Source organism: Ursus arctos, chromosome X, assembly GCF_023065955.2.
Source record: "Ursus arctos isolate Adak ecotype North America chromosome X, UrsArc2.0, whole genome shotgun sequence".
Classification (NCBI taxonomy): Eukaryota; Metazoa; Chordata; class Mammalia; order Carnivora; family Ursidae; genus Ursus; species Ursus arctos.
In genome coordinates, this window is record NC_079873.1 from 44,400,360 (window position 1) to 44,688,717 (window position 288,358).

General features: G+C 40.1%; 2 protein-coding genes across 23 annotated transcripts; both read right to left on the reverse strand.

Annotated features, from left to right (window-relative positions):
* Window positions 1-33,942: 33,942 nt before the first annotated feature.
* Window positions 33,943-39,993, reverse strand: LOC113247514 (40S ribosomal protein S6-like). The gene has a single exon (XM_048213506.2). It carries the CDS (start codon window positions 34,744-34,746, stop codon window positions 33,997-33,999), a length of 750 nt encoding a protein of 249 aa, XP_048069463.1. The 5' UTR covers window positions 34,747-39,993; the 3' UTR covers window positions 33,943-33,996.
* Window positions 39,994-55,732: 15,739 nt separating this feature from the next.
* Window positions 55,733-216,685, reverse strand: HUWE1 (HECT, UBA and WWE domain containing E3 ubiquitin protein ligase 1). Of its 22 annotated transcripts, none has more exons than XM_048213201.2 (86): window positions 216,566-216,680; window positions 216,259-216,366; window positions 215,606-215,667; window positions 210,433-210,571; window positions 184,978-185,046; window positions 179,246-179,344; window positions 178,371-178,577; window positions 176,996-177,148; window positions 155,919-155,981; window positions 154,005-154,082; window positions 152,874-152,921; window positions 152,725-152,793; window positions 152,016-152,115; window positions 150,635-150,735; window positions 149,997-150,147; window positions 149,734-149,861; window positions 148,982-149,122; window positions 148,668-148,773; window positions 146,144-146,278; window positions 145,524-145,625; window positions 144,943-145,023; window positions 136,754-136,860; window positions 136,412-136,589; window positions 134,737-134,828; window positions 133,931-134,142; window positions 128,385-128,442; window positions 127,187-127,363; window positions 123,617-123,862; window positions 122,178-122,311; window positions 121,297-121,391; window positions 111,538-111,729; window positions 109,941-110,157; window positions 109,407-109,529; window positions 108,209-108,446; window positions 107,594-107,824; window positions 105,782-105,904; window positions 105,181-105,276; window positions 103,524-103,793; window positions 101,782-101,934; window positions 100,128-100,255; window positions 99,827-99,908; window positions 98,873-99,049; window positions 98,249-98,408; window positions 97,605-97,963; window positions 95,140-95,335; window positions 93,570-93,737; window positions 92,312-92,457; window positions 91,823-91,889; window positions 90,661-90,875; window positions 86,992-87,203; window positions 86,378-86,560; window positions 83,645-83,817; window positions 83,142-83,290; window positions 82,311-82,386; window positions 81,375-81,473; window positions 80,654-80,787; window positions 80,298-80,466; window positions 78,735-78,963; window positions 77,901-78,079; window positions 77,527-77,616; window positions 77,224-77,378; window positions 75,775-75,820; window positions 73,983-74,270; window positions 72,611-72,866; window positions 72,283-72,413; window positions 71,537-71,751; window positions 71,172-71,460; window positions 70,932-71,034; window positions 69,622-70,168; window positions 68,144-68,747; window positions 67,335-67,456; window positions 67,066-67,222; window positions 65,707-65,839; window positions 65,236-65,438; window positions 64,504-64,631; window positions 63,079-63,175; window positions 62,026-62,181; window positions 61,342-61,587; window positions 60,905-61,022; window positions 60,119-60,259; window positions 58,871-59,158; window positions 58,651-58,756; window positions 57,897-58,014; window positions 57,412-57,593; window positions 56,957-57,147; window positions 55,733-56,372 (listed from the first exon to the last, which is right to left on the reverse strand). In XM_048213201.2, exons 5-86 carry the CDS (start codon window positions 185,020-185,022, stop codon window positions 56,270-56,272), a joined length of 13,263 nt encoding a protein of 4,420 aa, XP_048069158.1. In that variant the 5' UTR covers window positions 185,023-185,046; window positions 210,433-210,571; window positions 215,606-215,667; window positions 216,259-216,366; window positions 216,566-216,680; the 3' UTR covers window positions 55,733-56,269. The 22 variants fall into 22 exon arrangements, with proteins under 22 accessions (XP_048069158.1, XP_044236084.1, XP_044236080.1 ...); XM_044380149.3 differs by having other exon boundaries at window positions 150,635-150,756; XM_044380145.3 differs by lacking the exons at window positions 215,606-215,667; window positions 216,259-216,366; window positions 216,566-216,680 and adding exons at window positions 212,354-212,441; window positions 213,694-213,787; window positions 213,929-214,278 and having other exon boundaries at window positions 150,635-150,756.
* Window positions 216,686-288,358: the final 71,673 nt, after the last annotated feature.

A 288,358-nucleotide genomic window follows, 5' to 3' on the forward strand; every position in this document is an offset into this window, starting at 1 on the left:
TTGACAAGTCCTTGAAACAGGTAGAATGACATTCTTCTAGGGACTCAACTGTCTCAATGTTGACATTTTGCTAAGGCAAAAGGCAATCCTAACTGTCCCCTCCTCCACCACCAGGATCCCGTAAGCCTACTTTAACGTATAAAAATTGTTTCGGAAACTTCCTTTATCTCTAACTCACCTACCCCCCAAGATACATGTTGGCAATCATCCCCCAAGCATATGGCCCACGATACACATCTGAAGGGTCTCATGACTAAGGTTTTATTAGACGGTAATAAATGACCTTTTCTCAACAATAACTAGTCCCCTCAAGGTCCTGGAAACCTTGCTTCCAAAATTCCATGGAGACTCACACTATCCCAAACCCTCTCCCAACTTGAAAGTATCTAATGGGACACTCCTCATGACACCAGTGAAGCTCTTTCTGCCCATGGGTCCTGTCCGCATGCTTTAATAAAACCACCTTTTTGCACCTAAGACGTCTCAAGAATTCTTTCTGGGCTGTAGGTTTCGAATCCTAGTTTCTTTCCTACATCAGTTTGACTAGTTTCTCCAGTTCCCCCAGCCCCCAAATCGGGTGGCCTAGGGAAAGATTCTGATAATCCCCTCCCCTCCATGCTGGGTGGAGTTTAATAAAGACTTGGAACAGAATAAACAACTGTGGGGTAGATGAGTCAGCCCTGGCCAGGCAGCAGCACCCAGAAGCGGTGGGCCCATGGCTTGGGGGTGCCCATTCCAGGTGGGAGGCTTTAGAGGAAGTGTCTGTAGTAAGTCTTGATCACGCACCCACTGAAGGGGCACGTGTGGGACACGGGTCAAGTCGTCTTCATCTCCCAGCCTCAATTTCCTCTTGAAGTGGGAATACGGATGGAATACTCATTCGCTTTATCTGAGCATACTATGTCTGCCATAAAAGGTGGTCAGTGAGTAGTAACAGGATCATCCTTAGTGCGGTGCCTTCTACCTTATCCACTTGTGCTATGTGAGACTGTCCCAATGGTGGGAATACGGGGCACAGTGAGGAGACACTGATCCATCATCACAGGGAGCCCAAAGGTGGCTCAGAGGCCCTCAAAAGGCCTGAGGGAAACTAAAATGTCCAGTGAATGGGGTTTGGGCAGGTGGCAAATTTCTTTTTTATTTCTGCGACTTCCAAGCGGGGAAAGACGCGCGTTCTGGGACCACGGATTGGATGGCGACCTACAGGCTGCACCCCTCTAAGCAAAGTCACCTTAGGTTCACTATCTTGGTCACTTACTCGTTTTATTAGAGGGACTGCTAGCTCAACTGAAGGATTCACACCAAGACTCCAATACGGGGCCGTCCTATAGACCTGAATTAGTATGGGAAAACAAGACCCAGGGAGAGGAAGGAGGGCGGCAGGGCTCTCAGAGATGCACTAGTCCAGTTTGGCGCCGCCACGCTCTCCCAGTACCTTGCCAGCTGGAGGGTCACGCGGCACCCGCGCATGCGCTCTCCGGCCTCCGACCGGGCGTGCCCGAGGGGTCCGGCTGTACTCGGTGGAGGTGCTGTCCGCGCATGCGTATCCTGCTCTCATCAAGTTCCCAATGGAGTTGGGGGAGTTCCCTGTGGAGCTGGCGGGACGAATGAATGGGAGGACCGTAGCCTGGCCCATAGGGGACGACTGTTAAGGGGTTTGGACGAAACGGTGGGTGACGGCGACAAGTCACAGACGGTGGAAGAGTGTAAGTGCGGCCGCCAAGAGCGCTTTAAGCTAGCGCAGAGTCCTCAGAGATAGAAGGGCAGTTGGAGTTGCTCTTTTCGCCTGAATTGCAATTTGCAGTCCCCTGGAGGAGACTGGAAACCAGAGGACTGGAGTGGGTGTGTTAAACCTGGAGGAAACACCTCTCGATCCCGTCCTTACATCTCCAGGCCCTAGAAGGGACTCAATCAAGTCTGGTCTCCCCCAGGTTATCCCCCCGCCCCCCGCCCCGGCAGAAAATCTAAATTTGCACAGTAACTGCCCCGCACCCCACCCGTAGTCTTCCAGGCAGTTCCAGGGCCCCGCCCCACACCCTGGGGTAAGTAAAAACTGGGGTTCCGTGAGGGCGGGGCAGGGTTGAAAGACCTGCGTTGGAGCCGCGTCTGTGGCCTGGGAAGAACCGCTGCTTCCTCATCCGCCACTGGGCATGCGGAAGACGCCAGACGGGCCTGGCAAGCGCCCAGAGAGTGACTTCAGACCACTGATCAGGAAGTGAAGCCTGAAGGAGGTGCGCAGAAGCCCAGCGTGAGACTAAATTAATGACTCTGACGCCACACCCTTGTACAAAAAGGGAAAAGAGCCGTTGGCTTCTCCAGCTGCAGGTGCAAAGTCACAGAAGCGTCAGGGACCTGAAAGCCTAATGCTTTTTATGAATGAGGATCTCAAGGCCTGATCCTACTATCGAACACTTGTGTACGATGGGTCAGGCTCTGTTGTGAGTGTATTTACTCTGTTAATCCTCACAACAACCCTATGAGGTAGGCATTACAATCATCCCCAGTTTACAGATGAAGGAAGTAAGTCCTGGAAAGTTAAGCCGCTTTGCAAAGTCACATAACTAGTAAAGAGCAAAGCAGGACTTCACAGGCAGTCTGGCTCCCGAGTCTGCACTCTTAGGAGCACAAGCTTATATTGCTCTGGGTAAGAGACAACATAAGAGAAACCCAGTAGAAGGTAAAGACTGGAACTCATTTTCGGAGCACCTGCTCTTACACTACTGTGTTTCTCTTACATCATTTCAATCTTTCCAACAACTCCCTAAGGAAGGAAGTGGAGGAAACTGAGACAGAGAGGTTCTGTATCCTGCCCAGGTCACGTAGATAGTAGGTGGATTAAGGTGATGAAGCAAGTCAACTCAGGTAACAAATTAGTTAACCAAGACAACTGATGAGACTAAAATCTAGTTCACCTGTCTCTCAATCTTGGAGCCTTTTTACTATATGCATTTTAACAGACATTTATTTGTTCATTCAGCCAATGTTTGTTGTGCCAGGTGTTTTTGCAGGCACTGAGGATTCAGCAGTGACTAAAACGGACATGGTCCCTGTCCTCAAGTCTCTGAGGGAGGGTGAAGGTGGAGGGTATCATAGATAAACAAAACTGGACATTAGTTAAAGCAGTGTAAACAGATCTTATTCAGTAACTACTGCCAGTAGGGGAAAGAGCTGAGCTCTGTTCCAATTTGTGCAGAAGTGACTGGGTATTTTATTTTTTAAAGATTTATTTATCTCAGAGAGAGAGAGAATGTGTGAGTAGGGGCAGGGTGGAGGGGCAGAGGAAAAGGGAGAAGCAGACTCCCTGCTGAGTGGGGAGCCCTATGCGGGGCTCGATCCCGGACCCTGAGATCACAGCCTGAGCTGAAACCAAGAGTTGGATGCTCAACCGACTGCGCCCCTGTGATTGGGTATTTTAAAGGGAGGATGAGGGAGGAGGGAGCAGGGGCTCAAGTAGAGTCGGGGAGGTGAGAAATGACAAAAGGCAGGTAAGAAGTTTAGTCTGTGTAAAAGGAATTAGGCCTGCTAGGTCTGCTAGCTGGCACTTATGGAAGTTAGGATGCTATCGTCCCACAGAGACTGGGAGATAGAGGCCCTAGCCTTTCTTATGATTACATTTCAAAGGAATGGCTCTCAGGTCCTTAAGAAATCATTTTCTGAGTTGTAGGAGATACAATACATCTCAAAGGGACAGGAAGAATTCACAGTTGCAAGCCCTTTTTAGCAAATGCTCTAAGAAAGGGGGGGGTCATGGGCTTACCATCAGGCTCTGGCTAGAACAAATGTTAAATTCTTTTGACAGTCCTGAGCTTTTTCAGACAGGAACTCACAAGAGGGCTGGGCCGGCTCAGCTTGCAGCCTTAGGCTGCTAGAAGCCAAGCCAAAGTTTAGTCAAATCCTTTGGTGCGGGTTTGGGGGAGTAGGAGTGTTTGAATGGAGGGTTTGTGCGGAGAGTTTCTGCCGTTCTCAAGGGAGATGGAACCGATAATAAACACGTACAGAAGACTTTCAGGTAGAGACGGTATTGAAGACCTGGGAGACCTGGAGAAGGAATTTACTATATTGGTGAACTGAGAACCCAGATATGCAAAGGTCTGGGAAGGAAAGCTATCTGGAGGGAAGAGCAAGTGAAACAACCCGGGTCACAGGTAACACACAGTGAACGCAGCAAATCAGGGCAGGGCTGGGGAGAGGTGGACAAGTGAAGTCTGAGGTCTTGGGGCCCCAAATCACTAGTATTTATGTACCACCAGGGCCACCCAGTGAGGTCACACAAATATTTACTGTACAGGACACCTTGTACTGAGGGAATGAGGACAGGGATCTAAAAGTTAACCTTTTCTGGGGCGCCTGGGTGGCACAGCGGTTAAGCGTCTGCCTTCGGCTTAGGGCGTGATTCCGGCGTTACAGGATCGAGCCCCACATCAGGCTCCTCCGTTATGAGCCTGCTTCTTCCTCTCCCACTCCCCCTGCTTGTGTTCCCTCTCTCGCTGGCTGTCTCTATCTCTGTCAAATAAATAAATAAAATCTTTTAAAAAAATAAATAAAAGTTAACCTTTTCTAAAAAAAAAAAAAAGTTAACCTTTTCTGTGGTCACCCAGCTGTGCAGGGCTGCATCCGCCAGAAGAGAGGGGTGCCTTTTTGTAATAATCACAAGCTGGCCATACTGTGAGCAGGAGGGGCGTCTGCCCAGAAGGGCACCTTTGTCTAAACAGAATGAAGGTGCTAGACAGGCAAGCTGTGGCTTGTGTGCCAGGCGTTGAGCTAGTAGTTGCCAGGGTAGCAGACCAGGTGTAAGGTTATTGAAAAAGCTGAAGCACTAAGCAGGTGTCTTAAAAAACAAAACAAAACAAAAAAGCAAAACAAAACAGTGCCATGAACAATGAGTGTACATTACCTGATTACAGGACCCATAGCGGTAGTCCAGGGGGCATGTTCAACCCCTCCATGGAGAAACAGCAGTGAGGACTGAACAGGGGAGAGTGTGATACATCTGCGTACTCACTGATACTTGAGCGCGACTTCATTCAGGTGACTAAACCCCTCTTGCCCCCTTCTACATCCCCTTCCCGCTCCCCCTTCAGGCTCTTTCTGGGTCTCTCTTTCCCATTCCTTTTGTTTATTTCAACAGAATTGAGCATTCATTACTTGGTACAGTGCATGCAAAAATGTCCTCACTGGGGGCGCCTGGGTGGCGCAGTCGTTAAGCGTCTGCCTTTGGTTCAGGGAGTGATCCCAGAGCTCTGGGATCGAGCCCCATGTCAGGCTCCTCTGCTGAGAGCCTGCTTCTTCCTCTCCCACTCCCCCTGCTTGTGTTCCCTCTCTCCCTAGCTGTCTCTCTCTCTCTGTCAAATAAATAAATAAAATCTTTAAAAAAAAATGTCCTCACTGATGTCTCCAAAATCAGGTGGAGAAAACAGATACATTTTTCTAAATTTATTGAGTACTGATTTATGCAATTCTATCTTATGTAAAAGATTTGAAGCGGCTGTCAATTCTAAGATTTATCATTTCCTGCCACTATACTAAAGTGGACAATAGAATGAACCTAGGGCAAGATGATAAGAATCCTTTTTATTTATTTTGCTTTATTTTATTTTTTAAAGATTTTTTAAAAGTAATCTCTACACCCAATGTGGGGCTCGAACTTACAACCCAAGATCAAGAGTTGCAGACTTCCAACTGAGCCAGCCAGGTGTCCATATTTATTTTGCTTTAAAATGTTTATATTGGATACTTATATTGTATATAGTTGTTTTATTATCTTCTTTTCAAGTGTGCAGAAAGGCAGATGTTAATATAAAACATCCCCAGTTTCATCAGATCTTCATGTTTTGGCATGTTTAACAACTTCAGATTTTATTTTTTATTTTATTTATTTTTTATTTTTTAAAAATATTTATTTATTTTAGAAAGAGAGAGACAGCAGGAGTGGGAGTGGGAGAGGGAGAGAGAGAACTTCAAACAGACTCCATGCTAAGCGTGGAGCCCAACGTGGGGCTCGGTCCCAGGATCCTGAGATCAAAAGTCGGAGCTGAAACCAAGAGTCGGAAGCTCAACTGATTGCGCCACCCAGGTGCCCCCAGATTTGATTTTTTAAAAAAGATTTTATTTATTTGAGAGAGAGAGAGAGTGAGAGAGCACAAGGGGAAGTGGAAGGCAGAGGGAGAGGGAGAAGCAGGCTCCCCACTGAGCAAGGAGCCTGACGCGGAACTTGATCCCAGGACCCCGGGATTATGACCTGAGCCAAAAGTAGACGCCTAAGCAACTGAGCCACCCAGGTGTCCCTGATTTTTTTTTAAAGATTATTTATTTATTTATTTGACACAAGTGGGTGGGGGGAGAGCAAGCACAAGCAGGGGGAGCGGCAGGCAGAGGGAGAAGCAGGCTCCCCGCTGAGCAAGGACCCCCCCCCCCCATGTGGGACTTGATTCCAGGACTCTGGAATCACCACCTGAGCCAAAGGCAGCCGCTTAACCAACTGAGCCACCCTGGAGCCCCCAGATTTGATTTTTTAAAAAGAGAGCATTAACCAAGCAGTTGAATCCTCCTCTGCAATTCCCTCAGGTGCATCCCCTTTCCTTCCCCAGTTACCATTATCCTGAATCTGTAGTTCATCATGCTCGTGCATGTTTTGTTCTCCAACTTGATATGAATGCACCCATAAATGTTTCATAGTATTTTGTAAACATCATATAGTCTTGTTTTGTGCCAGTGGTGTTAACACTGTATGGCCCCCATGTTGGTAGCAAAGCTCTAGAATTCTCTATATTTACATGGTGCTCTCCAGCACCCAAAGGACTTAAGAGTCTGTTATTTCCTGTGATCCTCATATACGCCTCCCAAGGAGGCAGACCAAGTGTTATGCTCCCCATTTGACTCCAGAAGAAACGAAGATTGAGAGAGTGAAGGTACTTGCCCCAGGACTGCAAAGGGACAGAGGCCCAGGCTTACTGACTCCTAGTTCAGTGCAGTTTCCACTTCTCAGTTGCCATCTGGCTGATAGTGTGAGTAGTGTCAGCAAAACAAGTGTGAGCGACCAGAGAGGGGCAAATGGGAGGGGGAGGAGAGGAGCATGGAGATGAGGGTAGGAAGGAAGGGTAGACAGGGGAGGAAGAAATAAAAGGGCAGAGTCAACGGAGGGAGCTGTATGGCTTTAAATCTACCAGTGATTCTCACTGTTGGCCACTCTTTGGGATTGCCTGGGAACTTCAAAACACTGACGCCTGGGACTCACCCCCAGAGATCTAATGCAATGGGCCAGCAGAGCGGCCTGAGCAGCAGGATGTTGAAAAGCTCTCCAGCTCGTTTTCAATGTGTAGCTGAGGCTGCCAGAACCATTGTCTAAGCAAAGCAATTTATCAGGCAGTGAGTTGGTTGAGGAGGCGGTACTCAAAGACTGACTTACTAACATTAATAAGATCTTAGACCTCAAAGCCTGGCTTGATAATGGAATGTAAATAAGGTATTGAGATCTTAGCCTTAGGTTCTATGGAAAGAAATGGGCTAAAATGAAAGAGGTGATAATCCAGTTTCCTCAGCGCTGTTCATACTAGGCTTAGACTATTGTGTTCAGTTACTGGGCTTTAACTTGAAGGGGAGACCAGCAATTTTCACACTGAATACCAGTAACCCCCTACAGAGTAATAGCATTCAGCATTCTAAGTACTTCCTTTATGCAAGGTCTGTGCTGCAGGGAAGTAAGAAAGATGGAAAAATCACAATTCTTGCTCTCAAGAAATAGACTCCCAGGCAACCCAGGCAAATAGAAGACAATTAACACAATGTGCTGAGTGCCAGTGATAAATCTGAAGTGCTAGGAAACAGAGGGCAGAGAGAGGAGTCTTGGGGAGAGTGGCAGAGGGGCTCAGAGTGAGCTTTATAGGAGTGCTGCCTGAGCTGAGTCTTGAAGGGTGAGTAGGAGTTGGCTGAGGGCATGGATGAGGCTGGGGGTGGGGGAGAGCACATGCAAAGGCTTAGGCATAAGTGGCTGCGGAAGGGCAAACTGGTACGGTACAAGCACAGGGAATAAATATGTGGTGGAACAAAAGCAGGTGATGAGGCCTGAAAGGTGGGCCTGTTCGGATTTTACCCTGTAGGCATCAGGGAATCATCAGAGAGAACAGTGTGGGGGAGAACAATGAGGTCCTCATGGAGAAGAGGGCATCTAAATTAAGGCTTGGGGAAAAAAAAGGCTTGGAAATGATAGAAACTCAACAGGCAGAGATGTGGCGTGGAGAAGAAGGCTTCCCAAGAAGGGGTAGGGGGAGAGTGTGGAGGCAGGAATGAGCCTGATGTGTGTCAGTGCAGCGAGGGGACCAATAACCTGATACAAATGAGCGAAACCATCTGGGGAGCTTTTTAAAAATATCCATGCCTGGGCTCCAATGTCCCCCTTCCCCAGAGCCCCAGAGATCTGATTTATGTGGTCTGGGGTGGGACCCAGACATCAGTATTTTTTTTTTTTGAGATTTTGTGGTTGTTTATTACACTGAAATGGTTGACTAATACACTAGTTGTGTGAGCCAGTAGATCACCCCCCTTTCTTTCTTTTTTTAAGGCTTTTAATTTTAATTCCAGCATAGTTAATGTACAGTGTTATATTAGTCTCAGGTGTACTATATAGTGATTCCACAATTCTATATGTGACTTGGTGCTCATGATGATAATCCCCATCACCTCTTTCACCCATCCCCCACCCACCTCCCCTCTGGTAACCATAAGTTTGTTCTCTATAGTTAAGCGTCTGTTTCTTGGTTTGTCTCTCTCTCTCTCTTTTTTTCCTTTGTTCATTTGATTTGTTTCTTAAATTCCACATAGAAGTGAAATCATATGGTATTTGTCTTTCTCTGACTGATTTATTTCACTTAGCATTATACCCTCTAGATCCATCCATGTTGTTGCAAATGGCAAGGTTTCATTCTCTTTGATGGCTGAATAATATATTTCATTGTATATATATACCACTTCCTTATCCATTCATCTATTGATGGACACTTGGGCTGCTTCCATAATTTAGCTATTGTAAATAATGCTGCTATAAACATAGGGGTACATGTATCCCTTTGCATTAGTGTTTTTGTATTCTTTGGGTAAATACCCAGTAGTGCAATTACTGGACTTCTATTTTTAACTTTTTGAGGAACCTCCATACTGTTTTCCAGAGTGGCTACACCAGTTTGCAGTCCCACCAACAGTGCACAAGAGTTCCTTGTTCTCCACATCCTCGCCAACACCTGTTGTTTCTTGTGTTTTGGTTTTAGCCATTCTGACAGGTGTGAGGTGGTATCTCATTGTGGTTTTGATTTGTATTTCCCTGATGATGAGTGATGTTGAGCATCTTTTCATGTGTCTGTTGACCATCTGAATGTCTTCTTTGGGGAAATGTCTGTTCCTGTCCTCTGCCCATTTTTTAGTTGGATTATTTGTTTTTTGGGTGTTGAGTTGTATAAGTTCTTCATATTTTTTGGATACTAACCCTTTACTGGATATGTCATTTGCAAATATCTTCTCCCATTCAGTAGGTTGTCTTTTAGTTTTGCTGATTGTTTCCTTTGTTGTGCAGAAGCTTTTTATTTTGATGTCGTCCCAGTAGTTTAATTTTTATTTTTGTTTCCCTACCTCAGAAGACCTATCTAGGAAGATGGTGCTATGGCCAATGTCAGAGAAATTACTGCCTATGTGCTCTTCCAGGATTTTTATGGTTTCAGGTCTCCCATTTAGGTCTTTAATCCATTTCAAGTTTATTTTTGTGTATGGTGTAAGAAAGCGGTCCGGTTTCATTCTTTTGCTTCACTGTCCAGTTTTCCCAACACCATTTATTGAAGAGACTGTCTTTTTCCCATTGGATATTCTTGCCTCCTTTGTCAAAGATTAATGGACCATATAATTGTAGGCTTATTTTTGGGTTTTCTGTTCTGTTCTAGTGATCTATGTGTCTATTTTTGTGTCAGCACCATACTGTTTTGATTACTACAGCTTTGTAATAGAGCTTGAAGTCTGGAATTGTGATGCCTCCAGCTTTGTTTTTCTTTTTCAAGATTGCTTTGGCTATTCAGGGTCTTTTGTGTTTCCATACAACTGTTAGGATTGTTTGTTTTGGTCGTTTTGGTCCCGTAAAAAATGCTGTTGGTATTTTGATAGGGATTGCATAAAGTGTGTAGATTGCTTTGGGTAGTGTACACATTTTAACAATATTTGTTCTTCCAAGCCATGAGCATGGAATGTCTTTCCATTTCTTTGTGTCACCTTCAATTTCTCTCATCAGTGTCTTATAGTTTTCAGAATGTAGGTCTTTTACCTCTTTGGTTGAGTATATTGCTAGGTATTTTATTATTTTTGGTGTAATTGTAAATGGGATTGATTTCTTAATTTCTCTTTCTGTTGCTTCATTTTGGTGTGTAGAAATGCAACAGATTTCTGTGCACTGATCTAGTATCCTGTGACTTTATTGAATTCATTTATAATTTCTAATAGTTTTTTGGTGGAGTTTTTAAGGTTTTCTATATATAGTATCATGTCATCTGCAGAGTATTTTTTCAGTATTTTGTAAAAGGTCTTCCAGGTGAGGTGATCCTACTATGCAGCTGGGCTTGAGAACCATAAGGGAGCTGTTCAGTATAAGGATAGAAAGGTGAGCTAGAGCCAGATAACAGAGATGATAAATTAGTTAATGTTTATTGAATGTTAACTATGTGCCAGCACTTTATGTGTGTTCATCTATTTAATCTTCACAACTCTGTGAGTATAGGTTCTGTTATCCTTATGCTGCAGATGAGGAAACATTAATTTGACCAAAGTCTTGTATACTAAAAGAAGTGTCAGATAGTCTGGCTTCAAAGCATATCCTAGAACGACTTACATTCCAGGCCAAAGAACTTGAGTTTTCTTCTGTAAACATCTTTATTAGTTTAGTGTATATTCGTCCACAATATCTTTATGCATATACAAGGAAGTACAAATGTATATTTCCCCCTTTTGTGTAAGAGACGCAAAAGGTAGCACACTAGATACACAGCATTGCATCTTGCTTTATTAACAAAATATCCTAGAAATCTTTACATAGCACTACACAGACAGCTTCCTTACTCTCTTTTTTTTTTTTTTGCAGCTCCTTAACATTTGTTTGTGTTCATGTACCATAATTTATTTAATCTTGGGTTGTTTCCAGTTTCTAATTATAAAAATGTTGTAATAAATAATCACGTATGTGCATCATTTTGCATAGCGGAATTACTGGGTCAAGGGGTGTATGTGCCTTTGTGATTTCAATAGATATTGCCAAATTGTCCTCCATAGGTCTTATACTATTTAGCATTCCTCCTGCAGCATATGACAGTATGTTGGCACATTTTTTTTGTGAAACAAGTTTTACTAATCATTTTATTTTATTTTTTTTTAGAGCGAGAGAGCGGGGCGGGGGGAGAGGGAGAGAGAAAATCTTAAGCAGGCTCCACACCCAGTCCAGAGCCCAAGGTAGGGCTCGATCCCCAACCCTGAGATCATGACCTGAGTTGAAATCAAGAGTTGGACATTTAACTGACAGAGCCACCCAGGCGCCCCTTATTTTATATTTTAAAGTATCAAAATTATTAATATATTTGAACTTATTTTTTACCAAGTAACTTTGAATCCTACTTCGTTTTTCTTCTTTCTTGCCTCTTCTTTTTTTTTAGAAATATTTTAGTTTTAAGTAATCTCTACACCCAGTGTGGGGCTCGAACTTACAACCCCGAGATCAAGAGTTGCATGCTCTATGGACCAAGCCAGCCAGGCACCCCTTAAAGGTCAATGAAATAGGAAAACTCATAGTAGGACTAATCAAGGGGGGTGAGTGAGAATTCAGATTACTAACACTAGGAGTAAAAATTAGGAGTAAAGGAAAAAAGAAGCTCCAGGTAAAAGTGAGGGAGAACAGAAGCCCCCATACCGCCAAAAGCCAGCTTCCATAGTTTTGAGCTCTTTACAAAAACAGAAGAGGGAGCTATAGAGCCATGAAGTTAGAAAAGTGATCTTGAACAATGCCTCCCTCGTAAACTTTCAAGAAAACTAATTGCATATAAAAGAATGGAGGTCAAATCCCGTATAAGGTTATCGTTAGAAGAAAGAGGATAAGGAGCAGGATAATGTCCCTATAAGCAATGAGAAAATGCCAGAAAGACATGCCTATAAAACAAATGAAAACTCCATTGTAGTATTTCCAAATGAGCTAAGAGATTAAGAAATGATACAAGATATGAAAGAAGAGCATAAATCAAAACGAGAAAAATTCAGAAATGAAGAAATAAGGTAATAGAATTCAAGAAAGAATTAGAAACAAAAGTCTTTCTTTTTTTTAGAAAAGATTTTATTTATTCATTTGAGAGAGACAGAGACAGAGAGAGAACACGAGTCGGCGGGGGTGGGGGGGAGGGGAGTGGCAGAGGGAGAGGGAGAAGCAAACTCCCCATTGAGCTGGAAGCCCGACGTGGGGCTCAGTCCCAGGTCCCTGCGATCATGACCTCAGCCAAAGGCAGATGCTTAACCATCCAAGCCACCCAGGTGCCCCGACAAAACAAAATTATTTCAGAAATGACTGAACTAAAAGGACCATCAGAGCAAAGAAACACAATACATAATGGCTTAAGAGAAATACATGAAAAGGGGGAAAGTTTTATTTTATTGTGTTTTTAAGTAATCTCTACACCCAATGTGGGGGCTCAAGCCCACAACCTCGAGATCAAGAGTCACATGCTCCACTAACTGAGCCAGCCAGGCCCTCCCTCCTTCTTTTTTAAATGGAAAAGGAGGAGTGGCACCTCGGTGGCTCAGTTGGTTAAGTGTCTGACTTGGGCTTAGGTCATGGTCCCAGGGTCCTGGGATCAAGCCCTGCGTGAGGCTTCATGCTCAGTGGGGCATCTCCTTGAGATACTCTTCCTCTTCCTCTGTGCCTCTCCCAGCTTGCACTCTCTCTTTCTCTCTCAAATAAGTAAGTCTTTAAAAAATAAATTGAAAAGGAGGAAAGTTTTTAAGATAAAAAGAAATGAAAAGATGTTTGGTTTCAACTTGGACATGTCAAGAACTGCAGGAAAAAACTCCCATCCTTACAAGAAAGGTAGGAACAAACTGATGACTGTGTAAACTCATCAGAGAACTGAGATCACAGGACAGATGGCTGTCCTGAAATCTGGAGAGAAACAAGTTGCCTGCAGGGAGAGATAGGACCAGAGCATTTGCTCACCTGGGTAGGAAGCCACTGGATGCTATGTGAGCTAAGAAGAACATTAAACTAGAAATTTTGACAAATTGCTGGAGACCAATTGGAAGGACAGTGTGAAGCTTGTGGGGTGAGTGCAGGTTTTCACTCCAGGAGCTCCACTAGGGTCTCACAGGAAGGATAACGCAGAATCCAGAGAAAGCTCCCTCCCTGCCCCCAGAGCTGGAGGAGGGAGACAACAGCTACAAGGCCAGACCACATAGACTGTGTCCCTTATCTGTAGGGGACAGTGTGAGTCTCCTAAGCTATTTGAGGGACCAAATAGCCTAGTATGAGAGCTCGTAGTTCTTTGAGGAATCTGTGTCCTAGAGTTTGGGGTCTGTGAACTGTTTGGGGTTCTGTTTCCCAGTATGTGAAGACTTTGAGTACTTTGGGTCTGTGTCTAGGGTATGAGCCGTCTGAGATATTTGGGGCTGCTGACCCATGGCATGAGGTTCTGAAGGTGTTTGGGAGTCTGTGTCATGAATGTAAGGTCACAGAGATGTTTGTGCTTCTTTGTCCCAGGCTGTGAACTCCTGGGGGGTATTTGGGGATCTGGGTTTCAGAATGCAAGGTCTCTAGGCTGTAGCTCAGGTTATGAGGCTTCTGAAACCTTAGGGGGTTCTACCTCTCAATGTGTGACATCTCACACTTCCTAGTATGTGCAGTCTCTGAGCTGGTTTACTTTTTTTTTAATTTAGTTTTTGATGTAGTGTTCCATGATTCATTGTTTGCGTATAACACCCAGTGCTCCATGCAATATGTGCCCTCCTTAATACCCATCACTGAGCCAACCCATCTCCTCACCCCTCTCCCCTCTAAAACCCTCAGTTTGTTTCCCAGAGTCCATAGTCTCTCATGGTTCATCTCCCCCTCTGATTTCCCCCCCTTCACTCTTCCCTTCCTTCTTCTAATGTCCTCCATGTTATTCCTTATGTTCCACAAATAAGTGAAACAATATGTTAATTGCCTTTCTCTGCTTGACTTATTTCACTTAGCATAATCTCCTCCAGTTCCATCCACGTTGATGCAAATGTTGGGTAATCATCCTTTCGATGGCTGAGTAATATTCCATTATATATATGGACCACAACTTCTTTATCCATTCGTCTGTTGAAGGGCATCTCAGCTCCTTCCACAGTTTGGCTATTGTGGACATTGCTGCTATGAACATTGGGGTGCATGTGGCCTTTCTTTTCACTACATCTGTATCTTTGGGGTAAATACCCAGTAGTGCAATTGCTGGGTCATAGGGTAGCTCTATTTTTAATTTTTTGAGGAACCTCCACACTGTTTTCCAAAGTGGCTGTACCAGCTTGCATTCCCACCAACAGTGTAAGAGGGTCCCCTTTCTCTACAACCTCTCCAACATTTGTTGTTTCTTGCCTTGTCAATTTTTGCCATTCTAATTGGTGTAAGGTGGTATCTCAATGTTTGAATTTCCGTGATGGCTAATGATGTTGAAAACTTTTTCATGTGTCTGTTAGCCATTTGTATGTCCTCTTTGGAAAAGTGTCTGTTCATGTCTTCTGCCCATTTTTTGACTTGGTTATTTGTTTTTTGGGTGTTGAGTTTGAGAAGTTCTTTATAGATCTTGAATACCATGAGCTGGTTTACTTTTAACTGTAGCATGAGTTCTCTGAAGTCTTTGAGTTCATTTCCATTATTGTGAAGTATTTGATATTTGAGTGTCAGCATCCCTCACTGTAAACACCTCTGAATGTTCTGTCCTTGAATTTAAGGCCATGTTGCTATTCCAAGGTGTGTTTAGCCTTGTGACAGGTTTCTGAGCTGATTCAGCAACTATGTCCAAAATGCGAGGTCATTGAGCTTTTTAGTGTCTCTTTGCAGGATGTTAAATGTACAAGTAATTTTGGGAATCTTTCTTTCAAGTTATGAAATCTCAAAGGCTGATGGAGGCATCTTATCATATGGTGATAGCTGTTTGGGTGTTCTGTGTATGAGGGTATGAGGTGTCTGAGCTGCTTGAGGGAATTTGTCCAAGTTGTTATATCTTTAATCTGTAGTCTAATCTGTAGAGTCTCTACCATAGTGTGGTGGTATCTGAGTTATTTGAGTCTTTGTTCCACAGAGTGTAATCTCTGAGCTCTTCTGTGGCCTGTGTCCCAGGTGTGAGGTCTCTATGTTGTTTGGTGCCCTGTTTTCGAGGCTGTGGATTCTTCAAGGTGATTTGTTTATTTTCTGCCTGGATACAAGGCCTCTGAGCTCTTTGTGTTTCTGCTCTCTAGGGTGTGGTGACTCTCAACCTTTGTGAGACTCTCCCTGATGGTGAGGACTTAATATTCTGTGGGTCTGTGTCCCTGAGTATGGAGGCTCTGGCATTTTAAGGTTTTCATTCCTGATTATTCTTCAGAGGTATGTTTTAGGCCTCTGAGCTGATTTAGTACCTACATCCAGAATGTGAGGTCACTCAGCTGTCTGGGTTTCTGTCTGAGATGATAGCACCCAAGCAGTTTGTGGGTCTGTATCCCTACAGGTGTGGTATCTAAGGCTGTTTGGGTGATTTTGTCATAGAATGAGATGTCTCTCCTGTGGGATCTTTTCCAGGATGTGTGGTCTCTGAACTCTTTGTAGGGTGGTGTCTCTAGGTGTTAAAGTCTCTATTATGTCTTTGTGGAGATGGGCCATGTAATGATACGCTTTGAGCTGATTTAAAGTTTCTTGTTCTAAGATCTGATGTTTGCATTCTTTCAGGGTTTCTGTGTCCCAAGGTGTAAAGTCTCAAATTTGTTTGGAATTCTGAGTCCATAGCATGAGATGTATAGGCTTTTGGGGGTCTGTGCCCACCATACGTGATTTATAAGCTTTTTGTGGGTCTGTGCTTCAGCATATGCAGTTTTTAAGATGTTTGGGATCTGGTGTGTGGTGTCTCTGAGCTCTTTGAGGATTCATGCCTGGTGTGTGAGGTGTCTCAGGAGACTGAGTCTCCTTCTAGGTTTTGAGTTCTCCGAGGTTTGGGCAGTTTTGTGTCAGGGTTTGAAGTCTCAGAACATTTAGGGGGTATGTATCTAATATATGAAGTATCTAAGTTTTTACAGATATGTTACAGAGGATGAGATCTGTGCTGTTGTGGGGTCTGTGTCTCAGGTTGTGAAATCCCTGTACTTTTGGGGGTGGCCTGTGTCCCACGGTGTGAAGTCTCTGATCTTTTTGGAGATTCTTGTCCAGTCTGTGATGTACCTGAGTTTTGGGAGTTCTGTCCGTGGTGGGAGGTTTCTGAGATTTTCACAGATCTGTGTCAGGATTTGAAGTCAGAATGAATTGGGGTGATGTTTCCATGGCAAGTTGTCTCTCATATACCCAGGTGTCTGTTCGCTGGGTGTGACGTCTCTAGGGTGTTTCACTGTTTCCTAGGGTGTGGTGATTACTATAGTTGGGGTACTAGAGAGAATGAGCTGAAACAACGGTAAGAAATTGTCTGAGAGTGGGATGCATGAACTTAATATTGTACTTGTTCTAGTTTGGGTAACAATGTCAAGGTTATTTCTATGGATGTGAGTGGATGGGAAGATCACTGGAGGAAAGAAGATCTAGAAAATGAAGACGGAAGGGTCATTTAAGGAGAAATGAAATCACCAAGGTTCAAGGGAGAGGTGGTATTGGAGACAGTGATAGTAATCTAAGAGCTAAAATTCTAGAGATGTGAGGGTTGGTAGATGACTTTGATAAATCAGGATCCTCATAACATGCGCATTAAAACTGAGGGGTTTTGGGGGCACCTGGCTGGCTGGAAGTTGGAAGACCATGGGACTCTTTATCTTGGGGTCGTGAGTTCAAGCCCCACACTAGGTGTACAGATTACTTAAATAAATATTTTTTTAAAACTGAGGGGTTTGTGAGAGCTTTTCCCCTAAGGTCAGGAACAAGATAAGGATGTCCACTCTCACCACTTTTATTCAATATAGTACTGGAAGTCCTAGCCACAGCAATCAGACAAGAAAAAGGAATGAAATGCATCCAGATTGGTAAAGAAGAAGTAAAACTTTCACTACATGCAGATGACATGAAACTATATATAGAAAACCCTAAAAACTCCACGAAAAAAACTATTAGAACTGATAAATTAATTCAGTAAAGTCACAGGGTACAAGATCAATGCACAGAAATCTTTGCATTTCTACACGCTAATAATGAAGCTTCAGAAAGAGAAAATGAGGGGCACTTGGCTGGCTTATCAGTAGAGCTTGTAACTCGTGGTCTCAGGGTTGTGAGTTTGAGCCCCAAATTGGATGTAGATATTGCTTAAAAATAAAAAAAAACTCTTAAAAAAAGAGAAATTAAGAAAACAATTCCATTTACAATTACACCAAAAATAATAAAATACCTAGGAATATACTTAACCAAAGAAGTGAAAGACTTATTATTCTGAAAACTATAAGCACTGGAAGAACTAAAATCAGAATGAAGTCAAAGAGGTAAAAGTGGTTGTCTATGGGACTGTAATATGAGGTGGGAAGGGGCAAACAGAAATCTTACTTTTCACCAAAAGCCCCTTGGGATCATGGGACTTTTTCCCATGCTCATGAATTACTGTGATAAAAATGTTTAAAGGTCAAAGCATACAAACTTTCAGTTATGAGGTAAATAAGTTCCTGGGATCTAATGTACAGTGTGGTGACTATAGTTAACAATACTATATTGTATACTTGAAAGTTGCTATGAGAATAGTGTTTCAATATCCTCACCATAACAACACAACAACAACAGCAACAACAACAGAGTGGTAATTATGTGAGGTAAAGGAGGCATTAACTAACCTTATTGTGATAAGGTATATATGTACCAAAAAGTACATATGTATCAAATCAATACATCGTACACCTTAAACTTGCACAGTGTTATATGTTAATTATATCTCAATAAAGCTGGAAAAGGGGTGCCTGGGTGGCTCAGTCAAGCATCTGAGTCTTGGTTTCAGCTCAGGTTGTGATCTCAGGGTCTTGAGATCCAGCTCTGTGTCAGCTCCCTGCTCTGCGTGGAGTCTGCTTGAGTTTCTCTCTCCCTCTGTTCCTCCCCTGTGCTCATTCTCTCTCTCTCTCTCTCTCTCAAATAAATAAATAAATCTTTAAAAAATAAAGCTGGAAAAAATGTCTGAAGGAAAACCCACTCTCCCAGGCCCCACCAGGGAGTTGGATCCACCCCCCACCCTTCCCTCTTGTCTTTTTTTTCCCTCCTCCTTCTTCCTTTTTGCTTTTTTTAAGTTTGTAATAAAAGTATTATAAAGTGAGCAATTCGGTGGCAATTAGTATATTCACCATGTTGTATAGTCCCTACCTCTATCTAGCTCCAAAACGTTTCCCTCATCCCCAAAAGGAAATCCTGTAACCATTAAGCAATTGCCCCCCATTCCATCCCCTTGCCACTCCCAGCCTCTGATAACCACCAGTCTATGTTCTATCTCAATGCACTTAACTATTCTAGATTTGTGTACAGTACGTGACCTTTTGTATCTGGCATCTTTCACATAACATAATGTTTTCAAGATTCATCCCCATTGTAGCATGTATCATGTACTTCATTCCTTCTTATGACTGCATAATATTCCATTGTCTGTATATACCACATTTTGTTTATCCATTCATCTGTTGATGGACAGCTGGGCTGTTTCCACCTTCTGGCGATTGTCAGTAGTGATGCCGTGAACATGTGTGTACATGTATTTGAGTGCCAGTTTTCAGTTCTTTTTTGGGTGTCTACCTAGGAGTGGAATTGCTGGAATTGTGGTAATTCTGTTTAGCTTTTTGAGGAACTTCCACATTGTTTCCACGGTGGTTGAACCATTTTTCATTCCCGCCAGCAGTGCACAAGGGTTCCAATTTCTCCACATCCTTGCCTACACTTATTTTGATTGTTTGTTTGTATTATAGCCATCCTAGTGGGGATGGTAACTCACTGTGGGTTTGATTTGTATTTCCTTAATGATGAATGCTGTTAAGCATCTTTATGTGCTTCCTGGCCATTTATATACATTTGGAGAAATATTTATTTAAGCTCTTTGCCCATTTTAAACATCAGATTGTTTTTGTTGATGAGTTGCAAGAGTTCTTTACATATTCTGAATATATATTAGATATATAGTTTATAAACGCTTTGCCCTGTTCTGTAGGTTGTCTTCATTGTCTTGATAATGTCCTTTGATGCACAAAAGTTTTTAATTTTGATGAAATCCAATGTATCTATTTTGTCTTTTGTTTTCTGTACTTTTGGTGTCATATCTAAGACTTCATTGTCAAACCTGAGATCATAAAGATTACTGGAGCCTTTTCTTGGGGTGAGGCTCAGCTCATGGCTCTCAGTATCTAGGAAAGTTCGACTTTGAGATGGACCTTGCTCTCCCTCATCTTCACTTTCTGACTCCTGCCTCACCCCAGCTCTGCGCCCCACAGGAGGAAACTACTCTGCTGCCTGGGATCCTTCCCTATATGCCCAATTGCCAAGTGAGCAGGACAACCCATGCCTGGAGTTTTTTCCCCCAAGATTTGGTTTGTGATCATCCATGCTGCTGCCTCTGGCTGCAGAACAGCTGCAGTGAATTGACCTAGACTTGGTTGTAGGTGTTTGTCTGGTACCACCCAGGACTAGAGTGAAACTCCAATTTTCCCGAATTCTCAAGAATTCAGCACATTGGTTTTTCAGTAAATTAGCTTTCATCAGTTGGGTTCTAGGAGACTTGATGGTTTGGTGAATTGGCCATTTCATCTATTGGGTTTCAAAACAAAAGTGTTGGGGCTCCTGGGTGGCTCAGTTGGTTAAGTGTCTGCCTTTGGCTCCGGTCATGATCCTGGGGTCCTGGGATTGAGCCTCTTGTCAGGCTCCCTGCTCAGCGGGGAGTCTGCTTCATCCTCTCCCTCTGCCCCTCCCCCCAACTCATGTGCACGCGCGCTCTCTCTCAAATAAATAAACAAAAATCTTTTAAAAATAAACATAAAAATAAAGTGTTATCTTTTGATAATAAAAAAGAAATAAGAATATAGACTTGTATCGGGGCACCTGGGTGGCTCAGTTGGTTAAGTCACTGACTCTTGGTTTCGGCTCAGCTCATGATCTCAGGGTTGTGAGATCGAGCCCCTTGTTCGGCTCCATGCTCAGTGTGGAATGTGCTTGAAATTCTCTCCCTCTCCCCCTGCTCGCATTCTCTCTCTCTCAAATAAATAAATAAAATCTTTAAAAAAAGAGAATATAGACATGTATCTGCTTATTTTTGCGGAGGAGAAACCCAGGAAGGATAAACCATAAATGAATGCAGTTGTTCATCCCAGAGCCAGGGTGGGCATCTGGGCACTCTGACAGGCCCTCCATTTCTGCCACTTTCAGGACCAGGAGGAAGGAGAGGTGGCAGGAGGACCCTCCCTAGAGGGACTCTGGGCCTGCCTCCCACCCCAGGCCACCAGAGGCTTCTCAGCTGGACAAAATCTCCATGTTGCTAATCTGAGCTGGCATGGTTAGGGCACCAGGTCCCCAGGTATGAGGTCCCTAGGAACCAAAGTTGGGTGCAGGGAGTATGCCCACCATGGGAACTGCTAGGTACAGGCTGGCCTGGTGCCCCTGACCTAACTGGTTCTGTGACTTCACCTTCATCTGGCTCTGTCCTGCCCTCTGTTAGGGCCATTAGCAGTGAGGCCCACAGTGGGGGGCTGGGGGAGATTAGGGCCCACATCTAACACCAGGAGATCTTTTAATTCATCCAATCAATTCCTTATTGAGCACCTATATGTTCTAGGTGCTGGGAAAACCATGGTGAACAAAATAGGTGTAAACCCTTGCCCCAGGGAAGCTGCCATTCTGGCAGAGACAGCAAACAGTAAACAAACAAGTCAGTACATTATGTCAGGTTGTGATGAATGCCCTGAAGAAATGAAGCAGTGATCAGAGAAGGCCTTTCTGAAGTGACACATGAACTTAGACTGGAATGGTGACCTGAAGGAGCCAGTTGTGCACTGATCTGGGGAAATGGGTATTCCAGGCAGAGGACAGTGTAAAGGTTTTGAGTTGGAAATAAGGTTGGCTAGTGACTAGGATCCAATAAGGCCAGAAATGCTTGGGGCTCAGGTTTTTGCCAGACACACATTCCAGCTTGGCTCAATCTGGTAGCACAGAGGGAGAAGGGGGAGAAGAGGCTCTCCTGGAGCAGGGCAGGTACAGATGGTGGTGGGAAGGATCATGGGCACAGGAAGTAGGTATGGGTGTATGGCATTTCAGTGACTCTGCTGGGGATGGGGTAATCATAGAATTAAGACTTGAGGGTAAGTCAGGGTTAGAATGGGGGGGGTGTCAGGGAGGAAATGTAGACAGGGAGGTGGAGTATTCCTAGACCCTTTGGGGGATATCAAGGAGCCACTTCTCCTTCCTCCCTCTTTCTTTCCTTCTCTTCCTCCCTGGGGGAAAGCCCCTCCTGCATCTGGGGAGAGGCTTGGGTACAGATGGCAGGCTCTTCCAACCAGGTGGATCACGTGTCTTCTGTAGTATATGCCTGAGGCTGCAAGATGGTGGCCTTGGCCCATGAGAGTGGGAGGGGAGAAAATTTTAGATCAGGGTCTTTTTGCTTGCTCTCTTTGTCTCTCTCTCTCTCCCCACCCTCTCTTTTTAGAGGCACAGACACATAGAAAGGGGCCAGCACAGGCACAGCCCCCGAAACACCCAGAGACACCCACCTAGAGTGACCATGCTTTACTCGTACACACATACACATAGCACAAACACAGATACAAACACACATACTCTGACATATGGCAACAGCAAACAGAGACACGTGCAGACAGTCACCCAGAGACACTGAGTATAGTGACTGTCAGTCACTCACAAAGAGACACAAGTCACATAGAGATCCACATGCCATGCATAGACACAGCCCATGAACACAGACATGAGCAAAGCCTACACAAGCTAACATACAGTGGTACCAAACCAGACCTGTGTAGACACAGTCACATCGGTACACACTCGGAAACAAAGGTACTGAGAAACAGAAGAGCATGCAGACTGGGGTCATATATACCCAGAGCCAACCGTAGAAATTTTCTTAAAACACACTGTCAGACACAGGCACACAGAAGAGGACATCATTATGCACAACCAGTGATACCCAGTGTATCTTCTTGGGATGTAGCAACGATTAGTGATCACTGGTTGGATCCATGATTTCATTAGGAACTGGGCTGGAGTAAATTAAATGAAGTAAGAGAGGGACACAATTATGGAGCATAGAATTTAAGCTGGGTAAGTTGGGAAGTGAAGACATAAGAGAGGTATGGAACAGTGTAAAGGTAATAGAGTCAATAAATTCTAGGTGCTAATGGGGTTGAAGGGTGTGATGGTTAATTTTATACGTCAATTTGACTGGGCCACAGGATGCTTCCTGTTCCCATGACCTTATGCTCTGAAGGCCTAGAGGTCTTATTTCCAAAAGGTGGAATGCTTCTGCCAGGAGACACAACATGGGTCCATTGAACTGGAAGTTGAGTCTGCCACCTGGACACCTTGGGCTTCTCATGCCTCTGAATTCATGCCTCTGAATCAACAGGTAAAGAAGGGAGTTACTGTTCTGCCTGGGGTAATTGATCCTGACTACTCAGGGGAAATTGGACTGCTATTCCATGATAGAGATAAGGAAGACTATGTCTGGAATACAGGAGATCCCTTAGGGCATCTCTTAGTGTTAGAGTGCCCTGTGATTAAAGTCAATGGAATAACTACAACAACCCAATCCAGGTAGGACTACTAATGGCCCCGACCCTTTAGGAGTGAAGGTTTGGGTCACCCCACCAGTAAAGAACCACAGCCAGCTGAGGTGCTTGCTGAGGGCAAGAGGAAGGAATACAGAATATGTAGGTGAAGAAGGTGGTTATAAATACCAGCTGCAAGCATGTGGCCAGTTACAGAACCGAGGACTGTAATTTTGAGTATTTCCTCCTTATTTTGTGCCATAGACTGAATTTCTGTGTCCCCTCAAAATACATATGTTTAAGTCTGTGAGATAGTAAAGAATATATATTGGTCTCTGTCCCTGGCTCCTGACATAGGCCTCCTGGAACCCTTGTAATTTCCTGGGAGATAGGAGGAGTATCTTTTATTCTAATGAAGTGACTCTGGGTGGGCTCTTGGATGACCCTTGGATGAAGGCTGGTCACCAGAAAAACCAAATCATGATTAGAAACTTGGAATTTTCATGGGGCTCCTGGGTAGCGCAGTTGTTAAGCGTCTGCCTCCAGCTCAGGGTGTGATCCCAGGGTCCTGGGATAGAGCCCCACATCAGACTCCTCTACTGGGAGCCTGCTTCTTCCTCTCCCACTCCCCCTGCTTGTGTTCCCTCTCTCGCTGGCTGTCTCTCTGTCAAATAAATAAATAAAATCTTTTTAAAAATCTTTAAAATCTTAAAAAAAAAGAAACTTGGAATTTTCAGCCCCACCCTTCCCCACTTGAGAAGGGAAAAGTGCTGAAAATGGAGTTAATGATTGTGCCTACATGATGAAGCTTCCATAAAATCTCCAAAGTACAAGGTCTGGAGAGCTTCTGGGTTGATGAACAAGGTGTGGAAGTGTTGAGAGAGTGGTATGTCTGGAGAGGACATGGAAACTCAGTGCCTCTTCTCACCTACCTTCCCCTACACATCTCGTCCATCTGATAAACATAAGTAAGTATTTCCCTAAGTTCTGTGAGCCACTCTAACAAATTACCCAAACTCATTAGACTCTCATATCTATGGCCTATTGGTCAGAAGCACAGGTGACAACCTGGACTTGCGACTGACATCTGAATTTGGGGCTGGAGCAGTCTTATGGGACTGAGCCCTTAATCTGTGGGATTTAACACTATAGTGTTAGAATTTATTTGAATTGTAGGACACCCAGCTGATGTCACAGAGAATTGCTGGGTGGTTGGAATGTGTAATTTGAATCCACCATTAATTTGGATTTTGAAATCACCAAGATTCTTACAAGAGGTATTGAGAGAGGTATTAGAGTCACAGTGAGCCAGGAAAAAATCCTCAGAACCCAAAGGGGAATGATTAGGGGCTTGGTAGATGACGGTAACAAAGATGCATAGAGGGCCAGATAACCTGATATTTGTGCCTCAAAGGAGCTGGGGGACTTCCTGAAGAGGTAAGGAGCATGGTCTGGGGTTGTGCATGAAGCTCAAGGAGCACACCTATGCTTCCTGAATCACTAGTACGAGAGCTATGGGAGAGAATTCACTGCTTGAGAGAGCTACAGTATTGTCCAGGAAGATTCAGGTTCCCATTGGAGCAAGAAGTTGAATTCAACCTTCAGTGAAGAGGTTGAGGATGTAGGGATTCTGGTGATGACCGAGTGTGAGCTGCAGAAGGCAATGTCTCATATGGGTCAGAAAAGAGAGTTTGGGAACCTCTGTTTACAGCCATGATGAAGTAACAGGGATTAGATTTACTCTCCCGCCTTAAGCAACTGAAAAACCAGATAAGAGATATGGAATAATGGTTTCTAGACATTAGACAAGAGGACATACTGGACCATGATCCCTGAGAGAAGGTAAACAAATGAGTGAACTATATGACAGCCTGGAGAGAATTTCCAGGTGTTGTGTGAGGCATGGGAGGGCCTCAAAAGGAGCCAGGTGGTCTCATTGAGTTTAGAAGACATAGTAAGAGTTTGTGGAGGTCACAACAGCTAGAATTCTCAGAACAGGGCAGAGTACTATGCAGAAGGAAGCTTCACGGAAAGAGAAAGCTCTGGAGATCTACAGAGGGTTCCTTCAAGTCTTCAACCAAGTACTGATCAGCAAAAGTATGTGAGGAAACTGCCTGAGGCCAGGAAGAGTCCACTGAAAAGGATCAGGAGGAACAATCCTCAGAGACAGTAGTTCATCACCACACCAGTCTGAGTGGAAAAACCTATGAAGCACTGACTAGAGAACTCAGAAGGGTGTTGCCTCAGTACCACATTAACTCTAGACTATTAAATTAGCTCTGAACTAAAGACCATTTAGGTCCAGCTTAAAAAACTGAAAAGCAAGCCTCAAAAGGATCATGTTAACTGTGCCCCAGAACCCCCCGTCCACACACAGTGTTTTATGTACCCACCCCCCCCCCCAAATTCAGCACTCAACAAGGTAAAATTTGCAATGTCTGGCATCCAATAAAAGATTATCAGGCATGCAAAGAAGCCGGAAAATACAACCCCTAATGAGGAGAAAAATAATCCCTAAAAAATGACCCGGATGATAGAACCAATAGACAAATAACATTAAAACAGCTATTACAAAGATAATCCATATGTTCAAGAAGGTAGAGGAAAGCATGAGCACGGCTGAAATACCACACTCAAGGAAGACCCTACCCCACTCTCCAAAACTCAGAGCTGAGATCCAGTCCTTGTTGGAGAGAATATGGTAGTGGCTCATTGAATGGTGGAACTTGCCAGAAATCCACCCTCTAGGATGCCAAAAAAAGCTGTTCGTGGGGAGATGTATCATCAGAGGCCCTCTGCTACAAAACTACCTGAAGGAAGGTACCAGGGGAAGTCTTTGGCCGCTGGGCACTGCCGGCTGCTGTGCATTGCAAGAACTGGAAAATGAAGACGTCGTGAGTGCTTCAGAAGCCAGAAGCAAACTGCTACTAACCCATCTGATGGTGGATTTCAGGGAGAAGCTGCTGGCCACTGGGTGTTGGTGGTCACCCTGCAGTGCAGGAGCCAGGCACTGGAGAATCTAGGAGGACCCTGCTGCTGGAGAAAGCTGTGTATGCTGCAGGGACCTGCTCAGTGGGCACAACAGAGTCGGGAAGCAGAGCCATTTTCCTTCTTGCAATGTCTCCAGTGCCCTCTACTGGCAAAGCTTCAGTGCCAGCTGGCAATGGAAAAATATTTAAACGGGCCAGATCCATTTTCACAGAGCTGGCATAGTGAATTTGAAGCCAAGAGGAACAATCAGTTAAGTGGCACAGTCCACCCCTTTGACTACCCAGCTTACATGTGCACCCCTCTACACATATTTGAATTCTTATATAACAAAACAATTCTATTTCTACCTATGTATGGCTATCCTTCTCTTAAAGAGGAAGTTACCGTTCTTTCCCCAAATTGAGACACACAGTCCCCAGGGTCATTGTATCCGTTGTTGCCTATATTACTTTTTCCTCAAATTTAGTCCCAGTCCCACTGTTATTCTAATATTGGAAGACTAAATTGTAAGATTAACTTCCAACAACTATTTGTATATAAAATAAAAATGGGAAGGAGAGAGAAAAAGAAAATAGCATATACAGATAAACGCATAAATATAACAATCAAAAAGAAAATAGGCAAAGCTACAATAGTACTCATTTCTGTAACTGATCATGAAGCTGTAATTCCCATCTGTGGCTTTCCTCTTCCACTGTCAATTCCGTATTTCCTCTGCCTTCTTCCAGCACCTCAGGTGTTCTTTTTTTAATCTGATGGAGTGACCCAAACTTTCATTTCTAAAGGGTCTGAGTCCTCCATCATCCTGTCTGTTGTGGGTTGCTTTAGTTCTCCATGAACTTTTACTATTGGGCATGGTAGTACTAAGAGGCACCCCAGATAATCCTCTGCGTTGCAGGCATAGTCTTCCTTGCCTCCATTATGTAACAGCAACCTGATTTCCCCTTGGTAATAAAAATCGATCATTCCAGCCAGTGAATTAACTCTACCTCCCCCATGTTTATTTGCCTGGAGTTTCACTGGCATAGGAGCCCAAAATGTCCAAAATGTCTCAGCTTCCAGTTCAGTAGAACTATTGTTGTGTCCCCTGGTAGAGGCTTCTTCCATTGGCAAAGAATCATCAAAATTTAGGGGACAGTGTCTCCAGCTTCATTAGGTCTTCTCACATGACCCATGCCAATTTATAGGACCCTAGTCCTTTCCCATCAATGCCCTCACTTTAACAGTAGACACCGTGCAAGGCTGTTAAATTCAATTTACATTGTAATTTGGCCAATTGCAGGATGAGACTCTGCAGTTGATTTTCAGTAATCTCAGCTCTCCAGCTACAGGAGATTAGGGTCTCCTTCAGGGCACATGTAGATCTTAGGTCATTTATGTGGTGCTTGAGCTGGGAATTCAAACCTCTGAGCTTGCCCCTTTATTCCTCTACTTTGTCCAGCAACATTAGGAGCAACTGGCCAATCCCATTATATTTGTTTGTTTTCTAAAAATGTTTGAAAGTATCATATACACTGTCACTGGGTTCTTTCTTACAAGAAGTTGATTACAAGTATCCAACGGTATTGCCAGATCTGGCCGTGTTCTATCAGTGCTCTCTTTATACTGGAAATTGAATCATTAGCATCTTTAAATTTAATCAGATTAGAGAGCCAACTCCAGAAACTCCAGAACCAATTTAGAAAACTCATCCTTAACATTCTGTTCATCTAACTCCACTCCTGGCACCAAAATCTGTATTAGTCAGTGTTCTTCAGAGAAACAGAACCAATAGGATATTCTTATATATAAAGAGATTTATTACAAGGAGTTGGCTCATGAGATTATGGAGGGTGAGAAGTCCCAAGATCTGCAGCCAGCAGAGATGGTGTAGTACACAGTATACAGTAGTATACTGTATACTGGTGTACTATACTAATGTAGTATATAGTATATAGGACACAGCACATGGTATATAGAGAAAATGGTATAGTTCCAGTCCCAGTCCAAAGGCCTGAGAACCAGGAGAGCAAATGGTATAGTTCGAGTCAGAGTCTGAGTCTGAGTGTGTCTGAAGGCAGGAGAAGACTGATGTCCTAGTTTAAAGACAGCCAGTCAGGCAGAGAAAGAGTGAATTCTCTGTTACTCGGCCTTTTTGTTCTATTCACACCTTCAAAGGACTGGATGAAGCCCATTCACATTGGGGAGGCAATCTACTTTACTCGGTCTACCAATTCAAATCTTAATCTCATCCAGAAATACTTTCACAGGCACACCCAGAATAATATTTAGTCAAATATCTGGGCACACCATGCCTCAGTCAGGTTGACACATAAAATTAACCATCACAGGGACATAGATTTCCAAACTAGCAGAGCTCAAAATTGCCATGATGGGAAGCAAAAATTCTGTGAGTGGGTTATTAGGTGTAATACTGAGAGGTGCCATTCCTACTCCTCCCCCTTGATTTCAGGACCCATTTATATTGGCTATGGGGGAAGATAGCACCATATAATGGTCTCTAATTCAAAGTACATACTTAAGCCTATAAAACAGAATCTCATCCTTTCAGGTTGTTGTTTCTTAACTAGCATCATAACTGAGTCTTCAAAGCCATTCCACCTTTCAATTAGGCCAGCTGTTTCCAGATGATGTGGTATGTAGTAAGACCAGTTAATTCCATAGCCATGAACCCATTGCTACACCTCCTTTGCTGTGAAATGAATTTCTGGATTGGATGCAGTACTGTGCAAAAGAGTCCACCGATGGTGGTGTTGGCACAAGCATTGTGGGTGGGAAAGGGAAACCATATCTAGAAAATGTGTCTATTCCTATGAAGATGAATCTCTGTCTCCCTTCATGATGGAAGAGGTCCAATAAAATCAACCTGCCATCAGGTTGGTCCCCACAAGGAATAGTGCCATATCAGGGACTTGATTTTCATCTCTGTTTGGTGGCAGTTAGTCACTCAGGAACAGCACTAACCACGTCATCCTCAGTAAAGGGAAGTCCATATTGTTGAGCCCAGGCATAGTTTCCATCTCCACCATTTTGTTCCTGGGCTGCTATGGACTGAATTGTGTCCCTCAAAATTTGTATGTTGAAACCCTCACCCACAGTGTGAGGTATTTGGAGATGGGGCCTTTGGAAGGTAATTAGGTCATAAGGGTGGAGCGCTCATGGTAGGATTAGAGCCCTTGTAAAAAGAGACAAGAAAGAGCCTTCTCTCCTCTGTTATGTGAGGACACAGAACGAAGATGGCTGTCTGCAAGCCATGGAAAGAGATCTCAGCAGAAACGAAATCTACCTGCACTCAGATTTTGGAACTTCTCAGCCTCTGGAACTCTGAGAAATACATTTCTGTTGTTTAAGCTACCCAGTCTATGGTGTTTTGTTATTACAGCCTAAGAAGACTAGTACACAGGCCCATTGTTTCCTTTACCAAACACTGGGGTGGCTGCACAGAGCAAGGGTCTCCCCTGCAGTAAATGCCTTTTGGCGGGCACTCACCTGGGATACACATATCTTCACTGTGTCCATTCAGAGGTCCATCCACCTCTCTCTTCCCTAGATTTCTTGGTCACTCATGTTCCAGTACTATTCCTTCCAACTCCCTGACCACAAGCATCAGTGTAGATCCATACTTTTGGCTATTTCTCATTCCAGACACAGTAGTGTCTGTGTTCTGCTCACTGGAGAGGATCTTCTTTCACCACTGTCATTCAGAGTCACCCCTGAGTAGAGCTGTAATGCACACCTCCACTTTCAAATGGTATCAGTATATCATGCAGGCTCATATATAAACCAGGCTTGAGTTTGTCTTTTTCAGGCAACTCACCATAAGGAATGCCCCATGATACCATAGACATGGATTGAAGGAGAGGAGGCAATATTACAGGATTTGGTGCCAAAAGAGTCTGAGCCACTTGCTCATACAACTTACTGGGACCTTCTGGACCTGCCCAAGTTGGGTTTTTTTTTTTTCATGTGATAATAAATTGCTGCTATGCATGTCTAACCATATGACTATGTGGGTCAGACAAAACACCCACATGGGAATCTCAGGATACATCCTGAGATTTTATGGTTACCTGATATCTAATGATTAGGTGTTTGGTCTCTGCCAAGGTCCAGTAGTAAGCCAGAAGCTATTTCTCAAAAGGAGACTAGTTATCTGCAAAAAAGGGTACAGACTTGTTCTCAAATCCTATTGGCTTACACTATGATTCTCTCATTGGTACTTGCCAGAACCTTCCTACAGCATTCTTATTTGTCACAGACACTTCAAGTGCCAAAGGATCTGCTGGATCATAAGGTCCCAGTTGAAGAGTAGCTTGTACTGAAGTCTGAACTGCAGAGCTTTAGCTAGTTCTGGTCCCATTGGAAACTGGAAACCTTGTGGGCAACTCTGTAGATGGGTTCAAAGGCGCACATTCAAATGTTGCTTCCAAAATCCAAAGAAGCCTACCAAGGCATCTAAGTCTGTTCGGGCTACTATAACAAAATACCACAGACTGGGTGACTTATAAACAACAAGCATTTATTTCTCACACTTCTGAAGGCTGGAAGTCCAAGATCACAGCATTCTGATGTATGGTAAGGGCCTGCTTCCTCACTGATAGCTCCCTTCTCACTGTAACCTCACATGGAAGATGGTGGGATGGAGCTCTGTTGGGGTCATTTTTACTAAGCATCTAAGACACTTGATACTTCCTTTTCACCAGATCTGATTAGCCTTTTATCAATATAGAAGCCCAGTGTGATGTTTTGTTGAGTATCAAGTTGATCAAGATCTCTGCAGACTATATTATGGCAGAGACCAGGAGAATTGGTGTATCACTGAGGCTACACTTTCAAGTTATAATGTTGATCTTTTTTTTTTTTAAGTAGGCTCTATACCCAACGTGGGGTCTGAACTCACAACCTTGAGATCAAGAGTCACATGCTCTGGGGATGCATTATCATTGGTTTACTAACTTTGAAGTGAGAAGACGTTCACTTTCACTTAGCCCCTTCTTACCCATAATGGCCCTCATTATTATCAGCAAACTGATGTGGGGATTATGCCAGTTTCTAAGTATATTTATTCCAATATTAAATCTAGGAAGTGGGGAAATAACCACAAGATGGGTTACTAGACCAACTGGGCTCAATGGGAATCAGATGAGAGGTAAAATTCTATCACCTGATGACTACTTTGTAAAGTAAAAGTAAAGCCCCCACTTTGGCTGTTGGGCCACAGTGGCATTTTGGGTCCCCAGGAATTAGTGTCAATTCAGAGCCAGTACCTAGGGATCCTCATAAAGTCTGGGTATTTCCGTTTCTTAAGTGGGCACTCACTCTTTTAAGAGGGCCACAGGTCCCTTTGGGGAAGGCCTGGAGGAAGATTTGCAATATGTTCTTGCAGCAATGATGCATGCTCCTTTCTCAAGGGAACCTGGCCTCCCTTTTAATCAAAGGTCTCTGGGTCTGCGAATTAACTTCAAACTAGAAACAGCAAGAGGCTGACTCTCCACTATGGTGACTTGAGTCAGATTTCTGGTTACTAGATCTAGAACTTTTCTTATCATATAGATTAGCAATATTGTAGTAGGCTATTCATCTATTTCATCCCTAGGGACATCATGATCAGTTTTCTTATACATTCATGCTACCCTTTATGGTAGATATTCCCACCTTGTCTTTTGCAGTTAAGTGTTGCCACTTGGCCTCAGCTTCTCTGGGAATCTATCATCCCTATTGAAAATGTGGAGCCTGTCTTAGCATGTTCAGGCAGCCTTAACAGAGTATAATAGACTGAGAGTTTTATAAAAAACAAATATTTACTTCTCACAGTTCTGGAGGCTGGGAAGTCCAAGATCAAGCCACTTGCAGATTTGGTGTCTGTTGAGATCTGCTTCCTCATTCATAGATGGCTGTCTTCTTACTGTGTCCTCACATGGTGGAAGGGGTGGAAATCTCTCTGGAGCCTTTTTCATAAGGGCACTGATTCCATTCTTGAGGGTTCCACCCTCGTGACCTAATCACCTCCCAAAGGCCCCACCTCCAAATACCATCACACTGGGGGTTAGGTTTCAACATACAAATTGGGGGGACACATTCAGGGTATAGTATTCTACCCCTGGCCCCCCAAAATTCATGTCCTTCTCACATGCAAAATATACTCATTCCAACCCAACAATCCCAAAAGTCTTGACTTGTTTCAGCGTCAACTCTAAAACCTAAAAGTCTCATCTAAATACTATCTAAATCGGATATGAACTGTGAGGGACTATGTACTCCAGGAAACAAACTGAGGGTTTCAGAGGGATGGGTGGGGGAATGGGGTGGTCGGGTGATGAGTATTGAGGAGAGCACGTATTATGATGAATACTGGGTGTTATACGCAATTAATGAATCATTGAACACTACATCAAAAACTAATGATGTACTATACAGGTGGCTAACTGAACATAATAAAAAAATCAGATATGAGTGAGACTCAAGGTATGATTCATCCTGAGGCAAATTGCTCTCTGGCTGTGAACCCAACAAGTCATGTACTTTCAAAATATAATGTTGGCACAGGCATAGGGTAGACATTCCCATTCCAAAAGGGAGAAACAGGAGAGAAGGAAAGAGTGACAGGGTCCAGGCAAGTCCAAAATCCAAAGGGGGCAAATTCCATTAGACCTTAAGGCTCAAGAGTATTCCTCTTTGGCTGGACTCTCTGCCCCACAGGCCCACTGGGGTGGATGTCTCGCCTTCCAGACACACTGGAGAGAGGCATATGGTGACAGGCTTACTCCAGAGCTTTAGTGGGCATGAGTTGGGCCCCTAAGGCTTTGGATAGCTGGCCCCCAAGGAAGTTCGCTGCTGGGGCCCCACAGCTTTCCTGGCTGGGGTTCTGAGTCTGCAGCTTTGCCTAGAGGCCTGGTCCATTGAAATCTGGGTGGAGGCACCATGTCCCCATGGCTCTGCAGGGTGCAGCCCATGCCATCCCGGGCTGCTAGAGCTGTACCTGGGGTAACTGGGGAGCTTGGTGCTGAGTGCAGGAGCAGAACCCACCACCATGTGAGGCGGTGTTGGGCAGTGTGCCAGCAGCTCTTCCGTTGAAACCACTCTGTCCCCAGGGTCTTTGTACTCTGGGCCTATGATCAGAGAGTCAACACTGATGAACTCTGGATTGCCATCAGGGTCATTCTTCCCCTGAAGTCATACCTGGCCTGTAAAGGGAAACAACCACAGAGCTTCCAAGGATGCAGGTGCTCCTCTCACTAATGGATTTCTTAGTGTTTCAGTGTGAAGGAGGTGTCTTCTGAGCCTTTTCATGGAACATGGTTGGGGATTTTGTATACAAGTCATACATTATAAATCCTGTCCAGCATTCCTATCACCCTAAGCTTTTGGATTCCCTCTTCTATAACATGCCAGGGCACATCTGGCATCTCAACTTCATTAATGTGGGCCACAGATGAGTTCCATTTTCAGTCAGTCAACAAAGTAAGCTCTTAGAGCCACCTTCAGCTGCATGTACTGACATATTAAATCCAGAATTTCTAGTAAGTGTACCCATATCAATGAATTTTGCCTTCCTTTATCTAACACCCTTAGAATCTGCTTCTGCACAGATCTCCCAGGTTTCTGCCAATATATAATAGCAGTCTTACAATTCTTTGTGTATATAAGCTCTTTCTTCCTTGGTCATAGTGTGTACTTATTCCCCTGGAACACGCTGAGATCTGACTTCAGTTATGGTTCTATCAGCAGTAGGGGGTGGTTGTGTTTGGTCTTGAGGAGAATGGTCATCTGCTTTCAAAGCATTTGGACCAGGTGAGTTTATTACAGTGTTTTCAAGGAGAGAAAGGCTAGACTCAGACACTGAGGGGCAAGCTACTTCCATTAGTAAGGGAGGCTCAGAGTGACTTGGTAGTTTAAGATTGTCAGTTTCATCTGGAACCAAACTGATATTACCATTCCAAGTTTCAGGATCCCATTCTTTACAAGTCAATGCCCCAACTTTCACATGAGAAACTTGTCCAGACTGAATTCAACTGTCATTGCAATTTAACAACCCATACAATTAAATATTTTTTATGTCCGATCTTATTTATTTGTCACTCTTAGAAAATCTCATTTTTGACTGGACTCAGACTTAGAGGTAGAAGCTCTCAGAGAGGACAGCCTCTGTCTCTTGGCAATCTGTTCCTGGCATTTTTCTTTGGCCTCCTTCATTCTCTTGGCCAAAAGTTTAGCATATTCTGCAGCCTCTTCCTTATTTTTCTTAGTGCGCTGTTTCTTCAAAGCGATACACCGACGTTTGTGTTGGAGGACACGCGGAGTAACAAGACGCTGAATCTTGGGTGCTTTGGTTCTAGGTTTCTTACCTTCTTTGTTTAGGGGCTTTCTCACAACATACTGGCGGACATCATTTTCTTTAGAGAGATTGAAAAGCTTGCGGATTCTGCTGGCTCTTTTGGGCCCCAGGTGACGAGGCACAGTAGTATCAGTGAGTCCAGGAATATCCTTCTCCCCTTTTTTTACAATGAGCAAGTTGAGAACACTGAGATTGGCATCCACAATGCAACCCCGTACAGATTTGCATTTTCTCTCTCCAGTCCTCCTTGGCCTATAGCAGGAATGCCCCTTACTCAGCAGCAGGTGGACACGGCCATGGGTCAAGACACCCTGCTTCATGGGGAAGCCTTGTTTGTCATTGCCAGCACTGATTCGAACCACATAACCCTTCCATTCTTCACCCAGAGCATCAGCAGCAACTTCTGTGGCCATACACTTCTCATAAAACGTACGAAGTTTGCGTTCATCGTCCACTTCAGTGAGTTTCTGGCAGCCAGTAGCTGGGAAGGAGATGTTCAGCTTCATCCTGAAGCAGCCTACCGCCTCTGAGGTGCCACGAAAAAGAGCTCATACAATTAAATATTGCACTTGATTTTCAGCAACATTAGCCCTGTAGCTACAATAAATAAGAGCAACTTTTAGGCATCATGAAAGCTCTCTGGTTCTTAGACTGTGGCTTGAGCTAAGAAATTAATGGACCTAAGCTTGTCATTTTCTCTTTGTAAGTGCACAGTGCACTCAAAATAATCCATCCCACATCACAATCTTTATAGCCATGATTACTGCCATAATGGTTAAGCGCAGCAGCCGTTTAGGCTTCCAAGGACGTGCTTCAGCTGGCATTTCAACACAATCAACCATAGGTTGATTAATTGTGATGCCACCATATGCCGTGGTTTACAAGCATCCATTTCTCATTGGCAAGGACTGTGCTCAAGCCCAGAGGTGTGAACAAACCAAACCCAAAGTCTCATTTCTGCAGGTCTATTTCCTGGGACCACTCTTGGTGACAATTCTATATCAGCCTGAGTCCTATCTGGAGAGAGGAATGACACAGGAATTTGAACAGGGAAAGTTAATATAAGGTATTCCCTATAACAGGGGATCAGAATAATGAGAGGTTGGCTATGAAGATGTAAAGAGAACTCCAAAGAATATAGGAATCGCAGATAGAAGAAGTAGTCACTATCTCTAGGCTGAGATACAATGCTCTGGGGCTGAGATCCAGATTTTGTTGGAGAGGCATGACTGTAGCCCATTGAATGGCATAGAAATCACTGTGGTGCTGCACTGTTGGAACTTGCTGGAAATCTCTTCTCTGGAACGTGCCAGAAATCTGCCTGCTGTGGGATTCACTGAGTGCTGCTGGCCTCTGTGCACCAAAGGAACCAGGCCCTGGGGAGGCTGCAGGATCCAGAAGCATTCAGCTTGCTACCAAAGTGTCTGAGGGTGAGTGCTAGGGGGAGGGAAAAGCTACTGATCACTGGGTGCTACTGGCTGCCATGCACTGCAAGGACCAGGGCCTGGAAAAGTTGTGAGCGCTGCAGGAGTCTGATGCTAGAAAGAGCCATGCAGAAGAAGCCTGCCAAGCAAGCACACAGGAATCAGGAAGGAAGCCTCTTTTCCTCCTGCAATATCTCTCCAGCACCCTCTACTGAGAAAGCCTCCGTGCCAGCTGGCAAAAGAAAAATAGTTAAAATATGCTCCATTATCACAGAGCACGCAGAAAGGGTGAATTTGAAGTGGAGAGGCAATAAATTGACAACCAGCACACCAGGGATCAAAGAAGAAATCATAATGAAAATCAGAAAGTATTTTGAATGGAATTAAAATGAAACTATAATTTATCAAAAGTTATGGAATGTAGCAAAATCAGTGCTTAGGAAGAAATTTATAGCATTAAATACTTATATTAAAAAAGAATGGTCTCGAACCAATGACCTCAGCTTAAGAAATTATGATAAAAAGAGGAAATTAAACCCAAAATAAGTAGAAGAAAGGAAATAACAAAGATAAGAGCAGGAATCACTGAAGTAGAAAACTGAAAAACAGTAGACAAAATCAAAGAAACCAATAGCTGGCTCTTTGGGAAGATCAAGAAAATTGATAAACCTCTAGCCAGAATGAGGAGGGAAAAGAGAGAGAAGACCCAAATGACTAATATCAGGAATAAGATATGGGAAAATGCTATAAATTCTACAGAAATTGAGATAATAATAAAGGGATGTTATAAAGAGTTTTATGCTCACGAATTTGACAATTTAGATAAAATTGACACATTCCTTAAGAGATACAAGCTATCAAACTCACTGGAAAAAATACAACCTGAATAACCATATGTCTTTAAAGAAATTCATTTCATAGTTAAAAACATTTCCATAAAGAAAATTCCATGCCCAGATGGCTTCACTGGGCATTCCATTTGACCAAAGAGGGAAGAAATAATAGCAATTGTACACAAACTTTCCAGGAGATAGAAGAGGAACGTATTAATTTTCTATTGCTGCAAAAGAAACTGCTATAAATTTAATAGTTTCAATCAATATTTATTTATTACTTCAGTTTCTGCAGGTCAGAAGTCCAGCACAACATGACTGGGCTCTTTGCTAAGGGTGACACAAGGCTGCAATCAAGATGCTGGCCATGCTAAGTTCTTGTCTGGAGGCTCTAGGGAAAAATGTTTCCAAGCTCATTCTTGTAGTTGGCAAAATTGAGTTCCTTGCAGTTTGGGACAGAGGATCCCACTTTCTTGTGGGCAATCAGCTGAGGCCACTCTTATCTCCTAGAGGCCACCCTGTCCTTTGTCACATGGCCCCCAGGTCTTTGAGCCAGCAACAGTGTGTCAAATGCTTCTAGTGCTTTGGATTTTGGAAAGTTACATCTTCAAAATCCCTTCACAACAGTAACTGGATTCACGTTTAATTAAGTAAGTAGGAGAAGGTATGTGTATACCGGGGCTGAGAATCTTGGGGGCAATCTTAGAATTGTACCTACCACAAGGAGGGAATACTTCCCAACAATATTTTATGAGTTCAGCATTACTCTGATCCTGATCCCTAAACCAGACAAAGAAAGCCCAGCAAGTTATTTCATGGATATCAACGAACTGATTGTAAAATGTAAAATGGAGAGGCAAAAGAGTAGCCAACACAATATTGACAGAGAACAGGGTAGGAGGACTGATACAACCCAACTTCAAGACTTAGTATAAAACTACAGTATTTAAGACAGTGTGGTATTGCCAAAAGAATACACATGGATCAATGAAACAGAAGAGAGAGCTCAGAAATATACCCACGTAAATATAGCCAACTGATTTTTTTTAGAGGAGGCAGGAGGGGCAGAGGGAGAGGGAGAGAGAGAGAATCATAAGTAGGCAGCCCGACACGAGGCTCGATCCCACAACCTTGAGAGCATGACCTGAACTAAAGTCAAGAGTCGGACACTTACCTGACTGAGCCATCCAGGCACCCCAAGTCAACTGATCTTTGACAAAGGAGAAAATGTAATACAATGGGGCAAAAATAATCTTTTCAACAGGTGCTGACACCTGTCAGGATAGCTATTACCAAAAAAAGGCAGGGGAGGAGTACCAGGCTGGCTCAGTTGGTGGAGCATGTAACTCTTGGTCTTGGGGTCATGAGTTCAAGCCCCACATTGGGTGAAGAGATAACTTAAAAAACAAACAAAAGAAAAGTGTTGGTGAGGATATGGAGATATTAGAACACTTGCACACTGATGGTGGGAATGCAAAATGGTGCAGCTACTATGGAAAACAGTATTGGGGTTCCTCAAAAAATTCTAAAAATAGAATTATCATATGATCCAGCAATTCCACTTCCGGTTATATGCCAAAAAAAAAAAAAAATTGAAATCAGGATCTCAAAGAGATATAAGCACTCCTATGTTCATTGCAGCAGTATTCACAATAGCCAAGATATGGAAACGACCTAAACACCCATTAATTAATGAATAAAGAAAATGTGGTATATACATACAATGGACTACTATTCAACCTTTAAAAAGAAGGAAATTCTGCAGTGTGTGACAACATGGATAAAACTTGATGACAATATGCTAAGTGAAATAATGCAGTCACAGAAAGACAAATACCGCATGATTCCACTCATATGAGGTATCCAAAATAGTCAAATTCATAGACTCAAAGAATGGAATGGTGGTTGTCAGGGACTGGAGTAAGAGGGAAATGGGGAGTTACTAATCAATGGGCATAAAGTTTCAGTCAAATAAGATGAATAAACTCTAGAGAGCTGCTGTACTGTCCTGTACCTATATAGTCAACAATAATGCACTGTACATTTAAACATTTGTTAACAAGGTAGATCTCATGTTAAGTGTTCTTAACACACACACACACACACACACACACACACACACACACGGTGCTGGAACAACTAGATACCCACATGCCAAAAAACGAATCTAGACACCAACCTTACACCCTTCACAAAAATTAATTCAGAATGGACCACAGTCCTAAACATAAAATGCAAAACTGTAAAACTCCTAGAAGATACCATAGGAGAAAATCAAGATGATCTTGGGATTGTCAATAACTTTTTAGATACAACACCTAAGGCATGAGCCATGAAAGAAAGAATTGATAAGCTGGACTTTGTTAAAATTAAAAAGAAATTTCTGCTCTGTGTAAGATACTGGCAGGAGAATGAAAAGACCAGCCACAAACTGAAAGAAAATATCTGAAAATGACATATCTGATAGAGGACTGTTATCCAAAATATATAAAGAATTCTTAAAACTCAATGGTAAGAAAATTAACAACTCCATATAAAAATGGGCCAAAAATCTCAACGGGTACCTCACCAAAGAAGATATACAGGTGGCAAATAAGCATGTGAAAAGATGCTCCATACCCTATGTCATTAGAGAAATGCAAATGTAAACAACAAGGAGACACTACTTCATACCTATCAGAATGGCCAAAATTCAGAATGCTGACACCACTAAATGCTGGTTAGGATATGGAGCAAAAGGAACTCTCATGCATTGCTGGTGGGAATGCAAAGTGGTACAGCCACTTTGGAAGACAGTTTGGCAGTTTCTTACAAAACTAAACGCACTCTTTCCATACTATCCAGCAATCATGCTCTCTGGTATTTACCCAAAAGAATTTGAAAACTATGTCCACACAAAAATCTGCACATGGATATTTGTAGCAGCTTTATTTAAAACTGCCCAAACTTGGAGGAGATAATGCTAAGTGAAATAAGTCAAGCAGAGAAAGACAACTATCATATGATTTCTCTCATCTATGGAACATAAGAACTAGGATGATCGGTAGGGGAAGAAAGGGATAAAGAAAGGGGGGGTAATCAGAAGGGGGAATGAAACATGAGAGACTATGGACTATGAGAAACAAACTGAGGGCTTCAGAGGGGAGGGGGGTGGCGGAATGGGATAGACCGGTGATGGGTAGTAAGGAGGGCACGTATTGCATGGTGCACTGGGTGTTATACACAACTAATGAATCATCGAACTTTATATCGGAAACCAGAGATGTACTGTATGGTGACTAACATAATAAAAAACATTAAAAAAATTAAAAAAATTAAAACTGCCCAAACGTGAAAGCAACCGAGATGTCCTTCAGTAGGTGAAGGGATAAATAAACCATGGTATATCCAGACGATGGAATATAATTCAAGTAGAAAGGAGCTATCGATTCATGAAAAGACATGGAAGAACCTTAAATGAAGCTGATTTGAAAAGGCTGTATATTATATGGTTCCAACCATTTATGACATTCTGGAAAAGGCAAAACAATGAAGACAGTAAAAAGATCAGTGGTTGCCAGGGGTTAGGGGGAGGGAGGGAGGGATGAAGAGGCAGAGCACAGAGGATTTTTAGGGTAGCAAAACTACTCTTTATGATTTATGTAATGGATATATGTCCTTACACATGTGTTCAAACCTGTAGAATGTACAAGACCACAAATAAACTCTAATGTAAACTATGGACTTTGGGTGATTATGATGTGTTAACATAGGTTCATCAGTTGTAACAAATGTTCCACTCTGATGCAAGATTTTGATAACGGGGGAGTCTATGTATGTGTAGGGGCAGGGGGTATATGGGAAATATCTCTACCTTCTGCTCAATTTTGCTATGAATGTAAAACTGCTGTAAAAATAAAGTCTTTGTAAAAACATAAATATATGGGCAAAGAAAACTACAGATCAGAAATCCCTCATAGGGGCGCCTGGGTGGCACAGCAGTTAAGCGTCTGCCTTCGGCTCAGGGCATGATTCTGGCCTTACAGGATCGAGTCCCGCATCAGGCTCCTCCGCTGGGAGCCTGCTTCTTCCTCTCCCACCCCCCCCTGCTTGTGTTCCCTCTCTCGCTGGCTGTCTCTCTCTCTCTGTCAAATAAATAAATAAAATCTTAAAAAAAAAAAGAAATCCCTCATAAACATAGATACACAAGTTTTAAACAAAATTTGAGCAAATCAAATCCAACACAATATATAAAAAGGATGATACATCATGATCAAATAGGGTTTAATCCTAAGAATACAACTGTTGGTTTAACACTTAAAAACCAATACAATGTAATTCATCGTACTAATGGACTAATAAAGAAAAACCATATGATCATCTCAATTGACACTAGGAAAACAACGTTGGAGGGCCTAACACTACCTGATTTCAAGGCTTATTATAAAGCTACAGTAATCAAAACAGCATGGTATTGGAATCAAGATAGGCAAATAGATCCCTGGAACAGACTGGAGAGTTGAGGAATAGAAGAAGCCTAAAGGGCATAATGAGGATGGATTACAACATGTGTAACTAGCCACCCACTGATTAAAATTTTCTTCGTCCCTTTCCTGCAATACATTTGTGCCCATGTGATTCTGCATATTGTCAAGGATGCCTGTAGTGTTAAAATGGTCAGTGTGGTCAGATCCTGAAGGTGGCAGTAGATTGAAGGCAGGGGCTTATGTCAAAATTAGTATTTCTTAAACTGATGAAATCCATGAGAGTCACGCCTAGATGCATGATCTCTGAAATGCTGGCAGAAACACAGCTGCCTACTCCTGCAGATACAGCCAGATGTTAATCTGAGCTGATGTTTAGCCAGTGCTTCCCATGGACCAGGCGCTGTGCTGAGCACCAGATAAGTATTGCTTCATTTTATGCTCCACCAAATAGAAATGATTAGGATTTGTGTTCTGCAGATGGGGAAACTGAGGAATAGGGAGATTCAGTACTTTGTTCAAGGTTACCTAGCCAGTAAGTGCCAGGATTTGCACCCAGGCCAGTTTGTCTAATTCCAGAACCTACAGGCCTGACTACTATGCAAGAGTCACACACAAGCCCAGAGAGACCCAGGGATACACAGAGACCATTTTTGGTCATAAGAAAGCTAGTTCCAAACTCAGAGGCAATCCCATGCAGACATGTGTTTACACAGTCTCTCTCTCTCTCACACACACTCCCAGAAACACAGACACACTCACTGATGACCCCTCTTCCGTGTCAAATATGGACATTCACACTGTTAAAAAGGAAACCACAGGCCCAAAATGGAGTCACTTATGCTAGGCCAAGTCACCAAGCTGGGGCTTAATACCTAACCTAATTGTAGTTTCAACCTCCTCCAGACATGTAGTCTTAACCAGCCAGTCAGGAATTTTCTGGTCAGCACCAGTAAGATAATCTGTCACATGGTCCCTCTCCATTCCAAAAGGAAAATGAGGTAATCCACCTAATAAGACTCCTTCTCCCCCCCCCCAAAGGATGTCACCTCACCCCAAATAATCCCTTTTTCTATTTATGACTTCCTTGTCCTGTCTTTAAAAACCTTTCCCCTTTCTGTAGCCCTTTGGAGCTCCCCTCTACTTGCTAGACGGGATGCTGCCCAATTCATGAATGTAGTAATAAGGCCAATTAGACCTTTAAAATGTACTTGGTGGCAGCATCAGGATCCAGAGGGAACTTCTGACAGTATTCGGGGACAATGAGAAACGCAGGTGTGGCGCCTGTGAACTCTTGAGTTCTCTGTGTTTCTCCCTGTTTCCGAGGGCCATTGGTAAGTTTCTTTCAGTTTGGAGCCCCCCCCCTTTCTTAGTGTTGAGCTCCCAATATGAATTGGCTTTCCACAGTTCCCTATATTGATTGAAAAACCTCAATCCTTTCCCTAATCCCCAGATTCTACATTTGGAACTGTTGTTGGTTACTGGGCTGAGTTGGACTGGGTCTGGCTTAAAAACTAGACTGGGTCCAGGATCGAACTGGGTCCGATTTAAGCTGGAGGGTCCAGTATAAGGCCTCAGGTCAGTAAAATTTTAATTTAAATAAAGCCCAGGGGCACCTGGGTGGCTCAGTCAGTGAAGCGTCTGACTTAAGCTGAGGTCATGATCCCGGGTTCGTGGGATCGAGTCCCATGTCAGGCTCTGCGCTCAGCGGGGAGTCTGCTTTTCCCTCTCTCTCTGCTCCTCCCCCTGTTCATTCTCTCTCTCTCTCTAATAAATAAATAAATAAATAAATAAATAAATAACCCCCTCCTTTTTTTAATCCACAAACGTTGATGGGCATGGGTCAAGCATTTAAAGACTTAAGAGCACTTGCCACCTCAGGAAAACTGCCACGTAGCATAAGTTGGTCCGAGAACAGTATAGAGTGACATTTGCCGACCTTAAGAAAATTTCTGTCCGACAAGGTACCCTGTAAAACACCCTACAATTCCCAATCCCTTGGCGTGTCCCTCTTAGGTATTGGTTTGGCTCTGAGAAGCCCAAAGGTCTAGCTAAAAGAAATAAGATCCTTTAAATTCAAAGAGTTGAGTGCGCCACCTTCAGGAACACTTGCTTATGTCTAAAAACTATAGTCCCTGAGGTTGCAGATAGATACCTAGTAAAAGGGCAAAATCTTCCTAAAAGCACCCTAGAATTACAACGGCCATTGTGGGGAATGTTCCAATTAGACAAGATTGTTCATTTATGATGTGTACTTGAAGGCAAGGGATCCCAAATTAAACAAACAGAATGAGACACCTATTTTAATTGGTAGGCAGAAGGCTCCAAAAGACTTCAAGATTCTGAAAGAGCTTCATTAAGAGATTCATCACAGGAGGCTAGTGAAACATTAAAGGCACAAGAGGTTATGTAAATTCAAGCACGGTAAGAGTGATGTGGCCCCTTCTGCTCCCCTCTGTCCTTCTTTCCTTGAGCAGTCATGTTTTACTAATTCACTGTCTGAATTGCTTGTCCACTCTGAAAGGACTATTAAACAATTATCCTTTAAAATAAAACTACCTGAGGTTGCAGATGGACATCCTCAGGTATCTTTTGCCCTTGGTCAAAGACTGAATTAAGGACCACAGTTAAAGAATTTCTAAACCTAGGGAGGAAACCCCAAAGTTTTTTGAAGAATTTTTAGTCATTATTGGGGCCTATAACTCCAGGCTGCCAGATATTCTTCAGCGTGGACACATGTTGGTAGGACCCGGTAAAGCCCCAAAATGGATGCAGGAAGCAAGATGGCAAAATCCCAGGGATGATATTCGAGATCCTCGATCTTCAATGTCTCAAAGACCAGAAGAAGCTCACTAAACAGCACCTGAACCCTTACAAGCCATTCCTAGGGTCTTCGTCACCCACACTGATCGGTCTACTATACAAACCTGGAAACAAAAACAAGGTGAATCTGTGGCAGACTTTAAATCCTCTACAGCATTTGGGGTTCTGTACAGTAGATAAGGTCACCCAACCTGGTCTAGCTGCTCTATTTGTAAATGGATTATCTCCTGAAATTACCGGATTGATAAAAATACACAAAACAGGATGGGAGGCCACTGGACTGACCAAACTTATGACCATAGCTGAGCATTCTGGAAGAACCCTAGAGCGAGACCACAAACAATAAGCTGCCAAGGTATTAGCCTTACAGTTACAACAGCTCCAAGGCCAGAGACCTAAAATAGCACCTGGGCCTCTCAGATTGCACCCTCCCAGGGGTTCAGCATCAAGACACTGGCTCAAGGATGGATGATGTCTCAGCTGTAATCACCTGGGACACTGGCAAAGTGATTGTCCTCAAGGATCCTATGCAAATTTTTCTTGAAATGCCACTTCCTAAACTGCCTCAATATCCATTAAAGTCTGAGGCCAAACAAGGCCTCACACCCATAGTGTAAGACCTACTCACTCAGGGGCTAATCATTCCCTGTACCAGCCCCTGTAACACGCCCATGGGGCCCTAAACCTAATGGGTGGGGATGGTGATTTGTCCAGGATTGGAGAGCTATTAATAAGATAGTTATTCCCCATTTCTCAGTTGTCCCAACCTGAACACCTTTCTGTCGTAAGTCCCACCAGACTCAGCTGGCTCACTGCTGTAGACCTTTGTTCAGCATCTTTAAGCAACCCTGTAGACCCCAACAGCCAATATCTATTAGCCTTTACTTGAAACAATCGACAATATACCTGGACAGTTATGCCTCGAGGGCTCACCGAGGCCCCTTCTTATTTCTTCCAAGTGCTCCACCAAGATTTAAGTACCTTCCAATTCCCCAGGAAATCAAGCTTTTTACGATATGTAGATGATTTGTTGCTGTGCTCAGTTACCAAAGAGGCGTCCATACAGGATTCCATTTATCTGCTACAACAGTTAGCTGCAAAAGGACATAAAGTCTCTGAGGAAAAATGGCAATTGTCTTTCAATTCTGTTCACTACCTAAGTCATAATCTAAGCGTTGGGGGAATCCAGCTCTTTCCAAAAAGAATTAAAGTAACCCGGGGATTTCCTAGGCCCACAAGCAACAGCTTCGTGGGTTTCTGGGCTTGACTGGCAATTGCAGACTGTGGGCTCCCTAATTTTTGTCTGTTAGCTTCTCCACTGTAGGAACATTTCAGGCCCTGAGACCCTTCCTTGGGAAGATAAACGTGAGCAGGCCTTCAAAAACCTAAAATAAGTACTGTAAGAACTGCCTGCCTTAGGGCTACCTGACTATTCAAAAGTTTTCTCCTTATTTGTACAAGAAAGGGATGGATAATCAAGCCCTGGGAATGCTCACGCAAGAACGTGGTAACGAACATATGCCTATTGCTTATTATAGCACATAACTTGGTTCACTTGCTTGTGCCTATCCCAGCAGTCTCTTTTTTTTTCTTTCAAGATTGTTATTTAAATTCTAATTAGTTAACTATCCCAGCAATCTCAAGGCTATAGCTGCAGATGCCAAGTTAATAGAAGCCTTGGCAGATCTAACTCCAGAAAATAGCGTCTATTTACAACCTCCTCATTGTGCCCAAAGTTTTCTTAACTCTGAATTGACTAAACCATCTTCTCCGCGAGCAGAGCAATCTCCTACCTTCTGCTTTCACTACCTCGTCTACATCTTAAAACACTGCAACGTCCTCGATCTGGCAACATTACCACACCTGCGCAATGAAGGCGAGCCCCTTGACAGTGAGGTGGTAACATCCCATTTCACGACACTGTGCCCTGATTTATGAGACACCCTTTTAACTCTTCCTGATTTAACCTTGTTTGTTGGCAGGTCATACTGTAGACAAGAACAAGGGAATCTCCAAGCTGGTTATACTATTACTATCCAATATGAACTACTCGAAAGGGGAAACCCCCACAAGCGAAATCAGCCCAAAGAGCAGAGCTCTGTGCCCTTACCAGAGCATGCCGGTCATCAGGACAAACTGTTAATATTCGTACTGACAACCAGCATGTCTTTGGGGTTGTCCAGGATTTGGGAATGTTATGGAAACAAAGGAGTTTTCTTACATCCTCTGGGACCCCAATCAAAGGTGGGCAGCAAGCAAATGACCTTCTTATTGCTAGTTGCTACCTTCTGAAATTGCTGTCATTAAAATGGAGGCTCACACTAAAACGACTGGACCCGAGTATCAGGGGAATGCCCTGGCTTACTCCCATGCAAAGGCAATTTCAGTCCATTCTGCTTCTGCCAGACTTTTACCAGGCTGCCCTCCATGCCAGACTTTTGCCATCCTGATATCCTTACAACAGGGCAGCAGTCAGAAGAAGAGAAATTGAGATGGGCAAACAATAGTTGTAAATTAAATGAACAACCAGAGCTATGGGAAACCCCAGATGGCTACTTGGTTCTTCCCGGCTCCCTGGCAAACCCCATTTTTCAGTTTTTACATTCCTTCACCTACTGTGGTGCATTTGAGATGACTCAAATTATAAATAGACATCAGCGGGGAGACTTCTGTAAAATTGCAAAAACAGTTTATCACCAATGTCTGATTTGTCAGGTCCATAATATGGGAAAAAGTGTTTTTGTTCCCTTCCTCTGGACCCTCTGAACACCTGCAGCTGGATGTCATTCAACAGCCACTTAGTATGAAGTATCAATATGTTCTTGTTACTGTATGTATGTTTTCCAGATGGACTGAAGTGTGCCCTGGCCACAGGGCTGATGCCCTCACAGTGGCAAAGAAACTGTTTAATGCATTTTTCACTTGGGTTATACCTTCCATGATCTCCAGTGATGGAGGTACCCACTTTGTTGGGCCAACCATACAAGGTTTAACACAGAACCTCACAAACTTCTTGGAATTATCACGGTCCTATCACCCTCAATCATCAGGCAATGTTGGGAGGACTAATGAGATCCTCAAACTTAAGATATCTAAACTTGCTGAAACCAGCAGACTCCCTTGGCCTTAGGTACCATCTTTGCTCTTGCTGACTCTTCGTAGCACCCTCTTTGGAAATCATAAACTCACTCCATACGAGATAGTCACCAGTAGACCAATGTCCAGTGGCACAAACCTTCTGCTGATTCCTGATCTCAAACGAGTATGACCAGCTACTGTAAGTCCTTAATGTCTTATGCTCAAACCTATCAACAGGTTCAAGAAGCTTGTCCATATTCCAATTCAAAGGATCCTTACTGGTCACAGTCTAGAGCCTGGTGACTGGGTAATCTGGAAATGTCATCAGAGTAAGACAGCCCCACTGGAAAGGGCCTTACTAAGTGCTCCTGACCACTGACACTGCTGCAGAACTAGAAGGAACTGAGCCTTGGGTACACATCTCACAGCTAAAGAAGGCTCCATCTGACAGCTGATCCTGGGCAGGCACTGGAGGCCTCCAAATCAAACTGACAAGGAAGAGAAGTAGCTGACATTGGGGTAGACCACTCCTGCTCAAGGCATCAGATCAAAATATAAGGAAAAACAAGCAAACAAACAAGCAAAAAAAGACATCAGATCAAGACTTCATACTTTAAACATGAAGCCCTTTCTCCTTTATTCCCTTTCCTTTACTGGCATTGGCCTGAAACATAATGCCCTCCCCTGTTATCTCCTACGTCATTGCTAAGAAGGGGGTAATCTTTCAGACTGCTGGATTTGTCATCCAACATAGCAATCTACCCATGATGCTCGAGATCCCCTCATCCTCCCTGTGACCGATTTCTCCCCACCCTTAGAAGTCTTTTACTGAGTTCAACTCTTATGGCCAGAACATCCAGTGCCTTGCTTTTACCTCTCTCCAAGTGTAGCTATACATCCCCAATTCCACACAACTATCTACATAAATCTTAGTCCATTTGCACTCCCACGTTCCCATGATTATCTAGATCAGATCTGCCCCCTACTCAATGAGTTCTCCCCAGCAGCACCCATCTTTGGCGTTTAGATGGACTATTTCAGTCTCAGGGATTCTGTTCCCATATGCACTGAAAACCTGACTGACTACTGGCTTGAATGAATAAATGCAGCAATCCCTGTGAATGAGTCCATTAACAGGACCACCCTAATGGGAATGGTCTGTGCCCTGACAGGGTTTATCTTTGTCTCTGTCATTCTCTATGGGTCTATGAATGCCTAGATGGCCGGCACCTAACCTGACAATGCCTTTTAGCTTATCTAAAGGTGCTCCCAACTTTCCCCAAAGGAACTAAGACACCTCGTTGGTCGGTTCCCCTGTATTTACATCATTGAGTTAGAAAGGACTTCCCAGGAGCCTTTCATGACTCAGAATTCACTGAACCAGGGCCCCACCTCCCTGGGGAGGAATAAATGTAAATGAAGCTATGATCACGAACCCTTCCTTAACTCTTGAAGGTATTGCAGATTCTGTCGCTAAGACAATAGTTGCTCCCAAAAGATCCGTAGACTCTCTGGCCAAAGTAGTTCTTGATAATAAGGATAGCCCTTGACTTTTGCTGAGTAAGGAGGTGTCTGTGCTGTGGCCAACACCACCTGCTGAACTTGGATTAACACTTCTGGGGAAGTCGAAACAATTACGTAAGATCGCTGAGCAAGGCACTTGGCTTAAAAAAGGAGACTCCTTCAGCAGTGTCTTTCTTTGACTTATTTGCTTTTGATTGGTTTAGGTCTTGGGGACCATCGCTCCAAAATGCATTCCAAACACTGGAAGTTATCCTGGTCGTTATAATCACAATAATCTCCCTGATGCATTGTGTTCTTTCAAGAGCTTTAAATGCATGTTTGTAGCTGCTCACCTCCAAGCAAACAATCTCCCTAGGACTGGGGTGTCAGAAAAGGAACTAAGAGAATGACCGACTTATAGATTGTGACCCTGAAACCATGACTTGAGAATATCACAAAGGTTAAGACCTGTGGATACCACACAAAAAGAACAACGAAAATGGCGAGACCTTCAGAGTGGTAGCTGGGAGTAGCGCTAACGCCTTAAATTTTGATCACATCTCTAAATTAAGTGGAGAGTCGGATCAAAAGAGGGGTATTACTAAAAAGAAAACCACTGGCCCCACATGGAGTCCCTTAATGGTAGGCCAAGTCACCAAGATGGGGCTTAATACCTAACCTAATTGTAGTTTCAACCTCCCCCAGACATGTAGTCTTAACCAGCCAGTCAGGAATTTTCTGGCCAGCACCAATAAAGTAATCTGCCACATATGGGCCCTCTCCATTCCAAAATGAAAGTGAGGTAATCCACCTAATAAGACCCCTTTTCGGGGCACCTGGGTGGCTCAGTCATTAAGCGTCTGCCTTCAGCTCAGGTCATCATCCCAGCTGGGATCGAGCTCCGCATTGGGCTCCCTGCTCGGCAGGAAGCCTGCTTCTCCCTCTCCCACTCCCCCTGCTTGTGTTCCTTCTGTCTCTCTCTGTCAAATAAATAAATAAATAAAATCTTAAAAAAAAAGACCCCTTTTCCCACAAAGGATGTCACCTCACCCCAAATAATCCCTTTTTCTATTTATGACTTCCTTGTCCTGCCTTTAAAAACCTTTCCCCTTTCTGTAGCCCTTTGGAGCTCCCCTCTACTTGCTAGACGGGTTGCTGCCCAATTCATGAATGGATTAATAAGGCCAATTAGATCTTTAAAATGTACTCAAGTTACATTTTCGTTATTTAACAACACAATCACCATAACTCAAGGCACCGGATCCGGGCCACGCGAGCGGTCACACAGTCACACACCCACTTCTGGAACAACAGATGCACAGTTAACCCCCACAAGCCCATTCGGTCATGCACAATCAGCAATGCACACAGTCATACGATCAGATCACTTGCAGTTAGACCGCACACCATCTCCCCAAACACAGTAACAATGCCTCCTCCCGGAAGTTGTCCGGTGACACACACCCAGGGTCACACCCACTGATTTTCCCGGAAGGGGAGGGGAAGGCGGTTCCGGGGTGGGGCCTCAGGCCGAGCGGTTTCTGGCAGGCCCTGGGGTTGCAGGGCAGAGCACGCCTGGGCTCCACGTCCCGCTCCGCCATTGGCTGGAGGCCCAGCGTTGGGGCGGGGCTTGCCGCCCAGCCTTCTCCCTCAACGGCGGAGGAGCCTGTCGACTTGGGGAGGGTGACCAACTTGGGGTCAGTGGCGAACTGTCCTGGTTCGCCGGAGAGGTGGCATTTTCAGTACTAAAATCGGGGAAGCCCCCGGCAAACCAAGAGGAGCCGGGCGAGGCTTCCCTGCAGGCGTTGTGCCGGGCAGGGTGGGACGCCTCTGGTTCCTAAGGATTACGTCTGGGAGGGGAGGGAGCAGGGCGTGCCCACTAGAACTAGGCTATTTATTTTCAGTTGTAGAAATACTCGCCCACGGTGAAAAACAGACAAGGAAATCCTCCTCCTCCTCCTCGTCCTCCTCGTCCTCCTCGTCATTGTCGTCGTCGTCATCATCATCATCATCATCATCATCATCATCACCATCCTCATCATCATCCAGAGGAGGCTCTGGCTCACCTTAGGCCCTCAGTCCCGCTTTCCCTTTTACAATGCTTTGATTCACACAAGCCTACAATAAACCTATTAAGGACTCTTTTCAGAGCACCCCCCCCCCGTAACTTGTGAACTGCCTGGAAGAGGGCCTCGGCAGCCTTCTCAGGCTTCCCCGGCCACCACGTTGGGCCCTCCCACCTACTCTTCACAAGCAGTGGAGAGGTCTGCATCACATCTCTTCTGTACAATGCCCTTTGGTAGTTCCCACCTTCCTCAGAGTAAAAGCCTGGGATCTGACTCCTGTCTATCTCTCTGACCTCAACACCTACGACACTTCCCATTACCTAGAACCACCCTGGTCCTCCTGGATACCATGCAAATTTCCACTTCTGAGCCTTTACACTAGCTGTTCCCTCTGTCTGGAACATTATTCCTTGAGATCCTCTGATGGCTTATATCCTCGCTTCTTTCACGCAGATCTTCTAAGCTTAAATGTCATTTCTTCAGAGAGGCCTTCTTCTGACCACCCCAGTTACAATAGCCTCCCCCCTCAACTCTCTTTTTTATGTGTATTTTTCTTCAGAAAAGAAAATATGCCACTCACTCCCTGACGTATTTATTGTCTGCCTTCACCCATAAGAATGTCAGCTTCATGGTGGCAGGAATTTATGTCTGATGTGTTCACTGCTGCATCCCTAGCCTGACACACAGTACATGCTCAATAAATGTTCATTCAATGAACAGAGCAGGAGGACATGAGTGTAATAAAGAGTTGTGGAGACTGTGGGACCTGGAGAAAATATGTCCACCCCAAACCATTCACATTAACACACACCCAAACACACCCTCACACATACACCGGGTTGCTGCCTGCAAGCCAAAGAGTTTGGGCTGCCAGGTTCCATCTGAATTTATAAATATTAAAAAGCATTAACAGGAATATAGGATACATGACAGTTGGCACCTTACTGTGTATAGTTTAAGGTTCTTCACAGTGTCAGTACCCCAGCAGCCAAAGGTCAGGAGCATGAACCTGCCCTGAGTCAAGAAAGTTGGCAGTGAGGGGGGAACACACAGCATGGGGGACTGCGGGGTATCGCAGTAAGAGAAAAGGTGTATCATAGGTTTTGGGCTTGTTAGGTGATTTGGGAACAATTCAAAGTGAAGTGTTACTCTAGGTTGAATACTATCCAGAAGTGGGGGTAGTTTTACGATTGGGTGTGCTAATGTATCTTTTCTATAGAGAGGACTAGAAAGAGGCTAAAGCTGTAATTGGCTAAGAAACAAAAAGCCACTCATTAATCAGGATAGGGGATGTTCAGTTAATTTCTGTGGTTTAGATAATGTCTCTGATGTTTTGTCTGTGTCCAGACATGATTTCAAGGTGGTCTCAATTTTGTCTTAATCCATCATGGTTACAGAATGGCCTTCTCGGATGTTGATACTCTGTGAAATTGTTTATGTTCAACAGAAGAACACCAAAGCCTAACTGTGAATACCAGGCCAGCTCCCAGAAGTTAGGGGCTGCTTTTCTCTTTCTCAGTAGACATTACAAAACTACACATCAGAAAGGTGGTGCCAATTTCTCAGCACTGTATAACAGTGCCTTTTTCTTCACATTCTCTCCCACCTGTGTTCACACACACACACACACACACACACACACACACACATTTTTTAATTTTAATTCCAGTTAGTTAACATTGTGTTATATTAGTTTTAGGTGTACAATATAGTGATTCAAAATTCCATACATCACCCGGTGCTCATCACAAGTGTCCTTCTTAATCCCCATCACCTTTTTAACCCAGCCCCATGCCTTCCCTCTGGTAACCATCATATATTTCAATTTGGTAAGTGGTTTCCCCTGGGCTTTTAATGGATCTCTGATTATTACAGAGGTAATAATAATTATCACAGAGGTAAGCATTTTTATATACTTATTGCTCATTTATATTTCTTCTTCTTTTGTGAATCACCTTTTCATATCCTTGCATATTTTTCTGTTGGGGAGTTTGTTTCTTAGTGATTTGTAAGTTTCTTAGTGATTTATAAGTCTTAGTGATTTGTAAGTGATTGTAAATTTAAGGATTAACCCATTGCCTGTTAGAGACATTCTCCCCCCTCCCCAGACTGTCAATGTTTTTAAAATTCTGTTCATGGTGTTGCCAGCATTTTAGTTGTCAAATATATCATTATGATATATTTTCCATTATGATGTCTTTGTAGATTTTAGCCTTAGATTTTCCATAACCCAGATCAGTTATTATTTGCCCATATTTTCATTTTGTGCTTTAAAAGATCAGTTCATAGTTTTCACTCTTGAATCTCCCATTTGGAATTTATTTAGTGTGAAGTGCAGGGCAAAATTTGTATTTTTTACCCTCCCAATACTGAGGCAAGTTTCCTAACCTTAACATTGACAAAGCTATTTCTTCCACAACTGGCTTTTGGCGCTTCATTTTTCTCTACAGACCACAACATGCTGAGTATTCACGGCTGAGGCCATTCTGTCAGGTCTGCCTATTTCAACTCGCATCTTGTTTAGCATGTCAGTTTGTCCCCCGAAGTCTTGAAGCCAGCTACACTTGCCTTTTTATGCAAATGGACACAGTATGTCTCTCCATTTATTTGCCTTTTATGCTTCTCATGAGTTTTGCCATTTTCTTTCATGAGTCCTAAACACTCCTTCTTAAGGTTATTCTTTGGTATTTTATTATTGTTGTGAAGATAATCTGTTTCTTGTTCATTCTCTAACTGGTTATTGCTTGTATTTGAGAACATGTTTAATCTTGCTACCCCTGCCTGGTAAGTCTCTGTGTACCCACTGCCCCCTGTACTTTCCTAACACCTGCCTCCTCTTCACGCAGGGCCTTCTCAGTACTGTCAGTACATGGTAAGTGCTCAATGGAATTTCGTTTATTATGGTTAATAATTGTTTCTCCAGCCTAGACGATACACATCCTAAATATAGGACCATACATTCCAGTTTATCTGGTTTGCACCTGTGACCTGCATAATTATTAATAGCACCTTTTTATTCTTAAATTTTTTATTCTTAAATATTCCAACTTTGGATAAATTACATGATCACCCTAATTATAAGAAAAGAGGACTATTTTAATAAGGAGATAACCCATGGTCATCAAAATACACAGATCAGTGGAGGGAACTACTCGCGGGCAAAAAGAGACATGTTTAACCATGTCATGCTAGCAGCCTTCATGTAGAATTAGGCCTGTTATTGACTCCCCTGCTACCTACCTCAAATTCATTGTGAAATTTGTCTATCTCAAAAATTTATTATGAAATATCTCAAGTGTGTTATAAAGTTATCATAGTATATAGCATTATAAGGAACACCGAGTCTAGCACCACTGAGCCTAAGAAATAAACATCACCAACGTAGCTGAAGCTCTGTGATTACCTCTTCCGAACTGCTTCTCTTTGTCTCCCACAGCTTCTCCTGAATTGTGCAGTACTTTGTCATACTTATGCATGGATTTTCACTCTTGATGCATATGGATATAGTTTTTCATGCTCTTGGTACATATGCTGTATAGTATTGTTTTGTAACTTTTAAACAGGTCTCATACTTACCATTGAGATTATGCATGTTGATATACGCAATACATTTTTACTGCTACACAGGATCCCATTGTACGTATTGTTTATTCACACTTGTTGGGACAACATCTACATGAGTATTTTGTTCATTATAACCAGTCCTCTTGCTGGACTGTTTTAAGTGCTACTAACTTTTGGTTCTCTTTGGTTAGCAGTTTCTCAGTAGCTATACCTTATTTTCTGCTTTATTGAAGTGGTTAGAACTGGAATAACAAGTGTTAATAGTGGTAATTGGCCACCTTATGCTTCCTGTGTGATGTTGGCTGTTGGTCTTGAGGCAATCTTATCAAGGTAAGTAAGTTACCAGTAATAATTGTTAGCAAATGCCTTGCATCAGTTGACAGAATTTTTCTTATTTGACTGACATTGAGGTGATGAATATTACACCATACACATATCCCAAAGGATGTCATGCTTGGACACGTTAGATTTTTGTAGTATGCCACTGAATTAGGTTCAGTTTTCTTCAGGGTTATTCATTCCGTCTGTACTCACAGCTTCCACACCCAACTCCCAAGCCCTATACCTCTCAAATTTAAATGTTAGAGGTTTTTTCTACTTTTTTTCAAGGAATCTGTTCTTATTTATCAATTTTACCATATCTCTGCTTATTCTTTTCATTTCAAAGCCCTGCTGGACTCCCATCAGGCCACCATCCTTTGCTCAAGCTGTGCCATCAGCTGGACTTCTACTGCCTTGACCCTCCCCTCATCTTTACTCCCAGCCAGGATTCAACTCATGAGTGCCTGACAGTGGAAAGTCTTCCCTGATCTTCCAGGCCAGGTCAAGGACTTCTGCTCTGGAACCTAGGGACCCCTTCCTACATCTGTCACAGAACTACTCAGTCTCCTTCCCCCTTGACTAGAAGTTCAATAGCAGGGACAGGGTCAGTTCATCTGTCTTCTCAGTTGTCAGCAGGATGAGGCACAGGCGAGCATGAGTATTTTAAAAAAGGGAGAAAATGTCTGGCAGCCATTTGCATTAGGACCAAGGTGTGTGTGGGGGGATCAGGTTAGGAAGAAAATCTACAAAATAGAGCCTCAGAGAATGAGAAAAAGCACACAAAGCAAGCATCACTTAGGGTTATTTTTTCTAACTAAACCTTTGTTTTTTTCTTTGAAAGCTGGAACCACTGAAGTCCTTGGATCAGCTTTAACTGCTGGATGGAGTAAAAACCATGAGACTACTGGGTGATCTGTGAACAGACTGGCAGAAGATGAAACAAAACCAAAACGGATAGGAAGACTGTTCTGGAGAGCTAGTCAAATTGCTTGCTTGCTTACTGAAATTTGTTAGGAAAAAAACTAGAACATTAAATGAAATAAAAATTTTAAACTGAGCTCTACACTTGAGGCTGTTATAAAGGCTCATCAAATAGAACTGTTGGTTGGGTTCTCAGAATGTTTCTTACAACCTGCTGGTTTGTTCCCCTCAAGCAAGGTGCTGCTTTGTCCTTGGCTGCAAACTGTAACACCATCACCGCCCTCAAGTGCAGATTCCAGTCTAAAAAATGCTCCCCTCAATTCCTGGTGGCTGCTGATCTCTCCTGACAATGGGTAAACCGACTTTGAAGAAGAAAGATGCACCAGTGGTGGTAGCAGAGATGGTTTTTCTGGAAAGTCCATCTGCATCTTTTCTCCAGATGTCTAGCATGTGTTCAAGAGTTGTTTAAGTTTGAAAAAAACTCCGTTGTGAAAAGTGAGTTATGAAGAGTGCTCTTTATTTGAAACCTCCACAACACAGACGCCAATCTTGTCTCGCATTGAATCATTAGCTGTGCACATCAACACATTCCAAGCACAAATTAAGAAATGCAAACAGAACAAAAAAATATATATATATATAATTTTTCCCCTATCCAAAGGTTTCAAGTCTCAATGCAGCAAATCCTTCTGAACACAGAATCTGAGGAGCACACTGTTCAAACAGTTGGGACAAACAGGTCCCTGCAAAGGCTAATGCCTTTTTAACACATGGGCTGGGGATCATGGACGGCATGGAACAGGGAGGAGGTGAGGGAGAGAGGGAGAGGGGGAGAGGGAGAGAGAATGAGCAGGAGAGGGGGAACGGGTATGCGCTGGGGAAGATGGGGAAGCTGGGACACACACATGGTGAGTTGGTGGATTTCATTTATTGGTTTCTGACATTTTCTTTCTGGTTCTTTTTTGTTTTCATTTCCCCCCATTCCCAGGTCCAACAATGGTAGAAAAACCCCACAGTGGTGGGCGGGGCCTTATTAGGCCAGCCCAAAGCCTTCAGAGCACTCCTGGATGGCCAATAGTAGCATGTGGCGGAGCTTCTCAAAGCTCTCATAGGCAGGTAGGTCCAGCTGATTAAAACTAAAGAAAGAAGAAAGATCAGTTTGTGACAAAAGATAACCAAATCCCTGTGTTCCCATGGTGCCCACTGATCTCTCCTCCCTGAGGGAACCTATTCTTCTCTTGCAGACTTGAAATCTTGTCCTAGCCTGGTCTTCCCTCCTGTAATCTGGCCCCGATACCCATCAGGCACCTGAAACATAAATCTGACCCCTGTCACTCCTTAGACACCACAGCCTCACCTATGGGTTAATGTGCAAGCTCCAAGGAGGCATTTGGGGGTCACTGGTGATCCAGCCTCTGCTGATCCAACCTCTTTAAGCCTTTTGTTCCCTGCAACTCCTTGCTCCAGTTGAGCCCTGGAGTACACTGTGCTCTCATGTGGCAGTGTTCACCCTCAATGTCTCCCCAGCCTCACTGTGAATCTGGGCCAGCTTCTCATCTCAAACATCACCTTTTCCATAAAACCACCAAATTATGAGCTACTCCAGGTCTAGCACAGCTGGGGCCAGATTTGGGTTCCTGCCCTTGATTAGGGGTCTAGAAATAACAAATATGCAAGCTCAGTCAAAATACTAAAAAGGAGAACAAACCCTTCCTCTTACCATGTGTGAGCTGAAGGCAGGCGATCTGTGGACCTGTCATCTCGATGGATCTGAAATTTCTGAATGCCATTCATGCCTTCAAGGGCAGCAAAGCCTTGCAAGGGCACCTTGGAAGTACCTGTGACAAACTGGAGGAACTTGGCACGGTCAGCTTGGTCGAAAGAACGCAATGCTCTCCAGAACCACTGGATCTGTGGGAAAGGACACAAGAAGCCAGTGTGAGGGGGATGAAATCTGGAATCTTAGGCAAGTCCATTCTGTGAAATGGGCTTCAGTTCTTCCATTCCGTAAGATGAGCAAGAACACCCTCTGAAAACATGTTCCAGAAGGATGAAGAGCTAGGTATAAGTAAGTTGTCACCTATATCCCCTTGCCCCCAAGAGTACTGGTTTATGTGGTGTCATACCAACTAGCACTGCTTAGGGATATGGGGAAGGATGCCAGCAGCAGCTCACCTGAATAGAGTTAGACTGGTACTTGTGGTATTCAGTGTTGGATTTCAAATCATCAATGTCGATTGTGGGCAGTCCTGATATGAGCAGCTCTAACTCCTGCTCAGTGAAGATAGAAATGAGGCGCTTTGGAATGATCTCATAGAAGCCTTCTAAGAAAGCTGCCAGCTGTTTACGGATGGCTCCTGGGGAGAGAACCAACAAGCCATGTGGCACCTAAACTCACACAACTGTGAGAGGTCAGAGATCCTCAATCTGGCTCCTGCTGCAACAAGGATGCTGAATGGTCTGCCTGCCTCACCTAACACAGCTTCTGGCCCTTGAACGAGGGTGGATGAAGGGAAATATTTTTTGGTCAGGTGTTTGTGGACTCTTTGTGCAAGGCAGTTGTGGCTGGCATAGGGGAAGAGAAAAAACAGTATCTGTGAAATGACTGAGGCCTGACCTCTTCCATATGAATAAGGGGTCTAAGGGACATGTCCCCCTACCTGTCATCCTCATCTGGCACACCAGGTGTACATATTCCTTCTTATTCTCTTCTGTTACCAAGATGTTGGCCCCATTGGGTTTGAGGTCACGAACTTCACAGACTCCAAACTCTTGGACCTAGAACACCCAAAACACCAATCATTTGTATCAGGCTTGGTCTAGGATGGGATTTATATAGGTATCTAGGAATACTTGAACTTTTTGACATGTTCTGGGCAGAAAGACGAAGCAAGGTCATAAAAAAGTGTCGTTTCTCATGAGTGCATAACTTTGTAATAGGGAAAAGCCAAGGGTTTGGCCCCAAAACACATAAAGGCTGAAAGTAAGGAAACTGTCAATGGTGAAAGGGAAAAAGGCATGATTAACATGTGTAACATGACACAGCACAATCTTTATGGAAAACAATTTGGAGGAAGAGTAACTTTTTAAAAATTTTGTTTTTCATATCTATCTGTATAATGAACTACTTTTGGGGATGAAGAATACTGTACTGGAACAGTTTTTTTTTTTTAAATAAAGAGAAAATTAGGAAACACCCTGGACTGTTTTATAAATCCTGGTTTTTCTGTTTGTGATGTCTCATACAAGTACCCACTGCTCACTGCTAGATGGGGAATGGGGCATGAGACTTTAAGAAGTCGAGATGCTTCCTCAGAAGCACGAGAGATTATCCAGTGCCAGTTCCAGGACAGTCCCACAGTGGGTTTCTCCTGATTAGCTAGGATGCGCTGTGGTCAAAATTTCTCTACCTACCTCAGTGCTGAAGGTGAGGTCATAACCTAGTGTGGAGACATCATTTTCCAGCAGATAAACCAAGCCCTGGTAGAAGTGGTAATCTTCACTCTCCATATCCGTGTATCTAGAAAAACACAATTTGGGTCATGGGTTAGGGTGGAGGAGAGGAAGTACGGGGGTGGGACACAAGAAAAGGACCTGTCAAGTGAGAATGTGGATCTTGTGCCACATTCCTCACCTGACAGACTTGCCCAAGATGTGTTTGTAGAAGGACCGAGTAAAATAGCACTCCAGGAGGCGGTTGTCATATACAGCTTTGGCCACAATGCGTCCAACAAACTTGAAGTAGCTGAGGTGGTTGGGGTTGCAGTGGGAAGATGGGTTGATGGTGTAGGTGACCCGATCACCGGGTGAGGTACGGAACAAGGCATACATAGGGTTAAACATCTCCCGAGAGATGATCATATACCACTCCCGCAGGAGCCCTCCAGCATCCTGCCCTTCTTCTCCTTCAAACACTATATACCTGCATAAGAGACCAGAAACAGATGTGCAGAAAGCCCAGGACAAATCCGTTCATTTATGTAGCATGACCCGAGTGAGCGAGCGAGCGAGTGAGGCAGCAGCTGGGGAGTGCAGGTTCAGAGAACAGAGGTGAATGCAGAGTGCCAGGAAAAGCCCAGAGGAAGGGTGGGGATCTGGGACAAAAAAAGCATCGATAGAAAAGATGTCCTGAATTATCAGTAAAGGCTCATCAATATTCCAGAAAACAGTACCAGGAAAGGTACAGAGGCTTAAATGAGGGCCCCACTTAGGGAAAGCAGGGAGAGGATTTGTCAAGTGGTGGTGGAGACGGCTGAGCTCAGTATGATGTCTGTAAGGATCTGGTGGTGAAGGAGCAGGGCCCAGACTGTCTCAGACTCCTGACTTCCTATGTGGTAACATGGATGGTGAGCCCATGCCACGAGGGAGAGGATGAACCAAGTTCCTGAGCTCTGGAGCATCAAAACACTCCAACAGGTCTACCATCTCACTGGCTTCCATGACACTTAGTATTACAAACTGCTGATCTCTTCTAGATGGCTTCAGCATCACCAGTGAGAGATTACCAATTTGGTGAGGGGCACTCATGCAAGTGTGGTCTCCCCCAAGCCAGGATACCATTTGGTCAGCAGGCTTCCCATTCCTAGTATGATAAGAGAAAGCTCTCCGCGAAGCCATCAAGTCTATCTTTGTAAACGCCAATGACTCTTCTGTCTCTCTGGGAATTTTTGGGTAGCTCAGCCCAAGGGCCAGCTAGCCAGTAGATGACCAGTCTCATGAGACCAGCCCAAGGAGATAGCTCAGTGAGATTATCTATACCAGGTTCCTATTTGGAATTCCTCTGGAGTTCCCCTGCACACCTGGCACTGGAGTAAGCCTTCACTACCATGTAGGAAGGTCCTCCACCCTCCCATCCTGTCTTTTCTCTGTTCTGGGCTCTTACAATCGATTCTTCATTTCTTCAGGGGATTTCCGGTGCAGTTCACGATAGGAGTCTTCAAACACATGATCACGACGGACATGCACAGCCATGTCTTCTTTCCGGAGTCCCTCATCCAAACGTTCTAGCTCTTGGCGGAAATATCTTGGGAGGAAGGGAAGGAAGGAAAATAGGATTGGGGGTGGCAGAGCAAACTTCTGTTTGCTTGATTAGGATGAAGACCTACAATGATGCTCCTTCCATCTTCCAAGCATCTGTTCCCCAGGGGAACCTGAAAGTGTCCAGTAGTTGGGAGAGGCAGGTCATTCATTACCAACTCTAAATTTTTCCATCTCTACCGAATAAAGGCCCACAGAGATTGTGGCACAGAGTATCTGCAACAAGCAGGTAAATATGTGTAGATGCACAGAAAAGAAGAGAAGGGTAGGGATGTCAGGAGTGCTGTGGAGCCCCTGCTGCCCCCGAGCCCTGCTGTAAGTGTACTATGGCTCCCCGCCGCACCTCCTCTATGACCCCAAAGAATGGAATGGAACTTTAGAAGTCATGTGATTAAACAAAGGCTTGCATTTCTCTGATGAAGAATGGAGAAAGCCAGGGAGTATTTAGGTATAATGACTGTCAGTGGCACAGATGACCCTCCTCCCTCCCGTCTAGTACCATTCCAAGGGCTGCCACCAAGGGAAACTTCTTTTCCCTTAAAACACTCCTTCAGGAGGAATTCTGGCTCCTTTCTGGGAGGGGAGATAACCATTTGAAAAGTTCCCATCCCACAGCCCCCAGGGCACATACTTGCGCTTGACATCAAAGTCGAGGACACGAATGTAGTCTACCAGGACAGCAAAAGGCCCATCAGCGAGGTGGGTGGTGGACTGCCGTAGGATCTGGTTTAACACAGTGCGGTGAGTCTCTGAGGGGAGAAAGGGTAGCAAAAATCAGCACATCTTGGCTCCCAGAAGACTACATGACAGCCAACCAGACAGCAACTCTCTTTTGTGTTTCAGGGAAAAAAAGACAGTGTGGCTCAAAAGGGCTTTCAGACCCAGTCCCTATATCACTAGCTTCATTCTCTCTCCCTCACTCCACCCCCCCACCCCGCCACACACACACACTCACTCACACACGTTCTCTCTCCCACGAAACAGCTAAGAACAAAGTGTATGAAATGACTCTGTAAAAAATGAAGCCTTCTTTACTGGGGGGGGGGGGGGGCTAAGAGCTCCCTGTACCTGCAAAGCGAAGGAACTTCTGTGTGTCAGGGGGCAGGCTTGAGGAGATGTGCATAGACGAGGGCTCCCTAGAGAAGAATGGGTCAAGGGAGGAAGGAGTAGCTGGGGTTAAGGGGGCAGGGGAGAGTGGAGGAGGCTCGTCCTTGATGTGTGCCAGCTGGCTCTCACGGGTGTCTCTAACAGGAGGCTTGCTCTCCCGCTCTGTGGCATGGACCAGAAAGAAGGCCTCGACGGCAGGCTGTAGCACTGGGGGTAGGAATGACAGGGAAATGATATTTTACTTTAGAAACTTCAACATACAAACCTCTTCTCCTTCATAATCAAATTACAGAAGCACAATATGGAAGAAGAAATAATGAAAAATATAGGACAAATACAATGGTAGCAAAGAAAAATGAAGCCACAGAGGAAGTCTGAGCTTCCTTGAAACTAAAGAAAAATGGAATAGGCAACCAGTTATAAAGATTCCCCTGGTCTAAAAAGTGAAAAGATACTAGCTACTAAAAGAGAAGGCAAATCTTTTTTTCTAATACTGAAGTGAGAGAAAAAACACCTCTTCTTTGAATTCTCATTACAGAGACAGTGAGAGAGAGGGGTGATCTGGAAGGAAGCAAATTAAGTGGGCAGAGAGGGCCCCAGAGCAGATCAGTGGGTTGGGACCTTGGCCCAAAGGCCACAACTCACCTAGCACCGCATGCTGGTCATGGGATTCCTCCAGTTCCTTTAGACACTCTCCCAGCATGTCCCACAGCTCGTCCAAGCTCAGCTGCTCACTGAGCAGGGGTAACTCAGGTGGCCTCTCCTCCTTCTCCTTCTCCCCTTGTAGGGTTCCATCTGAGCCTACAGGCCAGAGGAGAGACAGAAAGCCTTTGAGGTTTTTTTCCTTCATTTAGCTTTTTTCCCAGACCAAATGTGCAGGCCATTAGACAGATCAAGTAAACTGGCCCACTGGCTACTAAGCAATACTGAGCAACATCTGAAAGCAAGCTCTAGTCCTACACTGGATGACATTTAAATTTAAATCAAATACAATTAATACCATAAAAATTTTGGTTCCTCAGCTGCGATAGCCACATTTTCAGTGCTCAAAAGCCACATGTGACTAGTGACTAGTGAAGTTCTACCAGACAGTGCTGGTTTACTCATTGCCTCATTAGCTCTCAGAGAACCTATGGATTATTAAATGATTTAATATATTTCAAAAATGGATGTCCTATGCCAACACTATTCTACAGAAATGTGTTAAGAGGGCATCAGAAACTATTCTACGTACAATTAACTTTGAGAAATGCTGCTACTAATAGCATCCACTGTGTGCCAGGTTCTGCTTTAAGTGCTATATATATGCACATGTGTTAACTTGTTCAATCCTAACTACGAACACTCCTATTTTAAACATGGAAACTGAAGCTAAGAGAGGTTTGCTTCAAGTCCCAGAGGCAGTAAATGGGGTAGCCACAACTCAAACATACGCTGTGTCTCCACATCTAACATTACCACATCACAGTTTCTTTACTATAGGAACTATAGTGTGTATGCTACAAATCTCCAAAAAGGGTGAGGTGGGGACAGTGATCTTGGTTGGTAAGCGCCTATTAACATTTACAAAAACCAGCGTTCACTGGAATAAACTGGAAAACACTGAGCTTATGTATGTAGAGAGCAAGGGATCCAGCAGACATTCCATGAAGACCAGTTCTCTCTTTCGCTGCACTGGAAATAGGAAGTAGTACTGACCAATAGACTGAGTATCCTGAGCACTGGGAGATGGCTGGTCCACATCCATGGGTGACTCCTCCCTCCGGACAGAGGCCTCTGACTGGCTTGACTCCGACTGGATAAAAGGGAGACAAAGTCACATAAAAGGGTGCAACTCTGCTTTCCTCAGGGAGAAGCTAGAGGCTGGCTCTACCCCTTCTCACACATCATAAGCTTGTAAAGCTTGTAAAGATAAAGCTTCCTTTATCTGGTCAAAACACTCTGTAGCTTTCTAGAACAAAAGAATGGCCTTCCCACCTCCTTTGCTGCCCTCCACCCTGAGCTAGCAAACTTTTCCAAAAAACTCCCTGGATGCCTGTAATGCCTCCACTCTTACTCCAGACCTATGTCTAAGTCAGACACCAGCCTTCTGGATACAAACTTGAAGACTTTTTCTGGGGACAGATTACGTGTGTGTGTGTGTGTGTGTGTGTGTGTGTATGTATGTGTATACACACACATACACACACACACATATATAAAACTCAGGTGAGCAGACTATAGGTTTGGCTCTCTGTTTCTGTTTGTTCAGAAAAGGGGAAATAAGGGACAACCTCTGATGGGTGAGACTATTCACAAAGCCAACATCTGTCCTTTTGGGTATGGGAAAGATGGGGCAGAAGACACTCCAGAATAATAGTTTTTCCTTTCTACCCTGTTGGGAGTCACAGCCCTCAAATTCTACAATGTTCTCAGCATGCTCAATGAAATCATACTGTGTAGTAGTAATCATATACAAAGAAAAACCAGGCCTCAGGATACCTTTATTTCCTGGATCTTGGGAAGGTGACTTGCATGTTGCAAGGACAAGAAAACAATGAGAATGTGCCACAGCATACATACATGATGCCAGGCTTTTCCCGTAGCCACTCTGTGCTGGGATCCCAACAAGGAGTTGGCTATCTAGGAACCTGAAGGTTTCTTCCTAAAAGTGCCTGAGTGCCTAGGTGCCAAGGTACCAAGAGAGTATGGAGAACAGAAGCAGAGGCCAGGGTAGACGGACCAGCCATAGCCTAGAAGAGGCTGCATGGGATGTATACCAAGCTTGGGGGAATTTCAAGGGCAGGATTCCTGATGTACTTGCATTATTCCATGAGACTGAAAAAATCTTCATCCCACATCCCCTCAGAACCCAGACACTAAGCATTATGCAGTTTGCAAAAGCGCCACTGTTGACTGGATAGCTGGGAGTGGGGTATGATGGCCAAGCTTTAAATCATATCAATCCAAAACAATGAACAAACAGTAGAGAAAACAACAGAAAGTAACCCTGTTGTCCAGAAGCATTCATATAGCAAACTTAATGCAAAAGCATACATGGTAAGGGCAGTGAAACCCCACTGATGATGTGGTGGGGGAGGGGAGAGAGACAAATGAATGAGGGGCCACAGGCATCATGCTAACCGTTGCTGCTTGTTGCTGTCTCCGCGCCCTTTGACCCTCACGTACCATTTGTATAATGGCATCAGCCTCAGCCTCCAGCTGCCGAACAGCTGCCTGGATGCTGCTAGCTGAGCCTAAACCGGAAGAACCTGGGAGAAAGAAAAAAGAAGGTAAGATATAAAAAGTAGAAAGAGGGAATGCCCAATATTCTCTCTCCCATTCCCTGGACTGCCACAGGGCATCTTGCTGAAGTCTTTGAGCTTTAGCTCAGGCAGCTTCAGAGTGCACTTCACCAGGCACTAAGAGTTACCATTACAAGTAAGGGCAGGGGACATGGTGCTAGGCAGGTGGATAGTGGCAGGTGGAGAGGGTTCTGTGGGACAGGAGGAAAGAGGTAGGATGTGGCAGGCCACAGCTGAGGCAACATGGCTGCAATGTTTTAGTCAGGAGTGATCAAAGAAGCAGAAAGGAGACACACTCAGTGCCTTAAATCTTGTTCAACAAAAGATCTGCCCCCAATTTCTTTGCCGGATTTCCACTCCCCCTTAATTCTCACTTGCCCTAATGAATTTCCTATGCAGACAGCTCGAGTGAGATACAGAACGCAGCCATCAACAGCCTAGGAAAGGATCATCACTTCCTTTTTTGGAGAAGTTAAGCAGGATAGAGACATGACATTAAGTTCCGCCCTCCAGGGACTCTGAGTTTGCCACCACCAACCCTGCCCCTCAACTGGACACTCCAGTTCCATACCTAGCCTGCCTGTCTGCTTGGCTTTCTTGTTAGCTCGGCGTGTGTCGTCCCGGAGCTGGATGATGACCTGCAGTACTCTCAAGAAGAACTTCTGGGTAGACGTCTTGGATGTCAACATGGACATAGAAGGCAGCTGGAGTTCCCGGCCACCCAGAGGTCGCTTCTGAGATGCCACAATTACCACATTCTCAGCCATGTCAAACCTGGATAGTGTAGAAGTGGCTTGCGTATACTGACAGCATCAAAGCATAAACATCCAGAGCGAGTAGGGCTTTTTGGTGTCAACCAGAGGGTTAAAGAATCTCAGAAGGAAATCCGCAAGTGGGAAAAAATAAGGTCAAGTATGTATAGGACAGATAAGAAAATCTGCCTGGGGGGGGGACACACAACAACAACCAGGAAACCAGCAAGAGCCACCTTTTAGAATACCCCAGATTCCGCCCCACAGCCAAATGGGTGGCAACCACCCACCTGCTCTGCATTTTGCCTTTTAGCTTGGTGGTCTGTGGCTGCTCCTCAGGCAGGCCATCAGGAGAGAGGGTCTCACACTGGGCTCGTCGCTGCTGTTCTAGGTTGTATTCCCGTAACTCAGCCAGAAGCGTACCTGGTCAGGCAGAGGAGCCAGCAAGTGTTCAGAGACTCCCCTAGTGAAGCAGCTGAAAGCCAAACCTTTCCAAGAAACCTGCCCAGGCTATCTTCTTTGCTCAGCTGCAGAGAATCTGGAGTGAGCAGGAATTTTGCTGTTCACCTTACTATGTGTGTTCATTCATCAACGATCCAGAGACTACCAATACACCCCGCTTCAGGAATTTGTTGAATCTCCACAAAATGCAGCCCAGTGCAGAGGAGAAAAAGTGTTGGTTTTTGAACTTCTGAGGTTTTTGTGGCGATCTCAGGCAAAATGCTCAACCCCCCTCCCAGTTCATTTATCTATCTTAACAATGAGATTAATATTGCCTAACCCCACAAGGCAGTTTTGAGAATTAGGAGATAACTGCAGTAGAGTAGGGAGGACATCGCCTGGCCCATGGGTGTTGAATGGTAGGAGTCAAGGAAAGTCAGAGACTGGCCAAATCCCTTCTGCAAGAACCTTATAGTTCTCATGTAACAATAATACCCTGGGTCATACAAGTTTAACCAGTACCCATATCACCTCAGCTCCAGGCACATTTGTGCGGAGGAGATAACTAAGGTAGCCAAGATCTAGGGAGATCCATGATTGGGATGGGGGTGGGAGAGAGCAAACAGACTCTCTATGCTGAAAGAAAATCTGGCTCGACTCAATTCAATCACTTTATCACCCTGGGTTTTAGTTTTCTTCTTGGTAACAACAGGAAGATTGAAACTAGACAATTTGCAAGTGTTCTTAGAACTTTCGTACCCTCACAACTGCACAAAGGCAGAGGGTATCTACCATCTGGACTTCCAATTCTTGAGCCTAAGTGAAGTGCAGGTGCATCTCTGAGGTGGTGAAGCTGCCTCAGCAGGCTCATCGTAGGGCTCTTATAAGTGCCCAGAATGGAGAAGCAAAAGAGCACTGCTGGTCCTACATGTGCTCATTTTCCTTTACTAAAGCACTGATTACAAGGCGTGTGCCAGGCACTGGCAATGTAGAGAGAGGCCCAGCCTTGCTCTCCACGAACAACTAAGCAGAGGAAAAGAGATGACAACCCAATATTATCAGTGTTGCAACAGAGGAGAGCATAGGGGCTGTGCTACAGAAGCACAGGAGTTTGATTCAACCTGAAGATTCAGGGAAGGCTTCCATAAAGAGGTGACCTCCCAGTGGAAGGTTTCAGAAAGACAGGATGCTTTTACTCCTGTTATTACCTATCTGTTTACAAAGAGTATAACCCAGATGGCGAGCTCCATTCAGTAGCAGCTTGAGAACAGTGTCCCGGGTCGCAGGGTCCCCCCGAGAGAGCTGCAGTAACACATTGGCTGCATCCTCTAGACCTTCTTCGGAACAAGAATGGGATGTCAATACCTGGGAAAAAGAAGAGAGAAGGAGTAAGCCTCAATTTGAGAACTAAAACTTTATCTACTCCCATCTACCCTTTCTCCCCCAATCTTGGGAATTCAGAAGAGCTTGGACTTACCTCCACAGAGAGCTGTAGCTGGTTTTCAGTAAGGCCAGAGGATACCATCTTAAAGTCTGCACTGCTGCTGCTCCCATCACCCACCTTTGCTGGAGATTTGCTGGCCTTAGTAGTTGTAGAAGCTTTGAGGAATCAGATGGAACACTGTAAGTCTCTAAAACTCACATGCCAGAACCACCAAACAATCACTAAATTGTCCAGGCCTTTAATATGGAAAAGTAGTACAAATGAAAAGCCACCCACCAAATCCAAATGACTGGGAATGTCAAGGACTCTCACGACTGTACCTTCTAAAGAGACAAAGAATCTCAAACATTTCTCAACTGGTTCCCTACCATCAGAACCCCCTTTTTCAAAACCTTTTTTCAAATAATTCTTACTAGTCTGCTGTAGGGCTTGTTCCCTTTACTTCCTAGGATAGCTTGGCTATTCTACCCTGACTCACATGGTATCCTGACTGCTCTTAAACTTTTTCCTGAGACTGGCTCCCTCAACCAGGCTGGAAAGGCTGAGAGTTCTCTGAAGACAGGGACTTTCTCTCTCTTCTCCTTTTGGTGCTTAGCCTAGGGAAGCCACATTCAGTGAATGCCTGCTGGTCTTCACAAGTGTCTATGTGGGTGGGTGGATGGGTGTAGGGAGGAGGATGGAGAGAGAGAACTGGGACTGAGGAGGGTAAGAATGAACACATTTGGCTCTTGCAAACACAAACCAAGCCAACTGGTATCATTTAGGGAGGAATACCTGGATGGGGGAGTGGAGGGTGAGGTGGGTGTCCATACCCAAAGCTCCCAGCCTACATCCACACTTACTTGAAACAGTAGTGGTAGCAGTCGTGGGGGTAGTCACCGTGGTCGAAGCAGCTACGGCAATGGTGGAGATAGCCGTGGCAGCAACCAGAGCTGGAGCAGAAGTGACAGGGGTGGTTGCAGCAGGGGGAGTGGGCGTGCTGGAGGCGGCAGTGGTAGTGGTGGTAGATGTGGTTGAGGTGGCAACAGTGGTGGAGGAAGCACTGCTGCCAGAATTAGCCTGTGCTTCCGACACTTTGTTTTCTGGGAGAGCAATTGAGATGAGAGAAAGGAGTCTGAGGAGTTTCTCAGTTAAGAGAGAGCTCCGGCGGATGACTGGGTGTGACAACATGTTCATGAGCTGCCCCAGCGGAGAGGCCTCAAGGCTGTATGGGGAGGTTTCCCCCTCACCACCAGCGCTCACTGGCACTGACTTCACAGAGTTCTTGCCTTTCCGGCTGACATTCATGTTGTCCAGTTTTACCAATAAGTCCCAGAAGTCTGTGCAAATGCCACTGCTGGTGGACTGTGAAGAGCATGGGCTGCAGGCCTGCTTACTGCCCCTCTCCCGGTCGCTCTCACAGTTGGTTTCTTTGGTCCGCTGCTGTGTAAAGTGGCTGGGAAATACCTGCCGGCAAAAGAAGGACAGGCTTGGTCTAGGGGGTCTACACAGAAAACAGATTTTCCTGACAAGGAAAGACAACTGGTTCCTAGACACTTCACTCCTCTGAATAGCTTTGATGACACGGGAGAGGTGTCATGCAGGACTTTTATCTAACTGATGGTGAAGTGGCCCAGAGAAGCAAACAAGGGCTTTTTAGGGAGATGATTAGCTAACCTCTGAGCATCAATCTCCATACTTATGAAATGGGGAGCACAATTATGCTATATCAAAAAATTATCGAGATTAAAGGAGAGAATGTATTTTTGCATAGTGCCTGGCAAGGCAGGCCCTCAACAAACAGCAGCAATGATTAAAAAGAAGACTGAGCAGGGGTGCCTGGGTGGCTCAGCTGGTCAAGTGTCTGTCTTTGGCTCAGGTCATGATCCCAGGGTCCTGGGATTGAGCCCCATGTCAGGCTCCCTGCTCAGTGGGGAGTTTGCTTCTTCCTCTGCCCCCACCCCCCCGCTCGTGCTAATAAATAAAAAAATCATAAAAAAAAAAGAATACTGAACTAAGCTCTAGGTCCAGCCTCATCACTTACTAGTCATGTGACAAAGCCACTAAAAATTTCTGTACCCTAGCTTCTTCATCTGTTGAATGGGAATCATACAGACCACTGAGAGTTGTTTTGATAACCAAATGAGGTAATGCACAAAAACTGTAAAAAGTGAAAACAAAAAACTCCACAAAATTATTTACTGGACAACTCCCAGAAACAATACAGACCTCAGCACTAACAGTGAAGAAAGACCTGCTAGCTTCCTCAGAGTTCAGATTTCATCTAGGCTGTGGCTGTGACCCCTCTTCCATCCCCCAGTGTTGGGTTCAAGCTCCTCACCTTGGCCAACTGAATGAGCGTGTCCAGAACATGTCTGCAGACAACAGGAGCAGCCTGGGGGTGGATGTGGACAGTAGAGCCACTGCTTGCATGCTTCTCGGTATGTTTGCGACCCCCTGAACGTTGGATCTGGAATATATTAGTCCTGCAGCCTAGGGCTGCATCCATGGATACTGAGAGCCAGGAAAGCTGGTTGGAGCTCTTAGATTCCATCTTGTGTAGGAGGTCCAGGGGCCGGTTCTCATGGCTGCTTGACCCACAGCTTTTGCTTGACTTTTTGCCCTTCTCCTCACTTGAGGAGAGCTTGGGTGTTTCAATGCATAGCTCACTCTCACTGCTGCGCTGCAAAATGGAGAGCAGACTGCGGATGACCCAGTGGCGGGTCTGGGCATGGTAGCAGAGATTTCTCAGTACTCGGTGTAGACGACTAGTATTAAGCTTTGGCTCATCCACGAAGAGCAGGACCAGGAGACAGGACAGGGCTTCATGGTCCAGGAGGAGCCGTCCTCGGAGGCGGAGGAGAGTGTCCACATTACTGCCAGAAGGCCTAGAACAGAGCATGGTTTCTAGTAACACTTCAGCTAGAGCTCTGAGATCAGGTATAGGCCTAGGGAAGGGGAATGAGTGGCATACCTCCAAGGAGGCGTAAGAAGGGCAGGTGTCTAGTCTAAGGGTTCTTAATAGTAAGAGCAAGAGCTGCCCTCTTATGTATCTCCTGGGTACCAAGTACTCCACAATCCAGACAAGCTGGTATGGGACTGCTGAAAAGACCAAAGAATTGCCCATTTTTGAGATGACAAATAAGAGGTTCAAATAGGTTAAGTGACTTGCCCTACATCACACAATGTCTGTATTATCAATTGGCAAAATCAGACTGCACTTAAGGTCTTAAAAAAAAAAAACAAGGCTTATTTCCTGTCTTCTCTAGACTACCAGGGATTTGCTTGCCTCATTGGGACTGATCACTCCCTTTATTTAGGCATGTTGGGTGCAGTGTGCTTCAGCCTGGGTAGTAATCAACTCTTCTTCCACAGCCTAGATGTTATAAGCTCTAGGAAAGTGGCTTTCCTTATTACAACCACAGCTAGCACCTGCTGCCAGTCTGCCTTACTTTGTGATTATGGTCTACGGTAGCTACACCAACCCAAAAATGTGGCTTCCTGAAGAGGGAGTCCAAAGATCTGGCTCCCTTACTCATTCAAGGCAATATCCTAGAGAGGTCATCCAGTCTCTCCACCTATAAATTAAGGAAGTTGGACTAGCAATAGATAGAAGAGGTGGTATGGCAAGGTCAAAAAAGACAAAGGTACCTGTTATGGCTGCTGCTACCCCCCATCTGGAAGGTGCCACCTCTCTGCACAGCAAGGCGAGTGTACTGGACTCCACGGTTGCCACTGAGGCGACTGGTGAAAGCTGGAAGGAAAGAAAAAGAAAACTGAAACCGGGGAGGTGGGTGGTGAGCTGCGTTCAATAACAGAAAGGGGAACAACAGAGCTTCATGTGGCCAAAGCCAAATGTTTCAGAGCCCTCCCACTTGCCTCCCTCTGTACCCGGGCTTCGGAGGATGGCAGAGAGTGCAGAGGTGCTGCTGTGGCCAAAGAGCCGCTCATGCATGAGTTGTCGCTGCCGGGCTTCCTGCTCTCGCCTCAGGGCTTGAGCCTCAGCAGCAATGTCAGGTGGCATCACAGCCAACACACTGTCCTCCATGTCCTCCAGAACACTACGGCGCAGATCTGAGGGTAAGGTCTGGATGAAGGTCACAGGGTCCATGGGGGTGTCTGAGCTGGCATTCTGTGCCAATTCCCGTCGCTGTTGCTCAGCTCTCTGCTGTGCCAGCACCTACGGAGCAGAAGACGTCAATGGGGGCATACCCACAGCTAGGCTGCCTAGCCCCACCAGCTCCCTGCTCACATACTTCCTCCTGGATGGCTGGAGGCAGGGCAGCCAGGAACTCAGGGCTCACTTCGGTCACACCAGGATTCCCCACCACCGCAGGAGCTGAGCTATTTGTTGAAGGGGCAGTCCGAGTTGGTGGACGGATACCCAGCTGGTTCTGCAGGACTTCCCGGCGGATGTCATCAGGCAGAGCAGCCAGAAAAGAGGGGTCCACACCTTCGGGTAGACTAATACCTGAGGGGAGGCGCAAGATGTGAAGGGACTCCCATCTCTACCAACGCTTAAGATGTACTTGGAGTAAAGAGACCCATAGCCTTGTTTGAGGGAAACGAGCCTTGTTTGTCCTCAATGCACGCATAGGACAGAGGACATAAAGAGACTCACCTTCCCTAGGCTAGAACAGCTCTTCTTATATGTGCCAGAGTCTGTGTGTACGCTGTCACTTAAACTCCACCAAGACCCTACCATGTAGCTATTATCAACCCCCCTCAGTACTGATGAGGATCAGAGAAGTTAAGTAATAGTCCCATGTTCTGAAGGTAGGTGGCTGCAGAGGGGGTAACCTGAGTTAAAATTTGTTTGACTCCAAAGCCTGGGCTCATTCCATCATGCAGCATCAGCACCCCCTTACTGCTGGTCCTCCTCCCATATGTATACCGCCTTCCATCTGGATGGAACCATTTAACTGGTGGCCATTTCCATGCCAAAGGCACTAGAGGCCTAAATAACCCCAGGATGGCCTGCCTAAGCACACATGGAGCTCACCTGCAAGGGGATCTTCTTCTTCACTGCTTGTTGAAGGCAGAGGCTCTTCTAGGATTCCCCGGGAATCTGCCCCAGAAATGGCCACAGCAGAATCTCTGGTGGAAGAACTCTCAGAGGATGCAGGGGGAGAGCTGAAGAAAATAATTTTCAGGTTGTCCTTCATATTAATGTTTTCCCATTTATAAAATACTCCTATAATACCCCTTTCTCACAGAAGCCAGGTTGATTTCCCCAGTGCACCAAGCATGTGCAATAGGTAACAAGTATGCATGTGGCTTGAAATACCCACCATCACATCCTGCCTTCCTCTTGCTCACACAATGCTTACCTGTCCTCAGGGGCCTGGGTAGGTTCCCCTGACCCATCGCCCCTGCCTTGCACTTCTGTCACAACAGGTGGGGCATCCCCAGGAGTGGAGCTGCCTGCTGTGGGTTGCTCGGAACTGCCAGCTGCTGAGGTGTCACCCACAGCCTCCTCCAGGGTACAGGAAGCCAGGCTACTGGTGTCCATGGGAGAGCCTTCCAGTTGACTACTGACAGCTGTCAGCGCATCAGAATCTTCAGCTCTCTCTGGGGAAAGAGAGGCTAGGAGGAAGTCACATGGAGAGGTTAGATCTCTGCCTAGAAGAGGGGGCCGGATTAAGATGCAGCCAGATTAGACCTCTCACTTCTCTACCATCTTGCTGGCCTGACATTCCCCCTCAATGTCATATGCTTTATAAAGCTCAGCTCAAATCCTCATGGTGTTCCAGGTATGCCTGTGAAAAACCTTTCCCTAGGCACCTCAGGTAAGGGAGTCTGTCACTTTCAGATTCCCTGTAGGCATCATTTGTTCATGCACCTTGGTTCTGTTTATCTAAAGAAGGCTCCTTGAAAGATAAAAACACCTACACCTTAAGGTTTTTCCAGAGCATATCACAGGCAGCATGGTATGGAGCAGGAATAACAAACAGGTTTCAATTTACCCTGTTGGAACACTGCTGAGAAGAATTTTGAGGCCCCACTTCAAACCAGTGGGAAACACTGCCATGATATAAATGGTATTTGCCAGGATGGGAGAGATGTATGTGTGTGTGTGTGTGTGGGGGGAGGTCATGTGTTTGCCATCCGTAAAGGATGTTGAAGGAGAGCAAGCTTTAAAGTCACACAGATCTGAATTTTTATCTCAGCTCAATAATTTACTCAATGGTTTTGGGCTCATAATCTCATGTGGGTTTCAGTTTATTCATGAAGATAACAATACCTACTTTGGAGGGTTGTTCTTGTTTTGAAAGTTTATTTATTTATTTATTATTATTATTTTAAGTAAGCTCTACCCCCAATGTGGGGCTCAAACTCACAACCCCGGGTCAAGAGTTGCTGCATTCTCTTCCGACTGAGCCAGCCAGGTGCCCCAGGAGGGTTGTTTTTAAAGAAGTAACAGGCCTGCCATGATAGCCCAGGAAAAGTGATTACCTCAATAAACTGTTGGCATCATCACCTGTATCACTAGACACTCAGCTATATGATCACTTGAGTCCACAGAGAAGAAACCTCAACTTTAGTTAAGAAAGCAAACGTGCAAGCTGAGACCCTACTCTTTGAGGACCTAAGCTTTTATTATTTCTTTAAAGAGAGTAAAGAGAAACCCCAAAGATGTCCATTCTTCCTTCCTGTTATATCACCCCTCACCCCCCACCCAAATCTTGAAATTCTACTCACTTATAGTAGGAGCTGGGGACAACTCCATCTGAGTTGTTTCTGCTTCTCCACTTGGCCTTGTGGGACCCAATTCCTCTGGCTCTACAGGCATCAGTAGCTGTGTAGAGCTCCCCCCTTCTCCAGCAGGGGACTGCAGCTCTTGAGGAATCTCTCCCAAGGCTGGTGGGGGTGGGAGTGTTTGTTGCTGTTGTGAGGGCTGCAGAGTGACAAGGGTGTCCCTGGACTCAGACGTAGCTGCATCAGTTGAAGATGGGGTTGTTGGGTAGCTGTCAGGCATAGGAGTCCCATCTTTCTCGGAAAGAATAACAATGGGGGTGTTAAGGGACAATCAGCCAAGAACCCAGGGAGACACTCAATCAGCACATGTGGCCTGACAAGTATCCCACCCCAGCCAGTGACGTAGGAATATCCCTCCTCCCCCGCCCCCAATTGTTCCTAGGAACAGCTTGTGGCTGATCTGGTATACCCAGGATGAGGTCTAAGGCACAGTGCTATCTTAGTCTCAAGAACTGGAGAAATGAATCTTTGTAGATCCTAAAAATTAAATCCTTTCTGTGCCCTGGGTGGAAGGGGAGAGTTCAAGTCACTTTATAATGATATTTGCCTCACCCTAAATATCACCTATCCCCTTCCACCTTCCTTTTCTTCCGGTCCTGATAATCCCAGGAACATCTACAACTCTGATGCAGAAAAGAGTGCCAAGACTAAGTATGAATATGCCCACACTAGGGAAAGTAGTAAGTTGTATAGTTATCTTCTAATTGGGGCCTAAAATCCCTACACCCCACAACAATACAACTTACTACCTCACCCCGGCATGAGCAGAATCCTCTTAGCAAAGACAGCAGACAAAAGGCCATTTTACCTGATTATAGACCCTTTCAAAGACCTTTTGCTAGATTAAAGGCACCAGGACACCTACCACCCACTTCCACTGCTTAAAAAAAAATACTGGGTAGGCTTTAGTATCATCTTGCAATTCAAATGCCAAAGGAGACAGAAGGCATGGGGAAGCAGAAGAAAGTTCTGAGGAAACAGGGGTGGGGGAGACATAATACCACATGGACCAGTTATCAGAACCATGAAATAGCTACTGACATTAATATCAGAAGAAGGAATACAAAACACATAGTAGTAATACCACTTAGCCCACAGATGCCAAAAACAGATTGCTCAGGATATAACATCCCTAGACTTTTAGATTCCAAAGACTCACAAAGTTTATATAAACAGGAAAAAAATAAAAAGAGACTAACATAGGGTTACCAAACCTAGGTTAGTTTAGCCAAATAAATAATCCTGTCAATATCACTTAATAAAAATATTTTGATACCAAAGAACTAGGAAGGACATAATCTCTATAAAAACCAGTCCTTTAAATTGAATAAATTCAGCTTTCTGCAAAACTCATTAAACCCTATTTTGTTCATTTCCACTGAGGGCTGGCATCTGGGAACCACCATCATCAGATATTCTCATGAAGCACCACACCACGGTGGTCACCAAAGGGGACAGGACACATGGCCTTGCTACACAGGCCAGAATGCAGCACAGCAAGATCAGAGTGAGAACCTGAACAGAGCACGTCGGAGGGGAAGTGTACCACCGTGGGAAAGACAGTAGACTGTATAGTTATCTCCAAGATGGGGTATGACCCTAAAACTATACAATCTACTACCTCATCCCACAGAGCACCAGCGTTCATCTTCAGCCCACCTGGGCCAGCTACTTGAATGGGTCAGGAAAAAGAATGAACCAATTAGCAAGAAGGTGAAAAGGAGGGTAGAGTTACCTGAGAGGTTCTGTTCAGTGGAGTCATTTGTCTTAGATGCAGTACACTGGAAAGAGAAGAGACAGACCAATGTGGAACTTTCGCAAGCACATAAGACAGGGGTCAACTATAACAGCTACCTGTCCTCCCCGCCCACATAAGCCACCTAGGAGTTCAAGGTCCTGGGTGAAAGACGAGCATTTTAGTGTGCAAATGTATCTCTAATTTCTCTAATACATACTTGTGTTCAAGGATGGCTTGGGAATGAGGGGAAACTGCCAGGAGGCTGACTGAATAATGAGCTGGGCTGGGCACAGGACATGACCTAAACACAATCATGAGACCAGCAAGAATTCCTTAACATTTCATCTCTAAGTATTTCCCTTCCTTGGGCTCATTTTGTCCACTCCAGCTTTTTCTAAGTTTGTTTTTAAAGAGTTTATTCATTCATCTACTTGAGAAAGAGTGTGCGCGCAAGTGAGTGGCGGTGGGGGAAGAAGGGGCAGAGGTGGGAGGGAGAGGAACAAGCAGACTCCACAGAGTGCTGGGCTCCATCCTACGACCCCGAGACCACGACCTGAGCCAAAAACAAGAGTTGGATGTTCAACTGACTCAGCCACCCAGGCATCCCAATTGTCCACTCCAGCTTTTAAAATCATATGCCAAGCTTGCTTATTTTCTATCCCTTTTCCTGTGTTTGAAACAATGTTATTATCAGGTAAAATTTTCATACAAAGTATTTGTTAGATCAAGTTTGTTATCCTAACTGAACATTTTCAAAATCCTTAATTTGATATCCTAACTCCTAAGTGGGATATAATAAAAAGTCTTTCACTCAAGTCTTTTAATGTCTTCATATTTCTATTAGCCTTTACTTCATATATTTTAAAGCTATTATTGTTCAACATCCCAGAAGTTTCAAAATAGGTAGCTTCTTTCTAAACCAAAGTCATGCTAGAGATTTTACAAATTGATAATCAAGCCTTAGAAAATGACACGTGGTGCTGGGGTTCAGGGCACGAATATTTCCTGATTGAAGCCTAAGTCTAACTTTTCTAAATGATGGAACGGGTTCATCTTGGTAAGGTTTCCCCACATTTGGCAAGTCAATCCACTGAGTGAAGTGCAACTGAACCACCAAGAGCATAGGCATAATCAAAATCATTCTTCTTGTCTAGTTGCGGTCACTGAAGGTAGAGACTACACAGTGTGGTAAGTTAGGAGCCACTCTGGTTCTTGCTCCAGTTTTCCCCAGCAAGAGACACTGGAGAAATAATATTCCCTCTGAGTTTGAATTCTCTTAAAAAAAAAAAAAACGTGAATGTAGGGTGCATTTGGAATGAATCGTTTCTCAGGTTCCATGTGAACACCTCAGGATTCTTTAATGACTGGTGCTATGTGTACGCCAAAACCATATGAAAGTAAAGGAAGACACAGACAAGATGAATCCTCCCAGCTCTTGCAAATCACCTGTGCACTCTGATCCCTGTTTTCCTTATCTTCTTTGCCTTTGTCAGTTATCTTTGTTTCTTCCTCAGCCAGTTGTTTTCTGCGTTTCTCCCGCCTTTCTTCCAGCTCCTCATCTCTTAGGAATTCCAGGTGATTAACAATGGGCACTTTAACAACTGATCAAAGAAGAAAATATCATAGGTTGCTCAGGGGAGGTAGCCAAGAGGCAGAACTTGTGGCCAGAGAATGAGGGCAACAATTTCCATGCACTCATCCCAGCTGTGGAAGGCTCACTACTGCTCAGATAACCAAGCTTCCACACACCTGAAACGCAGTCATGCATGCTCTCAGCATCAAGAACTTTGCATTCCTCTGTCCAGCGGGTCAGGGCTGTGGGGATGCTGGATAGGGTCCCTGTAGGGGAACAAGAGAGAGTGAGATTCTTGGCCTGGTCATGTCGTCTAATCCAAAAATTGTCATATTTCTCTAACAGGACCCAAAGTCCATCACAAGGTTTGGCATATCACAAGTATCCAGAGACAGTAAAGGTTTTGTTGACCTTGGCTAAATTATCAAGTGGTTCTGGCTCCAATAAAATGTGGTTTCTCTAGGCAGGGGAGATATTGCTCTGCCTTCCCTTAGCAGGGAAAAAGTAGAATGTGAATAACTGTACCCTCCCTTTCACCACACAAACTTACCTGCTTGGCTGGTAGCTGTGCTCTGGTCATGGAAAAAGTCATCCAGCAGTTCATCATCAGATCTGGCAATGATGTGGACATCATCATTGCCTACCAGGAGGCGGGCTCGGCCACGGCTTTGTAGGGGAAGGCTGCTGCTCAGCTGAAGGATGTCAGCAGCAGCAGAAGGACCAAGCAACCTGTAGGGTGATGGTGGGGTGCAAAGGTCACTGTAATTCATAGGGGTCCTGCAAGATCCTTCCTGTAACCTCTTGGAAATGCTTAACACTATTAAGGACCTGATCATATAAAGCATAAATCCTTTTTTTTAAACCTTTATTTAAGTAATCTCTACACCCTACACCCAACATGGGGCTCTAACTCATGACCTCAAGATCAAGAACTGCATGCTTCTCTCACTGAGCCAGCCAGGTGCCCCACCAAGCATAAATCTTAGTTACCTTTCTAACTACTCCATCAGTTTGTGAACTTTATTTGGGCTGAGGATGCACATCATTCCATAGTTACTGGCAGAGTGTATGTCATTGATAATGCCAGGCACCGTGTTAGGGTGTATGTCTCTTGTCTACCCACTGTAGCCTGTACACTGACCATTATGACACCTATGCCCTTTTCTCTCACTTTAAAATTGTTTCTTCCACTAAACTCTAAGCCTGAGGGCAGAAATCCTGTCCTGTCTATATTTAAAGTGTTAAGTGCTTGGCACATGAAATGCTTCACTGATTGCTGAATGTACGCATAGAAGGACACTTAAGCAAAAAGACTGTTATACAATTTAGTATTCCCCAAAAGGGTGCACATATAATCCAAAAAAATGGGACAAATGTAACTCACCTCTGAAGGATAAGAGGAGGGTTGGGCTGGCGATTCCCAGGGTAATGAACATGAATGGTATGGCCTGTATTGGCCGTCAGCTGCCTTAGGGTCCTCTGACTGCGCCCGATGCCCTGGGTGAGACGCGTTGTGGAGGAGCCACTGCCCAGCGTCAGAGAACTGTGGTCTGCATGGCGTACCATCAGTGGGTGAGTGGTAGGGATATTTCCTGGGGATGGGGGGATGTCTGCTGCAAGGACAATATGTAAAGGGGTCAGTGCCAAAAAAAAATCTCTTCCATGGTTGTTCCAACAGAACCATGTCTCCTGGGCCTTACTTCCTCACACGGAAACCTGAGCTTTGTCCTTTCTCCCTCATTCCCACGCCTCATCTATAATCACTGACTCTACCATGGCTTATTCCACCATCTCTTACCTAGATACTGCAACAGCCTCCTAAATAGTACCTTCTCCCAATCCATTCTCCACACTATAGCCACAGTAATACTTCTAGGCCCCTCAGAAACATGCTACTCCCTCCACCTCGAAGACTCCTCTCCCCCCTTTTCACCTGCTCTTTTGTTCTTGGCCCAGATGTCACTTCCTCTGATTCTACAGATTGGCTTAATAATCCTTTACTCTGGGCTTTCTTACCATACTACAACGTAATGCCTGCTTACTTATAATTCCTAACAGACCATAAGCTCCTTTCATGGAAAAGGACTATTTTCTTTTTCACTGTTGTATCCCGAGTACCTAGGAAACAGTAGGCACTCCTCAAATATTTAATTTGCTAAACGAAGGGAGGCTCAATGTAAGGAAGACTGATGGAAATCACAAAAATGCAAAGAAAATCACAGAATAGAAGGCACCTTGAAAATTATGTAATACAACCCATTTTTTTCCTTTTAACTTTTCATTTACAGGTGACAAACTGAGGCTCAAAGAGGTAAGAGACTACTTGGCCAAGACAACAGACCAGAACAGTTCAGTATTTTCTGCTATATCATGCTTGTGATTTGGGGTCAAGACCTGCCTTCTCAAGACAGCTTGATTTTAAGAACTAGATGCTAAAAGCGAACATTGACGTTGATGGGGGAGAAGGGAAGAGATTCACTCTCTCCTCCGAAAAGATGCGTCCTTGATGACCAGAGTGAATGTGCTCAAATCTACTCCCCAATGCCAAGCTCAAAGGTGTTCATCCAAACTCTCAAGATCCAGTGTTACAGACATAAGAATTATTGATTGCCCTGTCACTGTAGCATGCACATGGGTGCCTGATGCAGTCAGCCTTGGTCTCACTTAAAAAAAAAAATTCAAGCAAATCATCAAGTTGTCCAGACTCTAAAATGGCTGCCTGTTTACTGAGGTGGAGAGAACAAAAGCAGCCTCTCACAATTCCTTCTTCTAAGTATACATTTATTGAGAGAGATGGATTCAGATATCCCTTGCCCCAGGAAGTCAGCATACGAAAAGAAGTGCTGTCTGTATCAGATTGATAGCTGCTCTGGTTCACTGCTTGGCTTACCCTAGAGAAGGGTATAAGAATCAAGAGATAAAACCCAGCTGAGCCCCTGTATCTTACTAGCGCTGGAGAACATGTTGTCAAACTCAATGATGAGATCATCCTCCCGGTCAAAGCGCTCAAATCGGACCAAGGGAGAAGCGTTCATATCAGGGTAATCCTCATCCAATTCCATTTCAGAGCCATCGTCGTCATCGTCTTCATCTCCCTCTTCACCTTCATCATCCTCCTTAAGGGGAAAATAGGAGATGGAGAATTGCTGGAGGTAAGGGTTTTCTGAAGTCTGGTGTCATGGCCACATTTGCACATGAGGGAGGGAGGTGCTGAGGCTAGCAACCCAGACTGTTGGTTTTCTCCAGCTCTGCGTTCCCATGGAAGAGGTTGTCTGAACCAGCCCAAACACAGTCCCCCCTCACCTGATCATCTTCCTCATCTTCCTCCTCCTCCTCCTCTTCATCCTGACTATCATCCTCATCCTCGTTACTGCCACTGCTGTCCTCTTCCTGAGTGTGCTCCTCCTCATCCTCAGGGTCCAGGATATTCATGGAATCTAAAACAAAGGGAGCACATTGGAGGACTATACTGAGTAGCTAGCAAACAGGCTGCTGTGCAGGCCGGCAGATTGAGTGGGAAGGCGATGGGGTATCTGACTCTAGGAGAGGAAGAACCAGATCTGGGGTGATGTACAGACTTAGTGAGCCAGCCCTGATTTCCTGAGAGTGCCAATCAATGCATCAACACGCTGAGCAGGGTGGCTGAATGTGGAGGCTGGCTATAGGGTGGTGCTTCAGGAGCCATGGTCTAGGACTTGGCCAAGTCTGCTGGTGCCCCCTTGCCTTTCCAGCCCTACTTTGCTACTGACTGCATCCTGTTGGTAAGAGGGAATCTGGAGCGATGATAGCAGGTGGGTGAGAAGAAAGCGAACCAAGTAAGAAGTGACAAACTTTTGGGCAAGCAGTAGTAACATGTTATTTGAAAAACTGGCTGAGGATAAAGTGGATGGTGTATGTCAGCGCATGCAGACAGATGCTTCCTTATTCTGCACATGTGGGCAGCTGCCTCCAGGAAAACCCTAGTGTAGTGTCTGTCAGACGTGCAGGGCAAGAAGGGAGGCCTTTCTGGCCTCGGCACTCTCACCTTCTCGGTTGGCCTGCAAGGTGGAAGCTTGGCTGAGGTTGGAAGGAGCTTCATCCATCAGCACGTCCTCTTGTGATTCATCCTCTCCACTTCTGCTCACTGAAGGTTACAGAGCAGAGCCTTCACTGAACAACAGAGGACTTCCCTTTCCAGATTGGGTGCGCCTAAAGTAGCTATGTACACCCAGTAGATATCCACTTTTTTTTTTTTTTTTTGGATGAGGGAGAAGACCTAGCTTCTCTGCTGTCGACTAGCTAGGTGAGCTTGGCCAGTCACTTTACCTGTCTGAGTCTCAGTTTCCTCATCTGTAAAATAGGATGATCACATCTGCCCTGCCAATCCCACTAATTGTGAAACCACAGAGGATAATGGGTGTGAAAAAGCCTTGTCAAATTTAAGAATACATGTCTACTTCCGTTTATCCTTTGATTTCCTTCATCAATAAAATAAAAACAAATAACACATAGACCCTTGGAGCCAGGTGACAGTAGGGTACCTTTGCCGTTTTCCCTTTGAGTTGTAAAAAGGGCTACCCTTAGGGAATGATCACTCTTTTTACACTACTGAGACTCAGAGGCGGAAAGCCCCTGGATTTTGCTGAAGAACTGAAAGGAAAGCACTTTCTCACCCTACAGCCTCTAAAGCCTCCTCTAGGCTTCCATGAATAAACACTCTTGATGTGCCTCATGTATCATCTATACTGATGGCCACCCCCTCCACCTCCCCCACACAGGCAACACTTCAGACCTGCCGCAACAGGTCTGTAGATGGTTTGTGAATTTCTCATCTTTAAGACCGTCAACATCAAGACAAGCAGCAATCTAGGCTGGCTATGAGCCCTTAGGCAGAGCTGAGCAAGCAGATGATGAGAAAAAGGGTCCTCCCAAGAGAGACTGAGACAAAGGAAGAGGCTATACTCAGTTCTGGGGCTCTCACCTATAATTGTACTGTTCCCAGATCCGCCATCCCTCTCAAGCAACTCATCTATCAGGTCCTCCAGCTCATTCTCAACCTGGAGAGAAATAGAACATATATATGGATGCAAACAAATCTATCATTGCGCTAGCACGGAAATCCTAAAAAAAGCCAGCAAGGGAATATATATTTCTAGGATAACGTGTGACAGAGCATGTTGCATAAACACCACACATTTGGTGCTAAGAGCACAGAAACTACCATGTGCTGCCAATCCACACTCAGACTGTCTGTCAAATGGATTCATCCCAGTTATCTCAGACCAGGTTAGTCGTTATACTATCCAGGAATACATGCAGATCTCCTAAGAGCTAGCAGCTTAGGACTGTAAGCCCCATTTTCTTACCACTGCTATTAGCTCCAGAAATTACAATGCTTTCTTTAGGGTCTTTAGAAAATAGCCATTTGAATGCTCCAGGGAGACCAGGTGCTATAGGCACAAAAGTGATGTTAAGGAGCTTCCATTAATGACCAGAGCCAAATAAATCAAAGACCTTGGGCCCAAAGGGCTCAGGCCAGTTTTCTACATCCACATTTCACCTGTACCTAAGTTTTCCTCTTGGGATCTATCCCATTTCATAGTACATGGATGGCATCCTGGCCCTGCCCCCGCCCCTCATTTAATACAATTCAAACACATTTACTGAGATCTACTACTAAGCATATCATCTGTGCTCCTCTGCAAAACAGACAGCATTGAGGCAAAGATCTAAAGTACTCACCCACCCACACCGCTTGGGGGTTTTGGTTCAGCGCCGCAATAGGGGTATGCTGGGTGATCTGCCTCCCTACCTGCATCTCTTGTGAACTGAGCACCTCAGGCTGCCCAGCAATCACCACTGAGTCGGTTTCAGCCTCCCCATCCATGATATCCCCATCTGCCACCTCTGTCTGAGTGACATCATGATCCTCCTCCTGCACTTCTGCTTCCCCAGGCTCGCCTGAAACAATCAACCAACCAGCAAAATAATCAAAGGGTGCCTATGTGCAGGGCACCACGAGGCAAGCATGAAGACAATAAGGTCCCTTCCCTGGGTAAGTTTACAAGTTCTCAGATAATAAATGAATGGGTGACAAAGGAAAAGACAAGGCTACGTGTGAGGATAGCCAAATAAGGCTGCAATTTTAAGGAATTCTTTGTGGGGCAGATTCCCACGCCACTATGACAGATCTCTGGAAGGCCAGCAAGTTCCCAGGGAAACAATACCAAGCCAGAACAGTTGTGATGCGATGCGCCCATAAAATAGCTATGCCCACCCAGCCAGCTCTCCAGTCCATTGGCTCTGATTCCCTACCTGGGTCCTGCTGGTTGCTATTGGAGTCCTGAGCAGCTCCTTGGGCATCCTGCTCAGACTTGCTCTTGCTAGAAGCACTCTTGCTGCCAAAAAGGCTACTGGGCTGGTTCACAATCCGGGAAAGTGTTTCCAAAGGCTTCAAAGCAGCATTGACTGTGTTGGCCATGTTTGGACTGAGATAAAGGAAGACACAGAGATGGACTTAGCACAGAAATCCACACTAAAAGGAACCAAGGCTCATCAGAGTAACAACTGATTCCAGGGATGGGGCATGGAGGGTACAAGGTGAGTCTGGGACATCTTGTTGTGCCAGAGGCTTTAAAAAATTAATGGGGTCATTACCACAGGCCAAATTTGAGATAACTGAAGTATCAGAAATAATGATGGTTAAATATAAAAAGAATCTGCAGCCACAGGGATACAGACAGGCAGAAGGAAATCTTCACTATAAAAGAATGCTTGCTAATACACAGGAATGAGAAAGTCAGAAATCATCACTTTTCAAACAGCAATGTAAGTGATCCAAGCAAAGATCACCAATAAATGCTAAAACTGTGGAGTTCAAAATCTTCAGGGCACAGGATATTCATATAATCTTCACGTGAACTCAAAGCATCACCCCATAAAAAACTTAAGTACAAAGGGGAAAACCAACGTTTAACTAGGTGATCAAACTTAGCATTACTAATAATGGGACAAATTAGCATTATGTGTCTCCTGACGTGATGCACCAATAAGGGCAAACATCACCTATGTACTATTCATGCTGGAAAGTTTAACCTGAACCTAAATATAAAGAAACAATTAGACAAATCCAGATTATGGAATATTCTGTAAGATATCTGGCCTTCTGGATTCTTCAAAATAGTCAAATATAGTAATAATCAAATGCAGTTAGTGATGCTCATTGGATCCCGGATCAAAACACTCTCCCCTCAAGGTATAATACTTGGAATAATTGGGGATATTTGAGTATGAAAAATATATTGAGTACTGTCACATCAATGGTAAAATTTCTTGGATGTGATGATATTCTATCTAGCCAATGTAAAGGAATGTTTATTTTTAGGAGACACATGCTAAAGTACTCGGAGGTTGTTTGCAACGAACTTGAAATGATTCAGCTCCTAAAAGGGGGAAGGAAGGGGGGAATCCAAGCAAATAGGACAGAAATGATAACCACTGGTTAATCTAGATGAGACATACGGTGCTCATTACACCTCTGAGTTTGAAATTTTTAAACGTTTTTAAAAAATTGATGAGCTTGTATCAAAAGGACAAAGTCGTCAATATGAGGAAGCCCCATGAGCCAAAGGTATAATGAAAAAGAATGACTGCAGTAATCCCAATAATTCATCACTGATTTAAAAAAAAATCAGTGAAAATAGAAAATCAAAGGCCAAAGAAAACTTGCATTTGAGGTGGTGATTAAGTCTATTGACTAAAACTTGGTGACTTAAGGAAAAAAAAAAAAAACCCAAAACAAAGTTTTTATCCTGCCTTTTCAGTAGGAACTGTATTTCAGGGTTCCTAGATCCTCCCCCCACCGCACTGGGGCTTTGTCACACAAAAATGACAGCTAATAATGTAGAAGGAATGACAGAAATTAGAAAGTTGTCATTGATAATCCCCAAAGAAATTGGTATAGGAAAGGATTATCAGTTACTGTTAAGATCATTAATTAGGTATATGGCTGACAGGAAACCAAACATTTATACAGTGCCAAAATACTAACATAGATTACTTTCTAGTAAGAAGGGGTAAAATGTAACAGTACAATGATGATTATCCCTCTAGTAGTCAGTTTTATTGTGATTTTTGATAGTTCAAAGAGATGTGTCTCCCTATGACAGCATAATGAGATATACATCATTTATGATATATCCCAACCAATAATTTTATGTTGCTCCATTAAGCTTCTAGCTCTAATTAGAAGTTTACAGAAAACAGGGAGTAAAGGAACAAGTTAAATGACACTGCAATGGACCAAATCTAGATAGCAAAACATTCTGCAGGACAGCAGGCCTGATCACCTCAACAAATTAGTGTCAGTAACAGAAATAAAGATAAAAAAAATTAAGGTTCTGTGTTAGAGTAACAGATTCAGAGGACATAACAAGATGTAATGCAAGGTTTATAACTAGGATTCTGGTTTGGACAAAAATTTTTTGAATATGGATTTAGGCATTATATAATAGGCTGAAAATTTACTTACACCGGAAGGTAGAGACAGTAACTGAAAAAAAACAAAAAATCCTAAATCCAACCCAGGTTACACAACAGCATATATAATACCATTTTATTAAAAAATACATTTTGTACGTATGTGAAGAAAACCATTGAGAGGTATGTGGTAAGGTAACTGTGATATCTGAGTGGCAGAAATACGGTATCTATTTTTGCTCATCTGTAGTTCTCATGATACACATAATCTTATAATAATGGGTTATTTTTAATTAAGGTGGGGGAAGCTTGGGAAAAAAATTATTCATACAGTCCAACTCTTGAGTTTGCAGCAAATGAGAAAACTAAGACCTAAAGAAAGGCAAGTGCCTTGCTTAACTACAATACTAAGAACTCAGGTTCCCACCTATATCTAAACTTTTCCTATCACATTGGTGGCTCATTACTCATCTGATGAGGATACATGAAATATAAGCAAATGAAGAAATAAAAGCAGCACGACTAAAGAGAGGGCAAAAGCCTGCAGCTGGAGTTCAGGAATAATTTTACCTGGACAGGTCCAGGCTGTGAGGAACTCTTGCCAGGTCATTAACCAGTCCCTTCTTTAGGAAGAGTCGAATGATGTTGTTCATGCCATTGTGCTGGGTCTTGGCTGTGGCACTGCTGTAGAAGCTGGAGGTGGAGGGGCAGGACTCCATGATAGTACTGATGATACACATCACTGCCTGAAGCCTGGGAGAGAAGTTTGACACCTCTATCATATGAATACTGCCTGTTCTTTGGCATCTTCACTAACTCGCCTCAAATAACCCTCCAGTGCCCTCAGTGCTTCCTTCTGGAAGCAACATTGAAACAGGTGAGAGCGCACTCCCTGAGTGGTAGCATTCTTAGTTTTCTTTAAAAAGTAAGACTGAATAGCCTGCTCAACTTCAAGACCTCAGAAATATAATGAAAACATCCCTTTGTTTCTCTAAGCTGTACCTTCCTCCAAATGTAATCAGTACTCCAGATATTCGGAAGCACTAGAACTATTTGAGAGGACCAGAGAATACACAGTGTCAGTGGGACCAGAAATCTTGTTCAAGTGCAAGGAATCCCATGGACAAGAAATGGAGTAAGGGGATGCTATTAGTTATTAGCACTACATCAGGCATGGATTTTACCTGGCATGTTTCTCTGTACTCTCAGCCATAGCCAGTGCCCGTCCCAGGGCTGCTTTTACTTCATTCACAAGGGCCACTTGGGCATCTGTGCCACTCCCTGCAGCAGCCAGGCTTGCGAGGAAAAGGCGGGCCAGGGCAGGTGTGTCCTTGTCTTCTGCATTCTGGGTATGTGGGAGGAGGTGGTCCAGAACAAAAGCTAGCACGCTACAGTCCTGAAAAGTCATTAATCATGACATTTACTAACAAGCATAATTATGCCATATTATTTGCATATCAACAAGGTACATAAACACAAAATTGATCCTTGAAGTCATCCAGTCAGTGATTATCAGGTCCACTCTATAGATGAGAAGACCAAGGGTTGAAGGTACAAGCTAAGTGAGTAGCAAATCCAGATTTTATGCTTTTAAATCCCATTCATTTCTCACTATACAGTTTATGCAACTTCATTCACATGTCACTTGGCATTTCTCAAAACATTTTTATGTGTGATATTTGACAGAACTGTTCACAGTAAACCTATAGAACAGTTAAACCAAGTTCAGTATTTTCCCCATCTGACAGATGGGTAATCTGAGGCCCAAAGAAACATGGCCTGCACAAAAAACAGCCAATGGCAAGGATTCAAAGTCTTGATTCATAATTGAGTGCTATAATTCCTTCAGTAGTCAATTAAATTGTAATATTTACTGATTCCTACAATATGCTAAGGATCCTGGGCTAAAAATTGGCAGGAGTTGAAAGAGAAACAGCACAGTCACAGATATGGATATGCAAACATATTTAACGCAGAGTCATAAAACAGCAAAAAAGACCCAACAAGGGCAGGAAATTAAGTGAGACTTGTTCCTTCTCTCTAACAATGATTTCTGCCCTGGTAATTCCTTATATTAGAAAGGAACTTAGTTCTACTGTCATTCAAGCAGATTTTGTATCAAAATACATCAACGATTTTGGAATTAGAGATGATGGTTGCACAACAATGAATGTACCAAATGCAACTCAACTATACACTTTAAAATGTTTAATTTTATGTAAATTTTGCCTCAATAAAAAAAAAAGCATTGAAGAATTGTAAAGTCTGGATAATAAGATAAGATGGCCTGGTTAAGATGGAACTTACTAGAAATAAAAATTCACCAGCAGTGAATAAAATACAAAATTGTGTAAATATGTTATGTGACATTATTATATTAGTAAAAACTGGAAAAAAAAGCTCTGCAATTTGGGAAAGCAGTGTGATGCAGTAAAGAGACTTTGTTTTGTAATCAGAGACCCACGTTTCAATTCTAATCCTGCTACTCTGCAGCTGGCCTTGAGCAAGTTAACCTTTCTGAGCCTTCTCTACTTCTCTGTCTGTTAAGGGTAGCAATACCAACCACCTTCCAGTGCTGAGGTAAGGATCATCAACAGCATTTGTAAAGCACATAGGGAGTACCCAGTACCACAAGGTCATGTGACACATATTAAACACACACTTAATAAATTTCCAATTAAATGTCTTATTCCATGAGTAACTACAACTGGCATAATGATTAAAAGCTTCGAAATAAAATGCCTAATGTATATTCAATATACATAACTCTATAAAAAGACTACATCCAGAATGTATAAAGAATTCAATAGAAAACAAGAATATAAGACTTGGACACTTCACAGGAGAATATCCAAATGGCCAATAAAGACAGGGATAATTTAACCACAATGCAATACCACTAACAAATCCACTAGATCAGCTAAAATGAAAAATGAGAAAAATACCAAGTGTTGGCAAGGAAGTGAAACAACCTGAATTCCCATAATGCTGTGCCTGGTGATAATATAAATTGACACAACCACTCTGGAAAACTTTTGGTGCCATTTGCTAAAAGCTGAAGAGACTAGCAATTCTACTCCTAGGCATACACACCACTTAAGAGAAACACTTATACAGTTGATTCTTGAACAACACGGGTTTGAACTGTGTGGGCCCACTTATACTCAGATTTTTTTTTTTTGATATAGTACTACACTGTAATACATTTTCTCTTCCTTACGATTTTCTTAATCACATTTTCTTTTCTCTAATATATATAACCATACAAAGTATGTGTTAATTGACTGTTTATGATATTGGTAAGGCTTCTGGTCAACAACACCAGGCTACCAGTAAACTTCTTGGGGAGTCAAAAGTTATATGCAGATTTTCAACTGCATACATGGAGGGGGGGAAGGGGGTGTCAGCACCCTTAACACCCCTGTGTTGTTCAAGGGTCAACTGTATACGTTCACCAAGACATGAATAAGAATGGACGGTAATAACACTACTTTTAATACCTGTAAATGGAAAACTACCCAATTGTCTATGAACACTAGAATGAATAAGATTGTGTTACATTCACACAATGGAACTCTATACAGCAAATAAAACTACAACCACACAAAAAAATGAATCTGTACAGAAAAATGAATCTTGCAAACATGTTAAACAAAACAATCCAGACACAAAGGAGTACAGACTATAAGATTCCACTTATATAAAGTGCAAAACTAATCTATGACAACAGAACTCAAGATAATGGTGACCTTATGGAAGCTTAAAGGAGGAGGGGGAGATGTACAAAGGCATGAAGGGGTAAGCTTTTATGAAATTTGTAATGTTTTAATTTGGGTAATGGTCATCCAAGAAAAACTGATGAAATTATTCAGGAATTGCGTATTTTTGTATGTATTTTAAAAACTTGGGTCGAAGTCAAAATAGCTTTAAAAATGGCAGCTTTCTTATTCTTTGCCTGCAACATTATTGTCCCCATTCCATTCTCAGACCCTTCGCTGCTTATTAACCATAAAATCACAATGTGACCCCCCAAAACAAGGTCCACTTCATGAAGACAAAAAAACAAACAAACCCTCCCTGGACACCCCTTTTACATATATGGGAACATGATCTAGTTTCTTAAAGTGCTCTCTCACTTGAAAAATCTAATTCTATATCAGGACATATGAAATATGACTTCATTCACAGCTCTGACAGACATTTAGGCTTTCTTTATATTCCATATTACCAATTCTATTACCACATCAGGTGTCTTTGTACAGGTGTGAGTATATCTGGAAGATAAACACCCGTATTCTTGTGTATTTGGCTTATTCTACTGTCCCCTAGACACCCTTATGTAGACAAACCACAGATATACCTTTCAAATTCTACCTTTTCTCTTCAAACTATTTCTTCTTCTAACATAAAAGGAATAGAAAAACATAAAACAAACATCTCCAAGTCCTTGATTTTGTCTTCATCTTCCAAATCCAATTCTTGTCTATTTCTACCTTTAAAACATCTCTTCAACTCACCCATTTTTTCCTGCAACTTCATCAAGATCCTGTATTACCTAGATTGCTGTCTACATCAGATTCTTAATTGGATTGACACCAAACCCTGTCTTTTGCAGTCACCACACTGCAGACCAAGTGATTTTCTACAAAATAAATAACAAATGGCACCAACTCATTCCCTGTAATGAGCCTGATAGCACCACATCACTGGAAAATGCCTAGCTTCTTAGTGTATCTTAAGAGGCCTCTGCCTTGCAACATGGGGCTAGCATGCACAGGTTCCTAGCAAAGTGTCTGATACATTTGTATCCAAATGATGACAGTATAAAATCTTAGGCAGATTGGAAATATTACCTCTTTAATCAGCTCAGACTGGCCCACAGTGTAGCTGTAGTTGGCAATCAGGGTAGCAATACCAACATAGGACCTCACCAACTCTGCCAGAAGACGAAGAATAGTGGAGGTGGGCATTAAAGGTTTGCTGCCCTTGCCCTTCTGTTTGCCTTCCTCAGAGGCCCGGTCCCCTTCTTTATCTTTCTTCCCATCCCGAGACTCCTCTGGAGTTGATGCTGTTGAGAAAGAGCCAAACTCTGGTTCAATTTCACAATGAAATATCGGCAAATATCAAGCCTCACATGCAAAGAGAATACTACTTCTCCTCCCACTTTAGGACACTGGTACAAACTAAATATCCTCCTCACAATGCAGTGGAAGGACAGATAGCTAGGATGACAGGTTTCAGACATAGTATGTAGGTACAGTACAGCCGGGAGACTATGTTCACATATCTCCTGTCACTCCCCTCCTTTAACACATAATTTAATGCTCCAGAAATACTGTACTAATAGTTCCCCAAATATGCCTTATGTACCCTTTTACCTTTTGCTTCCCACATGTCTCCCTGGCACCCATTTACTTATCTAGCTTAGCTCAAAAGCTGATCTTCTCTATAAATGCCTTCCTGTCTCATCCAGGAATACTGAGATGCTATTACATCACATGCCCTCTATACTTTATCCCAGCAAGCCTCCATTCCAGCAGTTATATCAAGTATAATGTCTCCTTGCTTAGATCTCAAAGATCTTCCCTATCCAAGAAGCAGCAGCTCTTGGAAGGTATCCTCAGAATTGCTTCCACATGACATTTCTCTAACTGTTGACACTGTTAGAAGGCAAGAATCCACCACACAAACCTTAGAGCTAGAACCGTGTCACTGGCATCAAAGCTCTATAAGCCAGCATGAAAGCCAACAAAAGAAATATATGGGGTGATTTAAAGAGTAGATGTAAAGGATCTTACTATAGCAACCATTACTTGGTTAAGTCACAATTCTACTAATTTTAGCATATAGAAACCCTTTATTTACAGAGCACTGAGCTCACCCTTGAGAAAAGTGTTCACTTCGACAAGTAAATGTGACAATTATGCCTACATTCCCATAACCTCTGCCCAGGACACCCAGTTTCTTTGTCCTCTCGAGAAATAAGGACAAGAAAGAGAGAAAGTAAACCATTACCTTCTCCTTGGGATGTCCCAGATGTGGAAGTCTCAGCGGAGGCACCATCTGCAGCAAAGACCTGACTCTATGGAAGAAGAATACTCCTGAGCCATTATTAATTTCAAAGACAGTTGTCCCTAAATCGTGGGAGCCCTTCCCAGGGTACTCATTGTGAATGCTACAGATTCTCTTTGGCTGATCTTTTAACCACCTTTACCTGCTACATACTATAACCTGTGGGAAGCCATCATTATAAACAGTGACTGGGAGATTGGGGAGCAGGGACAGGAGAAAATAAGAATGAAAAATGAATTTAAGGAAACATTTCCAATCCAGACAGAGAAAAATCCCAGGGACACCCTAAATTTATCTTCATTTTTAGGCAACAGATAATTTACAGGTACATCAAAATTAATACCTTTGAAATTTCCCTTGCATAACCCTAAATATGAAGAACACACAGGTATCAGAAAGGGAAAGGGAAATAGGAGATTGGAATTGACTTACATTAATGGAAAAACCTGACTGTGTATCAAAGTCACTGCTCTGACGAGTAAGTGACCGGTACTGCTGGTATACATCATCACCCATGTCTTGCAGGAGTTGGCCAACCTCTTGGGTCATACCTGCAGGCTTCGGGTCAGATTTCTCTGCTAGAAAAAAACAAACAAAAAACAAAACTCATTTGTAACTGTGCAATGTTAATGCCTATTTGGTAGCTTGGTCAATTTCACTCCAACTTACTAAGACTATTTATATGGTGATATCGCTAGGCTTCCACTTAAGAGGAGAAATGTATAACCAAGAAAGCATGGTTGAAAGACTCTTTCACTAACTAGTTTTGTGACCACAGGCGATTTAGTCTCTTCAATTTTCCTCAGCTGTCACTACTAAGCTTAAATGAACATAGCCAGTATTATGCCTAATGCAATGGAGGCCAATAAATGGTTGCCCTAGCTACATAGCTAAATTATTTTTTGGGGTGGGGGAAGATATATGAGGTGAGGTAAAGGTTCTACGGTTGTAGAAGAAGCAAGAAGCTCTATATGGATCAGAGTGCTGAATGGATGAAAAGCACCAAAGACTCAGATTTTCTTGACTGAGTATAAAGACTATATTCATCAATTTTTGGCAATTCTGTGGGACCTGTCAAATAAATATGTCCCAAATAAAATCCAGAAGGATATGACTGGAATGAAATCTTAGGGTCCAAGTAATTCATTCATGACTTTCCCAGTACTTACAAGCAGCACCTTAGCTAGGAATAAAGTTGGACTTGGATGGTGCTCTCAAAGGTCAGGAAGCCTAACCACACCTTCTAATACTAATCCCAGTTTTTTTGGAGATGAAGATGTTTTTGTTTCTGAGAATGAAAACATTAGAGACTTCTTGGTATTTATTTTTCTGCCCAGAAAATATTATCTCCTCTTTAATCTTTGTTTATTCTTCCATCTGTATGAGATGGACTCTCATATGTCAGCATTCTCCTCACCCTTATCATTTAAGACTTATTTCAGAAACCACTTGTTCTAAGAAACTTTCCTACAGGTCCCAACCCCCACCAGGTCAGATGCCCTGCTCTAGGACTCACCACTACCTTGCCATCTGTCATAACATATGACCATTAGTTTTTTTCAGAAAAGTGCATCGTATGTCTTAGTCATCTTGATTCCCAGCACATAGGCACATAGTGAGTGCTAAGACTTAAGGTGGCTGAAAGATCCAGGCAAAGTGCCCAGGCTCCTGAGGTACAGTAGCTACATACCTTCCTCTGGAGCATGGTATGCAGCCAGGGCATTCAGCATATCATAGATCACTTCTTTGATAGTATCAGGAATGACAGGCAGAGGCGAGGGCTTCAAAGGGGTTGTCTTCACTAGCTGTACAGCATTAGGACCTTTAATTCTAAGATTCTCAAATTCATCATCTGAAGCTAAGCCAAAGTGAGACAGAGAAAAATCAGTCAATAGTGAACCAGTACCTATACTCAGTTACTGATGAAGACTCAGAGGGGGGCTTGTATGACACATAAGCTTGGGACAGAAGGACATTTACAAACAATGCTCAAGCAGCCTACTAGAAACTCTTGGCTTTTACTTTCCCTAAATACCACAGGATTTATCATATCAGTACCAAATAGTAAAAAGAATACAGGCAAAAAAGAGTACATGGGACGCCTGGGTGGCTCAGTTGGTTAAGTGTCCGACTCTTGGTTTCAGCTCCGGTCGTGATCTCAGGGTCCTGAGACTGAGCCTCGCATCAGCCTCTGTGCTCAGTGGGGAGTCTGCTCCTCCCACCCCATGGACACACTATCTCTCAAATAAATAAATCTTAAAAAAAAAAAAAAAGAAAAAAAAAAAGAGTATGGTCTTTGCAGTTGGGGAGACCTGGTTTTGAAATCCAGTGCTGTTACAGGGTCATGGCCAAATTACTTCAACAAACCTTAATTTGAGGATTAAATGAGATCACACATGAGAAATGCCCAGCACAGAGAGCCAGGCACATATCCGAGGTTCCCAAGATAATGAGTCCCCTTCCCAACCTACCCTTTCAAAAAAAACAGAAAACCCATAACCCTACAGAAAAGTTTGACGCTTAGTATAATTAACACCCATATACTTTTCATCCAGAATCAGTTTGTCTACCCATAAATAATTTACCCGCACTTCTTAAGATCAAGGACATTTTTCTACATAACCACAATACCATCACAACATCCAAGACATTTAACACAGATATAATTATCTAATATGTAGTCAGTATTCAAATTTCTCCAAATCTCTTTATCTGGGTCCAGAATCCCATCAAGGTTGGTAGTTCTTTCTAGTTTCATCATGTAGGAGAACCTTGCATTTTCCCCCTTTATAACATTAATATTTTTGAAGAGTCTAGGTTGGCTGTCTTATAGACTATCTCACAATTTGCATTTGTTTCCTTATAATTAAATATAGGCCGTACATTTTGAGCAAGAACACACTGATGATACTGTGTACTCTCTACTGCATCAGGTGAGTCATCCCATGTCCACTTGTCCCTCAATTACCACTCTATCTGTAAACCATTCACACTGTATGTAAACTCTGTCGTCACACCAAGACAAATTCTTTGAAGGCAAGGATTAGACCGAATGAGTCCTTGGTATCTCTGGCAGGGATTACCACAGGGCAAGTAAGAAGCTACTGAAGTACCTCTGAATTGGCCCACATGACCAACCAATGTCCCAACACTTGCCTAAGGAGGCTTTACAAGTTATAGATCTCTTCACAGAAAATCTCTGGGGTTATACTAGGCCACAGACTTCAATGTCTCAAAGGCCAGGAGAAGGGGAAACTCACCAGTTCCTGAGCCTCGAGGGGCTGGAAGGGCAATGCGGATACAGCAGTTGGCTACTTCTGTGAAAATGTCTGGATTGCGGCATGCAGCTGGCCCAAGGACACGAAGGATGTAGTTGATCTCCCGAGAACCAAGGCTGCCAGACACAACACCAGAGGTAGTGCTACCAGCTCCACTTGTAGCTGCTGAGCGAACCACCTAGTAAAGAGAGGAAGAAACACTGCTGATTGAAAACCACTTTCCAAAAATACAATTGCATTCAAGGAAGAGTTCTAAGGATTAAAATACTATCCAAACTCTGCCTCAAGACAGAGGATGACAGCTTTAGATTTTTGAGAAAAGATGCACTTGGTCTTTTAAGTCCCATTCCTTCCCGATTATAAAAAAAAGTTACAGCATTCAGCATATCCCTAAAACTATCAATTATTACACCAGATGGCATGCAATCTTCATAGAAATTGGGAAATGTATCTAGACCACTGATCATCCATCTAAATTATAGCTCTCACATGTAAGTGCCAGCTCCTAGCCTTCCCAAATACTGTCCCAACTTTAAGCCAGAATGGTTCGAACTCTAAAAATATGAGTACTGATATCTCGGTGTTCAAGAACAAAATGAAATGTTTTCTTTATGCCTCAAAGTCATTCATCAGTCTCAGATAGATAGCCACAGGAAATACTAAACTATTTACAGATTGTTTGCTCTGATACTATAGGGCTTACACATCATTATGCTTTTGGTCTTCTCATAAAAGGACTCATCAATCAACAGAAAATAGAAAGAATAAAGAAAATAACTCCACTGTATTTTCCATTATTTATTCCTTTGTGAACTACGTTCACAAAGACAAACATCTTTTGGAATCCTAATGCTTTTCTTACCAAATCAGACATGCTCTTTAGTTTAACATATTAACCCCTTTATCTTGCCTGTAAAGCTACAACTATGAACTCTCATTTTTTAAATACAGAGAAGCGTAATTTCACTATAAAGACCGTGCTATAATTTATCCAGTCCTCTGCTGGACATGTGATCTCATTTCTTGTTATTACAACCAATTCTACAGTGAACATTCTTGTATATGTACCTCGGCATACTTGACTTTAATTATCAAATAATTCTTAGCCATAGAATTTCTAGGTCAAAGGATATCTTAAACTGACAGTACCAAATTGCCCTCCAATGTGGCTGCACCAATTTCCACTCCTACCAAAAGTAAGAGTATGCCTGGTTGTCCACACCCGTACCTGCAATGGATATTATCAAGCATTTACATTTTGCCAACTTGATACGTTAAAACTGCCACTGATCTTCCTTTGCTCCCCACACCCCCAAATACAATTAAGTTTAGAAAGTTCTCTCATCCAACAAGAACCTGTATTTTTTTTCTGAGCCTTTTAAAAGTTGTATAAACTTTAAATGTTTTAAGTATTTGGTTTTTAAGTCAGAATTCTATCTGTATATAGTTGTTTCTTCCCTAATTGGGGTGTCTCTTGCCCTTGGATTAATGTATATGCAGCTTTTAATAGCACTCCTTCTTTTGATTTTGCTCATGTCAGATGAAATCAAATAGTCTGGGTAAAGAATTGTCTGAAGAATGTGAGATGTATACTCATACACACGTGGAAGTATAAAGTGGTATCCCCTTTCTGGCAAGCAAGTTAAAAACATTTATACATTCTGATCCGATTTCTACGAATCTCTAAGAAAAACAAATCTTAAATGTGACAAAGCTATGCACAAAAATGCATATTGCAACATTACTTATAAATGTGGGAAACACATGTCCCACCCAAGAGAGAAAAATGAAGTCCAATAACATTCACATAATGACTGTTGACAAAGAATTAGGAGGAGGAAATAAGACATTTGTCTTCCCTACTCCTCCCTCTGATGTCTTAATGTTGATATTAAAAACATTTTCATTTTTTCTGATTGCTTTGTCATTTCTTTCACTGCTTTGTGTGTTTCCTAAAATGAACATATATGCCTCAGTTTTCCAATCGGCACAATGGGTATCTGTAAAGAGCTTATTAAAGTGTCTGGTATATCATAATGTTTGGAAAATAGGCTCATGGGTGAACACATGAGAAATACTCCTATAAGGTAATTAACTTTAAGACATGAACTTGGCAGACGGTATCCCAGTTCCTCCTTAACAGTCTTTGGTTCAAGAAACCTATATTGCTAGAGAGGACTTTATAGGTAGGTTTATTACTACAGTAAATTTAAGGATAGAAAATGTGATGTTCTACTTTAAAAAAAATGTCATTCAATGGACATTCTACCATAACTAAGCAAGTACCCGATCACACAGTTGGGAAAGTTTGCCAGACAAAGCACAGTCTATATATTTAACTATATATATACATCTTATGAAGAACCAGAAGTTTATCTGTTCTGAGACCAAGGAGAACCAAGGTATGATATAAAGCTAAACCAGCTTCTGACACCACAAAGACTCACCTTTTCCATGGTATGACGGAGGGTGCAGGGGTCCTCAATGATGTGTCTTAAGAGAAGGGTGACCAGGGGAGTAAACCCATTGAAGCCTGAGCTCTGGGTCAAATTCAAGATCATGCGGGTACTCTTCAGCTCTGCAAACATCATGGCGTATTTGTGGTCTCGGGTGAGCCTCAGGCAGAGGCGAAGGGTGGCATGCAAAGTGTCTGGGTCCACAGGGACTCCTAACATGCTCACGCAGGCCCGGATTAAAACAGTCACCATATCCTCTGTCAGGCCCTGGATCAGGATCTCCCCAATTTTTGTTTCTTCCAGGCTCGTCTCTTTTTCAGTATTTGTACTCTCTAGGGCCAAAGGAGTATCTACAAATAAGAAAATAAGAGTTCAGACAGTGTTCATATTTCCTCCCACATCACTCCCTCATAGCCAGGGGATAGCACCTGGGTCCTATTAAGAGAAACATACAAAAAGACCAATTCCAAGACCAGATGAAAGGGCATATAAAAAGGACTGTATATCTTTAAGGCACCAAGCATTCTGATAGATAAGAAAATCACTCATGATGAAGTTGGCCAAAATTTAAGCCATAAGGGCACACTAAGTTTTATGTAACACACATTGAAAGATTCAAAACTAGAAGTCCATACCACTGGCTTTATTTTCTTTACGTTTGATATCCATTTCTTTGCTTTCTTCCAGTGTCTTCTCTAGTTCCTGTCCATTGCTATTTTTCGAGTTTTTATTCAGCCGTGGTACCCTCAGGAGAGTCAACATCACAGGGCGCCGGTTCCCTGTTTCTTCATTAACCTAGAAATTCAAAAGACAAAAAAAAAAAAAAAAAAATCTCTACAAAAAAACCCCCAAACTGTAAGAGGGGTTGGAACTCCCAGGCAAATGCTGCAATAGGAAGGAAACCTGGCAATTTATCCCATCCCTATCACTTACAGAGAGAAAGCCTTAAAGTCCCCAGAAGGAAAGCAGCATACATAAGGCCCTATAACAAACTGGAAACTTTCTAATAGAGCAGACACCATCTCTAACACTTAAAATCATTTCTGGGTAGGACAGTATCAAATTGCCACAGACAGACTCATGGTCTCACTAATGACTTTAGGAAGACTCCGTTCTCTGTAAATTATACCCAATTTAGTAGTGGTAATAGTGCTTCTTAGAACACGTGAGGACTGCTGGTTCAGAAAGAAGCAAACCAAAAGGCGCACCGAGTACCTTCCCCTCTTTAATAAAGTTTATGGCACTGAGCGAACATGTACCTGCACCATTGTAGTGAACTGGACAGTGTATCTTCTTCGGCCTGCAGTGAAACGCACACTTGTCTCTCCAGATTTCCATGCAGAATCAATAGTGCTGTTGTTGCTTGCACTATAACTACACCAACGCCCAGAGCGGTCATCAAACCAGCGCCAGTTGTTGTTGTTGGACTGTAGATACTAAATAGAAGAACACAAGGTTTCTTTGTATTTCCTACAAGGTTGGTTGTTAGAAGATATTAGTAACTTCATCTGTTCACTGCTAAAGCTAACCCAGGAAAAAGAAACAACACTGAACATTTAATGAAATTTTGAGAGTCAAGAAAGAAATTTTTGTATGCATTAACTGTCAAGTTCCTCCACAGGCACAAAACCCTCTACACCCTTGTCCTGCAATCCTCAGCTTTCCTTTTGTTTCCAACTGTTTTCTACAAATGGGAAATATTTTGAATGTGCAAGAACAAAATTTCTGTTTCTGAGAAGGCGCTGAGATAATGTGGCATATATAATTTTTGTATAAGAGCCACTTGGCTTTGTCGCCTTGGTAGCTCAGTTGGTTAAGTGTCTGACTCTTGGTCTCCTTAATTAAGAGTCTCTGCCCCCCTCTTCTTCCTCTCTAAAATAAATAAAATCTTTTAAAAAAGGAGCATTTGGCTTTTGGAGGAATTGCTGCACACTCAGTCCTTCGCATAAAAGCCACTCCCTCCTCTGGAGATAGCACACTCATTTAACATTTACTTCCAGGTAAGTTCTTGGGCCCTTTCGCAAGCAGCTCCATAAAAAAAAATAATTCTAACTCACCATTCAGAAGAGAAATCTAGAGCTACTAAGATTCCTCAAGAGATTTATGTCTTAATCAGGGAGCTTTCCTCTAATTCTTTACCTCTCCCCCATATTTTCTTCTGGTCATTCTTGCCTCAAGAAGCTAAGCAGTTTTATCAACCACGTATTACATACCTTAGTCATTTGGGCTCTTCTTTTAGAGGAGATGGCTGTCTTTTCATAGAAATCTATCAGGAGCAACACTGGGGTGATCCACCTAAAAAAGAAATGATTTACTCTGGGAAAGCCAGAAACTTGCACCATATGGGAAAACTTGTCTTGATTTCATTAGGCACCTCAACTATTTTCAAACCACAAAAGGTACCCAAGATTTGCCCCAGACATGCTCCAGAAAGTGCCTGATTCAGGCCCTACACTTTAGGGCCCAAGTCTAAGGGGAACAGGAGTGAAACCAGGTGAGATAAGAGTCACTCACTTTGGGGTCTGGACCTCCTTTTGCTCCTTGGCGGCCTGTAGGCAGGGCTGAACTACTTCCAAGAGTTTGATTAGGACATTAAGGATGCCACTTGATTCAACCACCCAGGCACAAGGTAGCTTCAACTCCTAATTGATCAAAGAAAAAACATAAATACCAACTTCTACTCAGTATTAAGGATTAGCACAGTATAGGAGGACACAGAGATGAACACTAAGAGAACTGGTTGAATTTAAATTCCACCTCTGCCACCTACCAGCTGTGTGATCTGAGATGAGTTACTTAAATTCTCTAGGCCTTGGGTGTCTAGACCCTCAGGGGTCACAGGAAATAACAAATTTCTACCTCCAATGTTAATTGTGGTGATTAAATGAAGTGTGTGTGTATGTTCGCTTACTCTCTCTAATGCCCAACACAGTGCCTGGCACATTAGTATATACTTAATATGGAAGCTGTTATTAGTATCATTAATATCATCAAGGACCACCATCTAGGCTACACAGTCTTAATTTTGTTGAAGGTGAAAAGCTTCTGATTTAAAGAGAACCTTTACGTTCTTTCTAGGAAGATGGAACAATCAAACACAGCAATGATTAGTAGTTTCTCTATAGGGCCTACACTAAAGTAGCTCTTTTATAGGGGCTGCACTAGAAGTAATTTAAATGTCCAACAGGCAATTACTTAAATAAACGAGGGGACATCGAAAAGAAGGAATGTATATATGACTTGGGAAAATATTTGTAATATAATACTAAGAATATAGGATACAAGTTTCTAAACAGTCTGATCCTAATTGTTTAAATGCACAGGAAAAGGACTAGAAGAAAATGTAAGACCGGTCCTTTGAGTTTTAAAAAGGAGGGGATTCATGAGTGATTTCTCTTCATATTAAAATGTTATTGAGGACCCCCAGCATTCAGTACTTTGCAATCTTTCCTAGAAGCATCCATTCACAAGTGCTATTGTAAGAATCACTTCCATCAAAAAGGAAAATAAGACTGTAGACACACAATTTGACATATATTGGACTTAATCTCCCCAGCTGTTGTAAAGGATTTACCACATTAAGTTCAGGTTTTACTAATAAACATGAGCTACAAATGAAGAGTCATTTGTTCAAGGTCAGTTGCCTCTTAATTCCCGTATTGGCTAGAATAAGAAAATGTCCTGGCCAAACCACTGTCTTGCCTAAAATAATCTGCTGACTAACCAGGTATGAAGGAAGAATCAGATTATATCTGATGCCTATTATCCAATTTCCACATCTGACCCCACTCTGGCTACCAGTTAGGTTTCTTCAGAGAGGCCCAAATTATTCCACAACTATACTATGATGGTCAATTCTAAAACCCCCCCAAATCCTCTATGACACAATTCAATTAACACTTGTCCCAAGAAGCATTTTTTTCCTCATTATCTACAAGTGATGTATTAGCCCTCCTCCCGAATTCAGAGAATATTCTTTATGTTATTTACATGGCACAAAACATTGCATCTTGTACTTAATTACATGTCTTACAGCCTATCAGAAACTGTGCGCTCATGAAATGCAGAGATCATGCCTTACATTTCTACTTTCTTTAAGGTCTCCAATGGCAGGTGTTTGATAATTCTTTAATGATGAATCACAGGAACCAAAAAATCTAAATCTTACCTCAAAAAGCAGTGTTAAAAGCAAGATTCTAGTAGCCAAATTGGAGGCTTGGGGCAGGGTGGCCATCTGACTGATCCACTCTGACACAGTTTTTGTGTCACTCGTTGTCAGGGGAAGAGCCGCTTTGATCAATACATCAGCAGCTTCCCATACCTACAAAAGCAGAGAAGTGGTCAAGTCAGGTAACTATAGAGTATGATAAGGTTTGTCAAAACAGTCTCAACCTTGTAAAATACTCCCTCTATCCCCAACATGTTTGCTGAAGGAGGGTGAGTAAATAGTAAAACATTTACCATAGGGATTTAATGTCTGTATCAAAAGTTGTATGGTAAAAAAGGAGCACCTCTAAAAGATGATTTTCTTAGGCTAGATTACAAGACGCTAAGAAGCTAGTAAGTTAAAGGAAATGAATATTTAAAAAATTTCTAGGGAAAAAAATTCTAGTATAAAGTCAACCCCACAGAGCTTCTACCAGCTTACACTTCCACTGATAATCTTTTACTACATCTGCCCCAGAATTATCATTAAGAACAAAAATAAACCAGAATGTCAGAAATGTTAGTCTTGCTTTAGTTTGCATGTTAAATTTCTTATAAATTTGAAGTAATTGCTCTTAGATTCTAAGTTTTAGTTTTCTTAAAAATCATTTCTGTAAGCTCTTTATATAAAGATAACTAAACCTGGGTCTTATCTTGTGTAGAAAAAAAGGTTTATCCAGTTTGCCTTTTACTTTTGTGGTATTTCCATACACTAAAAGTTATGCTTCCATACATCACTTTTTGATTTCTTCCTCTGCTTCTTGACTTTAAAAAATATGTAAAACAAGATTCCAATGATTTAAGAACATGAATAGTAGGGGCCCCTGGGTGGCTCAGTTGGTTAAGCATCTGACTTTTGATTTTGGCTCAGGTCATTATTATCTCTGAGCCCTGAGTTGGGCTCCATGCTCAGCATGGCGTCTGCCTGAGATTCTCTCCCTCTCCCTCTGTCTGCCCCTCCTCCTGCTTGCGTGTGCTCTCTTATTTCCTCATTATGAAATTAATGTATACTAATTGTGCACATTACTTTTTTTTTAATATTCATGGTGGGTTTTTTTTTTTTAAGATTTTTGCTTTAAATAAAAGTAATGTGCACAATTAGTATACATTAATTTCATAATGAGGAAAACACTCAGTCCTTCGCCACTCCCTCCTCTGGAGAGTGTTTAAAAAAAGACAAATACCAGGTCACAGCTATTCATTATGATGAGAACTTTTTGTCAAAGTGGTTGTTACACAGAAGAGGGAAAATAAAACATTTATTCACTGATAGTCCAAGGGACCTAACCTGGCTCAAGAGTGAGACACATTTGGGACATTTCAGATGAATTTCAGAAGAATCAATGCCTAGAAAATGAGAGCTTCGTTTTTTCCTTTCAGAGACCTTTTTTGTGAAGTATTCACTTTTTGCAGGGAACACTCAAGAAGAGTGAGATTACCAGATCTAAAGAATTTAAAGAGAATATATCCATACAGGATAAAATGCAAAACAAAACAAACACAAAAAAGGGTTTCATTTTTTTTTGAAATCAGAGTTTGATGATGGCAGAAAAACCACTTTACACACTCTTTTTTTTGTTTTTACCTTTAAAAAAATTATGTTCAGTTAGCCAACACATAGTACATCATCAGTTTTTGATGTAGTGTTCAACAATTCATTAGCTGCATATAACACTCTCCTCTTCTGGCTCCTGGAGAACTTACCTGATTGACTACTTGCTTCAGAATCATGTCTCGATAGTCAGCTCCATTACGTTTGATTGCGGTCATGATCAGATCACACACCCGGTACACTGTGTCTGGCAGCTCATCAAGAAGGTGAAAGCAGCCTGGCAACATGGTATCTGTGAAAGTGTGGAGCTCATCTTGTTCCAATGGATCAGCATCCTGGAACTTCTCTAGACATTTAGCTTCTTCCTCTTCCTGCTTTTCCCGAGCTTTCCGTTCCTCCTCTTCCTTCCGACAAGCAACTTCCTGGAGGCAGGGAAGGAAGAATGACAGCATATGGGAGTGCTGAAGAAAAACAGGTAACACTCTAAGAATTAACTGGCCCGTTAGAATGGCAAAAATAGACAAGGCAAGAAACAACAATTGTTGGAGAGGATGTGGAGAAAGGGGATCCCTCCTACATTGTTGGTGGGAATGCAAGTTGGTACAGCCACTCTGGAAAACAGTGTGGAGGTCCCTTAAAAAGTTAAAAATTGAGCTACCCTATGACCCAGCCATTGCACTACTGGGTGTTTACCCCAAAGATACAGACGTAGTGAAGAGAAGGGCCATATGCACCCCAATGTTCATAGCAGCAATGTCCACAATAGCTAAATCGTGGAAGGAGCCGAGATGCCCTTCAACAGATGACTGGATTAAGAAGTTGTGGTCCATATATACAATGGAATATTACTCAGCTATCAGAAAGAACGAGTTCTCAACATTTGCTACAACATGGACGGCACTGGAGGAGATAATGCTAAGTGAAATAAGTCAAGCAGAGAAAGACAACTATCATATGATTTCTCTCATCTATGGAACATAAGAACTAGGATGATCGGTAGGGGAAGAAAGGGATAAAGAAAGGGGGGGTAATCAGAAGGGGGAATGAAACATGAGAGACTATGGACTATGAGAAACAAACTGAGGGCCTCGGGGGGGGGGGGTGGGGGAATGGGATAGACCGGTGATGGGTAGTAAGGAGGGCACGTATTGCATGGTGCACTGGGTGTTATACGCAACTAATGAATCATCGAGCTTTACATCAGAAACCGGGGATGTACTGTATGGTGACTAACATAATAAAAAATCATTAAAAAAAAAAGAATTAACTGGCCCTACCATACTGAATACCCACTACCTTTTCCTCAAGCAGGTGATACGTTCTTCAGAGTGTGGTTATCATTCATGAGGGCAGCCTCAAAGGCTAAGGCAAGACAGGAAAAGCAGAGGAGGAGGGCGCTTCCAACCCCAAAATATTGCCGATTTATTCACAGCACCCTGTATCACAGCCTCCCACAAAATCATTTGGAGACACTATCCTGCATTCTCTGCCAATATAGTAAACTGAAGTAATTGTTACCTAAGAACAGACAGCCAAAACTGGCATAATGAACACTACCAAGTACATTTTGGGTTTCTTATTTGAGAGTAAAGGTTAACATTTCATGGGCCTCACTTAAAGCTTCAGGTCAACACACTGTATCAGTGATGGCAATACATCATTATCAGTGATGCAAGGTTGGGATGAATGAATACTCCCATGTCATTCCTTAGATTCTAATTCCTCCAATTATTTTGTAGTAGCAGAATGTTCATAAAAATACTAAGATTAATGTGTCAGACCCTTTTGGATGTCCTGTTTCCTAGTTACCTCAGGTGACTCCGCTCTTTGATCCATTGGAATATCCTGTCCCAGAGACATGGCAATTGCTCTCATCATCTGGTCCTCTTCGGACATACTCAGATCCTACAGAGAAACAACCGAAAATCCAGCAACAAAGCACATACCTACTTACAAGGAATCAGACATCCCATGCTCAAGCTTTAGAGGAAAAGGTGCTCTGAATGATGCTCTCTAAGAGTTGAACCCAACTAGGCTTATTTGGTCACTACAATAACAGAGAGGGAAAATCACAATGAAATTAAGCATAGGAAGGGGGCTTTAATGTGACCACTTATTCTGCAGCTCAGGAAAGGTAGTTATTTCTTCTACTGCTTTTTGACTGTGGATAACTTAAGAGTTCTTCTGAAAAAAAAAATCCACTAATTTGCTTGGCTAGGAGATAGGAAGCCTCTGCTTATTACATTCTAGAACTGAGAGTTATCACAAAATGAAAATATTGGCATGCAGAAAGTCTGAAAATGAAAAGCAGTTCATAGAAGGAAGACTAATGATGGAAGTACAACAGAAGAAAAAACACAGCAGCAGCCAAACCAATGCCTACAAAACTAGAGGCCCCGAGACAACTTACCCGAACTACTCCTCCCATGATTGGGGGAGGGTGGGTTAGAAGGTACTCTGTGGCCTGCTCCATGGTGCTGGTGTTCAACAGGGCCTCCATGGCATGTTCCCTTGTGAAGCCCATGTCCATGAGCTATGAAAAGAATGCAGGATATCAGAACCGTAGTAAAAGAGAAATACAAATGCATTTTAAAATATTTTAAAAAGGTAGAAACCCATTCAAGATGGAAATAAGTTTTTCTAACTTCATATGAACTGAGAACATTAATAAGCTCAATTAGGTAAATGAACAATCCTTTCCATTTGGTGCTTCCATAGTATTCAAACATTAGAGCTACACATTGGAGCAGGAAGCCAAGGTGATTCTCAATTCTGTCCTCTAAGAAAATGGGGCTAGAGGGTTATTATCATTAATAGGATCACTCTAATTCAAAGACTGAGATTTACACATAGAAGCAAAAATTGGACCCCACATTTCTGGAAAACAAACTGGCAACAGAAAAAGAGCCTGAGAAACTGATCTTGGAATTTTATTACTAGGAAATAATCATGAGATGTACAGAAAGATTTGTACAAAAGGAAACTATACACCACAGCTTTACAACATCAAATAATAAAATTAACATCCATTAATAAAAGAATGACAAGAAGTCAAAAAAATATTTTCTTAATGATAGCACAATTCTACATACTGTATGTTAATTTTGTAAAAATTAGGCATAAAACTGATGAAAAACTATCTTGTGTGCTGACATTATAAATGACTTAAAAATATTTTGTTGTATTTCCAAATTTTCTTAAAGTGAGCATTTATTGGTTGTAATAAAAATGTGGCATGTATATGTAGAAGACATATTTGAAGAGGACTCTAGACCTAAAGAGAACACACATACACACACATAAATTCCCAGAGGAATACACTAAATGCTCTGTGAGATTAAAAGGTCAGGATCATAAGTGCCTCCCCCCCTCCACTGCTAGCCTCCGATTTTTAAAATGTGATTTACTTAAAAACAACAAACAAATTTTGTAGGTAAAGTTTCAGAGAGCTCTTGTTGGTGAATAAATTTGGGTCGTGATACCCTTAACCCTTCCCTCTATAGATAAATCAGAAAGTAGCTGAGGACAGTTCGCATCCAAAGAACAAGGCAGCCACAGCCTGAGAATACTGTAAAAAAAAGTTTTAATACTAAACAACATGCTTGGGAGGACACAAATCTTATACTGGTTACAAGCACTGAAACTATACCTCAGCTTTCTCAGGAGAAAAAAGGAATGCTAAGAGAGAACTGGAAGGGATTATGCTAAGTGAAGTAAGTCAAGCAGAGAAAGACAATTATCATACGGTTTCACTCATATGTGGAAATAAGCAATAGCACGGAGGACCACAGGGGAAGGGAGGGAAATCTGAAGGGGGAGAAATCAGAGAGGGAGACGGACCATGAGAGACTATGGACCCCAGGGGGAAACAAACTGAGGGTTTCAGAGGGGTGGGGGGATGGGGTAACAGGGTGATGGGTACTAAGGAGGGTACATGTCGTGATGAGCCGTGGGTGTTATACGCACCTAATGAATCACTGAACACTACCATCAAAAACTAATGATGTACTATACAGTGGCTAACTGAACATAATAAAAAAAAATAAGAGGGAACAAATTTAAACCTAGCTCCTGGCTGAGAGGACCAAGCACTTTGTGGCATGTAAACACAGAAAACCCACAACCCACTTAGTGGCATGTAAACTTAGAATATACTTGTGGGTTTGTGAGCTTTCTATTGGTGGCAAAGTCTGGGCCCTGGAGTGGGAAGCCAGGACCCTACCTGCTGCAGTTGCTGCTGGTTGACTTGAGGTTCCCGGCGAGAGCCGCCTTCCTCTTGCCCTGTGTCCTCTTCTCCTCGAGATCCCTCCTTCTCTTTGCTCAGTCTCTCTCGAATCACAGGCTCTCCTCGGAGAATGTGGCATAGGATGGCCAGCATGGACTCAGCCATTCGCCCGCCATATACCTTCAGGGGTTTCCGGTTCCACAGGTTCTTGATGCAAGTAAAGGCTGCCTAGAAGTCATTTGAAAAGCTGTGTGAAGATCATTTTGTCTCAATTCAAAGCCACTGGAGGAATAAGACCTATGGGATAGTCTTTCCACAAAAGATCAGGGCCAACAATAAAACTCTAGGTCAGTACTGAGGAGACCTAAAGAAGCACAGAGAAGGGGCATTTAACCCAACCTGAAGTACCCATCTCAAGTTTACAGTCCAAATATTTACATTACAAGGAATTCTCCAGTAGTCTCTATCCCCTTCTGTGAGGCAGTCCTATCTGGGAGTAGGATCCAATGGTTCTCCAACAATCAAGTTATTTCATTAAGGAGGACAAAAAGAGGGAGAGCTACCTAGTCAGCATGAGAAATCCCTCTTGGTTTCAGAATGCTCAATACTCACTTTCTGAGTTACCACAAGGAAGCGGAGGGCACTGAATTGTGGAAAGTTCTGGACACCTCCAGGCAATTTGGCAGGCAGTGAATGTGGAGATTCAAGCACTGTGGTGGGATTCACCATCTTCTCCACTAGCATTAGCCAGGCATCTAGGAATTCTCCTGTGCCATCAGGTAAATCTGAATGTTCTAATCCTTCAGCAACAGGAACTTTGCCTCCCATGGACAGAGCCCAATTGAAAGTTCTAAAATTCAAATAAGAGAAAGTATGGAGATAAAATATTAGTATTTTAGATCGGGGTGGGGGGAGAGCGGCATTCAGAAGGTTCCCAGTATCTATATTGCCACTATATGTCCCTCCTCTTGGAGCTATGGCTGCTAATCTGTCCAACATCTGTACATTTATTAGCTTTATCTTTTTTTGAGGGGAGGGTTTATTCCAGATTTATTTGGGTATTACTGACATATAGCAGATTTAAGTTTAAGGTATACAATGTGATGATTTGATACATATACAGAATGCAAAATAATTACCACTTTTAGCTTTATTTTTTAAAGCCAAAATGAACAAACCAACCAACCAACCAAACCAAAGTGGTTTCCAGAGGGGAGCAGAGGGGAGTAGGGGGATGGCTGAAATAGGTAAAGGGGATTAAGAGGTACAAACTTAGTTATAAAATAAACAAGTCACAGAAATGGAAAGTACAGCATAGGGAATAGAGATAATTTGTATGGTAGCAGATGGTAACTACACTTATTGTGATGAGCATTGCATAATGTACAAAAATTGTCAAATCACAATGTTGTACACCTGAAACAAGTATAACACTTATGTCAACTATACTTCAATAAAAAAAGTGAAACTCTGCTTAGAATCTTCAGACCAAGAGAAGCAGAAAAATTATCAGAGAAACAACAGAAAAGGATAAGTCTATTGGAAAAATATATACATCTGGCACTAAAAACCAGATGAGGAAACGCAGAGACCCTTACACAAACACCTCAAGGACAGGCTGAATCCCACCCTCCAAGGAAGACTGAGACAAAAATGGCTAGTTTCCAGAATGTGAAAGGGTACAACTAACAGCTGTCTCTATGTATCCCGCTGTCACAGGATAGGTGACTTAGAAAGTTGCGTGCTGCTAAGACACACAGAAAGACCAATCTCCAAGAAATGCTTCTCTGTGAAGCAACTTGATTCTTACTCAAAAAGAGCATTGTGGCCTCCAGAGCAGAGAAATTTCTGCAGCATAAGGTGGTAGGGATACTTCCTCTCATCAAACAGCATTGGGGATGTAAAACCAACTGAACAGATGAAGAATGTCAGCCTGAAAGAGGGGAAAAAGCAAAATTTTAGCCTTCTCTGAGGCAGTCACAGAAGCGGTGGGAAATTCATGTAGATGCCTAGGGTAAAATTTAACATTGTACTGAAGTGACTGAGAGACTGACTGGAATTCAGATGGGTGGCTGGCTAGTCTGATTAAAACTTCTAAGGCAAAAAAGGTGACAGTTCTCACCTACTAAAAAATACAAGGTTACTGAAATACAGTTTGATCATAAATGCTTTAAAAAATCTCTATATTCTAGACTAAGAAGAACCAAGACAAGTACATTAAACTGCACGTAGGCTAGACATCTAGAGTTAACAGGGAAACTTTCAAGTCCTCTAGTGCAGTGGCTCACTCTCCACTTAAGCAGAAAAGGAACCAATTAGATTCTGTATCTCCAGTAGAACTCACCTGAAGCGGGGAGTAGGTGTGTATGGTGGAGGTTGCCAAGATAAGCCCTTTGTGAGGAGCTTAGTGAGGGCTGAGGCTGTGGATCGAGCAGCAGGTGTCGGTGCTGTGGTGGTGCTGGCAGCATGATGGCTCCTTCTCTGGCGGACAGGAGACCCCACACAAAGTTTAACAAGGAGTCCAAATAGTTCAGCAAGCGCTCGGCCTAATCTGGAGGATGCTAGAAAGCAAAAGTCAGAATAAGGCATGAGCGTATACTCAGAATGGTTTCATTATAACTAACATTACTGTCAATGTTCCACAGAGAATAAATGCCTCTTTTGAAGGCAGGAGACAGAGAAGTAAGTATATTGGCACTCGATATATAACAAATGTGAAAGACAAGATAAACACACTGTTAAAGGAGGTACAGAGCTGAAAACAACTTTGTAGAAAAAGCCACAGATCAATATGAACCAGTTAGGTAAATGATACATCTACTGGGTTATAGAATCACTTAAAATGCCTATAGAACTTAAAAAATAGCAAAACTGTTAACCACTTAAGACCAGGAAAGAACATATACATTGTCTGATCACAACATTAAATATATGATCCCCAAAGGAAAAAAGATCACTGGGAAAAGTATAAAAATTTTATAAGTGGCTTTCTTAACATTAATTAATTTACAGAGAGACTGTGCGTGTGCACACATGAGCAGGGGAGTGGTAGAGAGAGAGAGAGAGAGAGAGAGAGAGAGAGAATCCCAAACAGGCTCTATGCCCAGCACAGAGCCCAATGTGGGGCTTGATCTTACAACCTGAGCTGACAAGAGTCAGACCATCAACCGAGCCACCCAGGTGCCCCACCAAAGGCCATTTTCTGCTTGCTTTGGGGCAGAGCTCTAGATTTCCAGGAGTTATGTCTTCACCTTTCTCTCTACATTAAGGTGTCGGAAAGTGGCAAATACTAATGAACATACAAAACAGGTTCCCCAAACACTGATATTACATTAAGAGGCAAAAGAAGACAAAGACAGATCAGTGCACATCTTTAATGCAATCTTATATCATGTTAATGTAGTCTCCACAGAGCTGCCAAAATGACATTATTAGAACATGAATCAACCATGTCATTTGCCAGCTATGTTTAAGGGACAGAGAAAATAAGAGGAGACTGGGTGGAGTAGCCAAACAGGTAAGAGGAAAGCAGGAGAGTTTAATACCACAGAAGCCAAGAAAAGAGTATTCTGAGGTGATGGGCCAACTATCATGCTGCAGACAAGTGAGTAGGGGACTGAAAAGTATCCCAATGGACTTAGCAACAGGTCACTGGTGAGTCATTTCAGCGGAATGATAAGAGCACGAGCCATTTGCAGTAGTTGAAGAATGAGGAGCAAGGAAGGAATTAAAGACATGGCTTTCAGGAAGCAAGTCTCTTACCCTGTATCCCTAGCAGTTAGTACAGAGCCTGTAACATAGTAGATACAACCTAAAAATGAGCCAGCACGGTTTACAAGTTCCTTAAAGGAAACAACAGAGCCATATCATTTGAATTTGTCTAAGAACTGGTTAAGGCTCTGAAAGCCAGAAAAGAGAGTAGAATGAAGAAAATCACTCACCTGACAATAAAGGCTTGATTTGCTTGATTCTGGCAGCCATAGCAGGTGTGATTTTAGATTTGCCTTTAGAGTCTGAAGCAGTAGGTTCATCTGTCTCCATGGGAGCCAATGTGTCACCATCAAGCCCAATGCCTTCTAATAAGCCCTGGGTAGAAGCATCCATACTTGCAGATGTTCCATCCTGTTCCCCATCTGTAGACATAAGAGGGGAGCAATAAGACCATATTGAGTCATCACTTACCTGGTTCCCTGTCCTGAAGAGTCACAAGAAAGAGCTACCTATGGTGCTTGTTACCCTTTAAATGTCTGTAACTTCCTAAATCTAAAAAGGAAAAACAAAAACAAAACATAACTGTACTGATACACTCCTCTCCTTGGAGCCCTTCTACATAACTAATACCGACATCTTCCAGCAAGAGCATATGAACTGTCTTAACCCACGGCTACCTTGCAAAACTGTAGGCACTGTATGACACAGGGAGCACCATTCACATGGACCACAATGTGTGTGGTGTACCCTGCCCCCCAGCCAATGCTGTCAAGGTGAATACCCTGGATAATATTTTATGGCTTGTCAATAAACTCAAATTAAACATCACAGATTATCACTGGAGAAATATATTTTATAGCATTTAAGATTTTTGTACATGAATGTGAGATGTATCTTTTTTTGGTGGAGATATGCATGCTCTTATATCTAATAATCAGATTTAGACAAACTTTTAATAAAACACATCACCCAGTTTTAATATTCTAAAAAAAAACTATGTGGAAATGGAGTCATCTGTGTTAAATGTGTGAAAGAAATTGCTGGAAAAATATCCAGATTGTTAGGTGAAGCAATTCTTTGACACCGAATCTAATTTTGTTCATACTTCTTAGTAAATTATTTATTCTTTCCTTGACTCGAATCTGGTGTATTTTGACTAAACTTGAGGTTCTAATTTTTGGTTTGGTCCATCTTCTCCAAATTTAAGTGGGCCAAAGGTTTGTGCTTATTTTATTCTCTCCCCTCTCCCATAATAACTAGCTGTCATATAAATCCTTTATCTGTTCCTTAAGCATTTCATCTATGTTTTTGTAACCTAAGTACAATTTTTAAGCATATCCTATCAGTTTTTATACATAGAATTGTCTTCTTAATAGTTTATTAAATTTGTTTCTCCCGATACAGAACATAAGGGAAAAACTTTCTAGAAAAGTTATTAATTTTAGGTTTGTTGCATTAGAGTCTGAAAACTGTGTATAGTTTCTCCTTACTGCAATTTGCAACTTTATTGTGATATAACATAAAAGCTATTTTCTTTTTTTTTTTAAGAAGGGTTTTTTTTTTTTTTAAAGATTTTATTTATTTATTTGACAGAGATAGAGACAGCCAGCGAGAGAGAGAACACAAGCAGTGGGAGTGGGAGAGGAAGAAGCAGGCTCATAGCGGAGGAGCCTGATGTGGGGCTCGATCCCAGAACGCCGGGATCACGCCCTGAGCCGAAGGCAGACGCCTAACCGCTGTGCCACCCAGGCGCCCCTAAAAGCTATTTTCTAAAATACCACTGTACAGGGGTGCCTTGCTGGCTCAGCTAGAAGAGCATGCGACTCGGTCTTGGGGTCGTTGAGTTTGAGCCCCACGCTGGGTGTAGAAGGTACTTAAAAAAAACCCCACTGTACAAAGAGGAGCTTGGGAAGATGGCAGAGTAGGAGGAGCCTGAGCTCACCCAGTCCTACATTTACAACTAGGTATCATCGGCACATCCAAGTCAATAAACTGAAGAACAATCCGAAGGTTGGCAGAACAAACTCCACAACTAAATATAGAGAAGCAGCTGCATCTGAAAGTTTAGGAAGGTCAGAAAGACAGAGGGAGGCTGCCCACTGAAAGGAGGGAGCTGGGCACACAGCAAGGGCAGAGAAACGGGCAGCTGTACCAGGAAGCTCACATGGGGAGAATAATCCCCATAACGTTTGGCTTTAAAAACCAGAGCGGCTGAATCGGTTTGTAAAACCACTGGGACTTAGGAGCCTGGAGCTTTAAAAGTCAGACAACTCAGCACTGGGCCTACTATCACTGGGTCACCACACTTAAAAGAGACAGCAGTCTGTATGAAGAAGCAACATAAAAGCGGCAGTTTACACAATGCTGAGGGCAACCGGGAGACAGATCTGTTCATAATGACTTAGGAGCATGTTGGGGGATTTCTCTGAAAAGGAGAGCTGATGGGAGCCATTCCACCCCCCGCCCCCAGAACTAAAACAGAGCAACCTGCAGGAGGTGAGGCTGTACAGACAACTGCTACCTAACTTGCTAGCAGTGTACCACAGCATGAGGTCTCCTGAGGACTCACCTACTCAGGGCAAATTCTGTTAAATCCGCACATACCCCACACCCCGCTGCCTGGTGCACAGGTGTGAGGCATGCCCGTAGCTGCTTCAGTGCTTCGAGGAACCTGGCATAAGACTAGTGGTCCTGTGCACATTTTCCTAACACTGCCTTCCAACTTTCAAGTTCACCAGTGGATACACACCCTCAGAGCTAGCCTGCCTGGGTCCCACTAACACCACAGAGAGCAAGTACAGCCCAAAAAAGGCAGAGTGAGTCAGTGCAAACTGCTGCACAAACAGGAAAAGGAACTTAGACAAAACAGCAAGACATAAGCATCACATACAGGATACTCTCCTGAAGCACCATGGTCTGGTGAATAGGACACACTGCAATCCAAGGCACTCTAGGACCACTTCTTCATAAAGTCACTACTTTCAAGAGCAGAAGACAACTTTCTTAACACAGAGAAACACAGAGAGGCAGACAAAATAGAGACAGATAAATTTATCCAAAATAAAAGAACAGCATAAGGCCACGGCCAAAAATCCAAGTGAAATGGATGTAAATAACATGCCTGATAGAGAATTGAAGGCAATGATCATAAGGATACTCACTGGACTTCAGAAAAGAGTGGAAGGCATGAGACCCTTAACACAGAGATAAGGAACAGCATAGGAGAGATAAAAGGTTCAATAAACGAAATGAGAAACACACTTGATGGAACGAACAACAGTATGGAAGAAGCAGAGGAACAAACTAGGGACCTAGAAGACAAGAGCAATGGAAAGTAATCAAGCTGAACAAAAGAGAGAAAAGAGTTAGCAATATGAGAACAGATTTAGGGAACTCAGCGAGTCGATCAAACGTAATAACATCTGTACTACAGGAGGCCCAGAAGAAGAGAGAGAAGGGGGCGGAAAATTTATTTGAAGAAGTAATAGCTGGAAATTTCCTTAATTTGGGAAAAGAGACAGACATCCAGATCCAGGAGGCACAGCGAACCCCCCCCATAAAAAACCAATAAAAGCAGACTGACACCAAGACATACTGTAATTAAAATTGCAAAATATAGTGAAAAAGAAAAAATTTTAAAAGCAGCAAGACAAAAGAAGTCATTAACTTACAAGGGAAAACCCAGAAGGCAAGCAGGAGATTTTTCAGCAGAAACTTGGCAAGCCAGAAGGGAGTGGCATGATATATTCAAAGTGCTGAATGGGAAAAATCTGCAGCAGGAATACTCTATCCAGCAAGGCTATCATTCAGTTTGAAGGAGAGATAAATAGTTTCCCAGACAAACAAAAACTAAAAGAGCTCATGATCAGTAAACCAGCCCTGTAAGAAATATTAAATAGGACTCTATGAGTGGAAAGACCAAAAGTGACAGTGTCGACGAACTTGCAAAAAAAAAAAAAGTATATAAAATATAGTAACATATACCTAAAATGTGGGGAGGAGAGAAGAAGGGGTTCAAACTTAACCATCAACTTAATATAAACTGCCATACGTAAAAGATGCTATATACAAATATAATGGTAATCATGTATCAAAAAACACTAGTAAGTATGCAAAGAATAAAGAGAAAGAAATCCAAATACATCACCAAAGAAAATTAGCAAACCGTGAAAGAGAAAGAGACAAGAAAGGATCAGAGAAAATCTCCGGAAACAACCACAAGTAATAAAATGGCAATACCTACCTACGTATCTATCTATCTATCTATCTATCTATCATTACTGTGAATCAATCAATCAATCATTACTTTGAATGTAAATGGACTAAATGCTCCAGTCAAAAGACAGGGTGACAGAATGGATAAAAAAGGAAGATCCATCTACATGCTGCCCACAAGAGACTCATTTTAGACCTGAAGACACCTGCAAATGGAACATGAGGGGATGGAGAAATATTTATCATGCAAATGGTTGTCAAAAGAAAGCTGGAGTAGCAATTCTTATATTGGACAAAATAGACTTAAAGACTACAACAAGAGACAAAGAAAGACACTATATAGTAATAAAGGGGACACTCCAACAAGAAACTCTAACAATTGTAAATGTTTATGTACCCACGTAAGAGCACCCAAATACACAGATAATAACAAACATAAAGGAACTGATCAATAAGCAATACAATAACAGTAGGGGACTTTAATACCCCACTTACATCAACAGACAGATCATCTAAACAAAAAATCAACAAGGAAACAATGGCTTTGAATGAAACACTGAACCAGATGGATTTAATAGATATATTTTGAACATTTCATCCTAAAACAAAACAGAATACACATTCTTTTCAATTACACATGGAACAGTCTACAGAATAGATCACACATTAGTCCAGAAAACTAGCCTGAATAAATGCAAGAAGACTGAAGTCATACCATGCCTATCTTTTCTGACCACAATGCTGTGACACTAGAAGCCAACCACAAGATAAAATCTGGAAAGATCACAAATACATGGAGGTTAAAGAACATGCTACTCAACAATGAATGAGTCAACCAGGAATCAAAGAATAAAAAAGTACATGGGAACAAATGACAACACAATCATCCAAAATCTTTGGGATGCACCTAACGTTACATCAAAAGGAGCTAGAAAAAGAACAAACAAGACCTAAAACCAGCAGAAGGAAGAAATTAGAAAGATTAGAGTAGAAATAAATGATACAGAACTAAAGAAACAATAGAACAGATCAATGATACCAGGAGCTGGTTCTTTAATCCTCTGTCAGACTTGTTAAAAAAAAAGATTCAAGTAAATAAAATCACAAATGAGAGAGGAGAAATAATCCAAACCACAGAAATATAAAAAATCATGAGAATGTTATGAAAAACTGTATGCCAACAAACTGGACAACCTAGAAGAAATGGATAAACTCCTAGAAACATATAAACTACCAAAACTCAAACAGGAGGAAATAGAAAATTTCTGATGATCAGCAAAGAAATTGAGTTAGTAATCAAAAAACTCCCAACAAACAGAAGTCCAGGACTGGATGGTTCACAGGTGAAGTCTACCAAAATTTTAAGGAAGAGTTAATACCTATTCTTCTTAAACTATTCTAAAATATAGAAAAAAGGGAAAACTTCCAAATTCATTCTACGAGGCCAGCATTACCCTGATTCCAAAACCAGACAAAGACTCCATTAAAAAATGAGAACTATAGGCCAATACCCCTGATGAACAGAGATGCAAAAATTCTCAATAAAATAGTAGCAAATCCGATTAATACAAAAAAAAAATCATTCGCCAGGATCAAATGGGATTTATTCCTGGGTTGCAAACGTGGTTCAATGTTCACAAATTCAGTCAGTGTGATACATCACATCAATAAAAGAAATATTAAGAAGCACATGATTGTTTTAATAGCTGAAGAAAAAGCACCCGACAAAGTACAATATCCATTCATGATAACTGTCAAGCGGTGCCTGGGTGGCTCAGTTGTTTAAGTGTCCGACTCTTGATTTCGTCTCAGGTCATGACCTCAGGTCCTGGGATTAAGCCCTGGCACTGGGCTCTATGCTCAAGGGGGAGTCTGCTTGAGGAGTCTCTCCCTCTGCCCCACCCTGCAGCTCATGCTCTCTCTCTCAAAATAAATAAATTAAAAACCCTCAACAAAGTAGGTTTAGAGGGAACATACCTAAATATAATAAAGGCCATATACGAAAAACAGAGCTAACGTCATCCTTAATGAGGGAAAAACTGAGGACTTTTCTCCTAAGGTGAAGAAGACAAGGATGTCCACTCTCACCACTTTTATTCATCATAATACTGTAAGTCCTAGCCACAGCAATCAGACAACAAAGATAAATAAAAGGCATCCAAATCAGTAAGGAGGAAGTGAAGCTTTTACTATTTGCAGATGACATAATACTATATATAGAAAACCCTACTGACTCCACTAAAAAATTCTGGAACTAATATACATTATCAGTAAAGTCACAGGATACAAAATCAATGTATAGAAATCTGTTGCATTTCTATACACCAATAATGAAGCAGGAGAAAGATAAGTTAAGAAAACAATCCCATTTACAATTACACCAGAAATAACATACCTAGGGATAAACCTAACCAAACATGTGAGGGACCTATACTCTGAAACCTATAAAAACACTGATGAAAGAAACTGAAGATGACACAAAGAAATGGAAAGACATTCCATGCTCACAGACAGAAGAACAAATATTGTTGATATGTCTATACTACCCAAAGTCTACACATTTAATGCAATCCCTATCAAAATACCAACAGCATTTTTTACAGAACCAGAACAAACAATTGTAACATTTGTATGGAAACACAAAAGATCCTGAAGAGCCAAAGCAATCTTGAAAAAGAAAAACAAAGCTGGAGGTATTATAATTTCAGACATCAAGTTATATTACAAAACTGTGGTAATCAAAAAAGTATGGCAGTGGCACAAAAATACACACATAGATCAGTAGAACAGAGAAGAAAACCTAGAATTAAACACACAACTATATGGTTAATTCATCTTTTTAAAAAATTTTATTTATTTGACAGAGAGAGAGACACACACAGCGAGAGAAGGAACACAAGCAGGGGGAGTGGGAGAGGGAGAAGCAGGCTCTCCGCTGAGCAGGGAGTCCGATGCGGGGCTCAATCCCAGGACCCTGGGATCATGACCTGAGCCGAAGGCAGATGCTTAACGACTGAGCCACCAAGGCACCCCTGGTTAATTAATCTTTGACAAAGCAGGAAAGAATATCCAATGGGACAAAGACCATCTCTCTTCAACAAATGCTAATGGGAAAACTGGACAGCAACATGCAGAAGAATGAAACTGGACCATTTTCTTACACCATACACAAAAATAAATTCAAAATGGATTAAAGACCTAAATATGAGACCTGAATATATAAAAATCCTAGAATAGAACACAGGCAGTAACCTCTATCACATCAGCCATAGCAACTTTTTTTCTACATAGGTCTCCTGAGGCAAGGGAAACAAAATAAAAAATAAACTATTGGGATTATATCAAAATAAAAAGCTTCTGCATAGTGAAGGAAACAATCAACAAAACTGAAAGGCAACCTACGGAATGGGAGAAGGTATGTGCAAATGACATACCTGATACAGGGTTAATATCCAAAAAATATGAAGAGCTCATACAACTCAACGCCCAAAAACCACACAATCCGACTAAAAAAATGGGCAGAAGACATTTCTCCAAGGAAGATATACAGATGACCAAAAGATACAAGCAAAGATGTTCATCATCACTTACCATCAAGGAAATGCAAACCAAAACTACAATGAGATATCACCTCACACCTGTCAGAATGGCTAAAATCGGTAACGCAATAAACAAAAGGTGTCAGTGAGGATGTGCAGAAAAAGGAACACTCTTGCACTGTTGGTGGAAATGCAAACTGGTGCAGTCACTGTGGGAAACAGTATGGAGGTTCCTCAGAAAGTTAAAAATAGAACTACCCTACGATCCAGCAATTGCACTAGTAGCTATCTACCCAAAGAATACAAAAACACTAATTCAAAGGGATACATGCACCCCTATGTTTATAGCATTATTTACAATAGCCAAGATATGGACTGATGAATGGATAAAAAAGTGGTGGCATATGCATACAATGGAATATCATTCAACCATAAAAAAGAATGAAATGTTGCCATTTGCAAGGACACGGATAGACCTAGAGAGTATAAACGCTAAGCAAAGTAAGTCAGAGAAAGACAAATACCATATAATTTCACTCCTTGTGGAATTTAAGAAACAGAACAAAGGGGGAAAAAAGAAAGAGTGACAAACGAAGAAACAAATTCTTAATTATACAGAACTGATCAATACCAGAGGGGAGGGGGTCAGGGATGTGTTATATAGGTAACTGGGATTAAGGAGTGTACTTCTCCTTATGAGTATCGGGTGATGTATGGAATTGCTGAATCATTTTATTGTACAACTGAAACTAATACAACACTGTATGTTACCTGGAATTTTAAAAAACCTTAAAAATATATAAAAAGAATAAAAAGAAAAATTTAGAAAAATATATTTAAATATGTAATCAGAAAAATAGCACTGTCCAATAGAAATATGTGAGCCACATACATAATTTTAAATTAACCCAATATAGTCATATTTTTTATTTCAAGACATAATGATATATAAAAATTATTGACACCGGGTGTTATATGCAAGTAATGAATCAAGGAACTTTGCATCAAGAAAAAATTACTGAGTTTACATTTTTATACTCAGGATTTTTTTAAAAAAACAGGTTATCTATATGAAATATACTTAGAGTACATCTCAATTCAGACATTAAATTTTCATAAAATTGACCTACATTTATTTCACACAATTTGGTTGAAAAAAAATACATTCACATACCAAAGTTGTTCTAAACATACTTAAAAGCCTTCTGACAGCTGTACAGAATAACAGTTATATTTAAATAAAAATTAAGAATTCAGTTTTTTCCATCCAGCCTATCACTTCAACTACATCTTTAACAACCCTATTTCCAAATAAAGTCACATTCTGAGGTGCTGGGGGGTGGTGGTTAGTGCTTCAACACAGTATTTTTTTTGTGTGGTAGGGAGACAGACACACAAATCAACCCATTATACCCTTCCCTTCCAAGAGGAAATAAAAAAAAAAAGGAGCAAGTTGGAAGATAGAAAAGGAAGGAAGGAGGAGGGAGGGAGAACAAAAGAAGAAGGAAAAAAATCCAATTTTTTAGTTATACTGCCATATTACAAGTGTTCAACAGTCCACATGGGGCTAAGTGGCTACCATACTAGTCCTTTCTTAGTCCTTTCCACTATGTGAGGATACAGTGAAAAGTCTGCAACCCAGAACAGTGTGGTTCTAAAGTGTTCCACAGCCACTTAAAACAACCATTTGCCGGTTTTAACAGTGAAATTAAACTTCTGAAAAATAAGTTTACAAAAATTAGAGTCCTGCTATACCCTTCCAATACAGTAATTTCTAGGGATTAATTCTCCATTTACATTAAAACTATATAAAACGATACTCATATTTCAAAACAGTACATTAGAAAACTTAATAGGGAATGGTTAATTCACAGACCCTTTACATGGCACTTAATGTTAAGTAAAAAGAGAGCTATAAAATATTATCTCTAAGATAATCACAACTATGCTAATAAAATGTACCCCTAGGGGAAAAGATTAGGCATATAGTTCCAAAATATTGTTTATTTGTGGTACAAATGTAAGTCATTCTTTTTACTGTAATTTGTAATTGTTACGACTGTGTATATACATTTTATAGAGAAACTGAGTGAAATAATTTTAAAGTAAAAATGAAAGGAAAAAAAACTGAGGACTAAAGACAATAGAGCTAACTTAATTTTCACAATAGACCTATAAAGACAGAGACAAAACTTAAGAGAATTAATGACTAAGATTTTAGTTTCTTGGAGTTACCTGATCTTTTTCCGCCCTGGGTCGTACCTGCCTTCTCATCCTTTGGAACTAGTTTCTGCATGTCCGCCTGGCCAAATTCACATCCAGATGGTAGGCTGCAACAAGACAAACCACGAGTAAAAAAGAATACTGATGGTTCATTTCTTAAGTTGTGCTTGGTCCTTAATCTGCTTGGCTAACACTACCCCTCCTATAACAGGTAAGTGAACCTAATAAAACACGTGCAATGATCAAATTCCTGAGGTAGTACTCAACAAGATTCCCAACTCAACTTTAGATTTGGCTAACAAATTTTAAACACCTATCATTGCTGACACAGAATAATTAGGACATAAGATCAAAGATGCAGAAGATAACACATTTGTAAGCATGTGTCTAGGCTGGTAAATGGGAAGGACAATACTGTGAAGTGAATGTCTGTGTCCCCTCAAAATTTGTTTGTTGAAATCCTAATGACCAATGTAATAGTATTAGTAGGGAAGGCCTTTGGCAAGTGCTTAAGTCTTGAGGGTAGAAACTTCATGAATGGGACTACTGCCTCATAAAAGACGCTCCAGAAATATTCCTAGTCCTTTCCACTATGTGAGGATACAATGAAAAGTCTGCAACCCAGAAAAGGACCCTCACCCAACCATGCTAGCACCATAGTCTCAGACTTCCAGCTTCCAGAACTATGAGCAACAGATTTCTGCTGTTTATAAGGATCCAGTCTGTGGTATCTTGTTCTAGCAACCTGAACAGATTAAGATAGACAAGGAACCCTCTGAACTCTTTACTAATAGCCTTCTGTCCTTGACCAAAGCAATCCTCCAGGATCACTGAACTTAGTTTCTCTATTAAGAAAGACAACAGAAATAATAAAGAGATGACCATTCCCTTACCTGTTTGGGGTACACAGGGAGAGGAGGACAGTGCTTTCCCACACCAGGGAACAGTATAACTGGCTCAGCTTGCTCAGAACACTCAGACCCAACTGAGAGCCCCACTGGTTTACGGAGATGGAACGAATTTCACTCTGCAATCCAAGTAAACAGAAGCTGATCTTTGGGATGCCCTCTGCAACATTTACAGTCTGTATCTAACATCCCTTCTCATTTTCTTCTCATTGCTTTTTATAAAGCAAAAGGCAATGGTCATAGGCAACTCTTTTAAAAGAAACAGTTTTGCAGATTCATTTGACAGCCTTCTAATTTTGTTAGGTGGTGCAGGACTTGCTATTTTCCTCTTATTTCTTAACTTCAATAAATATTTGGATTTATCTAATTACTTGAAGTGAACATTTCACCTTAATTTTATTTCATTAAATCAAAAGTCATAAAAATAAATCCCAAACCTGTTATGTAATTGAATTATTTTCTAAATTGTTTATATCTGTGCTTTTCATTTGATTTGATACAAAGAATATACTCCTGCTCAACAGCATAAAACAAGGGTGCCAAAACATTACATCATTAATCTTTAGAATAGATTACTTGAGAACAGAAAGCTGTAAAATGATGAACACATACACACACAAAAACCTTGTCCTTCTGGAACCACAAGAGGAACCTCACATGGATGGCAGGCATAGGGTTTGATATTTAGGTAATCGTTACTAATCTCTGTTAATTACCATTGACTTAAATATACTGTGGTCAAATTTCCTTCTTGCCATTCCATTATCAGGCCTACATGCATTTGTACAAAGATTAGGAAGTAATAAGGCCAGATGAGCACCCAATTGAGGCTTGCCCATTAAAAAAGGTGACTATATATCCCAGTTGGCCTTGTAGCTGCTACAGATCTATTAATGCCTGTTATTTTTTTAAAAAAGATTTTGTTTATTTGAGAGAGAGAGAGTGAGAGAGACAAGAGGCAGAATGAGAGGGAGAAGCAGACTCCCCACCGAGCAGAAAGTCCGACATGGGGTTCCATCCCAGGACCCTGAAATCATGATTTGAGCTGAAGGCAGATGCTTATCCAACTGAGCCACCCATGAGCCCCTATTAACACCTATTATTTACAATAACCTAATAAAACATGTGCAAAGATCAAATTCCTGAGGTAGCACTCAACAAGGTTTTCAACTCAACTTTTACTCTCAAGAAAGTCTAATTCACAAAACAAATTTGGATACCCAAATTCTAATGAAAAAAAAAAATACTAAGGGAAAATGAAACTAGATAGCATCTTGAAGCATAAACCTGCAACCCCCACCAAAAAAATCTGGGCTACCTGCAGCTAGCCCAGGTAGAACTGTTTCTAAGCATAGTAAGATGCCCAGTATGTGCCCTACGTATTTTGCTGGCTTTAAACTCACTTGTTCACCCCTAATTCTTACCTGTCCAACTCTGCAAGTATGAACAAACATCATGATGTAGGCATGGGCAGCAGTGAGTGCATGCAGTAGAGGTGTGGCCTGAGCTGAGAGGGTAGCATCAGCAACATTGCCAGCACAAGCCAGTTCTCGCAACAACACTGAGCCTCCAGGGGATTCAATTGGGCGATGTAAGGGCTCCAAGGATGAAAGGATGGAGTCCAATTGAAGGAGACCCTCCTGAAGGACTTTGGGTTCATGTGACAGTGTCTGAAACAAGAATAATAATTAAAGCATTAATGTACAATGAACTTCATATACCTCATGTCTTTAATAGTCACAAAGGAAGAAGTAGAAGACAAGTGTCACAAATTTTGAACCTGGCCATGGTATCCCACCTGGTAAATGGTAGAGCCAAAATATGAATGCAGGTATGACATACCTCAATGCCTCCTTTTAGAACAACACTTCTCTCAAATGAGAGGCCAAATGTGGTAAGCCAATCATATTTAAAAGCTTGTGATGCCAAACTGAAGTACTATTATAGCAAGGACTCCATACTATAAGATTAATTATAAAGTCTGCTCAACAGGGAGCAATATTAGGCAAGGTTCCAAAGCATGGAAGTGAACCAGTAATACAGCTGTTATTTATTTCCTAAAATAAAAAGAGATGATTCTAGAATAGGCAGCAGGTAGGCAATTTCCTTTTTTATGAGACAACTCAAGGATTATAGGACATGGTTCTTGTAATTGCCTTCTGAGTCTGCAAAAAAAAATATCTCACAGTAAAATACTATCACTTGTCATTCAAAAATAGGAGAACTTATCTGCCTTTCCTGTGGCTTTAAATAAATCTATCAATTCTCACACAGTATCTTAGAGGTAGGACAGCGATGGAGCATAGCCTCTTTTCCTCTTCTCTTATAAACAGCACTTAACATTGCAAAGAGTAAAGCAAAATAAAACATTAAATACAGACATGTCACAATTATGGACTTTCCAAGTCCAAACGCAACTGGATTACTGACTTTTAGCAGAACTTACTTATCACTGCACAATCCAACTAATGAAGGAGATTCACAGATTTAATGCAATCCCTATAAAATTACCAATGGCTGGGGGGGGGTCAGAAATAGAAATACCTCTCTTAAAATTTGTAAAAGAATCTCAAGGGACCCCAAAAAGATAGAACTATCCTGAAAAAGAACAAAGTTGGAGATCATATACTTCCTGATTTCCAAACTTATCACAAAGCTACAGTAATAAAAAAACGTGGTGGTAGTGGCATAAGGACAGACATCAAGACCAACAGAACATAATAAAGCTCCAAAATAAACCTTCGCATCTATGGTCAAAATATTTTTGACAAGGGTGCCAAGACATAGGTGCAACAGGGAAAGAACAGTCTTATCAATAAATGGTGTTGGGAAAACTGGATATCCACATGCAAAAGAATGAAGTTGGACCTTACCTCACACCATATAAAAAAATTACTCCAAATAGATCAAAGACCTAAATGTAAGAGCTAAAACTATAAAAACACACAGAAGAAGACACAGGGTAAAAGCTGCATGACACTGGACTTGGCAATGATTTCTCAGATTTGACACCAAAGCACAGCAACAGCAGTAAGAAAAAGATAAAACGGACCTCATTAGAATTAAAACCCTTTGTTCATCAAAGGGCACTATTAACAGAGGTAAAGGTAAACCACAGGAAAAAATATTTGCAAATCATTTATCTGATTATCCAGAATATATAAAGAACTTCTACAACTCAACAACAAAAAACAAACCCCACTAAAAAATGGGCAAAGGACATGAACAGACATCTCTCTAAAGATACACAAACAGCCAGTAAGCACATAGAAAGATGCTCAACATCATTAATCATTTAGACGATACAAATCGAAACCATGCGATCTCACTTCACACCTATTAGGTTGGCTACTACCAACAAAAAAAAAAAAAGGAAAAAGAAAAAGGGAATAAAAAGTGTTGGTGAGGATGCAGAGAAATTGGAACCCTTGTGCATTGCTGGTTCAAATGATGTGAAACGGTGGAGCTGCTATGGAAAACAGTATGGTGGCTCCTTGAAAAATTAACAATAGAACTACCACATAATCCAGCAATCCTACTTCTGAGTATACAACTAAAAGAACTGAAAGCAGTCTTGGGTATGATCATACTTTCATATGTAATCTATAGACGTCAAATTCATAAAACCAGAGAGGAGAATGATAGTTGCCAGGGGCTGGGGGGGGGGGGGTGAAGGTGGAGATGTTGGTCAAAGGGCAAACTTTCAGTTATGAGTAAGTTGTGGGGATCTAATATATAGCTTGGTGTCTAGTTAATACTATATTGTATACTTGAAATTTACTGACAGATCCTTAAGTGCTCTCACTACACACACACACACACACACACACACACACACACACAAGTAGTCCTGAAGAAATATCTGCACACCCGCGTTCACAGTACTATTCAAAATAACCAAGAGGTGGAAGCGAACCAATGGTCTATCAATGAATGAACGGATACACAAAATGTGGCTTATACATACAACAGAGTCATAAAAAGGGAGGAAATTTTTTTTTAAAGATTTTATTTATTTATTCGATAGAGACAGAGACAGCCAGCGAGAGAGGGAACACAAGCAGGGGGAGTGGGAGAGGAAGAAGCAGGCTCCCAGCGGAGGAGCCTGATGTGGGGCTCAATCCCATAACGCCAGGATCACGCCCTGAGCCGAAGACAGATGCTTAACTGCTGTGCCACCCAGGCGCCCCAAAAGGAAGGAAATTCTGACATATGCTACAACATGGGTGAATCCTCAAGACATTATGCTAAGCAAAATAAGCCAATCACAGAAAAACAAATACCTTATGAATTACATTTACATGAGATACCTGGAACAGTCAAATTCAGAGAGACAGAAAGTAGAACAATGTTTACCAGGGGATGGGAGAGAAAGGGGAAGGTAGAGTTGTTGAGTATAGAATTTCAGTTTTGCAAGATGAAAAATTTCTGGAGACTGGTTGTGCAACAATGTGAATGTACCTAAGACTACTGAACCAAACACTTAAAAGTGGTTAAAAAGGTAAACATCATGTGATGTGTATTTTACCACTATTTAAAGTAAATAAAGCACTTAATTTTTTGGCAAAATTTGAGCAATAAACTATAGGTCAATTGTGCTTAAAATGCATGACTATCGAGCTTGAAAAAGGAAAAAAGCTGTATGACTAAACAATACCAGATTGTGTTAAAAAGTATCCACGAGAAAAGATGACATAATAAACCCAGTTCCAAAACTTTCTTCATCTACTATCCCTTCCAGTAAACTCAAATGTTTGAACTATATACCAAACCTAGGAACAATGAACAAACACTTCAACTTTTCAATGAGAAATAACGTGACACACTATTAGTCACAAAATTCACTTAAGATTCACTTGTAGTACATAAACCACAAATTTCTTCATTATTTTTTTAGTTCAAAGTAAAGGGAGACCACAGTGAAAACATGTATACAGAAGTACTGCAAAACTGATTTCTAAAAAGAAATGAAAATATTTGGCCAGAGCTCTTACCAATATGGATTTGCAGACACCTGCAACAGCCTGACAGGCCGCAGATGTGGGAAAGTCAATGGGCAGATTGGGAAGACCCAAAATGGTAACCAAAGGCAAAAGTCCTTTCTGATTCACAAATTCCTGGCAGTGGTCATCTGTTGTATTGTTGCTCAGAATAGATTCCACAAATTTCATCTAGGTAATGAAAATTTAAAAAAAAAAAAGTTAGAGCCAGACACCTGGAACTAAAAGGCCAGCTTAGAGTAAGGACAGGGGTAGCCTTATGGTCATGAAATCAGTATTTTCTAGAATACCAAAACCTTAAGTAAATAGGGATAGATATGATATGGACTCTAAACATTCAAAAAAACAAAAAACCACCACACAGGAATAATTACTTCTTCCCAATCTACCTTTTTGGCCACACCTAAAGTCATATAATTTGAGAGCACAGAGAGGGTAAATCACTTGCTCAGGGCCACACCCATGAATTAGTGGCAAAATCAGATCTGATCTCTTACTTTGCTTCTTGCATGATAGTGTGTTGCCTCTCCCCTGTAAGCAAAAATGGATACTTCCCCTCAATGCGTTCATAATGCAAATGAAAACCAGAACTCTGGAAAAGTGATTTGGACCAAACAAAGCATTTTCTTAAGGGAAGAAAGTAAAATGTGGGCAAGAAACACACAGGCACAAGAGAAACCATCTCAGAAGTCTTGGAGGTGCTTAGTGGGCTAGAAAAATTGCTAAGCGGGCTTCCCCTTATGGGGAAATAATTCTGAGAAAATTCAAACTCTTCCCTTTTCTCCTGTAAAACACATGGGAAGTTATAAGAAATGGCCATATTACTATTTTTTTAATATAGAGGAGAAGTTAATGGGAAAATAGCAAGTAATGGGAAAAAATATATGTTGGATACATTCAAAGAACATAATACTAGATTGTCCTAAGACAGTCCACTCTTCTGTTTGGATTCCAATGGGGAATAGTAACAATGAACAGAATATTGGGAGTATCCAAAAAAAAGGGAAGAGTGTTGTCCAATTTTTGGCAAACCAGTTTCATAGAACAAGGTTTGCACATCTTTCCCCACTGATCCACACTTTAAGGGCCCCAGTGAAAATAAAACGTGGAAACCACTAGACTATTTGGTAATCCCACACATTTTCCAGAAAAACACACAACTTTACTCAGTTTGCCCTACCATGAATCTTACCACATTAAGGATGTAATCCATGAGGGGAATAGGAATACGCTCCTCTGTACCAACAACCCTGTTAAGGGAGAAAAGAGTGAGTTACACAAATTCACAATACCAGTGCAAGAGAACAAAGTGAGGAAAGGGAAATAGCATGAAATTCTAGGTCCTTTCTCTAAGTCAGACTTCTAGTCTTTAGTATAGCACAGGAAAAAAAAAAAAAAGAGCTGAAATCAATTCTGAAGCTAGCTTTTCTAGCCTGACTAGGTTGAGAGCACAAAAGGAAAAACCAAGCCTTCACAAACCCAGCATTTGCACATTATCGCAAAAGAAACTTCTATCTTAGGCAAACTATCACAGGAGGAACTCATCAATATGAAAATACTAAAAAAAAGCCAGTTTGATTAAGAGACTATTGAAACATCTGAAGACAAGAACTAGACAAAGAAACAAATACAAAAAACATCTTACCATGTTCTTCCATCAGGTTTAAAGTTATAATAGCAGGAAATGGAATTTAATTTTGTTCAAAATTCCATGCTTAGACTGACAAACCATCCAGAACAAAGTTAATCAAAGATGAAGACAACACCCAAGGCCTCCTTTCCTAACAATTTATGCTTGTATCACAACAGTCCCTGAACTATCCCAAAACTGGGATCAGGTCTTTTGTTTCAGATATTTCAATGCTGCACTGCAAATGAGAAGGCTGCGGTAAAGCCATTGCTGCAGAAAATGTAGCATTTAGCCCAATCTTGGCTTTTGCAAGAATAAACAGAGGAAAGAAAACCCATAAAATATATTAAAATGAAACAAAATCTACCTCAAGATAAACCCTAGGAAGGGACAAAACTTGAGTCTAATAAGGAGCATTCTGGATATAGGCTCTTGAAGAAATCTGAGGGGGAAGGGGCAGAAATAAAAGGGAGAAGTAGGGAGAGAGAGAAAGCAAGAGAATTCACATTAAGTTAATAGTCCTTGTATCTGAACAAGATAAGATGTAAATAAAGATTTGCCAGGCATGAGGACACTGACAGCAAAATGCAGACTAGACCTAGTGGAGAGGCATCATGAATGGCTTCAGTGATGAAATATCCAGAGCTAGGGTTTGCAAGGATATTGTGAACACTCTCAATGAAGAATTTAAGGGAAGAACTCCGTACAAAGGCAGGACCTATAAGTCAGAAGTGGAATGATTCCATGGCAAGGCTGCAACCTTTCCTTGACTCTAAAGTTCCTTCTCAGAACCACTGCAGCATTCCCTGCTACTTACAACAATCATCTACCCCAGCTTCGTTGCATCTCCTGGGAAAGAATCCAGATATCCACTTCTACAGCTAAGGAGTGCAGGTGTGGCTCTAGCCCAAATTAAACACTTGTCCCTTTGTAGAAACCAGAGGTAATGGCAAAGAGCCAAAGTAATATCATGAAATGGGACCCAGGTACTTCCTTCATTTGCTAGATAGAAGTTAGGGAGAACAAGAGAAAAAACAAACCAACAGTGGTTCTTAATCCAAATCTAGGAACAAACCTGTTCAATAACCACTTTTTCCATTATCCTAATCTTTTTGCTTCCAGGCTCAGAACATCATACAGGAATAGTACACATGATAAACTCTCCCTAGTAGAAATCCCCCTACCAACTGGTTTTAAGAAAAATTGTAATCTTAATCTCATATGAAACTTTGACCCATAGCATCTTTGAAACAGTTAAGACTGCATTCCCATGATGAATAAAGCAATTTACCTTAACTGTCAAATTAAAAACTTCCTGTCTCCCCTTTCACTAAAACACACCTATTCCCAAATTCAATTTTACATGTGTATTTATGGTACTAGAGCCCTTAATCAGAAGTACAGAAGAAAGATTCCAACTGGGTGTAATAGCACAGTGTATAGGACAACAGGCTTCATGGAATTTTTGGGGTGTGGGAATCATGTCTTTTACTTCCAGCTCTTGAGAAGACACAGCTGCCTTTGGCAAAAAAGTCCTCCCAGTGAGCTACAATTCAGGAAACAACTGCTCTTCTACATTTGCTGCCTTTAAAGCCCAGACACTTGCTATTTAAGTTTCAAAGACCACATGGATTCATATATCCCATTTCTTTCAAGTTGTTCAGGATAGGCAGTTAAGTTAGGCAAAGTAAATGGAATCCACTGCAAAATAAACTATGGTGCCTCAACTAAAAGCCCTGGTTACTCATTAGCAAGTATATTCATCCTCAACAGTATCAGTTTTATTGACATCAAACAGTTTAGAAGGCAGAAGAAAGAGGCCAAAATACAAGTATTTAGAATTACTTGTGACTGTCTCTCAATGTAGAACAAAGCTCCATGTATCTGGGGTAGACTGGAGTGCCTAAATTTCCTCATTCCAGATTGAGCACAAAATCATATGTCTCAAGATCAAATATAAACACTATTTTCAAATACAAGCTGCTGACTTTAGAAAAAATAAGAGAAAAATATTGTTTTAGCCTGGAAAAACCTGGAAACTCAAAAATCCATCCACAGGAGAATAAACACTATGTATATTCATTCAATGAAACACTACTCAGCAATGAAAACAAACCGACAGATGCAACGACATGGATGAATCTCAAAAACACGTTGAACAGAAGCCAGATACAAGTAAGTACATATATCAGATATGGTACACATATGGACTCCATCTATTGTATTTATAGGATATTCTGGAATAGATAAATTCATTCAAAGATGATTAAAATAAGTAGGGGTGCCTGGCTGGCACAGCAGGTTAAGCGTCCAACTCTTGATTTTGGCTCAGGTCATCATCTCAGGGTTGTGAGATCGAGCCCTGTGTTGGGCTCTGCACTCAGTGGGGACTCTATTTGAGGATTCTCTTCCTCTGCCCACCCCCTGGCAATGCGCACTCTCTCTCTCTAAAATACTCAAAAAAAAAAAAAGAAAGAAAAAGGAATAAGCAGCTGCCTCACTTTAGGGTAGAGAAATGGGAATCTTAAGATCTATGCAGTTTATAGAAATTAAACCTCAATAACTATAGACTCTGAGAAACAAACTGAGGGCTTCAGAGGGGAGGGGGGTGGGGGAATGGGACAGGCTGGTGATGGTTAGTAAGGAGGGCACGTATTGCATGGTGCACTCACTGGGTGTTATACACAACTAATGAATCATGGAACTTTACATCAAAAACCAGGGACGTACTGTATGGTGACTAACATAATAAAAAATATTATTATAAAAACAACAAAAAAATAAACCTCAATAAAAAACATTGGAAAAAATTTACTCATGTGTTTAAGGCACTGGACAACAGATGAGGACGTGTGAGACTGGAATTTGTTTGGGAGTCCCACTGAAGAATTCTGCATTGGGGTGAATTGGGGGATACAAACAAGACTTCTGGAGAGAGGGGACAGCACGCAGTGTAAATTTTTCCAAGCCTCTTCCCATACTGGCACAAAGTACATAGTAACTCCCACATAACAACTACCTGGGATAAGGAGATAAAAGAACTCCCTTTAATATATTGTGGCTTTCGAGATGGAGGTTCAGTTTAGGCAGTTTCTTGCTTTTCCTTCCAGCCTTAATAATCCAGAGTGACCCAACTGAGGCTTCTGAAGGTGGCAGAAGTGGGAAATATGTATGTGTCAACATTTGTAAGACTCTTAGGTATGGTATGTGAATGAGGTAGTGATGAACACCCAGACCATGCAGAGTATAGAAAAACATCAATACCATGGAACAGCAATTACTAGTCCTCTGTAGCTTTAGAAGCTACATATGACTAACACTATGGTAGAGTATTAATGCTGTGGGTGCCTACATTTTCAGTGTCTCTTCATTCGCATTCATGTTTCATAAGAACCCACCTCTCTTGACATTTAAGACTCAGGAAATGCCTTCATCTAATGCTCTTGAGTCATTCCATCAAAGCGCCAAATGAACATTTACTGACCGATTATCTGCTATACAGAAAGAAATCAGGATACACTGTAAAATGAGACATTGTCCCTGCCCTGGAGGAGCATACAGATTAATGGGAGAAACGATTAGAATGTATGAATAATTCTAACAAAACTTGGAAGAACACAAAAGACTTCCCATTTGGAGGTAAAGGAAAAGCTCCTTTAAGAATGTGACATTTGAGCTGGCTTTGCAGGAATTTGGTAGATAGAAAAGAAGGAAATAATTTGGGGTTGGGGGGACAAATATGGGTAGAACACAGGGACATATATCCCAAGAAAAGCATGGAATAAAAAAATACAAGGGTGTGAGAAAAACGTCAATTTACTATGACAGCTTAAAATGTGGGCACGTTAGATCTAAGGTGTCTAGAAGATATTCAGGTAGAGAAAAAGTTATATGCAGATGAACATGCACAGCCTCACTCAAAACCACCCTCCTACTCCTCAAGTTTAAGAAATCCTTCCCTTGTCTTGTAGCCAGGAAAGGAAATGTCATCCCAGTAGGGTGATTGACAATCAAGGGTGTGGCAAGTAAGCACAGATAGTGATTCCTCTGCATATAAAGTCTTGCTTTCTTTCTGGTGTTTTCCTCTTCGGGAAAGAGAACATTTTAATCAAAATAGAAGATGCTGCTAGAATGAAGGTAGAGTTGCCATCTCAGACAAGGGTAAGACATCTGCTCAACAAAGCAACGTACTTAGTAGTTAATGCATCTCCTCCAAAACAAACGAAAAAAAAAAAAAAAAAAAAAAGAAAAACCCAAAGAAACCTCATACCAACAGGCTCATCACCTCCTGGAGCTCCAAAAGGGCACACCAGTTTTGGAGTCTAGGCCTTTGCTCCTTCTATGCACCTCGCCATAATTTTCTCTTAAAGTTCCAAGCCATCCTTCAAGACCAGCCGCCCTAAAACATTCCTGCTTTTCTCAGAACTAGTTATCTATAAACGAAAAGAGCACTTATTAAATGGATAAATGCATGACAGTTCAGAGGGATCACACCCTCTTCTACCATGAATGTAATTAAGAGTTAGAGCTACAAGTTACATTTCATCCCTTGCATGTGAACAATATAAGCTCAAAGAGCCTGGTAGATTATCCACTACCAGCCAGCAGTTTTTAAGCCCATCCCCATCTCACCATCCAGGTAGTCAATTTTTATGTAAAACTAAACTTAAATAACTTCTGATTTATCTAGAATAAACAGATAGTAATCAAAAGCAAAGACCAACCAAAAACAAATCCCTGTAATTTTTAAAGACTTAGGAGACAGGCTTCAAAAGTGCAATGTTTCATTATGTGCTCACTTATGCAAACAATCAAGCAATGAAGCAAATACCAAATCAACAATGCGGAAAAAGTCCTCTGAGAAAAGCCCATTAACTTGATATAGGAAATTGATTCAATTCCATGAACAAATTTTGAAGAAAGACACCTTGTTAAGGCAACCAATACAATTAAATATGAAAGCATAAATGACAAACAATGGTCAAAGAAAGAAAAAACTAGACTCTTAGGGCTCGAAGAACCTTATAATGAACCAACTCCCTTGCTTTTATGGATGAAAATGACATGCCTACGATCACAAGGCTAGGGAACCTGTCTCAAACACTTACTGTTGATTAGGCTCGGTTTCATTCTGTTGGGTAGAATTAAAGCTCTGCATGGCCTGTACTTCTTCTTCCTCCTCATCCTCACTAGAGGCCTCTTCTGCAGCATGATTAGATCTTGGAGGAGGAGCAGTGGCAGTGCCATCTGCCTTCTGGATTGATGGCTTCTGACAGATGTATTTAGGGTCTCTTCCAAGATTACAGATTTCTTCAAGTAACTAAAAGACACAGGAAATAGGATTATTTATTAGTAAATAAGAAATGGGGGACAACTAACATTTTTGGAGCATTTTCTATGTGTTATACACATAAATGCCAAAACACTTTATACATGTATATATGATATATCACTCCTGGAATATAATCATCAATCCTATTTTACAAACAAGGGAACTGAAGTTCTGAAGTTAAATAACTTGTTCAGGGTCACATGGATGTTAAGTGACTGAATGACTAACTCCATGTCCTAATTCACAAGCACCAGGAACTCATAAACTATACAGGCAACTGGCAGGGATACTAAATGTGAAAAAAAAAAATCATGAAACAAAGATTAGAAAAAGTAATATGCTTTTACAAATAGAAGCTAAATCCTGGCAACTTGTTAATATTCTATAGAAGAAAGCAATACTTAAGTGACTTTTTGGGGGAGGAGGACAAAGGACCAACCCAAGGACATGGAGAAAATAAGGTAGACATAATCCTCTTTTAGGCCTGGCCCAAGAATCCAAATGACCTCCAGCAGGTCTTTTTTTCTTAAAACCCCCCTTAACTGCTCTCTCATGCCCATGGTCAGCCTTATCACTTCCCACCTTGATGATCGCAGTCGTTGCATCTGTTTTGAGGGTGGGCTGATGTCTCATGAGCTCATCAACAGCACTCCCCAGGTTAGATGCAGTATCCCCTAAAGCAAAAAACGAACTGTTAGAAAGACTAAAGAAAACAGAATTTGAGCTATCTTCTCTGCCAATGAGGAGGAAAGAAGAAACTGAACTGGTAGTTGTGATTTTCTAATGCCATGCTTTCTCAAATGAATTCACACGAACTTCTGAAAGCAAATCACTGGGGAGGAAGAAGAAAACCTCATCAGTCTATTGAGCATATTTTAAAATAGCCGTGTATACTACACTCTACCCTGGCAATCTCTACTGCCAAGGTCTGAACTAGTACTGTAAAGAGAGACAAAAGAAAGAAGCATAAACCATTAATCCTCTTGCTGCCCCAATAAAGAATGATAATGGCTAGAATGCTACCGTGGTGGCTGAAAGGACGAAGCATACTTGTGAAAACCAGATTCTTTCTGGAGCCCTACCGTATCACTATTCCTCAATAATATGGTCTCAAATACACTGAGAAGGAAATCTACTCATTTGTGACTATTTTGGGGCCTTGGATATTAGAATAGAAGATTACTAAGATCAGCACCTCAGGACTTTGTATCTCCTGTTGCTACAGACTAGACAGAGGATCTGGAAATATACTGCCCCTAATACCCGTTTTTTACTAGCACCATGACAGTACATCTAACAATGAACTGTTGATAGTCCGAGGAACACCACCCCTTATTTGCCAATATCCAAAGGTTACTGGGAGCAAGTCCTCAGCCTCTCTCAAGCTCTGGCCACTGAGGCGTCAAAGTGGCACAGAATGATGACAGGTGGAAATCTGGATTCCTAAGGAGACCCTTTTCCCCTTCTGCCAGACCCCACGCCCCAGGTAACTTTGCCCCCAAGATCTCCACTGGCTAATTCCTGCTCCCCTGGGTTCTCCCACTGAGGTAGTAGTGCAGTGCAGGTCCCGCCTCCTGGGGTCCATGTGGGAATCCAGCACTGCTCCTCTTGCCCTAACCCAAGAGGAGGGGGCACAGCCTCTGTGAGTCACTCTTCTATAGTTCCGCTTCTGACCCGCCCAAATGCTACAGCCAATTGGAGCGTGAGGGTATGGCCTGGAGGTACCACCTGAAGATTTGGAGCCACTCAGGGCACCTGAGATCTGCTCCCTTCAGTGGCCTAGGAAGGGAAAGGTTTCTATGGCCAAAGTGGTGGTGGTGTTTTTTTTTAATGTTCAGTTAGCCACTGTATAGTAGTACATCATTAGTTTTTGATGTAGTGCTCGATGATTCATTAGTTATGTGTAATAGCCAGTACTCATCACAACACGTGCCCTCCTTAATACCCATCACCTTATTACCCCTTCCCTCCACCCCCTCCCCTCTGAAATCCCCAATCTGTGGCCAAAGTTTGGTTTTCCCAAAAGTAGTACAATTTTGGATTAAAACTTTGAACTTTTGAACACACACACACACACACGAATAGTAACATAGTGATAACTATAGTGATAATTCCCATTAAGCCCTCTAGCATACCTAGCCAGAGAAATGATGTGAGGTCAAGAAAGGGTTTCCTTGCCAATTGGTGGCTTGATAGTCATCTAAAATCTTGGCACAACAGCAAACCCATTATTATAAGATAAATCCTGGTGACTTACCAAGAGGATCAGAACTCCTCCTCCTTCGCATGGCTGGGAGGTAATCTGGAGACAGAAGAACTTTGAAAAGACGTTCAAAAGGCTGACACTGTACAAATGACTGAAGACCTCGGGCATTCAAGCAGAGTGCACTGAATACATTTGGGAGGGAGCCAAGGACTTCACGGGTAGCAGGAACCTAGACAGAAGATCAAGTGAGTCTGAAGACCTCTAAAAGCGTTCAGGTGTAGATGCCACGAAACTTTGACCAGGGTATTGCATAGAGAGATAGTAGGGGAGGGGCATATTGTGGGGAGGGGTATGCACAGAGCATTCTTTACAGAGAAGCAGTAAAGGACTCACATCTTTGATAAGCAGTGCATGAAGCATAACATCTGTTAATCCATTGTCCTGGAGTGAGGACAGCAGTGATGGTTCTTGAAATACAAACACAGTCACCACTTCAGTAGCTAAAAAAGATGAGAAATAGAAGAAACTGAGAGATTCTTCACAGGTATTAACAACAAAACTCCAGGCTTAAAAAACACATACTCTACGTACAACAATTTAAATACTTGTACTTACTCTGAAATAAAAGCTCCTAATACTGTTGCATTAGAAGATCACTATTAAGAATTAGGTGACAAACCTTCAAGATTTTTATGGGCAATGTACACGTATAATGATAATTAACAATACCATACTGAATACTGAAAAATATACCAAGAGAGCAGATTTCAGGTGCTTTCATCACATAAAAAAAAGGTAACTATGTGAGATGATTTGTTAATTAGCTTCATGATAGAAACTATTTCACTTATATACACACCAGATCATGTTCTACATCTTAAATATATATAATTTTATTAAGAAATATAAATTATACTGCTACATAACCTGTTTCTTTTAAATTATAATATACACCGTATATTCTCCTTTAATTTCCCTGTCACTACACTACAGTTCATTCCATTTGAATGGCTGCATACCATTCCACTAAATACATGACCACCGTGGATATAAACCAGTACACAATTACGAGAACGGATAAATCTAAAAACACACCATTTTTTAATTTAAAATGCAGGGAAAATATCTAAGATGGGGGGTGGTTTCCTCAGTTGAATTGAATGTAAACAACTGATGGAATGGACAAAACGTCTTCTCAAAAGCCTTTTAGCAATTTTAAAATACCATTACCAATGTTAAGAGTTCTTAGGTATTAATCTGACCAATTTTTGACAATATGATATTTAACATGGGCTGTATAGACTATTATCAGTGCTCAAGAGGAAATTAATGCATTCATTAAAAGATAACCAAAAGTAAAGCTAGAAATAGAAAAAAATAGCATTTAATGAACTGCAAACAAATAGCATGAATATTCGAAACCAATAACTAACCCTCTGAAAAGACTGAAAAAGCTTACAAGCTTATGGGAAACCCAAGAAAAGCAAGCAATATGTCAGCAATGACAAAAGGAGATCTAACCAGATTCAGAATAAAATTCTTTTACAAACTGTATGCTAACAAGTGAAATGCAATGCTTTTGTAAGAAAATGTCATAAAAACTGACTCTCAAGAAATGATAGCAAAGCAGACTAGCCTAATAACCACAAGAATTTTTAAAAGTAAAAATACCAAGTAACAGAAAGGCACCAAACCAACAGTTTTATTATTTTTCAAAAGATTTTATTTATTCATTTATCAGAGAGAGCGAGCGCGTGTGCAGACAAGCAGGAAGAGCGGCAGGCAGAAGGAGAAGCAGGCTCCCTGCTGAGCAAGGAGCCCAATGTAGGACTTGATCCCAGGACCCTGGGACCATGACCTGAGCCGAAGGCAGACGCTTAACTGACTGAGCCACCCAGGTGTCCCTAAACTGACAGTTTTAGATGTGAGATTATTAAACCTTCTAGGAGCAATTAAGACAAGGCTTCCCAACTCACTGTATGAGATTTAAAAATTTTGATTTTAAAACCTGACAAAGAGGGTGCACACACATAAAATATTAATAAACTACATATAAAACAAAGCTGTAATGCTGATAACTGAGATCTAAAACTCAGTTCAAGATGGTGAACAGAGCACCTTTCATCTACACCAAATGTCACTGAAAGGGCAAATATATGACAATTAATGGGGACCAACAGTTGTCAATGGCCTTTGGGACTTCTGATGGACTACAAACCTATGGAAAATGGAAGTCCTTTTTTGGGTTCCTTATTGGTATACAACCTTCCATAGACTTTTTTTTTTTTTTACAAATGTCTAAAATTGAGTATTCAATTTTACTACTAGAGGTTCTAGTGTTCTACTAGGTTACTAAGACATCAGATCTGTTATTTTATCATGGTCTAACTATAATGCTATGTCATAATGCTATGTGCAATGGGACAGTTTAAACGATCTTTTAAAATTAACAGATGACCAAATATTAGAATTTAAAAAGGAAACACAAAAACCAACTGGCTCCACGTGCAACCTAGCAACTGACTCCTAAGAGTTAAGCAATGAAAGATAACTCTTAAAAAATTAATGATAAAAATCACATTCCAGAACCTACAAAACCCATAAAACAGCAATAATGTGTTAAGACAAAGGGTCCTTCAAGAATAAGGAAATAGCTACAAATTTACAAAGTTGGTAAAAAAATTTTATAACTTTGATTATGCAATAGGCATCTTGAAAGATTACGCAGAGAAATTCTCTCAGAAAGTGACATGAGATCAACATGGTAGGCATACTAGCTATACAATAGGGTTTCCAAGAGAGAATATGTAAGTTAAAAGGAACCAAAGGAATTTTCCTGAAGAAAAAATTATCAGATTTTAAAAAGGGCCTAACCAAGTGCTATGAGAGAATACTCAAAAGAAACAGAACTAAGTTATGTCCTGGTAAAATTGGTAAACTCCAAAAGAGAAAATGAAGTTACCTACAAAGGAACAATAACCAGTTTAACATCATGGTTATCTACAATACGTAACATTAGAAGACCATGGAAAAATGTCCACAAAATTCTTAAAGAATAAGAAGTGTAACACTTCAAAAATTACCCAAAGATGTACTCCAACAAAATGAAACGTGAATCAGAAAAGGAAAGTCAAAGAGTTACTAAAAAAAAAAGGACAAAGAAGACGATGAGAAAGGGGTGATGTGAAGGCGCAGGTTGAAGACCTTATCTTGTCCAGTTCGGCAGAAGACGGAGTAAGAAATTTTTAAAGTTTAGATGTCGATAAAATATAAGAATAACCATTACAAAAAAGGAGTAAGAAAACTAGTGTAAGATTCGGAATATGAAAAAAATTAACATAAGACACAAGACTTTAGGAAAAAGAAAAACGAACATATTGGTGATCACAAAAAAATACATTAACATAGAAACTTCTTAAGATAAAAAGGCACAATACTTCAACAAATCATTCTGTTGAAAACAACTAAAAGCTGGATTAAACACCTGAAATGTCTTTTAAAATGTTTAGAGCAAAGTAAATTATAATTAAAGGTCCAAAATAAGTCAAAACATGAACTCACAGCCTCAGACTTTTGTCTTAATAGCACAGGGACACACCTTCATTGAATAGGAAATCCAGTAGAAAGGGAGTCCATTTATGTTACAGATGGCAGTAACACCAATCACATGTGATGGAACCGGCTGGAAAGTTGCTGCTTTCCAACCCATAACCAGGTCACTCCTGATAAAGGATGGGTCTTCAAGAGTCAGCCCAACTAGAGAGCAGACCACAGTCATTTTGGCATCGGAGAACACCTCAATAAAGGTATGATCCTTGTGCATATTTTTATAGACTCCTGGATGGTAGCTAACTGGGTAGCCTCAGTGGGTTTTTGGTCGATGGGCTCAAAAGTTACCACATTCAGTATCATGCCCTATCAGGCTTTCTACATTGGGAACATACTGCTGCTCAGATTTCGCATACTACAATTAAAGCCTGATGTCTCACTCATACCAAGGCTGTCACATAGGAAGCTCATTTTTATGCCACAGCTGACTAATTTGTTCACACTTCTCAAATAAGCTCAGATATTACTCCCTGCCCTCAGCTCAACAGGTCCCATGAGACTTCCAGCGATCGCAATCTCCAGACCCTTAATATTTGGGCTCAATGCCATAGCATCCAATGTTACTGGCCCTGGCTCAAATTCTGCTTACCAATGTCATCTTTGCACCCTGTCCTGCCATCGGCATCATGGTCAATGGGAATCCTTCTCTGACTGGCAAATTCATTTTATTGAGCCACTGCCCCAATCTGCTGGTGCAAGTTACTATTCCCTCACAAAGATTCAATGTTACACAAGCCTGCTCTTGGTTTATTCCTCCTGCCATGCTATTGCCAACACTTAATATAGGCCTCACTAAATGTTTCCTTTTAGCTTCAAAATAACACTGACTCTGATGTGAGTACATATTTTATTCATTCAGAATGGGCATGGACAATAAAAACAAGGCATCACCTGGATCTTCCAATTTGTCTTATCATCTGCAGACAGCAGACCTAACACAAAATCATAATAGCCTACTTAAGGGCCTGCTCTTAAATTTTAAAAAATGGACAATGGTCTCCTAACTGGTCTCTTTTACCCACTTTTTCTTAGTTATCCTGAATTCTCAACCTTTCAAGTCATATGGCATCCTAACAAAATGCAACAAGGACCTCCCTATTCCTTTTCTAGCCATAAAAGGAACACTTTCCATGTATGAATCTGTAATACCCAAAAAGAAACCCTTCTCACTTGAAGACACCGCCCCTTTTTGATCTTGGTGCAACCTATGCTAGATTGGTGCCTGTATTTAGAGTGGGTAACAGAAAGGGATCCACTGAAAATTGAGGGCCTTTGCTCTTTTGACTATTCTGTATGCCACCAAAAAAAGGTCTTTGCTGAAGTCTTTTCCCAATACAATCGTTTTAAAGGTTCGTTAACTGGAGGTTTCCTCTTTGTAGGAAATGGACGTCTTGGTGTCTGCCTATTCCCACACCTACAATTTTATGGTTCTTCTAAAAAGAAAAGGAAGATCTTAAATTAGTTCCCAGTACTAACATTCTTAAGTAGGGATGCTAGCTCTGGATCCACCCTATTAGAGATAATGAATGGGAAACCACTACAGGATAACAATGGGATAACAATGCCTGTGACTTAAATAATAAATGGACACCTCCATCATGTCAAGACCTATAGGTCTCAACGGGTCTGAAAATATTATGGAACACTCTGGTTCTGGTTGGCCTAGCAATGTCAAATCTGGCTCATGGCCTGCGTCTGGGAGTCTACCATTCCAACTCAATGTCAGACTCTTTGGTTTATGCCCATGCTGTGACCTCAACTGCTTGGAGATGTTCAATCAGTCCACAGTTCCCTGTAAGAAATTACTCTGTAACTACTAGAGACAAAGAATACTGAAAATCAATCACTTCTGTAATTATTTCTCAAATGTGTAAAACCTTCCATCAAAGTTTTGGGGTTAGGCCAGGACTCCCATCAACTCAGTATCCTAGATGATGATTTCAGCACAATTGATAGTCCTGGTATCAGTAGTGAAAGCCCTAAATGTTAACTGCCCCTGTAATGGGTGGCTACATCACTCGTCACAATTCCAATGGCTGCATCAGCTGACTTTCCCTAATCTGACAGTCTCACACTTTACTTTCCATTATTCCACCATCACTGCACCAACATTTCCCATCTTCCTCAACCTAAAAGACAGTATTTATATAAAAAAATCTAGCAATATTCACATGTGCCCAAGCCCAGGCAATCAGTTATACAAATAACTCTTGTCCCCTGGGAGGTCTTCAATATTCATATTGACTATCTGCCACCCTCTCTGGTTAAGTAGTCCATAATAACCATCATGGTGTTGGCATCAGCTAGGCTAGAACAGAGCACAAGTGTATTTAAACAGATTGTAATGCAGCAGGGCCAAGACAGGAAGCGACAGAAGAAAAAGAAGTTGGGGAAATTAAAAAGGGATACAGTTGGGTATAAAATGGGGTAGAATAGTCAAGAGGTTGAATTTAGGAAGACTCAGAATCCTTATTTGGTTGGTTTTAGCACAGATTTGTCGCAGCAGGATAGCACAACCTCACAACATGCTTCCTTACTTTTTCATGCCCTTCCTACCCTTCCCCACCAATCCAGAGTCTAGACAATGATGCCCCTCTTGCTGAGACTATTTTGCCCTTGCATGTCTGCCCTGATGTAATTTGGCCACTAGAAATTCCACCCTCAAGCCCCCTTGGGCTACTGGATCTCCTCTGACACAACTCCTGTTCAGCAAGGTCATACATACACTCTACTCCACCAACCGCTCCCTTCTAATCCATACACCCTGACCTGTGTCCTATGGGTATTTAGTATCCAGGTATCCCAGATCCAATCAGAATGTCTAGCTTGTTCATTAAGTCTTGCCACAGAAGGGAGCACTGGGCCATCTTTTTATCTTTTATATTGGGCTGCATCACCATCTTTGGTGTAATGGGCACAAGATTAGGTGTTTCAAATTCTGTGACATAGATGCATCTTATAGAGGCTACCCAAACAACGGCACAACTCCTGGCCAACCACATAAACCAAACAGCTCAAGCCTTAGTAGCGCTTAATGAGGGACAAAGCAGTCTAGTTGAGTATCCGACTCTTGGTTTTAGGGCAGGTCACAATCTTGGGGTTGTGGGATCAAGCCTCGCGCTGAGCTCCACGCCAAATGTGGAGTCTGCCTGAGATTCTTTCCCCCTTTCCTCCCTGCTCCACCCCCCACCTGTGCATGCACGTGCACACTCTAATAAATAAATAAATAAAATCTTAAAACAGATTGGTATTAAACTACTGTTATTTTAAGGCGGTGTTTGTGCCTTAAAGGGGACTTCCTGCTGCATGTGGGTCAATAATACAGGTAAGGTATCCAGAACAGTTCAAATAAAACAACAAAATAAATAGCCAACTACATTAAAAAATGTGCCACGAGATTATCAGGCCCCCATTAATTTCTTTTCCTGGCTGTCTCCTTCTGGCTAGGGTGAAAGGCTCCACACTATCATTTATGGAGCTACAATAATAACTGTTGGCCTAATTATTTTGAGTTGGCTTTGCAAATTTGGTCCCTCTCAAGTACAAGTTATTTATGGGAAACAAGGAAGGTTACTATGCTAATTCAAACAGCAGGGATGAATTAAGACTCTAGACAAGGAATTTTGACCTCCACTAATATTTGCTTTAGTACTCCAAGTCTCATTTCTGGCTTCCCGTGTCATTATGAGGGCTGACCTGCTCCCCACCTCCACCCCATAAGCACACATGTCCTCTTGCTGCCTCCTTTCAACTTCCCCTTTATAAGATGCCTCTGCACTTGCTTTTCCCTCTCTGTTTTTGGGCTTTCAACCAGAGAGAGCCATCCTTCTTCCCTGCATCGTGACTTGGGACCTCTCCACCTGTGTAACAAATCTTCAATCATACTAAAGAACTGCTGTCATGAGTTCTGCCATATGAACCTAACCTTGGGAGGGTGCAAGTTGCTCTAGTGTAAGAGAACACTTCCTCAACCTGATAAAGAGGAACAAAACCTTTTGCTAACCTCAATTTTAATGGTGAAATACTGAATGCTTTCCCCTGAGCTCAGGAACAAAGCAAAGAGGCCCATTCTCACTACCTCTATTTGGCATTTAATTGGAAATCTTTGCCAATGCAGTAAGACATAAAAAGCAAAATGATTATTAAAAAAAGAACTATTTGTAGATGACAAGACTATACAAAATATCTTAAGAAATTAACAAATCAATTATGAACTACTAAGTGAATTTAGCAAGGTCATAGGATACAAACTTAAAATATAAAAACCCGAATTTGCTTCAGCAAGGGAACAACTACCTAAACTGTAGTAGCCAAAACTACTCACTCCAGATACCACAAAGTATTAAAAAACATGTGCTACTGGTACAAGGAGGTTTTCTCTATTTTTACACTCCCCACTACATTCCTTTAGTTTTAAGGAGAATTCTAGAAACTGTCATATCTCACTGTCCTGAATATGTATGGCACTCAATAAATGACAATTAATAAAAATGAGGTTTTAACAACAGCAATATGCAGAGTATCACCAACATAAAATTGCACAGGCATTTTTACAAATAATTACAAAGTATCCACAGCCTCCCAAACTGCATTTTCTACAGCAAGAAACAATTTTCTATATAACAGTTTGTGGGTCTGACATTCAATTCTAAGAATGGAAACCATTCTGACTCAATTTTCCAGACCAAGATTAGGGACCAACCAGAGAATAAAGACATGCTTCTTACCACACTTGCAATGTTAAGTAGAGCACAAATGTACAATATTACTTACCACAAATTATTTATAATATACTGCTTATAGAAGGTATATTTGGCATTTGAAACTGAATTCTGACCATTATTTCATCACCAACTAGAAAGATACATACAGTGGATAAACGTGGACAGTAAAACCCTATAAGGATATAAAACACATAGAGAACTCTGCCAGGTTATTCCAGCTTGGTATAACCAACTATCAATACCACTTACCTAGGAGGAAGAGTGATGGGCCATAGTATTCTGCATTACTGATGATGTGTTTCAGGGAGGTAGGGAGAGAACCATCCATCACTAAGAGAAAAAAGAAATGAACATCAAGGAGAATATGATCAGTCCAGAAGTAGTCTGATGGGTAGAGATGATGGAGCAATATATTATATATACCACCACTGCGGTAAACAAACTCCTGTGTTGATTTCAGTCTAATGGTTTCTATTTATCTCCTCCTCATATTCTATTATTTATTCCTTGTCCATGAAATAGCCTCTTAACAGTGGGTCAGAGAACAAAAGAATACAGACACAGACATAGTAGAGTAGCAGGCTAGAGGTGAGAGCACAGAGTCAAAAGCTGAAAAAGGAAAAAACAGGTGAATCACTATGAAAATAGCTAGAGAATCCTTAGGTGTAGGAAAAGTAACACTAAAAAATGACTAAAAGCTATTCAAAATGGCATGCCTTTTCTTAAGTCTGTCTTATTAAAAAAGAGTAGCACCAGTATCAAAAGTATCAAAAGAACTGATCTTTGGAGAGAGTCAAAGATCCTTCAAGAAAGAATCTAAAATCAAATACCATGTCGTATGCCATCTGAGAAAGCAGGGTCTTGAATGGCCTTCTTGAGGAAATTCAACATGGATTTGAGAAGTGCTGCTCTTTGCGGAATACACTGGACTCCTGGCAAGGGAGAAAGATGGAGGATTATACTGCGTTCACCATTAGACCACAATGAGCAGGCACATGAAACAAATTTTTAAGAGATGCATATACACTATATCAACACTAGCAGACATTCAAAGTGAGATCTCTGGATGTTGGGAAGAATACTTACTTACTAAACTCTGAAATTGGGAAAATAAATCACCAAGGACTACATAAAACTAATACTAAAATAAGAAGACTGAAGTAAAAGTGCAAGTAAAAAGATTAACTCTCTGATCCTCAGTTCCTGTTTTAGACATCTGCTCTCTGACATCGCTGTTTTGATAAAATAATCAATGTATGAACAGTTGGAAAACTATGAAATGCTATGAAATAAATGTTAATACGAAAAAATGGACACTAGAGTGGCCAAGTAACATGCATAGTCCTAACAAGCAAACCTCCAAATGTACCATTAAAGCTGCTTCCAAAGTACCTTCTTGACTAGTTAAGTAATTCAGTGTGAAAGACTATGTATCTACTTGTCTACTCACCAGGACGGGGGCCAGGGCCAGAGCCAGAGGAAATGCTAGTGCTGCTGCTAGAACTTGATGCCCTTAATTCAACATCTAGCCGGTGCTCCATAGAGATGGATGAGCCTGGACTACTTTCCATAGTCACATCTGCAACTAAAGTAAAAGTTATGATAAAGAAACTAGTTAAAATAAAAGCACCGCCAAAAGAAGGATTGAGAAATTTTTTACATTAAGATGAGATAAATGATATAAAAATGGTGACAGATTATGATATTGAAACCCAAAATAAAAATGTAAGCTTTCCACAAATAGAAACGTATTTAACAGCATCAGCTATTTAAGACATGCAAGTTAAAAACAATCGCTTCAAAAGAAATCCCCTTCAATATTTCTCACCCACCAAATGTGGGAGGAAAAATAGTGGTAAGTAAAACACGCAATTTCACACACTACTGGTCGGTAGCAGACTGTAGGTAGAGCTTTTTTGTAATTTTAATGAAGTACAAGATACCTAATCACTTCTTACAACTTGTAAAATACAATAAAGCTCCATCAGTAATAAACCATTGTTTACATTTTGAAATACTTTCTTCCAAACTTTTTACACACATACAAACATACAAACTTGTGCCTACTTATATACAGGAAGCACAAACTCATAGTTTTGTAACCCTTTTATTGAACATAAAATTTTCTCTACAAATACAACAGAATCACTTGGATTGGTTGTTAAAAATGTGAATTTCCTGGGGTGCCTGGATGGCTCACTTAAGTGTCCAACTCTTGCTTTCGGCTCAGGTCATGATCTCCGGGTTGTAGGAACATGCCCCAAGTAGGGCTCCGCATTCAGCGGGGAGCCTGCTTGAGATTCTCTCTCTCTCTCCCATCCCCACTTCCCGCTTGTACACACTCTCTCTAAATAAATAAAATCTTCAAAAAATTTTTTTAAAATGTGGACTTTCCTGGTCTTCATTTGCACACTTACTGAATCAAACATTGCAGATGGGGTCTACAACTTTTAAAAAATTTCATTTTATTTGAGAGAGAGAGAGAGAGAGAGAACACGAGTGCACAAGCAGGGCGGGGGAGAGGGAGAGAGAGAGAATCTCAAGCAGACTCCACACTGAGCACAGAACCTGATGTGGGGCTCAATCTCACGACCCTGAGATCATAACCTGAGCTGAAATTAAGAGTTGGATGCTTAACCAACTGAGCCACTCAGGTACCCCTGAGATCTACATCTTTAGCAAGCACTTTAATTTATTCTTATGCACACTCGAGTTTGACAACCACTGATTTATAAGAAACAGTGGAGCTTTTATTAAATAGTCTTCTATTTAGTAGATGTCACATTTTAATCAACACTCTGGGATCTCACCCATTTTTATTTATTTATTTATTTATTTATTTATTTATTTATTTGACAATAGAGACAGCCAGCGAGAGAGGGAACACAAGCAGGGGGAGTGGGAGAGGAAGAAGCAGGCTCATAGCGGAGGAGCCTGATGTGGGGCTCGATCCCAGAACGCCGGGATCACACCCTGAGCCGAAGGCAGACGCTTAACCACTGTGCCACCCAGGCGCCCCTGGGATCTCACCCATTAACCCAAATGCCAGCTTGCCCACAATAAACCAGAGATAGAAATTGGGTAAAGGAGTTTCTAGGGATAGCAATGCATGTAAATAACTGTGTTTAGGAAAAACAATAGAGAAAAAGGAAAAGCATCTTATGGGTGTTGAGTGTCAAGAATAAAAGCATTATAAATTCTAGTACCTTTACCATAAGCATGATAACGGATTCATGTAATGACATCCTGGGTCATCAAGATAAGAATTTAAATTCTAAGAAAGCTGTTTTGGGGAATGGTTTTTTGTTTTTATTACTATTATCATCAACTGTGCATGGGGGGGCAGGGAGATTTTAAAAAAAAGAACACACATGATGATGCAACCCAAAGATAAAGAGTATCTGGTTGTCTAGTTTTTTGACTTCATGATTTAAAACATGTTCCCTATTCTTCACCTCTCCTCTTCCTTCTCAAAATAGCCTGCTAGTTTTGTAAGGTCCCATTTTAGAGTCTACATTCTCCTTATCTTTCCCAAACACGTATTTAAACACCTACGATATATCAGGCACTGTTGAAGATAGAGCAGTGAACAAACCAGTACCCTGATCTCATGGAGCTTACATTTTAGTGGGAATAAGAAGATAATGAACCAATACTTAGAAAACAGCTATTAAGTCTTGAAATAAAACAGATTAACATCCCATAGAGTGACTGTGGGGCTCTACTGTAGCTCTACCATCTGCTTCACCTTCCATCTCTATTCCCAACAACTTGTGCCTCCCCCTTTTATAATTATCCTCAAGAAAAACAATACACAAATCACTTATGTAGAAAAACGCTGTTTTGTTGCTGAAAATACACACCCAAGTCACTTGTGCACTTTGGAATTTATGAGGAGGAAGAATGAAAATTGGGGTTGGATGATAAGAAAATGCCAAGCACAAAAATATTGACTTAGTAACTGTTAAAATTACCATCCATATCAGTTTCCATTTCTTCTCCTTCTTGTGTAGTACTGGGTCTCTGGATCTTTGGCTTGATCACAAATGGACATTCTTTTCGACACAAATCTACTTCATGCTACAATTAAGGGAAAAGTAGTAAGAAAATCCTATATATATACACCAGGAGTTAAAAATAATTATAATGAAAGAATGTCACGGGCAGATTATAAAACTGGTTTCTAAACAGAAAAGGGCTAAGATGGCTCTTTACGGTTATTACGATATTTCCTAGGCTCGGCTCTTACTGGGTATGTCTATGCAAAGTGCTCCTTGTATAATAATACCTCAAGTCTATAAATGAAGATAGAAAGTCCACTATGGGATTGAAAAGCTGCCATGTCCAGGTTGGTGATGAGGTCAACCACTCTGACAGCTCTGGTGACAAATGTGATCTGGTCCTGTTCATCGCCAAGAAACTTTATGACCTATTGAGGAGAGGAAAAAAGGCAAAGCCAATCAAACGAAAAGATACAAAACTGTGAATAATGTATTCTTTTGGAAACATGCAGTCTAGGGTCTCAGGGAGGCAAGTACAGTGTGGGAGAAAAAAACAGGTGTTTGTCAAATGATAGCTCTATCACTTCTGGGACTCAACCTCCTGAGATAATGGGACATAAAATTACTTTTCAGTATTAAATAAAATATTCAGGGAGAAAAAAGGTGGTGTCCAGTGCCAAGCACAGAGTAAAGCCTATCACCTTAATATAGCACAATTTACAATGTACCTTTAACATATTTTTTCTTTAGGGTAACAGCCTAAGGTCATGATAAGATATGGCTAGTCTTGACTAATACCTGGAGCCTCCTGACTCTCAGATCATGCTAGACTATGGAGATAGCTGCTCTTAAAAGTTGTTAATGAGACAGATAACTACAATGCCAAACTAGAAAACTAGAAAAATTAAGAATAACATTTTCTGGGTAAGCTTTCTTATGCTATCCATTCTCACTGTTAACCATTCCAAATTTGTAACTCTACACACCTGCTCTTAGTTGATTTCCCCACAAAAGTATTTTTTTAAAAAAAGCAGAGCACCTTCAATAAGGCTTCCATCATTCCACAGGAGACCAAGGCTTCACCACCAGCATCGTAGCTGGCCAGATGGTATAAAAAAGAGAACAGAGCAGTGGCAAACTGGTGTGGGTATGGATCCATGGAAGGATCTATATGGGAGGTTGGGAGAGACAGAAAAAAAGCAAGCTCAGAATTTGATGTTAAGATGGCAAGATGTTAAACAAAGACTGACAAAAGCAAGAGTGAAGTTCCTGCTACCTAAAATAATCATCATCAAAACTTACCAATCATGGCCTGGATACAGTTCCGTACAAGTACAGGCAAAAATCCATGGTAAGAGGCAGTTCCAGTACAGTCAATAATACTGCTGAGTTTGGGAGTTCTCTCCAAGTGGACAATTGATGTTAATGTTCGTAAAGAAGCAGCTTTAATCTCCTATGAAAATGGAAGGTAAACATGTGATGTATTAAATAAGAAGGAGATGACTGGGGGCACCTGGGTGGCTCAGTCAGTTAAGCATCCAACTCTTGATTTCGACTCAGGTCATGATCTCAGGATCATGAGATTGAGCCTTTTGATCAGTACAGAGTCTGCCTGAGATCCTCTCCCTCTGTCCCTCCCCCCACCAGCCTCTCTAAAATAAAATAAATAAATCTTAAAGAAAGGTAGATGACTGAACCAAGTTGCTAATATCCAGAACTCAAAATTAAAGTCATTCTACTGATAATGGTTTGGGGTAGATGGAGATCTGTTGAGAATAACACTGAAAATCCAGCACTTAACTCTGCAGTTAAATATCCAAAGACGAAGAAGTAAAAGAGCTAAACTTCCCTCTTGGGGTTCATTCTAAACCCCTGGGAAAAACCAAAAGGAAAATAAATACACATGAGCCTGACATACACAAGAGAATATTAATACTTACCATAAGCTGCTTATCTGTTATCTGAAGGACATCTACCAACTCCTCTATCAACCCATTATACAAGATACTGTTTGCTGACTCCTGCAAGGCATTGGAATACACTGCAAAAGGAGAAATAAACACTTTAGGCAAGAAGGCAGTGGTCAAGCCACTGCCCAATGACAAACCTCTTGGCATCTACTGGTTCTGGGAAAAGATTCCCTTCCAACCAGCATTGGAGGGCAGAATCGCTGAATTCTAGAAGATCAATCAGATATGGTGATAAGCCCTAAATAACCTCCTGACAGATTCTCCTATTATTAGTATCGGTTGTCATGAGCAAGGATTTTTGGGAATGGAAGTATGAAGAGAGGGTGAAGAGTTAATTTTTTATGTAATATCACTACTTGATATAGTAACTATAATGCCTTGGATATTGACTTCCATTTTAGTCTCTTCATGTGCTGCTTCTGTTTTTCACTGGAAACACTTACACAGGCTGTAAAGAACAGAATTTTGGACTATTGCAGACTAAGTGAGAAACCTGTATGACACTGTGGAGTGAAAGTTGAGAGATAATAGTCGACATAGTCTCCTGAAGTGCAAACTAAAGGATATGAACACATTCATTTAGTTTAACATGTACCCATTAAAGCGCCAGAAGTTATGCTAGGTGTGAGTACAAAAAGAGTATGAATTTCACTTGAAGGAACTCATAGTTTAAAAGAGGAGACAAACAAGTAATAACATAACTAAAGCTGGCAATATTAACAGCAGCTACCATTTTATACCTTCTATGTGCCTAGCTTGTGCTAAGTGCTTTATAGGTTTTCATTTAATCCTTTCATTTAATCCTTGTATCAGCCTTATAAGGTAAGTGCTGTTCCAATATTAAATAAAGAAATAGGACAAAAGCATAAACATGTAGCTAATCATCTGCAGAATCCAGATGAGAGCCCAGGACTGATTCCAAAACCAGTGTCCTTCCCATTTTACCACTCTCAAGTAAAAGTAAAACGTACAGTATTAACTTCTTAATGAATACCTTCTAACTTCAAAATTATACTACTGATGGGACAGAAGAGGAAGATGAAATGGCAAGAGGAAGAATAGGGGCCAGGAGAGAGGACTACCCGAACATCCATCTAAAAGAAAAAGGGCCAAAATCAAGACTAAATCCAAGTGATATATCTGTAAGTATTATACCATTTTCTAATACAACATTAAGGAACTCAAGAATGATGAATACAGTGAACATCAGAAACGCAGGCAATTTTACAATTTAACTTACCACCTAGACAAATAAAATAAGCCTCACAGCAACAAAGACAGATGAAGCTCAAAGGAAATCATGTCTAAACCGCCTAATCAGGGCCTGTTAATTATAGTGTTATTCTCTTACCTAATATAGATATTGCATGCAGCCTGGCTTGAACAGCTTGCAATCGTTTCCTGTGATTAGAAAAGCCATGGGCCAGCCGTATGTGTGTAAATAACAGCATCTGTAGGAATATAAGACCTAAATTAGGAAACCAATGAAAATGGTGAATGTACTTTCTGAGGGCTAAATCTTACCTCCTGGGATATTTGGTAAAATGGTTTACTGTTGCTATTTGTTAAGGTGTCAAACAGAACAGCTCTACTCTGAAGCTACCTGACAAAATGAGAGCCACAAAACACAGGCTCAGAGAGTCCCAATATCCCAACATAAGCCAAGGAGTACCACTACAGTGATAGGTAACAAGCTGAAGACATTTGGCAAGTGTTCTGATTGTTATTAATCAAATCAAATATTTTATCACCATAACAATGAACAGAACACAATGAAATGTTTTCTCCTTTCATATGTAAAGTGTTGAGATACTAACACTTACTAGATTTGCTGCTTTGTGTAAAGCAGCTTATGTCTTCCTCAAACTCTCATAAGAACCTACCTAGGAAGTCAGTGGTTGTTGGCCTCATAAAAGATGAGGAAACTAAGGCTCACAGAGTAATTTACCCATGATCTGACTCCTTTCTTTCTGATATACTGTCCTCCCAGCCCAGCATGTAGCATTAATCTACATGGATAACAACCACACCCTTTAGATAAATAGTAGGACCTATCATACCTGCTTATCCTTAGGAATGCTGTACATTTTGGTAAGAGATTCCATGATTTCAGAAGGACTTTCTGAAATCTATATTAGAAAAAATTGGTTAGGAACAAAAAGTAAACTGAATATTAGGAAACTAGCCAACAATCAAAGATTCCTCTTACCTTGTCAAGTTGCTCTATGTGAATATAATGTAGTGTGTTACTAGTTGTCTGAAATTAAAAACACAGAGTTATTAGAAGTCACTGTTAATACCTTAGCTTCCCTTTCAACAAGACTAAAAGACAGCTGCCTGAAAACCAAGATGTCACCCTAGGCTGAAGCCTAACTGAATGAATGCTCTTAAAATCAAGGTAACTTTAGGGTCCCCCAAAATATCCATTTTATATACAGAATATTCTCAAGAAAGCTTCTTTGAAGACAACAGTATCAAAATATAATGCACACAGTCAGACACATTTAATATTCTTCCTTATCCCTTTTAAAAAAGTTTTGTTATTTTTTAATTGAAGTATAATTAACATACGCTGTTGTATTTGTTTCAAGTGTACAGTATAATGATTCAGCACTTCTACACATTACTCAGTGCTCATGTCAGTGTACTTTTATTCCCCTTTATTTATTTCACCAACCCCCATTCTAGCAACCACCAGTTTGTTCTATTAGTCTACTGTTTTGTCTCTTTTCTCTTCCTTATCCCTTTTTAAACCTAATTCCCACAGCCTCTGTATTCATAGCAAAGACCAAACCCATGAAAATGGTTTCCACTTTAGATATGTACTACAGCTGTTTTCAAGGTGCCATTAATCTAGAAAGATTATTTATTATGCTATAGGTAGAAAAAAAATCTTATTCACTAAGTTACTTACAAACAAAAGTGAATTTTAGTATCTCCTCAAAGAATATGGAATGACTAGATAATTGAAGCAGGACCCTATAAGCAATATATAGACTTCTTACAAACTGGCTAAGTAGAGAAAATTGAATGATCACTATCCAGACTATTAAACTGAATGTTGGAAATCTCAACTGAGACAGAGAAAAATGCACCAGTCATGGCAATGCCCCATAGGGGAGTCATGTCCTTCAGCAGTTCCAACATAAGTAAGATCCAAACCTATCAGAGCTGGGCATACAACAAATAGTTATTCCTGAGAAGCTGCTAGGTGTATTTAACTTGGGAGGGCAGCAATGCAGCTCAAAATCATCCCCTCATTTAACTGAGGAGTCCTAGAAGTCAACTCCCGTTACAGTACATCATAGACTCTATCAGAACAAGTCTGAATGAGACTCACCCTTTTCTCGATTTTGACCTCGGCCCCAGGGTCTGCATAGAATTCAAAGTGTAGTGTAGTTGCACTGGGTGGGTATTTCTGTGTATAAAGCACATAAAAGAATCAAATAGCATCTTCTCCCCAAATCTTCCTTCAAAGTCCTAACCATCTGTCCAACTCATTGTAGCAGCAGAATGAGCAGTGTAGTCAGCAGCTATAGTGCCTTCACCCTTTGTCTTAGCAGGGCTCAGATGTCTTATAACAACACAAAATCAAGAGGATGGAGCCTAGAGCTCCAAAAGCCTTCACATTTCTTACATATAAGAAGTTATCAGTTGCCCTTTCTTTCAAGAGATCAATTCTGACTGTAGCTATTCTCAAGAAGAAAAAGAGAGGCAAGTCTGCCAAGCAATAATAAGAACCCAAGAAAGGATAGAGAACAAATACAAGGGTCTAGGTACCAACTTGGGAACGGAAAAGAACATTCTTATGGAAACTTTAGTGTATATCATCACCTTTTGAAATATTTTCTTCAAACTATGCTTCATTAGTGTCTCTTTTTAATTCTTCAAATACTCCCTCCTTTCATACCATTCTACACCACTTCCCATGGTATCAAAATGCTTTTCTGCACAGGGATGTACCAAGTCAATAAGAACCAGACCCTGACAACAAATCCTCTTTAACTCTAGAAAAGCAAAAACAAAATTAAGACGACAAGAGCATGCCCATTAAAATGAATCCTTAAAAGAAACCAGTAGCAGTGGTTGCCTCTGAAAACGGAGAATTATTATATACAATAATTCTTTCAATTTAAAAAAACATGCATATGTATTACTTCCTTTTAAAGTACACATATTTTTTCAAAGTCTCACTGATATAACAAATATCAATAAATAAAAGGATGTGCGATTTCTTAACACAGACTGGGCCCAAGACAGACATCATACAAACTTAGTAGAGTGTATCATACTGTTTTGACAAGGGGTAAAGAACAAGCTTGATATACAAAAGGAGGCTCAGAATTAACCAACTTAACTTTAAGATGAAAGTCATTTTCTCATAATTAGAATTTTAAACTGAATACTCTTTAAGATTTATGTAGCTTTGATTATTAAATAGACAACACTTACCTCCTGTATTACCCAATATTCATTCATATAATGCAAACTAAAGAAAGTATACCAACTAAGGTGGGAAAGTAATTTGTTTTAATTTGTAGTTTTCTTTGACCAGAAAAAGAACCATTCTCCCAGGGGGAAAAGGCTTGCTAAGATAAATTCACTAAATTTCATTGCAGCTATTTGTCCTATACACAACAAACTGACAAAAGCAGCAACATCTGCTGGAAAATACAGTTGCTTCTTGGCATAGAATTGTTTTTAACAAATCTAATTGTGCCTTGTGGTTCCAAAACAACATATCAAAGCAGAAAGGAAGATGGCCTAACCTTATAACCTAAGCGTGGATGAAAGGTATGAGCAGGACAGGGCATGAGCATGAGGAGTAAATATGGAAAACACACAGAACATTTTAAGTTCTCAATAACCCTCACGGCAGGACTGTTCCCCAAGCATCCATTCTTAAAAACAGTGCCATAATGCCCAGAGTTCCCATAGTTCCAGTGAGAGAATGCAAGCAAATATACTTTCTGGGACTTTTCCACACTTTCAAACTGTTCACCAAATACAGCTTCCTACTCTAGAGCTGGGTATGAACATACACTGTGTTTCTGAGATTCTTCCCATTGTCAGCACACTGAAGGCCCAAGCATTTCTATGACAAGGTGTGCTATGTCTCAATTGATCTCAGGTTCCTCAAAGGTCCTGATTTGAAGTGGCAACTTAATATACCATATATTCATTGTAAAGCAAGGCTCAAAAAGAGACCACACATAGCTCTGCCAAAAGACGCCCATATCCCAGAGTTACTTACCATCATATGCAAGTCTCTGCAACATTCTGCAAGTCCAAAGCCATTCTCCTTTCCACCCCAGCTCTTAAAAAAGGAAAAAGACAGTGTTAAAATAGTGCTTAAAGTAGCCTTGTGTATAAAATATTTAAGAGTATGTGGCTGCTTATAGTATGGTGTTGAGAAGACATCCACTGTGAAAGTCCAACAAAGAGAGGGAGCAAATAGAAGCAAGGACTTAAGACTCAAGGTAAGATGGTCTGCCTTAAGGTAGTTTCTCCAATGAGATCAATTTCACTGTTCTGTGAGGATGCTACTGGGAAGAACATAAGCAACTATTGCATTGTACATGCCTGCAGTAGTACTTGCTGATAGGTCAGTCTTATCCCATCAGGCCTTCAGTACTACGTTATGCTTTCCATGCTCTCAGCCTGTTCACCTTCCTCACTACAGTGAGGAACCACATGCTCTACAGTTCCTTTTTGACATGAACCAAGTTGCAAAGCAGAAGACTCTATATTGCTTACTCCTACTATACCACCACAAAGTCTAAAGATTCATCAAGTACTAGCCCCTAAGGCAATGGGGGAGAATGATTAAATTGTGCACTATTACTGGCCCCCAAATCCAAACCTCCAGCCATATATTCTTGTTTAATAAACTTGCTTGCATTTTCAACAGTGTTTGAGATATCGAACATTTTTGCCTGATCTGCAATGCTCCCAAGGGTGGGGTGAACATTTGTTGAAAACATTAAAAAGTAAATGCATTAATTTCTGCTTCCTGGGCCAAGGCATACAATTGGGTTAAACAATAGACAAACTGAAAGCTTGGGGGGAAAAGGCTGGGAAGTGAGATGCTTGGGAGAATAAGGGCTTGGGAAAGTTCCACAGACTCCTGGGAATCTAGAAGGCCACATGTATGCCTGAGGTTAAGCACATTCTCAGAAAAGACCTGAGAAGGCCCTAAGTTCCACACGCCTGGCTGATCATCGGGCTCTGTGCAAGTCACAAGTGAAGGCTAAGGCAGAGTTATAAACATCCTGGTTGAATAGTGAAGATACGAGTATTGCCACTGAAGATACGAACATACACACAGAACCTACCTTGAAAGACTGGGGAGGAAGTATGCATTTTTTTGTTCAGGAGTTTAAGGCAAATCACTAGCTAACCACTAAGCTAAGTGTACAGACTTTAATGATCACATAATTATGAAATCAGTTCAGAAAAGTCTAAAGAAACAACAACAAACCATAACAACAAATCCTGGGGAAGGGTGAGAATTTGATTTCCTGAGTTGCCACATTATAATATTAAAAATGTCCATTATTCAACAAAAAAACTATGAGGTATACAAAGAAACAAGACACTATGAAACATACAATGGAAAAAAATTAAGTTACAGCAATATGAGCATGAGCAGTGATGTCAGCATGATGGCCAAATAAGACATATCTCACTGCCCCTATGCAACAATTTGGCATCCATCCATGGACAAAAGTGCCTTTGTTGGAATTGGGGAACCTAGCCCCACAAGCCAAAGGATTGGGGTGGGGGAGTCTCACCCACCTGCCTATTGGGTAATAGACCTAAAGACCTTGGTCTCAGCTACAGACCCTGCAGTGGCCTATGAACCAGCTACAGGCACTCTGAGGAACCCCAAGGAGAACACGGTCTCAAAGAATCACCCATGGGCGAAGCTACCACCTGTGGGATTATGACTGAATGCCTCTAAGTCAGAATCTCGCCCAGACTGAATGATACGACAGCACCACAGCGCCCCAGCTGGCCCCACTGCGTGTCAGGAGCAGGGTCCGGTGCTCAGAGTCCTCGGTCCCGGGGAAACAGGGTACAGAACCTGGTGCTAAACCATTCGTAGATGACCTGCTTCTGGGTTGGGATTTCGTACACGACAGAGCAGCACCCTTGCTGCGATCTACTGAAAGTCAGCCCTTGATACAAGGGTTTGTAAAAACAAACAAAAACAAAAAAAGAATCACCCATAGATGATAAAGTTTAAAGGACAAAATATTAAAAATAGTAAGAGCTAAAATAATTTGTTAATGAATATACAATTTAAAAAGAGGTAAACTGAACATTAAAAACATAAAATGAGGGGCGCCTGGGTGGCACAGCGGTTAAGCGTCTGCCTTCGGCTCAGGGCGTGATCCCGGCGTTACGGGATCGAGTCCCACATCAGGCTCTGCTATGAGCCTGCTTCTTCCTCTCCCACTCCCCCTACTTGTGTTCCCTCTCTCGCTGGCTGTCTCTATCTCTGTCGAATAAATAAATAAAATCTTTAAAAAAAATAAAATAAAATAAAAACATAAAATGAGGTTGGGGGGAGTAAACGGGTAAAATATTTGTGTGTGCTCAAAGTCGTAATCAGCTTAAAAAAGACTTACAAGATGTTTTATGTAAGACTCATGTTAACCACAAAGCAAAATCCTAGATTAGATACAAAAAGATAAACAGAAAGGAATCAAACCATACTACTATCGAAAACCATCAATTCACAAAGGAAGGCAGGGAGAGGAAGAAAGGACAAGGAAAATACAAAACAGCCAGAAAACAATAAGATGGCATTACCAAGTCCCTGCCTATCAATAATCACTCTAAATGTAGGTGTACTGATTTTCCAATTAGAAGGCATGGAGTGGCTGGATGGATTAAAAAAACAAGATCCAATCAAGAAATGGGAGAAAGACATGAACAGACATTTCTCCAAAGAAGACCTCCAAATGGCCAACAAATACATGAGAAAGTGCTCAAAACCACTCGGCATCAGGGAAATACAAATCAAAACCACAATGAGATATCATCCTCACACCAGTCAGAATGGCTAAAATCAACAAATCAGGAAACGACAGATGTTGGAGAGGATGTGGAGAAAGGGGAACCCTCCTACACTGTTGGTAGGAATGCAAACTGGTACAGCCACTCTGGAAAACAGTATGGAGGTTCCTCAAAAAGTTGAAAATAGAGCTACCCTAAGACCCAGCAACTGCACTACTGGCTATTTTCCCCAAAGATAACAAATGTAGTGATCCCAAGGGGCACCTACACCCCAATGTTTATAGCAGCAATGTCCACAATAACCAAACTATGGAAAGAGCCCAGATGTCTACTGACAGATGAATGGATAAAGAAGATGTGGTATATAAATATATATACAATGCAACATTATGCAGCCATCAAAATATGAAATCTAGCCATTTGCAACAACACGGATGGAACTAGAGGGTATTATGTTAAGTGAAATAAATCAATCAGAGAAAGACAAATTATATGATCTCACTGATATGTGGAATTTAAGAAACAAGGCAGAGGATCATAGGGGAAGAGAGGAAAGAAATGAAACAACACAAAACCAGAGAGGGAGACAAACTGTAAGAGACTCTTAATTATAGGAAACTAACTGAGGGTTGCTGAAGGGGAGGGGGGTAAAGGGATGGGGTAACTGGGTGACAGACATTGGGGAGGGTATGTGTTAAATGAGCACTGGGTATTAATATAAGTCTGATGAATCACAGACTTGTACCCCTGAAACAAATAATACATTATATGTTAATTAATTGAATTTAAATAAAATTTAAACAAAACCTAGCAGCTTACTAGGGACTCACTTCAGGTTTAACGATACATGTAGACTCAAAGTGAAGGGATGGAAAAAGATATTTTATGCAACAGAAACGAAAGAAGAGCATGCGTAGCTATACTTGTATCAGACAAAATAGACTTTTACTCAAAACCTGTAACAAGAGACAAAGAAGGTCATTATATAATGATAAAGGGGTTAATTCAAAGAACATATAACAATTGTAAATTATATGCAGACAATACTGAGCACCTAAATACATTAAAAGCAAATACTAACAGATCTGAAGGGAGAAACAGAGAACAATACATAACGATAGGGGATGTCAACACCTTACTTTCAACAATGGATAGATTATCCCGACAGAATAGAAGGAAATGTTGAATTTAAACTATACTTTTTAAAAAAGTTTTTATTTAAATTCCAGTTAATATACGTGTGATATTACTTTCAGGTGTACAATATAGTGATTCAACACTTCCATTCAACACCTGGTGCTCATCACAAGTGTACTCCTTTAGCCCCATCACCTATATAAACTATCCACCCGCCACCTTCCCCCCTGGTAACCATCAGTTTGTTCTCTACAGATAAGAGTGTGTTTCTTGGTTTGCCTACTTTTCCCTTTGCTTATTTGTTTTGTTTCTTAAATTCCACATATGAGCGAAATCATATGGTATTTGTCTTTCTCTGATTTATACTTTTCTCTGTAATACTTTCTAGCTCCATCTATATTGTTGCAAATGGCAACCTAATAGGAATATACAGAACATTTCACTGAATAGCAAAATACATACTCTTCTCAAATGCACATAGAACATTCTCCCACATAGATTACATAGTAAGTTACAAAACAAGTCTTACCAAATTTAAGAGACTGCAATTACACCAAGTATCTTTCCTAACCACAATGGTATAAAACTAGAAATCAATATAGGAGAAAAACTGGAAAATTCACAATGTGTGGAAACTAACAACACACTCCTGAAGAACCAGTGAATCCAAAAAAGAAATCAAAAGGGAAATTTAAGAATAGAGAACCCAGAAATGGACCCTCGGCTCTTTGGGCAACTAATATTTGATAAAGCAGGAAAAAACATCCAGTGGAATAGACAGTCTCTTCAATAAATGGTGCTGGGAAAACTGGTCAGCTACATGCAAAAGAATGAAACTTGACCACTCTCTCACACCATACACAAAGATAAACTCCAAATGGATGAAAGACCTTGATGTGAGACAAGAATCCATCAAAATCCTAGAGGAGAGCATAGGCAGCAACCTCTACAACATCGGCCAAAGCAACCTTTTTCATGACACATCTCCAAAGGAAAGAGAAATAAAAGATAAAATGAACTTGTGGGACTTCATCAAGATAAAAAGCTTCTGCACAGCCAAGGAAACAGTCAGAAAAACTAAGAGGCAGCCCACGGAATGGGAGAATATATTTGCAAATGACACTACAGATAAAAGACTGGTATCCAAGATCTACAAAGAACTTCTCAAACTCAATACACGAGAAACAAATAAATCATAAAATGGGCAGAAGATATGAACAGACACTTTTCCAATGAAGACATACAAATGGCTAACAGACACATGAAAAAATGTTCAACATCATTAGCCATCAGGGAAATTCAAATCAAAACCACCTTGAGATACGACCTTACGCCAGTCAGAATGGCAAAAACTGACAAGGCAAGAAACAACAAATGTTGGAGAGGATGTGGAGAAAGGGGATCCCTCTTACACTGTTGGTGGGAATGCAAGTTGGTACAGCCACTCTGGAAAACAGTGTGGAGGTCCCTTAAAAAGTTAAAAATTGAGCTACCCTATGAGCCAGCCATTGCACTACTGGGTATTTACCCTGAAGATACAGACGTAGTGAAGAGAAGGGCCATATGCACCCCAGTGTTCATAGCAGCATTGTCCACAATAGCTAAATCGTGGAAGGAGCCAAGATGCCCTTCAACAGATGACTGGATTAAGAAGATGTGGTCCATATATACAATGGAATGTTACTCAGCTATCAAAAAGAACGATTTCTCAACATTTACTGCAACATGGACGGCACTGGAGGAGATAATGCTAAGTGAAATAAGTCAAGCAGAGAAAGACAATTATCATATGGTTTCTCTCATCTATGGAACATAAGAACTAGGAGATCAGTAGGAGAAGAAAGGGATAAAGAAAGAGGGGGTAATCAGAAGGGGGAATGAAGCATGAGAGACTATGGACTCTGAGAAACAAACTGAGGGCTTCAGAGGGGAGGGGGGTGGGGGAATGGGATAGGCTGGTGATGGGTAGTAAGGAGGGCACGTATTGCATGGTGCACTGGGTGTTATACGCAACTAATGAATCATCGAACTTTACATCAAAAACCAGGGATGTACTGTATGGTGACTAACATAATAAAAAAATATTATTATATAAAAAAAACATCGGGACAAAAGACAATGTAAACACAACATATCAAAACCTATGGGATGTACAAAAGTAGTTCTAAGAGAGAATTTTATAGGGATAAATGACTACAGTAAGAAACAAGAAAGATCTCAAACACACAACCTAACTTTATAGCTCAAGGATACAAAAGAACAAACTAATCCCGAAGTTAGTAGAAGGAAGGAAATAACAAAGATAACAGAAGTAAATGAAATAAAGAACAAAAAAAGAAAAAACCACCAATAGAAAAGGTCAATAAAAATAAGAGCAGATTCTTTTTTGAAAAGATAAATGAAATAGATGAAATTTTAGCTAGACTAAGAAAACAAGAGTGAAGACTTAAATCAGAAATGAGGAGACATTACAAATGATATCACAGAGGTAGAGAGGATTAAGAGACTACTTACGATTTCACTTATATATGGAATTTAAGAAACAAAAAAAGCAAAGAAAAAAAAGGAGAGAGAGACAAACCAAGAAACAGCCTCTTCACTACAGATAACAAATTGATGGTTACTGGTGGGCAGGCGGGTAGGGAGATGGGTGAAATAGGTGGTGGGGTTTAAGAGCACACTTATGATGAGCACTGAGTAATGTAAAGAATTGCTGAATCACTATAATGTATTCCTAAAACTAATATAACACTGTATGTTAACTATAGTGGAATTAAAATAAAAAACTTAATAAAAAAGAAACTACATACAAATTGCCAATATACTGGATGACCTAGAAGAACTGGATAAATTCCTAGAAACAGAACTTACCAATAGTGGATAATGAAGAAATAGAAAATCTGAACAGACCAATAATGAGCAAGAAGATTAAATCAGTAATCAAAACATACCCAATACAGAAAAGCCTAGGACCGGATGGTTTTCCTGGTACATTCACCAAACATTTAAAGACTTAACACCAATCCTCCTCAAATTCTTACCAAAAAATTGAAGAGGCCAGACTTCCAAACTCATTTTAAGAGGCCAAAATTACCTTGCTAGCAAAGCCAGATAAGGACATTACAAGAAAACTACAGGCCATCATCCCTGATAAACAAAGACACAAAAACTGTCATCAAAATACTAGCAAACCAAATTGAATAGCACATTAAAATGATCATACACATTTATCAAGTGGGATTAATCCTTAGGATGCAACGATGGTTCAACATATACAAGCCAGTAAGTATGATATACCACATTAATAGAATAAAAGTAAAAAATCATATGATGTCAATAGATGCTGAAAAAACATCTGACAGAAAGTCAATATCCTTTCATAATAAAAATTCAAAAATGAGATACAGAAGAAACACAACTCAACATTTTTTTTAAAAGATTTTATTTATTTATTTGACAGAGATAGAGACAGCCAGCGAGAGAGGGAACACAAGCAGGGGGAGTGGGAGAGGAAGAAGCAAGCTCATAGCGGAGGAGCCTGATGTGGGGCTCGATCCCATAACGCCGGGATCACGCCCTGAGCCGAAGGCAGACGCTTAACCGCTGTGCCACCCAGGCGCCCCACAACTCAACATTTTAATAAAGGCTGTATTGACATAAACGCAGACAAATACACCAATAGAACAGAATCAAGAGCCCAGAAATAAACCCTCACATATATGGCCAACGTATGGTGACAAACTAAGTGTTCATCTGTGGAAAAATGGATAAAGAAGATCACTCACACACACACACACACACACACACACACACACACACACACAGGTATTATTCAGCCATGAGAAAGAAGGCATTCCAGCCTTTATTGACAACATGGATAGACCTTGAGGGTATTCTAGTAATTGAAAAAAGTCAGGTCAGATAGAGAAAGACAATTACTGTACCATATCACTTATATGTGGAATTTTAAAAAGATGAACTCCTAGAAACAGAATGGTGGTTGCTAGGGGTTAGGGCTTGCAGAAAATGGGAAGATGTTGGTCAAAGGGTACAAACTTTCAGTCATATGATAAGATCTAGGGATCTAATGTATAGCGTGGTGACTATAGTTAATGATACTGCATTATATACTTATCAGTTGCTCAGAGTCAATATTAAATGTTCTCACCACAAAAAAGGAATGATGGCTATGTGAGGTGATAATCCTAGTGTGGTCATCACTTTGTAATACGTAAGTGTATCAAATCAACGTGTTGTAAACCTTAAATTTACATGTTATATATCAATTATATCTCAATAAAGCTGGAAAAAATAGAAACTGTTCCTAAGTCCAGATGATAGGTAAAGACTTTAAATCAATGATTTTAGATATGCTCAAAGGGCTAAATAAAGGAAATCATACACAAAGAACTAAAGGAAACCATGAGAATGATATTTCATCAAATAAGTATCAAAAAAGATTATAAAAAAGGAAAATAGAAATCACAGCACTGTAAAGCACAGTAACAGAAATGAAAATACTCACTTTTTGAGTGTTTCAACAGCAGATGTACGCAGGGAGAAGAATGAATCAACTAACCTAATTAAATACACAGAACATCAGATGGTAATATGGGCTATGAAGAAAAATAAAGGCAAAAAGGATGACAAGGAGTACACAGGGTGTTCCAATTTTAAAAGAGGATGTTAGGGAAGCCCTTGCAGAGATAGTGGTACTTAAGACTTAAAGATGAGGGAGCAAGCCATAGAGATAACTGGGAACATAGCTGTGGAGAGGTCCTGCAGGAAGAGTGTACCTAGCACTGTCCAGGAAAGGAAGGGGGCCAGGTACATGAAATAGACTGAGCATGGGGAGAAACAAATGGGAGGCGAGGTCAGAAGTCTGATATTGTACATATTACAACTGAGGTAGCTATTAGATATCTCTAGATTAGTAGAGATTTTTGAGGCAGTAACTATATAAGAAAGCCCAGGGTGGAGCCCTGAGCTACTCTAACACTCAGAGGCTGAGCACAGGAGGAGGTACTAGCCAAGACTACTGTCTAGTCTTTAAAAATTACATTTTCTTTTTTCCAAAAAGTACTAAAACGAATTTAACTTTATTATTTTTTAAATCTTTAAGTCAACACATTTTATTTATTCATTCATTTTTATTTTTAATTCCAGTATAGTTAACATACAGTAATAAATTACTTTTTTTATAAAAATTCTGAGACAAGTATATTTGCAAATAACTGTTGGAAGGTGAAAAAAAATCAATAAATCTGAAGCTAGGTTAATTGAGATTACCCAGTTGGAAGAGTAGAAAGATGGAAAATTAAAAGTAAGTCTAAGAGATATGTGGGACTCCATCAATTGTACCAATATACACATAATCAGAGTCCCAGAACGAGGAGAGAAAGAGGAGCAGAGAAATTATTCAGAGAAATAACTGCCAAAATCATCTCAAATTTGACCAACGACATGATCTGTAAATCCAGCTCAAGGGAATCTTGAAGCAGCAAGAGCAAAAGAACTTGTCATGTACAAGCGATCCTCAATAAGATCAATAGCTGATTTTTTATCAGAAACCATGGAGGTCAGAGTACAGTGGGAAGACATATTCAAAGTGCTAGAAGAACTGCCAATCAAAAATTCTGGATCTGACACAATTATCCTTCAAAAATGTAGGAGAAATTTTAAGAATCCTCAGATAAAAGCTGAGGGCTTGTTGCTGGTACATGAGACTCAAGAAATGCTAACTGGAGTCCTTCAGGTTGAAATGAAAGGGCACAAGACAGTAACTTGACTCCATATGAAGAAATAAAAAATACCAGTAATGTAGCTATATAGGTAAATTATAAAAGTCGGTACTAATATATTTTTAGTTTTATAACCCGTTTTCTGCGTTTTAAAAGACAACTATATAAAACAGTATTATACATCTATGCTAATGGACACATAATGTATAAAAATGTAATCTGTGGCAACAACATAAAATGGGGGAAACAAAGCTATATAGGGGCAAAGTTTTTGTGTACTATTAAAACTAAGTTAATATTAATTCAAACTAACTCTTCATTACTGAAGTGTTAGTCTAATCCAAAGGGCAAATGTTTATAACTAGACAAAAGATAAACAAGGAAATAGAAGAGTTGAACATTAAATGAACTAGACCTAACAGATCTATAACAATCCACCCAACAACAGAATACACGTTTTTCTAAAGTACATATAAAACATTTTCCCAGACAGACCTATGTTAGGCCACAAAACAAACTTGAAGAAATTTAAAAAGAATAAAATCATACAAAGTTATCTTCTCCAAGACAATGGAAAGAAATTAGAAATCCAAAACAGAAAGAAATCTGGAAAACTCGCAAATATGTAAAAACTAAACCACCAGTCCTAACAACCAATGGGTAAAAGAAGAAATCACAAGGGAAATTAGGAAATTCCTCAAGATGAATGAAAATAAAAACAAGACATACTAAAACTTATAGGACATGCTGAAAGCGGTGCTTACAGGGAAATTCACAGCTGTGATCGCCTACCTTTAAAAAAGAAATCTAAAATCAGTAACCTAACTTTCTACCTTTAGGAACTAGGGAAAAAAGAGCAAACCAGACCCAAAGCAAACAGAAAGAAGGAAATGACAAAAATTAGACAAGAGATAAATGAAACAGAAAACAGAGATATAATCAAGTAAATCAAATTTGGTTCTTTGAAAAAAAGCAACAAAAATAGACATGGCTTTAGCTAGACTGACCAAAAAATTTATGTTCTTGCTTTCTTTTGCTCTGGGCATTATGGCACTGTTTTTAAGAATGGATGCTTGGGGAACAGTCCTGCCGTGAGGGTTATTGAGAACTTAAAATGTTCTGTGTGTTTTCCATATTTACTCCTCATGCTCATGCCCTGTCCTGCTCATACCTTTCATCCACGCTTAGGTTATAAGGTTAGGCCATCTTCCCTTCTGCTTTGATATGTTGTTTTGGAACCACAAGGCACAATTGGATTTGTTAAAAACAATTCTATGCCAAGAAGCAACTGTATTTTCCAGCAGATGTTGCTGCTTTTGTCAGTTTGTTGTGTATAGGACAAATAGCTGCAATGAAATTTAGTGAATTTATCTTAGCAAGCCTTTTCCCCCTGGGAGAATGGTTCTTTTTCTGGTCAAAGAAAACTTGTCCCAGGCTCAAGTTTGAGAACCAGTGTACTCGCCCTTCTCAAAACCAACTGGCTCAAATGGATGAAAGACCTAAATGTGAGACAGGAATCCATCAAAATCCTAGAGGAGAATACAGGCAGCAACCTCTCTGACTTCAGCTGCAGCAACTTCTTGTTAGACACATCTCCAAAGGCAAGGGAAACAAAAACAAAAATGAACCACTGGGACTACATCAGGATAAAAAGCTTTTGTGCAGTAAAGGAAACAATCAACAAAACTAAAAGGCAACCTATGGAATGGGAGAAGATATTCACAAATGACATACTAGATAAAGGGCTAGTATCCAAAATCTATAAAGAACTTATCAAACTCGGTGCACCTGAATGGCTCAGTTGGTTAAGTGTCTGCCTTCAGCTCAGGTCATGATCCCAGGGTCTTGGGATAGAGCCTAGCATCAGACTCCCTGCTTAGGTGGGAGGCTGCTTTTCCCTCTCCCTTTGCCCCTCCTTGCCTTTGTGCTCTTTCTGTAATTTATTTGACAGAGAGAGAGCACAAGCAGGGGGAGCGGCAGGCAGAGGGAGAAGCAGACTCCCCATTGAGCAGGGAGCTGGATGTGGGGCTCAATTCCAGGACCCTGGGATCATGACCTGAGCTGAAGGCAGCCGCTTAACCGACTGAGCCACCCAGGCACCCCAAATAAATAAAATCGTAAAAACAAAACAAAACAAAACAACAACTTATCAAACTAAACACCCAAAGAACGAAAAATCCAGTGAAGAAACGGACAGAAGACATGAACAGACATTTCTCCAAAGACACACAAATAGCAAACAGACACATGAAAAAGTGCTCAACATCACTCAGCATCAGGGAAACACAAATCAAAACGATGAGATACCACAGCACACCTGTGAGAATGGCTCAAATGAACAACTCAGGAAACAACAGATGTTGGCAAGAATGTGGAGAAAGGGGAACCTTCTTACACTGCTGGTGGCAATGCAAACTGGTGCCACTCTGGAAAACAATACGGAGGTTCCTCAAAAAGTTAAAAATAGAGCTACCCCACGACCCAGCAATTGTACTACTAGTATTTACCCAAAAGACACAAACATTGTGATCCGAAGGGGCACCTCCACCCCAATGTTTATAGCAGCAATGTCTACAGTAGCCAAACTACTGGATAATGGGTAAGGAAGAAGTGGTACATATATACAATGGAATATTACTCAGCCATCAAAAAGGATGAAATCTTGCCATTTGCAAGATGTGGATGGAACTAGAGGGTTCGATGCTAAGCGAAATAAGTCAGTCACAGAAAGACAAACAAGATATGATTTCACTCATATGTGGAATTCAAGAAACAAGACAGATGAACATAGGGGAAGGGAAGGAAAAATAAAATACGATAAAAACAGAGAGGGAGGCAAACCATAAGAGACTCTTAACTATAGGAAACAAACTGAGGGCTGCTGGAAGGGAGGTGGGGGGATGGGGTAATTGGGCAATGGGCATTAAGGAGGGCACTTGATGTAATAAGCACTGGGTGTTATAAGCAACTGATGAACCACTAAATTCTACCCCTGAAAATAATAATACACTATATGTTAACTAAATTGAATTTAAATAGGAAATTTAAAACAACAACAACAAACCAACTGGTTTTTAACAATTCAATAAGTCTTCTTGGAGTACTTTCTCTACATTTGCAGTTAACTAACCACTATTCATATTCACAACTGGCCCACATCACTGGGTTAACAGTCACTAAAGAAGTATCATGAGAAAAGATACCACATACAAAGTCATTTTTCATAAAGATCAAAACATCATGTTCAACACTTTTTCTAGAAGCCATTTACCTTTTTTTGAACCATTTTTGTAAATAATATGTACATAAACACAATAAACGAAAACACCACCAAGATTTGGGGGAAATACTTTTAACAGAGACAAAGGGCTAATATCTCCAACAGAGCTTTTATAGAAAAACACTAAACCAAGACAAAAATGGGCAAATGAACAATTCACAAAAGCAAATCCTAACAGCCAAACATGAAAAGATGCTCAAATTCACTACTCATCAGATAAGGGTCAATTAAAGTAACATGGAGATTACCGGGACTCTTTCACAGAATCAAAATTATCAGTAAGGGCATATATATATAAAATTGCTTTATGTAGCAATCATTGCTCGTAATAGGAAAAAAAAAAGAATATGCATTAATAGGTAAATAGTTGAATAAATTATGGAACATCCAAACTATGGAATATTATGTAGCCATTAAAAGAATGACATAGTTATACAAGTGATTCAGCGAATTTTTAACAAACCATTAAGTGAGAAAACTGAGATGCAAAAATGTCCTACTTTTGTAAATCAGTGACAAAAATACCCTAAACATGTCATTATGAAGATAAAAATACATACACAAGGATACATTTTATGTTGTAGGAAGATGACCCAAGAGAAAAAAGACTACACCAAAAAAACTGTGTGGCACTATGTATTTATGCAAAATAATGTATACATACAATTTTAAAAGAAAGTAAACATAAAAGGGATTTATCATGTAGTTTATGTGCTGACAACTACTTCAACGAAAACTTCCATTTATTATGTACTTTCAACATGATCAGCATTAAACCTAGGAATTTTATTTATGACCTCATCAAGTTTACACCTAAAACTGAGGTAGATACCATAATCCCCAATTTATAGATATGTAAACTGAGATTAATTTGATCTGTTGACAAACTAGGTCCTTCTAAACCCAGGTTCTTAACCACACTCAAGTGAATACATGTAGTTGTTGCACAGGGCATGGAAAACAAAAGAATTCAGATTCAGGATGCAGTCTAAAAAATGAAGAGACATGAACCAAAATGTCTATTGAAGACCACTGTTATAAGAACTGTCACATTTCAAAAGAAGATGTTGGAGAGAAAGCAACCCATGTCAACAAGTTACATTTTTAGAGAATTTTGCATTTTTGAGAAAAATTAAGCTTAAAATTTTAATAGGGAGTTTGAATAATGGTAGTTACTATCATTAAACACCTAGCATATTATGTCTTATCTCTCAAAAACCTGTAAGATGCTCTTATTTGTAATAACAAAGCATCAAGCACGTAAGATAGTAACAAAAGTTGCAATGTACTGTACCCACCAAGATTCTAAATTGTCTGAGACTTAAAGTCAACCTTCCATCTACAGTCTTTACGTTAGCCCAATTCAGAGGAAAAAGGGAGCACATCTGTCATACAAGGTAAAAGGAGTCCAAAACACAAAAGAACATACAGAAGTTCCCCCTTATCTGAAGTTTCTTTTCAGTTACCCAGTCAACAGCAGTCTGAAGGAAGATGATCCTCCTGACATATTGTCAGATGGTCAACAGCAGACCAAGGCTGTATCAAGATGACTATGTCACAATGCCTAGTCATTTACCTCACTTCATCACATAGGCATTTTATCATACGATCATAAGATGAAGAGTGAATGCAGTACAATATTTTCAAAGAAACCACATTCACGTAACTCTTCTTATAGTATATTTTTATAACTGTTCTATTTTATTATTAGTTATTATTAATCTCTTACTGTGGCTAATTTGCAGACTCAACTTTATCATAGGTAGGTATAGGAAAAAAACATAGGATATATGGGCGTTCAGTACTATTTACAGCTTCAGGAATTCACTGGGGGTCTTGGAACGATACTGTGGATAAGGCAGGGGGAGACTACTGTAATAGCAATCATTTAAGCAATCCTTCCTGGTGACAGAATGATCCAAGGAAAGAAAAGAACATGATAATCCCAAACTACCCAAAAACTACAGCAAAAAAATTCCACACTTTGCATATGTGTGCCATGTAAAAGTCTAGTATGCATCTTACTTTTACTTTCTAAATGGTCAGAACATTTATTAAGTATTAGTTTGATAGATGACCAGCCTCAAAGTGGGGGTGTTATGACCTGACAAACTATTAATTCTGATAGGTGTTGTTATGGCTCTACACAAAATACTAAATTAACTAGATTGCTCTTCTTCCATCTCTAAATATAAAGCTTGTTCTGAAATCTGAAAAGCATTCAATATGGTACATCCCCTGGAAAGGGTATGGCTCGTATAAGCAAACAGATCAGGTTTCAAACCCCAAATCACTGCCTGATTATGGGAATTATAAGCAAATCAACTTCACCTTGCTTAACCTCATACTCTTCATCTATAAAATGAGAGAATTCCTACTCTCAGAGTATTAAGAGGATTACATATGGTAGGTATTAAATCAGGGAACAACTAAACTATAGCGCAAACAATGGAATGTTACAGTCATTAAAAATACAATCTACAAAGTCATTACAAATTATCACATTTAATTATAAAATATATATTATAGCTATAAAATATTTAGAGAATATAAAAAGTGAAACTCACCCATCATCTTTTCCTCCAATTCAATTCCCTTTCTAAGCTTACAATTAAGATATGTAACTTTCTGCACTTTCTTAATAAGTTTTACTTTTGGATTTAAAAAAAAAAAACCAGGGGCGCCTGGGTGGCTCAGTCGTTAAGCGTCTGCCTTCAGCTCAGGGCGTGATCCTGGAGTTCTGGGATGGAGCCCCACATCAGGCTCTTCCACTGGAAGCCTGCTTCTTTCTCTCCCACTCCCCCTGCTTGTGTTCCCTCTCTCACTGGCTGTCTCTCTCTCTGTCAAATGAATAAATAAAATCTTAAAAAATAAAAAAAAAATTAAAAAAAAAACCATAGATGGGGATCTTCCACTAACTTTTCCTGCTAAGAGATCCTTTCATTGAGGAGTTCTTTTCGGGTCCTGTACAGGCTTATGCTTTGTTAAATACGATGTTTCAAAATTTTTTCCCAAACGATGGTGCAGTGAGAATACTTAAGCATAATTTTTGTGTACATTTGAATGTTTCTAATAGAACTTCCTTAAAATAGAATTACTGGATGAAATAAAATTTATACATTTTAAAATTAAAGGTGCAGCCAAATAACCCTACAAGAGGGCATTTTTACACCAACAGTTTGTAAGTATCTGCTTCCCCACAACCTAGCCAATTGTAGATAATATTGGCAATCTAATGGTAAAAAATGATCTCACATAATGTACATTTCCCCATTATTCCTAGTGTAATCTTTTCATGTTTTCTTGACCAAGTTTAAAATTATTTCATAATTTTTATGAATTATCTGTCTATATACTTCTGCATGTTTTTCTACTGGGTTATTTATATTTTTAATGATTTGTAAAGCTGTTTACCTAACGTGTTATTCCTTTGTTATACACAGTGCAAATACATTTTCCCAGTTGAAGAAGTCATCTGCCTTTTACTTATAACTATTTTATCATACAGAAGTCTTAATATTTTCACATAAAATCTGTAAATTTTTAAAATGGCTTATAGGTTCCTGATTTAGGAAATCCTTCCACATGAAAGATGTTAAAGAGTTGCCTGTATATACCTCTAAATATGTTTGTAGGATTTACGTGAATAGTCTAAAGAAATTATCTAAACACATTTTCCCCTCAAATAGTCAATTATCCCACTTTATAAACATGAGGCTTACTATTTCATTCTGCAGACATATTTGTCTGTTCCTATGCCAATTAAAAAACTTATACTGAATAATGCAGCCTTACTTGCAATTACTCTTTTGCTCCCACCGGTTATCTGTAGCTGTACCAAGCCAGGTCTTTGTCTCTAAACTCATTTATGTCAGTTGTATATAATAAGTTAAAATACTATACAGAACAATGATTCAAACTGAAAAGGGAACTATTTTTATAAAAACCAATCTGAATATTTGGCAAAGGCAAAAAGGCAAGATGCTAAAATAAGAAGTGTCAAATTAGGGAAAAGAGATTCAGGGGTAAATTATAAAAATTTGTAATTCTGTATTAAAGTTTCTTTACAAACTGAAGTCTTTATACCGCTGTTGCTCTACTTCAAAGAAATCAGAGATGATAGTTGTAATTTATGTAAGTAAGAGAACAGACTATTTCTGACTCAAAGTAGTGTCTGTGGTCCTACTTTAGAAAGACAGGAAAAAGAACTGACATTTGTGTTTCAGTTTTTAAAAAGTGGTATGTACTAGAGCACCTAAGTGGCTAGTCAGTTAAGTGTCAGACTTTTGATTTTGGCTCAGGTCATGAACGCAGGGTCATGGGATTGAGCCCCCCATTGGGCTCTGTGCTCACTCTGGAGTCTGCTTGAGATTCTCTCTCCCTCTGCCCTCTTCACACTCCCCCCTCCCACCCCGCTCACACTCTCCTCTCTAAAAATAAATAAATAAAATCTTTTTAAAAAAGTGGTATTAATGACATTTTTAAAAATTTCTGCTTTAACATTTTAACAATAATTACCCTAATAACTATTCACCCTAATTTGATCAAAGAGGGCTTCTACTATATTGCATCTTCCCATGCAAAAAATGGTATCATCTGTCTCTGCTCACAATTTAGATCCTCTTTTAAATCTGTAAATGAAGGTTTAGCTTTGTTCCAACAGATCATAAATACTACTAGTTAGCTTTATTTTCTTTTATTTATTTATGTAAACCATCTGTCTGATTATTGCCCATTCACATTCCTTTCTCCTTGCCAAAGGCCACACTTTTCACTTCTGGTATCTGTAATTTTTTTTCAAAACTTTATGTTGCTCTGTGTGCACATTTTTAAGTTTCAGAAATGGTACTGACCAATTAACATTTTTAACCACCCCCACCATTATTTTTAAAAGCTATTGATGTTGCTACATGTGTTATTTGGGTCACTGCTTCTAACTGCTACATATTCCATAATATGCACGCAGCACATTTTACTTATCCAATCTACTAACTGCCACAATGATGCAATAATTTCCCAAATGTTACCTTATGGAATAATATGATATCATCTTTGGGATATATACCCAGGAGTACCAGTCAAGGGTTCCTAAAGCCTCACATGCCTGCTAACACCTACCATTACACAGTTTTCTAATTTCTGTTAATCTGATAGTTTTATAAACTGTATTTCTCTAATTACTAATGAGTTTCAACATCTATTAATGCCTTGGTCTGTGAATTATCTATCCATAGCCTTTGTTTATCCTTGTTAATTTGGAGGTGTTCCTTAAATATACTATAATGACACAGGCCCTTGACAGTTTTTGAAAAAGATTTATTTATTTATTTGGGGGGTGGGGAGGGACAGGGGGAGAGAGAGAGTCTCAAGGAGACTCCACACCGAGTGCGGAGCCCAATAAGGGGCTGAGATCACGACCTGAGCCAAAACCAAGAGTTGGGACGCTCAACTGACTGCACCACCGTGGCACCCCGCCCCCTGAGTTTTAAAACATGGCTAAACACTTACCGATCTATCACTACTCTGTTAAGTTTTATTTTTGGCAGTGCTGCTTAATGTTGTACACAGGCCAGCTGATATTCCACCAATTGTGCGAATGTGGTATTGGTCCGTGACAAAATGAGTTTGCACCAAATGTTAGTCAACCATATCAATAAGTACACTATTTCTTTTTTTTTAATAATAATTTTTATTATGTTAGTCACTATACAGTACATCCCTGGTTTTTGATGTAAAGTTCGATGATTCATTAGTTGCGTATAACACCCAGTGCACCATGCAATACGTGCCCTCCTTACTACCCATCACCAGCCTATCCCATTCCCCCACCCCCCTCCCCTCTGAAGCCCTCAGTTTGTTTCCCAGAGTCCAAGTCTCTCATGCTTATTTCAACTGATGTTTTTCTTGTTCAAGGAAGCAGTGTGCTGATTTAAATTCCAATATAAGTGCCAGTATCACAGTGAGTTATGATGCTTTTCATTGAAAGGGAAGTCTTAATTTTGTATTATCAAATTCAAATTTTTTACAGTAAGATTTTATGTTTTGGGGTTTTTAAGAGTTCCTTCCCTACCGGTAAATCACAATCTAACCTTCTATACGATCTTCTTAAATGTATGGTTTTACCCATTACGGCTAATTTTAGCTATACTTGTTGATACTGTGAATGGGGTCTTTTTTCTAATCATCTAACTGGTTATTACTAATGTATGGAGAAAATATCTTCCTGTATAAGTGATCATTTACTTGGATACCTCACTATACTTTTATTAGTTCTAATAATTTTATACTGCCTCCCCAGAAAACCAAAAGCCTCAATTCTATCACCTTCAAATAGTAACAAGTTTGCTTTTTTTTTAAAAATAATTTATTTCTTTGAGAGAGGGAGAACACACACAAGCAGGGGGAAGGGCAGAGGGAGAGGGAGAAGCAGGCTCCCTGCTGAGTAGGGAGTATGATTTGGGGCTGGTTCCCAATACTATGGAATCATGACCTGAGCCAAAGGCAGACGTCTAACCGTCTGAGCCACCCAGATGCCCCAAGTTTTCTTTTTTAATATGTATCCATTTCTTTCTTTTCTCTTGTATTTGTTAGAATCTCTACTATAAATTTAAGTGGCAAAAGTAATAGCATTTTTGTGTGACTTCTGAATTTAATGGAGATCCTTCCGTTTTTCCATTATGACTTCTGAAAGATGATTTAGAAATTCAAAGTTTGTTTTCCTAGCTTTCTAAGAGTTTATATTAGTTTTAAATAATGTACTGAATTTTATCAAATGCTTTTGAAGCATCTCTTGAAATATGGCTTCTTTTTCCTCTTACTGTTACTTGGGGAGCCAATATTGGACTGTCTTACATTTTTTAATAACATGATAAAATTGTGTTAAGAAAACAGGTTGCACATCTGTATATACATATTTGCAGATACAAGAAGAGAAAATATGCTCAAATTTTGAAGGAAGCTCCATGTAGATGAATGAAAGGTAATTAACATTCTCTTTATACTTTTCTGTATGTCCTAGAATTTTCACAATACATGTTATATATAATATCATTAAAAACTGATTTTTAAGGAGGGGGGCCTGGGTGGCACAGTTGGTTGAGTGTCCAGCTCTTGGTTTCGGCTCAGGTCGTGATCTCAGGGTCATGAGACTGAGACATGCACTGGGTTCTGCACTCAGCGTGGAGTCTGTTTGAGACTCTCCCCCTGCCCCTCCACCCCCACCCCTGGCTCTCTCTGCCTCTCCAAAATAAATAAATAAATAAATAAATCTTTTTTGGGGGGGGGAATTGATTTTTAAGGAATTATGTACCTAAAAATAGCCTGAAACTTGAGCTGTATTATTTATGAGGTAATCATTAATTGGTTTTTTAAAAAATTAGCCTTGCCAATGTTTTAAAAGATTTTATTTGTTTATTTGACAGAAGGAGAAAGAGAGAGCACAAGCAGAGGGACTGGCAGACAGAGACAGAGGGAGAAACACGCTCCCCGCTCAGCACAGAGCATGATACAGGGCTTGATCCCAGGACCCTGGGATCATGACCTGAGCTGAAGGCAGTTGCTTAACTGACTAAGCCACCCAGGTGCTCTCTCAAACCCTAATAAGCACATATGATCAATTTGTTTCTAGGAACACTGGACAGTAGTTTGGTTGAGTTGAACTTTCATATGAGGTTTTTTTGCCTTCAATTATACTTACTACCATCACAAACTAATTCCTGAGCACAGCACTAAGTACCCTACATTTTATTTTATTCTGAAACTACTCTTAAGGTAGATACATTAAATTCCCAGATGAGAAAACTGGTATCAGAGCTAATAAGCAGGGATAAGACTCAAATCCAGATTGCACCATATTTCCTTCCTAAGTAGAATCTGATTATGAACTTTCTTTCCAGAAAAGTTGTTGCCCTATGGATAAAGAGTGATTCTGCTTTGTGAGTAGATTCATGAAATTCCTCAAAATTGCTTCATAACAACTCAGAATACTTCTTAGGTTTTGGGGGGAACTTAAAGGGGCCCCCATAATTCTATTCAATTAGGCCAGTAAACTTAGGGATTACTATCCATTTTGACAATGTAAAAAACAGCTGTGAAAAGGAAATATATGGTCTAATTTTTGTGCCCTTCCACTCTTTACCCATGACTCACCTCTGCCAAGTGTTGCAGCCGGGTTAGCAGTGGGGTTCTCTTGTCAGATCCGAGGCGTGTGATATAGTTTGATCTTTTGCTAAATACATAGAGAAGATTAAGGACTGCCAGCACCACTTGCATATCAGAGGAAGCCAATAAAGTTGTCAAATGCTACAGGGAACAAAAAAGGGCAAGTTCATGGTACAGTGTACACTAGGCTTTGAAAACTTAAAATGCCTATGTAGTAATAGATTTGTTTATATATACAAAGCTATCAAGAAGTTTAACAAATACAAAAAACCATTTATGAATATTTGAGCACCTACAACATGCAACCTTGTCCCCAAGCAGCTTATAATCTGGCAGCAAGCCAGAAAGGCCAATAAAAGTTAAAAAAAAAAAAAAAAAAAAAGCAAGCAAGCAAGCAAGCAGCAGCTCAAAACTGCACAGGGTCCCCCCACAGGAAAAAACAGATTACAAAAGAGACAAATGTGATATTTTAATACACAGTGGAACTCAAGAACATTAAGTCTCCAACTAGACTAAAAGTATTGTGAAAAGAAGATAATTTTATGCTCCTTCTGTATCCTTTGAGACAAATATAAAATTGGAACTAATTAAAATGCAGGGTCCTCCATAAAGAAACTAAAGATATCAACAACAGCTGGTGGCATTTATGACTGTTACAGTATAGTGTATGTAACAGTAACCCAAGAGTGACTACGTAGATTTTTTAATAAAATCAAAGTTCATCAATATATCAAAGCATTTGGTCAGTGTTAAAATCATTATGTCATTTAGCTAGCAATAAACCTAGGCATTCCGGATTGCTGATAATCCTGAAGGCTATGGAATTCCTTTTGCAACTAGTTTATTTTATTTTTAACAGACTGCTTATCTGTTCCTCACTTAAAACTGTGGGTGCTATACTTCAGTTCAGTTATTGCACTTTTCCCAAGCCAGTTCCTTTAAATTCTGGTCCTATTTCTTTACCAAAGTCTTAGGAAAATTAACATTAACAACAGGGCACTTAGGCAATGAGTAATGTATCAAAGAAATCAAACTATTTTAATAGTTAAAGTGATTTGGGGATGCTCTCATAACTGGGACAAGGATTAATTTTTGCAAATTCCCAAGAATACTTCAATACATGTATTACATTCTCATTAATTTCTTGAAAGGCAGAGTGAAGGTGACAGTAATGAAACTTCCAGCAACCTGTTGCGAGTATCTATATCCAAGAATCATCATCATTGTCTTTGACACTGAAAACCCCAGACTTCCATAATGAAAAGGAAAGAAGCAATTATCAGAGAGAAATAGCAATTTCTTCATCTCGGGACATGAATAATTCTACTTAAGAAGAGATCACATAGGCTTGAACCTTTCCTACCTCTATGGAACTGTACAGATGCCGGGAAAAGCTGTACTCAATGAGCAAGGCTGTGAAGTTCAACACAGCCAAGAGAAGCATTTTCAGTTGTTCTCGTTCCGGCCTATCACATACGAGCATCCACGACATATTTTCCACTGTTTGTCCAGCATCTGCCAGGATTCCATCAAAGCGGTCCAACAGATCCACCCAGTGGTATAACTCACACTGGAGAAGGGAACAGAAAGGAACACTGAAGAATAAGGTACTAAGTACTGTGCAGGTGTTTTGCTACAATGGAATGCTCAGCATGACACCTAAGACAAGTTCACTAACCACCTTTGCTTCTCTTTAAATCCCCACACCAGTACAGAAACCTGTATGAGAAATATCATACTCTGAGGCATATACACCTGAGTTCATTATTACATCCATCAAAGTATACATGTGCTAACACCAGTAGACACCTTAACTAGGTCTTCAGAGAGAGAATTCGGGCTATATTCTGAGGTCTACAAACACAATGACTCTCCCTGCCAGAACTCATATTATCAGAAGTGTTCATTTTTAGAGTTATCTAAAGAAGATTCTTTTAACTATCTCAAACTCATACTGTCAGTCAAACTAAAGGAATTCTGTGGTTGAAATTCTTTATCATCACCTGTGTAAACATTCTTCATCCCCAGCTAGCAAAGTTTTCTTTCACATTTTCTTTCAAAATTTCATTAGTGTTCACAAGCTAAAAGCTAGCGGTCTAGAGCTGTACTAGACGTACACTAGATACTTACTAATTGATGAATGATGTTACCTCACTGTGGTTTCCTTCCGTATCAGAGAACACAAAATGATGTACTAGTCCAGGGAGCCCTGTCTTTTGGGAGCATGGGTTCACATACCTTCCCAATGTTCCATGTTTTGATCTGCTGCAGTTCCAAGAGGAGTTGCTCATCATTACAAACTTTGAGTTTGTCTATTAAGGCTCTGCAGTCTGCAGGCTGAGAAAAACAGGTATTCACAAAGTGTTTTGGAGGATGAGGGATACACAAAAACAAAGAATGGGAAAAGGAATCTTTGGGTCAACACATTCAGCCATTTAACTTTTGAAAGAATATACAACATTTGAAAATGGGAAATTTGCCAATCACTCAGATTAAAGGGAAATCTTATAATAAAACAATCCATCTGCACATTTTTAATTTGGATAAACTTGTATATGTAGACAATCTACTTGGAAGGGTACAGACAACAGAAATAAAGGAAATGAGCTAGACAGCAATACAAACAAAATGAAAGAATCTGTACCACAGTCTGAAAGTTAACTAGAATGCCTGATAAGAAATGTTGAATCAGAGGAACACTGAAAAGCCCTAGTGAATTCACAGTTAAAAGTGAAGATTAGCACTGGGTGTATTTTTCTGCAACATTAAACCCTTTAACTGCAGGAGGGCAAAGAGCTTCTGAACTTTGTAATACTGGGACTTCATTCTTACGGGATTCCCATTGCCATATATTCCTGCTTATACCGATGAAAGGGCCTGTTTTTCAGGTAACAAGGTATAGACTGAGAGCTTATAGTAAAGTTTCTGAAAGTGGAGGAGGAAGAAGGCTAGGCACCGGGACAGAGAATTCTTCCATTAATGGATGGCAGCTGAAAATGATTACACTTGCTTTTTTTCTCTGTAAAGCAGTATGGTATCCTGGAAATGGGCCTAGATTTGCAACCAAACAAAACTGGGTTCAGTTCTTAGCTTGATATTTAATAAGCTGTTTTATCATAAGCTAGTTTAATCTCTCAGCCACAGTTTTCTTACCAGGAAAAGAGACCTACTAACTACCTTGGTAATGTGAAGTTCAAATGTTTGCAACATACTAAAGCACTTATTTCACATAACAGGGGCTTAAATATTGAGAGACAGCATACTACTACAAAGAGTATGGGCTTTGGAATTAGATAGTCGGTAAGCACCTCTTTGAATCTTAGTATCCTCTTCTGCAAAACAAACTATACCACCACCTATTTTTCCAGCAATGTTGTGAGATTTGAGCTATAAGTATTTTCAGTACCCAAAACAGAACATGGAAAAACAGGGGTTTAAAGGTTTTCTTTAAGTGAAGTCCCAAACCTTTTCTCTCTGAGGAAGCATCATTAAGAGCTACCTCAAATTTTTGTGGTAATTAAATGCAAGTAAAATCCTTGGCATAAAATTCTTCCATAACCAGGCCTGCCTTTTTTCTCCTTTCCTTGAAGTCATATATAGGTTGAGGGAGAGGTGATGAAGCAGAAGAAACATAACATGGGAGTCTAAACCACCTGCTCATGTAGTTCACTTGTGCCTTCTAGACCTACTCAGGCTTAGTATCAAACATACCACTTCAGTGTTTAATGGAATGCAGTTATGCAGATCCAATTTTTGATTCTGTGGGTTAGATTACACCCAATTCATGGTGAACATTTGAATCCTATAATCACTTGGTATCTCATCAGGCATTCAGTCTTTATCATAAAAGTTTCAGCTGCAAGCCAGAAGCTGCTTTTCTGAATTTTAGAATAGTTGTTGGCAGACAAAAGCCTTGCCAAAATTCTAGGAATCTCAGCTGCACTTCTTCTATCATGGCTTGCCAGAGGCATCTCTGGCTGACACCTAAGTCAGACATCTCATTCTACTAGGTCAAAATGTCCACGTAGTAGGGCAGCTTATATCATAACCTGAACCTTTCTCAGTCTTTCCTAGATCCAGACCTCACTATCACTTTAGAGGTTATCCAGTAAATGAATCAAAACAGCAAGCCCAAATTTGATGTATGCTGGTTCCAAAATCCAAAGAAGACACCTCATATGTTGTTCCTCTGTCTTCATGGTATATGGTATAAGGTACAGCAATTCACCTCTCACTTTAGAAGGGAAATCTTGACATTTCCCAAACCTATAGGCCCCTAGAAACTTTCCTGATGTGGAAGACCCTCAAGCTTCAAAGGGCAGTCTCTGGCACACATATGCCTAAGGCATCTAAGGTACTTGTGTTTTCTGCTCACAAGATTCAGTGAGCATAATGGCATCAATTCGATATACCAGCATGATGTTCTATTTTATCAGCAGTAGCAAGGTCCCTCTGGACCTTGTAGTTTGCAGAATGCACCAGGGACAAAAGTCTATCTTTACCATCTCGTTTCTGCTACATAAATGCAAACTGATTATTTTCCTTCTCCCGGTAATGCACTTGCCAGTTCAATGGATGCATACTAATTGCCAAGGTTCACACTGATTTGCTCCAATAAAGATACTAAACCTAGGGAAAAAATCCTTTGCACAGTTGCTGACACACAAAGTGATCAATAAATGTCTTCCTTGTGTAGCCACTACGGAAAACTGTGAGATTCCTCAAAAAAATTAAAAATAGAACTACCATATGATACAGCAATTCCACTTCTGGGTATTTAATCCAAGAAAATAAAACAATAATTTGAAAGGATACATGCATCCCCATGTTCACTGTAACATTATTTACAATAGCCAAGATATGCAAACAACCTAAGAGACCATGGACAGATGAATGGATAAAGATGGGGTGTACATATACAGTGGACTAGTATTCATCCATTAAAAAAAGAATGAAATCTTGCCATTTGTGACAACATGGATGGACCTTGAGGGCATTATGCTAAGTCAAATAAGTTAGAGAAAGACAAATACCATATAATCTCAACTTATACACAGAATTCAAAATACAAAAAAAAAAAAAACCCCAAATTTAAAAGACCCAAACTCATAGATACAGAGAAGAGACTGGTGACTGTCATAGGTGGACAGGTGTAAAAATGGGTAAAGAGAGTCAAAAGGTAAGAAAAAAAATTTTAAATGTCCTTCTTAAAAATAATACCTAGTATTAACCACAGTACAGAAAATTGGGTATGCTGCTCAAGGAAACTAGGCATCTTCAAGCCTTAAAAATATATTGGGAGGGGCGCCTGGGTGGCTCGGTCGGTTAAGCGTCTGTCTTCATCTCAGGTCATGATCTCAGGGTCCTGGGATGGAGCCCTGCGTTGGACTCTCTGCTCAGCAGGAAGTCTGCTTCTCCCTCTCCCTCTGTGCTCTCTCTCTCTCACTCTAGCTCTCTCTCTCTCAAGTACATAAATAAAATCTGTAAGAAAAAAATACATAGGCAATGATCTAAAAATTCGAATTCCAGGAGTTTATCCTAAGTAATTTGCTAGGAGCTATCAAATGTTGTAAGCCAGGAATGTGTGTACAGGTGCGAACCCAAGAATAAATCTGTAACAATCCATTAGGTAAAAGAAGAAAAAATTTAATTTGCATTTCTGATTACCTACAAGGTTAAATTATTCTGTAAGTTTACTGAATTATTTCTTTTCTGAAATGACCTATGTCCATTATGTCCATTGTCGTATTCTTCTCTCCTACTGATGTAGCTACTAAAGATAACTACAGTTCACTGCTGAACAACACGGGGGTCAGGGGTGCTGACCATGCAGTAGAAAACCCAAGTAGAACTTTTGACTCCCTAAAACCTTAACTACTAATAGCCTACTGTTGACTAGAAGCCTTACTGGTAACATAAACATTCAATACATATTTTTATGGTATGTGTATCATATACTGTATTCTTATAATAAACTAGAAAAAAGAAAATGTTATGAGTTTTAGGAAAATCATAAGGAATATACATTTACAATACTGTATTTATTGAAAAATATCCACATATAAGTAGAACTGCGTAGTTCAAACCCCTATTATTCAAGCGCCTACTGTATACTGGGCTACAAATGTCTTCCCTAGCTTGTCATGTGCCTTTTTACTTTGGATATACTACTTTACACTTCCATTATATTTTTTCCCTTTGTTTTAATGCTTGGGAGGGCCATCCCCATCTAACACCAGGTAAGTATTCATTTATATTTCACCTATAATTTATTTCTTTTAAAAATATTTGACTTTTAATTTATCTAGAATTTCTTTCAATATAATAGTCCCCACCCCTCAAAAGTCGAACAATTTTCCTGACACGGTTTCTTCCCTACCAATATTCCTATAATTATCATATGTTAAGTTCTAATGCACATGTACACTAGGATACTTTCCTAGGTTATCTTCTTACACTGATGCCACTGTTTCAATTTTTTAAAAAGATTTTATTTATTTGACAGAGAGCAAGTGAGCACAAGCAGGGGGAACAGGAGAGGGAGAACCAGGCTCCCTGCTGAGCAGGGAGCCCGATGCAGGGCTTGATCCCAAGACCCTGGAATCATGACCCGAGCCGAAGGCAGATGGTTAACCAATTAAGCCACCACACACCCCAATGCCACTGTTTTAATTTGTGTAGTTTCTTAAGGTAAGTTTTCTTTTTGCTCTTTAGTTTCCAAGATAATCTGAGTATATAACTGTCAAAAATTCAAGATGCCAAAACATATCAAAAACAAAATCAAAAGCAAAGTGTATCCGCAACAGATACGAAAGTGAACATACTCGATATGTATGGCACTCAATAAGAAACAACCTGATATTCCAATGTCAAATACAAAATGACCACGATGAGCAGACAACCAATATAAGGCCAATAAATTTGAAAATATATGTAATTAAAGCATAAAATTAAAATGACTATGAAATATTTTTCCCCACTTAACAAAAATCTAAAAGATAATCTGTAATGTTGATGAGGGTATGGGAAGACAGCATTTCTCACATTAATTAGTATAATGCTTAACAAAAAAGGTCAGGAGAGAATTGTCCATGCAATAATATTTTAAAGACTAGAAGAAATACAGCAAAATGTTAACAGTGATATCCATGGTGATACTGGCCAGGTAGTTACAGTTTTTAAAAAGCAAGTGGCCTATATTTAGAAAATGAACTAACTGATGATGTGCCAGATACTCTGCCAAGCATCTGCCTCACATCAAGAAGAGAAAAATTATCAACGCTGTCTTATAGCTGTGAAAACCAGGCCACAAAAATCTCGTCATTTAAACTCATGTCTAATTCCAAAGCTCGTGCTCTTCGAACTACAACATAATGGGATCTACAGGAGTGTCATAACAATGCAATATTTTCTTAACCTCAAAATGCAGTTTAAGCCAGCTGACAGAATATTGGACTAAAGCTGGGATTGCTACTGCTGACACAGGATCAACTGACGTGGTCACCCAATATATAGGTTAATACAGGTTAAGTTGAATCGTATGATTAAGAATCCATAATTTGAAAAAAGCTACAACACTGGCCTTACAAGAAACCTAGTTAAGAAAGGTGTTACTACTTTAATTGTCGAGAAAAAAAAATTGAAAAAGACCCCACAAGTACATACAGAATTTGAATCCACATCTGCTCTTTCCATTATACCACACTGCCTTCCAATGCATAGGACAGCAGCCAGGGAGCCTACTTCAGGTACATAAAGCTACAAACACTTTAGTGCTCACTTTCCACTGGTGACTAGCTTATTCACTCTTTTAATCAAGGGAAGTTCAAAAGTAAATTTGTTTCAAGACAACTTGCTGTTTTATTGCACTTTGTATATATAAGTGATGGCATTTTGAAGATCAGTATGGTTGAACGACTACCAGGACTTTTTCTGAAATGAAAAAATAGAGCATACTTCTGGATACTTACAGCCTCAGTAGGTGTCTTTTTCAGTTTAGTCCTGTCTACTTTCATGTTTTCGATTTTCTGTTTTATGATCTGAAAAGAAATTCCCCCCAAAAGTGAGAACTTAAAGTTGCAATCTCGAGTACTACATGCTTGACATAAACAAGACAGAATGAAGAACATGCAAAATGCTTAAAGCAAAAACTTTGGATTTATGATGCCATGCCAACTCAGAGGCACAGCTATGAGGTAGGGAAGAAAAAGGAATCTCTTCAGACAAAACTGGCTCATATCCATATGTTGCATAAGACTATAATCAATTTAAGCCATAATTAAAACACTTCTTTTTAAAACAAACCTCTCACACTCATAATTGAAAATAAAAGATCACCATGTTTTTAACACACCTCAGGATGGAAAAATTCACCATATCCTTGCAGTTTTCTGGAAAATTTAGCAATTCCACTTCTGGGAATTTATCCAAAGAAAATCGTAAGGATGTACACAAATATTTAACCATAAGAATCTATACTGCATGACCATATGTAATAGTGAAAAACTGGAAAGCACCAAATGTCCAAAAAGGATTGGTTTAAAATGAAATATTACACAACTGTTATAAACATTGCACACAATTACATAACAAAAAGATCTTCATGGTGAAATAAAAAGGTTATAAAACAAACAGTATAAACCTATGTCTAAACTGCTTAGGGGGGTATACATCAAAATGTTAACTCATTACTAACCAAAAGGATTATGCATATGCATTTCTACATCTTTTATTGTTTTAACCAATAAAAATACATTAATTGTGTTATAAGAACAAAGGCAACACAAAACTTTTATTTTTAAAGGAGAAAATGAGGTATAAGACTCCCACTAGAAATGTCCTAAGCACAGAACACAATCATTTTTACTAAGGCCATTTAATCTAGAAGGCACAAAAGTGGGCAACCCACAGTATAAATCCAGGTGATCTTTCATGGCAGACAGGTCCCTCAAGATGTTCTGACCAAGGGACAGGAAGAAATAAAGGTTTCTCCCATTAGCAACTAGGACACATGGACAGAAGTAGAGGTGAAATGAAAGCTCTTTACATACCAAGGATTCTCCTACTAATAATGTATTTGCTAAACAGCAGTAATTGAAGGTCAATGTCTCTCCCCCAAGAAGGCTGTCAAAATATAAAGCTGACCAAGCACAAATAAAATTCAGTTAGCTTTTGGCCTAGATTCAGTCCAACATCCTCAGTACTGTGGAAATAAAGTGTAATTGCCCACATGGTTGGCATCTATTTAACCAATGGGCATTCACGAAGAACTGGTGAAACATTCAGAGTATATTCTAAAATGCTTCTGTAGAGACAAGAAAGTTTTCCCTTTATGGCTCACATGTTAGGATAGGAGATTCCAGATTACTTTTTTAAAAAATCACCTCAGCATGTAAAAGAAAATAAACAAAATGCCTGCTGCCAACAACTTCCAAATATCTAAAACAAGACTAACAGAATTCTGTTAACAATCTAATCCATGTAGGGGAAACTCTAAGGGAGCTACTTGTATTCAGTTTTGGCTTTTTCTCACAAAACTTCTCACACTCTTTACCTAAAATAAGCAGCTATCACACTTTTGTGGCTGCAGTCATTTGCTGGGAGGCTTTGAGACCTCTACTGCAGAAAGTAGCAGCCAGCCCCAACACCATACAGCCCAAATCACTGAATGCCTTTTTTCCAGAATTACGAACAAGGTAAGGATGTCCATTCTCACCACTTTCATTCAACACAGTGTTGGAAGTTCCAGCCACTGTAATAAGGTTAAGAAAATGAAATAACAAGTATATAGATCAGAAAGGAAAAAAACAAAACTCCCAATTTGCAGATGACAAAGGATTATCTAGTAGAAAATCCCCCAAATGTACCAAAAAAAAAAAAACCCACCCAAAACCCACCCAGAACTAATAAATGATCTCAGTGAAGTTGCAGGATCCAAGATAAACATACACAAATCAATCTATTTCTATATACTGGCAACAGACACATAAACTCCAAACTTTAAAAGTACACCAACACTCACAACTGCTCAAAACAAAACTTGAAATACTTAGGTGTAAATCTAACAAAGCACATACAGGACTTATATGTCGAAAACTACAAAATGTTCATTTAGAAAAAATAAAAGAGCTAAATATATGAAGAGATATACTATACTCATACATTAAGAGGACTCAACACAGTAAAGTCAATTCCCCTCAAATTGATACACAGGTTTAATGCAGATCCTATCCAAATCCCAGCAAGATTTTTTTTGTAAATAAATTGAGATTATTCTAAAATGTATATGGGGCGCCTGGGTGGCACAGTCAATTGAGCATCTGACTCTTGGTTTCAGCTCACGTTGTGATCTCAGGGTTGTGGGATCAAGCCCTGCGTCAGGCTCCGCACTCAGCACAGTCTTCTTAAGATTCTCTCTCCCTCTCCCTCTGCCCCTCCCCACTCCGTGCACTCACTTGCACACTCTAAAATAAATAAATCTTTAAAATGTATATGGAAAGACAAAGGAACTATAATAGCTAAAATAATTTTGAAAAAGAAGAGGGAGGAATCACTCTGTCCAATTTCAGGACATACATATATATCTCCCTATAGTAATCAAGACTGTACATGTAGTATTGGAGATGGGATACACACATATATCAGTCAGAATCCAGACAGACTCATACAAATATGCCTGATTTTTTTTTTTAAAGAGGGAAAGCGGGGGGAGGGGGAGAGGGAGAGCGAAAGAAGGAATCTTAAGCAGGCTCCATGCCAAGCACATGGCCCGACATGTGGGCTCAATCTCACGACCCTGAGACCGTGACCTGAGCCGAAATCAAGAGTCGAGCGCTTAACCAACTGAGCCACCCAGGCGTCCCTACCCAACTGATTTTTGACAAAGCTGAAAAAAGCAATTCAATCAAAGGATAGTTTCATCAACAAATGGTGCCAGAGTAAGTAGATATCCATAGGCAAAATATGAACTTTGACCTAAGTCTCATACTTTATATAAAAATTAACCCAAAATGAATCATGTGGTGAGAATGTGGAGAAAAGTGAACCCTTGTGCACTGCTGGTGGGAATGTAAATTGGTGCAGCCAATATGGGAAAACACTATGGAGGTTCCTCAAAATATTAAAAATATGATCCCACAATTCCATTTCTGGGTATTTAGCAAAAGGAAACAGAAATACGAACTTGAAAAGATCTATGCACCCCCATGTTTACCGCATTGTTTACAGTAGCCAAGACATGGAAGCAATCTAATTGTCCACTGATGGATGAGTGGATACACATACACAGGAATATTAGCCATAAAAAAGAAGGAAATTTTGCCATTTGTGACAAATGGCTGGATCTTGAGGGCATTATGCTAAGTGAAATAAGGCAGAGGAAGACAAATACACTTACATGTAGAGTCTCAAAAAACAAAAAAAAACAAAAATGCCCACAACACTGAACTCATAGATAGAACAGACTGGTAGATGCCAGAGGCAGGGGTGAGTGAAATGGGTGAAGGTGGTCAAAAGGTACAAACTTTTAGTTACAGAACAAATAGGTTATGGGGATGTAATGTGTAGCATGGCGACAATAGTTAATATTGTATTATATATTTGAAAATTGCTAAGAGAATAGATCTTAAAAGTTTTCATATTAAGAAAAAATTCTAACTAGACTGTGATCATTTCACAATATCAAATCACTATGTTGTACACCTGAAACTATTATAATGTCATGTTAATTATCTCAATTTAAAAAAAGCAAAGTAAAAAAAAAAAAGGATCACAGACTTAAATGTAAAAGTATAAAACTCACTGGGAGAAAATATTTGCAAGCTATATATAGTATCTAGAATATATAAAGAACCTCAGAATTCAACAATAAAAAACCAAACAATCCTCCAAAGCAAGAGCACTGATTAACTTGCACTAATAAACAACTCCAACTCTTTTACAGACTTAAGAAAATGTAGATGAGGTCACTGGCAAATCTTCACATATGTTTCTGGCTTTAACTACAGCTGTTTTGATTTAGGATTCTGTACCAGTCAAGGGTCTGGGTTGAGAACAACAGACTCTGACTAAAGCAGAAAAGTGATTTACTGGAAGGATCACAACTTAGGGGAATCAATAGGAAGGCTTATAGATCCACATTCAGAAAATAAGAGGAACCAAGGAAACAGCCTTGAACTACAGCCAAGGACCTCCCACAGCTTAGTTGGGGGTGCCTCTACTGCTAACACCAGACTCTAGATGCGTGGAAGGTACTGCTGGTGGCAGAAAGATTTCTGAACGGTCTCAGGTTATTTGCATCAGCAGTTCTAGACACAAAAAGTCCCAAGTGTGAGCATCTAATCAGTCAAGTATAGGTCCTAAGCCCAGGCCCTAGCTGTCAAGGTTCGGGGAGAGCAAGTACATTTGGCTTTTTCCCATAAACAGATTCAGATGATAGGCAGCCAATTAAATAACTGAGCCAAAACAAATGAACGAACACACACATTCCCCTAACAAGTGCAATGTTAACCTGGTTAACAATTTTGTTGCAAGAAACATCTACAGTTTAAAAATGAAGGCTATTACTGTCCATGAGACATCAATTAAGAAAATTCAAAAGTTTTTTTTTTGTTCCTAGTTATTCTCTAAGCTGGTTTCACAGCGGGAAGGAAAGTATTTTTTGAGCACTCACTACAAGCCAGACAAGGAGTTGGTATTTCCTAAAGCTAAAATTTTACAGCATTCTGCTCCATGAAGGAAGACAAGGTTCCAGTAATTTGGGAAATGTTAAAAAAGGAATTTGTCTTCCTTTAGGACAGTCAGGTGGCTGCCTGACATTACTAACAGCTCCAAGAAATCTTGGGTAAAGCAAACTTATAAGAGCACAAAATCATTTTTTTTCAAGTGTTATTTACTAAAAGCCCACCAATTTAAGTATCCCAAAGAACAAACTTTGAGACATGCTGTCCAAGGGGCTTCATATAATAGTCTTTCATAAAATCCTCACCACTCAAGCCAAGTTTTGTCCCCATTTACAGATAGAAAACTGAGGCTCAGAGAAATTAAGTACCTTATGCCTAGCTAGTAAATGCTGGCACCAAGATCTAAATCCAGGCCTTTTTGGCTCCCAAGTCCATGCTTTAATAACATGCTTTTCACTTTATTTACTAGTTTTATTACAATAAATCCCTGTAGATGAAAATATACATTTGTGACAGACTCTTCTACGCTATTGGATCCTACGTTCAGGAAATTATTGCAAGAGAGAAAGCTGGGGCACAAGGTTATGAGCTGAGATACTGTCAAATCACACTAAAGATGGGAACAGTAACCAGGGAATGAGTTCTACCTAACGTTTAGAAGTTAAATGGGTGAAAATCCCATTACATAAAAAAGCCTCTAACAAAAAACAGTTCTAAACAAATCCCTGGAAATGGCCTACTGCCTTTGTTGGGTCAGACCAGAACTCTGAGCACCATGCAATCTTTACATGTAATAAAGATTTCTTCCTAAACTTATGTTAAAAAGATCAGCTTTAAGGAAATTAATAGATTATTATGAACCACCACCCATAGCTATACATTACTTGAATACTTCTATTTAATTAACCACTTTTTCCCCCTTCCTCCTTTCCCACAAACTTCATTTACCTTTAAGGTTTAAATCTTGGGTTTTGTAGGGTTTACATCTCAAGACAAGTGTGTTCACTTAAAATATACTGAGGGGAAATCGCTCTTGAAAGGGTAACTCACTCTGTAGTAATCAACTCCAGTTGATCAAATTTAGAATGACTTTCAATAAATCAGCTTCAGGGCAGAGGACACCTGTAAGTTCCCAAATCTGGCTCAAGAGGAGTGTAGTGGCAGGTTAGCCTTACAATTCAAAGTATGGCTGAAGGATCAGCAGCACTGATATCACCTGGGAATTATTAAAAATACAGAATCTCAGGCCCATCCAGACCTGAGGAATCAATCTGTATTTTAATGAGATCTTCAGGTGATTAACATATTTTAAGTTTGAAAAGCACCAGATCAGAATACAGGCTCAAAATCAGGAAACCCAGGTTAGGATCCCTGCTATATCATTTACTCATCGCATGGGCATGGACAAACCAGCCTCTGTGAACTTGTTTCCTCAACTGTGAAATAGGGATAACTGATCTCCCCAATTCCACACTTCCTTTCATCCAACCCATTCTCCAGAGAGCAGCAAAAGTAATCTTCTTAAAACATAAATCAGCTCATGTTACTTCCTTGCTTAAAACCTTTCAACAGTTTTCCTAGAATTATATCCAAACTCTAATCATGACTCATAGGGCCCTGGCATGATTTGGCTGCTGGAACTCTCTCCGATCTCCCTTCTGCACAACTACTTTAGTCTTTCCCTTTAGTTTCTAGAATGCTCTAAGTTCCTTCTGTCCTCTAGACCTTTACAAGTGATATTCCCACTGGAATGCTTCTACCCTACACTCCTATTTCTTTCCATAGCTAGTTCCACTTGAGGAGTGACTTTAAGACCCAAAGTGGCTTCCCAAAGCAACTCACCTAAAGCTAGTCTGTTATTTTTCTATTACACTACCCTGCTTCTCTCACAGCAAATATCAATTCTAGTTTGATTTTCTACAGTATTAAGCTCTTGGCATTTAGCACAGCATCTACCACCTGATAAGTAGGCAATATTTGCAGAATGGAGTTCATGAAAGAAGTATGCACTGAGAATAAAAATCTGTGATTGTCAGCATATAGACAGTATGTGAAGCCACTGGTCTGGAGATGACGACTCACAAAGAAGGAAGGAAAAGAGGCCCAGAACTGAACTCCTACTTGATCTAACATTTAAAGGTAAGGAAAAGGAGGAGAACCCAGAAAAGGAGAGGCTGGTGAGGTAAAAGTAAAACTAGTTCATCCTGGTATCATGAAAGACAAAAGAGGGCAAGACTGATCAATTGTGTCCAATGTTAAAATCAGGTATTCCAGAAAAATGTACATTGAAATTGGGAATAGAGATAACTTGACCAACAATAGTTTCAGTGGGGTGTTGGGAAGGGAAGCCAGACAGGAGTGAGTCAGGGAATCAATGGAAAATGAGGCAATACAGATGGAATGCGTAGAAAACTCTTCTGAAAATGTTGGCTGTAAATGCAGGCAGAGAATTATGGGGTCATTGAAAGGCAGGGGGAAAGAGGAGATAACAGAAAGAAAGTTCCTAAGAAAGTTGAGGGTAGGGGACCCTTTAACCTCTATTTCACCCTAACATAATGAACACTCATGTGGATTTTGAAAGCACAAGTACTAGCCAGAATTATGACAACCCTCTCCTGAATCTCTTAAAACTTGACTGCATGTCACTCTATATGTGCTTACATTGTACCCTGTACCTATCACTTCCCTGACTACTAATGAGAAAATGTTTGCTACAGGGTGAGGAAGTTTAAAACAAGCATACACACAAAACCCCACAAACTTGGGAGGGGAAAAAATATACATTATCAGTGGTTGCCTGTGGATGGCAGGATAACATAGTTTTGATTTATGCTTCATGTTTTTCAGGTTCTTCCAAGCTTTCTATTATCATACATCCATTTATGAGAAATTTTCTTTTGCACAATTTTTCTTAAGGTAGAAAAGAGTGGCCCCTAATCCAAATGGCATGCATCAAATTAAGAACAATATCATCTAAACAAATGCCTTGGAGTGGCTGCTGCCTGCTCTTGGAGCTTCTTTTCTATACCTTCTGCTGTTTAATCCTAAATTTGGCACACCACATGCAATCAATATTTACTGATGTATTATTGGTAGGTTAAGAAATGTTGCAAACATGTATGGGAGTGTGGATGAATCCAAGCCAGCCTAAAATTCCCACTGAAATCATGGAAAAGCAATCTGGCCGTTTTAAAATAAAAAGGCTTTTAGAGAACACTCAACTCCAACCTGCCATAAAGCAAAAGCCTTTGCCTCTATGAAGTCTCTGAAAGAAAATTCAGGTCAGAACTGCCCAGACCATCCATTATCTCAGGAAACAGCAAACAATCTTAAAACCCAGCCCGCTATTTGATTACAGAGGCACAGACATCACATTAACTGATTTCTTAAAGGGAACACATTTCCATCCAGCCTAGTTTCTGATTATTTACATTAATATCAACCCAACAAATATTCAGAGAACCCATTCGTCATTCTAGTAACAGCTAATATTTACTTACCACCTAATTATGCATTATCTCTAATCCTTTAACCTGAAGATGAAGACTGTTTCCAGTTTACTAAATCCAAGAGTAGCCACATACCCAGTAAGTGGTACACTGGATGAAACCCAATTTGCTCCATGATTCTACAGTACCCAAAATGTCTATACACACAGTCCACCCTGCCACTCCCCTCCTAGAGACACCAATATCCTTATCCTTGAGCCATATAAAACATGACCCTGAGGATTGCTGACCTAGATTTTATTGAACACTGACAGTAAAATGTAATAATAAAGCAACCAAAAAATAGCCTTTATTCACCCAAGACAATTCTGGAAATTATCTGCAGAATTACCTGATACAGCCTCCTTCAAAATCTGTAAACACTATACCTCAGGTAAGTGTACATCCTTGCTCTGCAGTATATTCAAAGCAAATCTCTTGCAGGGATACCAAGGAGAAAGAATCTGAAACCTCCAACACTGACTTCGGAGGTAAGAATGAGGTCTGAGAACGCATCCCCTATGTATGCTCTACCTACAGCCCTGGGAAGCTGCAGATCCAGGAGTTACCCTTTAGGTCACTACTCCCAATTACTTAAGAGAGAGAAACTGGCATCAGAAGAACCAGGCAACAAAATAGGGCTCACCAAAGTTGTAGATCAGTTTTGCCAGTAGAAAGGAAAGGGCAGCATGCCAAGTAGCCCCTTCTTAGCATTCCGAACAACAACAAAAAAACAGCAATGTTTACGTGAAAATTATGCAAATTAAGGAGGAAAGGAAGAGATCCTTGTCTACACATTTTCAACTGGTGCTCTGGAATAATCCTCATCTACCCTCAAAGACTGATCTGTCTCCCGTCCCCTTCCTTATTTGTGGCTGGATTTAGTGCAAAAGATCAACTGTAACAATGGTTATTCCCTGTCATCACATCCAATTTCAAAGATGCAAATGCTTTTTCAGTCTTGCCCACCTCTAACAGAAAATGAAGACATCAGCCTTTAAACTAATACTCTTTATTCAAACTAATGTCAAGAACTTAACCATAGAAAAGCCTACCACTTTCTAATAGATGAACTTCACCCAGAAGGGCCACAGGCAACATTCAGTGAGTTCAGGAAAAACTTGCATTTGCCGGAAAATCAACCTACTTAAAAATTATCTTCAAAATAATTTACTTAAAAATTAAATCCAGAGTTTTCAACCCTGGCTGTGCAAAGTCACCCGAGACTTATTTCAAAAACTAAAAATGTCTGGCCATACAAATATCTGACTTAGTAAATATGAGGTGGGAACTTTTTTTTTTTCAAACTACATAGGTGATATAGCTGCACAGCCAGACTTGAGCGCCACTTTGTTAGGTATTAATTATCCTTTGCCTATTGGTGACTCACTGAGGAATTTTCTTTAAAAGAATGCGGGATAGGTGTGCCTTGGTGGCTCAGTCGGTTAAGCGGCTGCCTTCGACTCAGGTCATGATCCCAGGGTCCTAGGACCAAGCCCCTGCTCGGTGGGCAGCCTGCTTCTCCCTCTCCCTCTGTCTGCCGCTTCCCCTGCTTGTGCGCTCTGTGTCAAATAAATAAATAAATAAAATCTTAAAAAAAAAAAAAAGAACGGGGCATAGAATGGGGTATAAACAAAGCAAGAACAGCCATGTGTTGATAACTGATGAAGCTGGGTAACAGGTACACTGGGGTTCATTATACTATTCTCTTTTGTATATGTTTGAAAAATCTCATAAATTATTTTAAATTAAGACTTTATCCTGCCAGATCCCTCCATTCCATCCTTCACATTACTACCAGAACAATCTCCCTCAAACTCAAAATCTACCTACATCATCAAGTGCAAACTCCTTACCTAACCCAGCATCCAAGACCTCTAGAACCTGGTACCTGCTCACCTCTCTTACCAGGGCCACAGCGTTACATAATATTCCCCTTGGCGCCCCACATACTTTAACCATGTGAGGCTTTTTTACAGTTCCCCTAACATTCAAGACTGAATATCTTGACTCAGATTGCACTTTCTGCTAAAATGGCTGCTCTCTGCATATCCCCTAGAGCTCAGCTTAAATGTCACCTCTATGAGGCCTTTTCAGATATCCTCTCCCTCAGAGAAAAATAGATGATTCCCTCCTTTGTGCCCCCACTGTGTCCTGCATATACCCTCAATCAAGACACCTCTTTATTCACATGTCAATCTCAACACAAGGGTGAGTTCTGCATGAGTGGGACTGTGTCTATTTATCTTTGCATTCCTGTCACCAGCATAGGAACTGTCACTCAGTAGATTAATGAATGAATGACTATCCGGTAAATGTTTAAGGAAGCTAAAAATCCAAGTCACAGACTCTTGGTGAAATTTCCAACTGAGAAAACCAATTTATAAAATTCATTCAATCTGCATGTTTCCATTCAACATATAGGTATGAACACACTATATGCAGGGTATTGCAAAGGGTGCTAGGAGATAGCCAGGTATTCAGAAACGTAAATCAGAGAAAAAAGAAAACTAGAAGCGATGATAGTATTAGAGAAATGAAAAGTCAGTACACAAAACACAATCAAATTACAACTTCCTAGCGGCCAAAGCAAAGCTGGAAACGCAACTACAAGAGATCAACAGAATACATAAAATAAATCCTATATAACACCGACCATAATCCTCTTGTTTTTAAAAAATTGGATATTTAGAGATTCAAGTTGCATAAAACAGAGTACAGCTTTAGCAAAAGTGAAACAATTAGCCCAGTTTCACTTTTTGGGCATAGTGCTTTAGTCTAGAAAAATATATACACAGCAATTTGGACAACCTTTTAAAACGTGTGAAGAAATCTCTATAGATTTCTTGTCCTATACTGAGGGATAGCCATAAAAATTCAGAAGTTCTATGGAAAAATTTTGCATACGTTGGAATTTTTCTGAGAAGACAGCTGATAGCTTTCACTGGCTTCTTAAAGTGATCCATGACCTGAAAGAGTAGGAACCATCACCCCACAGAAAGATCTCCAAGACTGCTTAGTACTTAGTGACTACAACGTTTTTACTTTCACTTATGAAACACAGGCATATGGTATTTCCCCTAAAGCCACATGACAGGCTGTCAAATACAATAAAGACAGTACAGGAAACCAAAGAAACAGAATTCCAACCCTTCTGCATTATTCAGCTCCAATTTCATATTCTTGGGTTTAAAAAGAAATATGCAGCATCTCTCAAGATTAAACCTCCTCTGTGTAAGAGGGAATTCTATATTCCCGGATAAAATCCTCTAGTTATGTATCCTGAAGAAAGGTAGAAACGGCCCAAACCTTCTATAAAAAGCCTAGATTAAGTGTATTTCTAAATAAAAGCTAGGTTTTAATGCCTTAAAATATTCTGACAGAAGATATATCTGTATGGGGAGAGGATGAGGGACCTTAATAATGTATTTACTTCCTACCGTATATCATGGATTACTTAAGTTTAAAGGTAGAGACTGAAGAATACAACTGGAAGAAAGTAAAAATGAAGTAGAGGACAACAGCATAGTGGAAGGGCCTGGGAGTTGGACGGAAATGGGCTTAAATTCCATTTATTAGCTGTATGATCTTAGACAAGTTACTGTACCTATCTGAGTCTGTAACCTCTGTAAAATAAATAAACACAGTCCATCTCAAGGGATTGTGTCCAGCAATGAGTAACCTATATTATTATTTGTTCTATTTCTCTTAGTTCCAGATTAATTTAAGGGCAGCAGTCTTATGCTGGATCTTTCTCTCTCTCTCTCTCTCTCTCTCTCTCTCTCACACACACACACACACACACACACACACCCCGATCAAAAGCAAACAAGAGCTGGTCTTTTCAAACTTTCTACATGTTATCTGCATATGAAAGAACATAAAGCATATATTGATCTCTAGACTGTTAGCTCTAAGTACTGACATGAACCAAAAAGTTAAATTCAACTTTGATGATGAGACTGGGAAGCTCTGGGTCTCATTCTCAAGTAAGTTATAGTTCTCCAAAGGTTAAACAGTCTACTAAATACTGTCTGGGCCATATAACTTAAGAATCAGAGATTTTAAGTGTCCGAACTATTTTCAGCTGGTTCAAATGAATCTGGAATGGAGAGAGACCAAGATTCTTCTATATGATTTAAAAGAACAGTAATTAGGGCAATTATCAACATGGCAGCAAACTTCTTTCAACCTGAAATAACTCCAACTTCATAGGTTTATTACAGGGCTAAAATTAATTCATTGACAAGAAAGCTTTAAAACAATGCTTTAAAAAAAAGTATGTCCCAACATATAGACAAAACTGGCTGTTTGAGTAAATTTAACAGCACCACACACAGCCTGGCACATACTCATTTCCAATGTTCTTTAAATAAACCAAACAATGTGAACAATCTGCTGCTTTAAAACATTTATATCTATAGCATGAAAGATGTTTGCTGAAAATGAAAGAATAGTATGCAAAGGTACTCTAGTTCCCTGCCACCAACTGACTTTGTGACCTTAGGACAATCTGAGCTTCAAACGTGTAAAATGAAAATAACTAAAATCTCTCAAAGCACTGTCTATAACACTTCGCCTTCAGTTCAAGACAAATGTTAAGTATTAAACATGAACAATTTAAATTATTCTCAAAAACTAAAGACCAAAAAAGTAACCAAGCTGGTTTTCTATTTGGCACAAATTCCACCTTTTTTTGTTTTTTTTTTTTTTATTAATACTTTTTTTTTTTTTTAAGATTTTATTTATTTATTTGACAGAGAGAGAGACAGCCAGCAAGAGAGGGAACACAAGCAGGGGGAGTGGGAGAGGAAGAAGCAGGCTTCTAGCGGAGGAGCCTGATGTGGGGCTCGATCCTGAAACGCCAGGATCACGCCCTGAGCCGAAGGCAGACGCTTAACCGCTGTGCCACCCAGGCGCCCCGCACCTTTTTTTGTTTTAACAAAAACTACATTTTTTCAAATAATTCAGTTTTAAGCTGAGCATATATTTAAAAATCAAATAGTCTTTTCCAAAACAGGAACTACAGGTTAACCATTTGGACAAAAATAAAAGCACACACCTATTTCACACCACTACTTAAACATAAAAAGCTTAACTGTAAAAAGTATTAGAAGATAATGCAGATAAAGATTCTTGTAATCTTGGCAAAGAAAAGATCTTCCAAAAAGATACACAACCTAGAAACCATAAATGAAAGGGAAAAAAGGGTAGATCTGACTACACAAAAATTCCAAACCATAAACACAGAAAATATTTGTAAGATACTTCAGAAAGGGTTGGTATTTCTAATATACAACTCCCAAAACCGAGTAAGACAAATAATCTGATTGAAAACCAAATAAAAGGGCACAAACTTGCAATATGCAGAGGATACTAACATTTGCTCATCCTCTCTAATAATTACAAAAATTCTAATCAAAGTAAGGAGATGCTATTTCTCATTCATCAGACTGGTTAAAAATTTAAAAGATAAATAATTATCTTGTTTTGGCAGATACAGGTAGAGAGAAAAGGGCACTGACAGACACTGCTGGTGGGAACGGCCATTCTGGAGGTCATTTTGGCAGTACCTATCAAAAATTTAAATGGTACCACCCTTTGACCCAGAATGAATTCTATATTTCTAAGGATCAACAATAGGGAATGATTAAATTATGGTAGATCCATGCTTTGAAATGCAATGCACCATTAAAAAGAATGGAGTTTAGCTATATGTTTTAACATATAAAAATATACATAGGACATAAATGGATAAGCACAGTAGGTAAATGCTAAAGGTATAAAAGAATATATACAAACTGTCAACAGATTTTTGAAGCGTGGTATGAATAAAACAAGACTATCATTTGGGGAGGAGGGACACTAATTTTTAACTAAAATGTTTGTCTGAATCTTTGTTTTTAACAGCAAACTCTTTTATAATTTAAAACAATTGAAAAGGGATAAATAGATGGGCTTGGGGGGAAAAAGATGGGCTTAGAAAACATCACTTTAATTTGAAAGTTTTACGAATAGGAAATTCAGTCCTAGCTACAGGCCTATGGCATCCATAAACATGCATGAAAACACATGGCCAAATTGAATTGTCCCATGAAGAGCTCAAAATTGAGTTCGTGTTGAAAAGTAACAGCCACAGTCAAAAGGGCAAAGAAACTGAGTTTTTGGACTTCTTCTCATTTACCTTTCTATTCCCCTAAAATTTCCCCATTTTGGGGGGCAACTTTCTTACAGGAAGGGGGCCACTTATTCTGCACTTCTATGGATGACATCTGCTGGCACATTTAGAAACAGATTAAGTTCAGTTTTTAAAAAGATACAGCATAGTGAAAATACTGGACTAGGTTAACCTGGGTTCAATGCCCAACTCCACCACTAACCAGCAACGTTTGTTATCTTGGAAATCATCTCCCCTAATCCGGGCCTATAAAATAAATAGAATTTGATATGGATAATATCAAATACAGGCTCTTTTCAGCTCTTCTGTTGGACATGGAGAAGACCACCATTTTAAAGCCATTGGTAATTTACTTTGGCGAGAAGTAGGGATTTGAATTAACTATGCAGGCAGTCTACCTTCACTTTTAAAAAGCAAAAATCTAAAATGCTCTATGTAAAAGGTTGTCTTCAAGTGATATCTACATCCCTCCAGACTATACTTCCTCTTAAGGATGGCCTTTCCAAGACAGTAAAGGAAATTTGAGGAGCAGGGAAATGGGAGCCCCAGATTAGGTCAAAAGACTATAAGGCACTCTAGGTTGGAGGAGCCAAGCCAGCCCCTACAAAATATGGCAGTAGGTATAGATGTAAGGAGAGAGCCACCTATTGCAATGATACTGGACCTATCCAGGTTTATGCTCTTCTCTAATACTAATGTATCAAGGCTTACCCTGAGGTGCTGTCATACTATAAGTCAACATGGATTATATACTAAACATACCACAGTGAATAATGCAGGATAATCTTTTTAAAGGGCAATCTGATAATAAGTACCAAAAGCCTTTTATATTTTTGCATTCCAGTTCTAGAAATTTAAGGAAGTAAACATCACAAAGACTTCTCAATCAGATGTTCTTAAGCTTCTTTCCTATTCAGTATTTACCAAATGGCCTACTGTGTGCTAGGAAGCACTGTTTAAAGATCATGGAAAATTTCAAAGAACTGGAACAAACAGTCCTTAAATTTGTATGGAAACAGAAAAGGCCCCGAATCTCCAAGGAACTGTTGAAAAGGAAAAACAAAGCTGGGGGCATCACAATGCCGGATTTTGAGCTGTACTACAAAGCTGTGATCACAAAGACAGCATGGTACTGGCACAAAAACAGACACATAGACCAATGGAACAGAATAAAGAGCCCAGAAATGGACCCTCGGCTCTTTGGGCAACTAATATTTGATAAAGCAGGAAAAAACATCCGGTGGGAAAAAGACAGTCTCTTCAATAAATGGTGCTGGGAAAATTGGACAGCTACATGCAAGAGAATGAAACTTGACCACTCTCTCACACCATACACAAAAATAAACTCCAAATGGATGAAAGACCTCGATGTGAGACAGGAATCCATCAAAATTCTAGAGGAGAACATAGGCAACAACCTCTACGACATCGGCTAAAGCAACCTTTTTCATGACACATCCCCAAAGGCAAGAGAAACAAAAGATAAAATGAATTTATGGGACTTCATCAAGATTAAAAGTTTCTGCACAGCCAAGGAAACAGTCAGAAAAACTAAGAGGCAGCCCACGGAATGGGAGAAGATATTTGCAAAGGACACTACAGATAAAGGACTGGTATCCAAGATCTACAAAGAACTTCTCAAACTCAATACACGAGAAACAAATAAACAAATCAAAAAATGGGCAGAAGATATGAACAGACACTTTTCCAATGAAGACATACAAATGGCTAACAGACACATGAAAAAATGTTCAAAATCATTAGCCATCAAGGAAATTCAAATCAAAACCACACTGAGATACCACCTTACGCCAGTTAGAATGGCAAAAATAGACAAGGCAAGAAACAACAATTGTTGGAGAGGATGTGGAGAAAGGCGATCCCTCCTACATTGTTGGTGGGAATGCAAGTTGGTACAGCCACTCTGGAAAACAGTGTGGAGGTCCCTTAAAAAGTTAAAAATTGAGCTACCCTATGATCCAGCCATTGCACTACTGGGTATTTACCCCAAAGATACAGACGTAGTGAAGAGAAGGGCCATATGCACCCCAATGTTCATAGCAGCAATGTCCACAATAGCTAAATTGTGGAAGGAGCCGAGATGCCCTTCAACAGATGACTGGATTAAGAAGATGTGGTCCATATATACAATGGAATATTACTCAGCTATCAGAAAGAACGAGTTCTCAACATTTGCTACAACATGGACGGCACTGGAGGAGATAATGCTAAGTGAAATAAGTCAAGCAGAGAAAGACAACTATCATATGATTTCTCTCATCTATGGAACATAAGAACTAGGATGATTGGTAGGGGAAGAAAGGGATAAAGAAAGGGGGGATCAGAAGGGGGAATGAAACATGAGAGACTATGGACTATGAGAAACAAACTGAGGACTTCAGAGGGGAGGGGGGTGGGGGAATGGGATAGACCGGTGATGGGTAGTAAGGAGGGCACGTATTGCATGGTGCACTGGGTGTTATACACAACTAATGAATCATCGAGCCTTACATCGGAAACCGGGGATGTACTGTATGGTGACTAACATAATATAATAAAAAATCATTTAAAGATCATGGAAAATTAGGACTTAAAGGTTTGAACATAGGGAATTGGCTAATAAATGACAAATCATGTACACAATAGAATATAATGCAGCCATTTGAAATGTTATACTGTTATATTACATTATAACAGGGAAGAGAGATCAATATATTAAGTGGGAACAGCAAATTTAAAAATACCATTTCTATATTGGTTTGGAGAAACAGCTTTAAAAAAAAAGACAATTTGGGGACAACTGAGGAAATGTGAATATGGACTGGCTATTAGATAATATTAAGGAAAAGAACAAATTTCCTAGGTGTGATAAAAGGTATTGTAGATATTGTAGGTCCTTAAGATATGCTTGACAAAGGATTTAAGGATGAAATGTCACTCTTCCTTTATATACTTCAGAAAAATTAAACACACATATGTACATATAAATCAAATATGGTAAATTTTAACTACTGTTGGATATAGCCAGTGATATACAGATGCTTAGTGTGCTATTCTTCCAGCATTTTTTTTTTAAGATTTTATTTATTTATGTGACAGAGAGACAGCCAGCGAGAGAGGGAACACAAGCAGGGGGAGTGGGAGAGGAAGAAGCAGGCTCCCAGCGGAGGAGCCCGATGTGGGACTCGATCCTGGAACGCCGGGATCACGCCCTGAGCCGAAGGCAGACGCCTAACGACTGTGCTACCCAGGCGCCCCTTCTTCCAGCATTTTTACGTCTGAAAATTTTCACAAAAAGTTGGAGGGAAGGTTATGAATTACATTTTTAAAGAGTAAAGTTTTGGGGGGGAAAAGTATGCTTATGCTACACAGGCATAAAGAAAAGCCTTGGAAGAATATATTGTGTACCAGCACACTAATAGTATCTGAATGGCAGATTTCTGTGCTTATGTGTATTTTTTCAACAATAAGCCATGTATACCACTATAATCATGAGAAACATTACTTAAAAATAAAGTCAGGAAAGTATTTTCAAATAATAACTACAATAAAATGAACAAATGACTAAATAATGTCCCACTCCCAAAGCATTCTTATTAAATGATTTTACAAACTTTAAAGAAGTATGCAAACAATATTACGCAAGTAATAACTGCTGTGTGAACATCATAGTTTTTAAATTTCTACTTACATGAGTAATTATACCATTCTCACAGTATAAAAATTCAAGTAATTCATGGTAAAGATCGCAGTGGGGAGAGGAATACTGAGTTAAAGTACTTAAGTATTTCCCCTCATATCACACCTCCCCCACTAAAAGATTTGAGGCAAAAATAAATGTTAAAAATGATCATCAGTTCAGGAGGGGGGGTAGGGAAAGGGTTTTTGTTATATTATTCTCTGTATTCTTCAGTCTATTTTAAGTTTCTCAGAAAAAGAAATGCAACTACAGAAAAGCTAAAGTTCCCCTCGACCACTCCTTCCAAATAATCAGTTTACCCTAGTTTTTGAAAAATATAGAAATAGCACCACATAGTACACCCTATCTTACAGCTTGCCAAATATCTCCACATAAATAGTTGTATTAACTTACACCACTTGTGGGCAGTATTCTAAGACCATACTCTTCCCTGTATTTTTGCCATGACTTGATATTACCTAATTATTTTTTGCCAATCTAATGGTTAAAAAATATCTCATTTTAATTTGCATTTCTAGTATTTAGTTTGAGTACCTTTTCTTGTTACCAGACAGTTCTAGTTCCTATTCTGGGAAAAGCCTGTCCCTAATCTTCTACTGCTTTTATTTTTAAAATGTTACTCGTATCATTAAGATGGGAACATACTAACCAAAATGTTAATGATGACTGAATATTTTTGTGGGAGTAGGAATCTTTTCCCAAAATAAGAACACATTTTCTAGTTTTTCCTAAATTAATTCAGTAACAGAAACTAGAAAATGATAAAAGTGGGTGAAAAAAATCCTTTTAGATGCAAGTAGTACTTTCAGGATACCCTATTATAGGAGCACATAACACCCTAGAGGAGCTCATAAAATCCAGCTTAAAGAAATAAACACATCTAAAGCACAAGTCTTGTTAAGAAATGAAATACTGGTTGAGGCTATTGATTCACTTGGGATACATTTAACTAACTTCATTTTTATAAAGCATTTTTTGAGTTCATGATGTACTTTTCATGTACCTTGTTTAACCCCAACAAAATTCTGGGTTACATTCTCTTACGCCCTCCTATAAACTGCTATAGCACATTTTGTTCACTCCTCATTGTATTGATCCCTTTGACTGTGATTTACAAGTCTCCCTTCCCTAGTAGACCATGCTGTCCTCCACTCTCTAGTTGCTTATCTTTGAATTTTCAGTATCTGGCATTATTGAGTATGTCCTCAAATATTTGTTGAGAGAATGAGATATCATCATCCTCATTTAAAGGATGAGGAAACTAGCTCAGTGATGAAGTAATTTGCCCCAAGTAACATAGCTATTAAGTATTTATTTTACATAAATTACAATAGCCTTATCTTTGTAGTATACTGTATAATTTAAACATTTTAAGTAATACATCATCTCACTTTAATGCTCACAGCAACTTATGAAATAGGCTTTCTGATTACCATTTCACAGGTGACAATGAAACCTGAGGGACACACAAATCCTAGTTTATAAGTACAGCTGTCTCTTGACATACTTTATAGATCACTAATTGGGTATAGGAGCCTCTATCTTTATGTAGCAAACATCTTGGGGAATGATAGAGGAAGGGGCTGGGGAGAAGATGGAAGGAAGACAGTTAAAGCAATAGGATAGAGACTGGAAATCGTTATAGGTCCATCTGAAGACCATAGACTGATATTGTAGTGTCAACCACATGAGCCACTTTGAAATCCAATCTTGGCCCAAAGATTTTTCTTGGTATTACCCTCTATTCATAGAAGACAACTGCAGGCTTTCTCACAGATCAGGAATCTCAAAGGCTGTGGATACAGAAGCAAGGAGGGCTTTGAAAAACAACAGATAGGTTATATCACACATGGACAAAGCAGGGGAAAAATGACAACATAAAGGAAAAGGCTAAGGAACTTTAAACATTATCTCAGTCCTTAAATGGACAGTGAGTTTCTCAAGTGAAGAAACCAACTCTCATTCATTTTATGTCCCTAGCTCCTTGTACTTAAAAACACTCAGTAAATGGTTACTGAACTAAAAAGAGGTTAAGATGTGAGGAAAAAAAGATGTAATATTAATTTAAAAACCAATGGCTTTAAATTTATTGAGCACTTACTATGTTGTCATGTGCTATACTTCAGATAACATACAAAATATTAAAAGGGATAATATTTACCTCTTTTCTAATCTGCTATATACGGTGCTACTCAAGTATGTTAACAGTGGTGATACTGATGACCATTAGGAAGACTCATTATGGGTTAAGGTTACCAAGGTTACAGCAGAACCTTGAACAAAACAAAGTTGAACAGTAGGGGGCTATGCAGATGTAAGGAGATCACAGCAACCAATGTATTATACATTACCACAGAAGTGGGTAAGACCCTTTAGAGGGTATGAATGTGACTCCTGATGCTTGGCAAAGTCAAAAACTACTCTGGTGGAACACCCACTTATCTCAGGCCAGACAGAGTCAGCCCCAAAATGACCAAAGTACAACCCCTTTCCTCCCCACCACTGCTGGTCCCAACACGGACCTGAAGGGTCCAGACAGGCTTTGCTAACTGACCATCACTTCACTACCGTGACTGCCCATCTCTGAGCTGCTGGAGGGGTTAAGTGAAATAGTATGTTAAAGAAATGACCATCTGCTGACCACGTAGAATGTACTAACAACCCCAATAACCCCACAATTATTTTCCCCAGATGAGGCAAGGTTAACCTGCCCAACGTGAGAAAACTATTAAGTGGCCAGGAAAAAAAATTCAGCATTTATCCTACCCTTCTCATACAAACTGTATCACTGAGTAACCTCATAAAATTATTCCACCTAATATACAAAAACAAAATGACAGAGTTAGAACATCACCATTTTGACATTTCCAATAAACTAATCTATCTAAGCTTTAGGCAGAAATGGCTGTTAATATAAAAAAAAATACAAGACAACATTACAACCTAATGAATGTCGTGAATAAACACACCACCACCAATTCTTGCCAAAGGACGTGAACCTGAATTCATAAAAGCCTCTGGATCCACTTTAAATTTGCAGGAAATATAGAGGACAGAGGAACATGTAATAACTGTACTGAGTATGCGATAAGCAATTCAGTCTGTGGGAAACTCCACAGGTCAAACGGCCTGAGTTATTCAATAGATATAGTACAAGGAAAAAAAGGGAAGTTACAGGTATTTAAAATACATCAAGTTTTAAAAAGTAGACAAAGCAAATTATACTGTCCAGGGATGCACACCTGGACAATAAAACCAGAACAATACAAGTGATTACTATAAAGTCAGAAGAGTAGATACTTTCTGGAGAGGGAAGATGTCATGATTGGGATGGGCACATGGAAGGACTTACAGTGTTAACAGGCAAAGTTCTATTTCTTGAGTTGGGTTATGGTAACAAAAGAGTTTGCCTTAAAATAATTTATTAAACCGTAAATTTGTTATGGGGTGGTTTTCCCTATCTGTATTCTATTTGTTACAATAAAAGGAAAACACTTTAATCACATTAAAGCTGCTTACGTATGATCTGATTCTTTTTGTATGAAATGCCCAGACTAGGCAAATCATAGAAATATAAAGCAATCAGTGGTTGTCAAAGGCTGGGGTGGTTGGAAGAGAGAAGGGGAGTCACTACTAATGGGTACTGGATTTCCCTTAGGGGTGATGAAAATGTTTTAAAATTGATGTGGTAATGGTTGTACAACTATGAACACACTAAAAACTACCGTATGCTTTAAATGGGTGAACTGTATGGTATGGGAATTATATCTCAATAAAACTGTTTTAAAAAGTCTAAAACACCCCAGGTTAAACCAAGACACACTTTTAAAATAAAGGTTGGGGTGGAGCCCAAGAATCTGCATTTCTGACAAGTTCCCAGATGCTGCTGCTGTTGATCTGAGGACCACATTTTGAGAACCACTTTAACAGAGGATTTCAAAACTGCTTTTAGCTCAAAGCAGTACTAAAGAGCACTGGAAAGTGAAGTGTTTTACTCAGGGACTGAGAAAACAGTCCAGGAAAAAAAAAAGTTTAACACTCTGCCAAGCATTGTTCTATTCCAACTGATTCCCTGACCATCAACATCAGCATCTCCTGGCAACTTGCAAATTCTCAGGCCCCTCCCAGACCTAAAGGATAGGAAGCTCTGGGGTTGGAGCCCAGCAATCTGTTTCAGCAAGCCCTCTAAGTGATTCTGATGTTCCCTGAAGTTTCAGAGCTACTGTTCTAAGCACTTTATATGCATTAGTTCAGCTAAACTTCTCCAAAACCCTATGGAGTAGGTAACACTATTAGCATTTTACAGATTAAGAACTGTGGCACAAAGGTTAAATAATTTGCACAAGACGACAAATGGTAAAAAATGGAGCCAGAACTTGAACCCAGGGATTCTGGCTTCAGAGTCCATGTTCTTAATCGCTATGCTGAAAGATCTTTCCACCTATAAGAACTCAATTGGCAGAATGCAATAATGAAGAATTAGTGGAAGAAAAAAATGCAAAGACCAGGAGAAATAACGTCTCACTATAAACACATGCAAATAATAAAATAATCAGAGCAAATAATGTTATCATTAAAAAAAGCAATCTTCCAAAACCATTCCAAAACATAAGCAGCCACCAAATACAATATATCCCAGTATTTCCAGAGCAATTATCTCAGGTATCTAATTTTAAGGACTTAAAATCTGGGTTATGCTAAAGATGGTACATAAATTCATGGCAGTTATGTTCACATTGACCAATCTTTAAATTCTAAATGATTATACTAAAAGGTCATTCCAGAATAATTTGAATCTCCCTATTCCTAGTCCCTTTTAGTCAATATACAATCGGAATCTAGGGGTTGAAAAAGAACTTTCACATTCCTCTAGTCCAATCAGCAATCCAGACTGAATCATCTACAATACCGATCTCCATTTAATATTCATTAAGAAGCTAAAACAAATCCCAACTTTCTATAAAATCACATTCTGGGATCAATCCATGTCACCACTGTGATTTTTAAAGCCAAATGATTAAATACTTTTTAAAGGCACTAAAATGTGAAAATGCTCAGTATTAACAGCCCAAACAAAACCTACAGTTGTTTTACTCATAGAGAGCCACTCTTTCACACTATTTGAAAGCATTTCTATAACCAGGAGACCAAGCTGGTTAACAAGTACATCAAGTTTTAGCAACTCAACCCCTATGACACATCAAATGAGAGGGCTTCTAAAGAATCTTCTGAGCTGAATTATCCCTGACATTAACACATAAACATCTGGTAACCAGTCATTGAGAAAACAAGTCAGAGAACAATACAGCAAAACACCCAGAGCCGGAGTACTCGCGACTACCAAAGACTATCAACCTTATAGATAGTGAGATCATTGTAAAGCAGCCTAATATGGTTACAGCTACACATCAGATTTTAACAACCATTAATTAATGTACAGCAGGTAAGGTAACACGGATTGTGAAGGGCAAACATTTTCAAAGCAACCAAGTTTCGCATTTCAATAATACTTTGAACCCATGGTTGAAAACACAACAAAAGAGAAAAAACCAACAGCATTTCCATTATAAACTTGTAGCTGTTAAGAACTCTGGAAACAATTCAAATATTGAAATGCCTACTGCATAAAGCTCTGTTCCAAAAATCTAGTTACCCCAGATTCAAAACTCTGGATTAGAAGGTGTAAGTGACTTTGTTCAAACTTCCAAATAACTACAGAAAACTGAAGACAGGAGTAAATACCTAACCACGATATCCAACACGCTCAAAATTTTTTTGTTGAATGAATGCACTTCTCTGGAATTCCCAAAAAATCACTTCTTTAAATAATCACTTTCCAACTAGTGATCTATAGCACTGGTGATTCAAAAACATATTTCATCTAAATACCTCAAAAACTTTCATTCATGACCTCTACCCTCTCTGCCCTTCAACTTGGAATTGCCTTGCTCTGCCCACATTTGTGAAGTCAAAGGCTGGCTGGAACCTGTATGCCCAACTTCCATTCCCAGTTTTTGACTATGGAAGGGACATACAGTAGATCCCAAGATATCGAATCTGCACAAGGAAAGAAATGAACAGTTTAAAGGACTTTATGCTGTGGATCACCATTTCCAAAAGAAATAAAATGAAAAATAACAACAGAAAAACTATGGTTGCATATTAGTAGCTGAAAATCAGGATGTAAGTAGAAGCTCTCAGAAACTGTTTAGTACTGCCATTTCAAAAACTGTATTATAGCCAGAAGAACTCATCACTAAGTCTTAATAGCTTAGAAGTTATGGGTCAGAGCAGCTGAGATACCAACATCCAAAGAATAAAAAGCAACATTGTAAGATAGTATAAAAATAACTAAACCACCTAAGGAAATTGAAACCATGAAAAATCCCAAAGGCGCACTTAGGTCATTATCTAGGAAACATTAGCTTCTTCCATAAGGAGGCCTACTTTTCATGTGGAGCAGCAGTAAGCAGGGCCAAGACATGGAACCGAGGTCAGGTATCAATTAAATCAGACTCTGCCACAGAAAAGGGAATCCATGACTAGTTATTTTGGGATAGTGCCTAGGCCAGCAGTTATCAACTCCAACTGGGATACAGGAGATTACTGCCTTTGTTCCATTATAATGGGGGGTCCTCCAGGGTCTTTAACTTACTAAGAATGGGTTAGATACCACTGCTGGGATACAACCACCAAATACGAGGGAAGTTGTAGAACAATTTCTTCAACAAATAAATCAGAAGAGAAAAAAAGGGAGGGAGTCTGCAGATTAAAATAGATTTAAGAAATATACATCAATCCACCTTTTGTGATAAATGGGTTTTCTTTGGACCCTAATTCAAACTAAAATATGAACATTAACTTCATATCTGATATCTTCAAAAATCATTGTTAACTTTTTGAGTTGTGATAATGGTTTTGAGGTTATGTTTAAAGAGCCCTTCTCTTTCAGACATATAAATATTTTGCAAGTAAAAATATGACAGCAGGGGTTTATTTCAATATGATGGGTGGGGACAGTTGGTAGAAACACAGATGAAGCAAAATGGCTACAAGCCAGTAACTGTTAAAACTGGTGATGGATACACAGGGGGATCATTATACTACCTGATTTGTGTATGTTTGATATTTTTCATAACTCTTTGAAAAAGAACTGATTAGACATAATATCTTCCAATTTAATTTTTTGAATGGTGCTTAAGGGTGATTTAAAAATCACGTACAGACGGAATTCATTTAAACAGTAACACAAGAAGCAGCCAATGCCACATCAGATCCAAACAATAAAAAGAAACCAAAGTAGCTCAATTACATACACCCCCCCCACCTCCATTCCAGGAAGTAAAATACAAATACTACCCAAATCTACAAAAACTAACCTAAAATCACAGCCAATCATACTCATCCTGGTGGGAAATCCCAACACTTCTCTCCAACAGCTTCCTGAACCTTCCTGACCAAGTTGGTCTGCTAGTTCCTCTGGAGTGCTAACCCACTCAGGTCAGACTACTGGAGGACCTAAAAAAAAAAAAAAAGGTGGGGAGAAAGAGACACACATTTATTAGGGTGTGGGGGAGTTAACCATTTTATCAATGTTCAAACATGATCACAGTTATTATTTCTTAAGCAATAGCCCTCACATATCAATTTGCATTTTTAAGGACATGCTGTAAGCAGTAATAAGAATTCAGAACCAACAGCCAAACCAATTATTCTATTCTGACATTTAGACAACACCCCTGAAAACTCAACTCAGTCCTCAACCCAAATGAAATGATAGGGGATAGTAATTACAATTTTATATCCTCACTATAAATTGATACTAAGGCAATACAAAATTTATTATTTTTGTGAAAAAAAATGCACACATAAAAACTAATTTTCACCTTCACACATGCTTTTTGGGCATAATGGGAGACAAGTGGTAAACACCTGGGAAACTCAGGTTGAACTTTGCCACTGAACCTCAGACAAAGCTTTTGACTTCTTCCTCTCTTCTTAGAGATCTACTACAATAAATTAAACCTTTTAGGTCACACCTAGATTATCATTCCCAGATTTAGTCTAGTTCTGAATGACACGAATCAAATTGAGGTTTAGTTAATTTCCTATTCATTGCTTGACCCACTGTAAAGAACTCCAAGGCAGTATCTCAAAACAGAAAGTGATCTGTCCTCCAATGAAAAAGGGAATATTCTATTACCTCTAAAGCACTTTAAATTGAACAAAGCAAACCCTAAAGCTCAAAACTAGTGTCCACATAGTTATTACCAGATGGTTACCCATGGTAAATCTTTAATCCTGGGTAAACTTTTTACCATCACATTTCTATTTCAAGCCCCATCACCTGGCCAAGGTAATAGTAACAGATCAAAGTGTTCAGTTTAATATTGGTCTAATCAAAATATTAACAGAAAAACTACCTCCAAATTGAATACATTCACTTCTATTTAAAAAGAGTGCTGGAATATATAAAATGGCAAAACACAACAGGAGGTAGTGTATTAAAAAACCGGCAGTAATTCGTTATGGGAAAGAAGCTTGGTATTCCAAACAACTTTCCTAAATTCTCTCAGATAGGAATTACCCTGTGCAGGTATGCCAAATAGCAGATCCCCACACTGATCTGAGGAACCAAAGAAAGGAGGTAGGGGAAAAGCAGTATGAACACTTGAAAACTAGCTGGCAGAAGCTCCCTTGATTACTGTGAAAAGCATGGCAACAAATTTCATCTTTGAGTGAGTAACAGGACAAACTCTTTTTGAAGCAGTGGAAAGAGGGAATAGGCAAGGGATACGCATCCCTTCTAAAAGGCTGAACACCTGGGTGTGGTTCTTGACAGGAACCTTATGGCCAGTGGTCATTTCAAGATAGTGACTTTGCACCAAAATTCCTAGACTAGCAGAATAACACAGGTGGGAATCACAATCAAACATCATGAACCACTGGAGATAAAGAATTTGGCCCATGAGGAGGAAAAAACTACAAACATGACAGGGCTGGCCTAAAAAGATACTAAAAACTTAAAATTAGAGGAATAAAAATTTTATTCTTTCCCAGATCATAAAACTACCATATGACACAGATCCATTTTCCATCCTATTCTTACACCTAGAAAAAGTAAACACAATTTACTGTGTGCCTACCATAAGCTGGGCACTTCACAAATTGTCTAATTCTACCAACTATAAGCACGCTATCCCTATTATACAGATGAAAAAACTGAGAATCTGCAAAGTAATTTGCCCCAGGTCACAAAGTTTGATGTGAACCCAAAGCATACAGTTATTTCCACCATACCAGGGTGCCTCCCTTGACTGGAGAATGTTGAGGTCTCCTCAATCTACGCAACATTGGGGTTAACAGAAAACAATGCCGAACATGTAATCTACAAAGAAAACAAATGATAGGGAATCATCTATAGTAATGGTGGAATGGGGGAAGGGAAGAGAAAAAAGTAGAACAGGGCAATAATTGAGGGTCTGAAGATAATCAAAGCTATTTTATTTTCTAGCACATGGAGGAGGGGAAATGTAGTGGAGCCTGACAGGAGGATATCTTCTCTCTAGGGGATTCAGCTCTTGGAAAAAAAAAAACGGGGGGGGGGAGATAAAAGAATTAAGTGAGAAGCATATTAAGAGGTGGTTAACAGCAAAGACAGCGGTCCACAGACCAAGAGGACTCAGGAACTCAGAGCAAGGCAGGGGAAAGGGGCGGTTCCCAAGCTTGCAAAGAGGGATGGCAGGGGACAGAGAAGGACAAAAAGTTGGTTCACTGGAGAATTATCCTCTACAGCTTTTTCTTTAGGTTTTTTTTTGGGGGGGCGCGTTATGAGAAGGGGAAGGCTAAGAACCCTAAGAACAAGAAGTCTGCAATCATCCAGCCACCAACCCATTCACTGTTCCATCTAAGAGTGGTCGAGCAGTCTGCAAAGTTGCAGAAATCTGTCCTGTACTGGAATCAGGGTCATACAAGCGTGAAGACCTGAGGAAACGGAAGGCTACCGTAGAGTGTAGAGTTCCATCCACAAAGATGGAGTAAATGCACGGAACGGGAAACGCTCTACACAAGCCTTGCGTCAAGGGGACCAATGGAAGAGGGAGACAGGACCGGCTAATGGACTTCGGCTAAGCTCTTCCTTAGTAGGGCTGGGTAGGGGGTGACAGGGAAAGCTTTGACTCCCCCTCTTAAACACGAGCCTCAAATATCCGTGTGGATGAGGAATTAGGGAAATAGGGGGAGGAGTACGTCAGACACCAAAGCTTGACCCCTAAATCTTAGTTCAAAGACCAAGGCAGTTGGAAAAGTAGAGCCCACCTCAACTCAAGAAAAACTAGGGGATTCAATTGGGCCGCTGAAGGGGCGGAGAACAGAGGCAGGCCTGAAAAAAGGTAGTGGGGAGGGAACCAGTCGTCATAGGTTGGTCCCCTTTCCCCCACAGCCCAATCTAACCCCCAGCCCCACTCCCTAACTCACTCCAGGTCTCCCGCCCCCCACCCTTCCCAACCCGCCCACTGCGGTGGCAACAACGGAGGCGTTGACCGATTGGTGGGGCAAAGGCGGGCCCACACGCGACCGAGGCCCGGGAAATGGTGTCGCCTCGAAGAGACGGTGTGGTCTTCGCCTCAGGTTCGGCTTACCAGCACCTCGGTGTTTCGCCAACAGTCACCTCCTTAACGTCGGGTGCTTGGGAAGCGTCACAAACGCGGACAGCCAACACCTCAGTCCCGGGTCCTGGCCGGACAGACATCAGCTTCCGCCGCCATCTTAACAGCAGGCGGACCGACCCTAGTCACTGCCCCCCCTACCCCAAGCTACCTCCGCCACCGCCAACGGATCCCACGAGGACGTAACCCCGCTCGCGCGAGAACTCACCGGCTAAGAACAGCACGAGCCGAAGACGCTGCTGCCGCCTGCGCGGCTGCTGCAGTCCGTAGCCGAACCGCGGCCGCCTCCGCGCGATCCCGCGAGAACCTCTTACCGGACGGGAAAAGCCTAAGCCCGGCCCTTCCCAGACCCCTCCTCCCACCAAAGCCGAAGTCGCTACAGCTCCGCTCTCACCCTACGCGAAGCGAAAAGCAAATGACGCACAACCTCACGAAGCACCGAGGGGCGGAGCCAATCTGCCGCCGCCGGCTCCCGCATGCGCCGAGAGAACTATCGCGATATTACGTTTTAGTCTCTGCGAGACCTTCGAATTCACCGCAGGATGCCGCCCGCGCCTCGCCTTTAGGAAACACGAGATCTCGCGAGACCTAGTGCACGCTCCTAAAAAGGAGAGAGGCGGGGTTTCATGAAAATGACTGGGAGTTTTTCGGGGGAAGGGAGGAACCTCCCGTCCTGCAGGGATCTCGCCTACCACGAGGTTTCCGAACCCACTGCGGAGCTCGCTGCCAAACCTCGCGATGACACAGCTCAGCGCCAAATCTCGGCCATGTCCTGAAAACTGCCTCCGCCCCCGATCTAAGGTGTCTAGAGCCTAGTGCTTGAGGAAAATTTAAAAAGTCAACCTGTTTATTCTCACGCTTCCGGGCAGCACTGTACCATTTAGCCAAACTCCATTCTGGAAGAGGAGCAATGGGTCCCCCATTGTTGCCTGCCTCCAGTAATCACATATTATCCGGGACTAATACATAAAAGACGTTCCGTCTCACAATAAGCTCTCAAATGCAAATGAAAACAATGACATAACATTTTTTGCCCATTAGATCGGGGAAAAATTTTTTTAAGACATAATATTCTGACTCCTTCCCTCGCCGCACTGCAGGCTAACCTGAATCCATCTTAATGTAACGAAGGGCTCATATCGTTAGTTCTAGCTCTAACGCCACTAATTTTTAACTCCTGACGCTTTACCTTGGCATAACCAAAATATCCAATAAAGTGGTTTTCGCCAAACAAAGGAGTCTTCCCTCAAAGGAAAATTCGAGCTGGGGGGGGGTGCGTGCTTGCAGTTTTTAATATGGCAGTTTTTCCACGTCTAGCCAACAATGTTTCTCCAATAAATGTTGGATCCAATCTGGCTCGATTTGTGGGCTTTTCTATTCTAATGCATTGTTCTGTCCATTCTAATTTAAATATTATTCCTTTAGAGTACATTTTAATAGCTGGTAGTACAAATATCCCCATCTTTACCTATCTTTTAAAATATTTTCTCGGTTATTCTTAGCTATCTTTTTTCTGGATGAACTTTAGAATCATATTAAGTTCCAAAAACTTGGCATATTTATTGAAATTCCATCAATTGTATAAATCAACATAGGAAAAATGGGCATCACCACAAAATTGAGCCTTCTTATCAAGAAGCATGGTATCCCTTCTCCATGTATGCAAACATTCTTTTTATTATATACCTCAATAAAGTTTTGTAGTTTACTTCTAGGTATTTTTTTTCATTTTTCTTGCTACTGCGAATGGGGTTATTAAATTTTCGAAATACTTATTGCTTATAGACATTTGATATTTGCTTATTTACTTTTGTAATAGGACAAATAAAAAATATGTTCAATTTCACTGGTAATCAGAGAAATGCAAATGAAAACAATGACATACCATTTTTTGCGCTTCAAATTGGCCCAAATTGCAAAGATTGATAATAATTCATGTTGGCACAACTGTGGAAAAATGGGCAATATTGCACAACATTGGCAAGCGTAAATCAGTATATCCTTTTGGGGAGGCAATTTGGACAAATCTATCAAAATTCAAAATGAATATACACTTTGAGTAGCGATTACTCCTCTAAGAATTTCTCCTACGGAAATACTCATACATGTGCATGAAACGTATATATACAAACCCATTCATTATAGCATTGCTTGTAATAGCCCCCTTCCCTCCCCCTTCAAAGGGAAACAAGCTAATGTACATCAATCGGGAAATCGTTAAATAAACTGTAGTACAATCGTACAATGCAGCTGTTTATAAATGAGATAAATTTAGATTCCCTGATATATGAAGATCTACAAGACATATTAAGTTTTAAAAAGCAATTAGCCGAAATGAATGTTTGCGTGTGTGTGTAGTACCATTTAGTTACCAAAACATACATATACAACGCCTAGTAGTTACCCGCGAAGCCTGCCTGCCTGCCCCTCACCTTCCCCCTCCTCTGAGGCCGCCTTTCGAAAACCTGTGAGAAGAACGCCGAAGGCCCGGCCTCTACTCCCTCTCTAGGGCCACTCGGCCACGACTAATGCCGGTACCTCGCATCCCCACTGTCAGCACTGTCAGCCGCTCTCCCGCCGCGCTGCCTGCCGCTGCCCCGCTGCCCCAGAAGATGCGGCTAGCTTTCGGCTGGCGCCGGCCGAGGCCTGGGGGAGGGGAGAGAAGGCGGGGTTGAGGGAGGGCTGGGGCAGGCCGCCGGGCCCCTTCACCAGCCTCTCCGGCTGGCTCCCCAAGGCCGCCACCTCCGCGACTCCGCGCTGGGTCTCGTGGGAACAGCCCTCCGCGAGGAGCCGAGGACGGCCTCGAGAGCAGAGCCCGCCCCCTAACCCGGGGGAAGACGCTCACCTCGGTGGCAGTAGCTCCGCGGGGCCCGCAGGAGCGCGCCGGGTCCGCGGCCCTGCTTCAGCCCTGCTCCCCTCGCTCGCCCTCCGCGGAAAACCTACCCCTCCGGCTCTCCTCACACCCGATCTGAGGCTCCGCCCCCCGCTTGAGAAGCCCCGCCCCTGCCCCTGGGGAGGGCACTCCCTCCGCGGTGGAGCAGAGTCCCCTTTAGGGGACTGCGCCTGAGCTACTCCCGGTCCAACATACTCAACGGTAGAGGATAGTAGAGTCGCTAAGGAATTGGATTTGATTCGAGGCACGATGGGAGCCACTGAAGGGTGACGTGATTTGATTTGATTTACGTTTAAAAATTAACAATCTCTCCAGCTGCCTTGTGAAGAATGGGGGCAAGAGGGCAAGCAGGGACATGGTGTGGAGGGCTGGAGATGACGGGGACGCCAACTACAGTGAATCCCCCCGGCAAACCCTTAGAACACTTACTACAGGCACATAGTAAGCTCTCAATAAACAATCCCTTTATTGTTCTCCTTGGTATTATTTGGGGTGGTAGTGTGATTGGCAAAGAGTTTATAGAGGATTTGCACCTGTGAATGAATAGGAATTAAAAAGAACTTGGTAGGAGATACACCTAACTAGTAACCGGGCTTCATCTGGGTTGCAGAAGGAGATTAGAGGGTGAGAGGAGAGGGGAGCTTTGAATTGCAACTTTAGATACTTCGGTAAGGTTTGAATTTTTTTTTAAAAAAGCATGTATTAACTCAGTATTTTAAAGTATAAGGACAAAAGCACTATCCAAAGTCCTCTTGAGACATAGAGGAAATAAAAACTGTAATTACATCTTCCACTTTTAATTCTAACCCTACAGAACAGTTGTTCATGCCCCATATTGAGAATCCGATGAATGGACACTGCCCGCCAAATATATATTTACACAAAAATTTTGTGTATGATCTCAGCTTTATGGAGGCCTCTTTTGAGAGAGACTGATCCATAATTTTACAGTGTTATTTTTAATGGGTGAATGTTACTCCATTAATGTTATTTAACCAAGACTCCATGTTTAAGTATTTTTCTGTTAAAAGAAATACGGACATGAACTTTGATTTAACTAAATATGTGCATATTTCTAAGATTTCTCTCAAGAAGAAATTTGTAGAAATGGAGTAGATAGGGTCAAAAGGTCACTCCTCCCCAAAAACACATGACAGGCTTTCCAGAACAGTTGTAACAATATATAAGAATCCAGTTTATTTGGATATTCCCATATTCTCACCAATACTGCTATTATAGTCTTCAAAAAACTTTTTGATTTACTAAGGCCTTTGACTCTAATTCCAATCTCTCACAGCATCTGCATTAATTCTAATAATCCATGGGCTCTACACCTAGTTCTAACCCTTGCATATCTACTGTTAATTCCTGGGCCCCATAAAGTCTAGTTTTCCAACTCCTAATTCCAAAATCCCACATACCCCACAATCTTCATTATAATTTCAATCTGTAGCAGTCTTCAGTTTTCTTGCCAATTCCATTCCTTTTATAGTCTTAATTTGAACGAACCCCCCCCACACTTCTATTTCTTATTGTAGAATATTCAGAAAATATATGAAAGCATAAAGAAAATACCAAAAGATAAAACACCTGTAATCCCACTACCTAGAGAGAACCACTCTTTTTTTTTAATGTAAAGTTCGATGATTCATTAGTTGCGTATAACACCCAGTGCACCATGTAATACGTGCCCTCCCCACCCGTCACCAGCCTATCCCATTCCCCCACTCTCCTCCCCTCTGAAGCCCTCAGTTTTAGAGAGAACCACTCTTAATGCTTTAGTTTTGTCCTCCCAGGCTTTTACTATGCATTATATATGTATTTATAGTTTTAAATAAAAATATTATCATGGCATGTGAATATTTAATAACCTAGTAAATATTTGCTGTGTAATTAAATATTTGTCTATAACATTTTATTTTATAACATCATTTTAATGGCAACATGAAACATTCCTTTCTTTAACATGTAATTAGCTTTGTTTTTTTTTTCATTTTAAAAAGGTTTTCTTAATTACACATGAATGAGTACATTATTGCAAAGCACTTAACACAGATGAATTTGAAGTTCCTCTTACATTCATATACACATATAGAAATACGTGGCTTTGTTTTGTGTTTTTTACTTTTTAAAGATATAAATGGCGTCTTATTTTATGTATTCTGTTAATTGTTTTGTTCACTTTTCATGCTTGAAGATCTTTCCATGTCAGCATATATAAATCTATGTCATTTATTTTATGTACTGTGTAGTATTCCATTGACTGAGTGTACTATATTTAACCATTGATACAGTCACCTATTGATAAATATATATTGTTTTCAATCTTTTACTATTAGAGTGTTTTTTTTCTTACTATTAACAGTGCTACAGTGAAAATCCTTGTACATTTTTTTGTGCATATGCTAAAATACTTCTGTAAGACAAATACGGAAAAGTGAAATAGGTAGCTCAAAGACAGCACATTTTGAAATTTTAATATTTAATGCCAAATTGCCTTGGCATCTAAGAGAAATCTTAGAAATGATTCAGTTTACACCTCTGCCAGCAGTGAATAAGAATAATCATTTCCCTAAATTTTATCACCACTACTAATCAATTGTTTTTTAAATTTTTACTTAAATTCAATTCAGTTAACATATAGTGTATTATTAGTTTCAGGGGTATAATTTAGTGATTAATCAGGCGCATATAACACCCAGTGCTCATTACATCAAGTGCCTCCTTAATGCCCATCAGCCAATTACCCCAGTCCCCCACCTACCTCCCCTCCAGCAACCCTCAGTTTGTTTCCTTTTTTTTTTAAAGAATTTATTTATTTGACAGAGAGAGAGAGAGCACAAGCAAGGGGAGCAGCAGAGGGAGAGGAAGAATCAGGCCCCCCACTGAGCAAGAATCCCAATGCAGGACTTGATCTCAGGAACATGGGATCATGAACCGAGCCAAAGGCAGAGGCTTAACCAACTGAGCCACCCAGGCACCCCTCAGTTTGTTTCCTATAGTTAAGAGTCTATTCTGGTTTTCCTCCCTCTCTGTTTTTATCTTATTTTATTTTTCCTTCCCTTCCCCTATGTTCATGGCACACACACACACACACACACACACACACACACACACACAGAGGAATATTACTTGGCCATCAAAAGGAATGAAATCTTGCCATTTGCAATGACATGGATGGAACTAGAGAGTATTATGCCGAGTGAAGTAAGTCAGTTGGAGAAGGACAAATACCATATGATTTCACTCATGTGGAATTTAAGAAACAAAACAGATTAACTAATTGTTTGAATGTTTTGCCAATGTGATAGATGAAAAATGTCCCATTATTTGCATTTCCCTGATTGTTAGTGAGGTTAAGGGACAGTTTCATATGTTCGTTGGCTATTTGCTCATGTTTTTTGTGACTTGCCTGTTCATCTCTTTTATCTGTTTTCCAGTTGGATTGTTTGGCTTCTTGTTATTGAATTACGTAGTCTGGATATAAGTCTTTATTACATGTGTGGGAGATGTTTTGCAGACTTCTACTTACTTTTAAACTTTGTTCATGGGGTCTTTTGGGGTATAGATGTTTTAAATATTGATGTATTCAGATTTACCAATCATTTCTTTTATGGCTTTTGCATTTTGAATCTTGCATAAGAAGTCCTTTCTACTCCAAGATTAGGAACATTGTTCTGTATTTCCTTGTAATATTTTAGGATTTTTTATGTTTGGTTCCTTAATTATCTGGAATTTTTTGTAAACATTTTTCTAAGTCATTAAATATCCTTACAATGTTATGCTTAATAGATGGCTATTAAGCCATCTTGTAATACCAATTACTTATTAGTATTTTTCATTAGGACCTAAACATTTATTCAACAGGTCATTCTTTCCCTTTATCAAAAACCAAGTTTCTAAGGACATATATGGGTTTGGATGTAAATCATCAGTTCAATAGTCCTAAAATACATACCAGCATCAATACCACATATATTTAAGCACTTGAGCTTTAATTTATTATTTCGTATATGCTAGGGCAAACCCCTCTTTTTCCCCCACAAATTTCTTGGCTATTCTTATGCATTTTCTTACCCAGATGAATTTGAAAATTAGCTTGTGAAGTTCTATAAGAATTCCTATTGGGCTTTTGCTTGCATAAATTTATTTCATCAAATGGATGTAGGATATTATATTTGACAAACCAGTCTTCTATTGCTGTACAATCATGTTGTTTCTTTTGTTTTATTATGTTCAGTTAGCCACCATATAGTACATTGATCACCAAGACAGCATGGTATTGGCACAAAAACAGACACATAGATCAATGGAACAGAATAGAGACTCCAGAAATGGACCCTCAACTCTGTGGTCAACTAATCTTTGACAAATCAGGAAAAAATCATGTTGTTTCTAATTGTCCACTGTTAAAAGCAGTTCTGTAAAGGATATTCAGAAAAACCTTTGCTCACCACTATGATTGTTCGACTGCAATAAATTTCAACAAGGCAAAGCACATCCACATTTTAGGGGCTCAGTGTACTTTAGGAAGGATTTTACCAATTCACATTCCCTTGGGAAGTATGGGTGAGCCATTTCCCTATCATACTTGCATGACTGGGTCATTAAAGGGTTTTGAACTTTTGAAAATTTGATGGGCTACATATCTCACTGTTTTATGGATAGAAAGTATTTTGTATTTTCTATTTTTGCATAACAAATCACATACTTAGCAGTTTAAAACAATACCTTATTGTCTCACAGTTTTGTATGTCAGAAGTTTTGGTGGGCTTGACTGAGTTCTTGCTCAGGATCATACAATGCCAAAATCAAGGTGCCCCCAGACTTGGCTTTTATCTGGAGGCTCTGGGGAAGAATCCATTTCCATATTCATTTGGCTGTTGTCAGGATTTAGTTCCTTGCTATATTGTAGGACTGAGATCCCCATGCTCCTAGCTTCTAGAGGTCACCCACACTTTCTTCTCCTTACTTATCCCTTTCCATCTTCAAGCCAGCAGTGGCACAGTGAATCCTTCTTTTGCTTAGAATCCCTCTGCCTTTCTCTTCTGCCATCAATCTGAGAAAACTCTCTGTTTTTAAAAGATTTATGTGATTAGATTAAGGCCATTGGGATAATCTAGAATAATCTCCCTATTTTAAGGGGAACTTTAATCTGCAAAATCCCTTTTGCCAGGTACTGTAACATAATCACAGGTATGATCACGTTCACAGTCTGGAAATTAGGGTGGGAAATCTGGGGAAGGGGACATTTAGGATTTACTTTCCCTTTTTCAAACAACTACATGAATCATTCTGGTTGTAAAAGATTCCAATATCACAGAAGTTTTGAACATGGGGCAAACCATGAAAGACACCTTTCACACATTTCTTCTCACTACCACCTCTATTTGGAAGTAGCCCTTTATATTTTGGGGGCATAATAGGATCTTTTTTAAAATAATTTTAATTTTGTTATAATTAGGATATCTTTTTTAACTGGTCACTCTACTTACCTTCCTTATCAGTTGTAATGGTTTCTACATTCACTCTCTTTCGTTTTCCAGGTAAATCATGATATCATCTGAAAATAATGATTTCCCTCTGTATAATATTTATAATTCCTATGTGCATTTACTTGACATTTTATATTTTATTGAATTTCTAGAAAAATGTTAAATATAGAGGTAATAGTGGGCATCTCTGTTGTTTTCCTGGTTTTAATGAAACTTCTAATGGAATGTTTCTCAAACTGATGTTCTGGATGATAATAGATATTTATCTATTTTATTATGAACATTTTCAAACATACAGAAAAGTTGTAAGAATTTTAAAGTAAATACCTGCATACCCACAACATAGATTTTACCATTAATGTTTTAATACACTTGCTTTATCATCTATCCATCAATCAAACAGTCTTATTTTTTGATGCATTTCTCTCTTTCTCTTTTAACTAAACTATAGAAGTTTCTCTGTTTTGTTGATATTTTCAAAGAACCATCTCTTGGACTTACTTTCCTATTCTACCATTTCCCCCCACTCTCTACTTATTAATTTTTTCAGTTTTTATACTTATTAATATATTCTTCTAGTTCTCTAAAGTTTATTTTGCTGCTTTCTGTGGAATGGTTTACATGAAATGTATGGTTTATTCATTTTCAGTCTTTCTTATTTCTTTTTTTAATAATAATTTTTTACTATGTTATATTAGTCACCATACAGTACATCCCAAGTTTTTGATGTAAAGTTCCATGATGCATTACTTGCGTATAACACCCAGTGCACCATGCAATACGTGCCCTCCTTAATAACCACCGCCAGCCTATCCCAATCCCCCACCCCCTCCCCTCTGAAGCCCTCAGTTTGTTTCCCAGAGTCCATAGTCTCTCATGGTTCATACCTTCTGTTTACCCCCCTTTCTTCTTCCCTTTCTTCTCCTACTGATCTTCCTACTTCTTATGTTCCATAAATGAGTGAAACCATATGATAATTGTCTTTCTCTGCTTGACTTATTTCGCTTAGCATTATCTCCTCCAGTCCCGTCCATGTTGCATCAAATGTTGAGAAATCGTTCTTTTTGAAGGCTGAGTAATATTCCATTGTATATATGGACCAGATCTTCTTAATCCAGTCGTCTGTTGAAGGGCATCTCGGCTCCTTCCACGATTTAGCTATTGTGGACAATGCTGCTATGAACATTGGGGTGCATATGGCCCTTCTCTTCACTACGTCTGTATCTTTGGGGTAAATACCCAGTAGTGCAATGGCTGGGTCATAGGGTAGCTCAATTTTTAACTTTTTAAGGGACCTCCACACTGTTTTCCAAAGTGGCTGTACCAACTTGCATTCCCACCAACAATGTGGGAGGGATCCCCTTTCTCCACATCCTCTCCAACATTTGTTGTTTCCTGCCTTGTCTATTTTTGCCATTCTAACTGGCGTAAGGTGGTATCTCAAGGTGGTTTTGATTTGAATTTCCCTGATGGCTAATGATTTTGAACATTTTTTCATGTGTCTGTTAGCCATTTGTATGTCTTCATTGGAAAAGTGTCTGGTCATGTCTTCTGCCCATTTTTTGATTTGATTATTTGTTTCCTGTGTATTGAGTTTGAGTTCTTTGTAGATCTTGGATACCAGTCTTTAATCTGTAGTGTCATTTGCAAATATATTCTCCCATTCCGTGGGCTGCCGCTTAGTTTTTTTGACTGTTTCCTTGGCTGTGCAGAAGCTTTTTATCTTGATGAAGTCCCACAAGTTCATTTTTTCTTTTGTTTCCCTTGACTTTGGAGATGTGTCATGAAAAAAGTTGCTGTGGCCAATGTCAAAGAGATTGCAGTCTATGTTCTCTTCTAGGATTTTGATGGATTCCTGTCTCACATCAAGGTCTTTCATCCATTTGGAGTTTATCTTTGTGTATGGTGGGAGAGAGTGGTCAAGTTTCATTCTTTTGCATGTAGCTGTCCAATTTTCCCAGCACCATTTATTGAAGAGGCTGTCTTTTTTCCACTGGATGTTTTTTCCTGCTTTGTCAAAGATTAGTTGCCCAAAGGGCCAAGGGGCCATTTCTGGGTTCTCTACTCTGTTCCGTTGGTCTATGTGTCTGTTTTTGTGCCAGTACCATGCTGTCTTTGTGATCACAGCTTTGTAGTATAGCTTGAAATCCGGCATTGTGATGCCCCCAGCTTTGTTTTTCCTTTTCAACACTTCCTTGGCGATTTGGGGCCTTTCCTGGTTCCACACAAATTTAAGGACTATTTGTTCCAGTTCTTTGAAAAATGTCATTGGTATTTTGATCGGGATGGCTTTGAAAGTGTAGATTGCTCTGGGTAGCATGGACATTTTAACTATGTTAATTCTTCTGATCCATGAGCATGGACTATTTTTCCGTCTTTTTGTGTCTTCTTCAATGTCTTTCAAGAGTGATTTGTAGTTTCTAGAATATAGATCCTTTACGTCTCTGGTTAAGTTAATTCCGAGATAATATATGATTTTTGGTGCTATTGTAAATGGAATGGATTCCCTAATTTCTCTTTCTTCAGTCTCATTGTTCGTGTATAGAAATGCAGCTGATTTCTGAGCATTGATTTTGTATCCCGCCACATTACTGAATTGCTCTATAACTTCTAATAGTTTAGGCATGGAGTCTTTTGGGTTTTCCATAAAGAGTATCATGTCATCTGTGAAGAGAGACATTTTGACTTCTTCTTTGCCAATTTGGATACCTTTTTTCCCTTTTTGTTGTCTGATTTCTGTTGCAAGGACTTCTAGTACTATGTTGAATAATAGTGGCGAGAGTGGGCATCCTTGTTGTGTTCCTGATCTTAAGGGAAAGGCTTCCAGCTTTTCCCCGTTGAGAATGATAATTGCTGTAGGCTTTTCATAGATGGTTTTTATGAAATTGAGGAATGTACCCTCTGTGCCTACACTCTGAAGTGTTTTAATCAGGAAAGGATGCTGTAGTTTGTCAAATGCTTTTTCTGCATCAATTGAGAGGATCATATGGTTCTTGACTCTTTTCTTGTTGATATGATCTTATTTATTTCTAAAAGCTTTTAAAGTTATATTTTTTCTGTATTTGGCCTTTATATGTAGTGCTTTCATTCTCATTAATTTCTAGTCTATAATTTAGGTTTTGATTTATTCTTTGACCATGAGTTATTTGGAAGTGTTATTTGATTTTTTAAGTGACTCAACTTTTTTTTTTCTGTTTTTGTGGTTAGAAGTTAGTTGTATTGCACTGTGGTCCAATAATGTGACTTTTGTGGTTTCTACTATTGGAAATGTATTGTGTTTTCTTTTGTGATTCAGTATATGATCAATTTTTGCAAGGGTTGCATAGGTATTGTTTAAAAATACATGTTCTAAGATATAACTTTTTTGCTTTTCTGTTTTCTTCATCTATTTTAATGTAATATTGTTTGGTATGCGTATTTATGATAGAAGATATTCTTGGTAGATGGTTTCCTTTATCAGTATCTCTCTTTACCCTATTTAAAACTTTTTGCCTTGAATACTAATTTTTTTATAATAATAGTTTTTTTATTATATTATGTTAGTCACCATACAGTACATCCCTAGTTTTTGATGTAAAGTTCCATGATTCATTACTTGCGTATAACACCCAGTGCACCATGCAATACGTGCCCTCCTTAATACCCATCACCAGCCTATCCCATTCCCCCACCCCTCTTCCCTCTGAAGCCCTCAGTTTGTTTCCCAGAGTCCATAGTCTCTCATACTAATAGTTCTAATGTTCATGCTGCCACATCTTTATTGTTTTTTATGGTTACAGAATGTCAGACCAATTTATAAATTATTCAAATAGAGTTAACAACTGTTAGTATGATATATAGTCTTCCAGATTGTTTTCTGTCTATACATTGACACATATGTGTATTATAACATAGGTTCTTTTAAACTATAAAAAGGGGAGGAATTATGCTATGTATGTTTTACAACTTGCTCTATTGACTTAATGTATTTTTAAAGTTTTTATTTAAATTCCAGTTAGTTAACATACAATGTAAAATTAGTTTCTGGTGTACAATTTAGTGTTTCAAATTTCCATACAATACCCAGTGCTCATCAAACAAATGCACTTCTTAATCCCCATCATTTATTTAACGTACCTCCCCACCCACCTCCCCTCTGTTACACTGTTGGTGGGAATGCAAACTGGTGCAGCCACTCTGGAAAACAGCACTGAGGTTCTTCAAAAAGTTAAAAACAGAACTACCCTACAACCCAGCAATTGCATTACTAAGTAGTTATGCAAAGAATACAAAAATACTAATTCGAAGGGATACATGCACCCCAATGTTTATAGCAGCATTATGAACTATAGCCAAATTCTGGAAAGAGCCCAAATGTCCATCAACTGATGAATGACTTAATGTATTCTCGACATTTTTTCTTTGTCTGTTTACATACACCTACCTTATTCTTTTAAACTAACCCCTGGAACTATGAGAAACAAACTGAGGACTTCAGAGGGGAGGGGGGTGGGGGAATGGGATAGACCGGTGATGGGTAGTAAGGAGGGCACGTATTGCATGGTGCACTGGGTGTTATACGCAACTAATGAATCATCGAGCCTTACATCGGAAACCGGGGAGGTACTGTATGGTGACTAACATAATATAATAAAAAATCATTAAAAAAAAAATAAACTAACCCCTGGAGCTGGCATGTATACAAAGTGCTTGGCCCATCACCCTCTTTCTTTTTAAATCAAATATCACTTCAAAGAAGCCTTCCCTTACCCCTCAAAACTTTTACAGGATCAGGACATCCTGTAATACACTTTAATGATACTCTGGTATTTTTCTTCCTAGGTACCCAAGACAACTGTTCAGTTGTGTGATTAAAGGCTATTCCTTCTTCTGCCCCCACCCACCCCACATACACCCTACACTAAACAGTGAACTTCTTGAGAGCAGGGCCCATGTCTTTCTTGTTTATATTTGTATCCTAGCACCTAGCATAGTGCCTGGCAATTTGTATCTTTTCAATAAATATTTTTTGAAGGACTGAATGAATAAAAAATCCTATGGGCAAGTATTATGATTATGCCCATTTTAGTCACCCTATATATGAAATCCCTTGAGGATCCTCAAAAATAAATGGATGAGATAACACTTGATTATGGGTTTCTTAATATGTCAATACTTAAAGATACACTTATTATTTTATTTTTTTAATGATTTTTTATTATATTATGTTAGTCACCATACAGTACATCCCCGGTTTCCGATGTAAGGCTCGATGATTCATTAGTTGTGTATAACACCCAGTGCACCATGCAATACGTGCCCTCCTTACTACCCATCACTGGCCTATCCTATTCCCCCACCCCCCTCCCCTCTGAGGCCCTCAGTTTGTTTCTCATAGTCCATAGTCTCTCATGTTTCATTCCCCCTTCTGATTACCCCCCCTTTCTTCTTCCCTTTCTTCCCCTACCGATCATCCTAGTTCTTATGTTCCATAGATGAGAGAAATCATATGATAGTTGTCTTTCTCTGCTTGACTTATTTCACTTAGCATTATCTCCTCCAGTGCCGTCCATGTTGTAGCAAATGTTGAGAACTCGTTCTTTCTGATAGCTGAGTAATATTCCATTGTATATATGGACCACAACTTCTTAATCCAGTCATCTGTTGAAGGGCATCTCAGCTCCTTCCACGATTTAGCTATTGTGGACATTGCTGCTATGAACATTGGGGTGCATATGGCCCTTCTCTTCACTACGTCTGTATCTTTGGGGTAAACACCCAGTAGTGCAATGGCTGGATCATAGGGTAGCTCAATTTTTAACTTTGTAAGGAACCTCCACACTGTTTTCCAGAGTGGCTGTACCAACTTGCATTTCCACCAACAATGTAGGAGGGATCCCCTTTCTCCACATCCTCTCCAACAATTGTTGTTTCTTGCCTTGTCTATTTCTGCCATTCTAACTGGCATAAGGTGGTATCTCAGTGTGGTTTTGATTTGACTTTCCTTGATGGCTAATGATTTTGAACATTTTTTCATGTGTCTGTTAGCCATTTGTATGTCTTCATTGGAAAAGTGTCTGTTCATATCTTCTGCCCATTTTTTGATTTGTTTATTTGTTTCTCGTGTATTGAGTTTGTGAAGTTCTTTGTAGATCTTGGATACCAGTCCTTTATCTGCAGTGTCACTTGCAAATATATTCTCCCATTCCGTGGGCTGCCTCTTAGTTTTTCTGACTGTTTCCTTGGCTGTGCAGAAACTTTTAATCTTGATGAAGTCCCATAAATTCATTTTATCTTTTGTTTCTCTTGCCTTTGGGGATGTATCATGAAAAAGGTTGCTTTGGCTGATGTCGTAGAGGTTGCTGCCTATGTTCTCCTCTAGAATTTTGATGGATTCCTGTCTCACATCGAGGTCTTTCATCCATTTGGAGTTTATTTTTGTGTATGGTGTGAGATAGTGGTCAAGTTTCATTCTTTTTCATGTAGCTGTCCAATTTTCCCAGCACCATTTATTGAAGAGACTGTCTTTTTCCCACCGGATGTTTTTTCCTGCTTTATCAAATATTAGTTGCCCAAAGAGCCAAGGGTCCATTTCTGGGCTCTTTATTCTGTTCCATTGGTCTATGTGTCTGTTTTTGTGCCAGTACCATGCTGTCTTTGTGATCACAGCTTTGTAGTACAGCTCAAAATCCGGCATTGTGATGCCCCCAGCTTTGTTTTTCCTTTTCAACAGTTCCTTGGAGATTCGGGGCCTTTTCTGTTTCTATACACATTTAAGGACTATTTGTTCCAGTTCTTTGAAAAATGTCCTCGGTATTTTGATCGGGATAGCATTGAAAGTGTAGATTGCTCTGCGTAGCATGGACATTTTAACTATGTTAATTCTTCCGATCCATGAGCATGGAATATCTTTCCATCTTTTTATGTCTTCCTCAATGTCTTTCAGGAATGATTTATAGTTTCTAGAATATAGGTCCTTTACGTCTCTGGTTAAGTTAATTCCAAGGTAACGTATGGTTTTTGGTGCTATTGTAAATGGGATGGATTCCCTAATTTCTCTTTCTTCGGTCTTGTTATTCGTGTATAGAAGTCCAACTGATTTCTGAGCATTGATTTTTGTATCCCGCCACGTTACTGAATTGCTCTATAACTTCTAATAGTTTGGGAGTGGCTTCTTTTGGGTTTTCCATATAGAGTATCATGTCATCTGCGAAGAGAGACATTTTGACTTCTTCTTTGCCGATTTGAATACCTTTGATCCCTTTTTGTCGTCTGATTGCTGTTGCAAGGACTTCTAGTACTATGTTGAATAATAGTGGCGAGAGTGGGCATCCTTGTTGAGTTCCTGATCTTAAGGAAAAGGCTTCCAGCTTTTCCCCATTGAGAATAATATTTGCAGTAGGCTTTTCAAAGATACACTAATTTTTTTTAAAGATTTTATTTATTTATTCGACAGGATAGAGACAGCCAGCGAGAGAGGGAACACAAGCAGGGGGAGTGGGAGAGGAAGAAGCAGGCTCCTAGCGGAGGAGCCCGATGTGGGGCTCAATCCCATAACGCCGGGATCACGCCCTGAGCCAAAGGCAGACGCTTAACCGCTGTGCCACCCAGGCGCCCCCAAAGATACACTTATTTTTTAATTAGTTGCATGGGGGTGGATGCTTCTTCGGATTGTTACTGAGTTTTCATTTTTATAGAGTACTAAAATGAACATCCTTGTAAATAGCTTTGCACATGTATGTACTCCTGTAAGACAAATGCTTGGAAACGGAATTGCTGCAAAGGTATGCACATGTTACAATTGGATAGATATTGCCAACTCTACCTCTAAAAGAGATTATACACATTTATATTCCTAGTGCCAGAGTATGAGAATGTTTTCCCCCCATATCCTTGTCAAAGTTGTGTATTTTCCCTCATTTTATCTTTGCTAATCTGGTACAAAGTAATATACCATTTTTTTAAAAGATTTTATTTTATTTATTTGACAGAGAGAGAAACAGCCAGCGAGAGAGGGAACACAAGCAGGGGGAGTGAGAGAGGAAGAAGCAGGCTCCCAGCAGAAGAGCCCGATGTGGGGCTCGATCCCAGGACCCCAGGATCACGCCCTGAGCCAAAGGCAGATGCTTAATGACTGAGCCACCCAGGCGACCCCAAAGTGATATACCATTGCTTTCATTTTCATGTTTTTGACTTTTTGGTGAAATCAAGCACATTTAATTTGTTTCTTAGCCATTTGAATTCTTCTTTTTTCAAATGTGTGGCCTATTTGTGTTGCTTGCCCAGGTTTTTATTGAATTTAGTATTTTCTTATTGATTTGAAATAGCGCTATTTATACTGTGGATAACACTTTGGCTTCCTGTCACAAATATTTTCCTTAGTTTGTTATTTGTCTTTTACCCTTGTGAATTTCTTAGAATATACAAATTTAAAATATTTTATATAATCAAATTACTGATTATATCATTTATAATAGCTGGCTTATGTGCTGTATTTTAAAAAGCTTTCCCTACCTCAAGATTATAAAAATCTTTCTCTACGTTTTCTTCTAGCACCTTTATGGTTTTAATTTTTGTCTTTAAATACTTGTCCCATACAGGTTTTATTTTGATGTATAGTATAAATATAGGTTTCCAACTTTAATTTTTCCCAATAGCTACCCAATTATTTCTATATAATTGTTGAATAGTTGATATTTTATTCATTCATGAAATCATACTAATCTCCTGGATATTTTGGAGTCCATTTCTAGAATCTTTTGTTCCAATGGGTAATGATTAAGAGTGCAAGCTTTGGAGCCAGGCTATCTGGGTTCGTGTCCCACTCTGCCATTTATAGCTTGTACATCTGTAAGATGGGGATAATAGTATCCACATCATAGGGTTGTGATTACGAAAGTTTGTTTATGTACAATAATTGGAATAGTCCCTGGCACATAAGAAGTACTGGTATTTTTGTAATATTTATTATTGTAGATTTTTATTATTGTTTTACCATTTTCATAGTTACATGATCACATTATGTGCATGTAATATTTTTGTCACCTTGTTGTAGAATAACTTCTAAGCAACTTGAATAATTTGCAGGTGACCTATAACAACTCTATTTATCCTCTACTCTTATATTTCATCTGAATTAGGCAGCTCAGCTCTGGGCAGTTAGGGAGGGAGACTAGAAGAAAGGAGAGGGGATGAATAAAACCATCCCTATTCACAGATGACAACCCCAAATATCACACACACATAGACACACAGACACACACACACACCCCTAGAACTAATAAGTGAATTTTTGTAGAATACAATTCAACACACAGAAATCAATCACATTTTTATATACTAGCAATAAACAATATTATTTATAATAGCTCCAAAAAATGAAATACTTAGGGAAAAATCTAACAAAAAATGTATAGAATCTATATGCTTAAGTCTATGAAATTCTGATGAAAGAAATTTCCAAAGGCCTAAATAACTAGACAAACATACCATGTTTATGGAGTGGAACACTCAAAATATTAAAGATGTCAGTTCTCCCTAAATTCATCTATAGATTTAATGCAGTTCCTATCAAAACCTCAGCAAGATTTTTTATAAATACAGATGTGTTGAGTCTAAAATTCATATGGAAAGGCAAAGGAAGTAGAATACCCAAAATGATTTAGAAAAGTTTAATACAGTTGGAGGAATCATACAACCTGATTTTAAGACTTACTATATAGGTACAGTAATCAAGATAGTGTGGTGTTGGTGAAGGGATAGACATATAGACCAATGCAACATAATAGAGAATGCAGAAATAGACCACACAAATATGGTCAATTGATTTGTGACAAAGGTACAAAGAATTCAATGGGGAAATGTCTTTTCAGCAAATGGTATTAGAACAATTGGACATCCATATATAAGAAATGAACTTTGACTAAAACCTCACATTTAGTATAAAAATTGATTCAAAATGAATCATAGGTCTAAATGTAAATCATAAAACTGTAAGATTTTTCAAGGAAAATATAGGGAAACATCTGGAACTTTCTTATATTGCTGGTGAGAATGCAAAATGTTATAGACACCCTGGAAACAGTTAGGCAGCTTCTTATAAAGTTAAATATACACTTACCATATGACCCAGCAATCCCAAACCTAGGTACTTGTCCTAGAGAAATAAAAACCTATGTTCATGCAAAGTCTGTACATAAAAGCTTTAAAAGTGTTCTACTCATAATCACCAAAACTTGGAAACAACCCAAATATCCGTTAAGGGATGAATGGATAAATAAACGGTGATATAGCCATCCAATGGAATACTACTCAGCAGTAAAAAGGAATGAATATGCAAGAACTTGGATGAATCTCAGAACCATTGTGTTGAACGAGAAAAGATGATTTCAGAATGTTATGTACTGTTTGCTTCCATTTATATGACATTTTTGAAAGGGCAAAAGTATAGTGATGGAGAACAAATCAGTGGTTAGGAGTGGGAGAGGGTGTGACATCAAAGTAATAGCATGATGGAGTTTTTATGGGATGATGGAACTGTTCTGTATCTTTACTATGGTGGTGGTTACACGAATCTCTGCATTTGTTAAAATTCATAGAACTATACACACAAAAAATCAAATTTAATGTATGTTAATTTAAAATTAAAATACAAAAAATGATGCTAGATTTAGAATGACACCTGCTCTGTCTGGCGGGTCAGTACACAACTACAGCTTCGTTTAACCAATTTTTATCCTTACAATTTCTTCTGGGAAGTCTAAGCTCACCTTCAAATATCCTAAGTACAGGTAGGCCTCTGTACCCAAACTACTTAATCCTGTTATGTCCTGCAAGGTGTATCAATTAGAATTCTTCCAGTTGTTGGGGCGCCTGGGTGGCACAGCGGTTAAGCGTCTGCCTTCGGCTCAGGGCGTGATCCCGGCGTTATGGGATCGAGCCCCACATCAGGCTCCTCCACTATAAGCCTGCTTCTTCCTCTCCCACTACCCCTGCTTGTGTTCCCTCTCTCGCTGGCTGTCTCTATCTCTGTCAAATAAATAAATAAAATCTTAAAAAAAAAGAATTCTTCCAGTTGCAATTAACAGCAAAAACAACACATAGTGAGATCAACCAATAAGGCCATTTTGTTATCTCCCAGACATAGAGGGATTCAAGAGTAGGTAATCCATCAGCTCAGCATCATCATTAAGAATGCAGTGTCCCTCCATCCCGTTCCACTATCCTCAGCCTGTTGGTCCTTCACTTTATGGCCCCAAGATGGCTGCAGCTACTCAGGCATCACATGGACATTCACTAACATCAGGAGGCTGGAAGAAAGGTCATAACTGTCATGTGTCCCTCTTTAAGACCAAGACAAAATTTCCCAGGTGTCCCCAGTAGGTATCCCCTCTTATCTTAGTGGCCAGAAATCATGTTCCTTGTCCATGCCCAAACCAATCATTAGGCAAGGGAGATAGAATTACCATGATCAGTCAGGTCAGACCAATGCCATTCATAGTCTGGTTCCTGGGCTGGTGCTAGTCTACAATCATTGGTTACTAGTCCAGGACAAACTAAGTACAGAAATTGAGACTACGCATGTAGAAAGTTTTATGACAAGTTGACTGAGTAATTGTGATGTCTTTTTGAATATAACAAAAATTGGGGGCCGCATTTTGTAGGTCTTCATTTGGATCCCAGCTCCCTTGAAGTCCAGGGTTGCCCTAAATATGAACAGAAATGGGGGTGTATTAGGGAGGAAGAAACTGAAGGATGGCAGTTGGGTAGAGTACCAACAATGTGGGCCATGAAAAGAAAATGACGGGAATGGTATCACTCCTAAAATCCCTGGAAAATTCCAAAGTATGTAGCAATACTGGCCTGCCTCAAGAAGCAAGAACAATCTCAAATAAATAACCTAACCTAACACCGAAAGGAGCTAGAGAAAGAACAACAAATGAAGCCTAAAGCCAACAGAAGAAGGGAAATAATAGAGATTAGAGCAGAAATAAATGATATAGATACTTTTAAAAAAACCCAATAGAACAGATCAATGAAACCAAGAGCTGGTTCTTTGAAAAAAATAGTAAAATTGATAAGCCCCTAGCCGGACTTATCAAAAAAAAAAAAAAAAAAAGAGGAAAGACCCAAATAAATAAAATCATGAATGAGAGAGGAGAAATAACTAACACCATGGAAAGACAAACAATAATAAGAGAATATTATGAAAAACTATATGCCAACAAATTAGACAACCTGGGAGAAATGGATAAACTCCTAGAAACATATAAACTACCAAAACCGAAACAGGAAGAAATACAAACTGGAACAGACCAATAACCAGCAAAGAAATTGAATCAGTAATCAAAAATCTCCCAACAAACAAAATTCCAGGGTCAGCTGGCTTCACAGGAGAATTCAACCAAACTTTTGAAGAGGACTTAATACCGACTCTTCTCAAATTATTCCAAAATATAGAAAAGGAAGGAAAAATTCCAAACTCATTCTATGAGGCCAGCATTACCCTGATTGCAAAACTGGATAAAGACTCTACTAAAAAAAGGGAACCACAGGCCAATATCCCTGAAGAAATTAGATGTAAAAATTCTCAATAAAATACTAGCAAATTGAATGAAAACGCAATGGTCCAAACCTATGGGACACTGCAAAGGCAGTCCTAAGAGGAAAATACATAGCTATCCAAGCCTCACTCAAAAGAATAGAAAAATCTAAAATGCAGTTTTTATATTCTCACCTCAAGAAGCTGGAACAGGAAGAGAAGAACAAGCCTAACCCACGCACGAGAAAGCAGTTCATCAAAATTAGAGCAGAGATCAATGAATTAGAAACCAGGAGCACAGTAGAGGAGATCAACAGAACTAGAAGCTGGTTCTTTGAAAGATTAAATAAGATCGATATCCACTGGCCAGACTTATTCAAAAGAATAGAGAAAGGACCCAAATTAATAAAATTGTGAATGAAAAGGGAGAGGTCACAACCAACACCAATGAAATAGGAAGGATCATTAGAAACTTTTATCAACAGCTTTATGCCAATCAATTGAACAACCTGGAAGAAATGGATGCCTTCCCGGAAACCTATAAACTACCAAGACTGAAACAGGAAGAAATTGATTATTTAAACAGACCTATTAATTACAAAGAGATTGAAGCAGTGATCAAAAACCTCCCGAAAAACAAGACTCCAGGGCCTGATGGATTCCCCGGGAATTCTACCAAACATTCAAAGAAGAAAAAATACCTATTCTCCTGAAGCTGTTACAAAAAAGAGAAACAGAAGCAAAACTACCAAACTCATTCTATGAAGCCAGGATTACCTTGATTCCCAAACCAGGCAAAGACCCCCTCAAAAAGGAGAATTACAGACCGATATCCCTGATGAATATGGACGCCAAAATTCTCAACAAGATCCTAGCTAATAGGATCCAACAGTACATTAAATGGATTATCCATCATGACCAAGTGGGATTCATCCCTGGGATGCAAGGGTGTTCAACATTCGCAAATTGATCAGTGTGATAGATCATATCAACAAGAAAAGAGTCAAGAACCATATGATCCTCTCTATTGATGCAGAAAAAGCATTTGACAAACTACAGCTTCCTTATTAAAACACTGCAGAGTATAGGGATAAAGGGCGCATTACTCAATTTCATAAAAACCATCTATGAAAAGCCTACAGCAATTATCATTCTCAATGGGGAAAAGCTGGAAGCCTTTCCCTTAAGATCGGGAACACGATCTTAAGGATCGCCCACTCTCGCCATTATTATTCAACATAGTACTAGAAGTCCTTGCAACAGCAATCAGACAACAAAAAGGGATAAAGGGTATCCAAATCAGCAAACAAGAAGTCAAACTGTCTCTCTTCACAGATGACATGATACTCTATATGGAAAACCCAAAAGACTCCACCCCCAAACTACTAGAAGTTATAGAGCAATTCAGTAATGTGGTGGGATACAAAATCAATGCTCAGAAATCAGTTGCATTTCTTTTTGTGTCTTCAAGATGGAAAAATATTCCATGCTCATGGATAGGAGGAATTAACATAGTTAAAATGTCCACGCTACCCAGAGCAATCTATACTTTCAATGCCATTTGTGTGGAACCAGAAAAGGCCCCGAATCGCCAAGGAACTGTTGAAAAGGAAAAAAAAAGCTGGGGTTACCACATTGCCGGATTTCAAGCTGTACTACAAAGCTGTGATCACAAAGACAGCATGGTACTGGCACAAAACAGACACATAGACCAATGGAACAGAATAGAGACTCCAGAAATGGACCCTCGGCTCTTTGGGCAACTAATATTTGATAAAGCAGGAAAATACATCCAGTGGAAAAAAGACAGTCTCTTCAATAAATGGTGCTGGGAAAATTGGACAGCTCCATGCAAAAGAATGAAACTTGACCACTCTCACACCATACACAAAGATAAACTCCAAATGGAAGAAAGACCTCGATGTGAGACAGGAATCTATCAAAATCCTAGAGGAGAACATAGGCAGCAACCTCTATGACATCAGCCACAGCAACTTTTTTCATGACACATCTCTAAAGGCAAGAGAAACAAAAGAAAAAATGAACATGTGGGACTTCATCAAGATAAAAAGCTTCTGCACAGCCAAGGAAACATTAAAAATAACTAAGAGGCAGCCTACGGAATGGGAGAAGATATTTGCAAATGACACTACAGATAAAAGACTGGTATCCAAAATCTACAAAGAACTTCTCAAACTCAATACACGAGAAACAAATAAATCATAAAATGGGCAGAAGATATGAACAGACACTTTTCCAATGAAGACATACAAATGGCTAACAGACACATGAAAAAATGTTCAAAATCATTAGCCATCAGGGAAATTCAAATCAAAACCACCTTGAGATACCAACTCATGCCAGTTAGAATGGTAAAAACTGACAAGGAAAGAAAAAACAATTGCCGAAGAGGATGTGGAGAAAGGGGATCCCTCCTACATTGTTGGTGGGAATGCAAGTTGGTACAGCCACTCTGGAAAACAGTGTGGAGGTCCCTTAAAAAGTTAAAAATTGAGCTACCCTATGACCCAGCCATTGCACTACTGGGTATTTACCCCAAAGACACAGACGTAGTGAAGAGAAGGGCCATATGCACCGCAATGTTCATAGCAGCATTGTCCACAATAGCTAAATTGTGGAAGGAGCCGAGATGCCCTTCAACAGATGACTGGATTAAGAAGATGTGGTCCATATATACAATGGAATGTTACTCAACTATCAAAAAGAACGATTTCTCAACATTTACTGCAACATGGACGGCACTGGAGGAGATAATGCTAAGCGAAATAAGTCATGCAGAGAAATACAATTATCATATGGTTTCACTCATTTATGGAACATAAGAAGTAGGAAGATCAGTAGGAGAAGAAAGGGAAGAAGAAAGGGGGGGTAAACAGAAGGGGGAATCAACCATGAGAGACTATGGACTCTCGGAAACAAACTGAGGGCTTCAGGGGGGGTGGGGGAATGGGATAGGCTGGTGATGGGTATTAAGGAGGGCACGTATTGCATGGTGCACCGGGTGTTATACGCAAGTAATGAATCATGAAACTTTACATAAAAAACTAGGGATGAGGGGCGCCTGGGTGGCACAGCGGTTAAGCATCTGCCTTTGGCTCAGGGCGTGGTCCTGGCGTTATGGGATCGAGCCCCACGTCAGGCTCCTCCGCGGTGAGCCTGCTTCTTCCTCTCCCACTCCCCCTGCTTGTGTTCCCTCTCTCGCTGGCTGTCTCTATCTCTGTCGAATAAATAAATAAAATTAAAAAAAAAACTAGGGATATACTGTTTGGGGACTAACATAATATAATAAAAAATTATTATTAAAAAAAGCAAATTGAATCCAGAAGTACATTAAAAGAATTATTCACCACGACCAAGTAGGACTTATTCCTGGGCTGCAAGGGTGGTTCAATATTTGCAAATCAATCAACATGACATACCACATTAATAAAAGAAAGGATAAGAACCATATGACTCTCTCAATAGATGCAGAAAAAGCATTTGACAAAGTACAACAGCCAACCATGATAAAAAACCCTCAACAAAGTAGGTTTACAGGGAACATACCTCAGTATCATAAAGGCCATACGTGAAAAACCCACAGCTAATTTCATTCTCAATGGTGAAATACTGAGAGCTTTTCCTCTCTAGTCAGGAACAAGACACTCTCACCACTCTCACCATGGTTATTTAACATGGTACTGCAAGTCCTAGCCACAGCAATCACACAATCAAACAAATAAAAGGCATCCAAATCATAAGGAAGTCAAACTTTCCCTATTTGCAGATGACATGATACTCTATTTGGAAAATCCAAAAGACTCCACCAATAAATTGTGAGAATTGATACACGAATTCAGTAAAGTACAGGAGACAAAATCAATGTACAGAAATCTGTTGCATTTCTTTCTTTTTTTAATTTTAATGTTTTTTTATTATATTATGTTAGTCACCATACAGTACATCCCTGTCTTCTGATGTAAAGTTCGATGATTCATTAGTTGCATATAACACCCAGTGCACCATGCAATACGTGCCCTCCTTACTACCCATCACCAGTCTATCCCATTCCTGTTGCATTTCTATACACCAATAATGAGCCGGCAGAAAAAGAGATTAAGTAATCAGTTCCATTTACAATTGCACCAAAAAAATAAGATATCTAGGAATAAACCTATCCAAAGTGGTAAAAGATCTGTGCTCTGAAAAGTATAAAACACTGATGAAAGAAATTGAAGATGACACAAAGAAATGGAAAGATGTTTCATGCTCACGGCTTGGGAGAACAAATATTGTTAAAATGCCTATACTCCCCAAAGCATTCTACACATTAAATGCAAAACCTAATCAAAACACAAACAGCATTTTTCACAGAGCTAAAAAAATCCTAAACTGTGCATGGAACCACAAAAGACCCCAAATAACCAAAGCAATCTTCAAAAAGAAAAGCAAAGCTGGAGGCATCAAAATTCTGGACTTCAAGTTAAATTACAAAACTGAAGTGATCAAGGCTGTATGGCACTGGCACAAAAGTAGACACTTAGATCCATAGAACAGAAAATGACCCAGAAACGAGCCCACAACTATGTGGTCAATTAATCTTCAACAAAGCAGGAAAGAATATGCAATGGGAAAAAGAGCATCTCTTTCACAAATGATGTTGGGGAAACTGGACAGCAACATGCAAATGAACGAAACTGGACCACTTTCTTACACCAAAATGGATTAAAGACCTAAATGTGAAACAGGAAAAAAAGTAAAATGCTAGAACACAGGCAGTAACCTCTTTGACATCAGCCATAGCAACTTCTTACTAGATGTTAGATATGTCTTTGGAGTCAAGGGAAAGAAAAGCAAAAATAAACTATTGGGACTTCATCAAAATAAAAATCTTCTGCACAGTGAAGGAAACAATCAACAAAACTAAATGGGAGAAGATGTCTGCAAATGACATATCTGATAAAGGGTTAGTATCCAAAATATATAAAGGACTTATACAACTTAACACTCAAAAAACAAATAATCTGGTTAAAAAATGGGTAGAAGACATGAATAGACATTTTTACAAAGAAGACCCACAGATGGCCAGCAGACACATGAAAAGATGCTCAACATCACTCATACCAAGGAAACACAAATCAAAACTACAACGAGATACCACCTCACACCAGTCAGAATGGCTAAAATGAACAACACAAGAAACAACAGGTGTTGGTGAGGATGTAGAGAGAGGGGAACTCTCTTACACTGTTGGTGAGAATGCAAACTGGTGCAGCCACATTGGAAAACAGTATGGAGGCTCCAAAAAGTTAGAAATAGAACTACTCTACGATCCAGCAATTGCACTACTGTGTATTTACCCAAAGGATACAAAAATACTGATTTAAAGGGATACATGCATCCCGATGTTTATAGCAGCATTATCAACAATAGCCAAATTATGGAAAGAGCCCAAATGTCCATTGACTAATGGATGGATATAGAAGATGTGGTATATATATATATATACACATATATATATTCACACACACATATATATGGAATATTTTATATATATTAATTATATATATAATGGAATATTACTCAGCTATAAGAAAAGAATGAAATCTTGTCATTTGCAATGACATGGATGGAGCCAGAAAGTATTACGCCAAATGAAGTAAGTCAGTCAGAGAAAGACAAATACCATGTGATTTCACTCAAGTGTGGAATTTGAGAAACAAAACAAACATAAGGGGAAAAAAAAAGAGAGGAAAACCAAGAAACAGACTCTCAACTATAGAGAACTAATGGTTACCAGAGGGGAGACGGGTGGGGGGATGGGGTGAAATAGACAATGGGGATTAAGGAGGGCACTTGTGATGAGCAACGGGTGTTGTATAGAAGTGTTGAATCACTAAATTCCACACCTGAAACTAATATTACATTGTACGTCAGCTACCTAGAATTTACATAAAAACTTGAGGAAAAAAAACCCTGGAAAATTCCAGACAAAAACATAATTTGGGTCCACTACTGTGGAGCAGGCTTTTTTGGCTTCACCTGTACAACCACCTGCAGTGCTACCACTCCCAGTGGGTAGAGTCTCAAGCAGTCAGGTGGAGTTGCACTTCTCCTGAGAAGCCACACCTCAAAACCTGTTTCCCAGCTGGCGCAACATTACCTGTATTTTTTCTAATACCAGAGACTCCTCCTTAGAAGGTTATAATTGGCCTACCTCTGCCATTCTTGCTTACAACAATAAAAACAAAAGAGCAAAAAAAATCCACTAGACATGCCAAATGAGACAGACACATCCCGTCGACTGGCCGCGGTGACTGACTCTGTAGCCTTGTGACAAAGGCTTTCAATTTTTTTTTAGCTCAATTTAACAGAGCAAGAAACAGATTTGACATCACAACTCACTACGTGCTTGCACACACACAGACATCTGAAACCACTGTTTTACAAAACAGTATTTACTGTGTGCAGTGCACTCTATTGTTTTAAAGATTGTATTCATTGTTCTCATTTTAAAAAAATGCTGATCTTGTCCCATTAAATTAATTGCGTAGCCCGCCAATGACTTACAACCTGCAGTTTGGAAAGAAGTACCTTTAAGGATGGAGGCGTAATGGTTCTTAATTCCAGAGGCGTTTGGAGTGGCCACCAGTAGCTCCGTGTGGGGTGTTGTGGCTCCCTCTGTATCTACTACCAACACTTGAGCCCGAACCCAGGACAATGCTTCAGCAACCTTATCTTTTTCCTCATAAGCTTCCCTGACCTCAGAGCTCTGGCCTCCTAAATCAGCTGCCTTAGCAGTGAGAGGGCCAGAGGCCCTCCAGGCTGTTCATGGAGACTGAGTTGCCCTAGCAACACTTGGCTGTAATTGACTCCCGCTGTCACCTGCTCCAGCCTAGCCTGCTTCTCCACACTGCGGGCTGTGGCCCCATTTTCTCCTGTCTTTCATAACAATTTCTCCATCCTTGTTACATAGACAGATGTCTTCTCATCCCTCCCCCTCCTGATGGATGGTCAGATTCTTGGCACACACCTCTCCGGCACTCTCCACATTGCCAAATACTCACTCTGACATGATTAAACACTCCCGGAGATGGGTGATTTGCATTTTTTTCAGATCACAAACAATCGCTAATGCTGGTCAGTTTAAATCAGAGATTACAAACCCAAATGTAGGCAGGGGCTAGGTAGGTCACACAAAAGGCTAGGTGGGCACTGTGCCCCTTCCTAAAAGAAGGAGTGGTTACTTTGTCCAGCTGATTTTGCTATACAGAAATGCACATTCACGTGGCTGGAATCTTCCAACTTTTCCAGAGAAGCCATAAAATCTGGGTTTTTGTATGGACTCTACCAATTTTTATATGCTGACAAGTAATTTCAAAAGTATCTTTTTAAAATTCTTATGGGTCAAATGAAGCACATCTGTGGACTGGATCTGTTCAGCCAGCTACCATTTTGCAAGCTCTGTTTTAAAGCTCTCTTTTATCCTCTGTCTTACATTTGGACTTGATGTCTTCTGCCATCTGGGGCAAAAAAATCCCACCAATAACTGGGCTTAAATTATCTCTAAAGTTCTCTCCCTCCCATATGGCCACAAAAATCAGGCAAAACTCTTAATGGATGTTCATGGAGCAAAACCAGTACATTCCAGTGTTTCTACTGGGCACTGGAGCACCCATTTCTACATATTACTGCGCTCTGGTTTGTTCCAGTCATGGAGTGAGTATGTAAGGCTGGCCACTGGAGAAAGCATTGGCCTTGTGGAAGAGCAGCCCTTCTCTTGGTTCTTCCCCTTTGACCATACTTGTTAGTTATGTGATGTTTCCCTTTCTAGTATTCCTGTCTGTACACGAACTAGAAATTTCTGCCCTTTTGGAAGCGTCGGGAAGAGAGCTTTGCAGTCTCCACTGTGTGCCACCCCACCTCTTTCACTTGTCACCTTCTCCCCACAGTGACTGATTGGTGGGATTCCAAAATTTAATTAAGGGCTTACTGCTCAGCCCCTGCTGAGCTCCCTGCACTGTATTTTTCAGAGCTCCCTTGCCTATAGCATCCTGTGTCCTCCTCTCTGCCCTTTCCATGAGGGCAAGCCCCACTAAGGCCAGCTTAGCGGGAGTGAGGTTCTGCTATACAGACCCATGTATTCCCTCAGGAAGGTGCAAAAATCTAGGTTTGGGATGAAATTCTCCAAACCAGTCTTGTCAACAATAAATCTCAATATTTGGATCCCTCTCTGACTCTTGTGTCTATTTCTTAATTAGTTTGGAATTCAGAGGAGAGAGAGATGTGATTATAGGACCTTCAGAGAGACCCCATGGTGTATGGGTGGAGAAACCTTGAGAAATGAATACAATGGCTGGCATTTGAGATTAGAATAACATTTGAGGGAGGCAGTTCTCTTTGTGGGAGTGTGGTGGCCGGTATGCACAGGTGTTTCAACTGGTTTTCTCTTCTTTCTTTCTTTCTTTCTTTCTTTCTTTCTTTCTTTCTTTCTTTCTCTTTTTTCTCTTCTTTTTTCCCATAAGGGCTTGCCAGTGGGAAAACACTGGCCATGTGCATCATTGGCTTTGGGAGTTTGTAACAGTTTACATTCTTATTGGTGTTTGCAGGCATGCAACTGCTTTTAATAGACAGCAGCTTTAGAAAGCACAGGCCTCAGAGGTTTTTGACCTTACAACTGTGGCTGGTGTCTAAAAGCAGGTGGAACCAAGTGGACCCTAGTAAGAACAGACTGTGCATGCTTTTGTGGCTGAGACAGGGATTAGAGTATCAGGAAAAGAATATTTTGGTCTTGGTTAGGTTTGCCTCGAAACAGCTTTTTATTTTGTATGAAGTATAGTTGACACACAATGTTATATTAGTTTCATGTTCAACACAGCTTTAATAATCAGGCTTTTCAGCATCAGAGGGCTGAACATTTTTTGCTCCCTTTTTCCCGTTTCTCAGTCAGGACTACAGGCTGGGGCTTTTAACTGCGAAAGTAGCTAAATTCCATGTGAGCCACAAAGTACTAAAGAGTGAGATTATGTATTTTACGTTTAGTAGGTGGTATTCTATTAGTACTGTCCCTCTGTCTTGATTTGAATTGCATCTTGTTGCAGAGGCAAGGAAAAAACTCTGGAGGAGCTGCCTTCTTGAATTTTTGTGGCACAACCACAGACTCCTAGACTCATTCCACCATCACCCCCTGACCACCACCTCTGCACGCTGTCAGGTTGGCACTGGACTTATTAATTACATGAACCATGATTATGACTTTGGTAAAGACCTAGACTCTGGATTTATCCTAAGAAGGCAGGTGATTTTTATCAAGATACAGATAGAGAAATGGGAGTCCTCGCCATATATAGGATATAGCATCTTCCTGTTTTGAGGCAAAGAAACAAGTCTTAAAATTATTCAAGTTCCAAAGACTAAACAAAAGAACTTTAAAGACCACCTTCTCTAGGAATAGGGTTTGCTCACAAAATCAAGGAGGTATTGGATTTCTTTCAAAATAATACTTTATACTAATTCATGTGTGAGTGATATGACATGATGTCTGAGATTTCTTTGAAATATTCCAGAAAAAGTATGAGTAGATGAATTAAAACTAGCAAAGTGTTGATAATTTTTGAAGCTGAGTGATTCATTATACTATTCATGGAGTTCATTATAGTATCTCTCTAATTTTGTGTATGTTTGAAATGTCCCATAATAAAGTGTTAGAAAAATAAAAATAAGCTTTGGTCTTACTGTCAGAACAAGAGCAGCAGGAGAGTTAAAGAAAAAAATCCAAGATATTATGCTATTTAAGCTGGAGAAAGAGAGGGCTTGTCTTAGGAAAATGTGATCTTAGGAAAATTTGATAGAGAGCTAAACAGAGATGAAAGGGAAAGAGAAGATATACTCAGATCTAAAAGTTCTTAAAGATGTAACTAGAAAACAAGGAGATATTTTAATTGTTACTAGGTCAGGGAGGTTTCCTGAGTTCCAAAGAGACCGAAGAGAGATAGCAGAGAAGAAAAAACACACCGGAATTACTCCGCCAGCAAGAGTTCAGATCTACAAAGCTACGGGCAAGTATTTGCATATAAAGGTGTTCTCTGAAAGCTGACCTTAGAGACCTCAGCTTAGTAGGCAAAATGCCCCTTCCCTAAGATATTTATACTCTAATTCCTAGAAACTGTGAATATGATGTATTACATGACAAAGGGGACTTTGCAGACGTAATTAAGGGTACAGACTTTAAGATAGGGAGTTTATCCTGGATTTTCCAGGTGGACCCACTCTGATAGCATGAGCCCTTAAAATCAGAGAACTTACCCCTGCTGGCAGCAAGAGAGATATGGCAGAAGGAGAAGTCAGAGGAATTCCAAATGTAAGATATAAGGACCCATGGGCAAGGACTGGAAATAGGCCTTTAAAAACTAAGGGCCACTCCTAGCTGAGTGCCAACAAGGAAACTAGGTCCTCAGGTCTATTAGAGGAAAGAACTAGATTTTGACAACAACCTGAATGAGCTTGGAAGCAGATTACTTCCAGAGTCTCCCAGTAAGAGCCCAGCTGGCCAATATCTTGATTCTGGCCTTGTGAAATCCTGAGCAGAGAAACCAGTTGAGCTGATCTGGACTGCTGATCTACAGAACAGTGAGATAATAAATTTGTATTGTTAAGCCTTTGAAGTTTGTGGTAATTTGTTACAACAGCAATAGAAAACCACTACAAACCATAATATTAAGTGGGTATAAAAATTTGAACAGATTTATGAAAGGGAGACTAAGAAGATCATTGTAAAATACTTCAAGCATTTTAGATGAGTTTCAAGGCAACACAATTATGGGTGAGGAAGCAGGTATGACGTCCTTGTGGACACAAGCTTAGAACATGTGTAGGGCTAGGACTCCTAGAGAAAGAAACCAGGAAGATGAGATATACAACAGGGAAATCAGGCAAGAAAATAATGGACTGAGTTAAGCCTGGAATAGATATTGATTTTAATGGGAGAATACCTTCTGGTGGAGTTATCCAATTCTGGAAGGTGAAGGTAAAGAAGAATTGTTGAACTGTGGATGCTTTTGCCAGATCCAGAATTTCTCCCCCTCCCAGTTTTATTGAGATATAATGGACATATAACATCTTATTAGTTTAAGGTGTACATCATAATAATTTGATATATGCAAATATTGTAAAATGATCGCCACACTAGGTTTAGTTAACCACAATTTCTTGAGTGCATGTCTTTCACTATGATGAACGTCACGACAAAATACAGAGGCGTTTGTCAGGAAAACAAGTGGCTGGGTCTGAAAACAAAATTAAAGAAAAAAGAAGGAACACACCATGATCCAAAAAGTAGTAACTAATGCATCAGACACTGCTAATTGTCCTTCAATATTTGTTCTCACCTTCTTTCAAGGTAATTATCTTTTTAGGTATGCACATACCTGCCCAGCTAGAGATTGCATTTCCTATTCTCCATTGCAGTTTGGTGTTGCTAAATATTAGCCAAAGTGATGTGACTGGAAATGATGTATACAAGTTTTGCATAGGGCCCTTAAGGTGAGAGCTTTTCCCTTCTTCATCCTACTGGCTAAAATGTGAAACATTTTGTACCATATGGATAGGAGCACCGTTCTGGTTGATGAGGAGGAGACTGCGTCTCTGAATAATCTTATAGAACAGCTACCATACTAGTCCTGGACTGCCTTCTTCTGGTCTGTTACATTCAAGGGAAAGACATTTCTGTTTTATTTAAGCCTTTGTCAATTTGGGTGTCTGTTACAAGAAGCTGAATCTATATTCTAACTAATATAACCACCTACACTTTAGAGAAGGAAACGTAACCAACCTAAGAAGCAGATTAAAATATGGAAAATTTAACTGAGCTTCTGGATCAAGATGGTGACTTGAGCATTTGCTAAAACCTGCCGTCAGCTCTGTTTCAAATACCTAGGAATCTAGTGTAAAATGTTCCCAGTCTTTTACTGTGAAAAATCTCAAACGTGTAGAAAAGTTCAAATTAGTACAATGAATATCATTATGCCCACCACTCAGTTTCAACTGTTAATATTTTGCCATATTTGCTTCATCTATCATTGTCTATCTAATTTTTTGAACCATCTGATTATGAGTTGACTTACATTATTTCTAAAACTTCAATGTGCATCTTGAAAAAATATTCTCCTACCTAATTCCAAAACCTTTATCACATCTAAGGAAATTAACAATAATCTTCTCACAATAATATTTTAATATAATCTAGTAATATTATCGAGACCATATTAAGATTTCCCTAGTTGTCCCCAAAATGCCTTTTCATAGCCGTTTCTTCATTTATAACTGAAATACTTTGTTAAAAAAACCCTCCTACTTACACACTAAACATAATTGAATGGGTATTCACTTACATTGTTATTTCTCATTCAAACTCTACCAAAATTACAATTAAGGAATATAAAAGAAGTAAACCAGAAAGACAGTAGTCAACAAGAGATCAACAAAATTTTTAAAGATGGAAAGCAGCTGAAAAATTGTAACTGACTAAGCAAAGATGAGAAAGTTGAAATCTAAGTGACTATATAAATAAAGACAAAGTGAAACAAACCCATATATACTGGGGACTGTTTCTAAAATTTACCACTTCATGTATCGTAGGAAGAAAAAATAAATATATTATCATTTCACCATAACATCTATTTAAACTTCCTCATGTAAGAAAGATATTGTATTGTTTTACAACTTAAAACACTTCAAATTTATTATTTGAGTGATTTGTCCTCCATATTTACAGTGAGAATTGGGCATATTGAGTTATTTCTAGTACAGTTTACATTTGAGTATTCTTTAAAGCATCATACCTTACGACTTTACACAGACCCAACCGGATCCACTTAGCTTTCATTATCATTTCCTTTTGGATGCTCAAATTGTTACTCTAGCAGCTCTTAGTGAGTCCTTGATTTCTGACAATAGCAAGAGATCATGGGGTCATCTTGAATTCTCCTATACTAAATAAGAAATCAAGGAGTCTTGAATCCTTTTAGTGGAAAGCAGTTTTCAACATCATATCTGGATTATTGTTGGAGCAGAGTATACTGCTTCTCATTACTATTGAATTCATGGATAATAACACCAGGAAAGAAGCTAATTAAAACATAGAGCAAGAGTCATCTCAAAAAATAACATAGGAAGATAAGAATAAGGCATGTGTTCAAGCAGATTGTTCCAATCCCATAAAATTATTACCTGGTTTCATTAGATCTTATTAATAAACTTAATCTATTTTCTCTAACCCTGCTATACTATTCCAAATGCTGTCATAAAAACAATGAACTAAAGTTACATTTCCCCCTAAATTTAGCAGTCTCCATAACTTTGAACTTTCTGACTCTTTTATCAAGCACCCAGAAAATGGTTCTGAAATATTCAGGGCCACACAATCCGAAGTGTCAGTATCATTTGGTCACTTACTGATTGTAGGAGAAAAAGAAAGCCTCTCTCCAAATGAACACTAACTAATACACAAGCATCTTAGAAAATATCTATACTATTGGTTGGCAAGGACAATGAGGTAGCCCAGAGACCTAAATGGCTGTTGGGATTTTTTTGAAAGTGTCCCTTAGCTTCTCATTGGGGAAATTTTTTTATCCTTTGTCGCAAATATCTTAATATAATTTTCATAGCTTTTTAAAAAACCAGGATCCGGTCAAGTTTCAGGCATTGCATTTTATGTCTCTTTTAGTTTGTTTGAATTTGAAACAGTAGTCCCACATTTTTATAAACTGTTTTTTAAGTTAAAAAAATGGACAGGGTGCCTATGTGGCTCAGTTGGCTAAGCTCCAGACTCTTTATTTCAGCTCAGGTCATGGTCTCAGCGTTGTGAGATGGAGCCCCACATAGGGCTATGTGCTCCTTGGGGAGTCTGCTTGAGATTCTTTCCCTCTCCCTTTATCCCTCCCCCCTGCTCTCTCTCAAATAAATAATCTAAAAAATGGATGGCTGAGGTTGAAAACTAACAAAAAAGGTGCTCTCCCAGGGTCAGAAACAGAGATAGCCCCGTCTAAACACAGGAGTCTTTAAAAGTGGAAGAAGAGTGGATGGGAGAGATTCAATGTAAGAAGGACTTGACCCATATAGCTATCTTTGAAATTGTAGGAGGGGCCACAAACCAAGGAATGTAGTCAGCTTCAGTTTGCAGCAGGCAAGAAAATGGGGAACTTTGTTCAACAACTGCAAAAAACTGAATTCTGCCAACAACTCAAATGAGCTCCTCAAGAGCCTCCAGACAGGGACGGGCCTGGTTACGCTTGATTATCAGCCGGCGAGACCTATGTGGGACGTCTGACTTCCAGAACTGTAAGAGAATATTATGTGTGTTTTAAGCCACTAAGTTTGTGGTAATTTGTTTCCACAACGATAGAAAATTCCTGCAACAGGATTCTGAACCATGCTTAGAGCCATGCTTACTGCATGTAACCGCTCACAGTGTGGAGGCTGGGTCACGACACAAGCCCATCCTTAGGCGAATGCGTGATGCCAAGAGCACAGGGTTCAAAATGGGGAATTAAGTGGTTTCAAATAGAGTGGAGGTTGAGGAAAGGAGCCAAAAAGATCACTTAAGGGCTGGAGAGCCACCGCAAAAAATCTTTTAACTTTTCAAGAATACAAGGTTGTCTCAAATGCCACTCTCTGAGAGAGGTAACAGTAAATGTGCATGGAACTCCACCCTCCCCCGTAGGGTAAACTGAGTAACATTGTTAATTTCTTGATAAATCCCACTAGAGTTTAAAGTGAGAGTTTGTAGACCCTAGACAACTAGTGCAATTTAAGTTGCCTCCTGTTGAGACTGAAAGCAAGACGATTTCCTCTTTCTCTCACGTTTTCTATGATTACCCTTCTTTCCTCCAGATATCACTGTCTCCGATATACATATGCTGCACTTTCTGACAGGGGTGTGGGTCTGGACTGTATTATGTACTACTTTCTAGCAACATAATTTCTTGGGACAACTGCTTCAGTGGCTGAGCTTTACTTGTGACTAAGAATTTTTTAAATAACATTTTATTAATACAGAACCAGCCCAGATGCATTGTAGAAAACGAGACGATATAGACGAGCAGAAATATAATAAAATAATTAAATAAGTAAAATTTCCACTACCCAGAAATCACCATTGTAAGACCCTAGTGAATTCCTTTCAGGATCTCTCCTTCTCTCTATCTCTCTGTATGTCTATATGTGCTTTTATTTTACCACCAAACTGAGATCTGACTACATATACTGTTCTATTAGCCTGTTTTTTTCAGTCATCAATTTCTGTCTTACTATTTCAGTAAAATTTCAACTGACCTAACACCCATATCATATTTATATTTTCCCAAATGACCTAAAAATGTACCTTGCAGTTGCTTCATCCAAAGCAGTATCCAATCCAGACCATGCATTACATCTTGTTCTTATGTCCTTTATGTCTCTTTTAATCTATCACAGACCATTTTTAGTAGTACTGATATGCTGAGGATACCAATTGTTCTGCAGAATATTCCACTTACTGGGTTTGTCTGCTTGCTTCTTTGTGTTATTTTCTGCTAAAGTTTGTACATGGGGCATTGGTGCTGGGAAAATCTTAGTGTCTGATTAACTTTTTAAAACTCTTACCCAGTGGGACATATGAGTCTTGAAGTTGGATTAATTCTTTCTTGGGGGTCCTGAGTGAACTTCACCTATTCCAGTGGATGACAGCCCAGGCTGTAGTTGCCAAAGGAACCTCCGCTCTCTTCACACCTCACAGTGAGATCTGTCTAGCTGTGAGTGAGCAGAAAACAGCAATTGAGAAGGAGATAATTTTGGACTTAAATTTCTTTGGAATTTTGAAATTTATTTTCCGCCCAAGAATTTCAGAAGAGGAGAAATTTCACATTGTTCAGATTTTGGACATTTATACATTATTTGGGACTATTTAATACTAACATTTGGGCCGGACATGTGACTTCCGTGAACTGTTTAGACAATGTGACTGGGCATAGTTTGGTATGGGAAACACGACAGGAACAGACTTTATAGCTTAGAGTGCAGTAGGGAATTTGAAGTTAATTTGATTAATTCTTATCCACTTCAGAGCCTTCTGGAGACAAAGCAGAAGTGCCCAACTTTGGTCCTAAGAGAAACAGTGGTTGGTATTGGGAGAACGGTCTTGTGATGATAGAAACTGGACTGTTGAACTGGTTGAACTCTAGTCCCCTACCCTTGATGCAGGCAGCCACACTCCCAAAGGACCATGAGTTTGTCTATTAAATCCAACAGGTTAAGATAAAAAGGTTGAAGAGTATCAGAGGAATCATGATCTCCTTTATTATAGGCTGAATTGTGTGCCCCAACCCCATTTCATATAAAGCTCTAACCTCCAGTACCTCAGAATATGACTATATTTGGAGATAGAGCCTTTAAAAAGGAAATTAAATTAAAATGAGGCAAAATGAGGCCGTTAGGATTGACTCTAATCCAATCTGACTCATGTCCTTATAAATCGAGGCGATTAGGACACACAAAACGATACCAGGAGTGCGTGACACAGAGGGATTACCGGGGAAAGAGGCAGCAAGAGGGTGTCCATGTGCAAGCCAAGAAGAGAACTCAGGGGAAACCAACCTTGCTGGCACCTTGATCTTGGACTTCTAGCCTCTAGAACTGTGAGAAAATAAATTTCTGCTGTGTAAGCCACCCAGTCTGAGGTATTTTGTTATGGTGGCCTGAGCAGACTAATGCACGCCTTTTCCTGTGTTCCTGCTAGTCTGTGAAATAGAAAGTTGCCCCCTTTCAAAAGTATAGACATCACCTGAGGTGTTCTTAAAAAATAGCACTGATGTTAAGTCCAACACCCCAGAGATTCTTATCTAACTGGTCTGGGTATCAAGTCATTCTAAACTATAGCCAATGTTGAGAACTACTAGGATAGGAGGTCAACCAAGAGTTGTGTGGCACAGCACCTGAAGATGATTGAGACCAGGGCTTCTCACCAACAAAGTAGTGGAATAGTGGGAATCTAGCCATCCCACGAAACTTTTAGGGAAAGTTGGTCCTATTTCTGGGAATTTGGGCCCTATGGGCTCTACGGTGCGAATTGCTTTCTCAGTGTTAGGGGATCCTACTAAGCCTTTCATGATCCGTATAGGTGTTAGTTTTTAGGGTCTAGGTATAAGTAGTGCTGTATCAAGAAAAACGGGGAACAAATTCTTTCAGCTTCCAGCAGGAGCCTGAAAGAAAGCCACACCCAGTATCCTCCTCACAAATTTGAATCTTGGCCCTAAAATGTGCAGTTACTCACAAATTTTAGAATTTCCTGTTTGAGGTGGCTAATTTAAGTGTGAACTGACAGTCACATAGTACTTTCGAATTAGTTGGAGACATTACCCTTCATGGTGGTCATGTGCCTGTCTGCTGTGCCAGTGCACAGCCACAATTTACACATGGAATGTTCCAGCACTCTTATTCTTTAAAGAAAAAAAATTAAATTTATTTTTAATTTACATACGATAAAATTTATTATTAGTGTACAGTTCTGTGATTTTGACAGAGCCTAGAATCTTAACCACCACCACAATCAAGATACAGAACAGTTCCATTATTCCCCAAAATTCCCTTACCAGCTCGTGTGTTCTTTACATGCAGAAACCCTCCATCCATCCCCTTAAGCCTCTGATGCTTAGTGTCTCTATGGACAGTTTTGGCACAACACCCGATGAGACTGCTTTTGGCCCTCCTGAAGTGAGCACAGCAGGTGGAGATAAATGGGAAAGGTGGATCCTGGCAGTCATGACCGGGGCGGTTGGGGGGGGGGGAGGGATGTCCCCATTGTGTTCCCGGACAGACTGACATGGTTGAAATTCAAATTTCCAGCAAAGTGTTCCAGCCCTCTTTTGGTCAGGTTTTAGGACATTGTTAGTGCCTTATCATTTAGGACTGGATTCTGCCCCAGAGCTTAGAAAGGGAACCAATCGCCTACTAGATTTCAAATGTAACAATATGAACTTTGAAAACCTTCCTGCCAGCACACACTGGAGAAGCAGGCTCAATACTGGGAAGTTATTGCATCATCTCAAAAGAAACAGTCTTACAATCAATTATACTCATTACATTTGAATATTTAGTTCCTGCCAAAGCACATTTTAAATCCCCATTTCAAAATAATGTGTTCACAGAGATCAGGTCTACTATATAAAGGACGTCATGAAACTATTTTAAGAAGCATTTTAATAAAGTCTTTTGCCAGGACAAAATCTCTTTAAAAGGGGCTTTCCGGCCTTGCTCAGAACATATGTGCTCACTGATACTAAACTAGATACTGTGGGACAATAGTGGGTAGCCTTACTGTTTCTAATTTTAGTATCTATAACAAAATGGAAATCTACAAAGAATCCCCTTCAACTCTCGCTGGGGACAAAGAAAGCCTTTTGGGACCTCTTGAAACTAGGACAAATTCCTGAAGGAGATAACAGCTGTGTAACAGTCCAGATCCCTGGTTGCAAGCAACAGAATTAGACTCTGGATGATCTGGGTTGAAAAAGAATTCATTAAAAGTGTATTGGGCAGCTCCCAGAATGAGCAGGCGGGCTGGAGAAGCAGGTTTGCAGGCAGGAATAACACTCAAACCACGCTGCAGAACTGGTCTGGTGAGGCCCACTGCAGTACCTCTGAGCACTCCAGTCTGTAGCTTTCACCACTGTTTCCCTGCAGGGAGCTCTGTCTTGCTGTGAATGCTAGTGCTGCCTGAGAGAGAGAGAGAGACTCCATCTCTGAGTCTCTAACTCCTAAGACAAAGTCTAGGGTGACTGGTCTAGGTTATGTGCCAACACCCTAGCTGCAAGGGAGAGTAGATGTGGCTTTCTTGTTTGTGGAGGAAGGCAGGCTCTGCCTCCTTCCAAGAATCATAAGAAGGGGAAGTCCCTAACCAGAGGAAGTGGGTTCAAATGTACACGCAAAAAGAATAGCAAAAGGCCTAGCACAGGCTGACGGTTGGGGGCTGCCTGGTGTCACATGGCACCAAGTTAGTCATTGCTACCTCATTTGGGAGTAGAGTAGAGGAAGGCACAGTGGGCTGACCCTGAGCTGAGGAAAGTGATCAAAAAAAAAAAAAAAGAAAAAGAAAAAGAAAAAGAAACATGGGTTCTATTTCCCTCAAGGCCTTGGTATTTTGCTTCAAGATTGGAGGGAATGAGAACTGCCTAATGGTTGGGGTTGGGGACAGTTCCAGGAGTTTTAGTGTCCTATATAAGGCAGAGAAATCAATTTGTGTTGTCCTGAGAAGATAATTACTTTGTCTAGAGACCCTGGCATGATGACTTGGGTGATCTGGGAGCAAGTGGGTGGTGGTGGTGGGTGGAGGGAGAGAATTTAGGGTACTTTTCTCAGCTAGTCATTGCCTTTGATCCCTTGATGGGATGCACCTGAACACACTTGGGAACAAAATCAGGCACCAGAGTACATTTTCTGATTGCAGCCATTTGGTTCCAAAGATAAGAAATCTATGTATAACAACTTTAGTGAGTTTCTGCTCTAAAAAAGAAAAAAAAAACCCTCAGTATATGAGCTATCCCCTAGATTTACATTTGCTGATGACAATAATTTGAAAAGCTAGGGTACAGAAGTTCAGGACTGAGCCCCATCATTTCTGGGGTGACCCACAACTAGAGGGGTTTAACTGATGTGTATTAGATGTATTTGGGATGCTCAGGCCTGATGAGAAAAGGCAGTGGAACCAATATATGAGGCATTCCTGGCACACATCTGAAATGCTACCAGGATGAATTAATGCCCTAGGATTTGCCACTGCTTTTTGGTATTTGGATAATGTACTTGGCTGCTCACTGATCTCTGATTTGGAATAGGTTAGGGAGGCAAGAATACAGGGTAATTCATTCAGTGTTCATGTACCCTTAATACCCTTAGTAGTGGTTGGTAAGCTAGCCGCTACTACCTCTCATCATGAACAAGAAAAGGAAAAAGCAAGGGAAGTGACAGGATAAGGGGCCTGAGTCAGGCTGTGAAATTTGGGGTTGCCCTGTGAGCCATCACTAGATAGCTACTTCCTAACATGCGGAAAGGTAACTTGAGTCCCTCTACTGTGTACAAAGTGCAGTCAGAAAATGGGTCAAGACCAGATAAAGTGATCTACCAAACTAACTTACTGCTTATAAAGGAATTGGTTAGAGAAACTACCTCCACATACAGGGAGGGAACCAGTGTAGACAGGGAACCATTTCCCTATATCCAGAACAGAAGGCAGGAACAAATCCTTTGAGGGATTCAACTTCGTCTGAAATTGAGGGAAATAGAACTTAAACTATCAGAGTGAGGGAGCTTGGTGGTGAATTTGAGTGGGGAGATGGAGACGGCCACCTATCAGGCTGCCCACCCACCTACACCTGGAATCCTGTGCAGCACCCTGTGAATCAATCTATGTGTGGGTTATCTGGAGGTAAGTGGGTAAAAAGCAGACAATGCTAGTTGTTTGCCCAAATTCATTTCTCCCCCTTCTTCCTTGCTGGCACAGTCCTGAAGTGATCATGTGCTTAGGGAAGGGGCCTTACCCCAGTCCTCTGTTGAGGTGGTGGTGAAATCTTCAATAGTCAATGCCAATCATTAATGACTGAGAGCATAGTAGTAGGTAGTGTGAGCTCAAATTGTCACACACACACACTCACACGCACACACACACATACACACACATTTTGGCAAGAAGTCCTTTTTGGGCTAGCTTGAGACCTTGAAAAAATGAAAACATTTACCCATCCTTTAAAGTAGTAGAGACCATAAATAATAAAAACTCTATACCCCCCCCCAAAAAAAGGAATAGAGACCAGCCACTGGGTGTTATTACGTAGCCTGAGAAGGGCTTGAGAAGGCATTGTCAATGGATGAGTATTGCCATGAGAAACACTGATTTGGACCAGGGAACCAAACCCAGAACCATGGCCAGGGCCCAAGTCTCAAGGGTATCCATCCGATGAATGGAAACATCACCTTGTGTTTTGAGATCTTGCCCCCTAGGCATCTGTATGACAGAACAGTTGCTCTACCTATATACCCCAGGACCTCACCTTCTCAGTGCCCTCTTGTGACATGAATGGAAACAAGATTCTGTCTGTGCCTCAAGACCCTATATGCTGTCTGCAGGGCCCTATATCACAATCATCTAGCCAATGTGTGAAGACCCTTAACCCTAGCACACGAAAGGATGGTTTCAGATCACGCTGGACATCTATTGCACTGTGTCAAAGAGGAACTCCTATACCTACACTTTGAGACAAGGAATGGGACGTGTGAGTACATCACTAGCTAGGGACAGAGGGGCACAGACACGGTTATACTCATGACAACTGAAATAATATGCCTGGGTACCAACTTTATTACAAAAGCAGTGGTAACATGGTTACCAAAATTATATAGCTGGACTTTACTATGAGGCAATTATTCAAATCTGGAATTATAATTGTTGCATTTAGATTATCACCAAAAGGAAATTAAAAAAATTTATTTCAATTCCATTTAGTTAACATATAGTGTATTATTAGTTTCAGGGGTAGAATTTAGTGGTTCATCAGTTGCATATCACACCCAGTGCTCATTACATCAAGTGCCCTCCTTCATGCTCATCACCCAATTACCCCATCCCCCCCACCTCTCCTCTAGCAACCTCAGTTTGTTTCCTAGCATTAAGAGTCTCTTATGGTTTGCCTCCCTCTCTATTTTTATTGTATTTTATTTTTCCTTTCCTTCCCTTATATTCATCTGTTTTGTTTCTTAAATTCCACATATGAGTGACATCATATGGTATTTGTCTTTCTCTGACTGACTTATTTCGCTTAGCATAATACCCTCTAGTTCCATCCATGTCATTGCAAATGGCAATATTTCATTCTTTTTGATAGAGTAATATTCCATTGCATCTATCTACCACATCTTCTTTATCCATTCATCTGTTGATGCACATCTGGGCTCTTTCCATACTTTGGCTATTGTGGACATTGCTGCTATAAACATTGGGGTGCCTGTGCCCCATCCAATCACTATGTTTGTATCCTTTGGATAAATACCTAGTAGTGCAGTTGCTGGGTCGTAGTGTATTTCTATTTAACTTTTTGAGGAACCTCTATACTATTTTCCAGAGCAGCTGAACCAGTTTGCATTCCCAACAACAGTGTAAGAGGGTTCCCCTTTCTCCGCATCCTTGCCAACATCTGTTGTTTCCTGAGCTATTTAAAAAAGAAAGTATTTTATGAAGAATTTATGGATAATTGATAGTATACATTTGAACCCCCCTCCAGGCCATGGACCCTAGTTTTGAGAAACTGTGTTAGGACAGTCTCAGAATGGATTATCAATATGAGAATAAATAATATTGAAATCTAAATTAAATTTTCCTTTGTATGAAGTGAGGATGGCAGTTCAAGGCTTCATCCAATGTTTTTTAACTACAGTATACCTAAGAATCACTTATGGTTGGTAAAATGTAGATTTCTAGGCCATAATACCAGTGATTATGTTTCAGTAGTTCAGAGCTGAGACCCAGGAGCCCGTGTTTTAAGCAAGTGATTCTGGTTCAGGTGAACCACAGATCATACTTTCAGAAACACCGAATCTGCCAACAAGAAGTGCACCGTTAAAGTGATACATCCCCAAGAAGAGGAATTCTTCCCCCAAACCAACTTCTATGGGACAAAGGGGGACAATAGGCCAGGGTAATTTTTCCAAGATAGACCCAGAGGTGGCTACAGACAGATAGATTGATCAAGGAATGTACTCTACTAGCAGGGAATGGAAAACTTGTCACCCCAATAGAGTCTGGACTTTGGACTGGTAGTGACTGCTGTGTGCTGTTTCCTTTTCTTTTTTCCAAATACTAGTTTTAATTTAACTACTTAGTTTTTCTTCTACCATTGTGTAGCTGGCTAAATCAAAGGTTGGTTAAATGTATCATTTAGACATAGTTTGCCTAACTATGATGATTGTTATCAGTTAAAAATTTTAGTTAAAAGCAATAGAAAATCCATCTAAACTCATGTAAGCAAAGAAAGATTTTTAAAGAGTTTTATTGATATTTAATAAACTGCACATATTTAGAGTGCACAATTTGATACATTTTGACATATACCAATGAAAACATCACCACAATCAGTATAATGAATATACCCATGACCACAAAAATTTCCCTATACCCCTTTGTAATCACTCCCACCTACCCTGGCCCTTCTGCCCCTAGCAAAAACTGCTCTGCTTTCTGTCACTATAGATTATCTTGAACTTTCTCTCTTTTTAAGTAAATTAATAAACTATTTTTTAGAGCAGTTTTATGTATACACAAAAATTGTGCAGAAAATTCAGTTTCCATCTACTTCCTCTACTCCACATCCCTATTCTCCCCTATTATTAACATTTTGCATTAGTGTAGCACATTTGTTACAATTGATGAACTAATATTGATAACATTATTGTTAACTAAAACCCTAGTTTACATTAGGGTTCATTCTTTGTGTTGTGTAGTTCTTTTGGTTTTGACAAATGCTTAATCTCATCCACCATTACAGTATCATACACAATGCTTTCACTGTCCTAAGAATCCCATTTTCTACCTATTCATCCCTCCCTTCCTCTCCCCAAATGCTTGGTAACTACTGATCTTTTTACTGTTCTTGCTAAAGTTTTTCTTTTTTTTTGTGGTTGTCACAGAGTTGGCATCATATATTCTATAGCCTGGCTTCTTTTACTCAGCAGTGTGAATTTAAGATTCTTCCATGACCTTTTGTAGCTTGATTAGCTTTCACTTTCTAGACCTTTATATGAATGGAGTAATGCAGTATGTAGTCTTTTTTGCCTGGCTTCTTTCACTCAGTGAATGCTGTTGTATGAGTAGTTCATTCATTTTTATTGCTGCGTAGAATTCCATTATATGGATGTACCACAGTTAGTTTATCCATTTACCTGTTTTTTAAAAAAGATTTTATTTATTTATTTGAAAGAGAGAGACAGCCAGCGAGAGAGGGAACACAAGCAGGGGGAGTGGGAGAGGAAGAAGCAGGCTTCCAGTGGAGAAGCCTGATGTGGGGCTCGATCCCAGAATGCTGGGATCACCCCCTGAGCCAAAGGCAGATGCTTAATGACTGCTCCACCCAGGCACCCCTATCCATTTACCTGTTAATGGACTTTTGAATTGTTTCTAGTTGGTGACTATTAAAATAAAGTGGCTAAGAAGACATCCAGATGGCTATCAGACACCTGAAAAGATGCTCAACATCACGCATCATCAGGAAATACAAATCAAAACCACAATAAGATACCACCTCACACCTGTCAGAATGGCTAAAATTAACAGCACAGGAAACGACAGATGTTGGTGAAGATGCAGAGAAAGGGGAACCCTCATGCACTGTTGGTGGGAAAGCAAACTGGTGTAGCCACTCTGGAAAACAGTATAGAGATTCCTCAGAAAGTTAAAAATAGAGCTACTCTATGACCCAGTAATTGCACTACTAGATATTTACTCAAAGGATAAAAAAATATAGATTCAAAGGGGGTACATGCATCCTGATGTTTCTAGAAGCATTATGAACAATAGCCAAATATCAACTGATGAATGGATAAAGAAGATGTGCAAGAAAAGTCTCAAATAAACAACCTAATCTTGCACCTAAAGGAACTGGAAAAAGAACAACAAACAAAACCTGAAACCAGCAGGGAGGAATAATAAAGATTAGAGCAGATATAAATGATACAGAGACTTAAAAAACAATGGAATAGATCAATGACACCAGAAGCTGGTACTTTGGGGGAAAAAAATCAATCAAATTGTGATACTTTACTGAATTTGTGTATCATTTCTAGTACTTTTTTTGTGGAGTCTTTTGGATTTTCTGTATAGAGTATCATGTCATCTGCAAATAGTGAGTGTTTGACTTCTTCCTTACTGATTTGGATGCCTTTTATTTCTTTGTGTTTTCTGATTGCTGAGGCTAGAACTTCCAGTACTACGTTAAATAACCATGGTGAGAGTGGGCATCCCTGTTTTCTTCCTGACCATAGAGGAAAGGATCTCAGTTTTTCACCGTTGAGGATAATGTTAGCTGTGGGTTTTTCATTTATGGCCTTTATTATGTTGAGATATGTTCCCTGTAAACCTTTGTTGAGGGCTTTGATCAAGAATGGATGTTGTACTTTGTCAGATGTTTTTTCTGCATCTATTGAGAGGGTCATATGGTTCTTATCCTTTCTTTTATTAATGTGGTGTACCATGTTGATTGATTTGTGAATATTGAACCACCCCTGCAGCCCAGGAATAAATCCTGCTTGATCATAGTGAATGATTCTTTTAATGTATTGTTGGTTTTGATTTGCTAGTATTTTATTGAGAATTTTTGCATCTATGTTCATCAGAGATGTAGGCCTCTGGTTCTCTTTTTTAGTGGAGTCTTTGGTTTTGAAATCAAGGTAATGCTGGCCTCATAGAATGAATTTGGAAGTTTTCCTTCCATTTTTACTTTCTGCAACAGTGTGAGAAGAATAGGTATTGATTCTTCTTTAAGAAAAGTTTGGTAGAATTCCCCTGGGAAGCCATCTGGCCCTGGACTTTTGTTTGTTGGGAGATCTTTGATTACTGATCCAATTTCTTTGCTAGTTATTGGTCTGTTCAAGTTTTCTATTTCTTCCTGTTTCAATTTTGGTATTTTATATGTTTCTAGGAATTTATCCATTTCATCAGATTGCCCGATTTGTTGGCATATAATTGCTCATAATCTCTTACGATTTTATTTGTGTGGTGTTGATTGTTATTTCTCCTATATCACTTGTGATAAACCTCCAGGCAGATAGATATAGATATAGATATCTATATTTAAGATTTTGTTTATTTATTTGTCAGAGAAAGAGAGAGTGAGTGCACAAGCAGGGGGAGCGGCAGACAGAGGGAGAAGCAGGCTCCCCGCTGAGCAAGGAGCCCGATGGAGGGCTCGATCCCTGGACCCTGGGATGGTGACCTGAGCCAAAAGCAGACGCTTAACCGACAGCCATCCAGGCGCCCTTCTAAGCAGATATATTAAGACAAGAAGAGAAAGGATTCATAAATAAAATGACAAATGAGAGCAGAGAAACAACAACCAACATCACAGAAATACCAACAATCATAAGATCATATTATGAAAAAGTATATGCCAAAGAATTGGACAACATAGAACTGTATAAATTTTTTTAGAAGCATATAAACTACAAAACTGGAAACAAGATGAAATAGACAATTTGAACAGAATGATAACCAGCAAGGAAATTGAGTGAATAATCAAAAAACACCCAACAAATAAAAGTCCAAGACCAGATGGCTTCACAGGCAAATCTACCAAACTTTTAAGGAAGAGTTAATACCTATTCTTAAACAATTCCAAAATACAGAAAAAAGGGAAAACTTCCAAATTCATTCTATGAGGCCAGCATTACCCTGATTCCAAAAGCAGACAACGACTCCACTAAAAAAGAAAACTACAGGCCAATATCCCTGATGAACATAGATGCAAAAATTCTTAACAAAATACTAGCAAATCAAATTGAACAATAGATTAAAAAATCATTCACCATGATCAAGCGGGATTTATTCCTGGGTTGCAGGGGTGGTTCAAAATATGCAAATCAATTAATGTGACACATCACATCAATAAGAGAAAGGATAAGAACCATATGATCATTTCAATAGACACAGAAAAAACATTTGACAAAGTACAACATCTAAACCCTCAACAAAATAGCTTCAGAGGGAACGTACCTCAGCATAATAAAGGCCATATATGAAAACCCCACAGCTAACATCATCCTGAGAGTTTTTCCCCTAAGGTCACAAACAAGACACAGATGTCTACTCTAACTGCTTTTATTCAACATAGTACTGGAAGTCCTAGCGACAGCAATCAGACAACCAAAAGAAATAAAAGACATCGAAATCGGTAAGGAAGGAGTAAAACTTCCACTATCTGCAGATGATATGATGCTATATATAGAAAACCTGAAAGACACCACTAAGAAACTGCTAGAATTGAAACACAAATTCAGTAAAGTTGCAGGATACAAAATGAATGTACAGAAATCTGTTGCATTTCTATACATCAATAATGAACCAGCAGAAAGAGAAACTAAGAAAACAATGCCATTTACAATTGCATCAAAAATAACGCAATTCCTAGGAATAAACCTAACCGAAAGGTGAGAAACCTGTACTCTGAAAACTATAAAACACTCATGAAGGAAATTGAAGATGACACAAAGAAATGGAAAGACATTCCACGCTCACAGCTTGGAAGAACAAATATTGTTAAAATGCCTATACTCCCCAAAGCAATCTACACATTTAACACAAAACCTATCAAAATACAAACAGCATTTTTTACAGAGCTAGAACAATCCTAAACTTTGTATGGAACCACAAAAGACCCTGAATAGCCAAAGCAATCTTCAAAAAGAAAAACAAACTGAGGGCTTCAGAGGGGAGGGGAGTGGGGGAATGGGACAGGCTGGTGATCGGTAGTAAGGAGGGCACGTATTGCATGGTGCACCGGGTGTTATATGCACCTAATGAATCATCGAACTTTACATCAAAAACCGGGGATGTACTGTATGGTGACTAACATAATAAAAATATTATTATAAAAAAATAATAAAATAAATAAATAATTCCAATCAAAAAAAAAAAAGAAAGAAAAGCAAACCTGGAGGTATCACAATTCTGGACTTCAGTTATATTACAAAGCTGTAGTAATTAAAACATTATGGTACTGGCACAAAAGTAAACACATAGATCAATGCAACAGAATAGAAAACCCAGAAATGAACCCACAACTGTATGGTCAATTAATCTTCAACAAAGCAGGAAAGAATATGCAATGGGAAAAAGACCATCTCTTCAACAAATGGTGTTGGGAAAACTGGACAGCAATATGCAAAAGAACGAAACTCACCATTTTCTTATGCCGTACACAAAAATAAATTCAAAATGGATTACAGGCCTAAATTCAAGACCTGAAACCATAAAAATCCTAAAGAAGAACACACACAGTAACTTCTTTGACATTGGCTCTAGTGACTTCTTTCAACATATGTTTCCTGAGGCATGGGAAACAAAAGCAAAAATAAACTATTGAGACTACATCAAAATAAAGAGTTTCTGCACAGTGAAGGAAACAATCAACAAAACTAAAAGGCAACCTGTGGAATGGGAGATGATATTTGCACATAACATATCTGATAAAGGGTTAGTATCCAAAATATATAAAGAACTGACGCAACTCAACACTCAAAAAGCAAATAATCCAGTTATAAAATGAGCAGAAGTCATGAACAGACATTTCTCCAAAGAAGACCTACAGATGGCCAAGAGGCACATGAAAAGATGCTCAACATCAACTCAAAATGCAAATCAAAACTACAATGTGACTTCCTATCACACCTGTCAGAATGGTAAAATCAACAACACAGGAAGAAACAGGTGTTGGTGAGGATGTAGGAAGTAAGGAACACTCATGCACAGTTGATGGGAATGCAAACTGGAGCAGCCACTATGGCAAACAGCATGGAGGTTCCTCAAAGTGTTAAAAATAGAACTATTTTGTGATCCAGCAAACGCACTACTGAGTATTTACCCAAAGAATACAAGAACACTATTTCAAAGGGATACATGTACCCCTATATTTATAGCAGCATTATTTACAATAGCCAAGATATGGAAGCAGCCCAAGTGTCTGGTGATTGATGAATGGATAAAGAAGATGTGAGATTATATATATATATATATATATATATATATACACACACACACACACACACATATATATATGTATATATATGTGTGTGTATATATATATATATATATATATATATATATATATATATATATATATACACCAGCCATGAACAAGAAAGAAATCTGCCATTTGCAAGGACATGCATGGAGCTGGAGAGTATAATCCTAAATAAAATAAGTCAGAGAAAGACAAACACCATATGATTTCACTCATATGTGGAATTGAAGAAACAAATAAGCAAAGGGAAATAATAAGAGAGAGAGAGAGACAAAGCAAGAAACAGACTCTTAATTATAGAGAACAGTCTGATGGTTACCAGAGGGGAGAGAGGTGGGGGATGGGTTAAATACGTGATGGGGATTAAGGAGTGCACTTGTGATAAGCACAGGGTGATGTATGGAACTGTTGAGTTATTATATTGTACACCTGAAATAATATAATACTGTATGTTAACTAGGTGGAATTAAAATTAAAAATTAAAAAGTTGTTTCTTTCAATGAGCATAATTATTTTGATGAAATAATTTTTTCTTTTTAAATTTATTATTTTTATATTGAGTATAATGAACTACAATGTTATATTAGTTTCAGGTGTACAGTATAGTGATTCAACAATTGTGTACATTACTCATTGTTCATCATGATGAGTACTCTTTTTTTTGGTAAGTATTCTTGATCCTCTTTATTTCACCCATCCTCCCACCCACCTCCCCTCTGACAATCATCAGTTTGTTCTCTGTAGTTAAGAGTGTTTCTTTTGTTTATCTCTAAAACACAAGACTTGTTGTTTTTGTTAGAATGCCTAACAGAAAATATAACTCTAAGATAACAATAATTAAAGATAAAAAATTTTATCTCATATAGTATGTTATGAGGTAGGATGGCTCTGCTGTTTAATTTAACTGCTCAACAGTGTCATCAAGGACCCAGAATCTTGTCACCTTTCTGTTCTGCCATCCTCAGCCTCCAGAAGCTAATCCCCTTGCAGTTGCATTGTAGTTTCTCAAGTTTTGTGTCATGCAACAACAAAAGGAAGAATCTGGACTGTCTTTTCTATGTGTCTCTCAGGGTGAGGACACATCTAAAACTTTTCTTGGAAGACACTCAGCAGACATTTTCCCGTATCACTTGACCATAAACTAGTATGAATCCCTTAGATCAGGGTTGGCAAACCACCAGTGGGCCAAATCCATCCCACTGCCTGCTTTTGTACAGCCTGTGAGTTAATGATGGTTTTACATTTTAAAGAGAGAAAAAGATCAAAAGAAGAATAATGTTTTGTGACATATGAAAATCATATGAAATTCAAATTTCAGTCTTCAAAGAATGTCCAGTTTCAACTTGGAGATGTAGAGAACTAGAATGATGTCTCTCCTGCTCTCATAAGAAAAAAGCTGGAAAGCCTACAAATTAATGACTTTTTATGAATCCTTCAGAGAACTGAGGTCTCAAACCAAATGACCTAGAGAGAGATGGGCGCCTGCAGGGAGACACAGAACCTGAGCGTTTGCTTCCCTGGAGCAGACACTGCTTGATGTCATATAAAGCAGTAAGAATATTAAGGTAGAGATTTTGAATTGCTGGAGGCAATTGTTGGAGTGTGAGCTAGCATGAGAGTATGGATCTCCTGGGAGTGACATGGGCATTCTTGCTGTGTTTTCCTCCAGCAATTCCCCCACCCCAGGCTCTAATGATAGAATGGGGAGAATCCAAAGAAAGTGCTCTCTCACTGGCTCTCTCTCTCTCTCTCTCTTTCTCTCTGGTGCTGGCTGGGAGAGGGGAACAGCAGCCACTTCAAAATCTGAAATCCACCGAGGCTCTTTCCCCTATCTCCTTTATGGAACAAACAGCTTAATCTCCAATGGGAAGGGATTCTATGGAAGGCCCTGATAGGGAAATCACAACTGAGATTTTTAAGGGTTTGAAATAAATCTGTGCCCCTTTCATCAAGCGCTGATCTCCTTTTGAGTAGCACATCTTGGTTTGCTCTGGTAGAGACTGAATGCCTGACCTTAGGTATACAACATCCTTAGGCATACAACCTAAGCTGCTTGTCATTAAATTTTTTCTTTTTTTTTTTTTTAAATTTTTTCTGATCTACCAAGTGATAAAATTGGTGTCCCCACAAATATTCCATAATGAAAAGGAAGTAAATACAAGACTGCACTCAAACAGATCCTGGAGGCCCAAGTAGATTGCATGAACAGGTGTCTCACATTGTCTGGATAACACACCTAAGGGTGATGAAGAATTATGTATGGCCGGATTATAAAGGAATAAAAAAAACTATTTGGCCTAGTTTACAGATTGTTTCACAATATGTTTACTGTCACCAGCTGGAAGTAGACTGCTACAGTGTTACAGTTCCACTCACGGACAGCTCTGAAGGACAGTGGTGAAGGGACATCTTATCAGTGGGCAGAACTTTAAGTAATAAAACGGGTTGTCCACTTTTCCATGAAAGAGAAATAGTCAGAAGTTTGGATCTAGACCAAATGATAGGCAATTTCTAACGGTTTGGTTAGAGGATTGGAAACTAGAAAGGAACAAGATTGGAGGTATAATAGCATAGAGATCTAAGGAAGAAACACACAGAAATCTCAAATGGTCCGAGATTTTGGGACTGTTTGTATAGTTCTAGAATATCCACCATAGCCCCCAACTGCAGAAGACGCTCTCAATAATCAAGTGGACAAGATGAACCATCCTATGAATACCAGTTAGTCTCCTTTCCCAGCCACCCCAGGGCTTGCTAGATGGACTCGTGAAAAAAAGTCTAACTTCCCCCTCCTAAGTCTGAATTGGTCTTTGCTGAATGACCATGTTGTTAACCCTGATTGCTTGTTATGAGCTTCCAATGAGGGATTATAGCTCGAGAGGACAAACTGGCTACTCAGTGGCATGTTGATTATGCTAAACACCTTCTCTCGTGGAACAGGCAGTGATTTGTTGTCTCTGTAATGTCTAATTATTCTGGAAACAGATTTACCTTCCTTGCTCACCATGCTTCTACAATTTTAACTATCCATGGGTTTATCGAATGCCTCATCTGCCATTATGATATCTGCATAGAACACTGTTCTGACCAAGAAACTCATCCTATAGAAGAAAAAGTCAGGCAAGGAACTGATGTTCACTGGTCTCACCATATGTCCCTTCACCTAAAACCAACTAGCTTTAGAGAATGGGAAGGACAGTTGTGCCTCAACTGGGAGGCGGCACTTTGTTTAAATGGGGTGCCATTCTACAGTAACTGATAAATATACAGTGCTTTTATCTCATAGCCAGAACACATGGATCAAGAACCAAGGGATGAAAAGAGGAGTGGTCCTTCTCACTATTACACTTAATGTGTCACTTGTAAAAATGTTGCTTCCTGTCTCTGAACTCTATCACTTTAGACATTTTTAAAACTGAAGAGACAAATGCTTCCCCTGAAGTATATTTGAAAACAGCCACCTTGTCACTTCAAACTTCCCATGCTGCTGGGGAAATGGGTCAGAAAAAGGGAGGGAGTTACGGATTAGTCTGGAATGACCAACTCTGTCAAGGGGAAAGAGGGTTGCTACTGCCCAATGGGACAAGAATGAGTATGGGTGGCCCTCCCTGGTGGATCTTCTGGGGCACTTTCTGCTACTACTATGTCCAAAAGTAAAAGCTAGTGGAAGACTAAAGGAACTCCATATAGGCAGGCCCACCAACAGCTCAAAATGTAGAATGGGTACTGGGGAAGGGAAGTCATAAATGCCAAGCACAGCCTCCTGACCAGTTGTAGAAATGAATATTTACACTTCTATTTAAATATTTTACTTCATTTGTTACACATACGTATGTCTATATGTATATATGTTTGAAATTTTTTTCTTTCACTCTCCTCCATTGCTCTATGTAGAAGTAATGGATGTGATGGTGAACATTATCATTTAGTCCATAGGTTACAGAATATAAGGATCAGGGTGGAGTGGAGAAGGAAAGTCATCATGCAGAGATCCTGGACTTGGATCTGGGTGTACCAACTGATGAAACTTCTGTTGACTCTCTAGGGGAATGGAGTGAGTGTGCTTTCAGTTGTACATGGAATAGGCGCATTATGTAAGGGGGCATTTTTGAAATTGCAAGTATAGGAAGGTGGCTATCCGGCAGATGAGAAATGGCCTGTGGTGGACAGCTATTGTTTCTTGTCTGCACAGTATACTTCTTTTAGTAATAACTCCTCCTTTTTCCTGTGAAGAACTATCCTTTTTTTTAAATTAATGATTTTTTATTATATTATGTTAGTCACCATACAGTACATCCCCGGTTTCCGATGTAAAGCTCGATGATTCATTAGTTGCGTATAACACCCAGTGCACCATGCAATACGTGCCCTCCTTGTGAAGAACTATCCTATCCAAATAATTACATGCACTCCTGATGAAACTACCCATTAAGTCCTCTTATTTCCCATGGTGAAGGGCTGAACATGTGATCTAATTTAGGCCAATAAGTCTCTCTCAGAAACTTTTTTTGAAAGATTTTACTTATTATTTGTTTGAGAGAGAGAAACAGAGACAGAGCACAAGCAGGTGGAGGGGCAGAGGGAGAGGGAGAAGCAGACTCCCTGCTGAACAGGGAGCCTGATGTGGGGCTTGATCCCAGGACTCCAGAATCATGACCTGAGCCGAAGGCAGACACTCAACCGACTGAGCCACCCAGGCACCCCTCTCTCAGGAACTTTGAACCTTGAGTGTAATCACACAAAAATAGGAAAATTATTGTAGAAGCAGCTTCATCTCAACAATGGCATCCTGTCCGTTAGAACTGATTACCTAGATTCTAAAAGTTGTCCTGGTTCTTGTCCCTTGTGAGGTTCAGTTGTTCTGCTTTTCTTTGATTCTGTGAGTTATCTTATTCTTCTTCTAGTAAATTCCCTTTTTTCTTTTGTTAAAATAAATCAGGTTTGGTTGCTTGCAGTCAAGGGACCCTAACCATTACCCCATTATATATTGCTGAATGAAAAAGATAAGTCACAAAGCAGTATGAAGGAGAGTAGATCAAGATGGAGGACTAAGCACATGCTCCAGCATCTTACTCCTACCCTAAATATTTGGAAATGACAGAAATGATATATTTCTAAAAGAAATAAACATAGTGCTTGAAAACTGAAAGAGGTTCTCCCAGGAGATCCAGAATTATGAAGAATCCGTAAAAGAGAAAAGGCAAACAAAATCCTTGAATCACACAAGCAGGCAAAAAATGCTACAAAAGGTGGAGGCATCTTGGAGAAGGGGATGTTCCAAGTTTAGAGATAATAGAAACACGTAGAAGAAGAGAGTCAAGGGTGATTGCTTGAAGGATGAAACAAAGGCATCTTTGTGAACAGAAGCCCTTGGGTGCAGAGTCAAGGTAGTACCCAGGCAGCTGATGCCTCCTGGAAGGCAAGGAATTTTCCTACCCCCAGAAGACCACATAGGAGAGCACTCTGTCCATCAGCACTTTGACCATACCCTGACCCCACCCCCTGGCACTGAGTGCAGGCTTTGGTCAACACAATGTAGCACTCATACAAGGTTCAGAGAAAATTTCAAAACAGCATATAGTATGATTCTGATCATTGTGAAAAAGAAAAAACCTCACCAAACCTATTTATGGAGATTATATATACATTTCATATGCATAACAAAGGGTCTGGAAGAATATACAGCAACCTGTTAACAATGGTTACCCCTTAGACGTGATCAGAAAACTACTACTTTTTCCTACGAAGTAGGAAGATTGGTAGGAGAAGAAAGGGAAGAAGTAAGGGGGGTAAACAAGGGGGAATGAACCATGAGAGACTATGGACTCTGGGAAACAAACTGAGGGCTTCATAGGGGAGGAGGGTGGGGGATTGGGATAGGCTGGTGACGGGTATTAAGGAGGGCACGTATTGCATCGTGAGCTGGGTGTTTTATGCAAGTAATGAATCATCGAACTTTACATCAAAAACTAGGGATGTACTGTATGGTGACTAACATAACATAATAAAAATTATTATTAAAAAAAATGAAAACCAGTACTTTTTACTTTATGGAGTTTTTTATTGTTTAGATTTTTTAGAAAAAGAATAAGCATGTATTATTTTAAGGTTTCTTTCATTTTTTCTCATACAATTATTTTGTTGAGACATTATTCACATACCAAAAAATTCACCCCCTTAAAGTGTATAATTTAATGATTTTTGGTATATTCACAGGGTTGTGCAACCATCACCAATAACTAATTCAAGGTATTGAATGTTCTAGAGTATTTTCTTCATCCCATAAAGAAACCCATATCCCTTAGCATTCATTCCCCACTCCTCCTTCCCCAAGACCCTGGCAACCACTTCTTGTCTCTAAAGGTTTGCCTTTTCTGTACATCTCATATAAATGAAATCACACAATGTGTGGCCTTTTACGTTGGCTTCTTTACTGAGCATGTTTTCAAGATTTATCCATGTTATATCACATACCAATACTTCATTCTTTTTTATGGTTAAATCATGTTACATTGTATGGATATACCACATTTTGTTTAACTGTTTGTCAGTTGATGGACATTTGGGTTTTTTCCACTTTGGGGCTATTATGAATAATGCTGCTACAACATTTGTGTCTAAGTGTTCATGTGGGTATATGTTTTCTTGAGTATATAACTAGAAGTGGAATTGCTGGGTGATATGGTAACTCTATGCTTCACCATTTGAGAAACGGCCAAACTGTTTTTTAAAACAGTTGTACCAAAAAAATAAAATAAAAAAGCAGTTGTACCATTTAACATTTCCACCAGCACCTTATGAGGGTTCTGATTTCTCCACATCTTCATCAACATTTGCTATTATCCAATGTATTTATTTTTGTAATTAAAATAATCTGTAGTAGACACCTCTTAGTAAGACTTTGGGAATCACCCTGGATACACATGATTGGAGTGGGCATCTGATCCAAACAGAACCAACAAGCCTTTTCCCTACAGCCCTTGGAATTGAGACTAAGAGATTTCTGTCTCAGCTTGAAAGCTCTCTTAAACAATGGAGGAGATGGAAACTCTAGAGCTGTTGGTAATCATTTCCCAGCTTGCGGACCAGGAAGCAACAAGAATCAATTGACAGAAAGAGAGAGAAGAATGAAACAAATACGTATTGAGAAGCAGAAATTAGCGATGGAAAGAGAGAACTTCCTGGGCATTGAGTATGGTGACTAACATAATATAATAAAAAAACATTAAAATAAAAAAAGAAGAAGATATTTGCTATTAAAAAAATAAAATAAAATAAAATAAAATAAAATAAAATAAAATAAAATAAAATAAAATAAAATAAAAAAGCTTTGCTTCCTGAGGCCCAGTTTCATCTTCCTTTTGGATTTCTTAAGCCACTCGTATATCTTTATAAAGCATCCCCTTTCTTGTATAAACTAATCTGAGTTTGTTTCCTTTCCTTCAACTAAAAGAATATTAACCAATACAGAAATAAAACATGAAAAATGACAAAAAGGGGTTTTATGAAACAAAACAACAGGCAACCTCTTTAGATAACCAAGGACAGGAAAATAAGTCATTGTCTTTCCTTTCTCTCTCTGGATCCACTCCATTCTCCTGCTTCTTTCTGCAAATCAGATTCTTCCTCTCTCTTAGAGCCCCACTGCCCCACCATAATTTGAACTTGCAGGTTTACAATACGGGTGACTCCCATCCTGACTCTAAATGGCTTTTTTTTTTTAAATTATGTTATGTTAGTCACCATACAGTACATCATTAGTTTTTTATGTAGTGTTCCATGATTCATTGTTTGTGTATAACACCCATTGCTCCATGCAATATGTGCCCTCCTTAATACCCATCACTGGCTAACCCTTCCCCCCAACCCCCCCTCCCCTCTTAAACCCTCAGTTTTTAATTTTTTTAGTTTTTTTAACTTTTAAATTTATTTATTTATTTTTTTAAAGTTCCATGATTCATTAGTTATGTATAACAACCAGTGCACTATGCAATACGTGCCCTCCTTAATACCCATCACCAACCTATCCCATTTTTTTGTTTCCTGGAGTCCACAGTCTTTCATGGTTCATTTCCCCCTCTGTTTAGCCCTCCTTCATTTTTCCACAAAAGCCAAACTGTGGAAGGAGCCAAGATGCCCTTCAACAGACGAATGGATAAAGAAGACATGGTCCATATAGACAATGGAATATTACTCAGCCTTCAGAAAGGATGATTACCCAAAATTTGCATCAACATGGATGGAACTGGAGGGGATTATGCTAAATGAAATAAGTCAAGCAGAGAAAGACAATTATCATATGGTTTCACTCTAAATGACCTTTTGATTCAAATGCCCGGAGCTCAGAGCCTCAGAGTCCCATTTCCAGTTCTATGAATAACCCGATTCGCTCAGTTTGGGGCATACATCTAGCGCTGGTCCATAGAGCTGTGGCCAGGTATTTGGGGACACTTTCCATGTTCTGTGTACAGGGAGGTTTTTCTACAAAGCAGGATTGGGCATGGAGGAAATAAATGTGTATACCTTCTGAGTCCCTGAATATCTGGGAACGTCCTTTTTTTTCCTGCCCTCATAGGAGAGATCGCTTGGTGAAATACAGAGTTCCTGTGACCCAACTTTGGTTTCCCCTAAAACTCTATAGAGATAGTGCTCAATTGTCTTCTCACATTTTATGATGTGGAAGAGAAATCTGATGGTGACCTGATTTTTTTTCCCTTCGTGGTTAACCTTCTCTTTTCTTTCTGGATTCTTATAGGATTTCATTCCTTACTTATGAAATTCTCTCATGTTGCTTTTCTTTTGACTCATTATCATCATCCTTTTTTTATTTTTAGGTTATAAAAGAATTTCTTTAGCCTTTATTCTCAATAATTGACTTTTTGCTGCAATGTCCAATGTACTGTTCACTATCACTGTTGTGTTTTCAAATTCAGCAATCAGGTTTTTCATCTGAAATTAAGCTTGGATTGTTCCCTCTTCAGAAATGGAATGTCCTTTCAAATCTCACTGAGAATACTAATTTGCAATTTTCTAAAGTTTCACCTATTTATTACATTGAGTCTATTTCAAAGGTAAACATTTCCTCAGAATGGTCTTCTCTCTTAAATTTTTGAATCTTTTCACAATCTCATTACTTGTCTAATTCTGAAGAGGGGGCCTATGTTTGTCTATTCCTGACATTTGAGACAGATTTCTTCTGAGATGGTATTTTAGACAAAGAGGAAAAGTGAAACCTTATATTTTCTGTAGTTTTATTTTGCTATATTGGGGGAATTAAATTGGGACATGAAGAGTATGAAATGAACTACCAAGAGGTAGTCATATGTCAGGAAGGTTAAGTATTTTGTCAAATGACTAGTTTTTTCCCTAGCTATTCTATGGGCCAGGACCACGGTGTGTAGTGCCCAATGTCTCTCCTGACTTGGATTTTTTCCCTAGAGTGACCTTTTAGTCCATTCTTGCCTCAGGCTCCTGCTGTCTGAGATTTAGAGCTCTTGTGTTGGGTCCTAAGTCTAATTGCCCATGGAAAATAGGGTGCCCACTGTGCAAGGAACGTTCCTGATGTGCCAATGATAATTGTGATTATCATTGTGATAATTGCTAGTTGGGGCACAACACCCTTTCTCTAACTGGTTCAACTACCTTTTTCAGAATCTTGCTAGGGTAATACCTCCCACTTTCCTTACCATCTGCAGCAAATGAAGGCTGGGGTCAGACTTCAGCCAGTTGGTCCACATGTGGGATGCTGAAACAGTTAACCCAGTCTTTTGGTTTTCTCCCTGGTATTTGTCTTGTGGCCTGCTTCTGTTTCCACTCTCAGCTGCTGATTATGGACATTTCCAAAGCTCTTCGGGGGGGCGAATAGCCCTCTTATTTCTTACATGAACCCCTACCTTGATGAGTTGAATTGTAGGTTACTCACTGCTTTTATCTATCTTGGAGATGTTTTTAAAAGCTTCTGATTTACTTGTTGTTCCCTTATAAAGAGTTTTTCCTATCTTTATAGCTCTTAGGTTGTTTCAGTGGGATTAAACACATGTACTGAAATCATTACCTTTTATGCATTCCGAAGTGCTTAGGGATGAAGTGTATTGATGTCTCTAAAACTTTGAAATGCATCGAAAAGTAATATGAGTTGCTAAGTATGTGACAAAACAAATTTAGCTAAATATTAATTACAGAATCTAGATGGTGGGTATATGAGTGTTCACTGTATCATTCTAATAATTTTTCTGTATGCTTGAAAAACTACAATAAATGTTGAAAAATCATTATTTTCAAACTAGAAGTTGATTCTTTTTTTATAATATTTTTTATTATATTATGTTAACCACCACACAGTACATCCCTAGTTTTTGATGTAAAGTTCCGTGATTCATTACTTGTGTATAACACCCATGGAGCACCAGTGCTCCATGCAATACGTGCCCTCCTTACTACCCATCACCAGCCTATCCCATTCCCCCACCCTCCCCCTGAAGCCCTCAGTTTGTTTCCCAGATTCTTTTTTTTAATGTTCAGTTAACCTCTGTATAGTGCATCATTCGTTTTTGATGTAGTGTTAATGATTCATTAGTTATGTACAATACCCAGTGCTCATCACAATACATGCCCTCTTTAATACCCATCACCCTGTTACCCCCTCTCCCCACTCCCTCTTCTCTGAAACCCTGTTTGTTTCCTGGGGTCCATAGTCTTTCATGGTTTGTCTCCCTCTCTGATTTCTCCCCCTTCAGATTTCCCTCCCTTCCCCTATGGTCCGCTGTGCTATTGCTTATGTTCCACATATAAGTGAAACCATATGATAATTGTCTTTCTCTGCTTGACTTATTTCACTTAGCATAATACCCTCCAGTTCCATCCATGTTGATGCAAATGGTAGGTATTCATCTTTTCTGATGACTGAATAATATTCCATTGTATATATATGGACCACATCTTCTTTATCCATTCATCTGTTAAAGGACATCTTGGCTTCTTCCACAGTTTGGCTATTGCGGACATTGCTGCTATGAACATTGGGGTGCGTGTGCCCCTTCTTTTCACTACATCTGTATCTTTGGGGTAAATACCTAGTAGAGCAATTGCTGGGTCATAGGATAGCTCTATTTTTTTTAAAAGATTTTATTTATTTATTTGACAGAGATAGAGCCAGTGAGAGAGGGAACACAAGCAGAGGTAGTGGGAGAGGAAGAAGCAGGCTCATAGTGGAGGAGCCTGATGTGGGGCTCGATCCCAGAACACTGGGATCACGCCCTGAGCCGAAGGCAGACACTCAACCACTGTGCCACCCAGGCGCCTCAGGAGAGCTCTATTTTTAACATCTTGACGAATCTCCCTACTGTTTTCCAGAGTGGTTGTACCAGCTTGCATTCCCACCAACAATGTAAGAGGGTTCCTCTTTCTCCACATGCTCGCCAACATTCGTTGTTTCCTATTTTGTTAATTTTTTTATATAATGAAATTATTTTTATTCAAATTTACATATGTAGATTTTTGAATTTGGTCAACTTGTGCAATAATAATATGGTTCTTTAGAAGAAGACATGAATAAATAATGACTACTACAACATGTTTTCCTAAAGAAATTACAGTTCATGATTTTATGATATAAATATTAGTAAAATGTATCTTACTTTATTTTTTTATTTTTATTTTTTAATAATAATTTTTTATTATGTTACGTTAGTCACCATACAGTACATCCCTAGTTTTTGATGTAAAATTCCATGATTCATTACTTGCGTATAACACCCAGTGCACCATGCAATACATGCCCTCCTTAATACCCATCACCAGCCTATCCCATTCCCCCACCCCCTCCCCTCTGAAGCCCTCAGTTTGTTTCCCAGAGTCCATAGTCTCTGTTTTGTTAATTTTTGCCATTCTAATTTGTGTAAGGTGGTATTTTATTGTGGTTTTGATTTGAATTTCCCTGATGGCTAGTGATGTTGAGCATTTTTTTCATGTGTCTGTTAGCCATTTGTATGTCTTCTTTGGGGAAGTGTCTGTTCATGTCTTCTGCCCATTTTTTGACTGGGTTATTTGCTTTTTGAGTATTGAGTTTGAGAAGTTCTTTATAGATTTGGATATCAGCCCTTTATCTGTAATGTCATTTGCAAATATCTTCTCCCATTTCGTGGGCGGCCTCTTAGTTTTGTTGACTGTTTCCTTTGCTGGGCAGAAGCTTTTTGTCTTGATGAAGTCCCAAAAGTTCATTTTTGCTTTTGTTTCCCTTGTCTTTGGAGACGTGTCTTGAAAGAAGTTACTGTGGTCGATGTCGAAGAGGTTACTGTCTATGTTCTCTAGGATTTTGATGGATTCTTGTCTCACATCGAGGTCTTTCATCCATTTTGGGCTTATCTTTGTGTATGGTGTAAGGGAATGGTCCAGTTTCATTCTTCTATATGTACCTGTCTAATTTTCCCAGCACTATTTATTGAAGAGACTGTCTTTTTTTTTCCATTGGGTATTTTTTTCCTGCTTTGTTGAAGATTAGTTGACCATAGAGTTGAGGGTCCATTTCTGGAATCTCTATTCTGTTCCATTGGTCTACGTGTCTGTTTTTGTGCCAGTACCATGCTGTCTTGGTGATCACAGCTTTGTAATATAGCTTGAAGTCAGGCAACATGATGCCCCCAGCTTTGGTTTTCTTTTTCAACATTCCCTTGACAATTCAGTGTCTTTTCTGGTTCCACACAAATTATAGGCTTGTTTGTTCCAGCTCTTTGAAAAATGCCAATGGTATTTTAATAGGGATGGCATTGAACGTGTAAGTTGCTCTTGGCAGGATAGACATTTTAACAATGTTTATTCTTCCAATCCATGAGCATGGAGTGTATTTCCATCTCTTTGTGTCTTCCTCAATTTCTTTCATAAGTGTTCTGTAGTTTCTAGAGTATAGATCCTTTTCCTCTTTGGCTAGGTTTATTCCTAGGTGTCTTATGGTTTTTGTTGCTATTGTGAATAGAATCGATTCCTTAATTTCTCTTTCTACAGTACATTGTTAGTGTATAGAAAAGCAACTGATTTCTGTGCATTGATTTTGTATCCTGCCACATTGCTGAATTGGTGTATGAGTTCTAGTAATTTGGGAGTGGAATCTTTTGGGTTTTCCACATAAGGTATCATGTCATCTGTGAAGACAGATTCTTAAGCTTAACTTTGCTTCATTGTTTGGAGACCATCTTCAAGTAATTTTCACAAGGTACTGGTGATATATATTTTCTCAGTCTATGATTATCTTTTGCTTTCTGAAGGACCTTTATCCTTGTTATCCACTCTCTTGCAGGATAGTATTTTTCTTTCAAGTAGATTATTGACATACTCTAGTTTTTCTAACCTCAAAATCCTCCTTAACCAGGTAATTTTCCATATTAGGGCTTGTTCAACCCTGTCTTGTTCACAGATACATCCCCAGAGCCTAGAACAATACCTAGCCTGTATTAGTTATTCAGTAACAATTTGCAGAGTGAATGAATGAATATCTCTGTTCTCCTTCACAGCCACACTTCTCAAAATTATTGTCTGTCCTCTTCTTAATGGCTACTACCTCTTACTTCCCTTTACTCATCAGCCCATTCAAATTTGGCTTCCAACCCCATAATCCAACTGAAACTTCTCAATATGACAGGTAGACTTCATGTTGCCAAATCCAGTAGCTACCTTGCTAACTTCTAATTCCTGCTTTCATCTGGATTTCATACAATTTACCACTCCTTCCTTTTTGAAATGTTTTCCTTTCTCAGCTTCTATGACACCAGAGTGGCAGAAGACTTGTAAGTTTGCCCCCTACATCACTGTCCTCTTCTTCTCATACTTCTCTTATGATTTTTCTGCCTCCACATATTTGAACACCTCAGAACATGGTCCTGGCCCTCTTCTCATTCTGCATGTTCTTCCTAAGTGATTTAGTCTAGTCCCAAGGTTTTAATCTGAAGATTCCCAATTTAAACTCTCTAGCCTAGAACACTCCTCCAGGCTCTAGATTTAAATATTCAACTGCTCACATGACATTTCTGCTAGGATGTTGCACAGACATTTCATATTTAACATGTTCAAAATGAAAATGCTGCTTTCCTTTCGTCTCCCCTTGAAAGTCATCTCTGCCCCAGTCTCCTCCATCTCTGAAAATGCCAGCTATTGAATGGTTTCTATTTGATTCCTTTCTTTTCCTGATTCCCCATTCCCAATCCAATAGCGAGTCCATCTAATTCGATTTTCAACATATATCTCAGATCTGTCTGTTTCTGTTTGTAAAATTTTTTTATTATGTTATTTTAGTTACCATACAGTACATCATTAGTTTTTGATGTAGTGTTCCATGATTCATTGTTTGCATATAACAAGGATGCCCACTCTCACCATTATTGTTCAACATAGTACTAGAAGTCCTTGAAACAGCAATCAGACAACAAAAAAGAATAAAAGGTATTCAGATCAGAAAAGAAGAAGTCAAACTCTCTCTCTTCGCAGATGACATGATACTCTATATGGAAAACCCAAAAGACTCCATCCCCAAATTACTAGAACTCATAGAACAATTCAGTAATGTGCCAGGATCTGTCTGTTTCTATCTGATTCCAGTGTTATCACTTTAGTCCAAGCTACCATCTCTGTCCTGGAACAATGCAACAGTGTCCTAATAAGTGCCCATGCTCTATCTTTGCCTCCATATAAACCAAGCTCTACAGAGCAACCAGAATAAATATTTAAAACTAATTTCTGGACTTCCAGTTCTCCCAGATGGAATAATCCCTTTCTTCCTAGGTCTTGTCTCTTACAACTAATAAGCCCCGGACACACCCGACATACAAGCATATGAAGACTCTGAAAGGTGGAAGGAAGATAGACTGTGTAGGGACCTTGGGACTTGAGGAACAACACAGCAGTGAGTTCCCTTGGTTTTCTTAGTGCCTCCCCTATATCCTGATTGGATAGAGTGTTGCAGAAACCTCCAACCCTGAATTGCACAGACATAAAAAGCTTTATGTCTTGATTTCAAGACATATTACGTAACTACAATTAGCAAGATATATGTTATTGGTGGAAGGATAGACACATAGATAAATGGAACAAGTAGAGAACCCAGAAACAGAACCACACAAGTCCAGGTTATTTTTGACAAAGATGCAAAAGAAATTCAGTGGAGGAAAGATAGCCTCTTCAACAAAGGGTGCTGAAGCAATAGGATATCCACAAGCAAATAGAGGAACCTCAACCTAAACCTCAAACTTTATACAAAAATGAATTAAAATGACTTATAGATTTAAATATAAAATGTAAAATTATAATCATCTTAGAAGAAAATATAGAGGAAAATCTTTAGAATCTAGGGTTTGTTGAAGTGCTCTTAGGCTTGACACAAAAAGCATGAACTGTAAAAAAAATCAACAAATTGATATTTCAAAATAAAAATAAAACATCAAAATTTAAAACTTTAGTTCTGCAAAAGAACTTTTTAAGAGGATGAAAGGACAAGCTATAAACTAGGACAATATATTTGCAAACCACATATCTGATAAAGGACTTCTATATAAAATTCATGAAGAGATCTCAAAACTCAGCAGTAAAAAATAGTCCAATTAGAAAATAGGCAAAAGATATGAAGAGGCATTTTACTAAAAAGGGTATATGAATGGCACATAAGCATAGAAAGATATTTGACATCATTAGCCATTAAACAAATGCAAATTAAAACCATAAAGTGATATCACTACACACCCATTAAAATAACTAAAATAAAAAATACTGACAAACCCAATGCTGGCAAGGATGTGGAAAAACTGGATCTCTTATGCAATCCTGATAGCAAAGTAAAAAGGTACAGCCATTCTCAAAAATAGTTTGGCAGTTTCTTGAAAAACTAGACATGCTATTAGTATCTGACTTAGGAGTTGCACTTTTGGACATTTATTCCAGAAAAATGAATTTATGTTCACACAAAAATCTGTGCACAAATGTTCATAAGAGCTTTATGCCTAATGGCAAAAATATTGGCAACAGCCCAAACATCTTTCAATGAATGAATGGCTGAACAAATTCTGATACATCCACATAATGGGGTAATGCTCAACAATTAAAAGGAATGACATACTAGTATGTGCAAAATATTGATACATAGATATACAAGGACTTTATGCTAAACTAAACAAGAAATTCAATACTTAGAAATCACACACTGTATCATTCTTTTTATGTCATATTCTTCAAATGACAAAATTATAGAGATGGAAAACAGATTAATAGCTGCAAAGGGTTAGGGATGGTAGGGATAGGGAACAGATTTTTGCATCTATATTCTTTTTTTTTTTTTTTAAAGTAGGCTCCACACCCAACATGGAGCCCAATGTGGGGTTTGAACTCATGACCCTGAGATCAAGAACTGAGCTGAGATCAAGAGTCAAATGCTTAGCTGACTGAGCGACCCAGGTGCCTCTGCATCTATATTCTTAAAGGATATCAATCTATAGTTTTTTTCCTGGTGATGTCATTAGTTTTGGCATCAGGCCTCATACAAGAAGTGTATATCCTCTTTTATATTCTGAAAGAGTTTGTAATGTACTGGTGTTAATTCTTTCAGTGTTTGATAGAATTTACCAGTGAAGCCATCTGGTGCTGGACTTTTCTTTGTGGGAAGTGTTTTGATCACTAATACAATCTTTTTACTTGTTGTGGGTTTATTCATATTTTCTCTCTTTGTAAAGATTTATTTATTTATTTTAGAGAGAGAGAGAGGGAGAGAGATTGTGAGTGGGGGGAGGGGCAGAAGGAGAAGGAGAATCCTCAAGCCAACTCCCTGCTGAGCAGGATCCCAGCGTGTGGCTCCAACCCAGGACCCTGAGATCATGACCTGAGCTGAAATCAAGAGTTGGCTGCTTAACCAACTGAGTCAACCAGGCACTCCCACATTTTCTCTCTTCTTGAGTCAGTTTCACTAGTTTTTGTTTTTCTACAAATTTGCCCAGTTTATATAGGTTATTAAATTTGTTGGCAAGTATCCATGAGATCAATTTATAATCCTTTTTTTCCTTACAATTGCTAGTGATGTCACCTCTTTTATTCCTGATTTTAGTACATTGAATCTTTTCTTTTTTTGTCAGTTTAGTTAAAGGTTTGTCAATATTGTGGATCTTTTCAAAGAACCAATTATTGATATTCTCTATTGTTTTTCTAGTCTCTATTTCATTTATTTTCACTATACTTTTTGTTATATCCTTCTTTCTGCTTGCTTTGGGTTTAGTTTGCTCTTCTTAGTTTCTTAAACTGGAAGGTTAGGTTATTGCTTTGAGATCTCTCTGCTTTTTAAAATATAGGCCCTTAGAACTATACATTTCCTAGTAACACTATATTAGCTGCATTCTGTAAGTTTTGGTTTGTGTTTTCATTTTCATTCATCTCAAAATATTTTCTAATTCCTTTATGGTTACTTCTCTGAACCATTAGTTGCATAGGAGTATATTGTTTAATTTCAACATATTTATGATTTTCTCAACCTTCCTTCTGTTATTAATTTCTAATTTCATTTCATTATGGTTGGAGAACATACTTCAACATTTTAAATTTATTGAGGCCTGTTTTATGGCCTAGAATATGGTCTACCTTGGAGAATGTTCCATGCATACTTGAGATGAATCTGTATTTTGCTGTTGTTAGTAGAATTTTATATAGATGTCGTTATTTCTATTTATGCTACTTTGTTGTTAGTGTTTAGAAACACTACTGATTTCTGTGCATTAATTTTGTATATTGCAACTTTGTCGAATTCATTTATGACTTCTTTTTTTTAATCATTTTTTATTATATTATGTTAGTCACCATACAGTACATCCCTGGTTTCTGATGTAAAGTTCGATGATTCATTAGTTGCGTATAACACCCAGTGCACCATAAGATACGTGCCCTCCTTTCTACCCATCACCAGCCTATCCCATTCCCCCACACCCCTCCCCTCTGAAGCCCTTGGTTTGTTTCTCAGAGTCCATAGTCTCTCATGCTTCATTCCCCCTTCTGATTACCCCCCCTTTCTTCTTCCCTTTCTTCCCCTACCGATCTTCCTAGTTCTTATGTTCCATAGAGGAGAGAAATGATATGATAATTCTTTCTCTACTAGACGTATTTCACTTAGCATTATCTCCTCCAGTGCCGTCCATGTTGCAGCAAATGTTGAGAACTCGTTCTTTTTGATAGCTGAGTAATATTCCATTGTATATATGGACCACAACTTCTTAATCCAGTCATCTGTTGAAGGGCATCTCGGCTCCTTCCACGATTTAGCTATTGTGGACATTGCTGCTATGAACATTGGGGTGCATATGGCCCTACTCTTTACTACATCTGTATCTTTGGGGTAAACACCCAGTAGTGCAATGGCTGGATTATAGGGTAGGTCAATTTTTAACTTTTTAAGGGACCTCCACACTGTTTTCCAGAGTGGCTGTACCAACTTGCATTTCCACCAACAATGTAAGAGGGATCCCCTTTCTCCACATCCTCTCCAACAATTGTTGTTTCTTGCCTTGTCTATTTTTGCCATTCTAACTGGCGTAAGGTGGTATCTCAGTGTGGTTTTGATTTGAATTTCCTTGATGGCTAATGATTTTGAACATTTTTTCATGTGTCTGTTAGCCGTTTGTATGTCTTCATTGGAAAAGTGTCTGTTCATATCTTCTGCCCATTTTTTGATTTGTTTATTTGTTTCTCGTGTTTGAGTTTGAGAAGTTCTTTGTAGATCTTGGATACCAGTCCTTTATCTGTAGTGTCATTTGCAAATATCTTCTCCCATTCCGTGGGCTGCCTCTTAGTTTTTCTGACTGTTTCCTTGGCTGTGCAGAAACTTTTAATCTTGATGAAGTCCCATAAATTCATTTTATCTTTTGTTTCTCTTGCCTTTGGGGATGTATCATGAAAAAGGTTGTTTTGGCCGATGTCATAGAGGTTGCTGCCTATGTTCTCCTCTAGACTTTTGATGGATTCCTGTCTTACATCGAGGTCTTTCATCCATTTGGAGTTTATATTTGTGTATGGTGTGAGAGAGTGGTCAAGTTTCAGTCTTTTGCATGTAGCTGTCCAATTATCCCAGCACCATTTATTGAAGAGACTGTCTTTTTCCCACCGGATGTTTTTTCCTGCTTTATCAAATATTAGTTGCCCAAAGAGCCGAGGGTCCATTTCTGGGCTCTCTATTCTGTTCCATTGGTCTATGTGTCCGTTTTTGTGCCAGTACCATGCTGTCTTTGTGATCACAGCTTTGTAGTACAGCTCGAAATCCGGCATTGTGATGCCCCCAGCTTTGTTTTTCCTTTTCAACAGTTCCTTGGAGATTCGGGGCCTTTTCTGTTTCCATACAAATTTAAGGACTATTTGTTCCAATTCTTTGAAAAATGTCCTCGGTATTTTGATCGGGATAGCATTGAAAGTGTAGATTGCTCTGGGTAGCGTGGACATTTTAACTATGTTAATTCTTCTGATCCATGAGCATGGAATATCTTTCTATCTTTTTATGTCTTCCTCAATTGGACCAAAACTTCTTAATCCAGTCATCTGTTGAAGGGCATCTCACTTCCTTCCATGATTAGCTATTGTGGACAATGCTGCTATGAATGTTGGGGTGCATATGGCCCTTCTCTTCATTACATCTGTATCTTTGGGGTAAATACCCAGTAGTGCAATTGCTGGGTCATAGGGTAGCTCAATTTTTAACTTTTTAAGGGATCTCCACACTGTTTTCCAGAGTGGCTGCACCAACGTGCATTCCCACCGACAATGTAGGAGGGATCCCCTTTCTCCACATCCTCTCCAGCAATTGCTGTTTCCTGCCTTGTTGATTTTTGCCATTCTAAGTGGCGTAAGGTGGTATCTCAGTGTGGTTTTGATTTGAATTTTCCTGATGGCTAATGATTTTGAACATTTTTTCATGTGTCTGTTAAGTATTTGTATGTCATCATTGGAAAGTGTCTGTTCATATCTTCTGCCCATTTTATGATTTGTTTATTTGTTTCTCACATATTGAGTTTGAGAAGTTCTTTGTAGATCTTGCATACCAGTCTTTTATCTGTAGTATCATTTGCAAATATATTCTCCCATTCTGTGGGCTGCCTCTTAGTTTTTTTGACTGTTTCCTTGGCTGTGCAGAAGCATTTTATCTTTTTTTTTAATTTTTTTTATTTTTAATTTTTTTTTAAAGATTTTATTTATTTATTTGACAGAGAGAAAGACAGCCAGTGAGAGAGGGAACACAAGCAGGTGGAGTGGGAGAGGAAGAAGCAGGCTCCCAGCGGAGGAGCCTGATGTGGGGCTCAATCCCAGGGATCCGGGATCACGCCCTGAGCCAAAGGCAGACGCTTAACGACTGAGCCACCCAGGCGCCCCATATCTTTTTTTTTTTTTTAAAGATTTTATTTATTTATTTGACAGAGAGAGACAGCCAGCGAGAGAGGGAACACAAGCAGGGGGAGTGGGAGAGGCAGAAACAGGCTCATAGCGGAAGAGCCTGACGTGGGGCTCGATCCCATAACGCCGGGACCACGCCCTGAGCCGAAGGAAGATGCTTAACCACTGTGCCACCCAGGCGCCCCAGAAGCATTTTATCTTGATGAAGTCCCACAAGTTCACTTTATCTTTTGTTTCTCTTGCCTTTGGAGATGTGTCATGAAAAGGGTTGCTTTGGCCAATGTCATAGAGGGTGCTGCCTATGCTCTCCTCTAGGATTTTGATGGATTCCTGTCTCACATCGAGGTCTTTCATCCATTTGGAGTTTATTTTTGTGTATGGTGTGAGAGAGTGGTCAAGTTTCATTCTTTTGCATGTAGCTGTCCAATTTTCCCAGCACCATTTATTGAAGAGACTGTCTTTTTTCCACCGGATGTTTTTTCCTGCTTTATCAAACATTAGTTGCCCAAAGAGCCAAGGGTCCATTTCTGGGTTCTCTGTTCTGTTCCATTGGTCTATGTATCTGTATTTGTGCTAGTACCATGCTGTCTTTGTGATCACAGCTTTGTAGTACAGCTTGAAATCTGGCATTGTGATGCCCCCAGCGTTGTTTTTCCTTTTCAACAGTTCCTTGGTGATTCAGGGCCTTTTCTGGTTTCATACAAACTTAAGGACTATTTGTTCCAGTTCTTTGAAAAATGTCCTCGGTATTTTGATTGGGATAGCATTGAAAGTGTAGATTGCTCTGGGTAGCATGGACATTTTAACTATGTTAATTTTTCTGATCCATGAGCATGGAATATTTTTCCATCTTTTTGTGTCTTCCTCAATGTCTTTCAAGAGTGATTTATAGTTTCTAGAATATAGGTCCTTTACGTCTCTGGTTAAGTTAATTCCAAGTTAACGTATGGTTTTTGGTGCTATTGTAAATGGGATGGATTCCCTAATTTCTCTTTCTTCAGTCTCATTATTCGTGTATAGAAGTCCAACTGATTTCTGAGCATTGATTTTGTATCCTGCCACATTACTGAATTGCTCTATAACTTCTAATAGTTTGGGCGTGGATTCTTTTGGGTTTTCCATATAGAGTATCATGTCATCTGCGAAGAGACATTTTGACTTCTTTGCTGATTTGGATACCTTTTATCCCTTTTTGTTGTGTGATTGCTGTTGCAAGGACTTCTAGTACTATGTTGAATAATAGTGGCAAGAGTGGGCATCCTTAATGCCAGATTTCGAGCTGTACTACAAAGCTGTGATCACAAAGACAGCATGGTACTGGCACAAAAACAGACACATAGACCAATGGAACAGAATAGAGAGCCCAGAAATGGACCCTCGGCTCTTTGGGCAACTAATATTTGATAAAGCAAGAAAAAACATCCGGTGGGAAAAAGACAGTCTCTTCAATAAATGGTGCTGGGAAAATTGGACAGCTACATGCAAGAGAATGAAACTTGACCACTATCTCACACCATACACAAAAATAAACTCCAAATGGATGAAAGACCTCGATGTGAGACAGGAATCCATCAAAATTCTAGAGGAGAACATAGGCAACAACCTCTACGACATCGGCCAAAGCAACCTTTTTCATGACACATCCCCAAAGGCAAGAGAAACAAAAGATAAAATGAATTTATGGGACTTCATCAAGATTAAAAGTTTCTGCACATCCAAGGAAACAGTCAGAAAAACTAAGAGGCAGCCCACGGAATGGGAGAAGATATTTGCAAATGACACTACAGATAAAGGACTGGTATCCAAGATCTACAAAGAACTTCTCAAACTCAATACACGAGAAACAAATAAACAAATCATAAAATGGGCAGAAGATATGAACAGACACTTTTCCAATGAAGACATACAAATGGCTAACAGACACATGAAAAAATGTTCAAAATCATTAGCCATCAAGGAAATTCAAATCAAAACCACACTGAGATACCACCTTACGCCAGTTAGAATGGCAAAAATAGACAAGGCAAGAAACAACAATTGTTGGAGAGGATGTGGAGAAAGGGGATCCCTCCTACATTGTTGGTGGGAATGCAAGTTGGTACAGCCACTCTGGAAAACAGTGTGGAGGTCCCTTAAAAAGTTAAAAATTGAGCTACCCTATGATCCAGCCATTGCACTACTGGGTATTTACCCCAAAGATACAGACGTAGTGAAGAGAAGGGCCATATGCACCCCAATGTTCATAGCAGCAATGTCCACAATAGCTAAATTGTGGAAGGAGCCGAGATGCCCTTCAACAGATGACTGGATTAAGAAGCTGTGGTCCATATATACGATGGAATATTACTCAGCTATCAGAAAGAACGAGTTCTCAACATTTGCTACAACATGGACGGCACTGGAGGAGATAATGCTAAGTGAAATAAGTCAAGCAGAGAAAGACAACTATCATATGATTTCTCTCATCTATGGAACATAAGAACTAGGATGATCGGTAGGGGAAGAAAGGGATAAAGAAAGGGGGGGTAATCAGAAGGGGGAATGAAACATGAGAGACTATGGACTATGAGAAACAAACTGAGGACTTCAGAGGGGAGGGGGGTGGGGGAATGGGATAGACCGGTGATGGGTAGTAAGGAGGGCACGTATTGCATGGTGCACTGGGTGTTATACACAACTAATGAATCATCGAGCCTTACATCGGAAACCGGGGATGTACTGTATGGTGACTAAATAATATAATAAAAAATCATTAAAAAAAAAAAAAAAGAGTGGTCATCCTTGTCGTGTTCCTGATCTTAAGAGAAAGGCTTCCAGCTTTTCCCCATTGAGAATGATATTTGCTGTAGGCTTTTCATAGATGGTTCTTATGAGACTGAGGAATGTACCCTCTATCCCTACACTCTGAAGGGTTTTAATCAGGAAAGGATGCTGTATTTTGTCAAATGCTTTTTCTGCATCAATGGAGAGGATCATATGGTTCCTGAGTCTTTTCTTGTTGATATGATGTATCACGCTGATCATTTTGAGAATGTTGAGCCCTGCTTGCATCCCAGGGATGAATCCCTCTTGGTCATGATGGATAATCCTTTTAATGCACGTTTGGATTCTATTAGCCAGGATCTTGTTGAGGATTTTGGATTCCATATTCATTAGGGAAATCGGTCTGTAATTCTCCTTTTTGATGGGGTCTTTGCCTGGTTTGGGGATCAAGGTAATATTGGCCTCATAGAATGAGTTTGGTAGCTTTCCTTCTGTTTCTATTTTTTGAAATAGCTTTAGGAGAATAAGTATTATTTCTTCTTTGAATGTTTGGTAGAATTCCCCAGGAAAACCATCCGGGCCTGGAGTTTTGTTATTTCGAAAGTTGTTTATCACTGACTCAATCTCTTCATAATTAATTGGCCTGGTTAAAAAATCAATTTCTTCCTGTTTCAGTCTTGGTAGTTTGTTGGTTTCCAGGAAGGCCTCCATCTCTTCCAGATTGCTTAATTTATTGGCATGTAGCTGTTGATAAAAGTTTCTAATAATCTTTCCAATTTCAGTGGTGTTTGTTGTGACCTCTCCTTTTTCATTCATAATTTTATTAATTTGGGTCCTTTCTCTATTCTTTTGGATAAGACTTGCCAGCGGTCTGTCTATTTTATTGATTCTTTCAAAGAACCAGCTTCCAGTTCTGTTGATCTGCTCTACTGTTTCTCATTCATTATTTCTGCTCTAATCTTGGTCAACTGCTTCCTCATGCGTGGATTAGGCCTGTCCCTCTGTGTCTGTTCCAGCTTCTTGAGGTGAGAATATAAAAACTGCATTTTAGATATTTTTTATTCTTTTTAGTGAGGTTTGGATGGCTATGTATTTCTCCCCTTAGGACTGCCTTTGCAGTATCCCATAGGTTTTGGACCGTTGTGTTTTCATTCTCGTTGGTCTCCATAAATTGTTTAAATTGATTTTTGATTTCCTGGTTTATTGAATCATTCCTGAGCTGGATGGTTCTTAGTCTCCAAGTGTTTGAGTTTCTTCCAAATTTTTCCTTGTGGTTGAGTTCCAATTTCAGAGCGTTGTGGTCTGAGAATATACAGGGAATAATTTCAGTCTTTTCATATCGGTTGAGACCTGTTTTGTGTCTCAGGACATGGTCTATTCTTGAGAATGTTCCATGGGCATTAGAATAGAATGAGTATTCTTTGGTTCTGGGGTGTAGTGTTCTATATATATCTATGAGATCCAACTCGTCATGTATGGTATCCAAAGCTCTAGTTTCTTTGCTGATTTCTTGCTTAGGTGATCTGTCTATTGCTGATAGTGGAGTGTTGAGGTCTCCTACTATTAGTGTATTTTTATCTATATGTCTCTTTATTTTGGTTAAGAGTTGGCTTGTGTATCTTGCTGCTCCCCTGTTGGGGGCATATATATATATTTATAATTGTCATATCTACTTGTTGGATACATCCTTTAAGAATAATATAGTGCCCTTATGTATCTCTAACTACAGTCTTTAGTTTAAAATCCAATCTGTCTGATATGAGAATTA

Coding starts and splice junctions, on each gene's coding strand:
- LOC113247514 (XM_048213506.2), bottom strand. CDS start 34,746: ATGAAGCTGAACATCTCCTTCCCAGCTACTGGCTGCCAGAAACTCACT.
- HUWE1 (XM_044380147.3), bottom strand. CDS start 185,022: ATGAAAGTAGACAGGACTAAACTGAAAAAGACACCTACTGAGGCT. Junction 72,414..72,610: donor ACCCAGGCCCCTGAGGACAG/GTAAGCATTGTG, acceptor TATTTTCTTCAG/CTCTCCCCCTGCATCCTCTG. Junction 57,594..57,896: donor GTGCCAGATGAGGATGACAG/GTAGGGGGACAT, acceptor TTCTCTCCCCAG/GAGCCATCCGTAAACAGCTG.